Source organism: Canis lupus, chromosome 20 (genome assembly GCF_011100685.1).
Source record: "Canis lupus familiaris isolate Mischka breed German Shepherd chromosome 20, alternate assembly UU_Cfam_GSD_1.0, whole genome shotgun sequence".
Lineage (NCBI taxonomy): Eukaryota > Metazoa > Chordata > Mammalia > Carnivora > Canidae > Canis > Canis lupus.
In genome coordinates, this window is record NC_049241.1 from 38294609 (window position 1) to 38510777 (window position 216169).

Below are 216169 nucleotides of genomic sequence, written 5' to 3' on the forward strand. Positions count from 1 at the left end.
CCTGAAACCAGAGATTGTGATCAATTCTCCTTCAAAAAATTCACCCCAAAATAAGAAAAAAGGATGGTATGTTTATAATTGTCTCACTGTATTATCGAATATATTCTTGACAAGACAGAACTTCAGTTTTCCCCAGGCGTCAGTGAGAAGAGAATCATCCGTTTATGGTTTTATGTGTCTGATAACAGGAAGAACTCTTTACAGACCAGCTTTTGTCTCCGTACTTTTCAAACCCCCCTCTTCCTCCCCCGCCCACCTACTTCTGGTGCCAGGCGCTGTAGGACATGTTCATATCACCAAAGCAGCTGGTGTCCTCGCATCTTCACACCATGACACAGGAACTGGGAGGAGCATTCCCGGAAGCCATCTCTAGTGGGATGGCCAGCGAGGATGGATCTATTCCCAGGGGTGACTGTGAACCACAGAAATCTGCCTCATTTAACCCAAACTAAGTATGCATCTCCTAACTCTGCTGCTCCTTAGTGATAGCCCAGAAGAGGCTGTGGCCTGTTCCACACCACCCTTTAGATGGGCAACAGAGAGTCAGAGACAGGGAGACAGAGGCCTTCTATTGCAGCTAAAAGATCTTGCTTCCACAAATCTTACATGAAATCATACTAGCCCATGAACGCAGTGCCTGGGGGCCCTCCCATGGCTCTGACACAGAAACTTCTGGAAATCCAAACTGGCTATTGGTATCCCTAAAGGAGAGCCCCTCAGTTGAAGGAAAGTTGTGTGAATCTCTCTTTGCTGCCACCAGCAGGAGCAGAAAGAAGTGACTAGAAGATGTAGAAAGAGCAAGACTTAAGATGCTAGTTAGGTCTGAGAAATATGCTGCAAGCAAGAGATGATGGCAGGCCCCCCAAAAGGACAGGAATCAACAAGTGAGGGGACTGGCCAATCTGTAAGGAGATACGAGCAAGAGAAGAGAGGAGAGAGATGTGGGAAAAATGCGTATGATGGGACCTGCTGAGGGGGAGACTTGTGTGCAGATGGGCGGAGTCTCATGGGGGGTGACTAACAGTTGAGGGCGGGGCTCCAGACTCAGGTGGCCTGATGGAGGAGTGGACTCTGAAGACCAGGGCCATGGACACACAAAATGTGAGTAAGGCCCCCACGGGAGGGGTCTGCCCGGCGGATACTGAGCAGTGACGACAGAGGAGCGGGAGACTGGAAATAAGATGGATGGGCCTGGAAATGAGAGGGCAGGGCCACTTGTCCCAGGCTCCCTTTCTTCCCAGCCCCACAGACAGGGACAGCAAGGAGAGGGTACCCCACTGAGCATCTCCGTGTTCTTCCCTCCCCTGATCAGTTAGAGAAGGCAGCCATAAAGATTCAGTCTTGGTGGCGTGGCAACACGGTGCGCCGGACGTTACTGCACGCAGCTCTCAGGGCCTGGGTCATCCAGTGCTGGTGGAGGTCGATGCAGGCCAAGATGCTGGAGCAGAGACGGCGCCTGGCACTAAGACTCTACACCTGCCAGGAGTGGGCAGTGGTGAAGGTGCAGGCACAGGTTCGAATGTGGCAGGCCCGCAGACGGTTCCTCCAGGCACGCCAAGCGGCCTGCATCATCCAGTCTCACTGGCGCTGGCATACCAGCCAGACCCGGGGCCTGATCCGGGGCCGCTATGAGGTCAAAGCCAGCCGGCTGGAGCTTGACATCGAAATCCTCTTGACCTAGGGCGCTAGCAGAGCCAAGGAGACTGGATCTCTCTTCCAATAAAAACACTTACTGACCACAGTCTTGCCCTTTGGAAATTAGACCCATAAAAGAGGGATCAAAAAAAAAAAAAAAAAAAGAGGGATCAGTCCCTCGGTAATGGTCTAGAGCCCATCCCAGGGCACGCCACCCTAGGCCGTTGCACCTACTGCAAACCTGAGCCATCCTGCCCCCAAAAGAGACTCCAGGGCCCAGGATAGGCTCTGACACCTCAGCCAGCCTGGTCCCAGCTCTCTCCACAAGCAAGGTTAGGTACTGGGCTTTATTTTTCTGTACCCCTCCTCAGGCTTCTCCATTTAAGGTAGGACACCAGAGAGTCAGGCTGAAGCTAGAGCCAGCTGGGAAGGCCAGGATTCCACCGCCCCGTGCTGGGCAGGACCCTCAGGGCCAGTGCAGCACTTGGCAGGGAGCCAGGAGGACAGGGCACCCCACTGAGCAACAGTAGGCCAGGCACTGTGCCTCACTTGGGGGATAGTCAGCCAGAGCCAGCCCCTGGGGGAAGGCCAGGGCAGGAGCTGAGGAGCAGCAGCTGTGCCTGCTGCTTTAGCCCTAGGGGCTGAGACAAGGCTTCCCTCCTCTCTGCTGGCTACTTCCTGGGAGAATCAGGCTCAGTGGGGGAGGGGACAGAAAGCCCAGAGAGGTGGGGCTGAGGAAACAAGTGGAGGGAGCCTAGGGGTGGGCAAGGGGAAGGGCTGTCCTTATGCCACGGAAGTCTTTGGTTTGGGGATACAACCTCTAAATCTTACTGCATCCTTAGAAGCAGCTGTTCTGGCATCCTCTCAAGACTGGGACCTGTATTTGCCCCAATCCCCCTACAGACTGCCATACCCTCTGCAAGGCTGGCCTCAAAGAGGGCCGATGGGCCCTTGCTGGCGGAGTCTCCTGTTAACTCAGCATCTGGGCTCAGCCTTCTGTGTACCAGTCTCTCACAGCCTCTGCTTTGGTGCTCAAGGTCCCTCAGATGTTTGTCTCCCAACCTGCCTCCCAGAAGCCTGAGGCACATGACCTTCCTTAGGGGTCTGCGATAGGTGGCCTTGCCAGAGGGGTGGGAGGACCAGTTGGAGAGAGGTACAGAAGTCAGAGGTCCTCATGGGCCTTGCAGCTATGTAAGGCTTTTCTTTCCCTCAGCAGTGTGTGTTGTGTGTGGCTCAGGGAAAGGTGTCTCCAGAACAGCTGTGGCAGGCATGGAGAACCAGAGATTAGTCTGACACCCATCACCTTCAGTAGCTGAAGGTGGCAATGATGCACCCAGGTACCTTGCTCTTCCAAAGGAGCCCCTTCAGGAGCTTTGGACACAGCTCTCGCCTGCCTGCCTTGCAAGAGTGAGTGGTAGACTAGTTAGGTCTACATGCTGAACATGATGGAATCCTGCATGAACATCCCTGCAGGTGCCACCCCTGGAATCCTCTGAGACACAAAACATACCAATGCCTGGGCCCACCCAGAGATTCTGCTTTAACTGGTCTGGGGAGAGGCCTGGACATTGGAATTCAATGTGCAGCCATGATTTGGAAACTAGAGTTAGGTAATAAAGTGGCCACTGGGTTCATGTGATCCCACCTGGGGATATTGATGCAGAATCCCAAACTGCTTGCCAGGCTCAAGATAATTAAGGCTTTCCACTCTGTGATGAGCTAAAAATGCAAAGTTAAAACAGGGATTCAGAGGGAGAGCCACTTTGGTGAAAAACTTTTGAAAGCAGGAAAACACAGGTAGCTGGGGGTTGGGACAGGGAGAGGCTTTTGCGGTAAAACAGGTACGGCCTCTTGTCCCTGGTGACAGGACCCCAGGAATATGGCACTATTCCTGTGTGAGCAATGGAGACTTAGGGGCCAGCCCAAGAAGGCTCATCCAAGGTCTTGGGTTCCCCTCTGATGGCCAGGGGATCTTGTGACCTGGATGTGGTCTGGACCTGTGGGTGTTGGGCCCCAGACAGAGGAAGTGAAGGAGACATAGGATGGGAGTCCACAGAGAGGATCCCCTTTAGCAGTCAGATCTGTAGCTAGAGTTGGCCTGGATAGGTGGAGCCACCTATACGTCCTCAGCAGAGGTGAGGCTGCAGGTGGGGCTTTCAGAGGCAGACCCCTCAGACCCTCACAAACCCTCCCTTCTCTTCCTCACTGTCATTGAGAATTGAGCTACAGAAGTAACTCTCCCTGAGAATACACTGAAACAGTAGAAGTGAGGATGGTGAGAGGTAGGGGAGGTGCAGGGAGGGAGGATGCTTGCAGTCTTGGGGCAGGAGTGGGCATGAGGGCACTCTGGGGCACTCTGTATCCCCATCCTTGATCCTCCTCCAGGAGACATTGTGTCCCCAAGAGATATGTGACCTAGGCCTGATCAACAAATATATATATATATATATATATATTTAAATATGATAGTCACAGAGAGAGAGAGAGAGAGAGGCAGAGACACAGGCAGAGGGAGAAACAGGCTCCATGCACCGGGAGCCCGATGTGGGATTCGATCCCGGGTCTCCAGGATCGCGCCCTGGGCCAAAGGCAGGTGCTAAACCGCTGCGCCACCCAGGGATCCCCAACAAAGAAATATATTGACCCTCAGACTGGCCCAGCATACTGGGCCCCTAAGAAGATAGTTGAGCAAGTGCCCACTTGCTCCCTCTTAAGCCCACCCCACCCTCTTAAGCTCCTCACTTGATACATCTCCAACCTCAGTTCTGATCCCACTATTCAGGGTTTCCATCCTACCTTGTCTTTTGCTTCTCTCTGTCCCACATGGCAAGCCCAAAATGAGATGGCACTGCGCAATTTGAAGCTCTACAGTAACACTACAGCAATCAAGACAGTGTGGTATTGTTGAAAGAACAGACAAATAGATCAATGGAACAGAAGAGAGAGACCAGAAATAGACCCACACAAATATAATCAACTGAACTTAGAAAAAGGAGCAAAGTCAAACTTATGGAGAAAGTTTTTTTCAATGAATGATATTGAAAAAACTGGATATCCACATGCAAAAAACAAGTGAAGCTAGATACAGACCTTACACCCTTCATAAAAATTAACTCAAACTATATCACAGAAGTATAATACTCTTAAAGCCATGAAAGAAATAACTGACAAGTTGGACTTCATTAAAATAAAAACTTCTGTTCTGCAAAAGACACAGTTGAGAGAATGAGAACACAAGCCACACAAACTGGAAGAAAGTATTTGCAGACACATCTGATAAAGATTTGTTATCTAAAAATACAAAGGACCCTGACAGCTCAACAATAAGAAAATGAACAACTCATTAAAAAATTAAGAAAAGACCTGCTGAGCAGATATTTCACCTGAAAAGATGTACAGATGGCAAATTAGCTTATGAAAAGATGTGCACCATCATATGTTATTAGAGAATTGAAAATTAAAAATGAAATAACCGTATATATCTATTAAGAAACACTGACAATGGGCAGCCCAGGTGGCTCAGAGGTTTAGCACTGCCTTCAACCCAGGGTGTGAGCCTGGAAACCTGGGATCGAGTCCCACGTTGGGCTCCCTGCATGGAGCCTGCTTCTCCCTCTGCCTGTATCTCTGCCCCTCTCTCTCTCTCTCTGTGTGTCTCTCATGAATAAATAACATCTTTAAAAAACAAAACCCAAACCAAAACAAAAAAGAAACACTGACAGCACCAAATGCTGAGATGTGGAGCAACAGGAATGCTCATTCAGTGCTGGTGGGAATGCAAAATGGCAGAGCCACTTTGGAAAACAGTTTGGCAGTTTAATACAAAACTAAACTAGGCTCCCCATATGATCCAGCAATTGAGCTTCTTCCAATTTACTCAAGTGAGTTGGAAAACATGTCTACACAAATCCTGCATATAAATGTTTACAGCAGTTGTATTCATAATTGCCAAAAATTGAAAGCAACCAAGAAGTCCTTCCAATGGGTAAACTGGTAAACTTATTGCAGTACATCCACACCACAATGGAATATTTAGTGACAAAAAGAAATGACCTCTCAAGCCATGAAAAAGACATGGAGGAAACCTAAATGCATACTGTGAAGTTAAAGTGGTCTGGAAAGGCTACCGATTACATGATTCCAACTATATGACGCTCTGGAAAAGGCAAACTATATAGAGAGTAAATGGTTGGCAGGTGTTTGGTGGGAGGAATGAGGGATGAATAGGCGAAAAACAGAATTTTATGGTATTTAAACTATTCTGTATGATATTATAAATGAAGATACACGAAATTATGTATTTGACAAAAATCATAGAACTACATACACAAAGTGACCTCTAATGTAAATTATGGACCTTAGTTAATAATAATATATATCAGTTTGCCATTTGTAATAAATGTACCATATTAATGCGAGATGTTAACAATAAGTTGAACTGTATGCAGCAGGATGGGGAACAGGGAGCCCATGGGCACTCTATTTTCTGCTCAATTTTCCCATATACCTAAAACTGCTCTAAAATGAAAGTCTATTAATAAAAAATAAAAGGCAAAATGATTAGAACAAAAGTACTAAATGCTGTCTGCATTTTTAAACAGCCTGATTATGTACATAGAAAAGTCATAAAGAATCTACCCCCCCCCAAAAAAAAGAATCTACCCCCCAAACTACTTGAATATATGAGTTTAGAACAGTCATGGGATACAGTGTCAATATGCAAAAATAAATTGTCCAAAGAAGATATACTTTCATGGCCAACAGGCACATGAAAAGATGTGCAACATCACTAGTTATTAGGGAAATGCAAATCAAAATGACATATCACTTCATTACCATTAAGATGATTTTCATTAAAAAAACGAACAACAAAAAAACAAAATAACAAATGTTGGCAAGGATGTGGAGAAATTGGAACACTTGTACATTGCTAGTGGGAATGCAAAATGGTACAGCTGTTGTAGAAAAATGGTATGACAATTCTCAAAATATTAAAAATAGAATTACCATCTGACCCAACAAGTCCAATTCTGGATATATACCCGAAAGAAGTGAAAGAAGAAATTCAACAGATACTTGGCACACATGGTCATAGCAACATATCCACAAGAACCAAAAGTGTCCATTGATAGATAAATGCATAATCAAAATGTAGCACATATAGAATGTTATTCCACCTTCAAAAAGAAGGACATTCTGACATATTTTACAATACGAATGACCCTGAGGACATAAGGCCAAATGAAATAAGTCAGCCACAAAAGAACAAACACTATGATTCTTCTTATATGAAACTTCTAGAGTAGTCAAATTCATAGAGACAGAAAGTAGAATGGTGTTTGCCAGGGGTAAGGGGAGGAGGGAATAGGAAGTTAGTGTTTACTGAGTACAGAGTCAGATGGAGAAGATGGTGGTGATGGTTATGTAACAATGTAATGTATTTAATGCCATAGAAATGTACTCTTAAAAACAGTTAAGATGGCAAATTTTATGTCATGTATATTTTACCACAGTAAAAAAGTAAGTTGTATCTTTTTTTTAAGATTTTATTTATTTATTCATGAGAGACACACACAGAGAGAGAGGCACAGACACAGGCAGAGGGTGAAGCAGGCTCCATGCAAGGAGCCCGACATGGGACTCGATCCCGGGTCTCCAGGATCACACCCTGGGCTGAAGGCGGAGCCAAACCGCTGAGCCACCTGGGCTGCCCAAGTAAGTTGTATCTAACAACAAACTGCAAACTGAAATTAAATAAGCATTTCCAATAATATCCAAAAAATCAAATGCAGGGGCACCTGGATGTCTCAGTTGGTTAAGCATCTGACTTCGGCTCAGATCATGATCTCAGAGTCCAGAGACTGGGCCAGTTATCAGGCTCCATGCTCAACAGAGTCTGCTTGTCTCTGTCCCTCTCCCTCTGCCCTTCCCCCCCCCCACTTGTTCTCTTTCTCTCTCTCTCTTTCAAATAAATAAATAAAATCTTACAAAAAATAAAATGCCTGGGGTGCCTGGGTGGCTCAGTGGTTGAGCATTTATCTTCAGCTCAAGGCATGATCCTGGAGTCCTGGGATGGAGTCCCACATGGAGCTCCCAGAGGGGAGCCTGCTTTTCCCTCTGCCTATATCTCTGCCTCTCTCTCTCTGAGTCTCTCATGAATAAATAAAATCTTTAAAAAAAAATCAAACAACATAAATAGAAGACTCCTACACTGAAAAGTACACATTGCTGAGAGAAATTAAAGAAGACTGAAATAAATGAAAAGATATGCCATATTCATGAACTTAATGACAATATTGTTAAGATTATAGTTTCCCACAAATTGATCTATATATTCAATGCAATTCCAAATAAAATTCCATATTGTTTTTGTAAAACTCAAAAAGCTTATTCTAAAACCTATGTTGAAATGCAAAGGACCTAGTACAGCCAAGACAATCTTAAAAAATATAAAATAAAACTGAAGGACTTACCTGACCTGACCTCAAGATTTACTATAAAGCTACAGTAATTAAGACAGTGTGGTGTTTAGTAAGGTAAAAAATAGAAATCAATGAGACAAAATTGAATCCAAGAATAGTCCCGCCTATTTATGGTCAACTAATTTTGTAATTAGTTGACCAATTATAGTGGCACCCTGTGAATGCCAATATAATTCAGTGAGGAAAGTAGAGTTTTTTCAACAAACAGTGCTGGAACAACTGAATATCTATAAGGATTAAAGCTAATATTGATTCCTATCTCATATCACATGCAAAACTTAATTCAACAAAGATCTAAGTCCCAAATGTATGAGCTAAAAGTGTAGTTTCTAGAAAAAAAAGCAGGAGTGGAGCAATATCAGTGAAAATGATAAAGCAGGTAGCTCCAGGAGCCCATTTCTCCACAGAAACATAAAAAAATCAAACAAAAACTATTACAACCAACTTTATCAGCACTCTGGAAAAATAGTCAAAAGTTTACAGCAACCAAATGAATGCTGAGTATAGGAAAAAGGCAATTAATTAACTTTTTTTAAAAGTATGTTCCATGCCATGGAGCCCAACACAAGGCTTGAACTCATAACCCTGAGATCAGGAACTGAGCTGAGATCAAGTGTCAGATCCTTAACCGACAGAGCCTCCCAAGCACCCCAAAGAAAAATACAGTTTAAAACCAGTAGGAAGATTTTGTGGAATTTTTACTTGCCATTGTTCTATTCCCCTGTCTTCAGAATGAGGGCTGTCTTGAAGATGGCAGTCCACATCCTCAGTGTGAGACATGGTTACTGATTCCAGAGCAGAGCAGACCATATTCCCATAGAATTGTGTTTGCTGGTCTAATATGTCCAGGTATTATGAAGATGAATGCAATGCAATTGCTTTTGGTTTGCCTATTTCAGAGCTCATTTGGGGTGGAAAAGCAGTAAGCATTCCTGTAACAATGTAAGGCAAATGAACAACTTCAGCTGCTTGGGGGGAAAGATTATAGTTTAGGCATACAGGAGAGTGCTAAAAGCCTCACAGGAAAATCAGGGGATAGTTTATTTCAGAGATTAGGACATTCAAAGTGCTTGTGTATACTGGGAGATTTAAAAAGCTGTGTTCTTGACCAGGGCAAGACATATGCTCAGAAAATACCTGCAAAGACCTGAAGCTTTCATGTCTCTCTGATCTCTAAGCTAAGTGCAAGCTGGAAGTGAAGGCTAAGACAGAGTTCTAAATGGCATGGCTAAGTGTTGGAGGAGTGTCCGGTGCAGAAAGATTTGCAAAAAAACAGGAGAGTTCTTTTTCCTATCTTTGTTTCTTCTCTCTCCTGGCATTCAAGAAATTTTCTAATAGATCACTAGCTGAACATAGTTAAAGGAAGACAGACTTTAGAGACCATATATTAAAAAGAACACAGACCCAAAATAATAATTTAGAAAAGTCACTAACCAAACAACTATAGCCCACTATAAGCCACAAAAAGACAACTTGGAGAGAGAGAAGATTCTGATTTCCAGAGTTACCACATTATAATCAAAATGTCTAGTTTTCAATGAAAAAGTTATAAAACATGCACAGAAACAGGAAAGTATGACCCATTCACAGGAAAAATGAATAGAAATTGTCCCTGAGGAAGCACAGACATTGAACCTCCCAGACAAAGACTCTAAATCAACTATCTTAAATATTCTCAAAGAGCTATAGGACACCATGGACAAAGAGATAACAGAAACTAGGACAACAATGTGTGAACAAATAGGGAATATTGACAAAGAAACAGAAATTATAAAAAGGAACCCAACAGAAATTCTGGAGTTGAAATATACAGTAACAAAAATGAAAACTACAAGAGGGTTTCAACAGCAGATTTCAGCAGGCAGAAGAAAGAATCAGTGAACTTGAAGATAGGCCAGTCAAAATTATCCAATCTGAAGAGAAGTAAAAAGAGAATGGAGAAAAATGAATAGAGCTTAAGAGAATGAGCCATCATCAAAAGTACTAAAACATTCGTAATGGGAATCCCAGATTAAGAGGAGAGAGAAAAGGGGGGCAGACAGAATATGAAGACACAATGGCTGAAAACTTCCCAAATTTAATAAAATACAATAATCTAAATATCCTAGTTCAATGGTACTCCAAGAAGAATAAACATAAAGAAACCCACACTGAGACACTTTATAATTAAATTGTCTAAGGCCAAAGAAAAAAGAGGATCTTAAAATTAGCAAAAGAAAAATTCATCTTGCATAAGAGCATAAAATAAAATTAATAAAATTGTAGATTTCTCATCAGAAACCAGGGAGACCAGGGACACCTGGGTGGCTCAGTGGTTGAGCATTGGCCTTCAGCTCAGGGCATGATCCCAGGTCCAGGGATTGAGTCCTGCACTGGACTTCCTGCAGGGAGCCTGCTTCTCCCTCTGCTTATGTCTCTGCCTCTTTTTCTGTGTCTCTCATTAATAAATAAATAAATAAATAAATAAATAAATAAATAAATAAAATTGTAAAAATAAGAAAAGAAAGAAAGAAACAAACAAACCAGGGAGACTAGAAGGAGTGGGATGATAGTTTTAAAGGGCTAAAAGAAAAATCTGTCAACCAAAAATTCCATATTTAGGAATGAAGGAGAAATTAAGACATTCCCAGAAAGCTGAAAGTGTGCGTCACAAATAGACTCTCCTATAAGAAATCTAAAGGTTGTATTTCAGATTGAAATGAAAGGACACTAGACAGTATCTTAAAACCATACCAAGATATAAAGAACTCCAGTAAAAGTAACTACACACTTAAAAATAAAAGCTAGTATTATTGTGTGGGCCTTTTTAAAAATTTGTAGCTCTTCTTTTTATTTCCTATATTATTTAAAAGACAAACGTATGAAAGATAATACATTTATGTAAATGAACACAATGCATAAAGATAAAATTTGTGGCAATAACAACTTTGGGGGAATGGAGCTTTCTGGACATAATATTTGTATGTTACTAAAGCTAAGTTGCTATCAATTCAAGTTAAATTGCTATAGGGGCACCTGGGTGGCTCAGTGGTTGGGTGCCTGCCTTTGGCTCAGGTCATGATCCTGGGATCCAGGATCAAGTCTCTCATTAGGTTCCCTGCGAGGAGCCTCTCCTTCTGCCTGTGTCTCTGCCTTTCTCTCTCTCAGTCTGTGTCTCTCATGAATGAATGAATGAATCAATCAATCAATAAATCTTTTTAAAAAACAAAGTAGATTGTTATAAATTTAGGATGTTAATAGCCATTTCTTCATAACCATTAAGAAAATATCTTTTTAAGGGATCCCTGGGTGGCGCAGCGGTTTGGCGCCTGCCTTTGGCCCAGGGCGCGATCCCGGAGACCCGGGATCGAATCCCACATCAGGCTCCCGGTGCATGGAGCCTGCTTCTCCCTCTGCCTGTGTCTCTGCCTCTCTCTCTCTCTCTCTCTCTCTCTCTCTGTGACTATCATAAATAAATAAATAAAAATTTAAAAAATATATTTTTTTAAGAAAACACCAAAAAATGGGGCACCTGGGTGGCTCGGTTGGTTAAATGTCTGCCTTTGGCTCAGGTCATGATCCCAGGGTCCTAGCATCGAGCCCCAGGTCGTGAGGCTCCCTGCTCAGCAGGGAGTCTGCTTTTTCCTCTCTCTTGCCCCTTCACTTCTTGTGCTTATGTTCTCTCTCTCAAATAAATAAAATATTTTTAAAAATACATAAAAACAAAGGAGAAGGAAATCAAAATAGTACATACACAAAAATCAATTAAATACAAAAGAAAACAATGGAAGAAATGAGAGTAAGAAGAGTATAAGAGATGCAGAAAACGCATAACAAGGAAATGTAAATTATTCCTCATCAGTAAATGTAAATGGATTAAATTCTACAATTATAAGGCAGATATTGGAAGAATGGATTTCAAAAAACATGATCCATCTATATGCTATCTATAAGAGACTCACTTTAGATTTGAAGACAGAAGAATTGAAAGTAAAAGAATGGAAAGATCAATTCCATCCAGATAGTAATGAAAAAGCTCCAATGGTCACACTATTACTGTTATAAAATGTCTATATTAAAAAGAAATATCTCAAATTAAACAACCTAACTTTAAAAAATAAATAAATAACCTAATTTTACATCTTGTAGGACAAGAAACAGAAAAAACAAAAGGACAAAAAACAGAAAAAACTTAGGCAGTCCTGGTGGCGCAGTGGTTTAGCGCCGCCTGCAGCCCAGGGTGTGATCCTGGAGACACGGCATTGAGTCCCATGTAAGGCTCCCTGCATGGAGCCTGCTTCTCCCTCTGCCTGTGTCTCTGCCTCTCTCTTTATTTATTTATTCATGAGAGACCTCTCATGAATAAATAAATAAAATCTTAAAAAAAAAAAGAAAAAGAAAAAACTAAACCCAAAGATAGCAGAAGGAAGAAAATAATAAAGATAAGAGTGGAGATAAATGAAACAGAATAGGAAAATAATAGAATCAATAAAACAAAAAGTGGTTCTTTGAGAAGATTAAAATTGACAAACTATTAGCTAGACTTATCAAGAGAAAAAAAAATATATATATAACTAAAATTTTAAAAAAGAAAATGAGTCCATTACTACTGACTCTAAAGATAAAGAATTATACCCCAGTGGTGGGCTTGCTGTCACAGACCCATAGCAGTCCCACCCACCAGTGGACCTGGCCGGAGCTCTGCTCACACCCCTGATAGTGGACCCACACACACCAACACAATAAAGTAGTAGATGTTAATACCCCATTCTCAGTAATAGATAAATCATCCAGACAGAAAATCAATAAAGAAAGAGCAGAACTGAACAACGCTACAGACCAAATGGATATAATAGGCATATGCAAAACATTCCCTTCAATGGCAGCAGCATATTCATTCTCCTAAAATGCACACTGAATATTCTCCAGGATAGATCATATGCTAGGTCACAAAACAAATCTTAATGAACTGAAGAAGACTGAACTCATTCCAAGTATCTTTTCCAATCACAGTGCAATGAAAATAGAAATCAACAACAGAAAGAAAAGGGGAAAATTCACCAACACATGGAAATTAAACAATGAACTCTTAACCATTGGACCAAAAAAGAAATTAAAAAAGAAGTTAGAAAATATATTAAGAGACAAACAAAAGTGAAAAACATCACATACCGTATATTTTATGAGATGTAGCAAAAGCAGTTATAAGAAGAAAAGTTATAGCAATAATGTCTACCTAAAATAGAGGATCTCAAACAACCCAACTTTATAACCCAAGGAACTAGAAAAAGAATAAACTAAACCCATAATTAGTAGAAGGAAGAAAATATGTTAAAGTAGAAATAAATGAAACAGAGAATAGAAAAACAATGTAAAAATTGATGAAACTAAATCTTGTTTTTTTTTAAGATAAACAAAATCAACAAATCCTTAGCTAGAATAATTAAGAAAAAAATTAATTCAAATAAATAAAATTATGGGTAAAAGAGGATACTTTACAAATGGTGCTATAGAAATGGAATCATAAAGGACTATTATGAAAATTTACATGCTAACAAATTGGACAACACACAAGAAATGAAAAAATTCTAGAAACATAAAATCTATCAAGACTGAACCAAAAAATGGCCTGTACAAACAGGGTGGCTAAAGCAGCAATCAAAAACACTCCAAAAATAAAAGTCCAGAACCAGATAGCTTCATGGGTGGAGTCTACCAACATTTAAATAAAAATTAATAACAATCCTAAACTCTCACAAATTTGTTTCATGAGGCCAACATTACCCTGATACAAAGGTCAAAAACACAAGGAAAAAAACATTCAGGCCAGTATTCTTGATGAATATAAAAAAACTCCTCAGGGCACCTGGGTGGCTCAGCTGGTTAAGTATCTGCTTTTGGCTCAGGTCATGATAAATCCAAAAGGAAAAAATAAAATTATCTGTTTACAGATGACATGATCATATACATTAAAAACTCAAAAGACTCCATGTGCACACACACACACATACACATACGACCTTGTAGAACTAATAAACTCTTTCAGTAAAGTCGCAGTATACAAAATCAACAAACAAAAATCAGTTGCATTTCTAAATAAACTTTCAAAAGGGGGGGGCACCTGGGTGGCTTAGTGGGTTGAGCATCCAACTCTTGATTTCAGCTCAGGTCATGACCTCAGGATTGTGGGATCAAGCTCCACATTGGGCTCTGTGCTCAGCAGGGAGTCTGCATGAGATTTTCTCTCTCCTCCATCTGCCCCTCCCCTGGTCATGCTCTCTCTCTCTCGCGTAAATAAATAAATCTTTTTTAAAAATCAGGCCAGTATTTTTTACACTAATAATATTATACACTAACAATGATCTATCTGAAAAGGAAATTAGGAGAACAATCCCATTTATAACAACATCAAAAAGAAAAAACTATCTTGTCATAAACTTAACCAAAGAGGTGAAAGACATGTACACTTAAAACTATAAAACATTGATGAGATAAATTAAACACATAAATTAACAGAAGAATATCCCATGTTAATGGATTAGAAGAATTAATATTGTCAAAATGTCCTTATGACCCAAAGCGATCTACAGATTCAACTTAATCCTTAGCAAAACACTAATGGCTTTTTTTTTTTTTTTTTACAGAAATAGCAAAAACAATCCTAAAATTCATTTGGAGCCACAAAAGATCCCAAATAGCCAAAGCAATTTTGAGCAAGAAGGACAAAGCTGGAGCTATCATACTCTCTGATTACAGACTATATTACAAAGCTGCAGTAATCAAAACACAATTGTACTGACATAATAACAGACATTTAAGTCAACAGAACTGAATAGGAATCTCAGAAATAAACCCACACCTATATGATCAACTGGTTTTTGACAAGGGTGCCAAGAATACACAATGCAGAAAAGACTGTCTTTTCAATAAGTGGTGATGGGAAAACTAGATATCCACACAGAATGGTATGAGACCTTTATCTCATACCATATATAAAAATTACCTCAAAATGGATTAAAGACTAAAATGTAAAAGCTGATACAATAAAACTTTTAGATGAAGACACAGCAACAAATAAGTACAAAAACAAAGGACTTTTTTTTTTAACAAAGGACTTTAATAGACATTTCAACAGAGAAGACATACAAATGGCCAATAGGTAGATGAAAATGTGTTCAACATCACTCATCATCAGGGAAATGCAAATCAAAACCACAATGAGATATCATCTCACACCTGTCAGAATGGCTAGATTAAAAATAAGAAATAAGTGCTGGCAAGGAAGGGGAGAAGGAACCTTCACACATTGTTGGTGGGAATGTAAATTTGTATAGACACTGTGGAAAACAGTATGCGGGTTCCTAAAAAAAATTAAAAATAGAATTACCATATGATACAGTAATTCCCTACTAAGTATTTACCCAAATATGAAAACACTAATCCAAAAAAATATACGCACTTGTATGTTTGTTGTAGCATTATTTATAATAGCCAGAATACAGAAGCAACTCTAGTGTTCATCAATAGATAAATGGATAAAGAAGATGTGTATATCTGCACAATGGAATATTGCTCAACCATGAAAAAAAGAATGAGATATTGCCATTTGCAACATCATGATTGGACTTAAGGGATGTTATACTAAGTGAAACGAGTCAGTCAGAGAAAGACAAGTACCATAGGATTTCACTCATGTGTGGAATTTAAGAAACAAAGAAAAAAAAAACAAAGAAAAAAAGAGACAGACAAACTACAAACCTGACTTTTAAATAGAGAGAACAAACTGGTGGTTGTCAGAGGGAAAATGGGAGGTGGTGGTGGGTGAAATAGATAAAAGAGATTAAGAGTACACTTATCATGATGAGCACGGAGTATTGTATAGAATTGCTGAATCATTGTTGGGGGGTTAGAAAAGATAGAATTGTTGAATCTTTATATTGGACACCTGAAAGTAATATAACACTATGTTATTTATACTTCGATTAAGGAAAAGAAAGAAAATGTGATCTACATCATATCACACACTCACACTGGAATATTATTAGCATAAAAAGGAAGGAAATCCTGTCACTTGCAACAATATGAATAAACCTGGAGGGCATTATGCTAAGAGAAATAAGCCAGATCCAGTAGGACAAACACTACATGATCCCACTTTTATGAGAAATCTAAAATAGTCAAACTGAAAGAGAATAGAATAATGATTACCAGGGCTGGGAGGAGAAGGAAACAGAAAGGTGTCAGCCAAAGGGTACAGAGTTTCAGTTATGCAAATGAGTAAATTCCAGAGATGTACAGTACAACATAGAGCCTATAATTAGCAATACTGTATTTTATACTTAAAAATTAGCTAAGAAGAGATTTTTTTTTGTCAAGTACTCTTACCACAAAAGAAAAAAAATTAATTTAATAAAGAAATAAAGAAAATGGAAGGAAGATTTTGGAGCTGATGGATAAGTTTATGGTCTTGATTTTGGTGATGATCTCATGGGTATATGCTTATCTCAAAATTAATCATATTGTATACATTAAATATGTACAGCTTTCTATACATCAATCATGCCTCAATAAGGTGGCTTTAAAAAGAATTATAAGAGAATACTATGAACTATATTTCAACCAATTGGATAACACAGATAAAATGGACCAATTCATAGAAGTACACAAATTATCAAAATTGATCCAAGAAAAAATAGAAAATCTGAATAGATTGATAAAAGATTAAATCAGTAATCAAAAATCTCCCAACAATAAAGTTCAGGATCAGATGGCTTTACTGGTGAATTCTACTACACATTTAAAGAATTAACACTGGGATCCCTGGGTGGCTCGGCAGTTTAGTGCCTGACTTCGGCCCAGGGCAGGATCCTGGAGACCCGAGATTGAGTCCCACATCAGGTTCCCTGCATGGAGCCTGCTTCTCCCTCTGCTTGTGTCTCTGCCTCTCTCTCTGTGTCTCTCATGAATAAATAAAAATATTTTTTTTAAAAGAATTAACACCAACCTTTCTCAAACTCTTCCAGAAAATAGAAGAGGAGAGAACACCACCTGACTCATTCTATGAGGCCAGTATTATCCTTATACCAAAGCCAGGCAAGTATCACAAGAGAAGAAAACTACAGTTCAATATCCCTTATGAATATAGATGCAAAAATCCTCAACAAAATACTAGTAAAGCAGATCCAAAAGCATGTTAAAAAAGATTGTACACAATGACCAAGTGCGCCCCAGAATTTAAGGGTAGTTCAACATACAAAAACTATTCCGTGTGGGCAGCCCCAGTGGCTCAGCGGTTTAGCGCCGCTTTCAGCCCAGGGCGTGATCCTGGAGACCCAGGATCGAGTCCCACGTCGGGCTCCCTGCATGGAGCCTGGTTCTCCCTCTGCCTGTGTCTCTGCCTCTCTCTCTCTCCGTGTCTCTCATGAACAAATAAATAAAATCTTTAAAAAAAAATTATTCCATGTAATACAACACATGAATAGAACAAAGGGGGAAAATCGTATGATCATCTCCATTGATGCAGTGAAAGCTTTTGATCAAATCCAATATCCTTTCAAGATAAAAATATCCAGAAAACAAGGAATGTAAGATCCTCAACATGATAAAGGACAATTAGGAAAAACCTCCTGCTAACATCCTACCCAGCGGTAAAAGACTGACACCTTTGTCCCTAAGATTAGAAACAAGACAAGGATGCCCATTTTTCACCAATGCTCAATACTGCACTAGAAGTTCTAACCAGAGCAATTAGGCAAGAAAAAAAAAAAAGAAATAAAAGCATCCAAATCGGAAAGTAAAGAGTAAAGCTGTCTCTGTTCACAGGTGACATAATCCTACAAAAGTACATCCCAAAGACTTTTTTAAAAAACTGCTAGAGACAAGAGATGAATTTGCCCAAGTGGCAGTTACAAGACCAACACACAAGAGTCAGTTTTTATTATACACCAGCAATGAACAATCTCAAAATGAAATTAAGAAAACAATTCCACAATTCACAATAGTATCAAAAAGAATAATATATCTAAGACAAAAATCTACCCAGGGAGGTGAAAGACTCATATATGGAAACTACAAAAAAAAAAAAAAAAAAACTGCTGAAAGAAATTACAGAAGGACCTGAATAAGTAGAAAAACATCCTATGTTCACACATTGGGAGACTTAATAATTTTGTTATGATGTCCATAATTCCCAAAGTGGTCTACAAATCCAACGCAATTTCTATGAAAATCCCAGTGGTCTTATCTACAGAAACAAAAAACAGATCTTCAAATTTGTATGGAATTGCAATAAATCCTGAATAGCCAAAACAATCTTGAGGGGGGATAAAAAGAACAAAATTGGAGACTCACATTTCCCAATTTCAAAACTCACTACAAAACTATAGTAATAAAATCAGTGTAGTACCAGCATACAGATAGATGTAGTGCTGGGATAACTGATATCCATTGGCAAAAAATGAAGTTGGGCTCCTACCACTGTATATAAAAATTAATTCAAAATGGATCAATAACCTAAATATAAGAGTGAATGCCATAAAACTCTTAGAAAAGGACAGAGGTAAACCTTCATGACCTTGGATTTGGCAATAGATTTTTAGATTACACCAAAAGTATGAGCAACAAAAGAGAAAATAAATTACTTCATCAAAATTGAAAGCTTTAGTGCGGGATCCCTGGGTGGCGCAGCGGTTTGGCGCCTGCCTTTGGCCCAGGGCGTGATCCCGGAGACCCGGGATCGAATCCCACATCGGGCTCCCGGTGCATGGAGCCTGCTTCTCCCTCTGCCTGTGTCTCTGCCTCCCTCTCTCTCTCTGTAACTATCATAAATAAATAAAAATTTAAAAAAAAGAAAGCTTTAGTGCATCAGAGAACATTATCAAGAAAGCAAAAAGACAACCTGCAGAATAGGAGAAAATATTTACAAACCTTACAACTGATAGTGGTCTAGTATCAAACCATCAGCTAAGTGAAAGAGGCCGGATGCACAGGATCACATACGCATGATTCTATTTATATCAATGTCCAGAATAGGAAAATCAATAGAGAGAGAAAGTAGATTGATTGGTGGTTTTGCCACAGACTCTGAAGAGGGAAGAATGGGGAGTAACTGCTTAATGGGTTCAGGGTTTTATTTGGGATTTGGAACTAGAGAGAGGTGTTGATTATGTAACATTATGAACGTACTAAATGCCACTGAATTGCTAATTTTAAAATAGTTTTATGTTATGTTAATTTCACCTCTTTAAAAAAATACAGACAAAAAAAACACAGGAGAAAATGTTCAAACTTGGGGCAAAGACTTCTTGGACAGGTCATAAAGGTACTGATCATATTCCAGGGGAAAGTGGGCAGGGGAAGAGACAACATGGGTGAAGGGGAGTGGGAGATACAGGCTTCCAGTTGTGGAATGCATGTCACGGAATAAACGGCACAGCGTAGGGAATATAGTCAATGGTACTATAACAGGGTTGCATATGATATGGAAGGTATAATTGAGGTGAGCATAGCATAACATATAGAGAGGTTGAGTCACTATGTTGTACACTTGAAACTAATGTAACATTCTGTATCAACTATACTAAAAAATTTTAAGGCACTATAAGAAATTGACAAATTGTATTTCAGCAAAATTTCTTTGCTCATTAATGGAATAAGATAATTAAAAGCAAAGCTACAGAATAGAGAAAAGATTCTCAATGCATTTATCCAAAAAAGAACTCATCCAGGATATATAAAGAATTCCTAAAAAAAACAACATTAAAAAATAAATCACCCAATAAAAATGGACAAAAGATTTGAAGAAGTACTTCAAAAAAGAAGAACCAGAATAGCCTAAAAGAACACGAGAAAATGCGCAGTATAGTTAATAACCAGAGAAACACAAATATAAAGCACAATAAATGCCACTACATACCCACTACAGTTAAAAGGATTTTTTGTTTACAGTAAAGTGGCAAAGAGCACCTGGAATTCTCATATATTGCTTTAAAATGGCACAATCACTTGAGAAAAAAAAACATTTGGAAATTTCTAATAAAGATTAAAAAACACTAACTCTATGACTCAGCCTTTCTACTCTTAGGCATTTACTAGAGAAAACTGAAAACCTGTGTCCGCAAAAGGGTTGCTCAGAAGTGTTCATAGTAGATGTATTTATAACAGCTTTAAAAATTGGAAATGATCTAATATATATCAATAGGAAAGCAGATAACAGAATTACAATATATTTGTACACTGGAATACTACTCAGTGATAGAAAAGATTCAAGTATTTGATTCTTACAGCAACATGGATAAATCATATAAACAGATCCAGGGGGACACCTGGGTGGCTCAGTGGTTGAGCGTCTGCCTTTGGCTCAGGTCGTGATCCCAGGGTCCTGGAATCGAGTCCCCTAGGCCCTCCGTGGGGAGACTGCTTCTCCCTCTGTCTATGTCTCTGCCTCTCTGTGTCTCTCATGAATAAATACATAAAATCTAAAACAATCCCAAAAAACAAATCCAGAGAAAAAAGTCAGACACAAAAGAGTACATACAGTATGACTTCATTGAGTATGATTCCAGTGATATAAAACTCGAGAAGAGGCGAAACTAGATAGAAGTGGTGAACAGGGATCCCTGGGTGGCGCAGTGGTTTAGCACTTGCCTTTGGCCCAGGGCGCGATCCTGGAGACCCGGGATCGAGTCCCACGTCGGGCTCCCGGTGCATGGAGCCTGCTTCTCCCTCTGCCTGTGTCTCTGCCTCTCTCTCTCTCTCTCTGTGTGACTATCATAAATAAATTAAAAAAAAAAAGAGAAGTGGTGATCAGAATCAAACAATGGGTCTCTCTGTGAGGAGGTGGTAGTTATTGGAAAGGGGCCCGAGGAGGTGGGGGTAGTGCTTTCAGGAGTAACGAGAAAGTTCTACTTCTAGATTTGGGTGATGTTTACATGAGTGTACACATTTGAAAAAAGTCACAGAATTGTGCCCTTAAAATCTGTGCATATTATAGTGTATAGAATACTGCTTAGTATTTGTTTTAAAATTAGACAAGCATCAAACTTCCCTACAGCAACACTCAAGGCTAGAAGACAACAGAGAAATGTCCACCAAGTTCTGAGGGAGAGTGTGGGCCACAAGGAAGGTGGTCAAAGGTACAAGCTTTCAGTTACAAGGTAAGTGAGAGCTAGGGATAGCTGGCCATGCAGGGTGACTGTAGTTACACTGCGGTACGGCATAGAGGGAAGCTGTTGAGAGTCTATCCCAAGAGATCTTATCACAAGGAAAACAGGTGTTTATAAGGAAAAAAATATTCTTTTCCTGGCTTTTTGTTTTTGTTTTGTTTTGTTTTAAGTGGGCTCCATGCCCAGTGCAGAACCCAACACAGGGTTCAATCTCAGACCTGAGCTGAGATCAGGAGTGCCATGCTTAACCAACCAACTGCACCACCCAGGTACCTGCGTTTTCTTTTCACTTTATCTCCATGAGGTAATGGATGCTAACTAACCTCACTGCCAGAATCGTCGTGTAATACAGGTAAGTCAGGCCACCCATTGTGCATCTTAGACTTATACAGCGATGTGCGTCCATATCAATAAAACTGGGAGTGGGAGGAGATATATATTTAAAAATCACAAATTAAAAAAAGAGAAGGCTGTCAGGTGGAAATTGGTGGTAGACAGGGAGGGCAGGAGAGAGGGGAGGAAGAAGCAGGCTGATCCAGATTGGTAGGTGGCGGGCTTAATAAGCAAGTGGACTTACTTCCAGGCTCGTCCAGGCTTGTCTGGGACCCTGCAGAACTGGGATCTCAGGCCTTAGCTGTCCAGTCACGAACCCCATTCAGGAGTTCTCAGCATCACATTGCTGTCTCAAGGGTTGCTCCTCCATGGTGCAATGGTGGGCAGTGGTGGGATGGTGGGCGGCGGTGGGTTGGCAGGCTGCGTGCACTTTCCACAGCCGGGGCAGGACATGGAGCCTCTGAGCACAGAGCTACATGCTCCCTGCCACCTTCTGCAACAGAACCTTGGTGGTTATTCCTGGATGCGATCCTGGAACAGGTAAAGGGTATCAGTGGAAGACCAGGAAACTTGAATAAACTATGGATTTTTCATTAATAAGAAGGTATCAATATTTGCCCAGTCATTGGAACAAATGTACTGCTTGTCACTAATTTACTAATGTAAAATAAAAACAGAGGAATCTGGGCGTGGGGCATGTACATGGAACTATCTGGATTATATTCAAAGTCTTCTTATAAATCAAAAACCGTTTTAAAATGTAAAGTACATCAAAATGAAATAATATAAAATTTAAAATTTTTTTATTTTTATTTTTTTAAGATTTTATTTATTTATTCATGAGATACAGAGAGAGAGAGAGAGAGAGAGAAAGAGAGAGAGAGAGAGAGAGAGGCAGACACAGGCAGAGGGAGAAGTAGGCTCCATGCAGGGAGCCTGACATGAGACTTGTTCTCATGTCTCCAGGATCACGTCCTGGGCCGTAGGCAGGTGCTCAACCACTGAGCTACCCAGGGATCCCCTAAAATTTTTTTTTAAAAAGAGCGTGGACCCCAATATACTAAAACTAGCCCATTTTTATTCAAATAAAAAAGTCAAAGGGAAAATACCCCCATCATTAATCTGGGGTGATAGTTAAAAGGTGTGCTCACTTTGTGAAAAAATTCATTAAGATTTAGCTCTGTGAATTATATGTATTTTTCAATAACTTTTGTTTCATATCTGTATAATGAGTATATTAATAGAATGTACTTAACATTGGATTAACTAAACAATATAAGTACAATATGTACAACAACATATAGCTCTACAGTATGAGTGTCCAGAACACAGTAAATGCTCAATAAATGTTGTATATTATTTTAACTAAAAGGATAAGAATACATCCCCAAATTTTACATTTAAAAATTCTGAAAGGGGAAAAAAAATTCTGAAAGGGATGGGAGGAAAAAAATGGGAGTCTATGTGAAAAATAATGGCCAGAGATTGATAATTCTAAAAGGTAGCTACTGTGTTCATGGAGGCATTCTACTTTTTTGCACGTAAATAAAATTTTTATAACAAAAAGGGGAAGTAATCATTAGAGATGAGGGGAACTTTTTACTAAGAAGAGTTACATTAAAATTTGGTAAAAATAAGCTAATAAGACAAAATCTTCATAATAACATTCATGGAGCATGGGGGGGGAGGGCTTTGTCAAATATAAAGGAACTCAGAATATGGGGTGCACGAGTCTTCCATGAAAAAGAAAAATAAAATAATAAAATTTCAACAGTTAAAAGTAAGTCAAAAGTTGGAACTCAGGCTGAAGTAAGGACAGGCAGTGACCCGTGGATACATTGGATGAAGACTGAATGCAGAATGACTAAGCAAACTCCTTTTACCAAACAGAATTTGGACATCATCAAACTGGACAGTGTAAAACTACTAGCTAATGCTGATGTTGTCAATTCAACACAGCATCAGTCCGTCCATACAGTCTAGAGTGAAAATGTGGCCACTAAAATCATCACGGCGTTGGAGGGCCAATGGAGTGAGTTTCAGATGTTGCAACCAAGAGGCTGCCCCAGCACCCAGTTTATTCTGCCTGGAGAAGGGATGCAGTCCAGGGAGCTCAGCCTCCCAGGGCCCTCAGACTCCCAGACACTGCCTCTCCTGCCACCACACCTGAGCAATGGGAACCGATGTGGGTGCAGAGATGTGAGGGCCAGGCATGCTGTGACCGAACCACAAGTGCCACATTAGCAACCTGGCCCCTGTGGACACCTGGCTCAATGCCACAGTGAGACATGGCAGTTTAGACCACAGTCCCCCCTGGACATGCGCAGGGAGCATCTGGAAGGGCCTGCCCTCCTTTCCTTCCTGGGGCAGGGTCAACCAACCGACCGCGGGCTGGAACTCTCCGATTCCCTGAGACGAAGAGAATGTTTACCTCTAAATGTCACTCTCTCTCTTCAACTCCCAGGCATCTTTCAGGGGGAAAATATCTTGTGTGGTGAAGAAATGTCTGCGAGGTTCAAGAATTCCTTCAGTGTTACTTCAGATGCGTTTTCTTCAATTAGAATCAAGTAAAATTAAATCTTCACTTAAAAAAATAGACATATGGCATGATCCCATTTTTATGAAAGTATTTCTATCCCTCCTCCTATCTGTAAAAATGCATGGAAATATGTCTAGGATGCTGTACCAGAAATGTTAATGATGGTTATATTTGAATGATGCAACTGGAGCTAATACTTTTTTTTTTTTTTTTTTACTTTTCTGCAATGCTTAAACTGTCTATAAGGAGCATATATTTTTCCAACAAAAGAATAAAATGCTTTTTTCTTAAACAAACAAAACAACCAACCTCACATCTTGGCAAGAGCCCTCGGGGTTCAAAGCCTCCATTTTACTTTCTTCCCTCTCTGGCTGCCCCCACTCATGTTCTCCTCCATTTCTCCCCCTCCCTTTGCCACCTACCCAGCCTTCTAGCCCCCTTTGGCCCCCCACATTTTCTCTTCCCCTGCTTTCCCCAGATCTAGCCCATCTTCTCCAGGACTGGGAACACCCCATCTTTAGTGCCTAGTGGTCTGCTGGCCCTTGGGAGCAGGAGTGCTGAGCTCCTTTCCTTCTCTGCAGGAGGTTGGGGTGGGGACCTTTTCAGGAGGCTTTGAGACCCTTAGGGACCTCTCCATATCCCTCTTCCTCTCATGACCCCCAACACCAGGGAAGGAGGCGAGAGTAGCCTGGGTGAAGTGGGAGGAGTAGAGAGAGAACTCTGGCAGGAATGTAGCTCCCCACAAGACCCAGGGATGTAGAAGAGCTTTCATCTTTTCCCAAGCTCCATGTCATCCCCTCACCTCTACTTTTTTGTCCCCAACACTCAACAGATTTCAATATCCTATCTCAAGGGTCTCCTCTGGAAAGGGTTCACTCTCCTCTACCCTGTGCCTGGGGGAACAGCGAATAGAGTGGCTTCACCCAAGCCACCCAGACTCCTGGTTGAGAGAGAGAGCCAGGTCCCACCCAGACAGGCTGCTTTAGCTTTCCCAGGACCAGCACAAGGGATAGGTGAAAAGGTGGCAGAGGGCAGGGAGGGGCTGTGAGCAAAGCAATGGGAGAGACAACAGTGCCCCACAGTAAACTCGGCTGTCGAAGCAAAGCAGACTGCTGGTTACGCTCCAGGACAGTCAATTCACCACGATGGGTAGCTCCTTCTGGGTAGAGAGAACCCCAAAGGTTTGGCATATCTGCTGTCAGTCCCCAAAAAGGGCCAGACTCTCCTTGGAGGACTCTAAATATCACATAAGCAAGGCCAACCCAGCAGGGACCCCTGAGCCCCCACCCAGTTCCAGGCAGAGATGTCAGGACTTTGTAGGATGTGGATGTGGTACTGAGGAGGAGAGCAGAGACATAAACCCAGGTGGTCAGGACTGGGAGGAGGACTAGGGGTGGGGCAGCTGGAAGGGCCTGGCCTGAGCAACATGTGGTAAGGACTGAGAGTTAAGGAACGAAAGCCTGGAGGTTCTCAGCCCACAGCACTGTAGACATGGGCTGGGCAAGACAGGAGTGGTGGTGGAAGGAAAGGAATGTCCTCAGAGGACTGGCCCTTAGAAGCTTTTTACCCACCTCTTGCCCCCAGGTGATGGGTGACAGGGATAGGAGAGTCTTCACTGAATATCCCTTGTACCTCTTTAGCCATGAACCATGTTAATTACTACCTTAAAAAATTATAATTATTACATTTTAAGGCAAAGAGCTGACACCATGGAAGGAGGGTTAGTTTCCCGGTGCAAAAGCATCAGAGCTCACTCTGGCCTGTCCAGGGGCTGGGAATATGGGCAAATGTTTCCTGGGTCCAATTTGGCAGGAAGACCCAGAAAAGGCCACATTGGAAGCAGAGACCAGCACCACAGGTACCATGGGACACTGCCCCGGTGCTTAGCCACTGAGGGCTACATGCAGGCCCAGGGCATTCAAGACCAGAAATCTGGAAAAGAGACACTCCGGTAGGCTCACCAAAATTAGCTAATGAAAATACAGGATGCCACACCCCTACACTTCAGGTATCTGCTGGAGAGGAAAAGCCATTCCTACAATTTTTTTTTTCAGTTTTCTGTTTATGTTTTTAAAATTGTTAACCCAAATTTCTACAACCTTGCTGGCCTGTAAATGCAAATGAGTTAACTTCAAAATAGCCAATGTCCTTGGCCTGCCAATCTCCTGAGCTAGGACCTTGTCCCTCTGTGATACTCCCACCAGAAGTTGCCAGGTTCTGCTCCCCTTTGGGCTGTGTGCCCACTGCCACCTCCGCCACAGGAGGGCAGTGGTTGGTTGAGCACTGTGGCTGAGGCTGTGCCACTGCACCCTCTCCTGGTGAGCCCCGGACGGCAAGTGGGGGGGGGCACCCAAGAGTTCTTGGCTCCGCCCCCCTGCTCCTGGGTGAGAGCTCCTCCAAGACTGGAGAAAGGTCCCTTCTCCCACCTCTCACAAAGTCCAACAGCAGATGGCCTCTCCAGCTGCCCAGCCTCTGTTCTTCCTGCTTCATCGCTTCCCTCCTCATGAGCTCTTTCTGGCTTTGTACAAGCTGCATGAACAGGCAATGTCCAGCTCTGTGTCTGCTCTTGGCTCCCTCCACACCAACACTCAGCCTGGCTCTGTGCTAACCAGTAGCTCCTCCAAGGGGCAGGTTGGCCAGCTGTGGAAAAGCCCACAGCTACCTGTCACAGTCAGTGGCCCTTCCTGCCCCATTGCCCACACCATCCACATCTTCCCCTGGACTGTCACATGAGCCTGTGTCCATTGAAGCCTCCTGCCCTCATCCCACTAGTTCCTTGGCTGCTCTGCAGTGGCTCCTTCTCAGAGAGGATGGCTTTTTCATTTTCTATCTCTCCATAAAGCAGGGCTGGGTCTGTCTTGCTGGCCACCAGGTTCTAGCATCTGGCACAGAGCAGGCACAGAGCAGAGTCAACAAATACTATTGAAAGGAAGATTAGGAGGCTCTGAAGGGCATGAGGAGTTTCCCTGGGTCAAAGGCAATGAGTGATTTTTTTTTTTAAATAAAGACACTTTATTTACAGATAATACAAAATAAACCACAGGACAAACTACTATGCAAGGAAGGGATGGCCCCCACAAAACCCCCCTCCCCATCCCAGAAGAACTTATGTAAAAAATTAAAAAGGCCCTAGAAGGAAGGAGAGGTGGGGCTGGAAGCACCTTTGCTGATTGGGGATTGGGGCCCACAGTCCTCAGCCATCCTGTTCCAGGGCAGAGTAGACCCTGGCTTGCTTCCTTCGGAGTCCTGGGCCTAGCAAGGAGGGGACACGCTGCAAGGACAGTTGGTGGCTGTTGCAGAGGCTGCTGGGCCAAGGACCCTGACTTCTGACTCTGAAGGGTTGGAGTAAGTGGGTTTTGGGGATGGGCATGGGAGTGGCATTATTGCAGTGCTCCAGCTGACTTCTTCCTGGCCCTGTATGCGGGTCTGCACCAGGTTCCAGGGAGCAGCTGTGTCAGGGAGGAAAGCAGGGTCCTCAAAGTGACGATGTTGTTGAATCTACCACCTCACGGCCGTTGCAAACGGTGGGGACAAACTGGGAGCCAGATCCTAGGAAAGGAAGCCAGAGATTGGGGCCAACTCTGAGGTCCTTCACAGAGAGGGGGCAGCAGAGGAGGCAGGCTCCTTCCCCCTTCATTCCTCCCTCTCCTGTCCAGCCTCATCTGAGGGGCCCTCCACCTCCAGTCAAGGAATCCCAGCAACCCAAGGAGTATCCCCCATGCTGAGGAGCTGAGGCAGAGAGAAGACTGCTTAGGATGAGTTGCTGACCTTGGCCGAGGCTGGAGCTGGCCCTGGTGGCGGCGCTGCTGAAGCGGCTGGTGGGCGCACGGTGGCTGACCACATTCTTCTGTGGCTGGAAAAGGATGATGTGCAACTTGGGTGCAAAGAGACAGCCGAGCACCACAGAGCCACTGAGGCTGACTGATACGCACATGGTGGTGGTCTGTACCTGGGATGGGTGAAGTCAAGGATGAGTCTGGCCCCAGCATCCCTGCCCAGGCTATGGGGGTAGGGAGTAGGGAAATGGTAAGCATCCAACACCGGGCCTTGGTCCATTTGCTAAGCCCCAAAGGATTTCTAGGAAGGTGGGCACAGTCCCAGCATCAGCCTGTGGACCACCTTCCCAGGGAGATCAAAATTCCAGCTGAGGGCGTGAACATGCAGGGGTGCAGGGGTGTATGTGTGCATTGGAGTACACGTGCTGGTGTGTGTATGAGTGTGTATCTGCATGCATATGTGTGCAGGTATGTGTGTGTGCATGAGTGTGTGCCTATGTGCACGTGTGCATGTGTGAGTACTATGTGTGTCCAGGTTAGTCCTTAATCACCTATGATTGGCATGCAAATGCAAATCATATGCAAATGCAGGCTGAGTCAGAGCAGATTCCCTCCCCAGCCCTGGCCTCCACCAACCAGGCAGGTGGCCCAGCAGGTGCAACAGCAGCCAAGCCCAGCCGCCCTGGCCCCCAGCACTGCCCACCATACCTCTGTCCTGGGGGAAAGGGCCTTTCCAGGGGCTCTTGTCTCGATTTTCCTGCTCCTTTAATTGTTAAGATTGTCAGTTCAGACCCTGCTCTACACTCCCAAGCTGAGTGACCTTAGGCAAGGGATTGAACCTCCCTGAGTCTCCGTTTCTTCGTCTGTAAAATGGGGAGAGCCACGGAGTTTACTCCAGAGTCGTGAGGACTCACCAAGATGATCCTTTTATTGTTCAGAGCTCAGCTCATTGTCACCTCCTCAAAGAAGCCTTCCCTGACCACCCCATCAGAAGCAGCCATTGTCCCCTTGAAGCTAAGGAGACCTACTGAGACACTCAGTGCCAGCTGGAACTTTGCTTGGAAGCCACCAACTGGGGTGCCATTTCCACCTGCTTTATCCTTCCTCAACCCTGTATCTCAGATCTCAAGTTGCTCTGTGCTTCACCTTCTCTGCCTTCCCTGCTTTCTTCTCTCAACCCCAGAGCTGCACACTGCACAGTTCTGAGAGGCATCAGAATTGTGCCCTTTGGGGCCATATGGCCTGATAGCCTTGCCATTCCCATTCCTGCTTTCCACTCTCACCTCCGCCTACCTTCCACCATCTGTGCCTCCTCTCCTTGAGGGAGGTCAGTGCACACCTTCTGCTCCAGTCAGCCTCTGTATTGACTACCCTCCCCTATCTTCTCCACCCAACTTATCCAAATCTGCCTGTCTTGCAGAATGCAGTTCAAGGACTCCTCTTCCAAGAAGCCCTCCATGATTCCCTCTAAACAGACACACATCATACCACACCACACCACACCTCCCTCTTCTGTGCTCTTTCTAGGACCTTTGGTCAACCTAACCAAATCAGCAACATTTCCTGACTCAATTCTTTAGTTGATCCCCTGATCACCCACCCACTAAACCAGGTGTCCCCTTCTGCAGCTAACCCCTCAGTGGAGCAGGGCAGTTCATTTGGACATATTTCAGCTCATGCATCTCCTCAAGCTTAGAGCATGACATCCAAGTCCTAAAATCTCAGCTGTAACTCCTCCACCTCCTTGGTCATTGCCTTAGGCCCCACTCAACCCTCCTGCCCACCCCCCCCACTGGGGTCCAGTCCCACCTGGGTCACCACAAGCTGTGTGCCCATGGGTGAGCATTCAGCCTATTGGAACCTCTGAGTTATCAGAAGAGTAAACAAGATACTGGGAAACAGAAGGTCCAGTGTCCACTCCCACCCCCAGCTGCCACTCTGCAGCAGGTAGCTCACCCGGTAGTCACTGGAGGTGACATAGAAGATGGGCAGGAAGGCCAGCCAGATGATGCAAGTGGTGTACATGGTAAAGCCTATGAATTTGGCCTCATTGAAGTTCTCAGGGCACTTGCGGGTCTTGAAGGCATAGAGTGTGCAGAGTGCGATGAGGAGCACGTTGTAGGCCAGTGAACCCAGCATGCTTGCATCTCGATGGTTGCAGCGCAATGTTACCACCTCCCGCCGCTCTGGGGCTGTCTCCTTGCCCGTGCCTGGTGCTTCCACCACCAGCCAGGCAGCTACAATGAGCAGCTGGCCCGAGATAAGTGCCAGGCAGATGGCCACCTGCGAGGCAGGACTGATGAAGCGTGGTCGCTGGGCTCCCTCCCGGGCCCCACCAAAGATGCGTGCAATGCGGTTGGTCTTGGTGAGCAGAGCTGAGTAGCAGACAGAGAAGGCGGTGCCCAGACCAAGGCGCCGTAAGGTACACACCACCGTGGATGGCTTGGCAATGAAGATGAAGGTCATGCAGTAGCAGAGGAAGACACCGCCCAACAGGATGTAGCAGAGCTCCCGTCCAGAGGCCTTGACCACTGGTGTGGCATTGTGCCGCACAAAGACACCCAGCACAAAGAGGGTCGCCAGGGCACCTAGACAGGCGATGGTGACAGGTCCCACAGCCCAGGCATCACCCCAGCGGATGTACTCCTGGGGCAGCTCAAAGCAGCCGGTCAGGCTGGCATTGGGCCAGTAACCCAGGCCACAGTCAGCACAAGTGAATTCGTCCAGCCGGTACTCGTAGGGCTGGCAGGGGATGCAGAGCCAGCAGCAGACCTCCCCTGGCTGCACGCTCTTCACTTCATTCTGGAGACAGGGCTCACTGCAGCGAGAGGCGGGCAGGGAGCTGGCCGAGGGCGAGGCCCATGGGATGAGGCTGGTATCCAGGGTTAGGCCTTCTGCCCAGTAGCCTACCTTCTGGTAGCGATAGCGCCCACTCCCTGCCCGCAAATAGGTGAAGATGTTGTAGCGACCAATGCCATCACCAAAGCGGTCAAAGCGGACCTCACTGTGCGTGTCAGCCGGGCGGAAGGGGGCTGGAGTTGGGGAGGGAAGAGAGGGTTGGATTGGTGGGTAATCTTGATGTGACCTCCACCCTCACCCTACATGGAACCCAAACCACAGAGCTGAGGCCACTCCTTGCTCTTCCAAGCCTCACCCCAACACTAAAGTTAGCCTTCCTCCCCGCCATTTTTCTAAGTGAGAGGCTACAACAAATCTCAACTCTAAACTCCGAATAGAACCTGAACCTCAAAGCCTAGGCACCTCCACAGACCAACTGCCCTCACCAATCCCCAACCATGACTCTCCAAAACCTAGCCTTATACCTACTCTCCCATATCTTCCAACCTAGATCCCAACCTTATCATAAGACACACCACAGCCCTCTCCCCAGACTTAACATGGACTTCCTCCCAGCTAAATTCAGCCTCATGTCCAGTCCTGGTCCCACTTAATCCACTTAATGACAATCCAGACCCTCCAGTCCTACTACTAACCCCAATGCTAGCCAAACCCCAACCTCAGTGGTCATCTATAACCACTGATGGTCACCAGGATGTACTCATCAGGCAGCTCACAAGACACTTCAACTCCTCATCTCCCCTGGCCTGGGAACCTCACATCTCCCAGCCAGGCTCAGGAGGAAGCAGGATCCCTGTCATCCCAGGTGCCACTGAGAAGTTGGAGTTCATGCTAGCATATGATGTGCTTAAGGCCCCACCATGAATGGTGCAGCCTGGAGTCCCTTGAAGGTCCCCCACAGCCTGAGGCATCAATTGTTCTTAAAACCAGGAAGTTTATTAAAATAAATTTGGGTATGAGGGCGCCACTTAACTGGCTCAGTCAGTTAAGTGTCTGACTCTTGATTTGGGCTCAGGTCATGATCTCAGGTGGTGAGACCCAGTCCCACATCAGGCTCTGAGCTCAGCAGGAAGACTGCTTCTCTCCCTCTCCCTTTTCCCCCTGCTCCCACTCATGCGAGTTTGCTCTCTCTAAAATAAATAAATCTTTTTTTAAAAAGGCCTATGGGGCACCTAGATGGCTCATTCAGTTGAGCGTCTGCCTTCAGCTCAGGGCTTAGGTTGTGATCCCAGGGTCCTGGAATCAGACCCTCCTGTCTGGCTCCCTGCTCGGGAGGGAGTTTTCTTCTCCCTCTGCCCTTCCCCCCACTTGTGCTCTCTCTCTCTCTCTCTCAAATAAACAAAATCTTAAAAATAAATAGATAAATAAATACCTATAAAAATAGATTTTGGTATGAAGAGACTGGCCACCTTGAATGAAAAAAAAATCAAGTCTAGGAATAAATTTTCTCAGAAAACGGAGTATTTCTTGCTCACTTTTAACCCATCCTTACTCTGACTCTCACTAATGTTTTCCTGCCTGAGAATGGGCTTGAGTACCGCCAGTTCCCACTCCCTGCAGGATAAAGAGTCAGGAGGGAGAGAATTCAAGGCCCAAACAAGAAACTAGAGACCCTCCAAGTGCAGTACCATGCCAGAAAGTGGAACCTCAGTCCTGGCTCCAGTTGGAGAGCCCTGGCTAGCCATCCTTGTCCTGGCTCTGCCAGCACCCTGGGTGACTCCCTTGCTTGCTGTAGGCCATGTTCCCTTAGCCAGGTAATGGAACCTGAGGACCCACTCCCTCCTATCCTCCAAAGGCCAACAGCTGGTGGCTACTGGCTAGCCTCATTACCATCAAATTTGACGTTGAGTACGAAGTCCTTGTAGAGCCGGCGTCCGTTGACAGGCCGCATTGCATCACAGAGTTGGGTGGTGTTGGGGCAGAGGGCTCGGTGCATGTTGTGCAGCGCATGGGCCATGGCATACACTGCATTAACGACAAACATGATCTTGGACTCTTGCTCAAAAGGCACGGCCTGTAGTGAGTGGGCTGCGCAATCTCGCCGCCGGAAGCTACAGTGGAACCTCTGCTCCCAGAACTCACGGAACCAGGGGTTCCGGCTGTTGTTCCAGGGGTCCAGGCTCCGGAAGTAGGAGGCAAAGTCACTGATGGGATAGGAGGCCAGCTCAATAGTGATGGCACCCTCAGCAGCCCTCTCACTGCCTGCCACCACACTCTCCAGGGCCCCCCAGCCATCGCTGGCCACCCAGGTGAAGCTGGCATTGAGGCGCTGGGTAGCCGCGAGGAGCTCGCGGGCATCCTCAGAACGGGTGAACAGGACAGCCACACGGGCACTGGGCTTCTGCAGCAGGGCTCGCACCACACCCTCAAAAGCTGCGCGGCTCATGGCACGGCCCACTTTCTCCGAGGTGGCCACACAGATGTTGCGGGCACGGGCCTCTAGCTCAAAGGCTTCGATGCCTGTCTCGCCATAGTCACCCTCAGATGCCACAGTGGACACATAGGTCCAGTTGAAGAAGCGGAGAATCTCAGCCATGGCTTTGGCTTGGAAGAAGTCGGGGGGCACTGTGCGGGCAAAGTAGTCATAGCGGGACTTGTCACTCAGCTTGGCGCTGGTGGAGGCATAGCTAATCTGTGGGATCTGAAATAGCCGCAGGAGGTTGGCCACCTGGGAGAGGGGTAGAGCAGGCAAAGATCAGAGATCAGGTCAAACTCAAAAGACAGATGTGTTCTTCACAGCTACTCAACCTTGGGATCAAATGTCTGTGTGGTCAGCCTTGAGGTCTCCCTCACCCCAAAGACCTATATCCTGTCTTGATGTGTCTTCCCTCTAAGGGCACGGAGTTTTCCTTCCCAAAGGCTGGGAGAGAGAAGACCTAGGGCTGAGGCACCAGGCTCCTGAACCACACTAGAACCCTGCTTTCATCTCCCTTCAGATGCATAGCAGTAGCAAAAGTAGGGAGGCAAGGGAAGGCCCAAATCCTGAAAGGGGAAGAGGTTGGCACTTGGCTGCACAGGGCAGCAGAGGGCACTAGCTGGCATTTGGGCTGCTCAGGGTTCTTAGGTTTTCTATGTATTTGGAGCAGATATCCCTTTGCCAGAGTCTATCCCGATGGAATGATAGAGAAAGAAGAAAAAAGCTTCCCCAGGAAAGAAGACCAGATCTGAAAGCCTATGGCCTTGAGAACCCAAGAATTGGTCTCTACTGGATGGCTGAGCTTGAAATAAACAAGGCTTCCTGCTTACCACTGACTGCCTGGGACCAGCCCCCAAGAGTGGGGTCCAGACAAGGACCTGGTGAGATGGGTAGGTAAGAGCAGGACAAAATCCAGTTCCCACAGGAGGGAGTTAGGTCTGTCTTTGCACGCAGGCTCTTACTGTGAATCTCAATGCCTCTCTTGTACTTTCTGCATGTGTCCCTGGGCAAGTTAGCAAAACTCTCTGAGCCTCAGTTTCTCATTCCTGCCTGACAAGGCTGCTGAGCAGATAAAAATGAGAATGTATGTGAGGCCACAGTGACTGGCATATGGAAGACGAGAGGGATTTGGGCAGGAATGGGGAAGAATGATTAACAGGCAGGTGTAACCTAAGGATGAAGGGCTGGGTCTTGTTTTGACTCAGACAAGGAAAAAGTAGACCGATGTTAAAGTGTGGGTCCTGCTATAGGAGGCAGCAGCTTGGGGTGGGAGGAAGGTGACTGGGTCCTGGAGATGAATGCATGGAGCCCTGAAGAGAATTATGGAGAGGGTGGATGCTAGGAAGGCACCTCAGAGGCCCCTGAAGACATCAGCCAGTGGGAGGTGGCACATGTAGGTGGCTGCTACCGGCCACCTCCAGTAGGTGGGACTAGCAGAACCGGTAATTCACTCCCTGCAGTAGGGGGATGAGCAGGCCTCCCTGATCCTAGGCCAGAAGCTGCCTCCATAGTGCAGACTCCTGCTTCATTTCTCCTGAATAAGAATTCCACGTCAGGGGTCCTGGCCTGCCTCTAATTCCAGTGTTCTCAGCCAGACTCCTAAAAGAAGCTTAAGCCCCAGCCAAGGCCCTCCTTGCAAATCCCGACCCTGATCCCAGTTCTGACCTCATCTGGCAGCCTGTTCTGGGGACCAGGCAGGCAAGGGTCCAGGTAAGAGGTGGGACCCAGTCTGGGAGGGGGAAGATCCCACTTGGGCTAAAGCAGCGAGGTGTGCTCAGGGATATCAGCTGGGCCAGTACAATCTGCTTACCTCTTGTGAGAAAGCAGGAGGATGGAGGACCTTGTTTCCACCCCTTCAAATCCTGTCTGTACCCCTTGAAGACCCTAGGGGACTCTCCCCCTGCTAGACACATTCTGCTTTTCCTTCTCCAGGGTCTCCACCCCTGTTTCTCTTCTCTGGGGTTCTCCTGGCTTCTGTCTTCCACCCCTTTCAAGCCCATGGAGAGATAATCTGACAGAGCTGGAGGCCCTTAGCTGAGGGCCCTGGGGGATTGTTTTCACGTGCCCAGCACCTGCCTCTCTTCAAGCCTCAGTTTCTCCATCTATAAAATGGGGTATTAATAACAGCAGCTAATATTGATTACGCCTGATACATGTTTTGCATGTATTATCTCATTAGATTTCCACCACAACTCTAAGAGTGGCAAATGTTAGTATTGTCCTATTATTCTATAAGGAGGAAACAGAGGCATAGAAGAGAGAAATAGTGCCCAGAGTCACATAGTACTGGGAGAGCCAGGGTTCAAACCTGGAGTTCTGACTCAAGAGGCCTGGCTACTAAGCTTCTCATGGCTGTTTAACCTCAGGGGTGTGTGTGTGTGTGTGTTTGTGTGATGGAAGCGGGATCTTTTCCTTACACAATCTCTAAAAATCAACCCCCACTATATGACAGAGGCATTTTCTTAGTATCACACAAAAAGCTACTTATAGGAAGCTCCTAGTCCCTTTTCCAATGTGTGGCATCACGGAGCCCCTGTTCAGAGGGAATTCTGGGCTCCCACCTCCAGACTCCCTACCCAGCCCCCAGTTGGATAGCCCCTACATACCTGGATGGAGACATCGCTGTAGGAGCCGCCAATGACACCAGTGATGGCAGTGGGAGCATCACCGTGGGTGGCATACGAGCCATCGGGGCAGATGTGGCGTGAGCCATCGGCACCACGGCTAAGCGAGGCACGCACGAAGTCGAGTGCCTGCTCCAGGGCATGTGTGTCCTTGGAGCAGCTGTCGAGAATATGCGCGCCCAGGCGCACGCCTGGCAGCAGGTGTGGGTCACGGTTGATGCGGTCCAGTGCAAAAAGCATGGCCTCCAGGCGCTGGATGCCACGATGCTCATTGACAGGCCCACACTCCTCTGCTGGGCCACCCTTCTGGTGTACTGGAAACAGCCCACCCAGGACCAGGTCCCCCTCCAGGGTCAGCACCTTCTTGGCAGGGCCCTCAGCCACAGCACCCCATAGCAGCAGCAGTGCCAGGAGCCCAAGCAGTGATCCCATAGTCCCAAAGGGGATGGATGGGTCCAGCAGACCTGGGCCTCCGGGGGATGAGGATAGAAGCAGCAAAGGCAAAGAAAGGAGGAAGCAGGAACCAGGAAAGGACAGGCAGGAAGAGAATTTAGAAGGGACCCAGCTCCTGCAGAGAAAGAGACAGACAGACAAACAGGGAGAAGTGGAACCCAAGAGTGGCCAACCCTTCTAACTCTGCCTTCCCCAATTCCCTTCCCTAGGGACTTTTCTAGGGAGTCAGGGAGAGACAATATCACAAACTAGGCTGAAAAGCTCCTGGGACACCCTTTGGCCTGTTTCTCAACCTTGCCCTGATCTGGGTCTGTAGATGGGCTCCATGCCCATTCCATACTCAGCAGAGAAGGAGGGAGGCAGAGAGTAGAGGCCCAGACAAGTCAGAAGACCTGAGCCAACACTAATCCTGTTGTGAATCAAAGAGTGTCCAAGACCTTGTACAAAGCTTCTAGGACCCCAAAGTCAATACTGCAGCAGTGGCCAGGTTAGAGTATAAACTTGGGGCTCTAGTCCCTATGCTGAGACTTGTGTTTCCAGAGATGGGCCATTGTGGCTGAAACCCACCAGGAAAGAGGGAAGGAAAAAGGTTTCCAAAGGGTAGTTTCCAACTCCTACAGAGACTGGAGCCCAGGTGAGCACCCAAGGGTCCTAGCCCCTAGTTCTTAAAAATCCATCCCCAGAGCCCCCTGACTGAGGAAGTAATAGAATCTCTAGGCCCTGGGAGTTTGACAGCAAGGTGGAGAGGCTGGCCCCAGGGAGGGTCACTGAAGTGGCCTTAAGTGGTCTTAAGTCAACAGGGAAAGTAGATGTGAGCATATGTGTGTCCAGAGTCAGGGGCAATTCATCTGGTCAGAATCTCAAAACACTGCTCAAGATGAGACTTTTGGACACCTTAGCTCTGCATTAGAATGCTGTTCGAGACTTTATGCCTCTGTTTTTTCTTCAGCTCAGATCCAAGTAGAGACAGTCATCATCTCTCATCTCCCTATCGTCATCCTCTCCCCATCCTGTCCACCTTGTCCCTGGCCCTCAGAGACCCCTCCTTCCCTCTTCCACTCTGCAGTTCATTGTTTGTACCCCAGCTACCCTCCTGGATGCCCACCCCACACAGGCTCTCACAATCACGCAGGCTTGGGAAGGCTGGGAGAGGGAAACTGAGGCTGAAGAAGGCCAGCCACTAGTTCAAGGACCCCAGGTCCTGACCACAGAAACTGGTATTCTTCACTTTGTCCCTCAGCTCCCCAGGGTTAATCTCTCCCTGGTGCCAGGGCAGGGAGACTGGGATCCTGTGGGTACCCAGAAAGAAGCAGTTCAACCAGGCAACCAGGAGAGAGAGAGGCAAGCATGAAGACCAGGACAGATAGGGAAGGGACCCAGATGGGGGCTGAGGCCCAAACTAGTCAAGACCACAAGCCTCTCACAGGGGCAGCCAGGACCAAAATCCAGACAGGGACAATACCCTGGAGGGAGACAGAACCCCAGAGGTAGACAGCCAGGGGGCCTGTGCCACGAAATCCGGGCAGGGAGTGATTGAGCCCGAGAGGCTAACACAAAGACAGAGGCACAGACAGACAGACCAGAGGATAGAAGGAGAGGAGGAATGAAGGAGCGTGATGCAGGGCGTGCGTTCTCTGGGGAAGAAAGGCGGGATGCCTGGGGCTGTCTTCCCGCTTCCTGGAGCTCCTGGCAAGCACTGTCTGGGCGCCCTGGCCCGTCCCGGCCCGGGCGCCCCAGAACTCGAGGGCCCACGGGTCTCCAGGACATGGGGTCAGGATCGATAAGGTTGGCGGTGGCCGCGGCACCACGGGCTTACCCTACCTGGCGCGCCCGACTCCGGCGCGGAGAGAAACGGAGAGGAGCCGGGGGCGCAGGGTTCCAGCTCTCGCTCAGTGGCTTGCTCCCTCGCTCAGCAGCTCTGCGCTCTCCGCCCGCCAGCTCGCCCGGCCGCTTTCAATCGCGGCCCGCCCCGCCCCTGGCCCCGGCCCGCCCCCAGCCCCTCCTCCGTTCCTCCCCACTCCGGATCTCCCGCTCCCAACCCGGCCTCCGCCTCCCTCCAGACTCCAGCACAGCTCCTTGCCCGGCGCCTCCGGCTTCTGTTCTTCGCGGGGCTTCTGTCCCGGAGCTGTCCACCGCGTGGTGCTGAATCCTCGGGCGCTCCTGCTCTGCGCAGGAGCAGGTGTCTATCAGGCCCCCTCCACCCCGTGGTCACACTGCAGCCCACAGAGCAGCGGGTACGGGACACAGGGACGGGAAGGTCACTGAGTCCAAAGAGGTATACACAGTGTCATGGGTCCCATCTTTGAGAGCGGAGGGGCTAGCCTTAGGGTTGCAAAGTGCCATTGGGAGATATGTAGAAGGACACCTGGGAGATAGGTAGAGAGCTTAGCCTGCTGCAACAAGTCTGTCCCTGTCCTCACATCCATTCTCTCCAACCACAGACTGCAGCTCAGTCCACAAGCCAGGCTTGGGGTAGGGGCATATGCCTTTGGCCCGATGTGAGAGCTGGGGCTTGAGTCACTAGGAGGAAGACATGGGGGAGGGGTCAGAGGAGGATGGGGTTTCCTCTTCCTGCAGATGACCTTTAAAGCTGCTACCCACCACCACCCCCATACCTAGCCCTGACCTCCTGCCCCACCAACCTCCACTAATCCCCACACTCATGTACAAAGGGTATTTATGGCAAAAAGATATCAACCTGGGGTGCGTGGGGGGGTGCTGCAGGGCCAGGGACTAGGGTCAACCCTAAGGAACATGCTGGGGCTGGCAGGGGCATCTTGGGGAGGAAGGGAATAGGGAAGAGGCTCCTGAAACTGGCTGCTGTGTAGGAGGGAATGGGAGCTGGAGCCCAATCAGAGGGAGGACAGCTCTGAGAAGATGCTCTTGACTCTTCTTCCCTCCTGCAGCAGAATGGAGGACGCCCCTGGGTAGAAGGTGGTGGAAAAACTGCAGCAACCAATTGTGCTGAGGGTTTGGGGAGGGGGCCTGCACTCAAGTTTAGCCTCAGAGCCTGCATGCACACCAGGTGCTAAGGCAAAGAACATCCCTACATATGCTCCCCTGGTGCTGCCCTTCCTTCCACAGGTGTCAGTAGAGGCAAAGCTAGCTTAGACACATGCTAATGAGCACATGCCAAGCCCAGGTCCCTCTGGCACATACATCTACATGTGCGTGTGGCAGTTAGGGGGCAGGAGTGTCACCAAGGAAGGACAGGCTTTTTCCCTGGACGCAAAACCCTGATGCCCCACTATGCTGGGAAAAGCTCAGCTGTAAAACAGACAAACACATCAAACCCAAACAAACCCAAACTCCACTATTAATGGGAGGTGAGGTGACAGCAGGATGAGGGTTCAGAGTTGTCAGACAAGGCTGGAGAGACAGATACACTGTCTTCCAGCTCTGGCTGCTCTCATCATCTCTGGCTGGTTCAAAGCAACTGCTGCCTGGGGGAGGTGAGTGATGAGCTGAGCCATTGGAGCAGTGGGGTTGATAGCAGCAGGGTGCTGAGGTGAGAGGAGCTGCACAGCAATCCCAGCCCACTCACTAAGATAGCCTCACAAAAGACCTAGGGCTTTAAATACAGCATCAGTCCCAGAGGCCCATTACACGGCCCGCAGCAAGCAGGCTACACAGTGCTGCTGCAGCACATGGACAGGCAGTTATGCACCCGGCTACGCAGCCACCACTCCCAGCTGTGCCCACAAAGACATATACCCAGTCTTAGTCTTATAGAGCTGTACATATGGACACGACCACAGAGAAGTACACACAACCACACACACAGCTTTACATGTAGACACATAACTGTATTCATGGACATACATGTGGACATGTCTACACATATACAGATAAACTCATAGACATAGCTGTACTGACCTATAGCTTTACACATGAACACACAGTACAGCTGTACACAGACACAGAACTACACATGGAGAGCTGTATATGGACAAAGCCCCCAAAATGATGCTTCTAGCTGGTCAGTCTCACACCCCTATTAGTACCTCCACACATAGTTAAGACACATAAAGGAGAGCATCATGTGAATATAATAACCACATAGCCATCCACACAAACACAGCCATACCCAGCCACAATCACATCCTAATGCCTGCTTGAGTACAGCTTCACGCAGGGCTACCACAAGCAGACCCATCCACGGTTACACACACAGAACCAAAGATGTGTGTATGTATGTGCTTCTGCAGGTACATAGTCACTGACAGGCACAGCAGGGATATCCTCACCTGCTGAGCAGATACCAGCATGAGCACAGGTACACTCGAGCCACAGACACAAAGGCATCCCTTGGAAGTAGAGGCTGTGAGTTCCCCACTCCTGAGCCCTGAAGGATACCCTATGCTTGGCTCTCACACTCCTTGACCTGCTCTGCCTGTTTCCCGGCAACCTGGGGGAGCCTCTGGGACAGATTCAATGGAGGAGCAGCTGTCAACTGGGGCCACAAAGCAGGGAGTAGAGAGCCTTCAATATTCCTTTCCTCCTCTCACCCTATAGTACCTTGCCACATTTCCTCCTCTCCTCAGCCTGGGGGTACTCCTGCCCACTCCCAGCCTGTCTGCACAGGGCTCCTCAAGGTGAAACACACACACACAAAAGCACAGCCCAAATCCAGATGAAACAGGAAAATCATTTGCTTTATTCTGGGTCCTGGAAGCTCCAATGTGAATCTGAAAAAACATGTCAGAGGGGCGGTAGCCCCGGGGTCTGGGTGCAGAATATAGTCCCTGGCTTCTTTGGCCCTGGAAGCCGAGAGGGTGGTGAGAAGGCTTGGCTAGAGCCCGGGGCAGTGGAAGTCAGGTCCCCCTGAAACCCCTGGCCCCAGCTTGGGCCTGAGAGGTGAAGAAGAAGAGGGCTGGAGAGTCTGCTCAGTTCCTCAGCAAATGCACCCCAGAAGGGTACAGGCCTAGGGTTACTCCTCACCCTTTTCAGGAGTACTAGGTTCCCGGGGCCATTTGGTAGCCCCCAGGGGCTCAACCTCAGGGCTCAGCCTTGGCTCCCCCAGGGGTCCCTCGCCTTCCAGGTCCAACTCTTCAAAGGATGAGCCACTGGCGCCTGACTCGCTATAGCTGTGCTCACTACGGGTATCACCGTCGTCCCAGCCACGGCTGCTCACTCCAGGGGACAGTGTGGCAGCTGAAGTCTCCCGGCTGCCAGGACCCACCTCCAGGCTTACAGAACTTGTGTCACTCGTCGTGTCAGCTCCTGTGCCAGGAAGAGGGAGCACACATTAGCTAGGACAGGGAGAGGACAGACGCCCTGCCATTTGCTTAGGAACCGGCATGCACAGTGTGCTCATGAATAATAAAGTAGGCCCTAGCTCAGGAGGCTCATTCCAGCTGCCCTCTGCCCTCACCAGAGCTGCACTGACAGGGCAACGGGAGGGAGGGAGAGGGAGAGAAAGAGAGAGAGCACAGGCAGGCAGCCTGCTATGCACTCCTCTCCCTTCCCCTGAATTAGCCTTACAACTCCCTGTGCTCTCACAAAGCCTGCTGTCCCCCTCCCCCCAACAGTCCATTAAGGACCACTCAGCCCTGAGGTGAGGATCTGAGGATAGAACAAAGAGACTCAAGCTAATGTCCCCTTCTCCACATCCCATTTCAGGCTTGGAGAGAGGTTTGTCCAAGGCCAGCTATAGATAGTACCCATAAGGCATGAGGACAGGAGAATGGACCAGGAGGCCTACTCTCTTGTCCCCTCCCCCATGCAGGGCTCCCCAAGGAGCAGCTATATCTAGGAAGGCAGCTGGCCTCAGCCTCTTGCCCCGGTTAAGTCCTGATGTGAGAGGGCAGCAAGGGTATGGAGAAGTGGGATAGAGAAGTCCTGAGAAACCAGTTCCAAGGAAGGAGTGTACTAGGATAAAGCTTTTTAAAGGCTTTCTTCCCCTATGCCTGGGTCACCCCAGAGGAACCCTTAATTATCCCCAACCATTACTGGTGGTTCATGCACCACAAAGCAGCAGAAGGGGACCATGAGAGCACTATTCTGGCAGCTGGAGAACCTTGAGACAGGGCTGAGGGTCCAGATCCCTCCCAGTCTGTTCCTCCCACCCCTAACACGTCCTCCAGGCAAGGAGACACTTCATCTGCCCTGTTCAGGAGCAACCCCTTAATCCCTTAATTTATCTCCCCATATCAGAGGCACTGACAACAGTTGGTGAGGGGCAAGGAGGAACAAAGAGCCCAGGCCCACTGTGTAGGAATCTAGATTGAAAGAAGGCTGATATGCCTCCCTTCTGTGTTATCCGGAGAGAGGCAGCTGTCAAACATCACAGAGGTGAGGGGTGGGCCAACTTCCCCAGATCTTGTCTCCATGGTGATGGAGCCCAGAGCCAGGAGCAGCTGGGGACTGTCTGTTTGGCATTTGGACTTGGCCTGCAACTTTCACTGAGCCTCAGATGGGGACTAAAGTAAGGGTGGGGGGATTTGAGGCCTGCTCCTCCTGTTCCCTTGGCTCCAAGAAGATGCCCCTTGGGCCTATTGGCAGAGGTGAGGTGGGCTCTGGAAGTGCCAGGCTACTGGCCTAGGGCCCTCTTCTTGCTGGGGCCCCAGTCATGGCATCCAGAATACAGGCAGCCAAAAGTGAGCCTGGGCTATATCTTCAGTTATGAGTGGTTGCCTTCTAACTCTGGGGCAGGACTCCAGCTCTTTATTCCCTCTTTAAATGACAATCAGTGCCCCGAGTGCTACAGGCCTGAAAGGAGCAAATGAAATGGGGCTCCCAGGCCCCATTAAACTGTCATGTTCCACCAGCCCACCTATCCAATGGCTCTCTTGGGACCCAGGATGGGAACCTGCCTGCTTGCCAGGAGGCTGACTCCTCCCTCTCCCAGCTTCTAGGATAGGAATGATCAGAAGAAGGAGTCCAGGGATGCCCCTTCAGGCTAGGGCCCAGTATGCTAAGATGAGGACAAGCCCTGGAGACATGTGGACACTTCTGGCAAATAACTCCAAGGCAAGAAAAGTGGCATCCCTCCAGCCCCACCATGGTCTGCACCAGAGGAAGTTCCAAAGTCTTGGGCCTGTGTCCCAGGGCAGAAAAGGCCAGGCAAAGAAGGGAAGCACCTATGTCTCCAGGGCAGCTAGGGCAGGGAATGAAGCTGCCATCTTCACCCCAGTCCCTCCCTCCTCCACTGCCCACAGCCAGTGCAAGGAGATCAAATATTCATTGCCTCTTTGGAGCTAAATAATACATCAATGTAATAACAGGCATAAGGCAGCTAATCACCCCCTTTCACCTCCTAGCCCAAGTGGGGGCCCCAGTGGGGAGGCAGGCAGGGGCAGGCCAAGCCTTGGGCAGCCAGGCCCCCAGCATACATTGCTGTGCAAATGGCATGCACCTGGCAGGCACATACTCAGAGTCTGCCCTGAGTGTCAGGGCAGACCCTGTCAGAGGTAGGCAGACCCCTCGGCACTCCCACCAAGGAGTGGGCGGGCAGGCTAGTGCGGAAGACAGGCCAAGGCGCTGGGGGCGTGGGAGCCACACTGTAGCCAGCTGTAGCCGGTGCCAAGCAGTCCTTCAACACCCCTGGCAGGCAGTGTTTGGGAGAGAAGCTGGGTGGGTGGGCCAAGCACGGGGATGTAGGCAGCAGAAGGAGGTTGAAGGAAGGTCAAGACATCCCCCTTCTTGCCCTGGGGACTGCCTGGGCCTGCTGACCTTGTGCCATGTCTTGTGCTCACAGTAGGGGCACTGGAGAATGTCTGCCGGGCACTACCAGGCGGGTGGGAGCAGTGCCCCACGGAGGTAATTAAACAGCAGATGAAGTTAACTGTGTTGGACATGGCCTCTAGGGAGTGAAGACTGCCTGCCTCTCAATACCCCCACCCGCCGCCACAACATACGCCTCTCTAGGGTGACCTTGGCTATTGAAGATTGGCTGGACAGAGGAAGTCTCCTAAAGAAGGAGGGATACCTGCTCTCCTCCCCACTGTCCATTGGGGGGAGTGTACCACTCCCACAGGTCATGGACCTCCACAGTTCAAGGCTCCAGCAGCATGGACTAGGGCCCCCCTGCTCCTGGGGAAAGCCTAGGGTCACAAGAGATGATGGCAGGGAGGTGGGTTGAGAACAGACAAATTACCAGCTGGCCTAGACATGGAGTATGAAGGCTGGCTCTGGTGGAAGGGGCAGGGCACTTATCTCCTGGCCCCCCTCGGCAGGCTTTCTGATTGTTCTTCAGCAGGGAGAAAGTAGCTGCCTCTGGGTGGGGCTCCGTATTGGAAACACCCTATTCTCCTCTTTACCTTCCAGATCAGTGCCAATCTCATTTCCTGATGAGCTCCACCCAAGTGATGCCTTTCCTGAACAGCCTCATTCTCCTCCCATGAGCATCCAGCTGTCTGTGATCTCTGTATCCAGGGTACTCCCCGTTGCATCTGGAGGGAATTCGGGCAGGGTCTTTGTATCTGTACTGCCAGGGCTAACACACATGAATCCAAATCCAGATGGATCCACATATCTAGAAATATGCAATTCTGCATATGGGTCCTGGGGTAGGCAGGTCTCCTTCCACCACTGCCAAGTTTAGTCTGGAACACTCACAGTGCCAGTCCAGGCAGGAAAAAGTCTCCTCAACCATGCCCCACAAGTCCAGGGATAGGCTTCACACAGGGCCCCACCCTCCATACCTGTGCCATCCATCTGGGTGTCACTGGCCTCTGCAGGCCCCCGGCTTTTCCGCTCTGTCTCCTTCACCTCAGGCACATAGAAGTCTCCCTGCCGTGCCAGTGGACACATGAAATAGATCTGGTCTTGCTGGTAGATCTCCAGCCGAGGGTGGGCACACAGCTTCCGCTCCTTGTCAGAAAGTGGCAGAAGGTGGAATGAGCCCTACAGGGCTTCTGACCCACTTGTCTCTGAGAGGCCCTAGGAACTATCTATTGTTCACTTCCTCCCAGAGGGCTGGCTCTGCCTTTTGCCTCAATCTCCCCCAAGTACCAAACCCCTGCTGAGGGAGGGACACCAGGACAGGGCCCTAGACTCCAGGAGGCAGTGATCTAAAGGACCAGGGGGTCCTTGGGACAATATGCTGGGACAGGTGCTAGAAGAATCCAGGGGCCTGGCACCCTAAGCCAACCTACTTGTATGTCTGCAACCAAAAAGCTGTTCCAGAAAGCACTAGCCTCAAGCTATGATGCTTAGCATCCCAGACTACCCCAGGGACAGGGACCCCATGAACTCTGGCCCCAGGCACCCAAGCCAAGCCACGTTCTAACTTCCCATCCCAGGATCTCCTGACCCTGACCTCTTTCCCACCCTGGACAATGCTGACTGACCCAGAGCTCTCAGAAAAGGCCAGGGTCCCTGACCCTTAGGCTTTCAGCTCCTGCTCTTGTAAGCATGTTACCAACAAACCCTGGACAGGGGCTCCAGGCCAGCAGAACCCCTCTTCCACTCCCATTCCCTACTGGTTTGGGTCTATGCCAACCTCTGGGATTATCAGATGTGGTTGGTTCCCACCCCTTCTAGCACCTGTCCAGAGTTCCAGCCAAGGGCAAAGAGGCAGACCCTACACCTAGAGGCATAGACAGGACAAGTAGAACTACCACTGAACATTATCCTGACTCCCCAGTATGCCAAAGTAGCAGCTTATAGGGCCCCAAGCTCTGAGACAAGCACATTACTTCCCTCTGCCCAGATGCAGAGCCCAAAGCTCCCCTCCCCCAGTGTGTATGGAATGGAGCTCAGAGCTGCACTGAGGCAGGCAGGGATGATCAGAACAGAGGTCAAGAGCGCACTGCTCCCCAGCCTGTCCCCCTTTCCTGCCATGGAGTGCAATTACCCACTGAGATGACTGTGAGGCCCCGGCCCTGTCACTGCTCACCCGCCAACCTTCACAACACGACTATTTATAGCACCCGCCTGGCTCTCACCACGAGCTCTGAAATGAGCCTTCCACTTAGCGGTAATGAAAGACTTATTGCCTGGTAGGGAGAAGCCACTCTAGGGCTCCACTTGTCCGCCTGCCTGGCCAATATTAGGGTTGAGGAACCCCTTCCAACTAAAGTAGTGAAGAGGGTTAAAAAAAATGAACCCCCCCCTGCCTCCAGGGAAAGAGAAGAAAAAAGGTGGGCCCATATGATTTATCAGCCAGGATGTCCAGCAGCCAGTGGGGGGGCAGGGTATGCCTAGGAGCCCACAGGGGAGATGGATGGTCTGGCCAAAGTCTAGCTACAGCTCAGCTAGCCTGACAACATGGGTAACCCAAGCACGGTCCTGCACATTAAGTCTCCATGCGCTCAAACACAGAGAGGAACACCCCAGCCCTGACACCGCAGGGTCAGTGAAGAAGTCATTACTTTTAATAGTTTTGAGTCCAGTATTTTATTGCCAACCTGACTGCTCTTTGTGCCACCTCATGATTCCATGGGTCCAGCTCCTCCCATCTCTGCACACACTGATGGCTGCCTCTTCTTCTTCCAACTGCCCACATACTTACCCAGCCCTGGTCCTCAGAAGGCTGAACAAGGAAGCCATGGAAGCAGGAGCTACCAGGCTCTGGGGCTACCCTACTGCCAGCACTTGGGAATGAGCATCTGCCAAACCTGAGCCCCATGCAGTGAACTGAGAAATGTCGCCAAGCCCAGGGTCAGAGGACTCCCTAAAGAAGGTCTAGGTCCTTCCCTGATAGCTAGAGGGAAGAAAAAGGCCACTGAGTGCAATCAGGGCATTCAAAAGGTCCAGAGGAAATCTGCTAAGTGGTCATCAACCTGGTAGCCCATCCCTCAAGGGCTGTAGACATTTGGCTTTGAAGGATGCTCCCAGGAACCACAACCTGTGACTACCAAGAAATTCCAGGGACAATGGAACCCCACCTCAACCCTTGTCAACATTCAAGCCAGGCAGTAACAGGGATGATAAGAGGGAGTAGTCCTCTTTATCACTCTCCCTTCTAGGCTGGGCATCAGGGTGGGCAGTACCAGGCAGCCACCATTACCACCTGCTCTGCCAGCCCCCTCATTGGCAGGCGGGAGGCAGCTCTGCGGCTGCTCTGCGCATCTGCCTCCTCCGGAGAGCCCGGCTCTGAAGTTGCCTGGCTGTGGACAGCCCCGTTGCCATGGAAACTGCATCCTCCATCCTTGCCGTCGCCTTCATCTCAAAGCCATCGGGGAGAACAGAGGAACAGGGGAGACAGAGGAGAGAGAGAAAACTGGTCTGGCTACACAGCCCTTCCTTCCCTGCCTAGCTCTTCCTTCTTATAGCATCCCACACAGGGACTGCCAGCCGCCCAAGCCTGCCCTCAGGCCCCTGGAGGGGCAGCCTCCCACCCAAGCCCAGCCTGGTCCTACCCCTACCACCTGGGGGCCCCTGGAACTAATTAAAAATCTCATTGACGGCTTAGCCTCAAATCATTTTAACACATGCCAGGTCCTGCCAAAATTCAGACTCAGGAGAGGAGCAGGAAGAAGGCAAAGGTGCAAACTTCCAACTCAGGCCCATAGGCAAGAGAGGGAGTTTTTAGTTGTCTCCATGGCATCTCCTCAAGACTCACTCTGCGTTCTGCCCCCAGAGCAATAATAAGCCCAATCAGGACTGGGGCAGGGGAGGAGGGACAGAACTAGCCATAAGCCCTGTCTCTAAGTGATCAGCAGAGGACAAGCCCTTTCCTTCCAAGCCAGGTACAGACTCTGAGGGAAGAGAGGGTAACCGTGGGCCAGCTCGCAGGTCCTCACTGCACAGCAGGAGCTGTGGCCTGGGCCACATGTCAATGAGCTGATAAATATTGGAAAATCATTGGAGGAAGGCAAGACCAGCTGCTTCTCCCTCAGCTAGCCCCAGGGAGCCCTTGGAGAACAGACTGCCAAGGGCCAAGGACACCAAGTCAATGGCACACTGGGCTAGGACTGCTAAGGAAAGGGGCCTGGATGGGCCTGATGTCCTTCCAGCCCTGGGAACACCCCTTCCCAAAGCCCAGACAGCCAGAGGCCCCAGGAAGCATCACCAGGACAGGGGAGCCTGCTCTGGCCACTGAAGCTACTGGCCATCTGATGAAGCCACAACCCAGAGCAACTCAATCCTACGCAGAATCAAGGGGACCACAAGGTTCTCTCCAAGGAAGGAGAGATGCAGACATCCACAATCCTCCTCACCTAATAGGAAGAAGTTGCCATGTTAAGGTGCCATCAGGAACTGCTATAAACTGGATTCAGGAATTCTAATCTCTCAGACATATATCTCCAAGGCTTGCTTTCCACAGCAGAAATAAGAGAGGGACTCGGAATACTATTCACAATGCAGGGACTTCCAGATGGCCTCAGTCACCAGCACTTCCCCCAATACCACTGCTGCACCGACATGGGCTCACCCCCTGCCAGGGGTGCTGGCAGACAAGGGAAGGGGCGGTGTACATAGGCTGCCATGGTGCCACTGCCTCAGCTACCTTGGGAACACACCCCACATTCTCTTATCACTCTAGGATGAGCTCATTCCTGAGTAGTGGGCATGGATTTAGCCCATGCAGCTCAGGGCTCCCACAGAGACTTAGATGGCAAGGTTGCCCCACAGCACCCACACTGCTTCCCCTGTGAGTTTATATTGCATCAGAAGAAGGGAGGAGGGGGGAGAGAGAAGACCTGAACTCCTATTTGGGCACCAAACAACCCATGCCTTTGGCTAGGGGTGGGGAGGAGGTGTGGGGCAGAAAAGGTCAGGTCCAGGTGGAGACTGAGGGTGGATCCTACTCCCAGGCTGCCCAGAGGCTGGGTTTGCTCAGAGCTGGGTGGTCTCAAATCCCCAAAAGGATGAGGCAATGGGTACAGGCCAAGGATTGGGTCACACATCTCCCACCTCTACTTGAGCCCCAGAAAAAGTTCTGCTCTGTTGTTTCTACCCAATCACAACCCCCTAACCTCCTACCTCACTGGCATGAGGGACCCTGGGCCTTCCTGCTTACCCTGAGCTGCCCAGTCCTTCCTTACATCCCTCCACTCCAGGCTGGACAGCTGGGCAGCTACACAGGCAGCAAACAGCTGTTGCATCCCACCCGAGGTGGTGGCGTCTCCTCACTGGGTGAAGTGAGGCATGTTCATTTTTAATTACAGAGACACCAACATGTACCCGCCTGCACACAGCACTCCCTGCAAGTGGGGGCTCAGACCCTGGAGGCCCCTTAGGCAACTGGTCTGCATCGCACGTGCAAAGTGATGGGGGAGGCACAGCAGGCGCTGTTGCAGCTAGAATGTGGCACATTGTTATTATTCTGCCCAAGAGCTTCCGTCAACTTCCCTCTCCCTGGCTGCCCCTCATCCTCACTGGGCCTCCCAAGAGCCTCTGGCCCAGAACCTAAACCTTCTGTGGGGCAGGAGGTGACAGCAGGAGATAGCTCTGCAGGCCTTGCAGAGCCAGCAGGGAGAGCCTGCAGAAGGGTTGGTGAGCATCCTCCCCCTTGTAGCAGGAGGGCCCAAAGCTATGAAAATGAAAGGCCAAGGAGACAAGGAGAGAGATGGGGCTTCCATGGAGGGAAGTGAGGAAGCAGAAGTGGCAGAGAGAGCTCAGGCAGGATCCCGGAGCCTGGCCATTGACAAATAGGTAGTTTCTCTCTGTGTCTCAATATCCTCAACTGTAAAATAAAGAGACTGAAACAGATGATCCTAAGAAAAGTGAGAACTGGAAAAGGTGAATAAAAACACCATCACTGAAAGATAATTATATACTTGAAAAACCCAAAAGGAATCAATGGGAGAAATTACCACAAATGTTAAGATTGCAAAATTAACAAAAAAGCACAGCCCAGTTTTCTGTGTGCCAGTCAGCCAGTTAGAAAATAAAATGAAGCAACAGATGAAGGCCCTCTTGGGGTTAGGTCTATCTGGGAGCCCCTCAAATGGCAGAGGAAGGGATGGCAGAGGAGCCAGGCCTGGGTGGGAGGCTGGGGAAGACTGCAGAAAGGGGAAGGTGTGAGGAAGAGCGGGGTGCGGAAGCAGGGTGCTGTGCCTGGCACCCCAGCCTGCTGTGCCTGCTGGTGCCACTGCCTCAAGACTTTTCATTTTCACCTCAGAGCTGACAGCTTGCCATGTAATTTACACCTCTGCTCATATTCCTGTGCACCCAGGCTCTGGCTTCCTGGGCAGCTTGAGAGGGGGCCTCAGCAGCCATCAGAGCAGGGTGGGCTGGGGCACTAAGGAGCAGGGGAGGGTGATTCCTTCTAAGTAGGCACAGGGGACCCCTGCTCTGAAGCACCCTAGTATGTATCTGGACCAGGAAGCCTAGCCTTTCCCTCGCTAGGGCCCACAGAGCCAATTTCCAACACCAGCTCAGTCCTACTCTGGCCGCCTTGGGCTCTCGTGGAACAGGACCAGGAGAGGGGAGTCTGAGGGTACTCAGGGAGACTATGGCTTGGGGGCTCAGCCCTGGGATCCTCCACTCTCCTTTCCAAATCTGGGAGGGAAGTCACCGACTCCAGATGCTGTTGCTACCACCACAGGCTCACCCCTTTCCAAGATCCAGCCATTCTCTGCAGCATCTGTGCAGTCAAGGACCTTGAGCCCCATCCAGTTCACAGGCTGATGAAAATGCTACTGATTGATGATCCAGCAGCAGGAAGGCTGCTCAGTGCAGATGGAACCATGAAGGCTAGCACCTGGGAGCCAGAAGCATCAGGAAATGCCAGAGGGGAAGGACAGGTGGGCAGGTAAGGATGAAGAGGAGAGGGGGAAGGAGAGGAGGTAGGTGAGGAGAAGGCAGCCCTGAATTTCTCATCTCCAACTGGTATCTCTGACTTCTGTCTTCCATCTACCCCCAGGAAAGCCCTTCTCCCTAGAGCCTTAGGTTTCCAATCTATATAACCAGGCAGCTAATCTCCCCTTATACGAAGGCTCTGTTAAGGGACAAAGTGTTTCTGCTCGGGAGGGCAAGCCTCCTCAAAATCTCTCCCCCTTCTCCTCCCTCGTTGCTGGAATCCCAAGCTTTCTGGAGAAGAGCAATAGAATTCTTCCTTGGTAAATCCCATCTGCCTGGGGAATAAGGCTCCCTCTGAATTAGTGACAGCCCAACCCCACAGAACCATCCAGACAAGCCTCAGCCCCCAGGGTCCTGCAGGGCTGCCAAGCTACCACATTTGAGCTGGTATTTCAAGAGTGGTGGCTCCCACACCCGCCCCAGCAAAGGCTGGCTTTGTGCTTTCAGTTCTGAGGTAGGGGAGTGGGGAGAGGTGTAGCCAGAGAGACTGAGGAACAGGTTCCAGGGCCTAGGCCAGCAGTGAGGAGACCTGGCCTCCTATGGGCAGCTCCCTAAGTGGAGAAGGGAACCCAAGCCCTGGTAAGGGAAGGGGGGAGGGGGCTTCTCTTGGCTTGAGGGTATCTGGGAGTAGAGTCATTCAGAGCTCAGTTCTGTGGCCTCCACCTCTCCCTCCTCAACTCCCTGTGCTGAAGTCCTATTCCAAAGCCCAGCCTAGACTAGAAGCAGTCATTTATCTACTCAGACACCATCAACGGTTCCCTAGAGCTTCATCTCCTGGGTCCAAACGCTTGCTCCTCCCTTGCACTCTAGCCACAATGTACATAAAAACCATGCCCAAATCAGTAACTCTGCCTGACCTGCCCTTTCACCTAAAGAATGCTACCCTTCCTTCAAGGCTGAGGACAAATGCCACCACTTTCCAAAGGTTGCTTTGCCTTCCCTGGTGAATCCATCCTTCCTCTCCCTATCCCACTCTCCCTGGGCATGGCTAAATCCTGTATCTGGGAGAAATGGGGGAGAAAAGAATTCTGGGGGCCCATCACTCAGCCCCAGGTCTTGGTGCTGCTGAGAGTGCTCTTCTCCCTGAGTTGAGACAGCCAATTAGCATTCGGCAGCACTGGCAAGTGAGCTGGCCCTGGAACACCAGTAAGGGAAGCCTGGGAATGGAGCCGTCTCTACCTCACTGAGGGTGAAGACATGAAGCTCAATAAGGCACCTGCAGCAGCTGCATCCTGTGCCCAAAGTGACTGCCAACGTCTCCCATAATGGGCACCTGCTGGGCAAATGGGCAGCCAGGTTCTCCCTGCCCTTTTCTTTTGGCTCCTCAAGCTAACTCCCAAACCAGCAGTTTCAGCCCTGACTCTGCCCGCCGGGCCTACAGACAAGGGCCAATTAGATGTTGACCCAATGTGCTGCCATCCCAGGCCCACCATGGGGACCATCTCAAGTGTATCCCAAGTTCATGACAGGTCTTGGGCCCAGCACTACTCATGGATGGGGCAAAGTGGCAGAAAGCACATAGCCATCAGAATGATCCTCAGCCCAGGGCACCCAGTCTGGACTCAGCCACTGCTTCATCCATTGACCCTGCGTAACCTCCCCTCCTCAGCCCTCAAGTCTCCCCATTTGTAAAATGATGGGAATGTTGGCTTTGATTATGACCCTATGATTGCCTCCTAGTTGCTTCCCCCATCCCCTAAATAATACCATATAAAAGGCTCAGTAAATAACTGCTGAGTAAGCAACTGAGCGGAAGGGCTGCCAGGTGGCCTCCCTCATGAAAAATAAAGTTCCAGACCCTTCCATGTTGTTCAGCACAGGTGATAGGCACATAAAGAGAGAGGACCCCAAATTTCATACCCCACTGGGGCATCCTCACCTAGGTTCCCACTGCCAGGGCTATGTTGCTTCCCACTGGTGTTCTAGCCCCAGAATGGACTCAAATTCCCCACTTCCCTGCACTGACTCCCTCAAAGTTCCCCAGGTAGGTAAAGGGGAAACACAAAGATTCTGAGCCACTGGACAGGACCCTAGGCTCTGACCATGCTGCCTCTCAAGAAGAAGCAACAGACTCCCACAGCTCAATAGGCTGACTCACTCCCACAGGCACCTTGCTGAGGCCACTACTCCTTAGGGCCAGCTGGCTGCCCTAGGACAACACCATCTGATCCACCACTCAAGAGTTCAGTCACTACCACCCCAGGGAGAACTGCAGGGCTCCCCTCAGGTCCAACTCCCAGTCAGTCATGCTCCCCAGAAACAACTGCCTCTTTTGGCAGCCCTGTCCCTGCCTGCACACAGGACAAGCCCTGGTGTCTCCCAGATCCATTCACACTGCAGCTGCCACAGTGTCCTCAGGATCTGCAATGGACAAGCAGTAGGCCAGGGGTGAAGCAGGATATTGCCAAGCTGTGTACCTCTCTGAGGACTGAAGTTTCAAACCACTTAAATCTCAGATGCCCTCCTCCAAAGAAAAGATCACGAGGTCATCTGGTTCATTAAAACCCAGAGGCAGAGCTACTCCAGTTGAAGCAAGTAAGGGTCCAAGTGCAACCCCCAAACCTGGCAGCCAAGCCATGGGGACACCTCAGCATAGTCATAGGCTCCTGCCCCAGAGAGGTCTGAAAACTATGGTCTGAGGTTCCTGCCCACTTTAAAACCCCTAGTAAGACAACCCTGTCAACCCAGCTGTCCCAGAACTTTACCACCAAGACACCTCCCAACCAACCAGCTCACTATATCCACCCTACCCACCCTATCCCCCAATTTCTCCACAATTCTATGGAGAAAGAGCCAATGTCTGACTCCCAAGGCCTGCCTGCACTTCCCAGCCAACCAGCTTCCACATGGACAATGCCCTGTGTCTTCCTAAACTCAGGAGAAGATAGCCAAACATCACAAGGACCCTCTCCCTGAAAACTCCTGGAAGGCAGGGACCCTGGGAAAGGGATTTATGAAGATTAAGGATTCCGTTGAGAGGAAGTCAGGCACAAGGGAGAATTGGCTAAGCAGTCTAACACTCTCAGTGACCTCTCTGCCAACTGCTGAGTTCAGGGGCCTCTCACACACAAGGCATCCCCAGTCCTCTCACTTGGTCCTGGTCTGTCCAGGTGCCCAAGCCTTCCCTGGATACTCATTAAGACTGGTTTTATCCTGTGGTGAATTCTGGGGCCCTTGCTTTTTGCTCTGGATAGACACCTGGGTCCCAAATCAACTGTGGCCCTACAATTTGATGGAAGTTCAGCACCCTCCTGCAGCTGCCAGAAGACTCCCTCATTCCTGAAGCTCAGGGGGTGATCTCTTTCTGTCCAAGTAGGCCATCTCCTTGGACTCTGGTGGAGCAGCCTAACAAAGCTGGGGCACCTTCCACATAAAATGATAGTCACATGGTACCCAGGCATCCCCTCGCACAGATGCTGCCCAGATTGCTCTGCCTGGGGCCCCCCAGTGGTTTATGTGAAGAAAGGCAGAGTTTTAGCCCTTACAGCTCAATTTGCCAGGCTACCAAGCTGAAGAGGGCTGGCCAGAGAGTCAGGGGCTTTCACATAGATCACAAAGCTGGAATCTATACATTCCACAGAAACCTGACAAATGACTCTCTTTGGGTTCCTCACAGTGACCCCTAGGACGTTTCTGTCTCATCAGGTCAATCCTACCCCAGTCTCAGGCACATCTGCAACTGCCAGGACAGCAGCTGCTCTCTACCTCCCTCACCCAAAGTTCTGAGACCACTCACCCCTGTCGCCTGTCCCAGCCTGCCAAGTCCTCCCTCCCATCCTTCTGGCAGCAGGGTTACTGGCCTCCCTTACCCCTCACGCCTCCTGAAACAGAAAGCCAATGGTTGCTGTCATTCTATTTGAAACACCTCCCCAGCAGACCTAGCCTCAGATCCAGAGAGAAAGCAGAGAGGTGGAGAAAAAGAAGGGTGCACATATGCGTACACACACACACACACACACACACACACACACACACACACAGGCAGCCAGCTGTCAGAGCTGGGAGAGCCCACAGTCTCATTATCAGCCTCCTTTCTCTGGTCCCAGGCCAGTGGGGAAGAGGGCAGCTGTGGGAGGGAGCTTTCTATTCTTTTCTCTCTGTTTCCCAGGCTAAGAGAGGCCCAGGGCCACTCCTCTATCCACTGCAGGCTGAGCCCCTTCCTCGTTCACATGGTACGCCCCCCAGAATGTAAGATCAGGCTAAACACAGGGGCAGAGGTGACCTCTGCCTCCAGAAACCATCAGAGCACCTTGGGCCATGTCTCCACTGTGGGAAGGCTGGCATCTCTCTCACTCTCCCAGCTGGTGGCCAAGCCACAGCAGCATGCCTCACAGACATCCCTGGAGAAGCCCCTTGCTCTCTCTTGTATCTTTGGCTTCCTTATCCAAGGCAGGAAAGAGAATGGTGGCCCCCTGCTCCAGGCCCCACCCCAGGAGAATCAAGCCCAGAACACAGCTGACAGGCTCCCACGGGAGGAGGAGGAAGGAGGAAGGGCTTTCATCAAAGAGGTGACGTCAAAACCAGGCAACTTGTGAAGCTGTCAGGGGCCGGGAAATTTGGACAAAGGTGTCTAAAAATAAACCCCTGAAGCCAGGAAAAGGCTTTGGTGGCTGAGTTGCTCGCCACCACACCACATGCTACACGTCCTGTTCTGAGGTCTGGAACCCAGAAAGTCTCTTCCCGGGGTGCACCTCCAATCCTGAGGTTGAGGATGGCATCTACAGGACTAGAGACACTGCCCAGCAGCCTTCTTCGGTGAAATGGTTGAGGCCCCCTCAAGATGCATACTAAGCAGGCCTCAGGCACCAATGTCTGCCTTCCTGCCCTCATCACCAACCAGCTACCCCACCTCCTGCCTCACTCTGCCCAGAGTCTCCAGTCCAACTCACCCCCAGGCAAGCAGCTCCTCCTCAGCACACTTCTGGCTGCCACTGGCCAGCTCACAAAGAACTCCACCTCTATTCTCCCCTGCCCCTGCCCTACCACAGCAATAGCCGTCCTGTTTCTTCTCTTCCTGTCCTTGACCAAGAAGGCCACAGCTGGTGACCTATTTAGACTCCTTTCATCTCCTTAACCAACACCTGTCTCAGCTCCTATTTCCATCACCAAGGCCTTGTCCCTTCCTCTAGGCTGCTCTGGAAAACACCCATCAGGTTCCTTCAAATCCATCAAATTCAAATTCCTGCTTTCTTCCCCCGAACCTTGACCCCAGCCACACTAGCCATGCCCTCTGCACAGCCTCTGCCTAGGAGCTGCCTCCAGGGCATACACTTTCCACAAGCTCAGGTCCCTTAAGATAACCACCAGCCCAATCTTCTCTGAGGTCTAGATCACACATAGCACTGGGGATTCCACACCTCTACCTGAATGTTTCTCAGGCAGCTCCCCACTACACAGCCTACTGAGCTGGTTGCCTCCCAAACCAGATCCTCCCTCGGATCTCCGTATTTCAGTGAAAAGCACCACTACACACCTGTCCACCTGCCCAGGCTGAAAGGAACTGGAGCCTGCTGTGACTCTGCCCTCCCAGCTCCTCCACAACATCCAATCCATACACAAGTCCATTAGTTCTGGGACACCTCAATAGCTTAGTGGTTGAACATCTGCCTTTGGCTCAGGGCATGATCCCGTGGTCCCAGGATCAAGTCCCACATTGGGCTCCCCATGGGGAGCATGTTTCTCTCTGTGTCTCTCACTAATAAATAAATAATACCTTAAAAAAAATCTCAACAAGTCCATCAGTTCTATCTCCAAAATAGATTGTAAATTTCCACCTTTTCTGCACCTCTACAGCCACTGCCCCAGTCCAAGACAACCATTCACATAGAAATCCTGCCTCCTTAAAAAAAAAAAAAAAAAGAAAAGAAAAGAAAAAAAGAGAAAAAGGAAATCCTGCCTCCTAAGCACCTCTGCTGGCCCCTGCGATCTGGATCTAGTCCCACCTTGCCCAGGATGAGAGAGCCTGTCTTGTACATGTATGACTAAGACGGTCAGATCATGTGTTACTTTCCTGGATGGAACACTACAGTGACTTCCCAGTATCTTTAGGTCACCCCATGACCTAGGGTCCCACTCTGCTCCCACTCTGCTCTGCTTGGAATCTTCTTATCCCCTTCTCCAAGGTTACCTTGGAGAGGTTACCTCCTCCAAGAGGCTGTACCTGACCACTCTATCCAAGTTAGTCCCCGCACTTCCTCACCATTCTTTTCTAGCACATATCCCATTTTTGTCTGACATTTATTTTTTAAGATTTTAAGTTATCAAAAAAAAAAAAAAAGATTTTAAGTTATCTCTACACTCAACGTGGGGCTTGAACTCACACCCTCAAGATCAAGAGTTACATACTCCACTGACTGAGCCAGCCAGGTCCCCTATCTGACATTTATTACCTGTCTCTACCACTTGCTGTAAATGCCTATTTCATATACCAACGCTTCACATTGTATCCAGCACAGTACATAGACATTCAATAAATTCAAGTTGAATGGATGACTTTCAAGCCCAACTGAGTCATTCCCTAGTACTCAACTTTACAAAATGTTCTAGAGGACGAAGGATGTGCAACAGGGAAAGTTTAAAAAAATCTGTGGAAACAGAGATGCACAATCAGATCTCCTGGTGGTTGGCTCTTTTCCTTCCTCCAAGTAACCCAGTCTGCAAGCACTGCCAATGACCAGGTCAGGAACTAAAGGAGACAGGCTGCTGCTGCTGCCCCAGTCCTGTGCTCAGGGAGGAAGTGCATAAGCTCATGCAGGAGCCAGGCCTGGGGCAACACATGAACACCTGGGGACTGCCAGCCCCTGGAAGCCTCAGGGCTCTTGCTCTGTGGGCCCCCAGCAGGAAAAGGTCAGGGTGGACCTCTCCATCCATCTGAGCCTGGAGTGGGGAGCTGAGAACTAAAAATGTCTCTGGTCCAAGCAAGAGTTGAATTGATCAGGCTAGGTTTCTGAATAAGCTCCCTACGCTCCTAGTAGATGCTTTGGCATCCATAAGGTCTCGGGCATTTGGGATGGATGCAACAACCTCTACCCATCTTCCTAGCTCCACAGGCTGCTCTATGAGGGCCCCAGGGTGCTGCCCTCACAAAAACAGCTTTTCATCCCAGCCTGGACAGTCCTCTCTGGCTCCTACCCAAAGGACTAGCTGTCCCCCAACATACACATACACTAGACCTGTCTCTCACCTTGATGTAGGCATCCAGGGCAGGGTGGACACGGCGGGTAGCCAGCCAGATGGACAGGGTAGAGGTGTAGGGGAAGGTGGTTGTCACCACATGGCTGGGTGCTGGGAAGGAGAACACCTTGAAGCCAAATTTCTGGTAGAACTGAATGAGCTCAGGGGAGGGTGACTCCTCACCCTCACTCAGAATGCTGCCCACTGCACAGCGGCACTTCTCAGGGGGTACCTGGGGAGGAAGAAGAGGTGTGTCAGGGTTGAACAAAGGAATGAGGCTCTCAGAACTCTTGCCACCTAGGTTCTGTGCCAGCTTAGGCCTGGAAGAAGCAGGAGTTCCAAAAGGTCACAGCCCCAGATACCACAATGGAGAAGAGTATTTTCCTTTTGAAACTTACATGACCCCAGTCTATGGCATCCTGCTATAGGACTCATCCATCCTTTCATTTATGCCTCCAACAAATATGCTATGCCCTGTGCTGTGGAAGGGGTACAGGAAACACTGGTCAGGAAGCAGGACCACACTGAACTCTGGGTTGCTGATGAAACAACCATCTTTGGGGAAGATCCTCATCCCCAAACCCTCAGGCTGGGCCAGCTACCATCACCAAAGCCTCCAGACCTTCTCTGTAACCTGTGCCCCATCCCAGGCCCTGTCACACTTGCCAAGTACCTTCTTGTCTCAGCTATAGATTGCTGGTTTCCCTCCAAGTGTCTCTGGGCCCCCAGTACCTGTACATCACTGCACTCTGCTCCCCTCCCTAGCTGCCCTCCCTCCCCTGTATCCCATAAACCTAAGGCAGGTCGGCTCAATATTAGTCTCCAACACTTACTAAGCCTGACCCCAGACTTGCAAGGTCCAGCACTCACCTCTTCTCCTGGCATCGAGGAGCCCCAATTTGTCTCACTTCCTGCAACTGAATATATACCAGTCCCTGATACCCCCAGGGGTATCTGATCCTAAATCTAAGACACTTTTCACGGACCTTGTTCTGTTAATCTTGGATTTCCCTCAACCTGAAGGTCCCTCTCTCCCACTACCTGGGTCCCACTGGCCCTTAAATTCAAACTTCCGCTACCTTCAATTGCTTCTCTTGGCTTACCTTCACAGCACCTGAAGTTATTTTTACCTGTTCTTCCTTCTGCTCTCCCTTTCTAAGCCCTGCCAACAATCCCCTAGGGGTTTCTCAGCCTAGTCCAGCCCTGTCCTTGGAATCTCACTTTGCCTGGGACTAATGCACCCACTCCAGGTTCTCACTTCCATGCAGTCCCTGGGGGTCACTCCCAGCTCTCTGCAGCTAGGGGCCCCTTGCTGCCCCTTAGAATCCTATGTCATTAAGCCTAGTTCAGGACTTTTCTGGCAGGCAATATGGTGCAGTGGTCAGGACCACAACTTCTGGAGAGAAGCAGGACTGGGTATGAATCTTGAGTCGTGTAACTTTGCATAAGTCTCTTGGTTTCTTGGAGTGAAAGTTCCTTACAGGATTGATGTATTGAATGAGATACTTCATATTAGGGTTCAGCCGGGTACAGCACTCAGAAACTGCTATAAAGGTCATTGGTTATCAGCAGCTATGACACAGGCCAAAGAAGTGACCCTTGGCCTGCAATTCACCAATTCACCATTCACCAAACTTCTGAACACGTAGTTCCTCCCTGCCCATTCTTTAGGTTCGAGCACCCTCCAGGGGAGTCTTTCAGGGTAGCTTGGTGTCACACACCAGCACCCCCTCCAAACACACAACATTTTGCTGTGAACTCCTGCTTCCATCAACTCTACCTGGTAGCAGTCACTTTGGCTGGCCTGACACTCCTCCCACCCTACCCAGGCAGAGGCACAGGAGACAAGTGCAGTACCACTTCCCGACTATAGATGGTGCAACTGCTCCATTCACATCCCAGGCTTGAGGCAGGAGGCTCTGGCAAGGCCTCCCGCTGACAGACTTAGGGACAGTGCCCACTGCAATGCCAATCACTATGATCCTGAGCCCAGGAACTTATAGATGTACAAAAGAAATATTCAATACAGTTTAGATGAAGAAATGGGTTAGAAGGTCACCTGACTGATCATCTCTGGCCTACCTGGGTTTGGGTCCCGGGGTCTTTTGTGTGATCACTTCAGCAGCCTTTATGGAGCTCCCAAGTTCAATATCCTCCTTGATCCCCCAAAAGCACAACACCCCAGAAAGCACCACAACACCCGTGACCACCCTGCTCAAAACTTTTCAATGGCTCCCAATTCTGCTCTAGGTTGAAACTCTTGAGCCCAGCATGCAATGTTGTCTTAAGTTATCCATGCAACACTGCCTGGATTTGTCCACACACTCCCCTAGCACTCCTTTTTTGCATTCCTAGGCCCCAGAAGGGGCCAGAACCCAGGTGAGCAGGTGTCCACTGAGCATCTGAATGGCAGAGGGAGGGGCAAATCCAGGCTTTGGGCCAGCCCGCCTTGCCAGCCTCCTCTCCCACCACAACCCCGCACACACCCACACAGAACTATTTGCAGCTCCCCAAACATGCCACGTCCTCCCATGCTTCCTGCCTTTGCATAAGCTACTTTCTCTGCTTGGAATGTCCTTCTTCACCTTACTCCAGGGTCCCTTCTGCCTGGGAAATTCCTGCCCATCCTTCAAGATTTAGCTCAACCAACCTCCTCAAAGCCTTCTGATGCTCCCTGCCTAGAGCCCTTCCTCTGTAATCTCAAATAACCAACTGAAGGAGCAGGCCTTGTGCTGCACAGTAACTGATGGTCTCTCCATCTCTCCCCACCACTCCAGGCTTCTAGGCAGAAAGGCCCAGGATCCTGGGTACACATTAAGTTCTTGGGGTATGCTCAGCAACAACACATGCACACACAGGCCCTGCACATTAGCAAAATTCTTCTCCCTCTACCTCGAAAGAGGAACTCCCACTACAGGGAAGGGAAGAAGCTAATAAAGAGACAGGACTCAGGATGCCTGGATGACTCAGTGGCTGAGCACCTGCCTTCCACTCACGGTGTGATCCCGGGGTCTGGGATTGAGTCCCACATCAGGCTCCTCATAGGGAGCCTGCTTCTCCTTCTGCCTATGTCTTTGCCTCTCTCTGTGTGTCTCTCATGAATAAACAAATAAAATCTTTAAAAAAGAGAGAGAGAAAGAGACAGGACTCCTGAGATCTGGGAGGTGTGTTAGCCACAGGTATTCTCTTTCTGCCTGAGCAATCCCTCAATTCCACAAGTGAGGATACTTCCTGCCCTGTTCTGCCCTGGCCAGTGACTAAAGGGCATCCTAGGAAGTTACTCAGCAAACCCATCACCAGCTAAGCAGCCCTGTACTGAGCTGGAACCAGAAGGAAGCTGAACCAGGCACATCTCCAGCAAAGAGATGGAACAGGCCCTAAGACCAGCTGGGGAGTGGCAAGGCTGATCAGGGGAAGGCTTCCCTGGACTCCCTGGAGAGCCCATGCCCACCACCAGGAGAATGGCCCGCTAAGGTTGTCAAGGGCATGGAAGATAGAAGAGTGTCCTGATAGCTAGAAATTCCACACACCTTGGTTCAATGCAATGCCTCGATTTGGGCCTGACCCTAGGAGGTCAGCCTGAGCCTTTCAGTTCCAACTGCTTACTCCCTTTCTTCCCTGAATCAGTCATTTCTTTAGGTACCTGAGCCCAGAACAAGAGCTGTGAGAACTCTTGGCATATGAGAAGAGGGCAGTCTGCTTGGAATCTAAAGCTTCTGGGTACAAGCTGGCCCCAATGCTCCTTCCAAAGAGGTCTTGCAGTACCAGGTTGCCCTTGTCGGTGAGGCCATCATGAAAAGAAGTCCCTGCCTGGCCAAGACTTCATGGAGTCTAGAAAATGGACAAGACTGTTATCTTCCAGGATCAAGGAAGAAAAAATGGTGTAAGCTGGCCCAAACCAAACCCAGATATTGAGTTCAATAGAAATGGCCAGCCCTAGATCCATAACCTGCAACATCTGATGAGGACAGATGCAATGCCTGCTGATCCCAGGCCCAGAAGGCTGCCATGACTCCTCCCTGGCCAGCATACCCAGCCCTGTGTAAGGTGACAAGTAGGGACAGTACCCTTCACTGGCACTGGTACCCCTGAGGAGAAACAGAGCAGCCACAGCTGTTCATAATTGGAGGGTAAACAATGGGTTCATTTAACCTTCAGGGTGCTGCAGGTCAACACATCAAGCCCCACAGGTCCAACTTCCCCAAGCAGGTGGTATCCAAAGGCAAAAGCTGGGCTGGTACTAGGTCAGGATATGGGTGACACAAACAGCAGGGCCAGAGGACAGGACCTATATTTCAGGCTGGAGGGGAGGGGAGTCGGCAGGACACCAACCTCCAAAGAGGGGTCTAGGGGCTTTCTGGGAACTCTCACCTAGAGGTCTTTCAGGGCCTTCTTTTCACCCCCAAGCATAATCCTAACAACAGCTGATATCTGACAAGGTGCTGTCTGCCCCAGTTGTTGCCTTCCACCCATCAGCTCATGCAATCCAAACAACACTGTGCAATAGGTACCATTATCAACTCTGTTTCTGAGACCCAGACAGCAAAACTATTCAGCAAGGCCCATACAGCAAGGCATTGTTGGAGTTAGGATTCAAACCCAGTAAGACTGGCTCCAGAGCAGTGCCACAGGACCCAAAGCCACCTGGGAGCCCTAAGAAATAGGTCCTGGCTAGGAACAGCCTGTATAACAGAGTCTCCCTATGCTGCACCTCCTCTCATGGCCCAGGCAACCTGCAAGAGCCTAGGCCAGAGGTAGGCAAGCATGATTCCCAAAATTACAAAGTCCTAATGGCATGAGGCCCAGGGGAGGGGACTGCTAAGTATCTACTGGGGGCCAGGTACTGAGCCTCATCCTTATTTAGTCCCCAGAAAAACAAAACTCGAGGTAGGGATTCTCAGAAAGAACAAGTGACTTCCTCAGAATCACATTCTAGTAAGCGGTGGGGCCTTGATTCAAACTCAGAAAGAGTCCAAAGACCTCTTCTCCCACACCTTCCTCCCTACCAAAGGCAGCTCTACTAAGAGAGATCTGTGTCTTTCTAGTGCTGCCCCACACAGTTAACCCACTGCAGAGCAAAAGCCTGGACTCCATCCAGAAGAAAAATCATCACACTGGGGTAGGGAGGGAATGGCCTGGGCCCTTGGAAACAGCAGTTAGCCCACATTCCCACTGTCCTTGTTGAGGTCAACCCTGGGAAATCCTACTCTCTCATTACTTCCCAGGCTCCATGTGGTCTTAGTGCCTCCAGGGATGGCAGGGGAGGCCCCATCCCCACACACACTAAAGGGGAAGGGGAACTGTGGCATAAGCCTAAATCAATACTTTTACCAGCCTTAACCCCTGCAGACTTGAAGGTCCCAGGCTGACTCTCAGTGGACTAGGAGAAAAAAGGGAGCTTCAATACAGTCTTGTTTACTAAAGGCAGAACCCAAGCACCACCAGTTCTCCAATCTGCCTGAGACCTGGGGCAAGCACCCCCTCCTAGGCTTCAGCCAGGTAAACTGAACCAGCTGCTATGCCCCATTTGCCTCAGCCAGACTCCCCATAAGGGCAGGCAGACAGGTTGCTTAAGGCAGTGTAGGTGGTAGCAGCAGAGGGTGGAGCAGGAGGTAGAGGGCCAAGATGACACACAGGACAGATCCATGGGCATGGTAATAGCCACTGAGCCAGAAGGGTCCATCCACAGGCCAGAGCTGGCTAGGATCCAGTGAGCCACTCACGATCCTCCTGGCTCTTTCGTTCCCCTCTGACAACCCCAGGTTCCCAGAGAGACCAGGCTAAAGTCACTGTCTAGACCCCCATACCCCACCTCAGAAGCAGGGATGAGGGCAGAGCAATCTTGATTCCTCTCCAGCTTTACAAGAATAGAACTGGATCTGTATGTGTATGTTCCCATGTACACTGTGGGGAGAGGGCAGGCACAGATCGGTGACTGACTCTGGAACTCATTCCTTTCCCTTGGTACTTAGAAGAGGAAATGGCCGCACTCCAAGAATGCTGGGCCCTGGAGAGGAGAGGAACACCTATGAGCCACTGCCAGGGTCTCTCCACTTCCTGTCACATTTTCCCTCATTCATCCTCCTACCTCTCCAAAGGCCCTCAGGCATGGAGAATGGAATCCTTTTCTCTTGCCCAAGAACCAGTTGCCCAGACCCTAAAACTCCCTCCATACAAAACTCTCACGACCTGGAGTTGACTGACATATATAGGCTGACCCTCCAGGACACAGAGTTAATGATATATATGCTCCAAAAGCATCTGACATGAAAGAGTCTACAGCAACTTGCCTTGGCGGTGCCCTTTCCTGTGTCACTCCTGGGCCCACAGTCAGACCAAGTGAGGCTTCGCCAGGCCTTTCTCAGAAACCCTGTCCAGCTGAATCCAGGAGCTGAGGCCTGGAAGGGGAGTGGCTAGAGAGCTGTCAGTCTGCACCTCATGGGGGAGGGCAGCATTGACCGCAGGTGGCCACCTCTCACCTGGTCACTCCCTGCCCCACTCACAGAGCCTAAAATAGCCTCATTCCTCCGCACGCACACTCACACAGGAGCAGGTTCTGGCTCCCATTGTGCTCACTGGGGAGGGAGAAGGTATGGGGATGGGCCACAGAAAAGCTCAGCCTATATCCTGCCCCTCTATGAATCAAAATATGCAGGGTCCCATGCTGGACACTGCTTAGGGAGGCAGCCTAGGAAGAAGGCTTGGGTTCTTAGCTTTCCCCTAGGCCTGGATGGGGTCTCTCAGCCAGGCTCCCCTGATACACCCACACTGAGAGGTCCTGAAGGCTGGGCCCCTTGGTCCTCACGGAGCCCAAGTGTCCAGCAGCGTGGCACAGATCAGGTGCTCAAACATGTGTTAAATAAAAACAAGAAGTATGAGCGAACTGTATGAGATCAATACCTCAACTCTTGCTCTCTGATCCTCAGTCTCCTCCTCTATAACATCAGCAGTGTGGACCAGACAGTCTGCGATAACCAAGAGCACCTAAAATGTGGGGGTCCATGGTTCCTTAAACCCTCTGTGAGAATCCCTCCTAGGTAGAGAATATACTGCCCAGCTCTCAGAGTAGATGGAGACTATACATCCCTAAGCTATTCTAGGTGTCAGGGTATGACCCAGCTCTGACTGGGGATACTGGTATCTTCTGGAGTGACCCAGGACTGAGAGGGACAGGATCAGAGGGGCCACTTTGACTTATACATTCATTCTCTGAGCCAGCCAGATGTCCACAGCCAAGCCAAGGGTCTAGGCCTTGGTCCTGAGTGCACAGGATGATGCTTCAGTGCACCTAATTAGCACGGATGTTTTATCCACCCATTTTTTGTTGTGGTTAAACAGCTATCAAGAGCCAAGTGGCAGGATGAATGCCTCACATATGTCACCTAATTTAACTCTTGCCAGACAACATACGAAGCATATATCTTAACATGGCTCTATAGATGAAGAAACAGAAACTCAGAGATATTATATGATATGCTCAAGATCACACAGCATGACAGTGATGAAACAGAATCAGAACTCAGGACTGCCAACCTTGAGGCTGTACTCTCAGGCTGTGGCCCCACCCAGACTGGCACCCAAGTCAGGCTGCACCCAACCAACCCTGGACATCCAGGCCCACCACCTCCTCAAGGACAGCTATATGGTGGGTTGCCTTGAGGCAGTGGCTGGGCCAGGAGGCCATGGGGAGAGCACACCATGCCAGGATTCTTCTATCTCACTGCTCCCATTGTGCTCACTGGGGAGGGAGAACAGCCTCCCTGGATCAGCCTCTAGCACTGACCCCAAGGTACATTGCTTCCTTGGCCCTTTCCTATTCCGGAATTAGCATTTCCAACCTAAGAGGCAATGCGCTGCTTTAGTAATAGAACATGTGGATGAGGAAAGAGGTGACTGCAAGGACTCTCCTCCTTCCCACCAAGGCCTTGCAGAGGGCTCCAACTAGGCCAGATACTGAAGGAGGGGCAAAAACTTACAGAACAGAGCCTGTAGGAGTGGGGGTCGAGCATCTGGTCGAGCTCCTGCCCCGCATCACCTAGGCTCCAGCAATCTCGACTCCCACTTACTGCCATCTCCCAACCATGTGACCTCAAATCCTCATTGTCTACTCATCCCTCAACCAGGCCATGCCACCTCTCACTTGGGGCAAGCCCTATCTCCTCAATGGCCTCCCTGTCTCGTTTCCTCCTCTCCTCCATCTGCCATCCAGTTAGCTTCCTAAATTATAGGGGGCTGTGTTGCACCTTGCCTCCCAACCTGCTGTTCCTCCCACTGCCTGGCCCAGCAAACCCTTCTACCGCTTTCTTCAGCCACCACGTGTTCACTGGCCACACTTCCCCCATTGTCTCATGTCTGCAAGCCTTTACTGTTGTACTTCCCTCAGCCAAGAGGCCCCTCGTGGCACAGCAAAGTTCGACTCGTGGGAGAAGTCCCAGGTAGAGTCTGCCTCCTCTCTGAGCCTCTCAGGCAAACTTGAGGTATCCTCCCCAGACCCAGAGCTCCAAGCTCTGTGGGCATCAAATTACAGTGCCTATTAGAGATTCATCTATAGTGCTGACTTGCCAACTGCATGAAACTTTTTGAGGGCAGGGCTAGGTTTGTTCATCTCTGGAGTGTAGGTGTCGAGCAGAACCTGGCACAGAGTCAGCACACCCTTGCTTCTTTAAGTGCCCCCGTGAGGCTTGGTAGCAGATAGCAGGTAGGCAGTAGACCCTGCTTACTTGAGCTCTTCAGGCAAGAAAACCAGAGCTGGGGATTCCCAGGGCTCTGTCTGCCAAGACTCAGAGCTGAAGGCTGAAGAACTCTTGGTAGAGCTGCCAGCCCACGAAGCTGTGGGCAGTACCATCCCATGGTATGGCAAAAGGCCACATTGGTGAGACCTGACCCAGGACAGGCTGTAAGTACAGCCAGACACCCACAGGGTGCCAGTGATGCTAGGCTCATCTCTGACCCCAGCATCCTAAACATTCTGGGCAGCTCACCTGGTTCCACCTGTCACTCCCTTCACTCCCCCTCCAAACCAGGCAGTGTAACATCCAAAGAAAGGCCGTATCACTGAGGCAGGGGCCACTAGAATGAGGTAGGATTTTAAGCTCTATGCCCAGGACTTGCTCTCTCAACAGCTTGAGGAGCTGTAGCCACAGCAGGAAAGCTGAAAGAGGGAAGGCACAGAAACAAGATACGACCCCAAAGAGCAGGTGGAATCTGAACAGCTGGTCTTAGAGTACTAGCCTCAAGTGGGGATGGAAGAGAGAGGGACAGCAAGAAGAGGCAGGAGACCAAAGCCCTGGAAGAAACTAGGGACACACAATGATGTGGCCCCTGCAGTCAGAAGTCCATGGGTAGCCATGAGCCGAGAATCAGATCTGGAGAAGTAGAAAGGATACCTGGAGTAAGACTCCAGGCTAAATCTGAAAGGAGCTTCAAGCTCACAGAGGAGGTGGTCTGTAGGACCAACTCATAGATTTTCCCACCCCTTCCTCAGAAACTACAATACCCCTGCCCCATGTCCAGCCATGGGGTGGAACCCTAGCCAGGGAACAGAAGGTTCCTTACCACGTGGGGGTTGTCGTAGTAGATGGCGATGGAGCGGAGCTTGGGGGAGACACTGCAGCTCTCGGTGAAAAGCCGCCCAGTCTCGCTGTAGGGCCCAATGTGGAACTTGTAGGCCACGGTGACATTGCGGATGGGGGGTGAGCCGGCACTCACCGTCACCCCAGCCAGCAGCCCTGAGTATCCAGCAAAGGCCAGCAGTGTCAGCAGGAGCAGCAGAGTCAGGCCCCCAATCAGGCCTAGGAGGAGCAGGTCAGACATGGCTCTGTGCCCCCAACACCGTGCCCCCAAGACAGCTGCAAAAGAGACAGGAGGGAGAGGAGGCTGGTAGCCTGCTCTGACCAATGTCCCCACCTGCCTGCCAACCACTTCTGGCCCAATCTCAGTCCTGCCTTGGGTGCTCTGACCCAGGAGGGGGAGGAGCCAGGGTGTTTACACACAGAGTGACCCAGAAGAGAGCTATAAAGGATGACTGAAGCCACAAGCCTCTTTATTTCTTAATCACAATTGTTGAGGATCTCAGAGCAGCTCTGTCTGTCAGCTGGCAGCCTTGGTCACACCTGGGGAAACTGAGTCATAGAGGAGCACAGGAGTGAGTCAGCCAGGGACATACTCCCAGCACTGACCAGCCTCCCCAAGATGGGCAAGACGTCAGCCAGGCTGCCTTTTCCCTACATTACCCCTTCCTTCCCACACACTGCCACACTGCCTGCCCAGCCTCCCCAGGCCTCATGGACCACTGCCAAGGGGAAGATGGGCAAGTGCTAGGCCCAATCATTTATCAAAAAATAGGGAAACCATAAGGAAAAAACCCCAGGGAGAAAATGACCCAGGAAGAGACTCTCACAGGAAACTCTCCTTTGCTAAAGCACATCTGTCCCTCAGAATCTTGTTATCCAGCCAATTCATCTATCCAGAACCAAGGAAAAGATGAAACCAGCCTGAGCAGCCAGAACAAAGTCCAGCACTGTGCTGCCCAGACTTGAGCCACTGGTGCTAACAAGCTTCACCCCACTTTTTCAGCCCATAGATTAGAAACAAGGGGGAGGAAGGAAAGTTTGCTAGAAATGGAAACACACCAGGGAGAACAATTACTCCCTGGCCCAAACACTTCATCCCATGGGGAAAGGGTGCTGGCATCGGGGGAGTAACAGCTGGGGCCACTTGCTGGCCTTATTCTTCCCCTCCACCAGCATCTCCAGGTGTTTTTTGTGGTTTTGATCCTGCCACCCCACCTCCTCTACTAGATAGTTCACAGCAAGGCATGAGGTGAGGTGCGGGAGTCTTTTTTTCTTTTTTGTGTTTATGTTGTTTATCTGACAATTGCCCTCTCCACTGGCCTTTCCTCATTCCTTTTTGTGTAGTACAAGACATTCATATCAAGGAAAGAAAAAAAAAAAAGCAGAGAAGCTATCCAAGAGCAGGCCCAGAACACAACAGAGGCTGGTATGTGAGCCATTTAAGGCAGACCATTCAGCCTTCCATGAAGCTTGGGGCCAGAAGTCTAAACCTCTTATACAGAGGGCTTGACCTGAATCACCCAGGGGGGAAAAGAAAATCATAGCACAGAGAAGACTGTTTAAAGAGGAAGGGAAACATATGACCCACTAGAGGAACATTCTCACCCCAAGAATTTAAAATTCAAAAGATTTGGGAGCTGTAAGACAACACTTCAGCCCTATAGAAAACTTAGTTCTGTGGAATAATTTGTTCCCTGTGGGTTCTGGGAATCAATTTTTTTTTACTGAAAAATTCTTTGGAGTCAATGTACACATAATGTTTGCCTCATAAAGAGGCAAACTAAACTCCTACATCTTTGATGTCCTAACATTGAGGTGCATCACATTAGTCTTCTTACCCATATGTGTTCCTGCCCCACAGTTGTGCTTCTTTTTGGATGCATTTTGCCTCCACTTAATTTCATTCCTGTTCTCTTTGGTGATAACGATGATGATGATAAATCTTTCACCAAGTACTTACTATATGCCAAGCACTATCTAAATGTTGAAACACAGCTACTTTATTAATCCTCAAGACAAGATAGATAGGTATGAATCAAGAGGTTAAGAGACTTGCTTAAGGTCACACAGGTACTAAATAGAGCCCCAGACTAAAATGCAGGCAATGGGAATCCAAGCAGTCTGAATCCAGATCCATTTCCACATTTCTCCTTCCCGATGACAAGGTTTCCTCAAGCATTTAATCCATGCTGGGACATGTCTGAACCCAAGGCTCTCAGCTGGGAGCTCTCACTCAGCAGCTAGGTCTCTCAGTTGCCTTGAGAGTGACCATCCCTCATTTGACCTACCCTCTTTGCTGCACACTCTCCATCCTCCTCAAAGCAACGCAGTTCCCACCTCCCTCTTCCTCTCACCTCCTGAACTACCCAGAAGGGAGGGGAAAATGGGATCCCAGAACTTAGGTCTGCACAAGACTGAGGCAGGGAAAAGTGAATTCCCCCATATTCAAGAGAAGGGCAGGAGGAGGGCTGGGGAAGCTCACCTGAAAAGACAGGCTCACTTTAGCAACTCATAGCATCCAGCGCCGCAGGGACCAGGTGCTTCAAGTGCTCCAGTGCTGGGGGCAGAGAGAAAATCACCACTGAGCTGGGCACCCCTGCCTTGACTGTTCCCTCTTCAGGGAAAGCCCACTAGGGCCTCTACAATAACTCCCTCTTCACCACAAGGTTGCACCTCTACCTCGTCCTCCTACCCCTTCCGGAAATCAGAAGCCGAACTCGGCCTCGGAAGGTCAGCTCAGGGTGGGGCCATGCTCACGCCCCCGTTCTTGGGAGTCCTCTTCCCGGAGGGTTCCGGCCACTGCACCTGGCTCTGAAACAGCCCCGGCCGCTGACACGGGGCAGGCTGTCCCCCTCTGGCTTCAGTTTCTCCTCAGGTCAGAGACCGGGGGTGGTCGCCTCAGGCGGCGAGGTTGTGGGCGGGCTGTCCCGCGCCGGCTTCCTGAGGCTGCTCCCTTGCGCCGCGGCAGCGGGCCAGGCCTTTCAACGTCGGCGCCGGCGGAGAGCAGACAGACCGCGGTTCCGAGTGGCCTGAGCGGGAAGGGGGCGCGCCGCCTCCCACTCTGGGCTTCCAGCCCTGCTCACCCGCACCTCGCGTATTTACCCAGAACCTTTCTTTTCAGCCACGACCTCACCGGGCCTCACACACCTCCCTAAGTTAAGAGACGCTAAAGTTTGTAGCCACCGCTGCGAGGCGCGGCCTCCAGGGGCAGGGGCGGAGCTAAAGTGCGGTTCTGGCCTCAGTTCCCCACCCCCACACCCCGCTCCGGCTTCACTGCCTCGGGGCGTGCCGCGCACCGGAGGCCGAGGCAGGGGCGGCCCGGGGCGGTAGACTGGCCCAAGACCTTCGAGCCCTGGGACCGGGTGGGGGCCAGCTGCGGGTGAGACGAGATGCAAAGAGCGGCCTGGGCCGCGAGGATCACGGAGGGGACGCGGGGGCCCCTGAGGTCACGCCCGGGCGGACGGAGTTCCAGGCCCTCAGCGCGCGTGGGGCCGCCCCGGCGGGGACGCCTCTCCTCTGGCTCGGCCCTCACCTCAGCGGCCGCCCGCCGCGGACGCCGATGGGCGCAGGCGGCTCCAGCCTAGGTCGCGGAGCCTGCGCGCGCCCGCCCGCCGCGCACGCTCGCTCCGCCCCCTCTCGCGGCGGGACGTGGCCGTGGCCGTGGGCGCGTGCGCGCGGGCCCCGGAGGGCGGAGGCCTGCCCCGCCCAGTCTCCATAGCAACGAGCGGCGCCCATTCCGCTCCTCCCCAGCCGTCGGGGGCGGAGCCCGCTGAGCACCTTCCCGCCTTCCACCACTTACCGGGCCTCAGTCGTGGGAGGCCGATGGCAGTCAGCGTGGTGGGTCGCAGTAGAGAGCTGGGCTGGGATCCAACAGGGAAGACCGCACCAGAGTGAAGCGTTTGAAAAGGCTTGGGAAGTTCAGCACAGCAGCATCCGCCTCTGGCATTTATTTGTATCACACTTCGTCTTGCCACTTTCTCTCACTGAAGCTTCCCGGTAGACCTGGGAACCCAGCAAGGCAAGGCTACTTGCCCCCCTTTTACAACTGAGGAAACTGACGCCCAACTTGGACTCAGGGAAGAAGCGAGCGGATCCAACCTCTGCAACAGCGCAAATGTCAGTCATGTCTCCCAACACTCCACCCCACCTCACCCCTAACCAGAGCACAGGAGTGGTCGTTCATCCATCCACCCAACACTTATTCAGTAAGCTCTCTGCCAAGATAGTTCTAGGGATTGGGGATACTGAGGGAGCAAAACCAACGCCCCGCCCCCTTGGAGCTAACCAGGAACCGCCCCCCTCCGGGCCCCTTTCTCTTGAGCCCAGGATGTGCTTGGGCGGAGGTTGGTCTGCCCTTCTAGTTAAAGGTGTTCTAGCTAACTCCCAGATCCATTGTAAGCTCCTCGAACATAGGTTGAATCTTCAGCTCATATTTCCGAGAGGACCTACAAACTACAAAGCACTCTTCTAGAGCCCCAAAGATCAAACTTTGCCCTCCTGAGAGGCCCAGTCCTGCAGTGGAGGGGCAGGGGGATGGGACAGCTATGCTAAGCTTGGCTACAAGACAGGCTGGGCCAAGAGCTAACTTGGTGCTCCTGACACGGAAGATTGCTATTGGAAGAGGAATCATCTTAAAGTGGATTCCACTGCTGCACTAGCAAAGGGCAGAGTGAGCACAGAGGCACTCATAATCCTGGCTTCCTTTCCCACCACTTCACACAGTTCCTTCCACAGGCAGGAAAGGATGACCCTCATCCACAGGGCCAAGACTGTCCTCAGCTCTCCAGACAAACACTGGCAGAAAGAGCAGCTGGCCTTTCACAGGCACTCAAGGTTGGGTTGGCAGGGTCATGGCAGTTGTTTTGCTTATGGACATCAAATACATGATCAAATCCTTTAAGTGTTCCAGGTAAGTGGGCTATACACTTAGAACCATTTCCTGTGAGATAAGGGCCAGTTCATGGTTCAGAGACAATACAGCTTCTGCCCACAATATTTGCTGGGGCGTTTTTCTTGTTCTCAGAATCTGATGAGTTTCTCCTAGGAAACCGTTGTATGGAGCTGCCTTTCCTCTTGCCCTCTCTGCTCACTTCCTTCAGGCTGGTTGGGGAATTCCAAAGGCCAACTCAGAGTTCAGGGTGTGCCTTAGGAGCTTCACCGCCTCTGTTGTGAGAGTCAGCCTGAGACTAAGGCTGCTGGCCATAAGACCCCCCTACCTCCTTTATCTCGGTCAGCTTCCCAACTGAGCAAGCCCAACCCTGGTAGGGATCTCAAGACCTCAGCTGGCCACCAGGAGGCAGCAGCCAAGACAAGCCACCAAGTGAATTGTTCCTCTTCCCTTTTGAAACAGGTGTAAGCTGACATGTTCACCTAGCCATCTGCCCTACCCACACTCCACTCCCAGTTCTCTCCCCCAATAACATATATTCTCTCATGAGCTCAGATTTAGCCTTTTTTCCCTCCTGCCTTTCTCTGTCCAAGAAATCCCCACAGAGCTTCTTTAATTCTCCTCCAGTAAACCTCCAGAGACTGTTTCCCTAGGGCTCCTCCCCTTACAGGGGCCAAACTTGGAGAGACAAAGGGTGGACTACCCCCACCTTCCCTTATCTCCTCATATTCCAAAGCCTGGCTAATTCTGTGAGGCAGTGGTTAGAATCACTAACTCAGATGACAAATGGAGAAGACATATACAGTGTAAGATGGTCTGCAGACCCTGCCACCAGCCATCTCTCACCCTCTGAAGACATGCATGCTGTACCTAATCCCCAGCCACCCACTCTGGTTAGGGCTGCGCCAACAGGACTTGCCTTGATTGAGGACCATCTATCCTCAAGCTACTCTGAGTCAGTTTCACTGTTTCCTCTATAGCCTGGAAATGTGGTTTTCTTCAGCGAGCAAAGGCAGAAAAAGCCTAGTGAACCCCACTGCAACAAAGCCTGCCAGCGGTCTGCCTTCTATTCCCACCTCCCTCTCCCAACCCACCAAACCCAAGTGGCATCTCAGTGTCCACTATACTCTGGTTATATCCCTTTCACCACCATCCAGCCAAATAGCTGTTCAGACAATTCCTTGATCAAACAACACTGCCTTCTTGAGTTTAAATTTTATTTTACAAAAAGAGAAATAAAGAAAACTGATAGGCAGTTATACTGACTTACAATTGTTCTGTTTGCTTTTTTAAAAAAGTGACATGAAACACAAGTAAAAATAAATACGTCATAGAAACAGCCAGTTGCCCAGTCTCTGGGGCAGGAGCACCTGCCCTGATGAGAGAGGAGGGAAGCCCATGATCACACCAGCAGCTGGAGCACCCAGCCACAGATGCTCCTCAAAGCCAGGTGCAGCAGGTCCCAGGCCTCAGGGGGCATCCTGAGGAAAGAAGACGGAAAACCAAAGCCAAGTGCCAGGTCCCTGGGGCCATTTCATATCCCCCTACTCTTCCCGGCAGCAGTGTGGCCTTAGTGGTTATCCATTGCGACCCCCTCAACCCACCTGGACCCTTCCCCTGACCCTTCTAGAGAGGGTACAGGAAAAAAACCAGTCTTGGGCAGGCTGAGGGGGATTTTTTTCCCCGTGAGTCCCCAGCCCACCCTGAGTAACACAACCAGATAACAGTTTACACCCATGCCCATGAGTGCACACTCTATCTCGCACGTGCACACGCACGCACCCATGTACACGCACACACACTCATGCACATACACACTTGGGCTGAGCTCTCTTCCAGAGGAGGGTCCTGGGTCAGGTCACAGTATGAGGTCCCCTCTTCAGAATATCATCCCAGTAGTGGTAACAGAGTATCTAAATCTCCCCAGCCCTCTGCACTAGACTCTGCAGCCTACCTGGCTACCGCTTCCCAATGCACTGGATTACTATAACCAACTAACTTGTGAAAGGAAAGGGGCAGACTCGGGTCCCTGAAGAGTGAAGAAGTTGGACACTGCCTGCTTGGGAAGTTCATCGTTAAGACTTGGGTATTCATAAAAGGCCTAGGGCCAAGCTAGTGGCACAGAAGAGACATGAAGGAGTCACATTGGAACACGTAGGGCAGAAGAGTCAGTAGAAGGGGACAGAGTCTGAAGGTGACTGATGGAAAGCGCAGCATTCTCAGGCCTTGAGGTGCAGATTTCCTGGGACCAAGTTAGAGGAGGGCCAGAAAGTCTTCTGTGGGTCCATTGGGGTTAAGAGCTCTTCTCTCAGAGGTTTTTTGGGGAAAGAATGACTTAGCTGAGTGCACAGGAGGCCATGGCTCAGAAGAGAAACTGGTTTCCTGAGAAATCACAGGAAACAAAGTGGGAGGAAGGGGGTCATGGCCAGGAACACTAGGAATAAGGAATGTAAACCCCCCAGACTTTCCCCAGGGGATGAGGACTCAGTTCCAGAGCAACGCTAAGCTCTAACGGACTGAGACCAAGGGCCTTGCTCTGCTGAAAGCTTTGGGAGTGACAGTCCCATCCAGACTGCTACAGTTTGGTTGAGTGTTTCAACCTATCAGCAAAACTTTACCCCAGCTATTTGCTTCATGCCCTAGAGGGGAATTTCATATTTAGTTTTGAATCACAAGTATACAGAGAAATACCACACACTAATTCCTAGGGAAGAGAGTTCCAGGGACCAGAAAGAGATAGATGCTCAAGAAGCATAACTTGAGGGGGTGAGGACTTGGCAGATATCCGATGATCTGATCCAACATGGTTCACTTACTTTCTTACTGAAATGGCTACTTTGTCTCTGGTTCAATTTTTATCCACAAAGATATTAAGAAAAGGAAATTGTGTATCATTACAAATGGTAATCCTGAATCATTAATGTAGTGTTATATACCCTAGCCTGAGGATTTAGGCTAACTAAACCAGAAGGATGGGGCTTGAATACATCCTATGGAAGACAATGGTGAGGGAAAATTCTGAGGGGCCTGACCTACTGCACCCCACCCCCACCTCCATCCCATATCACCACCCTTCCTTTACTCAGCCCTGGATGGATGGCAGGTGGAAGCCACCACCAAGTGTTTCTGATCAAAGAGGCTGTAAAACATGTAAAACATGTTCTTAGGCTCTGAGACGTTTCCTGCTTCCCTCACACACATGCTCATGTTTGGTGTGCATGCACACTTGCCTACCAGCATACATAAAGAGACAGCAGAAAAGTCAGAAAAGTGTTTTTCAGATTAAAAAACAAAAACAAAAAACCCCCAAACATGAAACTGGTAGCATTCCAATTTCCCATGATCCCACCCTATCCCCCCCTATACAATAAATGCTGCACATATCAAAGAAAGTCTTCTCTAGCCAGGTCAGCCTCCCAAAACTATTGCCTCTTCTGACCTGAAACAAGACCCAGCCCCTGGAATCGGTGGGTAGAGAAAAGGTATGTGCTGCCTCTCAGAATACCCATTCACTTCCTGGTACCTTCAGAGACCCATCCCTCCAGTGACTGGTTTCAATTCCTTGCTGATAGTTTCCAGATTCTCAGAGCCTGCTGCTATAATTTCCTAGAGGTGAACACAGACATACTCCTCCTTCCCCAACACCATACACACATACACACACACGCGCGCGCGCACACACACACACACACACACACACACACACACACACACGTCTCTGGGATCTCAGTATTCCGGGGCCTTAGAGGCATCAATTGTAGCCCAGGTTGTGAGTGTGCTCTGCAAATCAGAGATCCAGGCTAGCTCACTCCTACTGCACCAGTCTCAAACCTGAGAGCCCACTCCAACTGAGTCCCTTCAGCATCCATTCTTGGGATGCATCTGGAAGAGAAAGCACTGGTTGGAACTGCTATTTTAAAATTATTAAAATAATTTGCATAGCTAAATTGTAGATCTAAGGCTTCTATGAGTAGGAGAGTTAAGTGTCTGACAGGGTACCTATGAAAACAGAGAGTGAAAGCTCCTTAAGTTCCACTTTTGGTGCAACCAGACAGCACATAAACGCGCGCATGTGCATGCACGCACGTGCGTGCACACACACATACACACATACACACACATGCATGCAGCCCCATCAGCCATTTCCTTGTCTCTTCTCTGGGGACAATACCCCAGAATGTGCTAAAGCCCTACAACAATGGAAACAGGCTGGTCAGAAGAATTGCAGAAGCAGCTACTATTAGGGGTGACCTGGCTAAGCTGCCTCCAAAGTTGGGAAGAGGCAAGTGCAGCAGCTGCTCAGTGGGGAGTGACCCATGAATAGGTGGCAAAACTGTAAAGCCAGACAGGTTTGTTCATCATAAAGAACTGCCTAGCAAAGTCTTGGTAGCAGGGGGAAAAACAGCCAATAGGAAGACAGCCAGTGTTTATACTTAAAGACTAGATGCCCCTTTCCCCACCACTGACAAGAAAGGTAGACCCAGAATGCCTGATGCATTCTTTCAGACAAAAGCCAGACTTAAGGCTCCTATAGAGGAAGGGCTGCTCTGTGTTCCTTCAGAGGACAGAGCTAACAAACACCAGGCCCACAGTAATCATCTGATAGACTGAGGAGGCCACAGCATTTCCCAATAGGAAACCAACAGCCTATTCTCTCAACCCAGCAGTCACCAATGCATAGTTTCACTGTTCAGCACAGAGGGCCTGCCTCTAACGTCATCCGAAGAGGACATAGCTCCAAGTTGGGGGTCACTGACTTCCCAAGAGCAAACTCCATGATCCCAAGTTTCAATCTCTGTGGAATGAGTCTCACCCCCACTAACTATCCAGTCACAAGATTCTCTGATCTTCCTGAGAGGCCATTTCCCGAAAACACAGTTGTTTAGTGTAACCTTTGGTCAAGCCTAACTCTCTTTCCTTGGTCAATTCACCATCTACCTGGGATTTATTCACCAGCAGCTATGGGGTCTGGGAGATCTTAACATTTCCCTTCCTATTTCCTACCCTCCCCAAATCCAGCCCCTCCCCCCCCAAACAAGACACAAGGAAAGTCCGAATAATAAATAATTGCCCATAAAAAATAAATTAACATGGAGCTTTCTAGAGGGGAAGGAAAGGAAAAGGAAAGGCCACAAGGATAGGCAGGTGGGGGCTCAGTTCCATCCTTGTGAAGGTCTATTCTGGCCACAACTTCATGACCTCTTGCTCATATACCGCAGTATCCCCATCCCAGCCTCTGCACACAGACAATCTCACACCCTGGGAAGGGAGATCTGCTCAGAGACAACCACTGGGGAAAGATACAGAGATTGATAATGCCCCATTTTCTCTCATAATTTCCCCTAAATTCAAAATAAATGTGGCTCTGATAACCAGGGACTTGGATTAGCTGGGCCTTCTTTTCACCCAACTAGAAGGAAACTTATGGGTTCCATGGCTCTTCTCCTGGGCTCATCCCAATGTTCCTAATAATAGTTGCCATGAACCACCACACTCTTATTTCCACTTTAAAAACAATAAATTCATTTTTTAGTTTCCCCCTTAGTCTCTCCCACCCTCCCCTCCCACCTCCATCCCTGCTGTTACATACACGTATAGACATAAAAACACACATGCACGCGCACACACACACAAACACACATACCTGGTCTGCTTCTTTCCTGCCCCTAAAAGGACTCCACTTCACATGAAATCTCCATCTGCTCTCCCTGCCCACCCTCCTTCACTTACCCTTCTTCCCTCCCCTCCCCTCTCTAGGCCAAGCTAAGTCACCCAGTAAGGCAGCTCTCTTGGGAGAGAATGTTCCCAAAGACAGAAATGGGATGTGAGCTTCTATACTCAGATGGCAAGCAAGCAAGCACACAGCATAAGCAAGGCAGGCAGGAAGAGAGGCAGGCTGCCCTGCCCCTCCATTCCTGTTTTGGGTCCCTGATTTCCCACTATTGCTGCTCTGTTGGCTTTTTTTTTTTTTTTTTTTTTTTTTTTTGCCTCTTTTGTTAAACAGCAACAGAGCCCTGCCATTATGGTCAACCATCTTTCTTTGTCCTCTTCCTTTTCTCTCCTGCCAAGTGCCCAATCTCAGAAAGCCCAGATTGCTGCCTTTCAGCTTGGTGGGCAACCTGCCGGGGGCTCCAAGTGAGGTGGAGAGGGGCTCCCCAGCTATTTACCAGTGACCTCTATCACATCATCGTCCTTATCCTCATCGTCATTAGAGCTGAACCCCACCTCAGCAACCTCATGAGAGTCAAATGGAGGCACCTGGGACCGGAGGAGGCCACTAGCTGGGTAGCCTGCATGTGGGGACATGTAGCCTGGGTAGACAGACATGCCCCGTGAAAGGTTGCTGGGTAAGACAGGGGAAGGAAAAGGCGCGAACATCCTCGGCTCGGACAGGAGTGGCTGTGAGAATGGGAGTGAGTAGCTGGGTAGTATCCCTGGAACAGAGGGGTTGAGCATGAAGGTGGGGTTGCTGGCAGTGACTGAGGTAGCCGTGGAAGAGGAACTGACGGGGCCTGCTGGCACCAGAGGGTCAGTAGTCACTGGAAATACCAGGCGGGCATCTGCCAGCAAATTGGACAGCTGGTAGTAGGAGGGGGTACTGCCCATAAACAAGGAGTTCTCCCCAGCCTGGGAAGTGAAGGGAGCGGTGAGGTTATGGTTTAAGGAGACGGGTGGCATGGCAAACCCGCCAGAAACTGGATACCCGTGTTCATACGGCTGCACGGGGGCTGGCAGGTGGCCCTTCCTGGACCGCCGGCGGGCTGACTCCTGGGCAGCAGGCGGTGTGGCCAACTTTCGCTTATGGCCCCGTAAGTCCAACACTGGGTTCCTGTCACCACAGGGCTGGCCGGTCACCAAGAGGGAACTATTGAGGCAATGACCCCCATGTCGAGGCTCAGTCCCGAGAGCTGTCCCAGGAACAGCAGTGCTGTCCACAAGTTGGGCTGGGGGTCCAGGCAGGCAGGCATTGGAGCTTGGGGAACTCTGTTGGGATTCCCTGGCGGCAGCCACATCTGCATACTGCTGGAGCTCACTGATGATCTCTGGGCTGTCTGGAGAGACGGGCCGAGCCAGCCCCTCAGGGTCGGGGGCTTTGGGTGATGAGGCACTGTGTCTGCCATTGCTTGTGGAGTCGAGAGAAGGCCCCTGGGAACCTGGGGAATAAAATATAGGTCACTGAGAGAAGGAGGACATAGGAAAAATTCCATTAAAAAATAATCTTGTCCTGTGGTCCTCCAAATTCAAAGAGTATGATATCCAAACAATATCCTTCAGTCAACTTTTCCCAGTCACAAAGAAAGAAATCCTTTGATTGAGGAAACAAGTCTATGATAAGACATGTAACTTCTCCACATCCCAGTTCCCCAGTCTGTGAAACTAGATCAAGGTGAATCCTAGGAGATAATGAATATGAAATGCTAAGAAATCCTTCTTATATCTAGCTGGATTCTTTCTGAGAAGGGACAGAGACAGCCAGTGACCAGGATGGGACAGAAAAGGAAAATGAAGTTTAAAAAGTGGTCCATTCTTGTTTAAAAACAAAACCAAATCCACACTGTAAAAGACAACTGGGACAAGTGAGAATACAGCCTGGATTTTAGGTAATACTATGGAGTTGTAGGTTTTTGTTTCAGTGTGATAATGGTGTTGTGGCTAGGAGGAGAATCTCCATACTCTTAAAAGATGTGTGCTGAAGTACTTAAAGGCAAAATGACATGACATCTTCAGCTTACAAATAGTTCCAGTAATAGGAGAGAGAAACAGAAGAAAGTTTATGAGAATAACAGTCATTGGATCTAGATGTGGGGTACATGGGTGCTGTTCTTTCAACTTATCTATAGGTATAAAAATTTCCATAATAAAAGTTGGGAACAAGAGCAGTGTAGTGCTCATACTCCATGGCAGGAGGATAGATGAAAGCCACGCTATAGAGGAGAACCTGGCGAGAGCTCCTAACATTATTAATGTGCCACACACACTCTCTTTTGACGTAATCCCACTGGTAATCCCACTTCTAGGAATTTATCTTTTAGACATATCCACATGATTATGACCTGTTGCTGTTAAGGGGGGGGGGGGCAGAGTGGGGCGGATAAAACAATCTAAATGTTCAAGGACAGGGAACTCGGTAATGCACTGTGTTATACCCATCTAATAGTGTCCTGTGCAAACCATCAATGAGGCACATCTAAAGAAATGATAAGGAACAAGCACTGAGATACACTAGTGAGTGAAAAAAATAAAAATAAACAGTATGGTATTGTCAGTTAGCATTTATTTTAAAAACATGGAGATGGGTGTCTGAGTGGCTCAGTTGGTTGAGCTTCTGACACTTGGTTTTGGCTTGGGTCAGGACCTCAAGGGTCATGGGATCAGGCCCCATGTTGGGCTCTTCACTCACCCCAGAGTCTACTTGTGAGTCTCTCTCCTCTCCATCTGCCCTTCCCCACCCCCACTCTCTCTCTCAAGTAAATATATAAATCTTTAAAGAAAATGGAGAAAAGAAAAAAAAAATGGAGAAAAGTTATGTATATATATTTAACACAGAGACTGACACACATACATAGAAGTGCACATACATTCCTGTATATGTATAATAGATCTCTGAAAAAAGCAAATGAGAAAAGCACCTCCAGAAAGGAGCAATAGATGGTTGGGGGCTTGTAGGGAGAAGAACTTACTTTTCACTTTACCTCTCTTACACCTTTTGTTGAATTGTGAACCATGTATACATTATTCAAAAAATAAACTAATTACATACCAAACAAAAACAAACAAAAAAATGCCATGTAGATCTATAGAAAGTAGAAGCCACTATACCTGAGGCAGCCATCCGACCATCTTCTGGGACCTTCGGTTTGCCAGTTGCCCGGACAGCAAAGATCCGCCCATCACTGGTGCGGATGTATGTCCCTAAGAAACAGGAGGAAAACTGCTAGGAGCAGACATGCAATCAGCCAACTTTGGGAAACTCTAGGCCTAGACACCATGGGTTGGGAAACAGCTATAAAATTAGGTCTCATACCCTCTCTCAAGGTCCCTAAGATAACAAGTGGAGCACTGAGCTATGGGCCTGAAATTATTCATTCATTCCACACAGCACGACTACCATGTTTGAGGTATTGTTCTAGACACTGAAGAGCACAAGACAGAAAAGGGCCCTGTCTCATGGGGCTCAGCCTCTAGAGGAGGAGAAAGACAAAGATGCCAGAAAATATCGGGAAAGGTTAACGCAACGGAGGAAATAAACAGGGTGCTGGGAGAAAGAGTAAGATGGCTGCCTTGGTTCTGGCCAAAGGACTCTGGCAAGGGTCGTCTTCTTGATCTGTGAGGAAGGAGCCTCATTGCCTCAACACTCTCTTCTCCCTTGGAATAATTCAAGACCAGCATTCTATTCCCATAGGACACTAACCTACCTTCTGTCTTTTGATCAATCTCCTGGAAGGTCAGAGGTCAGCAAACATTTTCTTAAAGGGCCAGTTAGTAAATATTTTTGCCTTTGTGGGCCATGAGGTTGCAACCACTCAACTCTGCTACCATAGCATGAAAACAGTTGGAGGTGGCTGTTCTCCAAAGATCTATCTTTATGGACTCTGAAATGTGAATTTCATATAATTTTCAGGTTCCACAAAATATTTGATTTTTTTCAACCAATTGAAAATGTATAACCCATGCTTAGCTCACAGGTACAGAAACAGGAGGCAGGCAGGATTTGGCCCATGGGCCATAGTTTGCTGACCTATGCTCTAGGCTAAGACAAGCCTAGTAAAGGGGCTGGGTATAATCTTCTCTTTATGTCATGTGCTTCATGGCATCTTTTTCCTGAGCCTAAAGGTACTTTGACCCAACAAGGCAAGGTCAAAATCTCCTTGATAAACAAAGAACCCCAAGGAGCCTCATACAGTAAAGGATGATATGAACAATAGGCTCAGATTGCATCCTGACAATGTCCAGTCCAAACTTCTAATTCCAGCAATCTCATCTCCCTCTGTAAGGAGGCCAGAAGCAGTGGACTTTTAAAATTACCACACTCAAGGGGTGTCTGAGTGGCACAGTTGGTTAAGCATCCAATCTTGGTTTTGGCTTAGGTCATGATCTCGGGATTGTGGAATCAAGCCCTGCACTGGGCTTCACATTCAGCACAGAGTCTGCCAAGGACTCTTTCCCCCTCTCCCTCTGTTCCTCCCCATCCCTCTCTAAAATAAATAAATAAATCTTAAATTGCCACACTCAAAATATCTGTCATGCAACCCACATATACTAATTCATCTACTCAATGCATTTCCTAGTTGGAGACCTCAACTCTACTCTGAGCAAGTGGGTAAGGGGACACAATAACATATATGTTCACTTATAATCCATTCCACAGCTCTTTCTCTCCACTTTTGGAATCCCTGTGTGTAGTTTAAATGCCAAGTATTAAGCTTTCGATGGCCAAGGCATCCATCTTGATTGAATAAACAAATTGCACCTGTATGACACAGCTTCTAACTAAAGAACTAGATAAGGAAATAGGCTGTCCTCACCAAGTTCCCCTTGCAGAGAGCCCAGAGTAACCCAGAAAGCTTAACCTTGAATGGACCCTGCTTTTCCCTTCCCATGCCCTAATTTCTGCTCTTATGTTTTAAATTCATCAACAAAAGTAAACTCCAAGACACTAACCATCCCAACACCTGGACTCTAGTAAAGACGCAAGTCTCCTTTCTCTCTCTCTCTCTACCTATGACCTCACTGTGTGGCCCTGGAATGCTGTATGCCCTCCAGGATCTGTGAGTAATAAACCTTGTTTTTTCAAAGTTCACTGGTGGTTGTTGCTAAGGTACATCTTGCAATCATAGTAAGAACCACAAGTGCCAATTCAGCCATGACACTGGCTCTGGTAAATGTCTGTGGGGGCTTGCCACAATTAGTATACCAACAGGCGAGTCATGAGGTGCTTTTAGCTAAGAATATCATTATCAATAGGCTGAGACTGACACAAAACACAGTTGTCTATCCAAACCCATCGCAACATTCTCCAAAAAAACAATGGCGAAATGCACGGGCCCTAAGTCTCTTTTTTTAAGCCACTAACAAGTCTCTTTTGGGCCTGCTCCAACTCTGCTAAGCTCTTAAAATTGTCTTTTTCTCATGCTTCTTCCACATGTGACACTCTTATAGGATAATCCCTAACCTCCCTCTAACTCAAGCCATATATATTTCTTCTGCTTCCTAGCTCCACACTCTGAACCAAAGGTAAAGGATGGGCATCTTGCTCAGGCTCTCACCTTTTGTCCCACGGATGATGTGGATGCTCTCACCAGCATTAATTCTTGCCTGCACATCTGTGGAGCTGTTGAGTCCAGGAATAACAATATCTAGTGAAGAGAAAGACCTCATATTTAGATTACTTGATTGAGAGGGCAAGAAGATGCTAAGTCTCCATCCTCCCCTGTTCCTTAGTAGCTTCCCTAAAACCTCTCAGTGGAGTGGAGGTCTGAACCAAGGAGGATGAAGCAAGCAGGACTTCTTCTCACAGTTGTCTAACAGAGAATACTAGGAAAATGAGAAACTTTTTAGAAACCCAATCATCTTTCTGATCAATTTCCTTTGATTTAATTAAAAATTCATAGAGTTTTAGTTTGGAAAAGGTTCTAGATCAGATGGTTTGTTTGTTTTCCTCCTCCCTAAGCTATCTGCATCCATCTGCTCCACATCTCTTTAGACTCCAAAAGTGGCCTCATCTTCTTCCTTGCTGGTATTACTTCACACCTAACTAAAAAATAAAAAGTATGTTCAAGAATCGGCAGAGAAGTAGGATCACAAGGGGTTCCCTTTTTATTTTTACCCATTTCACAAATATTTTACAATAGACATGCATTATTTTCATACTCAGAAAAATCAAGATATTTTTATTAAAATTTATATGCCATAAATATTTCTAGATAATAAGATGAAACACAGCTCCAAGAAATGCTTTCCTTCCCAATTACCCTGAATCACAGAACCAATCGCAGGGACAGACTGATTGCCAGCCTCCTACCACAGGCCCACCATGCTCAACCCATATCACTCACAAAGAAAGAAGCAAGTGGCATTCACGTATTCTAATTAAGTAGGGAGTTTGATGTTGTCCTTTATACACAGCTAACCCTACAGTTAGACAGGACTCAATACATTCATACCTCTCTCAGACTAACCCTGTGTCCCAGTGATATTTCCACAACCTCTGAAGTGCTCAGAGTCTATCCCACATATCACATTTTAAAAAACCCTGTTCTGTTAAAATTCTTAAGATACTCCATCAGAATGCAAATTCCTCAAGATCAGGGACTATCTTCTCTATTTTTACCCACAGTGCCAATGCAGTAAGGCCTAGAATACAAACGGTGTTTAATAAATACTTCCTGAACAAACAAAAAGGGACAGGCAGCCCCAGAAGAGGACCTAGGAATTCCCAACCTGTTGTGGTGACCACCTTCTGCACAAGGACCCCAGCGCGCTGCAGGTAGTTGATCGGGAAGTTCATAGCTGGATTTGTGCTAGAGGCAGAGCTTACACTGCCTCCCAGTGGGACATGCCGGGGCATCATGGGGATGGGGGTGGACTGCACAGGGCGAACACTGGCCACAGGCTTCTCATCACTCTTCAGTGTTGGCTGCCTATGAGAGAAGGACAAGCAAACTAATAAAGTTCAGCAGAACAGCCCTTACTTACCTTTCTGCAAAGGCTGCAGAGCTTCTCTAGATTCCCCCATTCTACAGCCTTACTTGCTGCTCAGAAGGATCAGAAGAATCTGCAGAGTAGGAGTAATTCAAAAGGAGACTAGAGGGGATCCCTGGGTGGCGCAGCGGTTTAGCGCCTGCCTTTGGCCCAGGGCGCGATCCTGGAGACCCGGGATCGAATCCCACGTCAGGCTCCCGGTGCATAGAGCCTGCTTCTCCCTCTGCCTGTGTCTCTGCCTCTCTCTCTCTCTCTCTCTGTGACTATTATAAATAAATTTAAAAAAATTAAAAAAACAAAAAAAAAACAAAAAAAAAACAAAACAAAAGGAGACTAGAGGTAGGACCAAGACCGAGTGCAAGTGAGGGATAAAGCCTCTCAGAGTCTAAGAAGAATCAGATGTTGGTGAATAATACCTTTATGGAGATGCAAGGTGACACCTGCTCCTCTAGAATTTGGACTGTCTACATACTTTAGGAATTAGTCCTTGGAGGGAAGTTAGGGAGAGGTAAAGATGCAATAAGGGAGAAAAAACTCTTAAGAACACAGTGCATTGCCAAGTTGAAGACAAATGGGTGAAACTTTCCCACTCACCCAAGGAAAAAGGGCCATGTGATGTCACACATTCAGGTTCTCTTGAGAGAGCATCTATCCAACTTCAACCATCTTTACTCTCTGGAATCTCAAGTTTCTTTTTTTTTCTTTTCTTTTTTTTTTTTTTTAAGATTTTATTTATTTATTTATTCATGAGAGACACAGAGAGAGGCAGAGACATAGGCAGAGGGAGAATCAGGCCCCTCGCAGGGAGCCCAATGTGGAGACTCATTCCAGGACCCCAGGATTATGACCTGAGCTGACAGCAGACACTCAACAGCTGAGCCACCCAGGCATCCCTGGAATATCAAGTTTCAATAAGTAATGCAGACATCTCTCTCTCCTCCACATTACCTTTCATTGGGCTCCTCCGGGGACCAGTGTCCAAAGTGGCCCTCTTAAGTCATCACCACCACAAAAGCAGCAGCAGCAGCCAAAAAGCTGTTCACAGAATCCAGGCTTCTAAATGGCACATGGCCATGGCCATCCTGAGCACTAGCTATGCATGTCTTAAGCCAGCATGCCAAAAATGCTATCCCATGGCGCTCCTCATTCTTTACCTTTTCAACTGGATTTGGTACCCTGAGAAAGCTATTCCTGATTCAAGATTTTTGAAATTAAGACCCTGTCTATAAGCATTCTGAAGTTTGTGCCTTTGGTCTTTAGTTTTGGGGGAGAACCTCCCTGGACTGGTATATTCTTCCTTACCTGACTGAAGAACATTGCTCTGAGGTTGCGATAGGCACCTTTGGGCAGCCCTCTGGGCCCTGTGGACTCCCACATTTCAAGATAGGCCAAACAGCACAGCTAACTCACCATTTCTGGGTCCCATTTCCTTAGTCTGCCCAGGGTGGCTTTGCAGGAGCTACAGGGCTCTCGTCAGAGGTCAGTGGGACTCTTCCCAGGATCCAAAGTCAGATCAGAGTAAAAGTCAGGGTAACAGGAACCTATTGTAAGCCCCCTACTCTGGAGGAGCTAAAGCGAGGAAACTGGGCCTGAAACGCTCTTCACGTACACCCAGACAGGAGGAGCAATCAGCAGGATCATAGTATGGCTTATCAAGTGCTATGAGAGGCTAGTGCCTCCCATAGGGCCAGAGCTGGGCCAAAAAAGAAGCTGACATTACCTCAGAGCCCAACCAATTTGTCACATCTTCCCCCCCCCCCCCCCCCCCCCCCCCCCCAAAAAATGGCTTTTCTTCCACTAGCTTTAGGTTTGGGCATTCCTGTTGTTACATGGGAAAGCCCAGAAAAGAGAACAAAAGGGGTGGAGGACAAAAAAGGAGAACATTCCCAGGCAACACAATCCTGGAAAATGACACAGAAATAAAGTCTGAAGGCTATGAAAGAGAATAATGTTTTTCTTCAAAGCATCTTGTACCAAAAAGCAGCAAATTTACTCACCAAATATAAGAGTCTTTCATAAAATTTACACGGTTTCAGTTCTTTTACAATCTCATTTGTCATTTTTTAACACGTAATTTTCATAAGAAAAAAGTTTTAAATCGCTACCCTCAAATAAAAGAATCTTTAATTCAAGATAATAAAAAAGTCTTTTAGGGGATCCCTGGGTGGCGCAGCGGTTTGGTGCCTGCCTTTGGCCCAGAGCGCGATCCTGGAGACCCGGGATCGAATCCCACATTGGGCTCCCGGTGCATGCAGCCTGCTTCTCCCTCTGTCTCTGCCTCTCTCTCTTTCTCTCTCTCTCTCTATCAGAAATAAAAATTAAAAATAAAATAAAAAAGTCTTTTAACAAACCACTCAAAAATTAAAAAAATTAAAATAAACAAACCATTCAATCAGGTGGCTGATTCTGGTAAGGCCTATGAGGCACTTTGTCTTGAAATGAAAAAAAAAAAGGACATAGATTAACAGTTTTGTAATGTCTTAGAAAGAGCAGAGCTCTCTCTTCACTCAGCAATTGGCTTCCATCACGTTAATACTCTGAACAGTTCTAGAAGTTGTTTCAAGAAAAGTATTTTTTTCTCAGGATCATGGCACAACCACAGAATAAAATCTCATTAAGAGCAGGAAAATTCCTTGACTATAATCTAAGACCCACAAAAGACCTGGCCTTCACCCTTGAACTTCACTGCTTAAGCAAGATCTAGGACCAAGGCACTATGGATATGAAGGCAGCTATGTGGAAGGGTTAGGCCTCTGTGTCTTAGGAAGCTGCACTTCTCCAGGAGTCCAGAAGGACTCTCCTGAGTCATAAGGCCAGTGGCTCACTCTTCCAGCCAGAGCCATTTAAAACACCAGGGCTGCTGAACTGCTTTGGCACCTCATCCAAGAGCAGAACCTGTCAGTTCACAAAAGGCAACGAGCATGTTGTAGGCTCTCCCTTTGTTTAAAAACAAACCAATCAAAACGTTTGGGCTGACCCAGCAGCATATCTTCCTCCTCTTTCAGTGACTCACCAGTTTCTCTGACTGAAAGCAGGGATGCTGGTTAGGCTCTGGTCACTGGCGGGGTAATATTGCGCATATGATGGGCGGGTGTAGGGGACGGATGTGCGCTTATCTTCTTCATAGCTTTTCTTTGCTGCTTTTTTCTCAGCCTTGGTCAGCTTGTGATCCTTTCGGTTAAGGAGCAATGACTCATGCTCAAAAGGCTCCTGGGGACACAGGAGGATGTTGATTTAATTACCAATCTTTGCGCCAACATGACTGATATACAATGAAGTTTCCTCTGAAAACAAAATAGGGCTGGCTATCTCCAACACCTGCAAAGAACCTGCTCACAGACACCCAGGCAGGTTTACCGTCTTTTTGACAAGAGTAGAATTCACGACTCTAACCCGGCCCCACCTTTACAAAACCCAAGTCTACTTTCTATATCAAAAGGATGTTGAAGTTCAGAGAATTAAGACTACATTTCTAGAATTTCCTCCCTTCTTTCTGCTAGGAAAAACTCACACTGGCCAAATTATTCCACATAGCTGAGCTGAGCACTCCCAGGACAAGACTGGGGTAGGAACAGGTGGCTGGGGGACTGCATGGGGCAAGGAGAAGAATCAGCTGAGTTCAAGTCCTCTGCATGGAACAAAACTTTAGTTTTGCCAGATAAGCCTCCCTCAGGGAGACTACTGTACCAGGAACTGCATGCAAGCCAGGTTCTGACCTTGGTGATGAGGTGAGGGTACTTCAGACAGGCAAGTTGCAGGACTGGCTCCTTGATCCCCTTTACATTCAAGGATGCTTGGGGAGCTGGCTCCTTCTCAACAAAGTGCAGTAGGTTCTCCACCTCCTTCCGGGTAAAGTTCAGCATTGGATTGAGATCATCTACCACCCGATCTAGAAGGGAGAAGACATGGAGAAAGTCAGTACATGGCAGAGAAGACTACAAAAGCATAGCTACAAAGGTTGGCAGAGAAGAGAGGTTGTTACTGGCATAATTATCACTAAAGCTAAAACTACCTCAGGCCATCCCATATTTGAAAGGTCTGAGGCTCTGGTGAAGTGGAAATATTATAAAAGAAACCTGCACACCTAGCTCAGCTCTTTTCATTATACCTGGCCTCAACAAGTTGAGTTCAAGTCCCTCTTAAAGCAATTATTTGAACTGGGATAAGATGTGAGGAACTGCTGATTTTCTGTGATTCAAACCTACATCTGTTCCCACTCAAGCCCCTTCTCTCCCACCACTCACATAATAAGGATAGTATTGAGCCTGAAGGATGCCCTACCTGACATGCCCTGCTTGGAAATCTGACGGTCATAGATCTTCTTTTCAAGGGTGAAATCAGCCACAAGGCGATAGATATGACAGGGCTTTTTCTGGCCATAACGGTATACCCGACATACTGCCTGGGCATCATGGCAAGGGTTCCAGGAAGCATCAAACACCACCACTCGGTTGGCACCGATCAGATTTACACCCAAGCACCCGGCCCTTTAAAACAGAAGCCAACAATCACAGAACTTTTAGTTTAAAAACAGTTTTAAAATTGGTTTTACTCTGTGATTCCTGCCCCAGTATTACCTCCTTTGTCCTAAGCACAACATACTGGAAGATTCTACTGTTCTGCTGATGAACAGTACATTCCTCAAGCACTGAAAAATATGCCCTGATAATCCAAAACAGAAGTGCCTACCAGCTCAGAAAGAAAACCCACTCACTCGGGAATCCCTGGGTGGCTCAGTGGTTTAGCACCTGCCTTTGGCCCGGAGCGTGATCCTGGAGTCCCGGGATCGAGTCCCACATCAGGCTCCCTGCAAGGAGCCTGCTTCTCCCTCTGCCTGTGTCTCTGCCTCTCTTTCTCTGTGTTTTTTCATGAATAAATAAATAAAAATCTTAAAAAAAAAAAAAAAGAAAGAAAAAGAAAACCCACTCTCTACTCCTCTGTACTGGGAAAGGCTCCTGCATCCCGGCTCCAGAGCAATGTCACTCAAAGGGAGACATCTGTATCCAGATGTTTCTGGTGTGTTTAGTCTACCAGATAGGAAAATGACTATTTCATACCCATCAAGGGCATTGTAGTGGCAGAACAGAGCATAGCTTTCAAGCTGCTTGGCATGAGACAAATAATGCCACCAGCCTTTAATAGTTACATTACACTTTCTACTTTTTAAAGCACTTTGATGTTAATCCCATCATCTAAGAGAATATTTCTGAGAGTAGAGCTAATTATGCCCATTGTTAATGAAGTTCTCAAAGAACTTCATGACACTATCATGATCACCCTCCTGATACAACTTCCTTTTGGGATCCCCTGTGTGACCTCAAAAACAAGTCACACACCTGAGCAGATCTCTTCTCACAGAACTTGGATGAGCCTTTGGGTATCTGCCTATGTGACCAACTGCCCTGAACACAGCCCTCTGACCTCACCTCTCAGGATCCACTCACCTTGTGGACAGAAGGAATAGCCAGGTGGTGAGGTTGCTGGGATCATTGAACTGATTAATGAGCCGCTCCCTCTCAAAGGCAGGGGTGCTACCATCTAGCCCTAGGACAGAAGGAAAATCATAAGAAATGGACACATGAGGGCAGAGGTACACAGCAAAATCACTGGGAAAACGTGTTTTAAAAACAAAAACCAAATATACTACAATACTCAGATTCCACTCGCTTGGACATTTCATGGGTTTATGGTGAGACCCAGACATCTATGATTTAAAAATACCCCATGTGCAACAAGGATTATAAACCATGTTTCTCCCTTTAGTATTTTAGGTCAATTCCAAAGTTCCTAGACTTCAGAGTGCATAAGAATTATCCTAAATAGGGCAGCCTGGGTGGCTCAGCGGTTTAGCGCCGCCTTTGGCCCAGGTTGTGGTCCTGGAGACCCGGGATAGAATCACAAGTCAGGCACCCTGCATGGAGCCTGCTTCTCCCTCTGCCTGTGTCTCTACCTCTCTCTCTTTCTCTGTGTCTCTCATGAATAAATAAATGAAAATTTTAAAAATGCTTAAAAAAAAAAGAATTATCCTAAATAGGGAAGCTTGGTAAACATTGGCTCAGGGTGACCTCTCTGCTTCAGTCCTGTAAATCTTGGTGAGTGCAGAAGGACCAAGAGTTCTATTTTGATATGGATTATATCCCTCCATCAGGAATTTGTTAACAAACTCCTATGATTAAGGACTTGCTCTAAGGAGACATTAAAAGGAACAGATCTGGAACAGTGGAATGGGGTATATGGCTGAAAAGAGGGAAGCTCAAAGGAAGGAGAAAAAAGTAATCTTCAGTTTAGAGGAAGCATGAATAAGAGAAGAGGGGGCTTTGTCACCCCAGGGAAAAAAGAGAAAAGGGCGAAGCTAAAGAGATGAAACACCACATGGAGAACTGGATTGCTACTGCTATAGGAAGCCTTAAAGTGCCTGTATTAGAGGCTCAATCAGCACCCAATCGGAGTTCTCACAATTTCCAAGCACAGCTCAGCACTGACTCACACTTGGCAAGCCTGCAGTCAACAAAAGGCTGTGGGCTAGGTCCTGTGCTAGAGGTCTTCCTACAACCCCCTGCACCTCCATTCTCTAAATACTTCCTTTAGGCCAGTGCTTCTACAACAAGGGTGATTTCCTTGCCCTCCCCCTCTAGAGGAGACATTTGGTAATGTGTGAAGACATTTTTGGTTGTTAAAACTAGGTGGATATTAATACCATCTAATACCAGGATCCCTGGGTGGCGCAGTGGTTTAGCGCCTGCCTTTGGCCCAGGGCGCGATCCTGGAGACCTGGGATCGAATCCCACGTCGGGCTCCCGGTGCATGGAGCCTGCTTCTCCCTCTGCCTATGTCTCTGCCTCTCTTTCTCTCTCTCTCTCTCTCTCTCTCTATCTCTCTCTCTCTCTCTGTGACTATCATAAATAAATAATTAATAAATAAATAAATAAATAAATAAATAAATAAATAAATAATGAAAAAAAATACCATCTAATACCAGGGACGCTGTTAAACATCCTACGATGCACAGGACCACCCGCCTAAAAAGAACTATTTGGCCCAAAGTCAATATGCAGACAGTAAGTACCTGAGGTTAATATCTCTCAACTTTTGCTTTTCATTACCACCCTCTTAAGGAGCCTTTTTATACATTTTTTTTTACCAATCAACATGCCCTTCATGAAATTTTAAGTATCACAGATAAACTGCCTATGTTTATTTATTACATGCCCATTTGTGCCCTATACTTTTGAAAAGTTAAAAAAAAATTTGTCCCCTCAAGAACTAATTTTTACCCCTTTAGGGACACGATCTCCCCTATAGAGAATGCATGATCTGGGCTTATTTACCTTCACTCTGCTTCTTCTTCCTAGAATGACCTTTGGGCCACACTAACTCTATATATTTAAGTTCTGCCCATATTTGCAAGTCTACTGCAAGTTCCACCTCCTCTTCAAGGAAGCTTTCTCCAACCATCCTCCCCGCAATGATTCTGTTTTCCTTAGAAACTGTTAGGGTGCTTGACCAGTACTACTCTGCATTTGTCTTAGAGTTGTCAAATGAAGACAAGGCTTATGCTTTCTACTTCTTTCTCTGCTCTCCCCCTATCTCACCCAAGCTCCTCAGCCTCCAGAATAATCCCTCACACACAGCAGCTTGTTCTCAGTGTCTCTCTGCTCCTTGGCTACTCCAGATACTCCTATGCAATTGATGGAGAATGGAGTAGAAGACAAAAAGGCAGAGAAGGAAAGGGAATCCTTAAGCAGAACCTGCCAAGACTCTAGAAACAAAGCAGCAATGAACTCACGGAAGTAGCTGACGTTTCGAACCCACTTCTGTACTCCTTGCCCATCAGCACCAGGTAGACAGGGCACTTCTCGTTTCCCTAGGAACTCCTCGATGAGAGCCAAGGTGGAAAGGCTCTGGCTGGAAGGGACAACATTTGGTTCAGAAGGCTCCCAGACCCAAGGGAATCTTGTTCCCCAATGGGCTCATAATCATGTGCAGCCTTCTGACAGTAGGAGCTACTAGAACCTGGCCCCTTGAGGGATAACCCCACAAAGAACCCCCAAGGGTATTCTCCCTAGCTCATAATGGGAGCAAAGTCATCCACACATTTATTATCACCACTTCACTACATATGTTACCCTATTACTTCCTCAGTTGAAAAATTCTGGGGTTTAGCTCAAGGCATAGTAACAAATAGCATCATTAAAAACCAACATTGCATGAATATACATTAGATGTAATTATAGGCCACAATCAATATTATCTGTCTCACTAAGGAGACAGAATTATTTGGCTGCTTTCAAAAGTTATACAGAGAGAGAGGCAGTCTTGTATATGTTAAGTGATAACATAAAACCAGTGGAACACTAGACTGTCCCCTAGTTAGAATCACTGCTGTCCTCTCAAAGTGTGTCACACATGGAAATCCTTACTCTGGGAGGCTCCCATTAGCTCTTGTTGGAGCATTATTTAGTCAGAACAACAACAAAAATCAATCAACTCTATGTCTATTTCCCTGAGGAGTCAGGCCTTGATGGACATCAAAGTTCTGGCCAGACTGAGAATGTGACTCTGGAACAAACTGTATTATTTATTTGGCCTTATAAACAAAGTATATGTAAGTTCCACACCCAACACTGGGCTTGAACTCATGAGCCTGAAAGCAAGAACTGCATGTTCTACCAACTGAGCCAGTCAGGTGCCCCCCCACAAAATCTATTTAGTTAAAAAAAAATAAACGTTGGGTAAGGACTGAAGCAGATTAGACCACAAGTCAGCAAATGTTCTCTGTAAAGGGCCAGATAGTAAATATTTTTAGGATTTGCAGACTATACACAGTCTGTCAAATATTCTTCTTTTAAAAACACTTAAAAATGTTTTTTAACATTTTTAAGTGTTTTTAAGAAAACATTTAAGTTTTCTTCTTTTTAAAAACACTTAAAAAATGTAAAAGCTAGGGGTGCCTGGGTGGCTCAGTTGGTTGAACGTTCGACTCTTGATTTCAACTCAGGTCATCATCTCAGGGTCGTGAGATCCAGTCCTATGTTGAGTCTGCTTGTCTCTCCCTCCTCCTCTGGATCCCCCCACTCAGCTTGCTTATAAGCACTATCTATCTATCTATCTATCTATCTATCTATCTATCTATTAATCAATCTTTTAAAAACAAATGTAAAAACTAGCTCTATCAATCAATCTTTTAAAAATAAATGTAAAAACTAGCTCTCAGGCAGGCCATAGGCCAGATCTGACCTGGGCCATAATTTAAAGAATTAGACTATGACCTCCGATGTCAGCCTAGTGTTTTATTTTTTATTTTTTTATTTTTTTCAGCCCAGGGTTTTAAATTGTTCTCTGCAGAGAAACCACATTGGGTAAAATAAGAAAACTCCAAGAAAGAGATGAAATGTAAGAAGGTCCTCACAAAAAGCACTGGGCTGAAGAGGCATGAAGGAAAAAAAGTGGGGGAGCTGTGGTGACCCAAGATGGTCTCACTCTGCAGGGGCTGTGTCACTCTTCTACAGAGACACAGTGTCATAGGGGAATTTCTCTTTCTACCTGAACACAAGAATCTTGTCCCCAAGCTTCACACTTTCCTCAATCAGGTGGAAAAGCAGTACCATCTTAGGAGAGTTCTCTAAGACCCCAGTCTGGTAATTAGTCAAAAGGTCCTTAGCCTGTAAGACAAAAATGAGGCAGCTTAGAGCAGGTCCATGACAGAACACTAGAAATAAAATTCACCTTTCCCAAGCAGAGGCTCATGGGCAACCTTTATAGTTCCCTGCAGAGACCTTGGTAGTATAGTACACTGTGCAGCCCCCACCATTTCCCCACATAGAATTTGTACCATCCCTTCTCAGCAGTGGTTTATGGGCACAGAAGGATCTGCTTGACTCACCCATTCATATGTAACAATGTTGTTGCCTCTCTCCTGGAAAGGGTTGAAACCAACCCCCTGTAGGAACTTGCTGTTGGTTGCCTCTCCCATCGAGGAGGCCAAGGTGCTGTCTTCCCCCTTGCCTTTTGTTCCCTGGGATGGGCAGCGGGCACTAGTCCCCGCTGAGCCAAGCTCTTCCACATCTAGGTCCTGCTCATTGGCCAGACTCTCCTTCTGAAGGGCTTCATATAGCACATCCGGGTGATTCCAGATCTGAGGTTCAAGTTAAAGGAGAAATGGCACAGGGCAGAGAACAATCTAAGGGTATCCAGGAAGCCTGGAAACATGCACTTGCTCAAACACACACCTCCCATAGCATAGTGTCACACCAAAAATCAAAGTATCTCCAACCCCCTCATATCCAAAGAGCCTACACATTCATTTTAACTAACCAGCTGTGACCATTGTAATGTGAGTGAAAGAGTTCATACCAGTGGGCATGCCCATGTTTGGTACATAATCAGAAAGGCTATGTCAAAGCCTTGCATTCTTATTTAAATAAGAATAATAATGTTCCTGATTTGCTGTGTGGCTATAGCCAACGACTACATGAAACTATGAAATAAGACTAATCTCTCCCTATGGACAAATGTATCTGACTTACAGATGACCAACCAGAAGTCATTTCAAGGACTACTCCTGGCAGGAGTTGAGAATTCGTGGGGTACAGGGGGCTGGGGGAATGGGCGGGTGGGGGGACAGGAAGGGCATGTTGGCTCAAACACTATGTCTGCTCTAGCTTTCTGGCTCTGGTCTAGGACTGTGGCTACAAAACAAACAAACAAACAAACAAACAAACAAACAAACAAACAATTTGAAATCCCATCTGTCCCCTGACATACACCTTCAGCTGACTTATTAAAGCAATGGTCAATTGGGAATAATAACCAACAAGTCAGCTGAGAGCTGTCAAAGAAACAAGCCCCTCATTAGGCAACAGGGAGCACATACTAAAGATAAGTCAGGGTTTATCCACCTGTTCATGAAGCTTGGTGCTGAAGATACCTGGGCCCTGCTCTCCCCAAAACCATCTCAAGCATTACGAGGATGAATGATATCTCAATCTCATTAAACACAGAATCAAACAGAAGGTACCCCAATAACTTGTCTAAGCTATATATTTCTTGAATCTTGATTACATTAACAATCATAAACTGCCCCACAATGTTCTTCCATTACCCCATTTTTCCAAGGGAAAAAATTGGTGAGAAAGGAAGTGGTTTCTCAAATTTTGTACAAATTGTACAAATGAATTGCACAACCTCAAGAAACACCATTTATATCCTCGGCTATGAGTGGCACCCCCAGGAATTGTGCAGCACACATTGGCACACCTCTCTTTGGGCTCCCCTGTTCCCTGATGCAGCCAACCGGGGAAGTAGCCCCTCTCATTTTATTCTTCCTTTATCAAGGACTCCCAGTAGGAAGAACTCCCTTGGGACTGTGTGCATCCTTCATCTGTGTGTCAGTATTCCCTGAGGCCTCAACACACCTTGCAGCACACGCAGAAAGCCTTGAGGGGGTTCAGCCCCAGCCAGCCACTGCTACCACAGTCTCGGAAGCGGTCCATAAACTGTGTGTACAAATCTCGCTGGATCTTCGAGAGCCGCACCAGGATTACATTTTCTTCCTTGGCAGGGAGATGAATCTTCAGCACAGTGTGGCCTCTCCTACAAAGGTAGAGATCAGAATTGTCAAGCCTGTGTGGCCAGGAGAGGTCAGTGCAGGAAAACAAGAGAACCTTGCATTTCTGCCATACCTCCTCTTGATCTCACCGTTCACAGCAGCCTTGCAATAATGAGAACTGGTTTAGCGACCATCAGAAGAATCACATTTTAAGACTAAGAATTAAAGCAAAGAGGATAGGGTGGCAGAGACTGGGAACTTCAGGTTGGTACCTGGATCCAGGGCTATTTCTTTGAGCTTTCTGCACACATGCCATCTTAACAAGCAAAAATAAGGGGATTGCTTTAGACTATCCTAACTACATCTACCAAGATGCTGAAATGGGTGAGGCCATGCCCCTGAGAACCAGCACTTGTATGCTTTTGCCAAGTCAGCAGAAGGCTAGCTCTCTTTTGCTTTTCAGTAAGTAAGGCAGGTATCCCTGGAAACTTCAAAGATTAACTTCTGAGGGAAGCACTTCTAAGCCAAACTTTCAGAGGACTGAAACAGTGGCTATCCATCATCTGTGTGCTATTCACGAAAAGCTACTCACTAAAAAGAAAGTTTTACTATCACCCACTAGGAATGGACCCTCCTGCTGTAACAGCTCCCCTTTGGGACAGCTTTGCATGCCCATTACACCAAGGTCTCCCTGAGGGTTCAAAACACAGGGCCCTAAGGATGGCTCACCTTTGCACAAAGCCTTCTAGGAGGCTGTGCAAGACGTGGCTCCGGTAACGCATTAGGCGAACATCCTGAGGCGTGCTGTCAATACACTGTCCATTCAGAATGGGGCGTTCAAACATGTTGCTGAACTCCTGCCGGGTGCCAAGGAAGTCTGGGCGCACAAAGTCCACCATGCACCAGTACTCAATGAGGTTGTTCTGCAGGGGGTACCCGGTCAGCACCACCCGACGGCGAGAGCGAATGTTCTTCAGGGCCTGCGAGGTGCTGGCCTGGCAGTTTTTGATGCGGTGTCCCTCGTCACAAATCACCACATCAGGGCCAGGGCGGCATAAGGCCTTCTCAAACTCTAGGGAGGGAAGAGGATCCGGAGTCAGAGGGTGAGAGGGCCTGCTCTTAGTCAACAATATGAGAAGTAGGGGTGCACCCTGGAGGAGACAGAAGAAATGAAGGAAGCAGGAAAGCAAGAGTCAGCCCCCATTAGTGAAAGGGAGCCAGCCATCCAGGCTCCTGTGCATTTGGTGTGACATGTTAACCTGGACTATTGACTCTTGCAGTAAGTATCTTTTCCTTTCCTTATTTTTTTTTCTTTTAGGCTAAAAGTAAAACACCTTGCATTCCTAGGGCTTATACCAACTGGTGGCAGAGAGTGTGACTTTACAAAGTACCAGACTAGGATTAAAAACGAGTCTGGGTGAGACTGATGGGAATCATCCAGACATTGAGGTGGCTCTCACCCTTGTCAGCGTCTTGGCACCATCTATGGACTGGCTGGTGGGGAGCTAGCTAAAGGACAAAGTCTTCCTGGAGTTACCTGCCAGAATTTGCCATTGCTAAATGGCAAATTCATCCCAGCACTACCAAAGAAGCAAACCTAGAACATAATCTACAGATGAAGAGACCCCTATAAAATTAAACAGCTTCTGAACTTAAAACAAACTTTTTTCCCCAAATGGGCAAAAAACCCTTAGAAGAGGAAACAGAACTAGAACTATGAGAGGAATGGCTTTCAGTAAAAAAACTGGGTTAATTCTTTTATAAATTCATAATATTATCACTGCTCTGTATGCCAGTGATATAAATCTTTTATAAATATTTTCTTTTTTTTTTTTTTAAAGATTTATTTATTTATTCATTCAGAGAGAGCGAGAGAGAGGCAGAGACACAGGCAGAGGGAGAAGCAGGCTCCATGCAGGAAGCCCGATGTGGGACTCGATCCCGGGTCTCCAGGATCACACCCCGGGCTGCAGGCGGCGCTAAACCGCTGCGCCACTGGGGCTGCCTATAAATATTTTCTTATTGCTATTCCAGAACACCTCTAGGACGAAGTGAGGTGAACGGTCACTCTCCCAACTGCTCTGTGAGAGAAACAGGGCCAGATGGGCAGAGGAGTCTCCCTGAGACAGCCTGTATGTGGCCCACCCAGAATTCCATAGCAGGCAAGGAGAGCAGTACCTTCTCAAAGCCACTGGAGGTCATTCCACCTATCTTAGGGGTCAGGATTTCTGGTTCATGACAATACAACTCACATCAATAATCTCCATATCTGACTTGGTGCTACTGCAGACACTATTTCTTTTTTCCTGAAATACCACCCCCAAGAGTATCCAGGGATAGGCTGCCTACCTCTCCGAAACTCCTGCTGTCGATCTTCCTCATCTAGATCAATGATGACCGGGTGAGAACGTTTCTTGGTTTTCTTCGATCTACCTGTGGCAAAGGATTTCTTCAGGGTGAGGAGTCTGTACATTTCGTAACCCATCAGCAGCACCCCACCCTCTGACACCCAATCAGCCATCACTTTAGCACGAGCTGCCATTGTCCTGCAAGAGTGAACAGAGAAAAAATTACTGCTTCCACTGGTCCCTAGGAAGAATTGCTCACAATCAGAGCTATGATGATGGACATTCAGTGGCAGCATCACAGTGGCCGGCCAGCTGCCCCTGGACTTTCCCAGCATCTCAGAGATGTTCATCACACTGAGGACGGACTGGTTGGCTGATGACAGTTAAATAGTAGAAAAACAGAAATACAATGGCACAAGGCAAACAAAAGTGACAACTCCTGGGACACCTGGGTGGCTCGGTCAGTTAAGTGTCTGACCCTTGATTTTGGCTCAGGTCACAGTGTTGTGCTCAATCCACACCCAGCACAGAGCCTGCTTAAGATTTCTCTCTCTCCCTCTCCCTCAGCCCCACCTCTTTGTCTCTTAAAGAAAAAGTGACAACTCCCTTAGATATACATGCATGGCTATAATTCTACATTTGAGAGAAAGAATTTCAAGTTATTCCCATAATAAATACAAGGTAAAAGCAAGGACAATATTCCACATTTTACCTGTCCAGGCCCTAGTGAGTAAAGAACCAAGGATAAGCAGTAAATGAGAAAAAGTAGCAAAGCCCAGATGACACTCAGCACAGTTCCTCTACTCCTAAACAACTGAGCCCTGACTGTAATTCATTAACTGCATGTGGACTAACAGTCCTGAAATCTAAGAAAAAAGAGCAGGTGATCAAACCATTTAGGGGGCCACTCACAGTTTTCCCATTTTGATGTATGTGACCAAACATCACAAAAGGCAGCCTCTGCAGAAAACAAAGTCTATCTTCTCAATTATCCATGCCAGTAAGGGGAAAGGATAGCATGGATAGCTAGCTTGAACCAAGAAACAGTTTTAGAGTTTTGGAAATCAAGTTGAATTTATGGAATGGAAATATAAATAATTTTATTTAAATCTAAAACAAAAGCTTGTACTTTTCAAAGCTGGAAGTTGTACCATTAAAGGTCAACTATAGATAAGTGCTGAAAAGAGACTGCTGATTATGCTTCTAAGAAAGAGAAATGTAAAAGGTGAAAAGTTAGAAGGTGGACAGTTTTATTTCATCATGTTGAATTCTATTACTATCCACATGGGAAAATAAGACGATGTATGCATATTTTTCAGAATATAAAAGCATCTTTAAGCAGAATGTAAGAAATTTCCCAGGCTACCCAACTCTGACTTTACTGAAAAGCTAGGTAGGGAAAAAAAATGAGTAAGGGGGGAGGCGGGGCAGGACACATTGAGAAACCAAAAGAATCTAGGAAGGCAGGATTCAAATGCAAATAGACTCCCTTAATATCCAGACCCAGGGAAGAAGTTTAAAAGGAAAGGGCAAAGCGGAAGGTAGGCCACCTACTTGTGCTCATCATTCAAGATGTGAACTTTAAAGAAACGAGGCTGGACTTCTTCAGGCTTGTTGTCAGCTGGAAGGGCTTCAGGAGCTGGAAGCCACATGTTGAACTCTGCCAGCCAATTCTGAAGAGTATTAACCTGTCAGATAGCCAAGTCCAGAAAGATGGTTTTAAGAAATAAGCTCAAAACAAAAACAAAACAACAAACAAACAAACGAGCAAAAAGAAACAAGCTCAAAGCTGGGCTCATTGAGCTTTTCAGTACCCAGCAAGGCATTAACTCAGACCTCCTCTGGGGCTGACTAAACAATGCCTTCCCCAACTCTTACCGGCACAATGGCAAGGACAGTTTTGGCTGGCGTGTGGCGGAAGAGGACGTCAATGAAGGAGATCACTTGCAAAGTTTTCCCCAGACCCATGCTGTGGGCCAGAATACAGCCAAAACCACTACTGGTCTTAAACCTCTCAAGAGATTCAACCAGGTTATCATACAGGAACCGGATCCCACCAATCTAACAAAGGACAAACACAGACAATAGTTAAAGGAGCTGGCAAAGACCAGGGCTCTAGTTTTATTCATTTTGGAATTAGTCAGAATTAAGTAAATGAGCAGGCACCACAGCAGACAGTTGGTATGGACAGCTACAGAAGTTACCTGTACCCTGACTAGTCTATAGGCTGGTGACAATTTTCTTGGAGAAAACACAGAAAATCATTCACCTGGTAAAATGGCCCATATAAGGCGAAAATCTGCAGTACCAAATTCTTGACAGGGCCTCTCACTCAGCCCTTGGTTCTTACCTTAAGAGAGTAACTACTAATGGAGTAACTACTCCATTAGGAGTAGTTCTTATTAAGGGTTGTTATGTTAAGTCATCTCTATCTTCATGGAACTTCCACTCATTGGTCTGGGTTCAGGGCTCTGGGTCAATACAAACTACTCTGCCCCCTCCTATCAGAAAGTCCCTCAGACTCCTGACTCTTGGATCTCTTCTGGAACGACTTCCAGAATCAAAGCAATTTCCTAATCAAAGCACTGCCCTCTAGATAGCATCTTAATCAGTCTTGCAGATCTCACAGAAGGAAGCTCAAGATCATCAAACCAAGAGATCCAGCACCTCCTACACAATAGGGCATCTAAGGCTTGCCCTTCCCATTCATCAGAAATCCTGAAGCATCAACTGTTAGGAGGAAGGATCAGGCCTTTCCAATAGCTGCTTGAGGTACCAAACAAGTATTTCATAGACTGTGGTGCTAAAAACTACCAGCAGGTGATGCCCTCAGCAAGGAAGCTGAAAGGAAACAGAGGAGAGTCCAGATCTGCTGTACCTGATGAGGTTTCACTGCCCTTGCCAACTGCGGGGCCAGGAAGACATTCTCCTCCTCTGGAGGGTGGTTCAGGTTGACGAGGACCCGCCCCAGAGCATCACGCTGGTTTAAGATGTCATTCACATGGGTGCCACCCTTCTCCTCTTCCTCATCCTCCTCACTGACAGACTCACTGCTGTCTACAATGTGCAGAGTGTCCTCCTCTCCAGAGCTCAGTTCAATCACCTCTGAGACAGCCAACAAAACAAAAACAAAAACCCAGGGAGCAGAGATAATTTATTGCCCATCATTAAAGCATTATAGCATGGAAATAAAGTTAGAATTTGTCATCACTTGTAAAATTTTAAGTTTTATTATTTCTCTCTTCCAACTTCAAATTAAGATAAGATAAGGGAAAACTCTACATTTACAAGGAGACTCAGGGACATTTGTTATGGTCAGACCCCAAACCAAATGGAGAAGGACTAATTTTTATTCAGAGGTACAGCCAATTACTCGGGGTGAACATTGAGTAAGGAGAAAGTAGAGGTACCTCTGGCTCAACCTTACCATCTCTACTGCTTTTTTCATCCTCACTGCCACTGCTGCTGTCCAAACAAATGACTTCCTGGGCCAGCACCCGAGGAGGCAGCTGGGGACCATCGCTTGCTCTTAAGACAATTTCCTCTAGGGAAGGAAAGATGGAAAGGAATGTGACAACCACATTTAGCTCAAACCCATCTCCCCAAATGATTCATCAGTTTCTTTCTTTGTTGCTTTCAAGGGGACTGAGGAGAGAATTAGAGGGGGGTGTCTCAATCCCCTTCTGTCCCCCTAACTTCCCTTGTCTTTACTAGTTCTCACCTCTGAGTGTCCACCTGACCACTAGAAGAGATCCTAATCCCTTGGCAGGTTATGATCCAAAATTATGGGAGAAAAAAAAATCTAAATAATAGGTCAATCTGAGGAGTATATTTTTTTAAAAAAACCACTTATTATCATTATTACTTTATTTTGTTTTTTTTTTTTAAAGTAAAGTCTATGCCCAATGTGGGGCTTGAACTCACAACCCTGAGATCAGGAGTCACATGTTTTACCCACTAAGCCAGCCGGGGGGCCCCTGAGGGGTACATTTTTATTCACTTAACTTTTTAGATGTTTCTGATCATTTGCTCCTAGAAAACTGAATGACTGAGAGGCCATGGTCTTAATTCCCACGGTTTTATTTCAGATCTGCCCTTCACCACTGTGTGTCCAAGGCCTCTTCTCCCTACACTGCAGGGCCTCTCCCACTGCCTCCACTGCCCCTGGCTTACCGGGAAGGAACTCCAGGGGAACTGTAGGAATGGGAGCTGCATAATCCTTCCTCTGCTGCTCCAGGCGTTTCCTTCTTTCCAACTCTTCCTGTTGTGCTGCTTTGGTAACCGGCTCCAATTGATCCTCCCGGAGCAGCTTTCTAAATATTACAATAAGAGTGAGCATTTGGGTTGGTTTACTTGAGATTTGGGCAACATAATGTCAAACTAAAGAGCTCACTGCTGAGCTCAGAAGTCTGAGGCAAGAGAAAGAGAAGCTCCATCAGTCCCCACACATCCATGCAATAGGCAAGGTTTAAAAAAAAAAAAAAAAAGGACTTCAAGGCTCAGGTGATTCTGGGCCAACATTTTTTCCATATTATTTAACTTCCTGAGACATGCCACTGAAGTTTCATCTTTTTTTTTTTTTTTTTAAGATTTTATCTATTTATTCATGAGAGAGAGAGAGAGAGGAAGAGAGACAGGCAGAGGGAGAAGCAGAGGGAGAAGCAGGCTCCATGCAGGAAGCCTGATGTGGGACTCAATCCCAGTAATCCAGGACCACTCCCTGGGCCAAAGGCAGGCACCAAACCACTGAGCCACTCAGGGATTCCCCCCTGAAGGTTCATCTCTGCACATAACAGATCCAAGAACAAAACAGAGCAATTCGTGATTCATAAAATAGAAAAACAATATTTAAAATAGAGTTGTTATATGGGAAAGTAGGATTATAGATGATTCTGCATCTTTATTTCCTAAATTTTAAGTAATGTTTTTAAGCTATCATTATGATTTAAAAAAAAAATGAAAGTAGGAGGAGAAAAAGATCTCGGTGATCTCCTTTCAATAGCAAAAAGGGTTATGTGGCAGAAGGAAGAGCTGTGAGAGATTTGGACAGTTAAGGAAGCTCACATCTGCCACTCACTTAGGTCAAGGAAAAAGCCCTACTTTGGACCAGACAATTCCTACCAAACGAAGGTGAGCTCTAAGAAAATGAGGATTCAACTTATCTCCTCCTGTTTTTGTTGTTTTGTTTTGTTTTTATTAAGATTTTATGTATTTATTCATGAGAGACACTGAGAGAGGTAGAGACAGGCAGAGGGAGAAGCAGGCTCCATGCAGAGAGCCCAATGAGGGACTCAATCCTGGAACTCTAAGATCATGCCCTGAGCCAAAGGCAGATGCTCAACCACTGAGCCACCTAGGCATCCCTATCTCCTCCTGTTTTGAAACATAAGGGAAAAATAAAGGAAAAAACAGAGTCCAACCAGAGTTCCCTATCATCTTTAGGCTGCCCCCAGAGCCTCCAGAGAGTAAGAGACTCCCCAGCACAGCTTGAGCGTCCACCACAATTGCCCATAACCTCTCACAGCATGAGGTTGTCCTGAGCTGCATCTCTCTATAAATCAGGAACACAGATTACACCTTTCTTCTTTGATAAAGGGACTCTCTTGCTCAAACCAGTCCTGCTACTGACAGCCTTCAAATGAAAGTAATGCCTCTATTCCTTCCCTTCTCCTCTTATCCTGAGCACAGCTCACCGTATGTTTCTCCTCATATGGGAGGGCTTCTGAGCTCTCTTCTTTTTGGGGTCCTCGGAGGCTAGGCTCTTGCCTTGGTGGCGCCTAAGCTGCTCTGAAGGCTCAGACTGAGATGAGGTAGTTGAAGTGCACCGTGGTGGCCGCTGCCCATCTTCGTCCAGCTGGGCACACTCAGTGCCACACATGTCTTCCAGGGATGGGTCTGAAAAGACAAAGAGAGAAAGGTGCCAGGGACTGAACTTTACAGGGAGAAAAATTGGTTTGTTTTTTTTTTTTAATTTTTATTTATTTATGATAGTCACACAGAGAGAGAGAGAGGCAGAGACACAGGCAGAGGGAGAAGCAGGCTCCATGCACCGGGAGCCTGACGTGGGATTCGATCCCGGGTCTCCAGGATCGCGCCCTGGGCCAAAGGCAGGCGCCAAACCGCTGCGCCACCCAGGGATCCCGAAAAATTGGTTTTGATGCCAGGCAAACCTGAGTTCAAATCTCAACTCAGCAACTTATTAGCTGGTAAGCTAGGGCAAATGACTTAAAGCTCTTTGAATCTCAGTGGGCTGATCTATAAAATGAGAGGAGTGATGTATACATTTCAGAGTTGTTACGAGAACTAAATAGTGTGCATGTCTAGAACCACGCTGCTCCAGAGTAGGCTCACAACAAATGATAGCCATCATGCTTGCTTTAATTTAGCACTCTGCTCAGAGTGAGGAAGCTTCATGGCCTCAGAATGCTTTGAAAGGGGCAGTAGATTCCAAATTCAGCTCACACTCATTTGTGTCTCATCTGCCAACAAGAGAAATATCCCTCCTTTCAGGGTCCTAAAGCGTTCATTCCTTCTTTTTTTTTTTTTTTTTAAGATTTTATGTATTTATTCATGAGACACACAGAGAGAAACAGAGACATAGGCAGAGGAGAAGCAGGCTCCCTGCAGGGAGCCCAATGCAGGACTTGATCCGGGGATCACCACTTGAGTCAAAGGCAGACGCTCAGCCACTGAGCCACCCAGGTGCCCCGCATTCACTCCTTCAATTCACTGGCCATTTAATGACAGCCTACAACATGCCAAACACTGTTTCAAGATGCTTCAAGGGATGTTTAGAAGACCTCTTCCTTGTAAGAAGTTTGTTTTCTAGAGATAATAAGGCAAGATGTGCTAACCACCACAGGAAGGGCAGGCCAACTGACCTAAAGAACTTCAAAATATAAGACATTACTTTTCTAGCCAGAGATAATTAGCTAAATCAAGAATAACTGCCTTAGAGTCACAAGAATATGAAAGATACTACTTTGTGGTGTGATCACACAAGAATTTTTGAGAGGTAAAATCTGAGTGAGGCCTTGTAAAGTGACAATGTCTAAAGATACTGCCTTAAGGGGGGGGGGGGGGTGGAAACGAGGAAATTCCTGGCAGAAAGAATGTCATTTGTGGCATCAAACACAAGCAAAGACTGGGGTTGGTGTAGGAGGATCCGTGTGCACATCCCTCTTCCTCAGTCTGCTGAGCAGCATTCTGTTTACTGGATGGGCAAGCCTTGATAGTCACACAGACCGTAAGCCTGTCCCCAAATCCACCAGAGCCTCCCAACTATAAGCACTACACAACTAAAAGGTCTTCCCCAAAAGTAAGAGCAATTTAAAACTAGAACACAGGGATGCCTAGGTGGCACAGCGGTTGAGGTCTGCCTTTGGCTCAGGTCGTGATTCTGGAGTCCTGGGATCAAGTTCCACATCGGGCTTCCTGCATGGAGCCTGCTTCTCCCTCTGCCTATGTCTCTGCCTCTCTCTCTCTGTGTCATTCATGAATAAATAAATAAAATCTTAAAAAAAAAAAAAAACTAGATCATAAATGCTGTAACTAAGGTGTCAATGAAACTTGGCTTTCAGGCAGGTAGGAAGGACTCAGGAAGTCTGGGGTTTTGGTGGGATTTTTTTTGTTTGCTGTAATTTATTTTTATTTTTTAAATTTTTTTAAGGATTTTATTTATTTATTCATGAGACACACAGAGAGAGAGGCAGAGACACAGAGGGAGAAGCAAGCTTCCCATTGGGAGCCAGATGTGGGACTCGATCCCAGGACCCTGGGATCATGCCCTGAGCCAAAGGCAGACACTCAAACACTGAGCCACCCAGGTGTCCCTTTTGTTTGTTTTTTAACTAAAGATTTGCTTGTTTGCTTATATATTTATTTTAAAGATTTTATTTATTCATTCATGAGAGAGAGAGAGAGAGAGAGAGAGAGAGAGAGAGAGAGAAGCAGGCTCCTCACAGGGAGCCTGATGTGGGACTCAATCCCAGGACCCAGGAATCACTACATGAGCCAAAGGCAGATGTTCAATCACTCCCACTCAGGTGACCTGATTTGTTTATTTATTTTAGAGAAAGAGAGCATGGGCAGGAGGGGCAGAGGGAAAGGGAGAGAGAACCTCAAGCAAGCTACACTGACCATGAGGCTGAAAGGGGGCTCAATCCTACAACCCCAAGGTCATGATCTGAGCCGAAGTCAAGAGTCAGACATTCAACCAACCACACCACCCAGGCACCCCATGTTTTTAACTAAACTTTAAAGTTTATTTGGATTTCACCAGTTTTCCACTAATCACTAATATCCTTTTTCTGTTATAGGATTCCATCCAGGATATCATACTGCATCTAGCTCTCATGTCGCAGTCTCTCTAAACTGTGACAGTTTATCAGGCTATTTTTGTCTTTCATGACTATGACAGTTTTTTGAAAAGTACTAATCAGGTGTTTTGTAGACTGTCCCCTAATTTGAACATCTAATATTTTCTCATGATTAAACCACAGAAGTAAAGTGTCTTTCTCATGACATCTTACCAGGATACATGATATCAATATGACTTATTACTGGTGATATTAACCTAGATCACTTGTTTAAAGTGGTGTCTGCCAAATTTCTTCACTATAAAATTACTACTTTGTCTTTTCCATATTTTTATTCATTAGAAGCAAATCACTAAGCCCAGTCCACATTCAAGGGGAAGAGAATTAAGTGCTATATCCTGAGACGGGCAAAGAATTTCTGGACATATGTTAAACCACGTGAAAATATTTGGAGTGGTAGGGAACTGTGAGGCTTTGAGAATGCAAATATCCTGTTTCTAAAAATTTACCCACCAGTTTTAACATTCATCAATGGCTCTTACCTGGAGAAATTATTACTATGGTGTTCTAATGGTGGCTATTTCCCTCTGTGTCTACATTTATTATTTGGAATCCTTCTCTTCTGTAAGGAAGATTTTGTCCCTTCTCCCTCATTTACATATTCAAAATTTTTTTTATGTCAGTATGGACTCAGATGCCAAAGGGGGGTAAATAAGAAACACTGAATACTGTAGGCTTTGGTAAAAGATACAGTGTTGCCATAGGCCTCAATGAGTGAACCAGTAAGCTGATGTCCCCACACCAAAAGAAAAACATACCATAAGTCATCATCATATGCACTTAATCACCAAAAAAACAACAAATGGACCATCTCATCAGTCAGTGGCAAGTCAAAGAATCATGAGTGTCTCAGACACTCCATCACTGCTTACCTGCTATGGTTTACTATACTTCTATTACCATTGTGAGTTCCTTATGATCTCTTTCATATTGATGCCCGGGTTCTAGAACAGCATGGAGTTGGAAACTAACGTTTCCTGAGAGATAACCGGGCACAGGGGTTCACTGTGGACACTGAAACCAGACTTCTGGGGTGTGAATGTCAGTTCTGTCCCTTATTTGTTCCTCAATTATAATAAGGGAATAACAACTGTCATGCTATTCCTCAGTCCGACGGTTGAAGAGATAGTTATGTGAGGTAGCCTAGATGAAGCTCTGGAACAATGCTCGACACGTAATAAATACCATATAAAACAGCTGCTGCTTTGTCTAGAACTACTACCATTCCAGGTACAAGGAATGGGTTTGGTTTCTTATCTCCTTTTTTTTTTAATAACTGCAAGGTGAATTTTGCTCCCTTCATTCTAAATTTGAAAACCAAAGCCCTAAAAAGTTAAAAAAGAAATAGCTGGTCTATGGGTATATCATAAACAAGAAGAAACACAGGAGCAGACAGTTAACAGAATGAGCTTCATAGGTAGTACTAGTGCTGAATCCTGGCTCTGTCACTTACTTACTAGCTCTATGTTCACAAGTTCAACTTCTCTGAGCCATAGTTCCCCATATTTGTAAAATGGGGATGTCAATAGCTCTCTTCAGGAAAATATTCTTTTTTACACCCAGGTCTGCACACTCCATGGAACTTCATACTCCCAACGACATTGAACTGTCTAGCAGCAAAGCTACAGGGCTTAGTCAGCCATGCTGAGTAGTAATATTTATTTGTGTGGAAAATTCAAACTTTAACTTTTTTATCCTAATCAAAAATCAGAAAATAAGAAAGCAAAAGGAGGAGAAATGACATAAACTGCTTTGTTCTCACAAAGTGTTTCTTACAAATACGCATTTGTGTGTATACCCCTCACACACATACCACCAGCCACATGAGACTATTGACCACATCTTTTTCTAAAACTCTCTGCATGAGACTACTGCAAACTAGCCACTGATGCCTTTTCCTGCCCCTTGCCTTTTAGTTTAGCCTAACACACTAAATGAGCATTTATATGAGCATTTGAGTACCAGCTCTGCGCCAAGGCACAATGGAATGATGCACATGGGAAAACACATGAGGTGAGCGCCTAATAGCAACAAATCTTGGGGAAAGGACACCCAATCCAGCCTTGCCTAGGGCTGGGCATGGGGGGCAGAGTGCTTCCTTGAAAGGTGAAACCTGGGTTTAATCTAATACAGTAAGTAGGCACCAACTACTACAAGGGGGAAAAAACATTCTAGGGAGATATAGGAGCATAAGCAAAAGGAATAGAGACTTTAGACAAGGTGGAATAGTTGGAAAGATACCTGCAGTTCAATACTGGCTAAAATTAATTAAGCAAAACAGCAGCAGGAGGGGCCTCCCAACCCAACAACCACTTCCCTACCTCTCCCCAGGGAATAACCCCTTATCCAAGGCAGGCTGAGGTGTAGACCCAAAAACCTTCCTGGATGCTGGCACAGACATCAACCCCTGTCCCAGGGAGGACTACTTTCAAGACCCTTTTTTCCTAGCCTTCTACATTCCACTGACAACCGTTTGGTGAGGAGAGGAAGTTAATGTAGCCAATGTAAAATTTGGGGCTGGGGGAGGGTAGTGGGTGTGGACATATGTGCACAAATGCACACAACACTCACATGTCAGTACCCAGGGTGATTTACTCTCCTGCAGCAGCAGTGGAAGCATCTTCCTTGGCCCTCATGCTGAGTGGTCACTGAAGGTTTTTAGTTAAATAACTTTTGCTTTTTGAAAAGCAAAGGGGAAATGGCGAAGGGAGGCACCAGTCAAAAAATGTTCATGAGGGGTAATGCAATACCATTAACAGGAGGGAGAAGTTAAAACATCACAGTCCCCTCTCCATTACCACAGGATCCACAGCAGGCCTTTTGTAAAAAGACATCCCAAAGACAGCAGAGTCCAGGGTGACAAAGAGCATTGGGAATGCAACAGGAGCCTTGGCTCATGCACATCTTCCACCCACTGAGAAAGTAAGGTGCTACTGCTTGTGTGCCCAGCCAGACACAAGAACTAAAAGAGAAGCTCCATAAGAGCTGCAAGTCTCACTGGCTGCCCTCTCAAGTTTACTATCCTCCCATCAAATAGTCCTCTCCTATTTCCTCCTGAAGCACTACAAGAGGAAAAGTCAGCAATTCTGTTTTCCTTAAGAAGAATTACCATTCCTTCAGGCCTCTCACCCCTCAAAAGAGCTAATATTTCCATGGCATTATCACATATTATTGTCATCTCTCTCCTAACTCACAGTTAATTTTTCCCTCCTAAAGGAGGAGGCTATTATATTCTTCCTCCCAAAGGAATAGGTGGCTGGACAGCAGAGTCCCTAAGAGGGGATCTCTCTTGCTAAATGGCTACTTCCATCAACACTACAGCTTGCCCTACACAATTACATGAGGCTGGGTTGGCACACTACAACTTGGTGTTTTGCTAGGTCCTCTGACCTGGTTCTGATAATGAAATTCGATGTTCTCCTGGCCTTAAGGCCTTTTGTTTCTATTTCACAAGCCAATTTATTGGGTAACCACTTGGAGGGAACAGGTGGAAGCAAAGTTAGAGAGTAGGCAGATAGGACAGAGTCACAGTATAGAGGATAGGCCTTGAATGTCAGATTAGAGTCTGAACTTGGTCTATTGGGCAGAGAAATTTGTTGCCAACTGCTGTATTTCCTTTTTCTGGTTTCTGTCTTGTAGAGGTCTGTTTCTGGGGGGAGGAAGACAGAATCTGATATCACAAATTCACAAACATTCCAACTTGTGCGGTCTCGCTATAATTCCTGTTTGATTCAGGGTTGAATGTGTCCAAGTACAGTAGCAATTTTAAAATGATCATAGTATATATAATTCTCACATACACATAGTAGAGACAAAGAAGAGACAAAAGTTTCCCCTTTATACTGAGGATACAGGTCCAAACCGGCTTCTTACCAACTGGTATTCTTCGAATGAATCTTCAGCTTCTGGGTTCAACAATTACTATTTATTTGTTAAAGAGTTTTAGTTTATAGATGTACTAATATTTAAAGTTTGTTGTAATGTAAGTCAATGTTTTACAAGTGCTTCATTGCTGCTTCATGATGCTTATTATGAAGTTTCTGGTTTTTACAAAACATTTTGTACCACATCTTAAACTATTCTTGATAATAAATTATTATTTCAAAAATCCTATAATTAATTTTCCCTAAATCAAAATGTAACTTTCCACTGCATGCTCTTTTGTATCTTCTGAATAACGTACCATGTGAATTTACAACCTAGTTAAAATAAATTTAACTTTCAAAAAAATAGCCCTCCCTAAAATTCTGAAATATAATCTACCAAAAGCCACTAATGAAAAAGAGAAAAGAGTCAACAAAGAGGTAATGAGACATGCGGCTTAAAAGTCAATGATTATTACCACCCAAATGCAGGATCATAGAATCAGATCTGGTTGCAAATACCCCTGAACTTTCTCCTTCACGTGAGCCAGCTGTGAGCAGCAATCACCAGAGTTATATAAACACCAATGAACACTTACATAAGCTTTCTCAGGAATGAGTTATGAACACCACCACAACAAATATGACTAGGCAAATGAGGAACGTTGAAAGAAAAATTTGTTTCACTCATTGGGGGTATGAGATATAAGCACTTCCAGGAACCTTTCTTTCTCTAGCTGTTCCACCTCTTCTTCTTCCTTCCCAATCCCATCTGTATAAACAAAGTTCAGTGAATTCCAAGTTTTACTATATGCCTCCTGATGTGATCCAATAGGATGTATACACTACAGCTATTATGTATGTGTGCCAAAACGTTACTTGAATCTCAACACACCTTGAGATCTCACTACTAGTTTGCAAAAATACAGGAAAAAAGGACCATGTTGACAGAGTGGAGTGGCCACTGGAGATGCCTGACACTCTGTTCTGAGGAGTGACCAGCTGTGTGATGGAGCAGGCCAGGGATCGCTTACACCTGAGATATACTACAGGACAGCACGTACCAGAGGTGGAAGTCCAAGTCAAACGCAGAAGGACAGCCTCACTGAGCAACCAAGAGTGTCATCTGTACCCGAAGCGATTTCAGCAGCAGCCAGTACCTGTGGTGGATTTCCAGGTGAACTGAGGCATTCTTAGCTGAGACACCAAGATGTGGTTAAAGCAGTATTAGAACATCCAGGTAGCTGACTTCCAAGCAAAAAACCAACTGACAATGTATTGATGTATTTGAATCAGTTGACAACGTAATAAAGATAATGTCCATGGTTTTTAGAAAACAAAAGAATTATATTAAATTTGTTAAGCAAGACTACAAGGATGCAATCAGCAAAATCTAGAAATGCACAAAACTACAATAACAACTGAATCCTTTTCTTCTGCAAGCAAGTTGCAAGAAAAAAAAAGAAAAAAAGAGGTAGGGAAAGTTCAGATTGAAGAGATTTAAAAGACAAATGAACTAAATGTGGAACTTGTATGGATTTTAGCAAACTGGCAGTAAAAATAATCTTTAAACGATAATCAGGGATTATCTGGGTATTTCATGTTATAAGGAATTACTGATTTAAAACATTTAGATGCGATAATGGTATTGTGTTTGTTTTTGTTTTTGCTTCTAGGAGAAGATTGAGTAAATACACTATGAAGTTTACCGATAAAGTGTTACAACATTAAGGATCTACTTCCAAATAATCCAAGGTTGGGGGGAAACAGATTAAACAAGACTAGCCTTGTATTCACAACTACTGAAGAGAATACTGAGAAATACAGGGTTCATTTACTACTGTCTCTTTTTATTTCATTTGAGATTTTCCAGAATAAAAACTTCATGGCTGTTTAATTTTAGAAATTTTAACAGAAGATAAAAAATAATAAGCACTAACCTCTAAACTATTTAGATATCAACTTTTCCACATTTGTTAATATACATTTGCATATTTTATCCTGGTAACCAATGAATACACATCATTTTGTGTTCTGCTTTGGTCACTTATTACATACATATAAGTATTTCTTTGACATAATCCACATACTCATCATTTTAATGGCAGGCTATCAGTATATCATAGAATGCTTTGTCATTCAGACTAGTTCTTAGTTTTTATTTGCGTCTACAATGGCATAAATATCTTTGTACAAATTATTTTTCCTTTTGATTTATTTATTTATGGTACAATCCACTACAGTTGGGGAAATGAGAGAAGAGCTTAAATGTTCGGATATTGGCAAACTTTTTCTATGAAAAGCCTGATAGTAAGTGCTTTAGGTTTGTGGATCATAAGGTCTCTGTTTTAACTACTCAAGTTTTCCAGAGTAGCTCAAAAGCAGTCATACTTAAACATATAAGTGAACAAACATAACTGTGTTCTAGTACAATGTTGTTCACAAAAATAGGGAAAAATAATTTTGAAAAAGAACAAAAGAGGACACACACTTCCTGATTTCAAAACTTACTATGAAGCTACAGTAATCAAAACAATGTGGAACTGGCATAAAGACAGACGTATGGATCAATGAAAGGATAGAGAGCAGAGAAATAAACCCTCAAATACATGGTCAAAGGATTTTCAACCAGAGTACCAATACCATTCATAGGAAAAGGACAGTCTCTTTAGCAAGCAGTGATGGGAAAATCAAATTTCCACAGGCAAAAGAATGAAAATGGACCCTTACCTTATACCATATACAAACATTAACTCAAAATGGTTCAAAGACCTAAATGTAAAATCTAAAACTATATAAAACTTAGAAGAAAACATAAGGGGAAAACTTCATGACACTGGGTTTGGCAATGATCTCTTAGACAGGAAACCAAAGGCACAGGTAATAAAAGAAAAAAAAGACAAACTGAACTTCATGAAAACTTAAAAACTGTGGGCATGAAAAGACACTGTCAACAGAGTGAAAAGACGACCCATGGAATGGGAGTAAACATGTGCAAACCATGTATCTGATGAGGGATCAATATCCAGAATATATTTTAAAAAACTCCTAAAATTTCAACAGCAAAAACCAAACTGACTCATAAATGGCAAAAGATATAAACAGACATTTCTCCCAAGAAGATCTATAAATGGCCAATAAGCACCTGAAAAGATGCTTAAAATCACTAATCACTAGGGAATTGTAAATCAATACTACAATAATGTATCATCTCACATGCATTTAGAATGGCTAGTACTAAAACAAAACAAAACAAAACAAAACACACAACAACCAAAGAACCAGTGTTAGCAAGGATATGGAAAAGTCGGAACCCCTGTGCACTGCTGGCAAGAATGTACAATGACACAGATGCTATGGAAAACAGTATGGCAATCCCTCAGAAAGTTAAAACATTGGATTGCCGTATGATCCAGCCATTCCACTTCTGGATGTATACTCAAACTGACAGTAGGGTCTTGACATGACATGCAGCCATGTTCATAGTATCATTTTTCATAAATAGCTAAGATGTGGAAACAACCTACGTATCCAATGATGGATGAAGGAATAAGCAAAATGTGATAGATGCATACAATGGAATATTATTCAGCTTTAAAAAGGAAGGAAATTCTGACACATGCTACAGTATGAGTGAATCTTGAGGACATTATATTAAGTGAAATAATGCAGTCATAAAAGGACAAATACTATATGATTCCATTATATGAGGTACTTAAAGTAGTTAAAATCATCAAGACCGAAAGAATAATGGTGGTTCCCAAGAGCTAGGAAGAAAAAGTAATGGAGTGATGGTTTAATGGGTATAGAGTTTCAATATGGGATGATGAAAAAGTTTTGGTTATGGATAGTGCTGATAGTTGTAGAACAATATAAATGTACTTAATACCACTAAATCCTACACTTTAAGATGGTTAACATAGGTGCCTGGGTGGCTCAGTCAGTTGTGCATCCAACTCCTGATCTTGGCTCTGGTCTTGATTTCAGAGTTATGAGTTAAAAAATAAAAAATTAAAATGGCTAAAATGGTAAGTTTTATGTTACATATATTTTAACAAACACAGTTGGTGTAGTCATTATGCTAAGTTAACGAAGTCTGACACAAAAGGCTTCATATTGTGTAATTCCACTTATAGAAATGTCCAGGACAGATAAATCTTATTAGATCGCAAGTAGGATAGTGGTTGCCAGGGACTGGGAAAGAGGGTGACTGCCTATGGATAATGGGGTTTCTTTTTGGGGTAATGAAAATGTTCTGAAATTAGATAGTGGTAATGGTTCAACAACCTTGATATACTAAAAATCACTGAATCATAAGCTTCGAAATAAGAATATATACATATTTTAAAATATTATCTTGGTGCTTCTGCATCTAACTAAAGTGGAATAGCTTGAGGCAAACCAATGCTTGTTAGAAATATGTTGTCAAATTTAAAAACAATAATAACAACAACAAAGCCTTTTGAAGGCATTGAAGAGATGCTGAAAGGACCAGAAGTAGAAAGGACAGGAGCCTGGGTGGCTCAGCAGTTGAGCATCTGCCTTTGGCTCAGGGCATGATCCCACGGTCCCGGGATCAAGTCCCGCATCGGGCTCCCTGCATGGAGCCTTCTTCTCCCTCTGCCTGTGTCTCTGCCTCTCTCTCTATCTCTCATGAATAAATAAATAAAATCTTAAAAAAAAAAAAAAAAAAAAAGGACAAGATTCCAGAGAAAGGGAAATCAAGAAGAAATGAGCCAGCATTCTACTGCCATTTATTCCCCTCTTTTGCCAAGTCTGGGTGCTGGGGCAAGCAGAGTCACCAAAATAGAGGGCTGTCAATATGAAGCAAAGAAACCAGAAGAACTTTTGACCATTTCATAGGACTAAAAAAGACAAAACTTGACAACATGAGGGGCCACAATCCTGATGAAATGGGAAAGGCAGAACTGAGCCAAAAACTAAACTCAGTTTATTTACATTCATTTACTCCACTCTAAAGCTGAATGAGATGAGAGGTTAAGAAAATACACAGAAAACCACTGAAAAGCAGAGCAGATGTTTCTGCAATCTTGAGGTGCAGAGAAGATAAGGATTAGAATTTAGGAACCACTAGAGTAGATGGTCCCAGTGAACATCTTGGCTCTCAGCTGGAACCCATGTGGGATGGCCACACTCTAGAAACAGGGGTGTGCCAGAAGTAAACAAAGGCTTCTAAACTATGATCAGCATTTAATCAGCTTTGTCCTGCTGGATTAAAGTGATCAGCCCCACTATATCTGCCTAGGAGAGGAAAAGGAAACCCTCTCTAAAGATATCATCCATAGTCTCAATAATTTTTTATAAACATGCTCAGTGTTCAATGAAATATTACCAGGTGTGCCAGAGACAAGATCAAATGATCAAAAATTAAGAGGGACAAACAGACAACAGAACAAGAATCACTGGCGATCTAGATATAAAATAATAATAAAATGTGCAAAAAAACAAAGAAAGAAATGGAGAAAAAAAATGAAAAGATGTATAATGTCAACTAGGTAACCAGAATATTTAAAAAAAAGAGAATCAAAGGAAATTCTAGAAACATATAGTAACTGGAATCTAGAAGCTCTGTGGATGACAGGTAGGATAAAGCAGAAAAAAACTAAAAACACAACAACAACAAAAAACATTCCTATGGAAATTATAAAGCAAAACTGTTGAAAACTAATAAAGAAAAACTGTACAAGCAGTCATGAGTGGGGGAGAACACATTACCCTCAAAGGAGCAACAATAAGAACAATGGATTCTTGAGACATGAAAGACACTAGAAGACAGTGGAAAATTTCTAAGTTTTGAAAGAAAATAACTGGCAATCCAGAATTTTGTACCAGCTAATATATCATTCAAAACTGAGGACAAGGGAATCCCTGGGTGGCTCAGAAGTTTAGAACCTGCCTTTGGCCCAGGGCGTGATCCTGGGGTCCCGGGATCGAGTCCCATGTCGGGCTCCCTGCATGGAGCCTGCTTGTAGAACTCTCTCTCTCTCTCTCATGAATAAATAAATAAAATCTTTTTTAAAAAATGAGGACAAAATAAAGCTACTTTCAGACAAACAAAAACACAGATTAAATCTGTTGCCAGAAAACATATCCAAAATAAACACCAAAGGAAATCCTCCAGAGAATCATCTCAGACAAAAAAGAGAAATGAAGGAAGGAATGAAAGACAAAAGTGTTCCTAGCCAAAAAAAAAAAAAAAAAAAAAAGTGTTCCTAGCCATTTCCAATTGGCACTGCTTGATTTGATGTTTATTCAAATAAACTCCTAAAAATAAAAAAGAACAACAAAACGGGTCTAGGTGTGGAAATATAAATGAATACTAACTAGAGAAAAACAACAGTTTGTGGCATTTAAAATGTGTAGAGTTAAAATAAGGATATATAACATAAAAGGCAGGAAAGAGGTAAACAGATTTAAGATGTTCTAAGGTAGGGTGCCTGCATGGCACAGTCAGTTAAGCATTCAACTCTTGGTTTTGGGTCACGTTGTGATCTCAGGGTGTTGAGAAAGAGCCCCACATCAGCTCCACACTCAGGGCAGTCTGCTTGGGATCCTCTTTCCCTCTCCTTCTGTCCTTCCTGCTCATGCTCTCTTTGTCTCAAATAAATAGATCTTTTTTAAAAAATTAAAAATAAAAAAAATGTTCTAAGAAATTGGAAGGTAATAAAAGCAGTGATTTATATTAGAGAAGGACATATACTGCAATTTAGGATAACCACTAAAAGCATAGTAAAAGATTGTGTAACTAACAAGCCTGTAGGGAATCATTAAAAAAACAAAAAACAAAACAAAACAAACAACAACTTAATCCAAAGGAAGGAAAAGAACAAGATAGAAGACGAGATAGAAAATAAATACCAAGATGATAAATTTTAACACAACTATATCAATAATTACATTAAATATAAATAGACTAAATGTTCTAATTCAAAAACGAAAACTGTTAGACTGAATTAAAAAAACAAACCCAACTAACTGGTGCTAGCATGAAAAACTTAATAGAAAAAAGTTGAAATAGAAAAAAAAAGTAAAAAAACCGACATTAATTTAATGTCTGCTAACTAAAAGCTGACACATCTATACCAGGTGAAAGAGATATTAGCATAAGAAGTATTACTGGGGGGGAGGGGCACCTAGGTGGCTCAGTTGGTTAAGCATCTGCCTTTGGCTCAGGTCATGATCTCCTGGGATCCAGCCCCACATTGGGCTATCTGTTCAGCAGGGAGTTGTCTGTTTCTCTCCCATCCTCTGCCTGTGCCCCCTCTGCCTCTCTGCTCATGCTCTCTCTCTCTCTCTCTCTCTCTCAAAGAAATAAAATCTTTAAAAAAAGCAGCTTTACTAGAAATAAAAAGGGATGTTTCATAATGACAAAAAGGTCAATGTACAAAGAAAATATACTAGTATCAAATCTGTATGCACACAATACCTTAGCTTCAAAATAGATCAAAATTGACAAAACTGAAAGAAGAAATACAGAAATCTATATTTCAGAAATCTACAATCATAATGAGAAACTAACATGATCACTTCTCGGCCTTTTGGCTAAGAGCAAGTGTAGAAACTAACATGATTCTTTCAAGAATAAAAGCCAATTGACAAAAAATACCAGTCAGGCCACACAAGAACTGAATGAAATATAATTTAGTTTCATTAACGAACTTATTTAGAACACTTCACTCAACAATGACAAATGAGATAAACAAATATCACACATTCTAAATGTGCCCCCCCCCACACAACACATTATAATCACACATTCTTTTCAACAGCTTATGCAGGATTTATCAAAATTGCCCATTTACTGCACCATAAAGCAAATCTCAACAAATTTCAAACATGGAATCATTCATTGTATGTATCTGGCCACAGTAAGAGCAGAATAGAGATAGTAAATTCTAGCAGTGCTAGAGAAAGAGCAGTGCCAGGGCAACCAGGGAGTTCTAAACTTGCCAGAGTTGAAAGATCTCATTAACATCTTGTATAAAACACCCCTATCATCCAGCTGAGACAAAAGAAAGACTGTCCCTAGGAGTAAGAACCATACTCCAGAGTAAGACCTATACTAGATCCTCCCTGAAAAGCCTAAAACCAAGCCCTGACATGGTCTGCAAAATTCAAAGATTGAGTCCTATACTAAATTAGATTGGGAAATATCTTGAACTTTTTTCACAGATTGGTACTAAATGGCATAAAACCAAGGCTTCACAAATTCAAGGTGATCAATCAGTAATTGAACTGCCCACTAAAATTAGAATGAGTACTCTTTAGAGGAAGATCACAGAATGCAGAGCCTCTATGATAATTATGTACAAAGACCATCTTATTTAATTAAAAATCACCAGTAATGCAAACAAACAGGAAAAATACCCATAGTCAAGAAAAATTGAATCAAGAGAAATCTAGGAGTGCTTATCTGGTTCAGTCAGTAGAGCTTGCAACTCTTGATTTTGGAGTGGTGAGTTTGAGTCCCAACGTTGGGTATAGAGCTTACTTTAGGAAGGAAGGGAGGAAGAAAGAAGGAAGGAAGGTAGGAATAGAGGGAAGGGGATCCCTGGGTGGCGCAGTGGTTTAGCGCCTGCCTTTGGCCCAGGGCGCGATCCTGGAGACCCGGGATCGAATCCCACGTCAGGCTCCCAGTGCATGGAGCCTGCTTCTCCCTCTGCCTGTGTCTCTGCCTCTCTCTCTCTCTCTCTCTCTCTCTCTCTCTGTGTGTGTGTGTGTGTGTGTGACTATCATAAATAAATAAAAATTAAAAAAAAAAAAAAAAGGAATAGAGGGAAGGAGGAAGGGAAATTTTGATGGCCTAAATGTTAGGACTGTCAGCCAAGCAGTAACCATGAGAAATGAGAAATAATAAATGTTACTGTATTAAATCATTTAAGTTTTGGGGAAACTTATGACATAGTATTAGTAAGTGACACAGAAACTTGCTACTCTGGGTATATAAAAATTAAAAATTTAATAAAAAATAAAACTATGGCCTCGTGTTTGGGGTCAAGTGGTTAGTGGAAGCTAGAAGAGCCATGAGGAGACTTTATAAAAGCCCACAGGGCCTCAAGGAGATGAAGGCTTAAAGGAAAATGTTATAGGAAGCTAAAGGAAAAGAAACACTGTTTCAGAAGGTTTAGCAACTCTATCACCAGCAGTAACAAAAAATTAATGGGCCTCCTGGCTAAGTCTGTTAGGCATCTGACTTCAACTCAGGTCATGATCTCAGGGTCCTGGGTCTGGCTTGCACTGGGCTCCACGCTCAGCAGGGAATCTGTTTATCCCTCTCCTGGGCCCCTCTCCACACCCATGTATAGTCTCTCCATCATGTGCATGCTCTCTCCAATAAATAAATAAAATCTTTTTTAAAAAACATGAAAACTTGAAGTCAAATCCAGGGTAGATCTGTAAGATTCTTTGTTATGATATCAGAAATATTTAAAGTAATACCTCATTGACCTTTTCAGACAAAAGGCCTCCTAAAGATTCTGCAGGCATGCCTAACAGATCTTTCTCTGTTAAAAAAAACAAAAAAAACAGAACTTAGAAAAATCTGAGAGTATTATCCTATAGCAACCTCCCAAGAAGGCCAACCAGGAAAGAAATTATCTTTTTTTTTTTAAACATTTTATTTATTTATTCATAGAAACACACACACAGAGAGAGGCAGAGACACAGGCAGAGGGAGAAGCAGGCTCCATGCAGAGAGCCTGATGCAGGACTCGATCCAGGGTCTCCAGGATCATGCCCTGGGCTGCAGGCGGCCCTAAACCGCTGCGCCACCAGGGCTGCCCGGAAAGAAATTATCTTGAAGAGATTTATGGATACAGTTTTTATCTAATGAAGTGGATTTTATGCTGATACACAAGTTTATAAAGCAAATATATGAGCCTGAACTAAAAGGGATATAAACAATACAAAAGGAAAAAAGGATTTAGACTGTCAAACTTCTAGAGGCAATCAGCCAGCAACTGCAATCCAAGCTACTTTTTGTGAAATGGAAGGATTATTCAGAGGGTAGAACTAAGATCCTAGAGAATAACAACAAAATCCCTGGAGAAATATTGAGCTCCCAATAAGTAATACTGAGTTCTAATCAAGAAACTAGCAAAATGCTCAGCTAGTGATTTCAGAACTGCTATGGATCAATGATTGCTGTGTGCCTCTCATTCCCTTCTCTCTTCCAACCTCCTCTGCTCCATCTTTTGAATGAGAGTATATATCTTGTCCCCATAATCTTAAGTTGATAGAGAGGCAGATAATTGGTCTCTTTAGTTCACAAAAGTCTTCAGATAAGAGAAACTGTACTTAAGGAGTGAACATAAGAAACAACGATTGAAAGCCACATTCATACATAGATCTGAGTTATAGTCTTGGACTATAAACTGATGCTGTACTGGGATGAAAGTTTGGGGGTCCTGAGGAAAGGAGGCAGCGTATTTTGCATAGGGAATGATGTAAATTACTGTGGCCAGAGGGTGGAATGCGGCAGTTTTTTCCAAAGATGAATGCAGTAATATCTTTTATTGAGAAGTAGAGTCTAATCTTTTTCTTTTGAGTCTGGGTAGGCTTATTACTTGGTTATAACCAAAAGAGCAACATAGAAGTGAAACTGTAACTTCCAAAGTTGCATAAAAGGCAATGTAGCTTCACACCCAGTTTGCTATTTTAACTGCAGCCACTATCTGACTGCAATTGAAATTGATGAGTCTAAAATTTTTATGAAAATGCAATGGTCCTAGAGTAATCAAAATAATTTTTTAAGACAACAACAAAGTTGCAATTCTTGTACTACCTGATTAAAACTACATGAATTATGATTTTGAGCAAGGACAGACAGTTATTAATGTAATACAGTCCAGGGATGCCCAGGTGGCTCAGTGGTTTGGGTCTGCCTTTGGCTCAGGGCGTGATCCTGGAGTCCCAGGATCAAGTCTCACATCTGGCTCCCCATGGGGAGCCTGCTTCTCCCTATAGCTGTGTCTCTGCCTCTCTCTCTCTCTCTCAATCTCTCTCTGTCTCTCCTGAATAAATAAGTAAAACCTTAAAAAATATAAAACACAGTCCAGAAGTAGACCACATATTTGTGGTCAACTGATTCTTTACAAAGGTACCAAAGTAATTCAATGAAGAAAGATAATCTTTCCAAAACACCATCTGCATTAGATACAATCCTCACCTCATTCCATAGCATACAGAAACAATTTTAAGATTTTATTTATTTATCCATGAGAGACACACAGAGAGAGGGAGGCAGAGACACAGGCAGAGGGAGAAGCAGGCTCCTTGCAGGGATCCCAGGACTCTAGGACCGTGCCCTGGGCTGAAGGTAGACACCCAACCACTGAGCCACCCAGGGATCCCTGAGAAACAACAATTCAAAATGGATCAAGGCCTAAACATAAAAGCTTAAGCTATACTTTTAGTAGATAACATAGTGGGAAATCTTTGCAACTTTAGAGTAAGTAAAGATTTCTTAAGCAGGACACAAAAAGCTTGAACCACAATGGAAAAAACTGATAAACTGTCCTTCATCAAAAGTAAAAACTTCTGATCCTTAAAAGAAAAAATAGGGATCCCTGGGTGGCGCAGCAGTTTGGCGCCTGCCTTTGGCCCAGGGCGCGATCCTGGAGACCCGGGATCGAATCCCACGTCAGGCTCCCGGTGCATGGAGCCTGCTTCTCCCTCTGCCTGTGTCTCTGCCTCTCTCTCTCTCTCTTTCTCTTTCTCTGTGACTATCATAAATAAATAAATAAATAAATAAATAAATAAATAAATAAATAAATAAATAAAAAAAGAAAGAAAAAATAAATCATAGTCTTGTAGACAGTGTGTGTGTGTATATATATATCTATATATGTATCTAATAAACAACTTGTATCCAGAATATATATATATTTTTTAAGATTTTATTTATTTATTTATTTATTTATTTATTTATTTATTTATTTATTTATTTATTTATTTAGAAAGTGCGAGCATGTGGAGGGAAAAGGAGTGTGGGCAGAGGGAGAGGGAGAGAGAGCATCTTGAGCAGGCTGTACTGAGCACAGAGGCCAACATGGGCCTCAATCTCATGACTCTGAGATCATGACCCAAGCCGAAATCAAGAGTCATGCACAACCAACTGAGCCACCCAGGCACCCCTACAACATATTCTTTTTTTTTTTTTTTAAGATTTTATTTATTCATGATAGACAGGGGGTGGGGGGGTCAGGCAGAGACACAGGCAGAGGGAGAAGCAGGCTCCATGCTGGGAGCCGGACGTGGGACTTGATCCCAGGACTCCAGGACCACGCCCTGGGCCAAAGGCAGGCACTGAACTGCTGAGCCACCCCGGGATCCCCAATATTCTTTAAAAACTCTACAGCTCAATAAGAAGATAACAACAAAAAGCAAAAGAGGAGGTGCAAATATTCCACAAAAGAGATACACAATGTTCAATGAATACATGGAAAGATATTCAATATCATTAGGGAAATGCACATTTAAACTACAATGATAGAATAGCTAAAATTAATAATACTAACTGAAAGAAGATGTCAACTACTTCCATTTTGACCTCAAACTTTCTAATTGATTAAGCTCTTCTTTCCAGCTTATCTCTTAACTAAGGCAAAAGACCCTGATGCAGGTAAAACACTCCCTGATGGGAACCAAAACTACCACACTTCAAGCAGTAAGAACTGTCTTGAGCCAGCAAGATCTCAGGCAGTGATTGACCCTAGGACAATGATTGACTTGACCTTCACTGCCCACCTGCACATAACCACTGACCTTCGTCCCACATTTTCCTTATATAAACCTGGAAGTATTTTTAGCACTTTGGAGACAGCTTGGGACACTAGTCCACTATCTACCCCATGTTGGCCTCACTAAAACAAATTCCTTTCTTCTTTCACCACCATTAGTCTCTCTGCCTTTAGATTTTGTCAACAGCAAGTAGCCAAACCTGCTGTGTTTGGAACCCCAGAGCCAGGTGCTCTTACACCTCTGTGCTTGGCTATATGACCATACCAAGTGCTTACATGCACACTACTGGCAGGAGTCTAAAGTGGTGTAATCATTTTGGAAAACATTCTGGTAGTTTCTAATAAAGTTAAATATATACCTACCATATGACCTAGCAATTCACATCTTGGTATTTTATCCAAGGGAAATGAAAACTTATCTCTAATGATTAAAAACCAAGTTAACTTCACAGGAATGTTCAGAGCAGCTTTACTCATTAGATTAAATGTCTATCAATAGGTGAATGGATAAACAAGTTGTATTTAACTTTTTGCAGTTGGAATACCATTCAACAATAAAAACGAACAAACTAAGGACATGTGCAACAACAGATGAATCTCACAGATATTATGCTAGGAAGAGGCTAAACGCAAAAAGAAAAAATGTACTATGTAATTCCATTTATATGAAATTCTATAACAAGAAAAGCCTATCTATAACGACAGAAATCAGTTCAAGTGATCTCCCAGAAAATGGACTACAAATGGGTATGAGAGGACTTTCTGGAAAAATGGGTATTTTCTGAACCTTGATCAGGTAATCATATTTGTCAACAGTTACCAATTTATATATGTGAATTTTACTGTATGTAAATTATACAGTAAAACTGATTTTTAGAAAGATTTTATCCATTTATTTGAAAGAGAGAGAGCAAGAGCAAGGGAGGGGCAAAGGGAGAAGGAAAAGTAGACTCCCCACTGAGCAGGAAGACTGATGTAGGTCTGGATCCCAGGAACCTGGAACCACAACCTGAGCCAAAGTCAGAAGTTTAACTGACTGAGCCACTCAGGTGTCCTTAAAGTTGATTTTCTAAAAATCTGTGATATTGCTAAGTTATACTTAAAAATCTGTGATATTTAAGTTATACTTAAATGTAAATCCACAGCCTAAAATCTGTAATCAAAAAATAATAAAGAGGGCAGCCCCGGTGGCAGCGCAGCGGTTTAGTGCCGCCTGCAGCCTGGGGTGTAATCCTAGAGACCCGGGATCAAGTCCCGCATCGGGCTTCCTGCATGGAGCCTGCTTCTCCCTCCGCCTGTGTCTCTGCCTCTTTCTTCGCTCTCTCTGAATGAATGAATAAATAAAATCTTTAAAAAATAATAATAATAATAATAATAATAATAATAATAAAGAGTGAAAACCAATGCTGTAAACTTTCTTCTCAAAAACTGACAAAAGAACAAGAAATTAAACCTAAAGAAAGTACCAGGAAGAAAATAATAAAGATAAGAGGAGATGGGGCGCCTGGGTGGCTCAGTCAGTTAAACATCTAACTCTTGATCTCAGGCTTCTGAGTCCAAGCCCCATACTGATCTCCAAACTGGGTGTGGAGCCTACTTTAAAAAAACAAAAACAAAAACAAAAAACAAACATAAGAGCAGTTGAATCAAATAGAGAGTAAGTTCTTTAAGAGCAAAAAACAAAAACAAAGTTGGTTCTTTGAAAAGACAAGCATAGTCCTACGTCCTCAGAAAGCCCTACCACCATTCCCACCACCGCCCTGGCTAAAGTAGACCCTTCCTCCTTAGCCCTGGGGCTCTTTCTCTTCCTTTATGGTCTACATGGTTCTTTTGTTGTTGTTGTTGTTTTAAGATTTTATTTATTTACTTGAGAGAGAGAGAGAGAGAGAGAACATGAGTAGGGGATAGGAGTAGAGGGAGAGGGATTAGCAGATTCCCCACTAAACAGGGAGCCCAATGTAGGACTCAATCCCAGGACCCAGAGATCACGAACTGAGCCAAAGGCAGATGCTTAACCAACTGAGGCACCCTGCCACCCAGGCAACCATCTACATAGTTCTTATCAAAATCTGAAGTTACTTTAATAATTTGATTCAACACTTAATCATCTGTTTCTCCTTCAAGGCAGGGACTCTGTCCATTTCTTTCACCAGTGTATCTCTAAAGTCAAACTTAAAATGCTTGCCACATAACAGATGCTCAAAAAAACCCAAAAGTCTTGATTTTTTTTAAATGAGCTTGTTTATATAAAAATTGCTGGGGAGTCCGGGTGGTTCAGCAGTTTACTGCTGCATTGGGCCCAGGGCCTGATCCTGGACACCCGGGATTGAGTCCCACATCGGGCTCCCTGCATGGAGCCTGCTTCTCCCTCTGCCTATGTCTCTGCCTCTCTCTCTCTCTGTCTCTCATGAATAAATAAATAAAATCTTTAAAAAAAAATTGCCACTAGAGGGACACCTGGGTGACTCAGTCGGTGAAGCAATCAACTTGATTTGGGCTCAGGTCATAATCTCAGCATTGTGGGATTAAGCCTCATGGTGGGCTCCACACTCAGCGGGAGAGTCTGCTTCTACCTTCTCCCTCTGCCCCTCCCCCTGCTCATACGAACACACTCTCTCTCTTTAAAATAAATAAATGAAAGTCACCCTCGTGCCTCAGTCGGTTAAGCATCTGTCTTTGGCTCAGGTCATGATCCCGGAGTCCGCAGATTAAGCCCCACATTGGGCTCCCTGCTCATCAGGGAGGCTGCTTCTTCCTCTACCCCCCACACCTCACTTGTACTCTCTCTCTCTCTCAAATAAATAAATAAATAAAATCTTTAAAAAAATAAACGAATCTTTTTAAAAATTGCTACTAGAGAAAAAAATGCATATGAATAAAAAAATCTACTGAAGTATATCAGATCTTATTAAATATGTTTATTTATCATATGTAGGCACATATTGACAGTTGTCTAGGACCAGCCTTCTCTGACTCTGCAAATGTCATGGAAAGCCAATATATTTGCCAACAGGCCTTAATAACTTTAAAAGTCATGCAAGCCAAAATGTGATTCACCTTCAAAATAATGCTGGAAGCCAGATTAAGAGAAAAAAAAAATTCTCATTATACTTGCTCTTTGGGAAGAATAAATTTTCATAGTATTAATATACTAAAAAGCATTAGTGGATTCTAAATTAAACACATTTTAAAAAATGCAATCCAAGAGCAAGGGAACCAATACCATTCTGACTATTTCATGAAACAAAATAAGACACAAAGAGAAAAAATGGCCAGCCTTCCCACTTGGCTCTCACAAGCAGAGGGGAATGAATGCAAATCATTTTCAGATATCAAGCCTACATAGGGTTTCTCAACCTCAGTACTGCTGACATTTTAGACTGAATAATGCTTTGTTGTGGAAGACTGTCCTGTGCATTGTGGGAGGTTTAGCAGCATCCCTAGCCAGACTATAATCACACCTTCCCAGTTGTGACAACCAAAAATGTCTCCAGATATTGCCAAACGTCCCCTTGGGAACAAAACCACTCCCTATTGAGAAACACTGCTTTTAGCACAATCAAGACAAAAACTATAAGGAAACAATTATTTCTAAACACAACTACACACCTTTTCAATCAATCTGAAATTCTAGCCCTGTGCTGTGAATGATTTAACTTGGATTCTGCTCAGCATCATGATGATTTTTGGCCTTCTCTGCAACCACAGGTAAAAATTACCGGGTTCTCAGCAAAGCAGCAAAGCAGGAACCTCTGAGCAAAAGGTGGAAAAGCAGACAGACTAAGGCTGATTCCTTGAAAGAGTCTAGTCTCATTTCTGAATAACATTTAAGGAGTTATGAGAAAATTTAAAGCAAATGCCTGGTTCTATGAGAGTCTTATAGAAAAGTAATATCTAAAATAACTTCATAAAATCAAAATTTAAAAATCCATATAAAACCATAGATGCTGATGAAAACCACATTCCAATCTTTAAAATATGCATTCCCTATGTCCTCTTACTGTTTTCGCCCATGAAATAAATGACTATCAAATCATGCAAAAGCTTATTTAAACTGACTACAATAAAATTACAGATTTTTTTTTTACAACAAAGAACACTGTAAATGATGTTAAGAGATAAGCTACAGAATATATGCTATTTACAATGTAAATAACAAAGGATTAGTATATCCAGAATATAATAAAGAACACTTATAAATATGAAAAACTTCAGGACCTCTAATAGTCAAATCTGAAATCATGACTTCAGAAATTTAAGTTGGTTCTTGAAATATTTCTTCACTTTCTCCAATCAATTTTATTATTCCATCAGCCACAAGAAAACATCCTCTAATTTTGTCTCTCCTTAACTAAAGTCTTCACGTTAAACACAAATGCTGAATTACACACTCAGCCTGATTAATGCCATCCTTCCATCCCCCAGAATTCCAGAAGCAATCCCACACCTAGCCATCGTAACACGTTAAGGAAAGGAAACCCTAGTGCCCAGGGTGCGAAGGTGGAGAAAGAGCTGAAGCCTATCTGAAACTGGCTACAGCCCATCCAAGACCAATACCTGAGCCAAGGTACCTAAGTGACTGTGGCATCAAGCAACATGCAGCTAGGTGCCTGGGGCAGGGTGTCTTCCTTTCAGACTCTGCCAAAGGCCTCAAGTGATAATATACTAGCCAGTCTTTCCTCAAAATTTCCCCCTTGCAATTTTACTTCCAAAAGTCTTTCATCTCACAAGTAAAAAGAAATAGGTTAGGGGGGCCTGGGTGGCTCAGCTGGTTAAGCATCTGCCTTTGGCTCAGGTCATGATCCCAGAGTTCTGGGATCAAGCTCCAAATCAGGCTCCCTGCTCAGTGGAATCTGCTTCTCCCTCTACCCCTCCTCCCACTCATGCTCTCTCTTGCTCACTCTCTCTCTCAAATAAATAAATCTTTAAAAAATTTTTTTTTTAAAGGAACAGGCTAGGGATCTTAATGGGAAGACAGAAGCAATGAAATGTTTCCTTGCTTCCCAAAGTATGAGTGATTCAAACATGGAAAAAATAAAAATAGAATTAAATACTCAAGCTTAAATTATCCCTGGAAACTTCAGAATTACTAAAGGGTCAGTGCTTCCTCCACTTGCCATTCAGCACTACAAGGAATAAAGTGGCTCCAGAAGCTGCAGCTGCTTGATGTTATATAACCAGTAAGAGGTATCATAACTGGAGCTAGTTCAAGGGCCATGTCAGTCCATGCTGGGCTCCAGCTCTTCATGGGAACTCCAACTTGCAAGCCTCTCTCAAGGAGGTTAGAAAGCAATCTCCTGGCACCCCCATTGAGCCTGAAAGCTGAGATTTACAGAAGCAATCAGGATTTCTGCATCCCCAAAATGAGGATTTTAAAAGAATGAAGAGAACAAGCCTGTTTGTGACCTTAAGGATCTGTGGCCCCTCCCTTTGGAGCTCAGACTGGTAAAGCCCCACATACATTCCCCCACCTGGAAATCCATTTTAAATGGTAGCAGAAGCACAGAATAACATACAACTCTTTCCATAGCATGAGAACTCCACTAGGGCCCCATGTAAGGGTATTCACAACAAGCAAGAGGAAACTAGGACAGTGTAAGTGCTGCCTCTTTTAAGAGGGAATTAGCAAAGAAATAAATACCAATAGCTCATTCCCTTTCTTTTGAGAGAGGACTTGGGTACACAAACTAAGGTGATAATCCTCCAAAATTGTTCTCGCATCTGTGAACCTAAGAGTGAAGAAGACAGTAAAACTGGTCCAATGGGCAAACAAAAATATGCTAGTAACCTGTATGGCAGTGGGGGTGGGGTGGTGGTTGGTTGTAAATTAACAGAAACTCCTTTTACTATTCCATTCTACTGATGAACACTTTGAAGCACTGAGGCTACAACCACAGAAAATAAAGCCACAAAATTCCCAGAGGGACTTGTTAGTTGAGAAAAGGCTATGAACAAAGACTGGGGTTTCACAAGCACAACATCAGACTTCACAACAGAAATCATGGTGGGAAAGCACAGGAAGAAAGAGAGAAGATACCTTCATAAAATGCCCCAATTAGAGAATCCTGCTACAGCACATAACTTCCTCTACAAAATGCATTCATGTGTAACTGAAATATTTAAATGATCCCTTCAGACTCTAAATGATCAGAATTTCTGATCTGACAGCAGAGAAGTGGGTAGGTTGAGAAGCAAATACTGTGGAGGGCTGGGCCCAATGATCAGTCCCCACAGTCCATCCTCAAGAGAGCATCACTGAAAGTCACATCTTGGCAAAATAATAAACTAGGGCACATCACAGATCTTTGGAACAGTCTTGTTGGTTGGAACCTTAAATGTTAACTCTATGAATGCAAAAGACTATAGAGGGTGACTTTGATCAGAGAAAGAAAGGTAAGGCCTTTCCAATTGATCACATTAAAAATTAAACAGGGATCCCTGGGTGGCGCAGTGGTTTGCCTCCTGCCTTTGGCCCAGGGCGGGATCCTGGAAACACGGGATCGAATCTCACATCGGGCTCCCAGTGCATGGAGCCTGCTTCTCCCTCTGCCTATGTCTCTGCCTCTCTCTCTCTCTCTCTCTCTCTCTGTGACTATCATAAATAAATTTAAAAAAGGGATCCCTGGGTGGCGCAGCGGTTTGGCGCCTGCCTTTGGCCCAGGGCGTGATCCTGGAGACCCAGGATCGAATCCCACGTCGGGCTCCCGGTGCATGGAGCCTGCTTCTCCCTCTGCCTGTGTCTTTGCCTGCCTCTCTCTCTCTCTCTCTGTGTGTGACTATCATAAATCTAAAAAATAAATAAATAAATAAATAAATAAATAAATAAATAAATAAATAAATAAAAATATAAATATAAATATAAATATAAATATAAATAAATAAACAACAAACCTTTTCTGTGGGCAAAGAAAATATGTACTTATCCAGGAGCACACTGCAGCCTTGCTTCCCGATGGGTGAAGGGGATAATTAAAAAAGAGTGGCTAAGAACAGAAGTACAAAGTCTATGGTGAAAGAGCATTCCATAGTGGCTCTCCTAGCACCTTGCACCAGAGCAGCAACTCTTTAGACTTCCACCAAGCCTCATCTTTCCTTTTTTCCTCTCCTCATATTTAGTCATGAATTCTATGCCTGAAGAAGGTACCTAAATATCTCTCTCCTCTTCTCTCCACACAATGGTACTACCGGGTCTGGTTCCTGCTCTGGCCTCTAGAGTCTCCCTGCTTCCGGCCTGCTCCTCCTATAATCCACACTGCAGAGTGAGCTTTCTGAATCTACTTCAGTCAGTTTCCAGGCACTCAGGATCTTTTAAGACACTTTAGAATGGTCCCTTCTGCCCTTAGGATAAGACCTAAAATCCATCAGGCCCTTCCAGATAGCTAGCCTCCAGCCTTCTTTCTGACCACCAAGTACTTCTCCTCCACCCACACCATGCTCTCTAGTCTCAAAAGCATAATGCTGTGTCCCTCTTTCCCCACCTCCTTATCTAACAGGTATGTATTAGATTCTAATTTCTAATTTACTTCTAACCCATACTCTCTTTCAGGTCTCTGCCTGAAGGTTAGCTCCTTGAAAGCCTTCTATAAGGTTTCTTCCTTTTTATTTTTATTTCAGTGTGTTCCCAAGATTGCTAGGCTGCAGTGCCTGTCAATATATCTGTGGAGAAAAGGTTAATAACTGTTGCTTTCTCTCTTGGTATGCTGTTTGGGGAATTTTATTTAAACTGGCACACCCTGCTTCTGTACTCTTAATTGGACCAAAGATTACTTTAAAACTTCAGAAGACGATTCAGAGAATATTTTAAAACCTTCCCTTCAGGAAAGTTACTGGGAACTCTGAATCAGGACAGAGAAAGCAGCTAGCGAATGGCTATAAACCCCTCAACAGGTCTGTGGTGAGCCCTACTAGATAATGGACCCAATGCACTGCCTCCCCAGTCATGCTGGAGGCCAAACAACAACCGCTCCAGTCACTAGAACTGCCCCCAGAAGCACTGGGGCTCACCTCACCAATAATACTTACTATCAGTTAGATTCATGTTACAAATATTATAAACATTGGGGTGCTTGGGTGGCTCAGTCAGTTAAGTGTCAGACTCTTGGTCTCAGCTCAGGTCTTGATCTCACAGTTCAGAGTTTTGGAGTCCCTCTTTGGGCTCCGTGCTGGGCATGGAATTTATGTACATACATAAATAACATTAACTCATTCAGTCCTCAAAACAGCCCTATTAAGTAGATGATACTATAATTATTCCCATTTTACAGATAAGGAAACTTGCTCAAAAAGCTGTACATAGTAAAGACTGGATTTGAACCCAGGTGACTGATCTGTCTCCAGAATTCATGCTCTTAGCCACCATACTGCATAATTTATCCTCTATTCCCATTTCCCTTCATGAAAGTTATATAGAAAAAAAATAGAGTTCAGAGAAAGAGCTACATATGTACTGTGCCTCGGTTTACAACAAAAGGTGTAAGAAAATGCAATACAGAATTCTGGATCAATTAGATGATCATATTTGGGGAAGAGAGGGATGAACCTTGACCCTTACCTCATACCATACAAAAATCAATTCATGATGGATCACAGACCTAAATGTGAAGGCAAAACACTTAAAGCTTCTGGAAAATAGAATATCCTCAACCTTGGGGTAGCACAAAGCACTAAACATAAAAGGAAAAAATAAATCTGATTTCATTATAATTAGAACATCTATTCATCAAAAATACAATTGAAAAATGAGCATAAAACTGCAAAAAAAAAAAAGGAAGAAGAAGAAAACTCAATTAAGAGGGTGAAAAATCAAGCAATATAGAAGGGAAAGATGTATGTGTAAGTGTACCCAATAAAATTCATATCCAGATATGGAGAATTTCTATAAATCAATAAGATATAGATGAAAGGAAAGAAAAATGCTCCAAAAAATGTGTTCAGACACTTCCCAAAAGTGAAAATGGTCATAAGTATGTGGAAAAAGGCTAAGATCTTAAATAATCAGGGAAAGGCAAATTAAACAAACCCACAATCAGAAGCTCCCATCCCCTGGATTATTGGGAAGAGGGTTAAAGGTCCTTCAAAGTCACTCTGAACAACTGTGTCAATATCTGACATGCTTTCCTAATGCAGATTTTCAAAACAATCTTCTCCTCCCAGCACACCCAAACTCTACCTATTTGTGTTTTTAAGCTTGGAATGCAGAAAAGGACAGGAAATGGTATTAAAATTGGCACTACTTCATTTCTACCAAGAAGTCAACCTATCTTTCTCTGACTTATTTCACTTAGCATAATACACTCTACTTCCATCCACATCATTGGAAATTTAAGTTTTCATTCTTTTTGAGGGCCGAGTAATATTCCATTATATACACATATATGTATATATAATGGAATGTATGTGTGTGTATATATATATACACACACATATACATACAAACACACACATATACTTACCTACACATCTTCTTTATCCATTCATCAGTCGATGGACATTTGGGCTCTTTTCATAGGTTGGCTATTATTGATAATGCTGCTGTAAACATTGGGGTGCATATACTCCTCCAAATCTGTATTTCTGTGTCCTCTGGGTAAATACCTAGTAGTGCCACTGCTGGATCATATAATTCTATTTTTAACTTTTTGAGGAACCTCTATACTGGCTACACCAGTTTACATTCCCTTTCTTTCTTTTCTTTTCTTTTTTTTTTTTTGCTTGTTTTAAAGATAGTATGTATTCATTTATGAGAGACACAGAGAGGCAGAGACATAGGCAGAGGGAGAAGCAGGCTTCTCACAGGGAGCCCAATGTGGGACTCAATCCTAGGACCCCGGGACCATGACCTGAGCCAAAGGCAGATGCTCAACTGCTGAGCCACTAGGCCTCCCCTAGTTTGCATTCTTAAGGAAGGCACATGTTGTGCTATATGTAAGTGACGAATCACTGAAATCTACTCCCAAACCAATACTGTGTTGTATGTTAACTATGTAAAATTTAATATTTTTTTTAATTTTTATTTATTTATGATAGTCACACAGAGAGAGAGAGAAAGAGAGGCAGAGACATAGGCAGAGGGAGAAGCAGGCTCCATGCACCGGGAGCCCGACGTGGGATTCGATCCTGGGTCTCCAGGATCGCGCCCTGGGCCAAAGGCAGGTGCTAAACCGCTGCGCCACCCAGAGATCCCAACTACGTAAAATTTAAATTAAAAAATTAAACATTAAAATTTAAAAACACTCAGAACACTTTTTTTTTTTTTTTTTTTTTTTTTTTTAATGTCACTCTACACTCTCAATTTAGGCTATTCTGAAAGATCAGTCCAATGACAGATATTCAAGTTGTCTCAGGAAAAAGTTATACAATTTTCTGGGGCGGGGGAGAAGGAGGATAAAACAAATACAGAATAAAAAGATCTGTCTTGGGGAACCTAGATAACTCTGTCAGTTAAGCATCCGACTTTTGATCTCAGTTCAGGTCTTTGATCTCAGAGTTGTGAGTTCAAGCCCTACATTGGGCTCCATGCTGGGTGTGGAGTCTACTTAAATAAATAAAAATCTAAAAAAAAAAAAAAAAAAAGATCGTCTTAAATCCGTAATTTTTAAGAAAACAAACAAACTTCTATTTATTTATTCCAGAGAGAGAGAAAGACAGCAAGTGAAGGAGTAGGGAAAAGGACAAGGCGACTCTGTACTGAGCTCTGAGCCTGACGCAGGACTAGATCCCAGCATCCTGAGATCATGACCTGAGCCAAAACCAAGAATCAGATGCTTAACTGACTGCTCCACCCAAGCGCCTTCGTCTTAAATCTGTAATTTAAGGAATGGTGCTGGTCATCTAAGTTGAGAAAAAAATGCTGAAATGCAATAGAGATCTATTTACCCTGTCTGTACTGCATTCAGTCACATGGCTAAACTGGCCTTTCAAGCTCATTCATAGCCCTTTTCTCTGCTTTGGTGATTTTTCTTCTTTGTTCCTAAAAAACATGCCCATCCTTCCCCGTCCTCATCTAGAACAAGAGAACAACAGATCTAGAGTTTAGGTTGCAGAATTTCATCTTGTGGAAGTGAACCTAAAAGGCTTAGCAAGGTTTGCCCAAGATCACAAAAGTTTAGATGAAGATGATTACTTTGGCCTGAGGGCCCCTTTAGCAGCTGAGGCAAAGGCTTTTTCCCAGGCCCTAGGCAGTATGGACTGCCCCCAATTTTCCTGCCTCATCTATTTCTCCTTCCCTACCAGAAAAGCCCCATTGGCAAAAAGTTAAGATAAAACCTTTCAACTTTTAAAAAAGCCTCTCCTTGGTCTTCATTTACTGTTTTGATTTCCTTGTATACCAAAACTCCTCAAAAATACTGTCTGTTCTTGGGGTCTCCAATTTCTCTCCACCTCTTCTTGTTTATGCCCTATCATGGCATGGAAACTGCTCATCAAGGGCACCATGAACTCCCATACTGCTAAATCCAACAGCCAATTATTCTCCTTTAATTTTAATTCCAGTGTATTAACAGTGTTATATTAATTTTAGATGTACATTATAGTGATTCAATAGTTCCATATCTTACTCAGTGCTCATCAAGATAAGTCTATTAAGGGGGCACCTGGGTGGCTCAGTCAGTTAAGTGGCTAATGTTGGCTCAAGTCATGATCTAGCCCCACGTTGGGCTCCATGCTCAGCAAGGAGTCTGCCTCTCCCTCTCCTTCTGCCCCTCTCCTTGCTCATAAAATCTCCCTCAAATAAATAACTGAAATCTTTAAAAAAAAAAAAAAAAAAGATAAGTCTATTCCTAATCCCTTCACCTATTTCACCCATGCCTCCACCCACCTCCCCTTCCGTAAGCATCAGTTTGTTCTCTATAGTTAAGATTCTATTTTTTATTAGGTCTCTCTTTTCCCCCTCCTTTGTTCATTTTTTAAATTTCACATAAGAGTGAAATCATATGGTATTTGTCTTTCTCTGACTGGCTTATCTCACCTAGCATTATACTCTCTAGATCCATCCATATTGTTACAAATGGCAAGATTTCATTCTTTTTAATGGCCAAATAATACTCACAAAAGAGTGAGTATAGAGTATTATCCACCTCACATCTTCTTTATCTATTCATCTCCTGATGGATACTTGGGCTGCTGCCGTATTTGCCTATCCTAAGTAATGCCACAATAAACATAGTGGTACATGTAACTATTTGAATTTGTGCTTTTGTAATTTGGAGGTAAATACCCAGTAGTGTGATTCCTGGATTACAGCGTAGTTCTATTTCTAATTTTTTGAGGAACCTCCATACTGTCTTCCACAGTGGCTGCACCAGTTTGGATTCCACCAACAGTAGTACACTAGGGTTCCTTTTCCTCCACATCTTCGCCAACACTTGTTTTTTGTGTGAGATATCACTCAGTGATATCTGTCATTTTGATTTGCATTTCCCTGACGATGAGTGATGTTGAACATCTTTCCATGTGTCTGTTGGCCATTTGATATCTTCTTTGGAGAAATGTCTGTTAATCTCTTCTGCCCATTTTTAATTAGATTATTTGATTTTTTTTTCAGTGTTGAGTTGCGTAAGTTCTTTATATACTTTGGGTACAACCCTTTATCAGATATGTCACTTGCAAATACCTTCTCCCATTCAGTAGGCTGTCTTTCAGTTTTGTTGGTTGTTTCCTTTTGTGCAGAAGCTTTTTCTTTTGATGTAGTCCAATAATTTATTTTTGCTTTTGTTTCCATTGCCTTCAGGAGACGTATCTAGAAAGATGTTGCTATAACCAGTGTCAGAGAAATTACTGCCTGTGCTCTCTTCTAGGATTTTTATGGTTTCAAGTTTCATATTTAGGTCCTTAATCCATTTAGTTTAGTTTTATGTATGGGTGTAAGAAAGTGGTCCACTTTCATTCTTTTGCATGTAGCTGCCCAGTTTTCCCAACACCATTGTTGAAGAGACCTTTTACCCTTGCATATTCTTTTCTCCTTTGTCAAAGATTAAGTGACCATGTAAGTGTGGGTTTATTTCTGGGCTTTCTATTCTGTTTTATTGATCTGTGTGTCTATTTTTTGTGCCAGAACTTTACTGTTTTGATTACCACAGCTTTGTAATATAACTTGAAGTCTGGAATTGTGATACCTCCAATTTTTTTCTTTTTCAAGAATACTTTGGGGCTATTGGGGGGGTCTTTCTTGGTTCCATTCCAATTTTAGGATTATTTGTTCTAGTCCTGTGAAAAATGCTGTTGGTATTTTGGTAGGGATTGCGTTAAATCTGTAGGTAGCTTTGGGTAGTATATACATTTTAATAACATTTGTTCTTTTGATCCATGAGCATGTAGAATATCTTTCCATTTCCTTGTGTCTTCAATTTCTTTCTTTTTTTTTTTTTAAAGATTTTATTTATTTATTCATGATAGTCACAGAGAGAGAGAGAGAGAGGCAGAGACACAGGCAGAGGGAGAAGCAGGCTCCATGCACCGGGAGCCCAATGTGGGATTCGATCCCGGGTCTCCAGGATCGCCCCTGGGCCAAAGGCAGGCGCCAAACCGCTGCGCCACCCAGGGATCCCAATTTCTTTCATCAATATTTTATAGTTTTCAGAATACAAGTCTTTTACTTTTACCTCTTTGGTTATGTTTATTCCCAGGTATTTTACTATTTTTGGTGCAACTGTAAATGGGACTATTTTCTTAATTTCTCTTTCTGCTGCTTTTTTATCAGTGTATGGAAATCCAACAGATTTCTGTATATTGATTTTGTATCCTGTGACCTTACTGAATTCATTTATCAGTTCTAGTAATTTTTGGTGGAGTCTTTAGGGTTTTCTATATATATAATCATGTCATCTACAAATACTGGAAGTTTTATTTCCTCCTTACTGATGTGGATGCCTTTTATTTCTTTTGTTGTCTGCTGTGGCAAGAACTTCCAGGAATATGTTGAACAAAAATAGAGTGTACATCCTTGTCTTGTTCCTGATCCTAGGGGAAAAATTCTCAGTTTTTTTCCCCACTGATAATGATGTTGGCTCTGGGTTTTTCATATAAAGCCTTTATTATGTTGAGGTATGTTCCCTCTAAACCTACCTTATTGAGTGTTTTTTATCATGAATGGATGTACTTTTTCTGCATCTACTGAAATGATGATACAATTTTTATCCTTTCTCTTAATTGATGTGATGTATCACATTGATTAATTTATGAAAATTGCAAATATCCAACAGTCAATTCTTTTTTTTTTTTTTTTTTCAACAGTCAATTCTTATTCCTCATAGTACTCTGGCTATTGCTAGACTTTGACACAGTTAATCACTTCCTCCTTGAAATAATTTTTTTGGGGGGCTACCATAGCAATTTTCTCTTTTCTACAACCTCAGTGGCCATTTCTCCTCAGTCTTGTTTCCTAGACCATCTTCATCCCCCTCCCCACCACTGAGTGCCTAGCACTTAGTCACTCAGACCACTTTTCTCAACTTCTCTTATTTCTGGGATGATCTCATCCTGTCCCATGATATATATTTATACACAGATATATCCCATGTTTTTATCTTCAATGTAGAGTTCTCCTCTGAACTTCAACTCCATAATCTAACTGCCTTCTAGATATCTCAACTTATCAAATTTAACATGTCTCCAAAACGAGGCTTTGTCTGTCCCCAATCTGTTCCTCTCCCTCAATCTTCCCAAGCTCAGCAAATGGCATCTTCAAGTTGTTCAGTCCAAAAACTTTGGAATCCATCCTTGTCTTCTCTTTCACACAATCTATATTCACTTTATCAACAAACCCTATTGCTCTATCTTTAAAACATATCCAGAATCTAACTACTAACCATCAAGCCACCAATCACCTCTTGCCTGGATCTTGCAGTATCCTCCTAGTTTGTCTCTCTGCCTTTTGCCCTTATCTCCTTTAGCCTATTCCCTACATATCAATCACAGTGATCTTTTAAAACCTAGACCAGATCTCATTCCTCTGCCCAAACCTTCTAGTAGCTCCCATCTCACATAATAATGCCCCACACGGTCTGATCCCAAGGCTAGCCTCTCATCCAGACATATTCTGCTTCAGCTACCATGGCTCCCTTGTTGTTCCTCTCACACACTGAGAAAGCTCCTGCCTTTGGATCTTTGATCTTGCTATCCTACCTCTCTGGAATGCTTTTTCCCTAGACAATCACCAGACTAGCCCCCTAACTTCCTTCATGGCTCACTCAAAAATCACCAGTTCAAGTGAGGTCCTTCTTGACCATGCTACATAAAATGAATGCAATATCTTTTCTACCTAATGAATAAAAATCCCATGTGTAGAGGCAATGTTATCCCCTGTTATATTTTCAATGCCCATGACAATGCTTAACAAAGAGTAAGTGCTCAATAAATATTACTGAATGACTAAGTGAATGCATTCCTTTCACCTGCCACTCTTGCACACTGTATTGCACTCCTAATGTCCTCTGCTCTCTTTGCAACCTGCCACTCTTTTAGGCATTGAAACTCACTGGACTACACAGATTTTTTACATAATTTGACTCCTAAAAGACTCTATTAGGTACCTTTCTCACAAAAACTTCATTTCGGGTGCCTGGATGGCTACGTCAATTAAGTGTCTGCCTTCAGTTCAGGTCATGATCCCAGGGTGCTAGGATCAAGACCCATGTCTGGATCCCTGCTAGCGGGGAGCCTGCTTCTCCCTCTGCCCTCACCTTGCTCATGTTCTCCCTCACCTTGCTCATGTTCTCTCTCAAATAAATAAATAAAATCTTTTTAAAAAAATTTCATTTCAACAAATGCATTTAATAGCCTACTCTAAGAGTCTTATAAATAGATGGTGGTTGGTGGGCTGGAGAATAGTCATTTGGACCTCAGAGAGATAAATAATCTTATTCAAAAAAAAAAAAATCTTATTCACTGAACATCTAAAGAGAAGTCTCTAGCAAAATGTCATTACATTCAATTCTCAGTTCTGATTCCCCATGACTTGGATAGCTAATAGAGATGACAAAAACCATCATTCAAGTAAAATGAAAGCACATATCCATACAAAGGCTTATATATGAATGTTCATAATGGTTTTAATTATAATAGCACAAAACAAAAAGGAAAGAAAGATGGAAGGAGGGAGGCAGGGAGGGAGAACCCACAGGGAATAGATAAACTGGGGTATACCCATACAATGGAATACTATGCAGCAATTAAAAGAAATGAACAATTGATATACACAACATAGATGAATCTTAAAATAATTATGCTAGGTGAAAGAGGCCCAACGCCCCAAAAGAGAATGAATACCCTACATGGTTTCAATTATACCAAAATTCTAGAAAGTATAACCAATAAGGACAGAAAGCAGATCAGTGCTTCAACAGGGACAGGGTTCAGGGCAAAAAAAAGGAAGGAATTCAAAAGGGAATAAGGAAACTTTCAGGGGTAATGAATATGCTCATTATCTTGATTTTGATGAGAGTTTTAAGGGTATATACATACCATACAATTAAACCTCAATAAAGCTGGAAAAAAACAAAAATCCAATATACAGTACCCTGACTATACAGCTTAAGTGGGATATATTAAAAGAAAAAAAAAAAAAAAAAACTGCAAAGAAAAAAAAAAAACACACTATTGAACTTTAGATTTATTGTCTGTAACGGAACTATCTGAAACTATTTTGAGTCTACCGTAAAACCAAGCAAGTGAAAAAATACACTGATGCTACTGAGAACCAGGTTCTCACCATGAGAGAAGGGACTTCAGATATGGAATGGGAGAAGGATTAAAATTTAGAGCATTGTTCATGAACACAATTTTTAAAATAAACGTATTTCCTAGCTCTACAGACCAAAAGAACCTACAATCAGGGATGTGTGAGTGGCTCAGTGGTTGGCGTCTACCTTCAGCTCAGGGCATGATCCCAGGGTCCTATGATCGAGTCCTGCATCAGGCTCCCTGCAGGGAGCCTGCTTCTCCCTCTACCTATGTCTCTGCCTCTCTCTGTGTGTCTCTCATGAATAAATGAATAAAATATTAAAAAAAAAAAGAACCTACAATCAACGATATCCCAGAAGTACTGAACACATGTATAGCCCAGATCTTGGTTTCTCAGTACCATTTCCTTCTAAAAGAAACCAGGAATCTTTGGAGAAAAAGCCAATTTCCAGGTTGGAACAGAGAAAATACAAGGTAGGCCTGGAACACTGCTGTGCCAGAAAGAAAAGGTAGTGTTCATAAATTGTAGGAAACATGTCAAAGAACACTGAAGTTACCTGGAACACACTCACGCTCCCACTAGCCAAATCTAGGACAATTTGAGCATCAAAATAAACAACAGAATGGATTCTATCACTCTGAAATCTTTTTTACAGATTTTATGTATTTATTTAAGCAGCGGGAGGGACAGAGCAAGAGAGATAGGGAGACTCCCCACTGAGCATGGAGCCCGACACAGGGCTCAATCCCAGGACCCTGAGATCATGACCTGAGACGAAGTCAGACACATAACCCACTCAGCCACCCAACCAACTCAGCCACCCAGATGCCTCTATCACATTGAATTTTTTAAAAAAAGGATCTGAGACCCTACAGGTATTTCTAAAATAATAATAATGATGATGATGATGATAAAAAATAAAGTGAAGAGGGAAAACTCATCTTTACTGAAAAATACAAATAAATGTAGAAGGAAACAGAATCAGGTAAGTCACCATTTTGCAGCTACCATATTAAGAAAGTATGTAGGTAGGAATCATAAATGGAAGCTGAAAACACTGGGTAAAAGACTGGAGGCACAGGATATTCCCAGAGTTTTAGGTTCACAGCAAAACTGAGAGGAAGATACAAAGATTTACCATATATCCCTGCCCTAACACTCGCATAGCCTTTTTTTTTTTTTGCCCCCGGAGAACCTATTTTTATTCCCGGTTGAGACCTTGAGCCTCTTCTCTCCATGTAAAGGGTACAGCAATGTCAGGGCACAATGAGGTCAGTATCTGCTCCTCACCAAACCACCCCCACCAGCCCCTGGGCCACAGCTCTAATGCTAACTGATGAGGAGCTGAGCCAGCCAGCTTTCCTCAGGACGGACAATGGCTTCATGAGAAATACAAACATGTTTGCAGTAAAATAAGGAGTCACTATCTTAACCAGAAAGGGGGTGCAAATGGTGGCATCTCAGGCACTGAGACAGGCGAGGGGAGATGGGGTTTGAGGATTAAGGGTCTCCCGCGGTATGTGTATGGGGGGGGAAGGCTATCCTTTATTCTCTGCATTGAGAGTCTCTGATCCCATGCCCCATTATCAATATTGCCCAGCAGAGTGGTCCATTTGTTACAGTGGATGAACCTACACTGTCACATCATTATTACCCAAAACCCATAGTTTACATTAGGGTTCACTCTTGATGTTGTACATTTTATGGGTTTGGACAAATACATAATGACATGTATCTATCATTATAGTATCATACAGAGTAGTTTCACTGCCCTAAAAATCCCCTGTGCTCTACCAACTCACCCCTCCCTCCCCTCTAAAGCCCTGGCGATCACAGTTCTTTTTTTTTTTTTTTTAAAGATTTTATTTATTTATTCATGATAGACACAGAGAGAGAGGGGCAGAGATACAGGCAGAGGGAGAAGCAGGCTCCCTGCGGGGAGCCCGATGTGGGACTTGATCCCAGGTCTCCAGGATCACACCCTGGGCTGAAGGGCGGTGCTAAACCGTTGAGCTACCCCAGCTGTCCAACCACCGTTCTTTTTACTTTTACTTTTTTTTAAAAATATAAACAGAAAAGTAAAAATAAGTGGAATATCATGGAATTACAAAGCCACCATAATTCTGAAGAATTTTAAATGGCACACATAAAAAGGGATACACAATAGCATTCTAGTTTTGTAAAAATACATATTTGCATAGCAAAAAGACAGCAAAAACTATGACAAAATATCTTGCTATCTCTGGCTGAAGGAATTATGAGTGATTTTGTGTCCTTTATAATATTTTGTATTTCCAAAATTTACCGAATAAAGCAAATATTACTCATGGTCACAGTTATTAAATAGTAAAGTAAAAACAAACAAACAAACAAACACATAAATCACAAAAAAAAAAAATAGTAAAGTCAACAAGCCACTTGGCATTACAGATTTTGAAATATTATCCAAATTCTAGCCACATTCTCTAAAGAAGGATCTAGGACATTAGGCAATCATAGCATCCATAATGTTTCTTTAACACTATTCTTAGAAAATAAATCTAGGTTCAAAATAAGGATATTTGGGATCCCTGGGTGGCGCAGCGGTTTGGCGCCTGCCTTTGGCCCAGGGCGCGATCCTGGAGACCCGGGATCGAATCCCATATCGGGCTCCCGGTGCATGGAGCCTGCTTCTCCCTCTGCCTATGTCTCTGCCTCTCTCTCTCTCTCTCTCTATCATAAATAAATAAAAAAAAATTTAAAAATTAAAAAAAAAACAAAATAAGGATATTTAATGTGACAGAAAGACCATAATAAATGGTGCAAACTTTATAGTTTTCCATTAACCTATGCTGCCTTGTGAAGGGCTCTGGGGGCTTCCATATGAGGGAAAAAACATTGGGTAGGACTCCCATTAGATTGCTGAAACCATTCCTCCCAGGTGCAATTCTTTATGAAATAAAACCACACATTCTGATCTTAGTACAAATTTCTGGAAGTTCTCCCACAGTTCTTGCACTTCCAGCTGCTCAGAGAGCATGACTTTTACTGCAGGGTGTTAACCATTTACTGATATGTCCAGAACTCACAGTGAGGATCTGAAAGAGCAATGACTAAGACCCAAACAAATAAACCTGGGCTTCCAAGTATATCTCAAACTGCCACCGCTGGCCCTACCTGCTGAGGGACCTGCCTATTGTCATCCCAGACCACTCTGGCCTTTACTCTAAGCTCCAGCCACCATGGCCTCTACATTCCTGATTCTTAAACAAGCAAATTTATTCTCAACCAGGGCCTTTGCCCTGGCCCTCTGCCTAGAACATTTTACCCCTGATTCTTTACATTGTAAGCAAAGAGGAGAAACAGAAAGGGGTCAGAGAAAAAGCAAAAAGCAAACTCCCTGCAGGAGAGTCAGAGATCTAGGGGTTGAGAAGGAGATCAGCCTTCCCTACCCAATGATACAAGATGAAGAAGGTCAGCCTGAGGCCAGAGTTAGCTTTCTGTCAACAAGATGGCTATGAAGCAGGTTCCAGAAGAAATATATCTAACTGCAATTCCAGGATCTCAGTACCCTGATATGCCATGTAAAATGGACAAGAATAAAACGAAAAAGAAAAAAAAAGAAGAAGAAAAAGGCCTTCACATTCTAAAAAGATGTACCCATCAAGGCAGTCTGTGCCCAGATCTTGACTAATGTAAACTAGGACTTGTCAAATGTTTCCACTGAGGTGTTCCTAAATGCCTGCAGAAAACGTTCTTATCCTTTTGGGACTGTCAGGGTACCATTCAAACTCTACTCTAAAATTTATTTGAAAAAAATCCTATTTTACTTTAAAAATGCATATTAATTCTAGTTTCTATGCCTAATTTTCATTACAAAAATGTTTTTAATTCCTTACCAGTTAAAGTACTAACCCTCAAGCCCCAACACCATTCCCCCCAATCTCCTGATAAAATTGGCACTCCAACAAGTTCTATCATGTTCATCCTGAAGCTCCATAAACTTCCAATATGCCTACCACAACCCAAGGAACCAAGTTTGGAAATAAAACTCTTCAGCAAACAATCATTCTTAGAATAACCAGGAAGTTCTTAGTCTGCAGTTTTTGGCTAGGGCTTTGGTTTGTTCTCTGGTAAAACTCCTTTAGAAAAACCCTACTCTTCTCTTAGCTTAAGAAGGCTGCTCACAACATGGGCCAAAGAGCTTCAATGAGTAGAATGCTCTCAGAAGAAAAGGGCAGTGGTAGCCCCAGAACCCTGCTAGAGAACCAGGCAAAGGCTGGAGAAACTGACACAGGTAATAAAGTAAAAATACCATAGGAAAGAAGTGGGGCTTCTGGCTTTTCCTTGCAAATATTTCACAAGAATAAAGGTAGCCTACAAGAAGTGCAAGTGGTAGTGGAAGGGGGAATCATATTATTAACTAAGATTCATCATGCACCTGGAGAACAAGCAAAATTAGGAACTGGATCCATTAATCCAGGTGAATGTTAACAAGAAATACAAGTTCTTATTTAATAAATATCTTTAATTTTAAGCATCTCCTCCACTCACCAAACCTTTAGGGCATATTTAGGTTCAGGTTTCTTTCCCATGTCTCCCTGCTGAAGGGTTACAAAAAGCTACCTTGGGGAAACTGATGTTAAGATTTTTGCCATTTGTATAGATGGGAAAACACTTGGAAATACCTCTTGATCTAAACTCTATCACTTGTGGTTGCCAAAGCCATGAAAGGAAGAATCTACTATAGGCTTAGAGTGGAGTGACGCTGAGGAAAACAAATGTGCCAACAAACCACCAAGGCAAAGGAAGATCTCTTTACAAAGCTAAGTAAACATAGGACTCCGTGACATGAACAAGCCATGTCTTACTTTCACATCCACTAAAACACACATTAAACAGCAACTGAGGGACGCCTGGGTGGCTCAGCAGTTGAGCGTCTGCCTTTAGCTCAGGACGTGATCCCAGGGTCCCGGGATCAAGTCCCCACATCGGGCTTCCTGCATGGAGCCTGTTTCTCCCTCTGCCTCTGTCTCTGCCCCTCTCTCTCTCTCTCTGTGTGTGTCTCTCATGAATAAATAAGTAAAATCTTAAAAAAAAAAAAAAAAAAAAACTGAAAACAAATCTTTTTTTATAAAAGCTAAATTATTCTAGGAGTTTCCTTCATCTAAATATTTCAAAGTATCTTATCTGGGATAAGATATTGGACCTAAAGCTGAGCTAGAAAAAAATACCAAGCCAGAAAAACCACATTTCATAAGGAAAGTCAATTCCAGAGGCACCAGGTTTTTTTTGTTTTTAAAGATTTTATTTATTGAGATGCCTGGGTGGCTCAGTGGTTGAGCGTTTGCCTTCAGCTCTAGGTGTGATCCTGGAGTCCCAGGATCAAGTCCCACATCAGGCTCCCTGCAGGGAGTCTACTGGTCCCTCTACCTGTCTCTGCCTCACTCTCTATGTCACTCATGAATAAATAAATAAAATCTTAAAAAAATATATTTTATTTATGTGAAAGAGAGAGAGAGCACAAAGCATGGAGGGGTAGCAAGGGAGAGTGAGAAGCAGACTCCCAGGTGAGCAGAGAACCCGACTCAGGGCTCGATCCCAGGACCCCAGGATCATGACACAAGCCAAAGGCAGACATTTAACCAAATGAGCCACTTAGCCATCTCCAGAAGCACCAGGTTGTGAACTTCTGCCTCTGATAATGATAGACCCTAAAGGTGCTGCCATCTAATTTCTCCCACCATTCCAAAAGAATAGAGAAAATCCACACAGACATTAGGAGAAAAAAATGGGAATGAAAAACCAATCCAAAATGTCTTACAACATGCCATAGTCCCCCAATATGTTAGAAATGGAAAGCAGTCTTCTCCCCACTCTTTTTAAAAAGATTTTATTTATTTATTCATGAGAAATACAGAGAAAGAGGCAGAGATATTGGCAGAGGGAGAAGCAGGCTCTGTGCAGGGAGCCCAATGCGGGACTCTATTCCAGGACCTTGGTATCACGCCCTGAGCCAAAGACAGATGCTCAACCACTGAGCCACCCAGCGGCCCTCTCCCCACCTTTTTAAAGACAAAATCAGGGTGCTGCTCCCCTAAAGCCAAAGCCTCCATGTTCTCAGACTGCTATCCCACATGTCAACATTCAAAGATCAGTATCAAAGGGAGTCAATGCCCTAACTTAACATAGCAAAGCTAAAAATATCTCTAACTCCCTCACCCACTACCTATCTATCCCATTCTTCCCACGTTTGTATAGATTTCATCATCCTCCCAAGTTTTACCTGTTCGATCTTCAACTTGCCCCACATATGCAATAAGTCACCAAGTCCTATGAATTCCACCAGAACAACTCTGACCTTTTACTCCTCCTATGGGGTGAAGTGACCCCAACAGTTCAAATACTCACTAACCTTTCTATCTAAAGGTAGAAAGTACTACCTTAAGTGCTACCACAGACCTAATTGGTCTTTACTATCTACAAGCCATCTCTTCTGTACACTGCTAAATAACATTCCTAAAAATTAAAGGTCTAATGAATGTTCTTCTGTAAAAACTTCCATCAATTCAATGTTGCCTTTATTTTGTTTTTCCCATGCTGCCTTTAAAACAAATTCTCTTGCCATCAGGGAAATACAAATGAAAACTACAATGAGATACCACCTCACACCAGTGAGAATGGGGAAAATTAACAAGGCAGGAAACAACAAATGTTGGAGAGGATGCGGAGAAAAGGGAACCCTCTTACACTGTTGGTGGGAATGTGAACTGGTGCAGCCACTCTGGAAAACTGTGTGGAGGTTCCTCAAACAGTTAAAAATAGACCTGCCCTACGACCCAGCAATTGCACTGTTGGGGATTTACCCCAAAGATACAAATGCAATGAAACGCCGGGACACCTGCACCCCGATGTTTCTAGCAGCAATGGCCACGATAGCCAAACTGTGGAAGGAGCCTCGGTGTCCAACGAAAGATGAATGGATAAAGAAGATGTGGTTTATGTATACAATGGAATATTACTCAGCTATTAGAAATGACAAATACCCACCATTTGCTTCAACGTGGATGGAACTGGAGGGTATTATGCTGAGTGAAGTAAGTCAGTCAGAGAAGGACAAACATTATATGTTCTCATTCATTTGGGGAATATAAATAATAGTGAAAGGGAAAATAAGGGAAGGGAGAAGAAATGTGTGGGAAATATCAGAAAGGGAGACAGAACATAAAGACTGCTAACTCTGGGAAACGAACTAGGGGTGGTAGAAGGGGAGGAGGGCGGGGGGTGGGAGTGAATGGGTGACGGGCACTGGGGGTTATTCTGTATGTTAGTAAATTGAACACCAATAAAAAAATAAATTAAAAAAAAAAAAAAAAAAAAAAACAAATTCTAACTCCTCCCTAACTTGATTCCAGGCTATCACTCCAGTCTCACTCTGGTCATCCCTCTAATGTGTAACCAGTTCTATACCAAATAAGATAGGTCATCATTCTTTAGCATATGTCATACTTGCCCTTCTACTATGCCTTTACTCATGCTATTACTTCTAATTATCCTCTCATGTCTAGTCAGCAGTATTACCAATCAACCTCTCTCCTAAAAGCACAAATTGAGAGAGAAAGCAACCCATCACAGGCAAGGTAATTACATGAATCTATAGTCTCAGAAGTAGCATGGGTTTGAAAAAGGAGCACCACTTTGGAAACCAAAGGCCCAGTTTGTCATTTTCTGCCAAAGTTATACTGAGTGAGCCATTTGCTTTTCTGAGCCTCAATCTCATCTCTAAAGTATATCTGCCCTACCTAACACACAGGATTATCAAGATAATCAAGTAGGATAAAGTGTGCTAAAATGCTGTGAGATGATGAACTAAAGCAGTACTTAAGAGGGAAATTTACAGTTTTAATTGTTTTTATTAGGAAAAAAACATAAGCACATTCTTTAAGATTTATTTATTCATTTGAGAGTAAGCAAGAAAGCACAAGCAGGAGTGGCAGGGAAAAGGGCAGAGAGAATCTCAAGCAGACTCCCTAGTGAGTACAGAGCTGATGTGGGGTTCAGTATCATGACCCTGAAATCATGACCTAAGCCAAAACGAAGAGTTGGGTGCTTAACCAACTGCACCACAGAGGTGCCCTGGTAAGCTCATCCTTAAAAAGTTTGAAAGTGGGCAGCCTGGGTGGCTCAATGGTTTAGCACCACCTTCAACCCAGGGCGTGATCCTGGAGACCAGAGATCGAGTCCCACGTCAGGCTCCCTGCATGGAGCCTGCTTCTCCCTCTGCCTGTGTCTCTGCCTCTCTCTCTCTCTCTCTGTTTCACATGATAAATAAATAAAATCTGGCAGCCCTGGTGACTCAGCGGTTTAGCGCCGCCTTTAGTCCAGGGCCTGATCCTGGAGACCCGGGATCGAGTCCCACGTCGGGCTCCCTGCATGGAGCCTGCTTCTCCCTCTGCCTGTGTCTCTGCCTCTCTCTCTCTCTCTCTCTCTGTGCCTCTCATTAATAAATAAAAAATAAAATCTTAAAAATAAATAAATAGGGATCCCTGGGTGGCGCAGCGGTTTAGCGCCTGCCTTTGGCCCAGGGCGCGATCCTGGAGACCCGGGATCGAATCCCACGTCTGGCTCCCAGCGCATGAAGCCTGCTTCTCCCTCTGCCTATGTCTCTGCCTCTCTCTCTCTCTCTCCCCGTGTGACTATCATAAATAAATAAAAATTAAAAAAAAAAGAAAATAAATAAATAAATAAATAAATAAATAAAATCTTAAAAAAAAAAAGAAGTTTGAAAGTACTGTTAAATAAACCCTAATGAAGTAGAAGAAAGAATATTATAAAGTAGAGGTTACAAAGAAATCAAACACAAATAGAGGGAATCACGAAAGTCAAAGGACAGTTTTTAAAAACATTAGTAGAATTATTCAATGTTTGTGTAAATGAGGAGGAAGCCTATAAAAGTAAGTTATTGTCATCCAATAGAGATGAAACTTAAAAAAAAAAAAAAAAAGGAGCTGAAGGGTCTTTTCCTTTTCCTTCAAAAAGGAAAGGATTTCTCAACCTCAGCACTACTGATATTTGAGGACAACAGTTATGTGTAGGATGGAGTTTTCCTATGCAATGTAGGATGCTTAGCAACATCCCTGGTCTCTGCCCACAAGATGCCAGTAGCATCCTTCCCTTACCTTCCAGAAGTCATCACAGTCAAAACTGTTTTCAGACATTGTAAATTGTCCCCTGGGAGGCAAAATCATCCCAGGTTGAGAAACACTGCTCTAAGAGAACAAAAGGCCACATCACATTATACCAGCTAAGACTATTCATAGCTATTTCTAATTTTAGAATAGCTTGCTGCTCTACCCATTAAGACTGTGGGATGACCAGCAAGCCAAGGCAGGAAGGGCAAGACTGAAAAAATAGGCAGGTCTCAGATGTTCAGCAAAATTGCAGTATTCAATTTTGAGAGAACCAGGAAAACTACAAGCTCTAAAACAGAGGAAGAGTTGCCACAAGTAACAGAAGTATCACTTCTATTTGGGAGTGACTGGATGATTAGAGCTCGAAAACTACTGTGAAACATCAAAAATTGATCAAATTCCAAGAAGTGAAATACCCCAGCAGAGCAAGAGAAGAAGACAGTACCTATGGAATATATTTTTTAAGACTCTGAACTTCATAAGTAATAAAATAATTCATTTGAAATGTTAAAAAATCATCTCATCTGAGAATTATATATTTATTCTTTTTTAAAAACTCCAGTCATGGGGCACTTGGGTGGCTCAGTTGGCTAAGTGTCTGCCTTCAGCTCAGGTCATGATTCTAGGGTCCTAGGATCGAGCCCTGTGTCCGGCTCCTTGCTCAGCAGGAGCCTGCTTCTCCTTCTCTCCACCACCTCATTCATGCTTTCTCATGCTCTCTCTCTCAAATAAATAAAATCTTTAAAAACAAAAAACAGGGCAGCCTGGGTGGCTCAGCAGTTTAGCGCCGCCTTCAGCCCAGGGCATAATCCTAGAGTCCCATGTTGGGCTCCCTGCATGGAGCCTTGTTCTCCCTCTGCTGTGTCTCTGCCTCTCTCTCTCTTTCTCTCTGCGTCTCTCATGAATAAATAAATAAAATCTTTTTAAAAATAAATAAATAAAATAAAAACAAAAAGAAAAACAGAAACACTCCAGTTACATAGCTATACTATTCTGAAACAAACCACAATTACATTCTCACCACTTCTAAATAAATAATAATAAAGTCCACAGAAGCATGACTTTTTTTTTTAATAATTAAGAATCTAACAAGGAAAACAGAATTCCAAGAAGCCAAGATAGAAGACAGCATGTATATATCGATTATACCCATCAGGAGCATCTAAAATCCAATTTAAACTTGACAAGATTCTAGGGGGTGCCTGAAAATATAATTCTGAGAACCCAAATGATAAAAAGCAAAAAGTGATGCAGACACCTGGGAACTCTAATGCCATCTTAAGAACCATGAGAGCCAAGTAAGACAGTCTGATGGTGTACCCCTCCAGCACTATCCTCCCCTATTTCTATTTATTCTACTTTATAGAAAGGAACTACAGAACCAGTTAGGGAGACTCCAACTGAACAAACTAGCAGTGTATAGCAAACCATATCAGGAAAAAAATAAATTAAAATGGTAATTTCTCTCCCAGCAATGAAGTGGAAATGGAGCAGAGACTCCTAAACAGTATAAATGAGGGAAAACTGATCCCCGAACCATATGACATCTGTTAGGATGAATGAGAACTGAACATAGTACTTCAGCAAAGAAAAAGGACCAATGTTCATTCTTTTTGAATCTGGAGAAGAGTAGTAGCATATTTTCCTAGGCTCCTGCAATGCTCAGTTCTACCAAGGTGGTTTGTTATAAACAGACAAAAACTATTCCTCAGTCAATAGGAAGCTTACAAACAACTAAATCCTATGTCATGAAAGGCTAGAATTAATTGAGAAGCCTTGTGGCTGGCCAGATGACCTGACATTAGACCGAAGATGAAAAGAAAAAGTCAATGGCACTTCAACAAGTTGGGGGCAAAGGAAAGGGTGGCCAAATAGGAGTCCAGAGGGTCTACTAGCTATGGAGGTGCAGTTCTCTCCCCTTAGGAGCAATTTACAGTTACTGGTAGTGACTGAAAAGCAAAGCAGCACCACAGGAGATGCAATAAACTTTCTGGAGTGGTGAACTTACCATCCGAGAATCTCTCTCCACATAATCCCCTCATGTCCATACAAGAAGAATTATAATTTCAGGAAACTCATGGTTACCCCCATGCCTGCCTATGGCCACCTGATGAATCCATGACCCCAGACCACAAAGTCTCACCACAAGGACTCTGCCATTGACTCCTCTATGACTTGGGCAAGAATGCTTCACTCTCAAATCTTTGGATCTGAACCTGCACATCTGTCAAAGACAAGTTAAACACTAATGTTTCTTCCAGCACTAAAGTGAAGCCTATATAGGACAATCCATTTCCTGAAAAACAGCATATGGGTTAACTGTTGCTGTTACCAGTCTCTGCCTTCTCACAAGAGATGACCTAAGAAATCCAAGTGAAAATACCATGCTCTCCCAGCAAAAAAAACCCATGACAAGAAAAGATAAGGCCATCTATGTCACTCACTAAGAGCCACTTACCATCTAGTAGGTCTTCCGCATCATCCCTGCCGTGCTCCTCCACTGCCACCTCCTCCTCCTCCTCCTCCTCTTCCGCATCCTCCAGCTCCACGTCCGGGTCCAGGTCTGGATCGCTCCCTGAGGCGGATTCGTCTGACATGGCTCCCAGAGGTCCTCAGTGGGCATTACCGACTCATGGTCCACCACAGGGGTCCTGGAAGGAGGACAAGAGGCATCAGAATCACCAAGCACTTCACTTAGGAACAGGAATCTTTCAAAGAGAAAATGCCAAGGATGAATTTCAACCTTCTTCACAAGTGCACTGACACTGATACATGTTTTGGGGACTCTGCCAGCTCAAGCTTCTCTTAGGTGCTTGGACAAGAAAAAAAAATTTTTAAGAAAATATTTTAAAGTGAAAAAACAAACGCACTCTATGTCTCAGAATTTCCATTTCTTCATTCCTTCAATTTCCTGAGCACCAATTCTTCATATCTTGATATATCCATACACATATATATATACATTAAGGATATTTAATCACAGACACTATACTAGGCTTTGGGGACACAATAGGAAGCACAAAAAATTATGTTGGGGGTTGGTCTATGCCAGAAGGAGATCAGAGGCCAGAGGGCGCCACACAGACATCTGGAGGGAGTGTGTTCCAGGCAGAGTGAGCAGCAAGGGCAGAGCCCTGGAGTGAGAGTAACTGAGAGTACTCAGGGAACAGGGAGTGGGTCCTGCCTGGAGCTGCCTTAGTGCACCACCTAGAAGATAGTACACTCTCCTATCACCTGGATGGAGGGCATCTAGCAGGCACCACACTGCCATTCTTCCTAAGTATGTGGGGAGCTTCAGGCTCCTATAACCATCTCTACTCTGAGGCCCTGCCCTATCTCTTATCCCGGTTCCAGCTCCATTTCTTCCAAGAAGTCTTGGTCAACTGCCCCTAGTCTTCTGGAATCAATTCCCTTTTCTGAACTCCAGTAACCATACTTGACCATGCTGACCTTCACATGGGCTACCCGGCAAAGTGGTTTGCCTTCTGTGGTTTCTCAACTGCAGACCCAAAAGAAACCACTAAGGGCAGGGGACTAAGTGGGAACTGTTTCTTTGTATCCTGGAGATGGAAGCATGTCCTATTCAGATCATTCATTCATTCACATTCACTCCCTCATTTGTCAATTTGCTCTATTATGTCTACTATGTGCCAGGTAGTACGCATGTCTGTCTGTCTCTCTCACTTGCTCTACTTTACTATTAGCTATAAAGGTCATTTCTCCTTGAGAGGGAACACAACAAGATAAAGAGAAAGCTAGACAAACTGCTTTGTCATAGAGCAAACATTAGCAAAATGTTAACATAAAGATTCACTGACCAATTATTTCAATTATTCTATATATTTCAAATTTTCCATAATGAAATGTGGGGGAGGAGCACAAAATAAATAATCTTTTCTAAGACAAACTGCTACAGACAACCACATCCACAATCAGGTTATCCTAAAATTCCTCCCTTCTCCCAAAATAAAAACCAAAACACAAGTCTCTAATTATTCAACACAAAAACTATTCCAGAACTGAAATCTCTTATTAAGGTCCAGACACAATTTGAAACAGAACTTTTACATTCTCCTAAGAAGATAGAAACAAAATGAAGTAAACTGAATCCTTAGAGTTCTGGAAAACTAGAATTTAAATTTAAGACTGTTTAGTTAACAACCATAGGAATTACGAATGTTGTGTGTACTGATGGATCATGTACTTAGCCTCTCAAGGAAATGAAAGCAAAAAAAACAGCTGAAATATGATTTAGTAATAAAATTTAAATTTTCTCGTTAATAGCATACTTCCAAAAACACCTACAAAGGGTGTTAAGGCAGAGGAAAGAAAGGTGTTCCACAAATACAAATTAATATAACTAATGTATTCACTGAATAACAAAGCATATTCCAAATTTCTGAGGGAATAATTATCTTATGTCTTTAAGTTCATTAAGTTTTAGAAAGGAAGCAGTAAATCAATTAGATGTCATCAGCTTTGGAAGTGAAATTTATTCTGAATATGTGTATGATGATAATTCAACAGCAGCTACTCTGTGTGGAAGTCAATGTTTGTAATCAGCATAACCCCTCTGGTTCATCCTACACTGCTTGAGATAAGTGTTTTGCTTACAGCGTGTTTGCCTGATTATGGAGTAGCTTTTAGAGGACAATTTTTAATTAGCCAGTACCTTTAAGTAATCTGAATGCCTGTCATTTTAGAGAAGAAATTGTGTAGTAGTGAAAGAATGACAATCACTTAGATGTAAACAGCAACAAGGAGACGCCTCCTGTAAGCCCCCAGTTAATATCTTCAAAAACCTCAGCCCCAAGCTCCTGATAGAAGCAAATATCACTTAAACATCAACAACCACACATACTATTAGAATATGAGACATTGGTCCAGACTCCTACTCAAAACATTTTAAAAACAGGACACTTTGGAGACGCCTGGGGGGCTCAGTGGTTGAGCATCTGCCTTCTGCCTAGGGCGTGATCCTGGAGTCCCGGGATCAAGTCCCTCATCGGGCTCCCTGTATGGAACGTGCTTCTCTCTCTGCCTATGTCTCTGCCTCTCTCTCTGAGTTTCTCATGAATAAAAAATAAATTAAAATTTAAATTAAAAAAAAAAAAACACACAAAAACCCAGGACACTTTAAAACAATACCCAGGGATCCCTGGGTGGCGCAGCGGTTTGGCGCCTGCCTTTGGCCCAGGGCGCGATCCTGGAGACCCGGGATCGAATCCCACATCGGGCTCCCGGTGCATAGAGCCTGCTTCTCCCTCTGCCTATGTCTCTGCCTCTCTCTCTCTGTGTGTGACTATCATGAATAAATAAATAAAATCTTTAAAAAAAAAAAAATAAATAAAACAATACCCAGGTGATCAGATGCCCAAAACGGAGAATACACTAGAAGTGATGGATTTCTTAAGTCCCACCAAAATTGGTTATTTTCTTTCCCTACCTTCTTTGAACCACCAAATTTCTTTACAGAGATGACACAATGAATTCTTTACTCTTCAGAATCACACCAACTACTTAAGGGGCAGGTTTTGCTGTTACTGATCTCTTTCAAGAAAGTAACAAAGGGAAAACAGCAGGGGAAAAGCTGATCCTGGCCGGCAGCATCGCAGTCAATTACATTCTGTCTCTATGGAGCTCCACCTACACATACGAACACTTCCAAGTCAGTACAGTCTTTCAAACACAAAGAAGGCAGCCCTGATTCAAGAAATTAACTCTCAGTAGAACTGTTAAGCAGACATAAGGAAAAAAGTTGGTAAGGCAAAAATGCATCTCCCTCATTTGCTCCTCAACCCATGTAAAACTCTGTCTCAATCTCCAGGGAATAGGAACTCTAGGAGAGATTATGGGTATGCTGTACCTTAATGAGGACCTGTATTCCTACAAAGCAAATTCTGGGAATCAAATTCTATTTTAATGAAACTGGAGAACTAGCTATTTAAAGAAGCTCTAAAAAGAACCACTCGGAAAAGTAAATATTCAATCTCTAAGTAATATGTTAATGTCTATAGTTTAATATATTGGGTTTACTAAAGGAGGCTGTAATTATGAAGAAACCCACAGCCAATCCCTTTCCAGCTCTTTATAGCAATCTTTTTTTTTTAACTTTTTGTTTTTGTGGTATATTTTTTAATTGGAGTTCGACTTGCCAACATATAGTATAACACCCAGTGCACATCCCATCAAGTGCCCCTCACAGTGCCCCATCACCCAGTCACCCCTTCCCTCCGCCCACCTCCCATTCCACCACCCCCTGTTCGTTTCCCAGTTAGGAGTCTCTCATGTTCTGTCACCCTCTCTGATATTTCCCACTCATTTTCTCTCCTTTCCCCTTTAATCCCTTTCACTATTTTTTATATCCCCTGAATGAATGAAACCATACAATGTTTGTCCTTCTCCAATTGACTTACTTCACTCAACATAATACCCTCCAGTTCCATCCACGTTGAAGCAAATGGTGGGTATTTGTTGCTTCTAATGGCTGAGTAATATTCCATTGTATACATATACCACATCTTCTTTATCCATTCATCTTTCGATGGACAACGAGGCTCCTTCCATAGTTTGGCTGTTGTGGACATTGCTGCTATAAACATCGGAGTGCAGGTGTCCCAGAGTTTCACTGCATCTGTATTTTTGGGGTAAATCCCCAGCAGTGCAATTGCTGGGTCATAGGGTAGCTCTATTTTTATCTCTTCGAGGAACCTCCACACAGTTTTGGAAAATGGCTGTACCAGTTCACATTCCCACCAACAGTGCAAGAGGGTTCCCCTTTCTCCACATCCTCTCCAACATTTGTTGTTTCCTGTCTTGTTAATTTTTACTGTTCTCACTGGTGTGAGGTGGCATCTCATTGTGGTTTTGATTTGTATTTCCCTGATGGCAAGGGATGCGGAGCATTTTCTCATGTGCTTGTTGGTCATGTCTGTGTCTTCCTCTGTGAAATTTCTGTTCATGTCTTTTGCCCATTTCATGATTGGAATGTTTGTTTCTTTGTTTAATAAGTTCTTAATAGTTCTGGGATACTAGCCCTTTATCTGATATGTCATTTGCAAATATCTTCTCCCATTCTGTTAGGTTGTCTTTTAGTTTTGTTGACTGTTTCTTTTGCTGTGCAGAAGTTTTATATCTTGATTAAGTCCCAACAGTTCGGGGATCCCCGGGTGACTCAGCAGATTGGCGCCTGCCTTTGGCCCAGGTGTGATCCTAGGGTCCCAGGATCGAGTCCTGTGTCAGGCTCCCTGCGTGGAGCCTGCTTCTCCCTCTGCCTATGTCTCTGCCTCTCTGTGTGTCTCTCATGAATAAATAAAATAAAATTTTTTAAAAAGTCCCAATAGTTCATTTTTGCTTTTGTTTCTCTTGCCTTCATAGATGTATCTTGCAAGAAGTTGCTGTGACCAAGTTCAAAAAAGGTGTTGCCTGTGTTCTCCTCTAGGATTTTGATGGATTCTTGTCTCACATTTAGATCTTTCATTCATTTTGAGTTTATCTTGGTGTATGGTATAAGAGAATGGTCTAGTTACATTCTTCTGCATATGGATGTCCAATTTTCCCAGCACCATTTATTGAAGAGCCTGTCCTTTTTCCAGTGGATGGTCTTTCCTGCTTTGTCGAATATTAGTTGACCATAGAGTTGAAAGGCCATTTCTGGGTTCTCTATTCTGTTCCATTGATCTATGTGTCTGTTTTTGTGCCAGTACCACAAAACACACAGCTTGATGATCACAGCTTTGTAGTACAACTTGAAATCCAGCATTGTGATGCTGGCTATTCGGGGTCTGGTTTTCTTTTTCAATATTCCACTGGCTATTCGGGGTCTTTTCTGATTCCACATAAATCTTAAGATTATTTGTTCCAACTCTCTGAAGAAAGTCCATGGTATTTTGATAGGGAATGCATGGAATGTGAAAACTGCCCTGGGTAGCATTGACATTTTCACAATATTAATTCTTCCAATCCATGAGCATGGAATATTTTTCCATATCTTTGTGTTTTCCTCAATTTCTTTCAGAAGTATCCTGTAGTTTTTAGGGTATAGATCCTTTACCTCTTTGGTTAGGTTTATTTCTAGGTATCTTATACTTTTGGGTGCAATGGTAAATGGGATTGATGCCTTAATTTCTCTTTCTTCAGTGTCATTGTTTGTGTATAGAAATGCCACTGATTTCTGGGCACTGATTTTGTATCCTGCCACACTGCCTTCCATCTTCAATCCTAAGACCTTCAATCTTAAGATGAAGAAAAAGGTTCCTCTGATTTGCTAAGTTCAAAAACATGGACACCTGTCTATAAAGCAGTGCCTAGCCAAGAATCAGTGAAATTAATCATGCGGGCACAGCCCTAAGACACAACCCTGGGGAAGAGAATACACAGAAGAGAAAAACACAAAGACAAACACATACTTGCAAAGTCTTCACAAAGCAGACCATGCTTAGAGAGTCTACACTCAAATCATAAACACACAGTTCATGTGGCACATACTGCCTCCCCCCTTCAGGGCAGCCCATGCAATTTCAGAGATGTCTTTCTGGTCCTCAGCAGCATCCTGATGCTGTGTTTGATATAAAAGAAACCATTCCAAGGGATGCCTGGGTGGCTCAGCTGTTGAGCATCTGTCTTCAGCTCAGGGTCATGATCCCAGGGTCCCGGGATCAAGTCCCACATAGGGCTCCCTTCATGGAGCCTGCTTCTCTCTCTGCCTCTCTCTCTCTGTCTCTCATGAATAAATAAATAAAATCTTAAAAAAGAAAGAAAGAAAGAAACTATTCTAAACTGCCATGTCCTCATTAATTTTGGTGACCTTGAGTTGTATTAAATTTCCTCAAATTATCTCAAAGCAATTCCACAGCCGAGTGCCACACACACTTCTTTTTCCATTAAGAATATAAACAAAACCATGCATTTATGCTAATATACAAGGGGGGAAAGCCTTAAGAGCATGAAAACATTCAGTCTAAAACTTTAGGCAACACTTATCCAAAGAAATTGCATTATTCAAGCAGTTTATATAATTCAAAGACTTACAAAAAAAAAAGTTTAGTCCATTTCCAGTACTCACAGAGTATCAAAAGGATTCTTCCAGCCTGCTGAGAGATCCACTATGGATCTCTTAAGTTATTTCAAAACACCTTTTCTGGGCAAGAGAAAAACCTGACACATATATGTAGTCCAAATGCCTTTTGATTATCTTTCAGTTACTTAAAAACACATTTAATACATACAGCCGCAGCCACAGAGCTAGAAAGTGACACAGCTCAAAATATTTTATTTGGAAATCTAAGGAGACTTCTGGCAATATGGACCTTAATTAAGACAGAATAAGGAAGAGAAGGTGAACAAAACATTCAGGACTCCAAGGAGCAGGGCCACAGGAGACAACTCTCTCTAAATGGCAATGCAGTGAAGCCAGGTCCAGGGACTCAGCACCAAGCACAACGAGGAACTGGAGCCATGTTTATAGAATCAGTCAAGAAATCTAAATTCTAGCCATGCTTTATGGGAAACTAGTTGCACAACCTTGGTCAAATCAGTTCTCCCTCAGCTTCCATCATCCCTTTTACACTACCCAGGAGATAGACCCAAGTTCATCTTCCAGATTCTATGACAGCAGTTCTCAGAGGGTGGTCCAGGGACCCCTGGGATCCTCAAGACTCTTTCAAGGCAGCCACAAAGTAAAAATCATGCATAGGTTAAAGAGTCATTCAAAGTGCAAGATAGACCAATAGATTTTAATGCAACAGAATATAAACAGTTCTTTGATATAATTTCAAATTCCATATTACAATTAATCTTGAAACTACCACTAGTCAGAGTGATGGTACAGCATCAAAGAATACAATTATCTGAAAAGGCTATTAACATAGTCCTCCCTTTTCCAACTACATTCTTCATCTGCTTCAACAATACAGTAAGTCAACAAAACAGTAAGTCACGACATAAAGAAGCAGATCTGAGAATCTGTCTCTATTCAATCAGACATTTTCAAATTTTCAAATCTGTAAAACAATTCTACTCCTAATTTTTTCATTTTGGAAAATATAGTTATTTTTTATTAAAAATTATTTATGTTTTGGACTACGAAGGGTGGAGCAGCAACATGGCAGTGCCTGGTGCAGGTGACTCTCTCAATGCTAAGAGCGGACAGGCCCCTGTGGCTCAGTGCATTGACCCGACCCGGGAGAAGCTGACTCCCGCGCAGCTGCAGTTCATGCGGCAAGTGGAGCTCGCCAAGTGGCAGAAGAGGCTGCCGCAAAGGCGGACCCAGAACATCCTGACCAGCCTGGGCATCAGGGCTGTGGTGTTAGCTATTTATGGCTACACCTTCTACTCCGTGTCCCAGGAGCGTTTCCTAGATGAGCTAGAGGATGAGGCCAAAGCTGCCCGAGCCCTAGCCCTCGCGAGGGCATCAGGACCCTGAACCAGATGGACACTGCACGTCTCCAACCCGCTGGAGCTCCTTTCACGTGGTGGATGATGCCCGGTGACCCTGTGGAAATCCAAGCCTGCACACAGCATTGATGGCCTCAACCTTGAACGATGAGTGAGCCCAAGAATTTATTGCATTTGGCCAGGTCAAGGGAGTATTGCCCACCTTACACAAACTGTGTCCACTGAGCCCTTCTTGTAGTTTGTTTCATTTTTTGAGAGCTGTATAACCTTGGCTTTTCTCAGGCTTTCAGACTTTGCGGTTTACCCTCTTTACCTCCCTGGGGCTTAACTGTTATGGAGGTGGCAGCTGTGTATAATGTTGGAGCCTGAAGTGGGAAAGATGGAGTTAGGTTGAGAATAATAAACTGAGTCACCTCTCTTGGAGCCAAAAAAAAAAAAATTATGTTTTAATAAATAAAGAGTTTATAATTTTTTTAAAGAAATTGATATTTTTGTTTTAGTTTCTAACACAGTAAACATTGACCATTATAAACCATATAAACAAAAGCTTTATGGGATCCTTCAATAATTTTTAAAGTATAAAAGGATTTAAGAACAAAGTGTTTGAGATCTATGGTCTTAGAGTCCCTATTTTCAGGTATCATAAAGAAAAATTAGCATTTTTTAAAAAATGTAACAAACAGAACCACATTACATGAATAACATAAATATTTAAACAGCTCCATTCTGTATTCAAACAAAAAGTACAAGATTAATCTAATATATTAATGATATACATGGGTTATTTTATAAATATAATTAACCATCAAGGGCAAACTTTCCCAGTGACTTAAGTTAATATTACATTTCCAAAGTCAAATTTTTACTTTTGCTATGGAATCTCTGCTATCCACATGCCACTTTAAATAAGTGGTCAAGGGTTGGGATGTCTGGGTGGCTCAGCGGTTTAGCACCTGCCTTTGGCTCAGGGCATGATCCTGGAATCCCAGGATCGAGTCCCACATAGGGCTACCTACATGGAGCCTGCTTCTCCCTCTGCCTGTGTCTCTGCCTTTCTCATTCTCTCTCTCTCTCTCTCTCTCTCTCTGTCTCTCATGAATAAATAAAATCTTTAAAAATAAATAAAACATTTTTAAAAATAAATATAACATTTTTAAAAATAAATAAAATGGTCAAGGGCTGAGGTTCCCTGTGCTTGCCCCCAAAGCTTCCCTAACTTAGGTCCTTCATCCAAGAGGTCACTGAGCAGCATATCCCTGCAGGATCAGTCCCAGGCATTTTGAAGAAGTAGGAATAAAACTCTAGAAGGCTGCTACTGAGGGAAGCAAATTTTAAAAACTCATTTTATTCTCCATGGAGTCAGCTGGAAAAAAAAGGGAGAAAGAGGGTGATAAACAATCGTGTTGGGAAGATATAAGCTAAAGCAGAGTGACAGCTTTGGCTACGAGAAGGCTGTGTGATATAGGCTCTGCTCCTCAGAGGGACATGGGCTCTGAAAAATCCTCTCCCTCTCTCTCTCAATCATAAACACACACCATCAGTATAATGTGAGGGTGATTAAAAAAAAAAAAAGAAAAGAAAAAGAAGAAAGTAAGTTTCCTGAATCTCTGAATATAGAGGATGAGGCATGAGAGCCCTGCAAACATTAGGCACCAACTTTGGTGAAGACTTCTCTGTATCTAGTCAACCTATCCACCAGACACAATCCTGAAAACTTCTAAGCCAGTAGCATTTCGACAAACCAAAGCTTTTAAAAATAAGACTATAGCAGAAACTCTACATAAATCCTTCTATAATACAAACAATAAACACAATTTTCCGAGTTGATATGGATCACTTTTGAGTTCCAATTGTCATTCATTTTAAAATAGCTGTAACTACATGGTATACAGGTTACATACTATGGTTTTTCCTAAAATGGCATCTATTACAGACAAAAGTTTTAATGTAGGGCTACTATTTTATGACATATACTCATATTTCCAAAATATTCTACAGGAAAAAAATACAACATACTAACATGACTGTTTTTACATGGTTACTCAAGTTTTTCACTTTGGCTTTGCCAAGTGACTTGGGCACTCCGTGTGCTTAGCTCTTAAACACATAGGTAAATTCTTAATATCTTTTTTCTTTTTTTAAAGTAGGTTCCACACCCAACATGAGGCTTGAACTCATGGCCTTGAGAACAAGAGTTGCATGCTCTACCAATGAAGCCAGCCAGGCAGGTGCCCCAACATAGGTAAACTCTTCTGGCTCTGCTTCTCTCAGTTCTAAAATAAATGGTAATATTAGTCAGGTGCAGACCCCTATGGTGCTTGTGGTACAAAACAAAAATGTATTTGGTCTTTTCCCCTGGTTCCTGGCAGAGCTCCCAAAATCCTTGGAATTTTCTGAGTGACAAGAGTGTCTTTTGCTGTTTACACTGAGCCTCCTTTTGATCAGACCTGAATTTGTGCCAATGAAGTGACTTGGGTGGGGCCCCCAGATAGCCTCAGGATGGGACTGGTCATCAGAAAGATTGAGTCTAGAAGGTTGGCACTTTCAGCCCTACCCACCAACCTCCCAAGATGGAGATGGGGAGCTGGAGATTAAGCTCTATAAAAACTCTTGAACATTTAGATTCAGAGAGCTTCTGAGGTCAGTGAACACATCAAGATACTAGGGGAATGGCACAACTAGAAAAGGTATTGAGCTCCATGCCACCCCTCCTCTATACCTTGCCCTATGCATCCCCTAGGCGTCTTCTTCCATTTGGCTGTTCTGATCTACATCCTTTAAAATAAACCGGTAAACATAATCAAAGTATGTTCCTGAGTTCTAAGAGTCATTCTTAGAAATTACTGAGCCATTTTGAGTTTATCTTTGTGTATGGTGCAAGAGAGTGGTCTAGTTTCATTCTTCTGCATGTGGATGTCCAATTTTCCCAGCACCATTTATTGAAGAGACTGTCTTTCTTCCAGTGGATAGTCTTTCCTCCTTTATCGAATATTAGTTGACCATAAAGTTGAGGGTCCACTTCTGGATTCTCTATTCTGTTCCATTGATCTATGTGTCTGTTTTTGTGCCAGTACCACACTGTCTTGATGACCACAGCTTTGTAGTACAACCTGAAATCTGGCATTGTGATGCCCCCAGCTATGATTCTCTTTTTTAAAATTCCCCTGGCTATTCGGGGTCTTTTCTGATTCCACACAAATCTTAAAATAATTTGTCCTAACTCTCTGAAAAAAGTCCATGGTATTTTGATAGGGATTGCATTAAACGTGTAAATTGCCCTGGGTAACATTGACATTTTCACAATATTAATTCTGCCAATCCATGAGCGTGGAATATTTTTCCATCTCTTTGTGTTTTCCTCAATTTCTTTCAGAAGTGTTCTATAGTTTTAGGGTATAGATCCTTTACCTCTTTGGTTAGGTTTATTCCTAGGTATCTTATGCTTTTGGATGCAATTGTAAACGGGATTGACTCCTTAATTTCTCTTTCTTCAGTCTCATTGTTAGTGTATAGAAATGCCACTGACTTCTGGGCATTGACTTTGTATCCTGCCACGCTGCCAAATTGCTATATGAGTTCTAGCAATCTTGGGGTGGAGGCTTTTGGGTTTTCTATGTAGAGTATCATGTCATCGGCGAAGAGGGAGAGTTTGACTTCTTCTTTGCCAATTCGAATGCCTTTAATGTCTTTTTGTTGTCTGATTGCTGAGGCTAGGACTTCTAGTACTATGTTGAATAGCAGTGGTGAGAGTGGACATCCCTGTCTTGTTCCTGATCTTAGGGGAAAGGCTCCCAGTGCTTCCTCATTGAGAATGATATTTGCTGTGGGCTTTTCGTAGATGGCTTTTAAGATGTTGAGGAATGTTCCCTCTATCCCTACACTCTGAAGAGTTTTGATCAGGAATGGATGCTGTATTTTGTCAAATGCTTTCTCTGCATCTAATGAGAGGATCATATGGTTCTTGGTTTTTCTCTTGCTGATATGATGAATCACATTGATTGTTTTACGAGTGTTGAACCAGCCTTGTGTCCCGGGAATAAGTCCTACTTGGTCATGGTGAATAATTTTCTTAATGTACTGTTGGATCCTATTGGCTAGTATCTTGTTGAGAATTTTTGCATCATACACTGTTGGTGGGAATGTGAACTGGTGCAGCCACTCTGGAAAACTGTGTGGAGGTTCCTCAAAGAGTTAAAAATAGACCTGCCCTATGACCCAGCAATTGCACTGTTGGGGATTTACCCCAAAGATACAGATGCAATGAAATGCCGGGACACCTGCACCCCGATGTTTATAGCAGCAATGTCCACAATAGCCAAACTGTGGAAGGAGCCTCGGTGTCTATCGAAAGATGAATGGATAAAGAAGATGTGGTTTATGTATACAATGGAATATTACTCAGGAATTAGAAATGACAAATACCCACCATTTGCTTCAACGTGGATGGACCTGGAGGGTATTATGCTGAGTGAAATGAGTCAATCAGAGAAGGACAAACATTATATGGTCTCATTCATTTGGGGAATATAAATAATAGTGAAAGGGAATAGAAGGGAAGGGAGAAGAAATGGGTAGGAAATATCAAAGGGAGACAGAACATGAAAGACTCCTAACTCTGGGAAACGAACTAGGGGTGGTGGAAGGGGAGGAGGGCGCGGGGTGGGGGTGAATTGGTGACGGGCACTGAGGGGGGCACTTGACGGGATGAGCACTGGGTGTTATTCTGTATGTTGGCAAATTGAACACCAATAAAAAATAAATTTATTATTAAAAAAAAAAAAGAAATTACTGAGCCAAGGACACCTGGGTGGCTCAGCGATTGAGTGTCTACCACTGGCTCAGGACGTGATCCCGGTGCTGGGATCAAGTCCTGCATCAGGCTCCCTGCAAGGAGACTGCTTCTCCCTCTATGTCTCTGCCTCTCTCTCTGTGTCTCTCATGAACATATAAATAAAATCTTTAAAAAAAAAAAAAAAGAAAGAAATTACTGAGCCAAAGGAGAGAGTCACGGAACTCTTGATTTACGGTCAGTCAGAAGTATGGGTAATCAAGGACTTGCAGCTGGCATCTGAAGTAGGGGCAAGTCTTGCAGGAGTTCGTCCTTAGCCTTAGGGTCTCTGCTAAATCGAGATAGTGTCAGAAATGAATTGTTGGATCCCTGCTCGGTATCTGGAGAATCAGAGAATTGGTTACTGGTACTGGAAAACATCCCAGTGCCACAAGGATTTAAGTGACAAATCACAGAAAAAAAATTATATATGAAAAGTACAGAAAGTCTGAAGATCCACTGTTTCTTGACTTCCCATGTACAAAAATAAATTGTGTATTTACTTCAATGCAAGAGGTAACCTGCACCTTTAAACTATTAAATGTCACATTTCTGGTGGACTTAGATTATTAAGTGGTGCAGAGATTAAAAATGAAAATCCATATTAGGTTCACCTCTCAAATCACAAAAAAGGAAAAGAACCACAGATCAGTCAAATCTGTTTCAGATGCATTCTTTTCTGTATTTCTAATGGACGATAAAAACTGATTATGAGGAGAAAACTCACAGAACCAATAAGGATCATTAGTAATTTAAGCAGTTCAAAATACATATAAAGTCTAACCATTACCTGTCTATTAGATACTTCCCTTAGCCAACAACACACCCTCTTACACTACCAAATCTATTAGCAGCTGCCAAACGTGGAAGAATAAAAATGAGTCCTATTCAAATACAACCCCTTTCTTCTCAAAGTGGCAGCACCCTTCTCTAGAATGCCATGAGGAAGTCAGGATTAGAATGCAAACTAGAAGGTAAGAATAGTGGGGCTAACTGTGTGCACCCCACCATATATGTAAAATAATTCTTGAAAAATTGTTTCAGATTAGAGGAGACTAAATGCAATGTGGGATCCTGGATTAGATCTTGGACCTGGGGAAGAAAATAGCTATAAAAGCCAGTCCTGAGGACAACAGTTGAAGCAACTGAATATGAACTATAGATTATACAATAGTATTGTATCAATATCATGTTTCCCAAAGAAAATGTCTTTGGGGTGGGGGGCGGTGCTGGGTGGCTCAGTCCATTAAGCATCCAACTCTTGATTTTAGCACAGGTCATGATCTCAGGGTCCTGAGACTGAGCCCCCTGTCTGGGCTCTCCGCTCAGGGGGGAGACTGCTTCCCCTCTCTCTCCCTCTGCCCCTTAACCTACTCATGTGTACAAGCATACACATGCCTGCGCTCTCTCTCTCTCTCTCAAATAAATAAATCTTTAAGAAAAAAGAAAATGCGGGATCCCTGGGTGGCGCAGCGGTTTGGCACCTGCCTTTGGCCCAGGGCGCGATCCTGGAGACCCGGGATCGAATTCCACGTCAGGCTCCCTGCATGGAGCCTGCTTCTCCCCTCTGCCTGTGTCTCTGCCTCTCTCTGTGTGACTAGCATGAATAAATAAATAAAATCTTTAAAAAAAAAGAAAAAAGAAAATGCCTTTAGGAATTACACATGAAGCATTTAAGAAATACACAACGAAATTAAAAATCTTCTAAAAGACAGTTTAACAAGAGAATAAAATTATCTATTCCTAGTTCTCCAAAGATTTAAACACTTGAGTACGAAAATCTTATTTCAAAGTACAGAATTGAAAGATTACCTATCTGACTATTCTCTATAGTTAATTAGTAACACATCAGTATGAAACTTCCTTTTCTTTAAGACACAAAAATGTAGGGTTAAAAGGCTTATAATTAAGCTTCCCAGCATCCCCATGTGCAGACAGGATGTCCTGGGTAGGAGATAGGCCTCTCTCTCTCTCTTCTCTTGAGCCCAGCAGGAGCTGGAATCATCTCTGAGGCAAGTCTCACCTGGGTTCCCTCTGGAAGGCTCTAGGTCTGGTCAATATCATAAACAAATAGCACCCCACAGGCAGGTAGAAATTGGACTCACCAGCTCATCCTCCCTCTTTGTATAGATGTGGTCCAATCTGAATAGTCTTCTAAGGAGCCTTATGTAATTTATCTAGATTACATGTTTCACTGTTACTTATGGCCAAGGTTACTGAACCTGTGCTCAGTTCTTAGGCTCCTACACACACATACACACACACACACACACACAGATGCATGTGCATGCATGCACTTCAGCATTACAGAAATAAGGAGCTTAAAATTCATACCACTGAACCACTTACTTAAGTACACTTGCCCTATGTCTCTCTCTGGTCATGAGTATTGATGAAAACAGTGATATCTGAACATTAGCAAAACTAAGTGGAAAAAAGAGTGTACACTTGACCTAAAGCCAATATAGTGAAGTAGAAAAAAAAAAACTGCTTCTTTCAAACTTCTCTCTTCTCTGGGGAAAAGCATATGGAGTCTGGACAAAACTCAGGCTTCAGATTTTGTAAGTAAGAAGAGGACCTGCAGGGGGTGCCTTGGTGGCTCAGTGGGTTAAGCATCTGCTTTTGGCTCAGGTCATGATCCCAGGGTCCTGGGATGAAGCCCCAGAGTCTGGCTCTCTGCTCAGTGGGGAGTCGGCCTCTCCCTCTGCACCTCTCCTCCACTCATGTTCTCTCTCATGTGCATTCACTCTCTCAAATAAATAAAATCTTAAGAAAGAAAAAAAGAAGAAGACCTGCAGGAAAACCTCATCTCTATAAACAAGATAACAGATGTTGACCATCTCTCAAAGACTGGAACATGGCTTGTGTAGTAGATGCACACACCAAACCAGGTACCTCTCATCCCTCTTCAGATAAAGATGCTTATTCCATGAAAACAAGCCGTAACTTCATTGCACCATATAGGATGTACAGAAACCAAGATAATTCACACAAGAATCTTATGGCCATGATACTGTCTTGGTAGAGGGGACAAAGGGCACAGATTGAGATGAAAAAAAAGTCTGAGGAAATACTTTAAAGAAAAAAGTAACTGACAGTTATTTTGTAGAAAGAATGGTCAAAGGAAAAGGCAGAAAGGTTAGTGATGAATTCAGTCCAAAACCTAGATATGATATAAAAAGACACTATGCTAGGCATTATGGGAATAATACAAATATATGCCTCACAGAATGATGCAGAGTAAGAAGCTATAAGACTATCTGACTCCAAAACAGAAAGAATCAATGTCATTTTGGGACACCAAAGAAATCTGTAGCATTTGAGTAAATAACAAATACCAAGTCAAATCTAGTCTTTTTTTTTTTTTTTTTTTTTTTTATTTATGATAGGCACACAGTGAGAGAGAGAGAGGCAGAGACACAGGCAGAGGGAGAAGCAGGCTCCATGCACCGGGAGCCTAACGTGGGATTCGATCCCGGATCTCCAGGATCGCGCCCTGGGCCAAAGGCAGGCGCTAAACCGCTGCGCCACCCAGGGATCCCAAATCTAGTCTTAATTTAAAATGATGTCCCATGGGATGCCTGGGCGGCTCAGCGGTTGAGCGTCTGCCTTTGGCTCAGGGCGTGATCCCGGAGTCCCAGGATTAAGTTCCACATTGAGCTCCCTGCATGGAGCCTGCTTCTTCCTCTGCCTATGTTTCTGCCTCTCTCTCTCTCTCTCTCTGTGTCTCATAAATAAATAAAATTTTTTAAAAAATAATAAAATAAAATTACATCCCTAATACAAAAATGGAAAATGACATTTTTGTCCCACTAGGAAATTTACAATGCATTTTCCCCCTAATTATACTAAACATTTGCCCTAAATACATTCACACTCTCTTATTTGATCCCTGGTGCCCAAGATATTCATTCACCCTCATGCAGTTAAGGGCACAGTCCAGACCCACATGGTTTCTCTCAAACCAGGGTGAGGCTGCCCTGGAATTAAACCACAAGCCTCTGCCACCATCAGCACTTACTATGCCGACCTACAACAGTTGGCAACCACCATCCTAGAATAATCTAGTTGACTGAGAGTGAAGAATACAAGTGGAACACCTAGAGATAACTGCCAAATCTCAAGGGCAGAGACTCCAGGCCTGTGTTTGGATGAGATTAAGAAAGTTCCAATCTTCTGATCATTTACTCAACAATTAGTTATTGCTACTTGTTCTTGTGGCTTGTTCTCAAGTGGACATTGCCCCAGCACCATGGCTCAAATAAAAATGTACAAAAAGGAGAAAAAGAGTGACAGAAAAAGGACAAGATGAGGAGGTAATCCTTCCTCCTGCTCACCACAGCATGCAAGAATGAGTGTGACTCACTGTTACATCACAGTGAAGCTAAACAAAAAACCCAGCTAAGACAATGATGGCTCTGGCATAGTTAGAAATGCAGGGCTAGAGGCTGCCATTCTGCCAAGCTAATTGAGAAACTATTAAACTACTACTGTCACAGGTAGTTCCAGAATCTCCTAATTCCATTAAATAAAGATTAAAAAAAAAAAAAAAAAAGGGCAGCCCCAGTGGCACAGCGGTTTAGCGCCGCCTGCAGCCCGGGTCGTGATCCTGGAGACCCGGGATCGAGTCCCACATCGGGCTCCCTGCATGGTGCCTGCTTCTCCCTCTGCCTATGTCTCTGCCTCTCTCTCTCTGTGTCTCTATGAATAAATAAATAAAATCTTAAAAAAAGAAAAAAAAAAAAACAGTGGCTTCCACAGCAAACAATTTGGACAAGTAAGGGTCATCACATGCCAAATGTCCCATTTTAAGATAGTGTTTTTTTATTTATTTTTTTATTTATTCATGAGAGACATAGAGAGTAGAGAGAGAGAGAGAGAGAGAGAGACAGGCATAGGGAGAAGCAGGCTCCTTGCAGGGACCCTGAGGAGGGACTCGATCCCAGGTCTCCAAAATCATATCCTGGGCTGAAGGGGGTGCTAAACCGCTGAGCCACCCGAGCTGCCCGATAGTGTTGTTCTTAATGAAGTTATTATCATTAATTATTTTTGCACTAGTTTGGATATGACATACTAGGCAGGCCTCTATATATATGGGTGTGTGTGTGTATACATATATGTGTGTCTGTGTGTATATATATATACAGCTATGTATATATATATACATATGTATATGTGTGTGTGTGTGTGTGTATATATATATATATATATATGATTTATTTGAGAAAGAGCACGCTCGTATGCATGTACAAGCAAAGGGAGAGAATCTTGAGCAGACTCTCTGATGAGCATGGAGCCAACTACAAGGGCTGGATCTCATGACCCAGAGTCAAAATCACGAATTGGACACCTAACTGACTGAGCCACTTGGGTGCCTCTGTATATTCTGGACTAGATGTTAGTATTATACTAACTGAAGTTACTCTTTACAATAAATAAAGTACTGAAATTATAATAATACATATTTTGAGCTTGGGCTCAAAACTGCCACTAACATAAAAGTATGGAAAGAACCTGTATCATTTTACAAATGCCTTTAAGTGCGGAGTTATCTTGATCACGAACTATGATACATTCCATTTCAAATTTCAGATTTCATAAAAACCAAGATTAAGTGTGATATTTTACAGCTTCCCTATGGATTACACTTTTGCCCCAAAGCCTATAAAATTATTATCTGCGAGTAAGTACTTGAATATTGGTTATGCAAGAGTCATGAAGGTAGGACAGTACCAGAAGATGATATCAGGTCAACAGCTCTAGAGCTTTCTAGTAGAAACCAACAACATAGCACCACAATGAATAAAGTCCATCTAACAATTTGGATAAGGGCTTCCTGCTTCTGCTTTGTACCTTGGCAGACAGGAGACCTTGTAAATACTCCTGCTGCAAAACACCTAGAAATATGGATAAAGTTATGTATAATACACATCCATTTTAAATCACATCTGTTTTTGCACACACACAAAAAAATTTGAATAGACCAAGGACCAAGAATTAAAGGCAAACTGCAAATACAAATACTCTTGCTGACCCTATGGCAGTCCTAGGAGAAGAGGAGGGTACCAATCTTCTGGGTAGGTGTAAGTCAGATAAGAAATAATCCCTTGAGGTTCAATGAAGCGGAAAAGGAAAGAAAACGTTGAAAAACTGCAACCTCTACATAAAGACAGGAACTTAAAGAGGTATACTCTCAGGATTCCTGGGTGGCTCAGTGGTTTAGGGCTTGCCTTCGGCCCAGGGCATGATCCTGGAGTCCCGGGATCAAGTCCCACATCAGGCTCCTTACATGGAGCCTGCTTCTCCCTCTGCCTGTGTTGTCTCTGCCTCTGTGTGTGTGTGTGTGTCTCCCATGAATAAATAAATAAATTCCTTAAAAAAAAAAAAAAAAAGAGCTATACTCTCAGAAAAGAGTGGTGTAGAAAAAAATCTAACCACCAATACAGAAGACAACATAAAAGCTTATGTCAACCTTGTTTGGAGGAAGGATAAAAAATATTCAGTCTACATGGTCCAAGAAATTAATCAATACTAAAATGGTCCAGGAGCACCTGAGTGGCTCAGTCAGCTAAGCATCTGACTCCTGATCTCAGGTCACATCTTGATCTCAGGGTCATGAGTTTAAGCCCCACATTGGGCTCCATACTGGGCATGAAACCTACTTAAAAAAAGGTGGGGGGGGGGCAACCTGGGTGGCACAGTTCAACTGTGTTCAACTCCTGGTTTCAGCTCAGGGCCGTAAGATGGAGCCCCACACTGGACTCTGCGCTCTGTGTGGAGTATGCTTGAGATTCTCTCTCCGCCCCCCTCCCTCAGCCCTTCCTGCTCAAATAAATAAATAAATGAATCTTTAACAACAACAAAACCACTAAACCAAAGTGGTGCCAGGCAAGTGATAGATACGAGTTGCCAAGAAGTAAATGTAACACATCCCTGGGACATACCTCAACCTGAGCCACGTATGAGTCCCATAGATAAAACATTACTGAAGATGAGCTTACAACCCCAAATTACAAACACATAAGCAATTAATCAAACAAAAGTTTTAGTTTCCTAAAAACTTCTGATAATAAAACTACCAGATTAAAGGAGATAAACTACATACTATCTGAAAAGAGGCAGAAAAAACTTTAAAACCAGGACACCTGGGTGGCTCCACGGTTGGGTGTCTCTGCCTTTGGCTCAGGGTATGATCCCAGGATCCAGGATTGAGTCCCATATTGGGCTCCTTACAGGGAGCCTACTTCTCCCGCTGCCTGTGTCTGTGCCTCTCTCTCTGTGTCTCTCATGACTGGATAAATGAAATCTTTAAAAAAAAAAAAAAAAAAAGCTTTAAAACCCATGCATGATGACAAAAGCAAACAAACTCTTCACAAACTAGATGAAAACTTCTTTGACTGGATAAAAGGAATCTACCAAAATCCACCACCCAAAATAATAAATAAAAATTCTGACAGCCATCCCAAAAAGTCATTTCTTGGCATTAAAAATCAGTTTCAAAAAAAAAAAATCAGTTCATATAACACATTTAGTATGAGACACTGGGGCATACACTATAAATTCAGGAATAAGATACAACTGCATGCTACCAATATTTCTATGATTCTTTTTTTTTATTCTTTTTTTTAATATTTATTTATTTACTTTAGAGAGAGAAAGAGTGAGCGCAAGCAGGAGAAGGGGCAGAGGGAGAGAATACCCAAGGAGATTCCCACTGAGCGCAGAGCCCAACATAAGACTCAATCCCAGACCCATGAGCTCAGGACCTGAGCTAAAACAAGAGTCAGATGTTCAATCAACTGAGCCACCCAGGCACCCCAGAGTTGTTAGAGATTCTAACAAACAAGTAAGACACACACACACAAAGCATAGAGACTGAAACAAAGAAAGAAAATTGTCAACAATAGAGGATCCTATTATTTCAACATAGAAAATCTACAGGTAAACTAATATTAGAAATACAGAAAAGTGGGGATCGCTGGGTGGCTCAGTGATTTAGCGCCCAGGGCGCAATCCTGGAGTCCCGGGATCGAGTCCGCGGCGGGCTCCCAGCACGGAGCCTGCTTCTCCCTCTGCCTGTGTCTCTACCTCTCTCTCTCTCTATGTCTATCATGAATAAATAAATAAAATCTTAAAAAAAAAAAAAAAAAGAAATACAGAAAAGTTTAGTAAGGCAATTAGATGAAAGAACAATATGGAAAGGTCTATCTTTAAAAATATATTTTTTATTTGTATTTATTTGAGAGAGAGAGAGAAAAAAAACACAAGCAGGGGGAGAGGCAGAAGGAGAGGGACAAGCCAACTCCCTCTGAACAGGGACCTCAATGCAGGGCTCAATCCCAGGGCTCCAGGAACATGACCTGAGCTGAAGGCAGACACGTAACCGACTGAGCCACCAAGGCACCTCAGATCTATCTTATTTCTATACGCAGTCAACACTCATTTAGAAAGTATAATGTTAAAAATAATACCTACAAGAGTAACAATGACCATAAATTATCTGGCAATAAATCTAGGGAAAGATATGTAAGACTTTTGTGGCAAAAAGTGTAATGCTTCACTTAAACAGACCTAAATAATCAGAAAGATTTGACATGTTCTAAGATGGACACTATTACAGAATGTCAACTTTCTCTAAAAACTCCACGCACTTCTAATCAAAATCCCAAGGCACAAAATATGTAATATAAAGGGAAAGATCAATAAATTTCACTACATCAAAAATGAAAATATAAACAAAGCAAAGATAAGCAACAGTCTGGGGGATATCTGCAAGCATAGGACCAGTAAAAGGATTAGTATCCACAATATACGAGAAACTCTTAAAAACCAATAAGAAAATAAAAGATACAACTAGGTAACTCTTAGAAGAGAAAACTCAAATGACCAAAAACCATTTCACACACATTTGAATAATTGGAAATATCTAGCAAGGTTAAAGATTCCCAGCCCTATGAATCATAAATTTTGCTCTTAAAAAATTCTAGAACAGGTATACAAGGAAATTTGCAATCTACATTGTATCATTGTAAGGATCAGTGGGCGGGGGGGGGAAGCAATCATTCATCATTCATTAATAAGAAAATGCACAATTGTTGTCCTCTCACCTAATGGAATATTATAACACAACTTAAAAATAAATGAACCAGAATATAACATAAATCAATATGGATAAACTTCAATAGCATAATATTAAGTGAAAAAGAAAGTTACAGAAAATTAAATACAAGATAATATCCATTTATATAAAGTTTTAAAATATACAAACATCTAATTGTCAAGAAAACATACATGCAGTAAGAAAGGAAAACATGCATGGGAATAATATATAATTCAGCAGAGTGTTACTTCTGGGGGTAAGGAAGTAAATGTGACTAAGAAGTCAAATATCTTCACTCTGGTTTGTTTTTTTAAGTATGAATATCTGAAACAGAATTATGATATAATATCGAGATATGACAAAGCTGGAGGGTCGTAAGTATTTTTTGTTATATTATTCTGATTACTTTTCTATATGTTTGAAATAAATGAAATGAACAATAATTAACCACCACCCAAAATAATAAATAAAAGTTCTGAGAGGCAGCCACCCCTAAAAGTCATTTTTCAGCATTAAAAATTAATTTCAAAAAAAGCAGTTCTGGGGCACCTGGGTGGCTCAGTCATTTGAGCAACAAACTTTGGCTCAGGTCATGATTTCAGAGTCATAGGATCAAACCTGAGTCGAGCTCTGTGCTCAGTGTGGAATCTGCTTCTCCCTCTCCCTCTGTTCCTCCCTACCCCCACCCCTTTCTCTCTAAAATAAATAATAAAAATAAAATCCTTTAAAAAATCAGTTTCAGCTCTTATGATGGAAACTTGGATAAGTGGAGGTTCATCACATCATTCCAGCTGGTAACCCAACCCTCAATCACCTTTGTCAGTGACTTGGGGACACACACTACTGGCAATATGATCTGCTGAGTTTCCTTCCACAGGCATGCTAAGTTTCACAAAATTCTCACATTAGTGCCAACTGTATTAATATGTATAGATTTTTTTTAAGTAATAAGAATCAACATTTGATTAACATAAACACACTGTGAAGGAAGACCACACTTGCCAATTAAACAGGAGAGCATCTAGGCTAGTTTCTTCAATAGGCTATCTCTGGTTTAGACAAGAAGCCAATATCCATGGTGTACTAAAACCTAAGAATATTAATTAGCCTCTTCTTTAGAGGGTTAAAGGAAAAGAAAACTCCACGTTTGTTTGTTAGTTTGTTTTTATTTTAAGTGGACTCCATGTCCAACATGGGGCTTGAATTCAATACCCTGAGATCAAGAGATACATGCTCATGCTCATGTTCTACCAACTGAGCCAGCCAGGTGCCTGAAAAAGGAAGACTCCAAGAGCACTCCTTATACTCCAAGAACACCCCTTATGCCTCATATCTAGCCATTTCTAACTCCTTGCTCTGTTTATATTTGGTTAGATGTCCTAGATAACAAACTTCACATCTTCATTTATATATAACGTAGGATTCAAAGTCTACTGTATTTTACTAACTGGCCCACTGTAGGCATGTGTTTTCCTATGTAAGGCAGAGAGACAAATTCCTTCATTCTTTGGAAAGGATGCTCCTGGACTAGATTTCCTGGGTCTTTACCAAGCCCTGGCAGCATCTTCAAAGACTTCAGAAGATTTATTATCTATACAACACATTAACACCAGGATAAAGACATTACCACCAGCTGACTCAAAACCCCGAAAAACACATCAGTAGCTGAATCAGTTATTTAGTCTGCTTTCCAAAAAGTGTTTCCTCTAGGCTGCCTCTAAACTTGACAGAAAGTAGAGTGATCTTTCCCTTATCTGAGATGGTCTTCCTTCTGATCTATCATCAGAAGATCACTGGTAACCTAACACTACGTCACGACGCCTAAGTCATCCACCTCACTTCATCTCATCACACAGGCATTTTATCATCTCACATCATCACATGAAGGGTGAGTACAATACAGAAAGATATTTTGAGAGAAAGTGACCACATTAACATAATTTTATTACAGTATATTGTTATAATTGCTCTATCATTTTTATTGTTAATCTCTTACCGTATCTAATTTATAAAATTCAACTTTATTGTAGGTATGTATGTAGAAGAAAACACAATATATACAGGGTTTGGTACTATCTGCAGCTTCAGGCCCCCACTGGGGCTCTTGAAACATATCTCCCACAGGTAAAGGTCGGGGGGGGCTGTTGTAATCAATTTTTAAGGAAGATTCTAAAATAACCATAGTATAATTAGGGAACTGAGAGGAACATTAGTGAAAGGAAAGGGATTATGATCATGGAGGACAAGCTGATACTCTACCACCTAGTAACTAATCCTCCCATACCTGGGCGTTTTCCAGTGTCAGGGAAAGTCAATACTTCCATTATCTGCAGACTTAACAATCAGTTAAAACTCACTAAATGTACTACCAAATGCTTACACATGGAAAAGAGTTAAAAAGGAATAAACCGTTCTCAGCAAAATGATAAAGCAAATACTATGGTACTACTACATTCTAACTGGTGACCCTTGTGATTTTTGATAAACACACTGGGGCTGATGGGGGGTGGGTGGTAGAAGGTAGAAGGAAGGTATAGAGACCATGACTTTACAAACCAAGAGGTTCTTTTACTAAAATTCTCTGGGAGGTGCTTGGGTAGCTCAGTAGGTTTAGGCATCTGACTTTTGATTTCAGCTCAGGTCATGATGTTGGGGTCATTGGGTAGAGCCCCCCAACAGACTCTGCACTCAGCATGGAATCTGCTTGTCCCTCTCTTGCCACTTCTCCCCACGTGCACACATACATGTACATTCTCTCTCTAATAAATAAATAAAATCTTTTGAAAAATAATAAAAATAAAATAAAATAAAAATGCACCTTCTCTGTACTCTGACATAAAGAGGCTCTGCAATCTTGGATCAAGCTCTTCTATGAAGCTTCAGAGAATGAATAGAAGTGATGATGGAGAACCAGTACTTGAAAAGCTCAAATACCATATGAAACCAAAGCCAGTATTGGTTTGGCTCCTGGGGTTCTAGTCAACAAAGAATACTGAGTAGCAGTAGAGGTCCACTCAGCTCAGTATTTAGCATACTCTAAGTTCAAAACATGGCCTAGATCTATACTCTAAAAACTACAGAGCACTTATCAAAGAAATTGAGGAAGACACAAAAAGATGGGAAAATATTCCATATTTATGGATTGGAAGAATAAACATTATGAAAATGTCTATGCTACTTAGAGTAATTTACACATTCAATGCAATCCCTATCAAATTACCATGGACTTCCTTGACAGAGTTAGGACAAATAATCCTAAGATTTATATGGAACCAGAAGAGACCCAAATAGCCAGAGGAATGTTGAAAAACCAAAGCTGGGGGCATCACAATGCCTGACTTCAAGCTGTGTTATAAAGCTGTAATCATCAGGACAGCATGCTATTGGCACAAAAACAGACACACAGATCAATGGAACAGAATAGAGAATCCAGAAATGACCCTCAACTCTATGGTCAACTAATCCTCAACAAAGCAGGAAAAAATAACCAATGCAAATATAGTCTCAGGACGTCTGGGTGGCTCAGTGGTTGAGCATCTGCCTTTTGCTCAGGGCATGATCCCTGGGTCCTGGGACTGAGTCCCACATCGGGATCCTCTCGGGGAGCCTGCTTCTCCCTCTACCTATGTCTCTGCCTCTCTCTCTGTCTCTCTCATGAATAGATAAATAAAATCATTAAAAAAAATAAACAAACAAACAAAAAAAAAACAGTCTCTTCAATAAATGGTGTTGGGAAAATTGGACAGCCACATGCAGAATGAAACTAGACCATTCTCTTACACAAAGCTAAACTCAAAATGGAGGAAAGATCTAAAAATGAGACAGGAATCCACCAAAATCCTAGGGCAAAACACAGGCAACAACCTTTTTTTTTTTTTTTTTTTTTTTTTTTTGCAACAACCTTTTTGAACTTGCCCACAGCAACTTCTTGCAAGACACATCTATAAAAGCAAGGGAAACAAAAGCAATAATGAACTATTGGGACTTCATCAAGATAAAAACCTAGGATACCTAGGTGGCTTAGTGGCTGAGCATCTACCTTCAGCTCAGGGTGTGATCCCAGGATCCGGGATCAAGTTCTACATTGGGCTCCCTGTCAGGTGCCTGCTTCTTCTTCTGCCTATGTCTCTGCCTCTCTCTCTCTCTGTGCCTCTCGTGAATAAATAAATATTTTTTTAAAAAAGATAAAAACCTTCTGCATAGCAGAGGAAACCGTTGACAAAACTGAAAGGCAACATACAGAATGGGAGAAGATATTTGCAAATGACATATCAGATAAAGGGCTAGTAACCAAGATCTATAAAGAACTTATCAAACTCAACACCCAAAAAGCCAAACAATCTAGTCAAGAAATGGGCAGAAGACATGAAGAGATATTTCTCCAAAGAAGACCAACACACAATAACCACATGAAAAAAATGCTCCACATCACTTGTTATCAAGGAAATACGAATAAAAACAGTGAGATACCACTTTACACCAGTGAGAATGGCTAAAATTAACAAAACAGAAACCAACAAATGTTGATGAGGATGTGGAGAAAGGGGAACCCTCTTACACTGTTGGTGGGAATGCAAACTGGTGCAGCAACTCTGGAAAACAGTGTGGAAGTTCCTCAAGAAGTTAAAAATAGAGCTACCCTACGACCCAGCAATTGCATAACTGGGTATTTATTTACCCCAAAGATACAGATGCAGTGAAATGACGGGACACCTGCACCCCAATGTTCATAGCAGCAATGTCCACAATCGCCAAACTGGAAAGAGCTGAGATGTCCTTCGACAGATGAATGGATAAAGAAGATATGGTGTGTTTATATACATATATACACAATGGAATATTACTCAGCCATCAGAGAGGACCTACCATTGACATGGATGGAATGGATGGAACTGGATGGTATTATGCTGAGTGAAGTAAGTCAACTGGAGAAAGACAATTATCATATGGTTTCACTCATATGTAGAATATAAGAAATAGTGAAAGTGACCATAAGGGAAAGAGGGGAAACTGAGTGGGAAAAAATTAGAGCGGAAGACAAATCATGAGAGTCCTAACTCTGGGAAAGAAACAAAGGGTTGCAGAGGGGGAGGTAGGTGGGGGGTAGGGTAACTGGGTGATGGGCATTAAGGAGGGCACATGATATAATGAGCCCTGGATGTTTTACTGTATGTTGGCAAATTGAATTTAAGTTAAAAAAATTTTTTTTAATTAAAAAATAAACAAATACAAAAAACATGGCCTGGGAGAAAAATCTGCTAGAAGAAATGCAAAGATGGAGTAAACCAGGAAATAGAGCCAGTTAAAAAGAGGAAAGGCCAGAACTGAGAACTATTTAGGAGATAAACAGGTAATGGAAGAAGACTGTTCTTCAAGTCTCAGTGAAAGTGTAAAAGACACATGAGGCATCTCTTCCAGGTTTCTCTAACCAATGCCTAGGGTGCTGCTGTCACCTCCTCCTCAGACACCAGCCCAGGCTGGAGACCAGATGTCATGCATATGCCAGCTTTTACTATCAGCAATGTTGAAGAGGAAGTGGGTATATCACAGAGTGGTGTTAGAGAGACTCAGGTTAAAGGCACCACTTAACTGGAGCAAATTATTTACCTTCTCATCTGAGTAATGACACCTTACACATCAGGTGCAGTAAGGTTTCACAGAGCATATGACCCAGCAACATAAGTACTTAATAACCTAGCACAATGCAAACAAATACTACATCAATGTGAAACTTATTACACTTATTACAAACTTATAGCCTTATTGCAGCTCCAGCCCATTTGAAAACTCCAGTAGGTGAGACTGCCCAGTATACAGTAGTATGTTGGTTCTCATATATTCAACCAATGTTCCACTTAGGGAGAGACCTGTTTTTCTTTCCAGTGTAACATCTACCATAATACGTACTATCTGGTTTCTAAACAAATAAAACTGTTTTTGGAGAGCTCATCTCTGTGGACAGCAGCTGAGTTACTATACAGTTTTACCCAAAAGTTAAGTAAAAAATTGGTCCTATGCCCAGAAAATAGGCATTCCATCCAGACAAAACTGGATAAACCAAGTCTACAAACAATGAGTGAATAAAACAGCAGGGAAGAGAAGAATACACAGACAGTAAGAATAACCCACACCAAAAGGCCCACTCACAGAACCAAATAGGGCTCTGAAATGTATCAGTTCATATCTGTAGCAATCAGGTGAGGCAAAAGTTAACAAGTTAACTGTTAAGATACCACCAAAGTTACTAAATGAAAAATATCCAGGACAGAGATATTCTGCCTTTAGGCTAGAAATAAGATTTATGTAAGCAGTAAGAACCAAATGTTCTACCCACATTAAGATTCAAGATTCCTTGTAAGAGGCTAGATAGCTTGAGAGACATAACCTGGGAAAGGAAGAATATCAGCAGATACAAAATTTAAACATATTAAATGTGAAAGACAAAACAGTTTTCACTTCAATAGGCTATCTTACTGAGCTGCTACTATTGCACAGATTTGATTTCTTGCGAGTAATGCAATGATTTTATACTTCACAAGGCACTCTTTGCTACTTTCGCTTATGGAATAATAGTGCGAGAAGTGAATCTTCACGGGGGAAAAACTAGCCAAAATACCCTTGATGTGAAATTGTTAAAATGCTATCATAGTACATGGTTTCAATTTAATTTTAATTTAATAAAAGAAAAAAAATTCAAGCCTTCCTCTAAGCATCTAAAATGTTTTTTAAAACATTTAATATGAAATATCCACTCTAGTGTCAATAGATGAGAAACAAGTCTAGAAGGGAACATCTGATAGATGAGACCAGGTCACAAGTCTCTCTGATAGAGAAATTTAGGCTGAGAGCACTGGTTGGGTCAGTTGGGTGAATTCCAATTTGCCCTAATCAGAGTTTGCAAGACAGACCTGGTGAGGTTCATAAACAATTAAGTCTACCAATATATGAAACAGATGGCTCTATCAAAGAGGCTTCTAACCTTTACAGGAAGAATCTGAGAGCATAGACACAGTAGAACAAATTTCAGGAAAGAGTTTCAAGACCATTTTTATAATATACTTTTTTTTTTTTAAGATTTTACTTATCTATTCATGAGAGACACAAAAAGAGAGCGAGGCAGAGACACAGGCAGAGCGAGAAGCAGGCTCCATGCAGGGAGCCCGACCTGGGACTCGATCCCGGGTCTCCAAGATCACCCCCTGGGCTGAAGGCGGCGCTAAACCGCTGAGCCACCCGGGCTGCCCTATAATATACTTTTGTATAAAAAGTACCCAAAAGGCTTATTAATATTTAAATCCCAATTTAAAAAATAAAGTAACACTCATGCAAGTATTTATATATGCACAGGAAACACACAAACACAAAGGAAGTGCACCCAAAGGTTAACTGTTTTTATCTCTGGGTGGTAGTTTTACCAAAAAAGTTATCTTCTTTATTCTTTTGTTTTATAATAGATATGACTTTATAGTTGTAAAATCAGCATTTTGCCTTTATACAAGTATTCTCTCTCTGTAAAGTCAAGCCATCAGAGAACAAATTCACCTTGGCCTCATCCCTATCCTTAGTAGTATCGTATTTTTCAGGCTGTGACTGCCCCTATTCATATTCACATCCAGTGACCACACTCTCATTCTGCCAACAAAAATTCACTAGGTACCTACTACACGGGCTCCATCTTAGCTAGGGCCCCCATGAAGGCCTAAAGCAGCATGTGAAAAAAAATCATCAATAAAGTCACCTTTGAAAAGCCTTTTCAGGACGCCTGGGTGGCTCAGCGGTTGAGTGTCTGCCTTTGATTCAGGGTGTGATCCCGGAGTCCCAGGACCGAGTCCCACATCGGGCTTCCTGCACGGAGCCTGCTTCTCACTCTGCCTATGTCTCTGCCTCTCTGTATGTCTCTCATGAATAAATAAATAAAATCTAAAAAAAAAAAAAAAAAAAAAAAAGCCTTTTCAATTTTTCAATTGTCCACATAAATATAGTATATAGTTCCATGTATGTATTCCTGTAGAGATATATACACTGAAAATAATTCCAAAATGGTTATAGTATTCAGAAATTAATGTGTTTTGTTGCTTGAACCAGTCCAAAAATTTTATGAAGATTCCAGCTTGCAGACTTTCCCTATTTATCATCTTCCTTATCATTTCCAACAAATCTTTTTAAGTCAACAATTCTCTATGACTCCCCATTATCATTCTACTTCTCCTTTTTTTGGTAGAATATTATCAACTCATCATCACACCACCTAAATAATTTCTCTCCTACCAATGGTCAAGAATTCTTTAAATGTATAGATTTTGTCAACCATATTAATTATAACAACACTGCCTGTGGGTATTCATTCACTGAGTAAAGTGGTGAGTAGAAATTACCTCACTGTTTAAGTCATTATTTCTTGCTCTTTTTTTTTTTCCTTTTGCAAGGAATAGTTCAATTTAAGGTTAGATATAATTCCATTACATAATTAGAGTACCTTTTTATTGGGAGTACAAAAAAGGAATCAGTGTTGGTGGACCTACTGTCAATCCAGTTAAGGACAGAGTTAAGATTATATTTATTAAGTGCCTAATGAATGATAGAAACCCCAAATGCACCAGAGTTCAGACTAGGAAGCAACAGCATCTTCTACAGAGGCTACAGGTTTGAATACTCTTGGAAGGCTTTCTAGAGAAGGCTGACCTTGACACAACCCTGAAGCACAGCAGAATTAGACAAGTGAGGAGGGAAGGAGAAGACATTATCCACACAGGAATCAGAGCTTGGATCTGAGGGATGCTGAAAAGGCAGAAAAGTGTCAGGTTTTCTAGGAAAGGAGATAGAGGGGCAGCCTGGGTGGCTCAGTGGTTTAGCGCCGCCATTGGCCCAGGGTGTGATCCTGGAGACCAGGGATCGAGTCCCACATCAGGTTCCCTGCATGGAGCCTGCTTCTCCCTCTGCCTGTGTCTCTGCTTCTCTCTTTCTCTTTCTCTGTCTCTCATGAATAAATAAATAAAATATTAAAAAAAAAAAAGGGAGATAGAACAATTCATCACTGAATAATGATTAAACATCTACTGACCAGTACTTGTAGGCACTAAAGATATGCAGAATCCTGGTCAAAGAGTGATAAATGGGAGCCCTTTAGGGATCATCCCATCAACTGACACAGATATGTAAGCATACACTGTAAGCAATTTGGTAAGTACAACATATGACTAAGGTTCAACTGATGAGGGCAGCCCTGGTGGCACAGCGTTTAGCACCGCCTGCAGCCCAGGGCGTGATCCTGGAGACCCGGGATCGAGTGTCATGTCAGGCTACTGCATGGAGCCTGCTTCTCCCTCTGCCTGTGTCTCTGCCTCTCTCTCTCTCTCTCTCTCTCTATCTGCGTGTGTGTCTCTCATGAATAAATAAATAAAATAAAAATCTTTAAAAAATAAAAACAGTATTTCTTAAAAAAAAAAAAAAAAAAAGGTTGGGATCCCTGGGTGGCGCAGCAGTTTGGTGCCTGCCTTTGGCCCAGGGCGCGATCCTGGAGACCCGGGATTGAATCCCACGTCGGGTTCCCGGTGCATGGAGCCTGCTTCTCCCTCTGCCTGTGTCTCTGCCTCTCTCTCTCTCTCTCTCTCTCTGTCTCTCTCTCTCTCTGTGGGACTATCATAAATAAATTAAAAAAATTAAAAAAAAAAGGTTTAACTGATGAATGGATTAACAAAACGTAGTATATCCACAGAATGGAATATTATTTAGCAATAAAAGGGAATGAAGTACTGACACACATGCTGATGAACCTTGAAAACATCACACTAAGTGAAACAACCCAGTCACAGAAGGCCACATACTGACTGATTCCATTTATGTGAAATGAGAATAGGCAAATCCATAGAAATAGAAAGTAGATTAGCAGTTACCAGGAGATAGGGGGAAGGGAGAATAGGGAGTGATGACTTAATACCTATGGGTTTCTTTTTGTAGTAATGAAATGCCCTGGAATTAGATGGTGGTAATGGTTGTATAATCTTGCAAATGTACTAAGAGCCACTGAATTGACTTAAAAATAATGACATTTATGATATATGAATTATATTTCAGAAGGAAGGAAGGAAACAGGGGCACCTGGATGGCTCAGTTAAGCATCAGTCTTGCTTTCTTTCAGCTCAGGTCATGATCTCAGGGTTGTGAGATCGAGACTCATCGGGCTCCGTGCTGGGTGTGAAGCCTGCTTAAGATTCTCCTCTGTCCAGAACACCTGGGTGGCTCAGTGGTTGAGCATCTGCCTTCAGCTCATGGTGTGATCCCAGGATTCAGGATCGAGTCCCACATCGGGCTCCCTGCGAGAAGCCTGCTTACCCTTCTGCCTATGTCTCTGCCTCTCTCTCTGTGTCTCTCATGAATAAAAAAATAAATAAATCTTAAAAAAAAAAAATTCTCCTCTGTCCTTCTCCCCCTATCCCCTACTTGCATACATGAGCGGGCTCTAGCTTTCTCTCTCTCTTTCCCTCAAAAAATAAATAAGTAAAAAATAAAAACACAAATAACACTCTGGTGACTGCATGGAAGCAAGATTAAGTAGGAAGCTGCCATAACACCGGGCAAAAGGTGGTGACACCATGAACCACAGCAGGGACAGTGAGAAAGGAGAAAAGTGGAAACATTAAAGACTGAGGACACAAAACCTGTAAGGCTTCAGGAGCCAACTGGAGCTCCATTAGGGCAGCCTTGCTCACCAATATCTCCCCAGCATCCATCACAGTCCTTGGTACATAGGGACGGCTCCATAAAATTTTTTTAAGATTTATTTATTTATTTATTCATGAGAGACCTAGAGAGAGAGAGGCAGAGACACAGGCAGAGGGAGAAGCAGGATCCATGCAGGAGCCCGATGTGGGACTCAATCCCAGGACTCCCGATCATGCCCTGAGCCGAAGGCAGACACTCAACCACTGAGCCACCCAGGCATCCTGGGCTCCATAAATATTAATGAGATTGTTATTTTATTGACATTCTCTCATTATATCTTCAAAATAATACCATGAGGAAAGTAATGTTATCCCCATTCACAAAGAAGAAACCTAAAGTTTATTAGAGAGGTTAAGTGACCTATCCCAATTATACCCAGCTATATAGTGGTAGTTCAACTCAGACTTCTAACTCTAAATTCTTATCAATGGCCCAGGTTTCCAGCTTGAACAATGGTGTAGGTAATACTGTTGTTAAATAATAAAATGCCAGAAACAGCTGGAAAATGAAATGGGGTCAGAGATACAGATTTGAGTGTCCCTGCCATACTCTGGTAGCTGAAGTCCCAAATATGTAAGAGACTCAGGGAGTATGTGTAAAGGGGGAAGGAGAGTAAAGGAAGGTCAAACCATGAGGGAGTGGAGAAGAAAGCCTGCAGAGAAAGTCGTAGAGGCAGAGGAAGAACCAGCCAGGGGAGTATGCTATTCAGGAAAGACATCAGCAAGATGGGCATAATCAAGAGTCAAAAACTACAGAAATTTCACATATGGAGGGATCATGGAACCACAAAGACATTTTAGAAGGAATTCTAAAAGGAATTGAAGGCTGCCTGGTGTTTCCAAAACCTGGTGCTTTTCAGGGCATCAGAATCTGAAGACCTTATTAAAATACATAGTTCCCGAGTTCGTACCAATAGTGATCTAGTATAAGTGCCTCGGTCTCATGAAGCCTCTGTTTTCTCATCTCTAAACTGCAAATAATAGCATCAAAGTCATACTGTTATTCTAAAGACTTTATATGCATTAAAGAAGCCCCACAGATAATTATGACACTATTTGAAAACTGGTTTTTAGAAATCACAGCTACAGGAACCACAGGACTTTTAACTGGAGGTAGATGGGGGAAGACAATCCTTTTGTGAAGAACTGCAAAGACTGAAGAATGGAGGAAGGAAAATCAGCTGTCACAACCCTGGACTAGACTTAAAGGGCTTGAGTTAAGGGAAATGCAAAGAAACCAGAAAAAAATTAAGAAAGGGTAAGGCATTATCAAGGAAAACTCAACAGAATTTTCTGCCCAGGAAGGAATAAGAGGAATTAAATAGGACTCTGGGTGGGATCCCTGGGTGGCTCAGCGGTTTGGCACCTGCCTTCGGCCCAGGGCGTGATCCTGGGATTGAGTCCCGCATTGGGCTCCCTGCATGGAGAAATAAATAAAGAAAGAAAATAAAATCTTTAAAGAAAAATAAAATCATAAATAAAATAAAATCTTAATAATGCTTGTAATAATAAGTAATAATACTTGTGCCTCAAGTAAAGAAATAAAATCTTTAAGATAGATAGGATAGATAGGATAGATAGATAGATAGATAGATAGATAGATAGATAGATAGATAGGACTCTGGGGCTTAAAATCTAGATGATTCCAAGAACAATGGCATACCTTCACCAAAATCAGGAAGAACAGAAGGGTACTTGGTTTGGGAAGGAAAAAATAAATTCACACAAGGTATTCAATAAGGAATGAGTGAAAATAAACATCAAAGAGTTAACTGGCAGTAAATGTGTTCTGAATAGGAAAGCAGTAAATCAATTAAGAATATGGGCTCTGAAAAAATAAATAAATAAAAAATAAAAAAAGAATATGGGCTCTGAGATAAGATGGTCTGGGTCAGAGTCCTAGCACTGCCACTTCCTATCTAAAGAACATTAAAGAAGTTCCCTAATTTTGCTAAGCCCACATTTAATTTATAAAATGAGAATAATGAAGTGTATACTTCATATAAGATTTTTTTTAATTAAATGAAAAAATAATTAACACATTGCCTAGCACACGGTAAGTTAAATTTCTTTTTTTTTTTTTAAGATTTTATTTATTTATTCATGAAAAACACAGAGAGAGAGACAGAGACAGAGACATAGGCAGAGGGAGAAGCAGGGTCCATGCAGGGAGCTCAATGTGGGACTTGATCCCAGGATTCCAGGATCACGCCCTGAGCCGAAGGCAGACACCCAACCGCTGAGCCACCCAGACACCCCAGTTAAATTTCAATAAATGTGATTACCTTTAGTTATCCCATAATGACACAGTGTTAACAAAGATTCTTCAGAGAAGCTAAGTCATATTATTCAAGAGTTAGAAAAATCTCACAACTCTGAGACAGGACAGGAAAGGAGAGGATTCTTTGAATTTTGGAATCAAGGAATTAGTACCCATCTGTACCATTTCACAATCCAGGCCTTCTTTATTCTTGACTATGTAATTATCACATCTTTTGAACACTCAGGTTTAAAAACATTTCTGTAAATGTTCTTACCTTGAAGCAAAGTCCACTTTATTTTTTTTTAAAGTTTTTATTTATTTATTCATGAGAGACACAGAGAGAGAGAGAGAGAAAGGCAGAGACACTGGCAGAGGGAGAAGCAGGCCCCATGCAGGGAGCTTGACATGAGACTCAATTCCGGGACTCCAAGACCACGCCCTGGGCTGAAGGCGGTGCTAAACCGCTCAGTCACCTGGGCTGCCGGCAAAGTCCACTTTAGTTCAGGCACTTATTCCACCACTATTTATTGCAAAACTATAAGCACAACAAATTGTATTAGACACTGTATGATGCAAAACTATACATAATGTACCTGTACTAAAGGGGATTACAAACTAGAAGGTAAAAAAACAAAAAAACTTATGCAAATATATGAAACCAGGCATACTGTGAAATGTCACTGAAATAACACCAGTCATGAAGAGTCGGAAGAGGGAGGACTCAATTCCACAATGTGGATGAAGTGTCACCTGAACTAAGCCTACAAAGATGGTCATAATTTCAATGGCCCAAATACAGGTTTGAGGAAACAACATGAATACCACCAAAGGATACAATGTGAATACAGATACAAAGCTGAAAAGGCCCAAAGATGTGTTCCAGGAAGAGCCAGGAATCAAGATTACCTGAAGATCTATCCATGAGGTAACTAGCCCTATGCTGATGACAAATGAGAGCAAAGAGTCACAGGGTAAAGCCTGGATTTCCCAGAAGAGGCCCTGTGGGGAAAATCAGAAACTTGTTTGGGGAGCAGAATGGTGGCTCTGGTTCCATCTATGCTGAGGACATTTCTAAAACTACCTTTTCACAGCTGATAGGCCTTTAAAGCTACAGAAGACTTCAGACTCTAATCCAGCCCTTCCGTCCTTCTGCCTAAGGACATCAAGACCAAGAGAGATGACTAACTGCCTAAGCCATGACATTAGTGGCCAAGATGGAGTTGCAACCCTAGTTTGCAGACTCAATTCAGTGCACTTTACACTCATCCCACTGGCCAGACAGAAATGTCCAAAAGTCAAGATGAAATATAGGTTATAGAATTGAGTCACCTGGACACACTGAAGTGGTGGGAGTGAAAAAGCAAGGTCTCTGAGGGCCAGGAATGGAAGAGAAAAACAACAAATCTGGGTTACATCCATATCCAGGGGGATAAAAGGAAGGGCTTCTACAAAAGCACATCTGAGAGACAGGCAGAGAATCAAGACAATGTAGAACCCTAGAAGTCAAGGTCAGTGTTTCCTCTTCAACTAAAACATACATGTTCAAAAAATATCTGCTGAATGAATGAATGGATAAAGACAAGAGTGAGACAAAAAAATGTTTGTGCCTCACATAGGTGAAGCACTGTGCTAAATACTTTATGTAGGAGTATATATGATAATCTCACAATAATCCTATGAGATAGAATTATCATGATTATCCTCACTACCATTCAAGAGGAAAAAAACATGCTTATAAATTACCCAAATTAAACAGCAAGTATCAGAGCCAGGATTAAAAATCAAGTCCAGCAGTGCCTGGGTGGCTCAGGCAGGTAAGTGTCTGTCTTCAGTTCAGGTCATCATCTTACCTGGGATTATGCCCCACATTGGGTTCCCTGTTCAGCAGGTAGTCTGCTTCTCCCTCTCCCTCTGCCCCTTCTCCCACTTGTGCTTTCTCTCTCTCATTCTCTCTCAAATAAATAAATCTTTTAAAAAACAATAAAATAAAAAATCAAGTCCTCACAAGTCAGGAAATAGTGTTAATTTTTATTAGGGTAGAAAATGGCAAGGTAATGTTTAAAAAATAGAATGTTCTTATTAGTAAGGCATAGTGACAACGTCTGAGATTTCGCTTTGAAATATGTCAAAAAGAACAAAAAAGTGGGGAGGACAATTGAGAGAAAAAATTGGGGAAATGTTGATAATTGTTGAAATTGGGTAACGGGTACATGGTATTCATATACTATATTCCCTGTTGTTGTTGTATATGTTTGAAATTTTCCATAATAAAAACTCCACTCCTGCATGGCTTCCCTCCCTGCAAAGATGGCGGAAAGTGAGTTGGTCAAAAGAAGAAACAAACATCAAGAAAAAAAATCACTGTCCCAGCAGTACGGAATTCACCTCAGATAGTGTTCAGAAGAAATGCAAGACCAGAAGCCAGACTACAAAGCATTAAGAGACATAGATAAAACAGGTGGTAAGGAAATGGCAGTAAAATTGCACTTTAGATAAGAAACAGGGATAAGGGGCGCCTGGGTGGCTCAGTCAGTTACACATCTGCCTTCACCTCAGGTCATGATCCCAGGGCCCTGGGATCAAGCCCGGAATTGGGCTCCCTGGAGCCTGCCTCTCCCTCCTCCTCTTCCTCCCCCCTGCTTGTGCTCATGTTCTCTCTCCCTCTGTCAAATAAAATGTTAGAAGAAAGAAGAAAGAAAGAAAGAAAGAAAGAAAGAAAGAAAGAAAGAAAGAAAGAAAGAAAGAAAGAAAGAAAGAAAGAAGAGAAGAGAAGAGAAGAGAAGAGAAGAGAAGAGAAGAGAAGAGAAGAGAAGAGAAAAAACAAAACGAAACAGGGATAAGAAAGAGAAGACTAGGGATCCCTGGGTGGCGAAGCGATTTGGCGCCTGCCTTTGGCCCAGGGCGCGATCCTGGAGACCCGGGATCGAATCCCACGTCGGGCTCCCGGTGCATGGAGCCTGCTTCTTCTCCCTCTGCCTGTGTCTCTGCCTCTCTCTCTCTCTCTCTCTCTCTGTGACTATCATAAATAATAAAAATAAAAATAAAAAAAAGAAAGAAAGAAAGAGAAGACTAGGGTAACATGAGAGGCCCAGAACTAAGTAAAGTTACTATGGTTCTACCTTACATGTACGTAAAAAACAAAAGGGGAGAGGAGGATAGGAAGATGCTGGAAAGGAGACACTGATTAATCAACTAATTAATCAATCAATTAATATATACAAACACATGGAAAGACGCTCATCCTCCTCAATAAGAAAATGTTACCCAGGCTTCAAAAAAAAATTAGTTCAAAATTAGGCTTCAAATTGGCAGAGATTAAAAATATTGATAATGTTCCGTGATAAAGGAGAACGATAAATACAATCTTTTCAGTTATTTGGTATTATCTAGAAAAATTTGAAACATGCATATCCTTTTTTTTTAAGGTCTTATTTATTTGAGAGAGAGTCAGCACACACAAACAGGGGTGAGGAGTAGAGGGAGAGGGAGAAGCAGACTCCTCACTCAGCAGGGAGCTGATGTAATGGGATCAAGACTGGAGCCAAAGGCAGAAGCTCAATTGACTGAGCCACCCAGGCACCCCAACATGCATATGTTTGGCACAGAAATTCCACTTGTAAGACAGTACAAAGAACTATACAAAGTATAGAAATATGTATACAATGTATACAAAGAATACAAAGATACATATACACAAGGATCCTTGTAGCTACAAAGACAGAAACAAATGTCTATCACCAGGGGACTAGAAAAATTGAGACAAATATATAATATAATATGTAACTATTAAATATATGATAGATAGGTGTATTAAACATGGGAAAATGCCCAAGATAAAAGCATTAAATGGAAAAAAGTCACAGAAGAGTAGATACATTGTAATCCCTTTTCTGTAAAAAGGAATTACTTTACCTCTCTTCCTCTCACACACATATACATATACCCTTACACACATTAGCATAGACAGTGGGAAAAAATGTGGATATAGGTCAAAAAAATTTTTTTAAGATTTATTTATTTATTTAAGAAAGAGAATGAGCACACAGACCCACACAGAGGACGGGCAGAGGGAAAGGGAGAGTCTTAAGCACACTCTGTGCCCCATGCAGAGTTCTATCTCAACCACCCCAAGATCATGACCCCAGTCAAAACAGAGCAATTTTTAATGGTATTTTATACTGAGACACAGGATTATGGGTTTCTTTCCTTATTTAAAAAGGCCTAATTTTGCTGTACTCAAATACGACTAGTATAATCGGGGGGGAGGGGGGTTAAAAAGCCAAGGATTTTCCAAAAGCAAAAGACTGAGCGATGAAAGTGTCATGATAGAAAGGTTAGGGTTGAAAAAATAGGGAGCAGGAGCCTTAAAGTGAGGTCACAGTCAAGAAAGAGGAAGATGGAGAGTAGGTAGATCTACGGCCTACGGTAAAAATGAGCCTTGAGGTACCTGGCCAGCTCAGCTGGTGAAGCTGCAACTCTTGATCTCAGGGTTGTGGGTTTGAACCCAAGTTAGGTATAGAGAATACTTAAAAATTTTAAAAAGAAAAAACGAGCCTTGGGAAACATACAAGCAGTTGCTATGGGAAATGCCCTGAGAAGGCAAAGGAGTACCATGAGGGACAGACAGAGCTCAACTCAGGGGGGAAGTGGGAACTGCTGTCAATCAAGACATCCCATTTTCTTGACTCCTCCAAAACACTTAGCAGCCTAGGATTGGTTAGCAAAAGAAGCCCTGGGATCAAATCCCGCATCAGGTTCCCCGCAGAGAGCCTGCTTCTCCATCTGCCTATGTCTCTGCCTCTCCATGTCTCTCATGAATAAATAAATGAAATCTTAAAAAAAAAAAAAAAAAAGAGGGCAGCCCGGGTGACTCAGTGGTTTAGCACCGCCTTCAGCCTAGGATCGAGTCCCATGTTGGGCTCTCTGCATGGAGCCTGGTTCTCTCCTTTTGCCTGTGTCTCTGCCTCCTCTCTCTCTCTCTCTGCGTGTCTCATGAATAAATAAATAAAATCTTAAAAAAAAAAAAAAAAGAATTTTTTCCCAAACTTTATTTTGATCCAATTGCTATACATCATCACATTAGGAGGAAGATCACTACTAGCGTCAACTATTGCAAAAACATCTCGACCTGGGCAGCCCAGGTGGCTCAGCAGTCTAGCGTCGCCTTTAGCCCAAGGCCTGATCCTGGAGACCTGGGATTGAGTCCCACATCAGACTCCCTGCATGGAGCCTGCTTCTCCCTCTGCCTGTGTCCCTGCCTCTCTCTCTCTCTCTCTCTCTCTCATGAATAAATAAAAAAAAAAAAAAAAAAAAAAATCTCCACCTGGCTCTAGTTTTTCTCTTGAGCACTAAGTGATCTGTGAGGAAGGTGGGGCTTCCTCTAGGTTCCTCCCCCATCCAGCTCTTTCAAAGTTTCCTGGCTGTTGTTAACAGAACAGGTGGTCTACGCCCTGTGTGGCACTAACTTCTTTGTGTGTACCTTGTACTGGCCAGAAGCCTGAAATAAGGAATAACTGTAACCCAGAGTGAAGCCCAAACGATATCCTATAAAGACATAAATGGGGTCCTAAACTTAGAATCAGAAAATCTGGCATCAAGTCCCAGCTTTTCTTCTTATTGGCTTTATGCACTTGAAAGCAAGCCACTTCGTCTCTTTGTTTTGCTTCCCCATCTGTAAAATGGCACTACCTGCTTCATAGGGTTGTTGGGAGGGCAAAGTAAAGGAAATGTATATTAAAGTATTTTATGAACTATATCATTCATATGCAAGGTATAATTATCATAAAGCAAACATTTTCATTTCTGCCTATGTACAACTTTCACTGATGGTATCTTAAGACCATTAAGTGGGCACGGGTACTCCCAATGTGTCTATCCTGGCTGAAATGATCCTTGTTTTTATTGCTTCTAACCTATAATATAACAATTTCCTTCTCAAAATCTCAACACTCTTCACAAAATATCTTCAACTTAACTGCTTGCCATAGTTAACACGTCTTAAACTTTGCTTCAGTTTTCCTTATATCAATTTTTTTTATCTTTAACTACAGTTACTTTTCATGCTTTCCTTTTCTGCAGTCTGTTATGTTCGTTACCTGCATGAAACAACTGCATTAAATAGGCTTTAAAAAGGTTCCTCATACCTAGCCCTTCAGTGGGATTCCTATGTGGTCTGATCAACCATGAAAACTAAGTCAAAGTAATTTAGATAGTACACTCCCAAGTTAATTTACCAAGAAGAACCAAGAGGGTGACTTAATGAATCAGCACAATTCCATAATTTCTAGGTTAGTAACTCAGAACACTTAGCCTCCTACCAAAGAATTAATTCATTAGTTTCAGTGTTAGTCCGGTATTAAGCTGAGCAAAGAACTAGTGTTACAGATAATTTCATAGTCACTGAACTCAAATTCCTGAATAAAGTTTGGGCAAATAATCCTTTATCCCTGAAAATGCTGATATTGAGCTCAACTTCCAAAAGAAAAAGTCACAACATACTGGTGTTAAATCCATTACCCACTCCCAGGCTGGCTGGCCACTAGTGTCTGGAGACCTTGTGACCCAAACTGACTAATCACTCTTCTTCACACATGAGAACAAAGTCCTCAGAGCAGTAAATGGCCAAATGAACATCTAGATAATACCAATGAAAAACTTTTATTTCTTCCAAAGCAAACTGTTCTAAGACCCACAGAAAGCAAGGAATAGCCCCCCAGCCTGAAACCAAAAACATATGGAATAAGCAATACATTTTCAAGCAAAATACTGCTTTTAACAACATGGAAGTACAAAGGCAGAAGCACTATTTCAGCTAGGATGAGATGCAGCCATAAAATCAGAATTCTCATCACACCACCAGCTCCATAAGGAATGACTTCCTTCAGTCATTTTGCATTCAACCAACATTTACTGAGTACCTTTTCTGTGCCAGAGATGGTTAAGTATTAGGATATAAGGATAAACAAGACAAGGTCCTGCTCTCAAGTAGGGCACAACCTACCACGGAAAACACACAAATATACCAAAAGTTAAGAGTACAGTCTAATTATGAAAGAAGCTTAAGCAGATTGCAAAGGCCACACAAAGAAGCATTCAGCTTAATCTAGAAAGAATCAAAGAATCTTTTAAGAGATAGTGGTGCCTTAATTCCTGGTAAATGCAAGCCTAGGAGTCAGAAAATCACTAGAATGGAGAGGAAAATTAGCAGGAGAAATATCCTACGCATGCCAGGACCCTTAAGGAGTTTACTATCACTAGGGCCTCAAGTGCCAGAGAAATTGTGGCAGAGGAGGGACTAGAAAGGAAGATACAGAAGAGGCTAGGTCATAAAGGTCCTTCTGAGATGTTGGAGTAGAGACATACCAGGATCTAGATGTTCATCATATTTTAAGGTCAAAGGAATACTATTTACTTTTTTTTTTTTTTTTTTTTTTTTTTTAGGATTTTATTTATTCACAGAGACAGAGAGAAAGAGGGAGGCAGAGACACAGGCAGAGGGAGAAGCAGGCATCATACAGAGAGCCTGACGTGGGACTTGATCCAGGGGCCCAGGATCACGCCCTGGGCTGCAGGCGGCGTTAAACCACTGCGCCACCGCGGCTGCCCTATTTACTTTTAACTGGAGTTAAAGACCAGCCAGAATGGAGGGGGAATTTGACTGAGGAAGACTAGAAGAGATTTGGGGCCAGTTATTTCTAATCAGTTCTATCAGGCTCATATTTATTTTTCTCTTGACTTTTTTCCTCTCACAGGGGAAAAAAATAAAACTGAACAATTCTGTAACAAAGGCTGTGAACCTTCTGTTCGTCAAAAACATTTCTGAACAGAGTGCTATATTCTATCAAAATAGACCAAATTAGAGAGAGATGACAAATCCCTCCAGCATCTGGAGTCTTCCTAGCAGAAAGACAAAACCAGGTCTCTGATAAGACGAAAACTATAGAAACATCCTGACCATGGCCTACACAGAACATCATGCTGCCTGGCATGGGAATGCTTACAGTTCTCAAAACAAGGACATACCAAACAGTTACCTCCTGGCTTCTCCACAGAAACTGCCAGGAAAAAAACCTACCAGTGCCAGGAATGACCTTGGACTTTATAGTATGATCTCCTGCCCACCAGTACTAGATAAAGACTACCTCGACAATTCTCTCACCTGTCCAGAGTTCAAACAGGTATAGGCAGCAGGCTGCCTTCCTCAACAAGAAACTGAGCCCCTCATCCACGCATGGCACCCAGCTATATTCCTAATTAATACTACTGAGAATAGTGCCACCATTACTACTTCTAACTACACTAACAGCTACTAACAACAACACACTACTACTAACACCAAGTACTGACCACCCACAAAACACTAGGCCCTCATCTCCAGTCCTCAATACAATCTGCAGAGAAGGTTATAGTAACCCTATTTTACAGATGAAAAAAATAAAATAAAAAACAAGGCTCAGAGAGGCTAACAGCTTACCCAGGTCAAAAAGCAAGCAAGAGGTGGAGGTGGGGTGACTCTAAAGATATGCCCTCCCTATTGTACTAGGTATCTCAGAACTTTCCTAACTAAAAAAAGCAAAAACTCTGAGCTTTCTTTCCAAGAGTTCCTGAAGTTGATCCATTTGACTAAAAGGTAGTCAAATCAAAACAACATATGTAAGCTAGTTTTTATTTTCTTTGGTCAAGTGAATATTCTAGATAGAGAATAAAAGGTATTTCAAAGAATTTGTTATGTGAATGCCTTGCTTTTAAATTTCTTCATTTATTTTTGGCCAAAATATAAACACAGAGAAGACAGCAAAGGATAGAATTTCATTCTACTAGATCAGAATGGAGATTAGCAATTAAGGCAAAAAAAATTTTTTTTCAAATAAAATTTACATTATATTTTACGCAATGAATAACAAAGGGCAAGCAATTTCAAAGAGACTGAGCCTTACCTCAATCTTATTCCTCCTGTTCTAGGGGACAGCACTCCAAGTGATCAGCAGATATTCCCAGCCTACATACAGTGAACCAGACAAAGGGGATAAGCAACGCCTTCATGCTCCCAAACCACAGTGGAAAGGAAAGTGTGACGGCTTCCTGGGGAACCCAAGCACATATACAGTATTCATAAATCACTTTTCATCCCGACACACAGAAACAAAATGTTACCTGTGGTTTGTCTACAGAAATACTTAGTTAAGGGGTGTATTTAAATGAAATCATGCAAAAACAATCCCATACTAATGTAGCTAACCTTTTTCATGGAAATATATAACCAACTGTCAATAGTCAAAATTAATACTGTATAAAAACTTCATTCAACAGTTTTACCAATTAAGAGCTTCATATACTTGAATCACTTCTTCCTTCACAGGCCTATAGCCACTTCTGAACTAAGAGCTACTATTAAAATGTCAAAAATGGGATCCCTGGGTGGCGCAGCGGTTTGGCGCCTGCCTTTGGCCCAGGGCGCGATCCTGGAGACCCGGGATCGAATCCCACGTCAGGCTCCCGGTGCATGGAGCCTGCTTCTCCCTCTGCCTGTGTCTCTGCCAATCTCTCTCTCTCTCTCTCTCTCTCTCTGTGACTATCATAAATAAAATTTTTTTTAAAAAATGTCAAAAATATCAGATGCCCTACACGGTATCTTGCACAATTCAACAGATATTGGTTTATGAAAAAATTAATGATTTAAAACAGAAAATTTTTAAAGGAAAAAAGAAATGAAGGGAAATAAATGATTTTTTAAAGATTAAGGGGAAAAAAACAATCCCAGAACTATTAGTACAACTACAGATAGAATTACCTCACATTCCACCTGAAAATTTATAGTATACTCCAGTACCTCTTAACACTAAATAAACTCAGAAGGTGCAATGACTCTGACACTGTTTTTTCCATCTAGGATTTGATACCTCATCTACAGACAACACACCAACTTTTGTCTGAATACTACAAACAGAGCTCTGGTGCACAGCTGCAGGCCTCAGAGCTGGAGTTTGCACACTGCCTTTGAAGAATAGAGACGAGACACAGTGTACAGACCAAACTCATTGAAGGCGGATAACACTTCTAGTGAAGATAACGTCCTGTGAGAGCTCAAATAGCAGTCACTAAGATTTAACAGATTTAACATAATGACTTCATGGCAGTAGGAGAAAACGAAGTTTCGTGAATTTGGGGATACAAAAAACTTCTAACAACATAAACAGTTAGGGTCTTCACATCCCCCTCTAGAGTTGCACACATTAAACAATGACACAAAAGTCAGTGAAAAAGGGATCTTAAATTAATCTAGATTTATAAGAATTGGACTGAAAACCCCTATAATTTACATATATCACAGTGTCTAAGTTTGTCTAGCATTACAAACAATAGCCCCAGTGCTGAAAAGAAAGTATGAGTCACAATTCAAAAACAGGAGGAAAAAAAAAAAAAAAACTGAACAGAAGAAAGCTTTGGATCCAAATAACCACACACACACACACACACACACACACACACACACAAAAATTTCTTTACTTAAAATATTGTCAATGACAGCCACCATTCTGACTCGGGAGTGAGAAGGAATGATTTCACACTACCTTCTACTCAGGAACAAGCTCCTTCAAACCCCGAGAAGCCCTTCCCATTCCCATCCACCTTGGTGTCCTGCCACTGAGAGAGTCAGCCACATCCACTAGCAAGCACTGGAATTCAAACAGATCTGAGTCACCCACTCCCCCGCAGGAAGAGGTCATTCTCTATCGGGAAGCCCACTCTGCGAAGTTCTTGATCATCTCCCCAGGCTGCCACCACCATGGCCCACATAAAGCAGCCTACCAAACTCGGCAGCCTACCCACACACTCCTCTACACTCTCGAAATCACAACTCCGGCCTCATCCTACCGCCCAGGTGGCCAACGCTACTCACCGTAGCACTCTTGTGACACTCGGTCCCCCTGCCCGAGAATCTCTCAACGCCAGGATGCACCTGGGCCCCGGAGAATCAACTCCCCCGTGCGGGGCTGAGCTCCTGCCTTTCCAGGAACTAATCCTTGGACACCCACCCCCACCCCCACCCCCACCCACCCACCCCGCCCGCAGAGAAGCTAAACTCTCAGTGCCTCTTCTCCCCAGCCAGACTCCATCTAGTCCGCCAAGTTCACAGACCTCGGGCGGCGGCGGCGGGGAGGGAGAAGACCCATCCGATGCGCCTTAGGGACCAGGCACAGTGAGGCCCCTAGAATTCCAAACGCAAGCACCACCACCACCCCCACCCCCACCCCACCCCCCCACCCCCAGCCACCCCACTACGGTCAGCCTCCAGGGCGTCCGCATCCAGCGTCAAGAGCGCACGCCGCTGGAGTTCGTCTCCGTGCCCCCGTGACTCCCTTTCCTGGCTACCACGATACAAAATAGAAGCCACCGAGGCCCCAGGTCGAGGCCAAGACCGCCCCCCTCCCCCCCACCAGGCTCCGGCCACTGGAGTTTCCCAGTGAGGACCCAGCTCCCCAAGGCCCGGGCCGCGGGGACCGGCTTGCTGCCCCAGGCCGCTCAGCGCCATGGGCCGGGCGGGCCGCGTCCCCACTCGGTCCCCATTGTTGCGGGTCCCGGCGGCCCGAGCCGGGGGCCGGGGGCCGGCACCGGCACTCACCTCCCGCGCCGCGGCTCTGGGCCGCGCAGGGCCGGCAGGGCCAAGTGGCCGCGCGTCCCGCGGCTCCGGCCTCGGCGGCGTCGGCGCCCGGCGGAGGCGGGGGTGGCGGCGGAGGCGGGAAGCGGCCGGCCAGGCCCGGGCGCCGCGGGCTGGCTCCGGCCGAGCGTCGGTCTTCTCCGGCGGCGGCGCTCGCAGGCTCCGCTCGCGGTCCGCGCCAGAAAGCGTCCCCCTCCCGGCCCGCGCGCCCGGCCGCCCGGACGGGAACACGCGCCGCCGACAGTAAAGTTCCGCTGAGAGCCGCCCGGAGGCCGTTCTCCCCCAGCGCCGGGTGAACCGTGATTCTTCCCTCCCGGATAGAGCCATCTCTGCCACAGATGACCGTTTCAGGAGTGAAAGCGCTACGAAAATACCAGGCCTGAATCCACCTGGGAACGGTTCCGGGGTGGGATCGACAGAATGGGTCTGCACCCCGCCAGCTACCTGGCTACTAAGTGCTTCGACTGAACCTGGTTCCTCTTCGCTCTTCACTTAGGGGAGGCTTGTTAGGATTGAATGAGATGATGCAAGTGCCTGGCACGGAGATGTGGGGCCCAACATTGGGGCCCGATCATTGGTGATGCTGCTAATGATGATTGCTGCTATTACTACCATCTCATACAGAGGTTGTGCACAGCCCTCAAGGACCCTTGAAATTGATGCGCACCCTGTAACTCTGGGTTCACACACACACACACACACACTCACACACACCTCCTTTCTTTTCCTATTGACTGAAGCTATCTTCAGAACCCCCTAAAAGAAAAGCAGGGAAAAGAAAGGGCTTTTTTAATCACTGACACGGGGACAACAGGTAAGGATGCAGATTCTCCTCCCTTGAGTTGGGAATTGCTGCCTTGTGGGCTCTAGTTAATGAGAATAGTGTACTGTGTCAGCTCTCTCCCTACAATCTCAGGTTTTCCTCCTCCCTGCTCCTCCTCCTCCTCCTCCTCCTCCTCCTCCTCCACCACCTCCTCCTCCTCAGCCTCAGGTCCTCCTCCTCCTCCTCCAAGGAAGTGAACATCGGCAAGATGATTTAAAAAAAAAAATCTAAAGACGGATCTTTTTTTGGAAGGTTTGTTTTGTTTTCTTTATAAAATCAAGAGGATAAAAAAATCTTTTCTCTTTCCCACTTCCTTTTCCTTCTAGGCCTTCACACCTCTGGATATCAGACATAGTTATTTTTGGAACAAATTAGGTTATAAAAATCCAAGTGTGTGTTCCAAGCTATTGATGGGAATTTAGATCTGCAGAGGTCCTCCAAAAAATATTATTGCTTTTCCATGTTCTCAAATGTCCCATTCTCAGTCCTGTGGCTACTGAGACTCAGGACATTTTGCCTTGATACCCTTCTCCCTTGTCTGAAGGGACTTTCCAGAAAGGCTCTGATATCAGTCATTTGCACCTGAATAAAATTTTGTCACTGTGTCACACACTTATACATTTCCTTTTAGATTATCCCCTGGGAATAGGGAAAGGGCTCTGTCTAAAGGCATTTTGATAACCAGCTGGAAACGCAGGCTCGTGGATTAGAAAGCAGCCCTCTCAAAGCCTCTGGAGGCTCTCTGCTCCCTCAAGTAAAAGGACTTCATCCTATGCTCTTAAAAGACAAAGGATCCCTCAAAAGCTCATTCACTTTTCTTAGCATCCTGAGGTCAGATCAAAACTCTGATGCCTCCTTGCTCCAGGTCTTGAATTTTCCTAATTGGCCTCTTAGTTTGGACTCCTTGTGTGACACATAAAGCAGATTTGGTCTCAAGAATTGAAGCAGGTTTAGATAAGAACCCTTAAGATAACCAAAGTGAGAAAAAAGAAGCCAGTGAAGCTAGGCAGATGCTTGGAAAAGGAATCATATTGTTTATCTCCCCTCTAAAAGACCAAATACACAACCATCAAAGACTTACACTTATCTTCCTCCTTTGTTACTGAGATTGGAGCAACAAGGGCCAGCACTTGCTCCCCTTCTATTCCCTCTTCCCAAGATGCCATTGTCCTTCTGTGACATCACTATTTCCTTTCCTTCCAGGAGCTTCCTTGACTACTTGGATAATATTATGCCCTCATGATCACCTCTAGGGATCATAGTATCCCCAATTCACCTATAGGAAATGGATTCTATTAGGAGGAGTCCCTAGAGTGAGTTAAATGCATACCTTCTTGTTGATGGCCCTATGTTCAAGAGAGGTTTAAAAATCTGGATCTTCCTGCTAAAATTAGGGAATTCACCAGCAATTTGCTAATCAATCAGAAGCTAGATCTAGGCCTCCTCCATCACTGTGAACTCACACTTGGAAAAAACACCCCCTACCTTTTCCCTGTTTCACCAGCTCCTCATTCCATAGGAGCCAGCTTAATCCTTCCTCCACCAGCCAGACTTCCATCCCATCCCCACTTCTGGATGCCAAAGATCCCAGATGCCATGATCACTCTGAACCAGGTTCCAAAATGGCAGATGATTGTATTTCTTTCTTCAACAGCCGTCTTATTCTTGGAATGTTTTTTTAAACTATCTGCTTACACACCACTTCCTTCATACTAGATTATAATCTCTAGGAGGCTTTTTTTTTTTTTCTTTCTAGGAGGCTTTTTAAAAAAAAATCCACCAAAGTCTAATGAAAGCCTGGCAAAAATTGCTATACCATAAAATTCCACGTTCAGCAATTATTTATTGAGTACCAGGCACTGCTGGATGCTAGAGAATAGTAATAAGACATGCCAAACATAACTATAAGCATTTTATAGGTATTAACTCACTTAATCCTTACATTGACATTGTGAAGTATATACAATTAGCATCCCTCCAAAGTTAGAAAAACTAAACCTGAGAAAAAGGAGGTTGGGGTTTGAGTACAGAACACTTAGGGCCAGAGTCCACTCATAATCACACACTAAAGTGAATGAAGAATTGAGCTTGGAGGACTCTTCTCTGTAGAGTGTGAACTAATAAAATCCTGTTCCATGTGGATGTTCATTCAGCAGATATTTATTGTCCTGTCCCGAAACTGTATTTCAGATGCTGATCTAGGCCCTGAGGGGCACAGCACTGAACAAGAGAAAACATATCTCTGCTCTGAAGTAGCTCTTCTAAACAGGAAAGATAAACACTACAAAATCAAATTCTAATGATTGCTGAAAAGAACATACAACAGAGATCCGTATGGGAGAGGCAGTCAGGACAGGGGAGACATTGGATAAGACCCTGATGAGGTAAGACCCTGAATGCCAAGAATGCTAGAAAGACACACATAAAGGCTCAGGGAAGAAGAATTCTAGGCAGAGGGACCAGAGAGCAGGGCAGCACAGTGTGTAGTGAGAGTCCCAGATGATTATCCTAGAGAGAAGTGGCCTGTAAGTCTGCTCCCAGATTGCATGGTTTTGAGACATCACTTTTAGGGTTCGCCCTGGAAAGGGTGTGAAAGATGCTGTTGATCAACTGTCCTAGGGAAGCAGCACAGATTACTGTACCTGATAATTGACCATGTATATCTGTTAAGTCCATACACAGTTGTCATGGAAACAGTTGCTTTTAAGAAAGAATATTTCCATTCAGTTCCATCAACTCTATCCGCTTCCTCAGAGAAGCCCTCCATGACTACCTACCCAGTCTAAGTAGCTGCCCAGGCACCATTTTACCACCCTATTTTCTCTATCTGCAGAGAATTTAATGCTATCTGATATTCTTCTTCATTGGCTTATCATCTCTCTCCCCTAATTAGATTGTGAAGTCCATGGAACAAAGAACTTTGTCAATCCTATCAAGATCCCCAAGACCTAGAAGAGGTACAGAAAAACTCAATAAATATGCTTACCAAGCATGAATATGTGTTGGGCCCATCCTTGAAGCAGGCCTATGAGGCACTGGAGATGAAAGGGGAGGAAATAAAGAGCCCTTGGACTTTCTGGCATACCTGGTGGAACTTACCTGAATCCTGATACCCTACAGAATGAGGTCATTTCTCCAAATCATGTGCTATGGGAAAGTAAAAGGGGTGCAAAGAGATCCCCTGCACTGGGTGGGGATGTAATGAAATGGAAGACTTTCCAAAAAGAACCCTTAAGGATAAGGCCTTGGGGAACAGCATGGGGAAAATCAGGGAAATAGATAAGAAAAAAGTCATCTTACCTCTTAACTGTAGAGAATCAACCAATGGGTACCAGAGGGGAAGTGGGTGAAATAGGGATGGGGATTAAGGAGTGTACTTGTTGTGATGAACACCAGAGATGAAAATAGAAACCTCAAGGGCAGCCCCAGTGCCTTAGCAGTTTAGTGCTGCCTTCAGCCCAGGGCCTGATCCTGAGGTCCCAGGATCGAGTCCCATGTTGGGCTCCCAGTATGGAGCCTGCTTCTCCCTCTGCCTGTGTCTCTGCCTCTCTCTCTCTCTCTCTCTCTCTCTCTCTGTGTGTGTGTCTCTAATAAATAAATAAAATCTTTAAAAAAAATAGAAACCTCAAAAAATAAAAATAAAAGGATGCATGGCTCAGTCAGTTGAGTATCCAACCCCCGATTTTGGCTCAGGTCATGATCTCGGGGTCATGGGATGGAGCCCCATGTTGGGAATCCACGCTCAGCAGGGAGTCTGCTTGAAGTTCTCTCTCTCCCTCTCCTTTTACCCCTCCTTTTTAATCATGAAAAGGCCAATTTGGATGCTTTTTCACTTTTCTCACCTAATTGCTCTGACTAGAACTATAATTGACCATGTATATCTGTTAAAATAAATAATTCTTTAAAAAAAACAAAAATAAATCATCCTAGCTGGACTTCGGGATTTGGCTTGATAGGTTGGGATGTATAACTTCTGACAGCTCTTTAGTGGCCACTCCTAGATCACCTCAGAGCCAGAGGTTTGGTGGGCTGGGTGGGAAATGCAAAGGAGTCTTGACTTAAGAGTCATGAGGATTTGCCTACCCTCACTACACATGGATCCTCCCAGAGGCAGGGTTCACCTTCATGATAAAAACACTCAGAAAACTAGGAAAGTGGGATGCCTAGATGGCTCAGCGGTTTAGCGTCTGCCTTTGGCTCAGGGCGTGATCCCGAGTCCCACATCAGGCTTCCTGCATGAAGCCTGCTTCTCCCTCTATCTATGTCTCTGCACCTCTCATGAATAAATAAATAAAATCTTTTTAAAAAAGACAAATAAGTTTTTAAAAAAAGAGAACTAGGAAAGCAAGGACCTTCATTAACATGATAAACGGCATTTATAACAAATCCACAGCTAATACCATACTCAAAGGTGAAGTACTGAAAACTCTGAAAGCTTTCTCCAGACCAGGAACAAGATCAGGATGTCTGTTTCACCACTGCTATTTAACATTGTACTGGAAGTTCTAGTCAGAGTAATTAGGTGAGAAAAATGAAAAGCATCCAAATTGGCCTTTTAATGATTAAAACAAAAACAAAAAGATAAATACTCAACATCTAGAAATAGAAAGAACTTACCTCAACATAATAAAGGCCTAATAAGAAAAGTCCACAGCTTATATCATATAGTCAATAGTGAAAAACTTAAATTTTTCCCTCCAAGATCAGGAACAAGACAAGGTTGTCCACTCTCACCACTTCTTTTTTTTTTTTTTCAAAGGATTTTTATTTATTCATGAGAGAGAGAGAGGGACAGAGACACAGGCAGAGGGAGAGAGAGAAGCAGGCTCCATGCAGGAATCCCGACATGGGACTCGATCCCGGGTCTCCAGGATCACACCCTGGGCTGAAGGCAGCGCTAAACCGCTGAGCCACCCAGGCTGCCCCACTCTCACCATTTCTATTCAACACAGTACTGGTGGCCCTAACCAGAGCAATTAGACAAGAAAAGGAAATAAAAGGCATCCACATTGGAAAAGAAGTAAAATTATCTGTTCACAGATGTCATGATTTTATATGTAGAAAACTCTAAAGATTCTCCACCCCCACAAATGGACTAATAAATATTCAGCAAAGTTGTGGAATACAAAACCAAAATATGAAAATCAGCTGCAATTCTATATGTGAACAATGAATAATCTGAAAAAGAAATTAGGAAAACAATTCCACTTACATTAGTATCAAAAGAAATAAAATACTTTGGAATAAACTGAAGACCAAAGACTTATACTCTGAAAACTATAAAATATTGGTATAAGAGATTAAAGAAGATACAAAGAAATAGACATTCTGTGTTCATGGACTAGAAGACTTAATATTGTTAAAATGTCAATGCTACCCAAAGCAATCTACAAATTTGATGCAATCCCTATCAAATTGCAATGTTTTTGTTTTGTTTTTGTTTTCTGCAGAAGTAGAAAAATCCATCCTGAAATTCATGTGGAGTCTCAAGGGATCCCAAAGGGCCAAAACAAAACAATCTTGTAAAAAGAACAAAGCTGAAGATTATCTGATTTGAAAACTTACTACAAAGTTACAGTAATCAAAAGAGTGTGGTACTGGCATAAAGACAGGCATATAGGCCAATGGAATAGCAGAGAACCCAGAAATAAACCCTCACAAATATGGTCAAATGATTTTCTACAAGGATGCCAAGACCATTAAGTGGGGGGGGGGGGGGGGAGGAGAATCTTTTCAACAAATGGTGATAGTCACATGCAAAAGAAGGAAATTGGACCTTACACCATACACAAAAATTAACTCAAAATAGATCAAATACCTAAATGTAAAACCTAAATCTATAAAACTCTTAGAATAAAACATTGGGCAATAGCTTTATGACATTGAATTTGGCAATGATTTCTTGGACATGACAACAAAGGCACAGGCAACAAAAGAATAGTCAAATTTGACTTCATGAAAATTAAATACCAGTATGCATCAAAAGACACTATCAACAGAGTGGAAAATGCAAACCATGGGATGGAAGAAAGATTTCAAATCATATATCTGATAAAGGATTGATATCCACAATATATAAAGAACTCCTACAATTCAATAACAAAAGACAAGTAACCAGATTCAAAAATGAGTGAAGGACTTAAGCAGACATTTATTTCTCTAAAAAAGATATGCAAATAGTAGGTATGTGAAAAGATGCTTAAAATCACTGATCATTAGGGAAATGCAAAGAAAAACCACAATGAGATACCACTTCATACCCATTAGGATGCCTTTTATACAATAATGCAAAAAAAAAAAAAAAAAGAAGAAGAAGAAGAAGAAGAAGAAGAAGAAGAAGAAGAAGAAGAAGAAGAAGAAGAAGAAGAAGAAGAAGAAAAGAAAACCCAGGAAATAACAAGTGTTAGTGAGGATGTAGAGAAATTGAAATACATATTGTCGCTGATAGGAATGTAAAATGGTGCAATCACTGTGGAAAACTGTTTGGCAGTTCCTCAAAAAGTTAAGCATAGAGGTGCCTACATGGCTCAGTTGGTCCAGCATCTGCCTTTAGCTCAGGCCATGATCCCAGAGTACCAACTCTGGGCTTCTGGTCAGGCTCCCTGCTCAGCGGGGAGTCTGTTTCTTCCTTGCCTTCTGCCCCTCCCCCTCTCCCTGCTCTTTCTCTCACTCTCTCTCAAATATTTTTTTAAAAAAGTTAAGCATAGGGCAGCCCCGGTGGCGCGGCGGTTTAGCGCCGCCTGCAGCCTGGGGTGTGATCCTGGAGACCTGGGATCGAGTCCCACGTCGGGCTTCCTGTAGGGGGCGTGCTTCTCCCTCTGCCTGTGTCTCTGCCCCCCTCTCTCTGTCTCTCTGAATAAATAAACAAAAATCTTAAAAAAAAAAAAAAGTTAGGCATAGAATTATTACTATTAACCTAACAATTTTACTCCTAGGTACATATCTCAAAGAATTGAGGAGAAAAAAAAAAGAATTGAGAAGGAAGACTCAAACAGATACTTGTATGCCTATGTCCGTTGCAACATTATTCACAATATCCAAAAGGTGGAAACAATCCAAGTGTTTATCAGCAAACAAATGGATAAACAAAAGCAGTATATTCATACAATGGAATGGAATGTAGCCATGGAAGGAAAGAGGTACTGTGATATGCTACACATAGTACCATATTGAAAATATGCTGAATAAACCGATCTAGACACAAAAGCCTACATATCGTATGATTTCATTTACATGAAATATCCAGAATAGGTAACTCCATAGACACAGAAAGCAGATTGGTAGTTGCCAGGGCTGAGGGGTAGGAGCCAGCAGAGGAGACAGTGAGTGGAATGGAGAGTAACTGCTTCATGGGTAGAGTTTTATTTTGGGGTGGTGAAAATATTTTGGAAGTAGAAACGGTGATTGTATAACATTGTGAATGTACTAAATGCTACTGAACTGTTCACTCAAAGTGGTTAACTTTATGTTATGTGAATTTTACCTCAATTTTTTAAAAAAGAAACTAAAGCTCAGAAGTTGAGCCAGCAACTGGTAGAGCCGGCAACTGGTGGAGTCAGGATTTGAACCTAGTTTAAAATTTTTTTTAAATATTTATATTTTTATGTATGTTACACAGTGAGAAAGTAGGAGAATTTATTTACTTCAGGGGTAAATGACTTAACACTAGGTATTTTTCTGAGAGCAGGTTTATTATTTACAAGGGAAAAGAAACGATGCCTTCTACACCATAGGTGTTCAATAGTTCTTTTTTCTGAGCAGAGGAGGAAGAATGGTCACCATTTACAGGCTTCAAGGTTTGGAGAGAACTTGAGATTATCTGGAAGGAGCTGTAACTCCCTCCACGCAGTGGGAAAGAGGGGTGTCTTCCTCAAGGATGGGGTTTGGGGGAGGGACCAGCTCCTCCCACATGTTCTATGACCTTGGGCAAATCATTTAACCTCCCTGAGATGGGTTCTTCATCTGTAAAGTGGGAATAGCATGCTTGCAATGGTGAGAAAGAATTGAGAAAATGCCTAAAAACATTCTTTGAAGGCGCTAAATGTATGCGCAGGTTTATTTAGTTCAGAAGAAAATTAGGCTAACATCTTTACTGTTAAGTCAATCCCACTATCTTCTTCTAGGGAAGATTATAGGCTCGTATTCACCTCTACAAGAGATTGGCTGGGATTCCCAGACTCAGCTACATTTTTGCAATTATCTCAGGCATCTATTTCGTTCTTATTGGAAATTGTATTTGACTCTTTCAGATAGAACTAGATTGGCCCATCTCAGTAGCTCCAAAGTCTAGTACAGGATTGGGTTCCATGAACATGTATTGGACAGAATATTAGGGGTGTCCATGGTCCCTCTTTGCCATAAGGGGATTTAGTTGCATTCAAAAGACCCTGGGGATTTGTTATACAAATATGAAAAGCACACAGCCCCTGAGGCTCCTGGGAATACAGGCACACAAACATAATTATGATACAGTCTTAACTCCTGTGAGAACAAACTATCAGTGGGGGTTCAAAGGAGGAAATATTTGGTTTGGACACTCTAAGAATCTAATCTCCCCTTTGGCTCCTCCACACCCCTTTCAAGGCCTTACTCTGCTCCCATATGTGTTTTTAATTGTTGGGTGCCCAGTAATGTGTGATTGGACCAATTCAGGCCACAGGGCCACCATCCTTCCTGCTAAACCTCTACTCCCAGTTAGTAAACTCACTCTGCTTTAATGCCTGGGCCAAATGTCATCTCATTTAGATGGCCTACATGAATGTGAGCCAGTCCTTTCTCTGGGCTTTCTTGGCACCCACAAATATTTATTAGTCACATTCTGTTTCAGCCCTGAAGACAGTTATACAAATTGTCCTAAGAACTTATGTCCACTGGGGGAAGCAGACCAGTAGCAGACAGACCACTCAAGAGAGAAGCACAAATTAAATACCATAGGAGTTGCAGGAGATACCTTTGGGGACTACTTAGCACATACTCCCCTTTCCAAACTTCCCACCCACTCAGAAGTGAGTCCAGAGGAGTATGTTTGTGTTGTGTGACTCTAATTACAGATGGGTCAATTGGACTCTGTACTCCAAAAATTTGGAGTTAAGTTTCAATGATACAGAAAGCTAGGAAGCAATCAGTCAGAGGGCACTGGGCTGAGAGGCTCAGAAAAGGGGAGGGAGAGGATGCCTGGGTGGCTCAGCGGTTTGGCACCTGCCTTTGGCCCAGGGCGCAATCCTGGAGTCTCCGGAGCGAGTCCCACGTCGGGCTCCCGGCATGGAGCCTGCTTCTCCCTCCTCCTGTGTCTCTGCCTCTCTCTCTCTCTCTCTATGTCTATCATAAATAAATAAATAAATCTTAAAAAAAGGGGGGGGGGGAAGGAAGCACAAGGGCTCCCACCTGAGGAGTCCAAAAAGTACCCCCTTCTCTTACAGTCAGTACCTTGTTTACCTTACAGGAGTTTCAGGGTTTTTGAACATCATCACAATGGCCCCAACTGAGCCAGGCAGGCTCCCAACCTAGACTGGGGTAAAAGGAGAGGAGGAGACAGGTAGGTCAGCTCAGAAAAAGGAGTGAGAGTTGATTGAAAGACAGAAGAGGATTCTGAGCAGGTGCTGAGTCATGAGAGCCTCTTGAACTTTATTGCGGGCGTTTGGGTTGGGTCCTTAGCATCTGTGTTTCTATTAAGCTTTCAAGTGAAGCCAGGGCTGTTGTTTCTGGTCCCCCTGCTTTGAGCAATGAGGCTCTAAGCAATCATACCCTCTCTAGCTTCTTTGCCTCTCAGGCAAGCTCCTCTCTCTACAAAAAGTATCTTCAGGTAGGTAGGTGTCACCCTGTCTCCTCCCTTGCCTTAACCCCACTTTGAGTTATGAAGACCTAGCCATGCCATTTCCTAAACAGCTTTGACTTCAATTTGTCCATTTGTGCCCTCTTTTCCCCTCCAGTTTAGTACAGCAATAGCTCCTGCTCAGACGATCATAAAGTTCTTACTCCTCCCCCTGATATGATCCCCTGCCTTCATTCCTATTGCAATTTAAATTGCAAGTTGTCTTAGGCTTTCTTTTCTTTTCTTTTCTTTTTTAAGATTTTATTTATTTATTCATGAGAGACACACAGAGAGTCATCAGTGTCAGCCCCATTCTTTTTCCCTTGTCTTGCTCTCTACCCAGTTTAATCTATCAGGGACCATAGAGAATTTTCAGCTCTTCACCAAAATTTTTACGTAGAGATCCCTCCCTGGGTTTCAGGGATCTGTGAAGATCCTGAATATGTATGTAGACTTTGAGGTGTATGGGCAGTTCTCTGAGGAGATGATCCATAGCAAGGTAAAGACCTATAAGCTAAATTAAATAGACAATAGGAAAATAGAGAAAATTCATGAAATCAAAAGTTGGTTCTTGGGCAGCCCAGATGGCTCAGCAGTTTAGCGCTGCCTTTGGCCTGGGGCCTGATCCTGGGGTCCCAGGATGGAGTCCCACGTTGGGCTCCCTGCATGGAGCCTGCTTCTCTGCCTCTCTCTCTCTTGCTCTCTCATTCTCTGTCTCTCATGAATAAATGAATAAAATCTTTAAAAAAATACTAGCAAATCAAATTTAGCAGCATAATAAAGGAATATATACCACATCCAATTGTGATTTATTCCTGGAATGCAAGGATTGTTCATCATACTTCAATCAATCAAGGTAACCCACTACATTAACAAATTGAAGAGGGGGAATCCACATGATCTCAACTGATACAGAAAAAACATTTCACAAAATTAAACACCTTAATATGATAAAATCACTAAAAAATTAGTAATAGAAAATACTTTAACATGTAATATTATATTACATGTCATATGTAAAAGCCCACAGCAAAAAAACCAAAAAACTTGCAGAAAAAATCACAAAAGCTTTTTTTAAAAGATATTTATTTTTTATAAATTTATTTTTTATTGGTGTTCAATTTGCCAACATATAGAATAACACCCAGTGCTCATCCCATCAAGTGCCCGTCACCCAGTCACCCCCACCCTCCGCCCACCTCCTCCCCCCACCTCCCCCTCCACCACCCCTGGTTCGTTTCCCAGAGTTAGGAGTCTTTCATGTTCTGTCTCCCTTTCTGATATTTCCCACTCATTTTTTCTCCTTTCCCCTTTACTCCCTTTCACTATTTTTTATATTCCCCAAATGAATGAGACCATATAATGTTTGTCCTTCGATTGACTTATTTCACTCAGCATAATACCTTCCAGGTCCATCCACGTGGAAGCAAATGGTGGGTATTTGTCGTTTCTAATGCCTGAGTAAAATCCCATTGTATACATAAACCACATCTTCTTTATCCATTCATCTTTCGATGGACACTGAGGCTCCTTCCACAGTTTGGCTATTGTGGACATTGCTGCTATAAACATCGGGGTGCAGGTGTCCCGGTATTTCACTGCATCTATATCTTTGGGGTAAATCCCCAGCAGTGCAATTGCTGGGTCGTAGGGCAGATCTATTTTTAACTCTTTGAGGAACCTCCACACAATTTTCCAGAGTGGCTATACCTGTTCACATTCCCACCAACAGTGCAGGAGGGTTCCCTTTTCTCCACATCCTCTCCAACATTTGTGGTCTCCTGCTTTGTTGATTTTCCCCATTCCCACTGGTGTGAGGTGGTATCTCATTGTGGTTTTGATTTGTATTTCCCTGATGGCCAGTGATGCGGAGCATTTTCTCATGTGCTTGTTGGCCATGTCTGTGTCTTCCTCTGTGAGATTTCTGTTCATGTCTTTTGCCCATCTCATGATTGGATTGTTTGTTTCTTTGCTGTTGAGTTTAATAAGTTCTTTATAGATCTTGGATACTAGCCCTTTATCTGATATGTCATTTGCAAATGTCTTCTCTCATTCTGTAGGTTGTCTTTGAGTTTTGTTGATGGTATCCTTTGCTGTACAAAAGCTTCTTATCTTGATGAAGTCCCAATAGTTCATTTTTGCTTTTGTTTCTTTTCCCTTCATGGATGAATCTTGCAAGAAGTTATTGTGGCCAAGTTCAAAAAGGGTGTTGCCTGTGTTCTCCTCTAGGATTTTGATGGAATCTTGCCTCACATTAAGATCTTTCATCCATTTTGAGTTTATCTTTGTGTATGGTGAAAGAGAGTGGTCTAGTTTCATTCTTCTGCATGTGGATGTCCAATTTTCCCAGCACCATTTATTGAAGAGACTGTCTTTCTTCCAGTGGATAGTCTTTCCTCCTTTATCGAATATTAGTTGACCATAAAGTTGAGGGTCCACTTCTGGATTCTCTATTCTGTTCCATTGATCTATGTGTCTGTTTTTGTGCCAGTACCACACTGTCTTGATGATCACAGCTTTGTAGTACAACCTGAAATCTGGCATTGTGATGCCCCCAGCTATGGTTTTCTTTTTTAATACTCCCCTGGCTATTCGGGGTCTTTTCTGATTCCACACAAATCTTAAAATAATTTGTTCCAACTCTCTGAAGAAAGTCTATGGTATTTTGATAGAGATTGCATTAAACATGTAAATTGCCCTGGGTAACATTGACATTTTCACAATATTAATTCTTCCAATGGCTTCCCTGGGGAATTCTATCAAACATTTAAAGAAGAAACCATATCTATTCTACTAAAGCTGTTCGGAAAGATAGAAAGAGAGGGAGTACTTCCAAACTCATTCTATGAGGCCAGCATCACCTTAATTCCAAAACCAGACAAAGACCCCAACAAAAAGGAGAATTATAGACCAATATCCCTGATGAACACAGATGCAAAAATTCTCAACAAGATACTAGCCAATAGGATACAACAATACATTAAGAAGATTATTCACCATGACCAAGTGGGATTTATCCCCGAGATGCAAGGCTGGTTCAACACACATAAAACAATCAATGTGATTCATCATATCAGCAAGAGAAAAAACAAGAACCATAAAATCCTCTCATTAGATGCAGAAAAAGCATTTGACAAAATACAGCATCCATTCCTGATCAAAACTCTTCAGAGTGTAGGGATAGAGGGAACATTCCTCAACATCTTAAAAGCCATCTACGAAAAGCCCACAGCAAATATCATTCTCAATGGGGAAGCACTGGGAGCCTTTCCCCTAAGATCAGGAACAGGAGAGGGATGTCCACTCTCACCACTGCTATTCAACATAGTACTAGAAGTCCTAGCCTCAGCAATCAGACAACAAAAAGAAATAAAAGGCATTCAAATTGGCAAAGATTTTTATTTATTTATTCATGGGAGACACAGAGAGAAAGAGACACAGGCAGAGGGAGAAGCAGGCTCCATGCACGGAGCACGACCTGGGACTGGATCCCGAGTCTCCAGGATCATGCCCTGGTCTGAAGGCGGCACTAAACTGGAAGCCACCCAGGCTGCCCGCCCCCCCCTTTTTTTTTTAGATCTTCTAACATCAGGAACAAGGTAACAATGCCCCCTTAGGCCATTTCTATTCAACAGAGTACTGGAACTTTTAAATGGAGCAATTAGGCAAGTAAAAGAAATTAGAGCTATCTTTTTGGAAAGGAAAAAGTAAAAAAATTCCTGTTTGAAGATACTAGGATCTTGTAGAAAACCCTAAAAATTCTACACTAAAAAACCCTGTTAGAACTAACAAATGAATTCAGCCAAGTAGCAGAATACAAAGTCAATACTTAAAAATCAGTTGCATTTCTATACATAAGCAATGTAATAAACAGAAATAACAAGTGTTGGCAAGGATGTGGAGAAATTGGAATCTTTCTGCACTGTTGGTGGGAATCTAAAATGGTAATCCACTGTGGAAACAGTAGGGTGGGGTAGCCCGTGTGGCTCAGTGGTTTAGGCCACCTTCAGCCCAGGGCATGATCCTGGAGACTCTGGATTGAGTCCCATGCCGGGCTCCCTGCATGGAGCCTGCTTCTCCCTCTGCCTGTGTTTATGTCTCTGCCTCTCTTTCTCTTTCTGTGTCTCTCATGAATAAATAAATAAAATCTTAAAAAAAAAACAGTATGGTGGTTCTTCAAAAAATTAAAAATAGAATTACCATATAATCTAGTAATTTGGCTTCTGAGTATGTACCTCAAAGAATTGAAAGCAGGGTCTCAAAGAGATATTAATTAATTTATTAATTTATTTTTAAAGATTTATTTGTTTGAAAGAGAGAGAGCATGAGCTGGATGGGCAAAGGGAGAGGGAGACAGAATCTCAAGCAGACCCCACACTGAACACAGAGCCTGACACGGGGCTCAATCTCACAGCCCTGAGATCATGACCTGAACCGAAACCAAGAGTTGGGGGCTTAACCAACTGCAACACCCAGGCACCCATCAAAGGTATACTTATATACTCATGTTCATAGCAGCATCATTCACAAGAGCTAAAATGTGGAAGGAATCCAAATGTCCATTGATGGATAAATGGATAAATAAAATGTGATGTATACACATAATGGGATATTATTCAGCCTCTAAAAGGAAATCCTGTCACATCCTGCAACATGGAGGAAACTAGAGGTCAGTCATTGGAAAGATGAATCCTGTATGATTCCACTTATATGAAGTATCTAAAGTAGTCAGATGGAACAGAAAGTAGAATGGTAGTTGCCAGGGGCTGGGGAGAACAGAGAATGGGAAGTTAATGTTAATGGGTATAGAGTTTCAGTTTCAAAAAATAAGAGTTATGGAGACAGCAGATGGTGTTCATGGTTGCACATTATGAATATATTTAATGCCATTGAACTGTACACTTAAAAATGTTAAGGGGGATCCCTGGGTGGCTCAGCAGTTTGGCGCCTGCCTTTGGCCCAGGGTATGATCCTGGAGTCCCAGGATTAAGTCCCACATCAGGCTCCCAAATGGAGCCTGCTTCTCCCTCTGCCTGTGTCTCTGCCTCTCTCTCTCTCTCTCTCTTTCTCTTTCTCTCTCTCTCTGACTCTCATGAATAAATAAATAAAATCTTTTTAAAAATGTTAATAAGGTGAACTTTATGTTATATGTGCTTTATTACAAAAAAAAAAAAAAAAAACACCAGAAAAAATGTTGAGAACTCCTGGGATCCAGAGAAATGTTTTCACAGTTGGTTGTGGGATTACAAACACAATGGAACACTCAATATTGAGAGCAAATTAAACTTTTTGTTTTTGTAAAAAGCATTTTTTTCCTATGTAAGCATATCTGGGATTTAAGAGACACAGATCTGGACCTTAAAGAGGTACATGTCAACTGTCCTGAATGCTTTGACCTTCTTAAGCAGCCTTTGGGGTCCTAAAACATGTTCATTAAGACTTTGTCACACTGTGTGGCTGTTTGTGTGGTTGTCAACCCTAGGAGCCTGTGAACATGAGGTAAGACCCTGTTTCCTGCCCAGCATATGGTACTTCATGAATGAATGAAAGAATGAGCAAATGAGTGACCATTAGGAGAGAGATGCTTCTGCAGTTCTAAGGAGGATGAAGGAAATAACATTGGGTTCTTCCCTATACACCTTCTATCTCTTTCCACTCTTTGCAGCCTGCCCCTGACATTTACCACTTGCAGAAAGCCTTCCCAGATCATGCCCAGCTACCACTTTGAAGGGCTGGGCCTACAGGATAACTCATCTTCACCATTCTCCCTCTTACCTGGGGAAGGAGGTAGGCAAGGAGATTCATGCAGGGAACCATGAACTCCCTTTTTAGGCAGGTAGGCCAAGGGATGGAGGATGAAGAATCAGGCCCCCTGCTCTAGACCCCAAAGGAAAGGGGTTAGGATGCTTGTTCATCCTTCCCTAGGGCAGGGGTCCCAATAGCATGGTGGAGGCCAATGGGCTGCTCAAGTACCTCTGGGAAGAAGATGTTGTCCTCCAAGGTGGCTTCAATAAGTTGCTGGAGAATACGTACCACAGGCCAAGCAGTCTCTGGGGTGCTGGCTGAATGCTCTCCTTTCCTGACAGAGGAAAGAGCAGGAGCTCTGGACTTTGTCCTTATAGCTGAAAAGGCTCGGACAAGTTAGTTAACTTCTCTGAGCCACAGCTTACTCATCTGTTAAAATGAAGCAATGATGCCTACCTTGTAGGGCTGTTGAAAGGACACTTTGAGGGGCTGAGCATGAAGCCTTGCTCAAAGGAAGTGCTCAGTGCCTGCCTGGACTTAGCACAGAACTCAAGCTTCACAAAAGTCAGTAACTGCCACCAGAGGCCTGACTGCAGCATCACCAGTTAAACCATGTGACTGAGCTAGTGACAAAGCCTCTGGTGCCTCAGCATCCTGAGATAAAGGGTGGGAAAGATCTGTTCCCACCATCTCTCTCCCATGAGTGGCAGCTGAGAGGAAACCATGGGACAGGGACAGCTTTAGAAAAAACAACAATAACAACAACAACAACACAAAAGCCAACCCATAT

General features: G+C 44.0%; 5 protein-coding genes, 2 long non-coding RNA genes, 1 other non-coding gene and 1 pseudogene across 22 annotated transcripts; 5 read left to right on the top strand and 4 right to left on the bottom strand.

Moving 5' to 3' along the window:
• The first annotated feature begins 1040 nt into the window (after nucleotides 1-1040).
• On the top strand, nucleotides 1041-1741 carry IQCF6 (IQ motif containing F6). The gene is made up of 2 exons (XM_038565278.1): nucleotides 1041-1101; nucleotides 1313-1741. The coding sequence occupies exons 1-2, from the start codon at nucleotides 1057-1059 to the stop codon at nucleotides 1679-1681; spliced, it is 414 nt and encodes a 137-aa protein (XP_038421206.1). The 5' UTR covers nucleotides 1041-1056; the 3' UTR covers nucleotides 1682-1741.
• Nucleotides 1742-27146: 25405 nt separating this feature from the next.
• GRM2 (glutamate metabotropic receptor 2) lies at nucleotides 27147-38210 on the bottom strand. Of its 4 annotated transcripts, XM_038566296.1 has the most exons (7): nucleotides 38081-38210; nucleotides 35789-36374; nucleotides 32597-33434; nucleotides 29864-30939; nucleotides 28616-28670; nucleotides 27900-28080; nucleotides 27147-27680 (listed from the first exon to the last, which is right to left on the bottom strand). In XM_038566296.1, the coding sequence occupies exons 2-7, from the start codon at nucleotides 36236-36238 to the stop codon at nucleotides 27638-27640; spliced, it is 2643 nt and encodes an 880-aa protein (XP_038422224.1). In that variant the 5' UTR covers nucleotides 36239-36374; nucleotides 38081-38210; the 3' UTR covers nucleotides 27147-27637. The 4 variants fall into 4 exon arrangements, 3 of the variants coding, with proteins under 3 accessions (XP_038422224.1, XP_038422225.1, XP_038422226.1); XM_038566297.1 differs by lacking the exon at nucleotides 28616-28670; XR_005374909.1 differs by lacking the exon at nucleotides 27147-27680 and having other exon boundaries at nucleotides 27986-28080; nucleotides 28616-28770.
• A 2683-nt stretch (nucleotides 38211-40893) lies between these two features.
• TEX264 (testis expressed 264, ER-phagy receptor) lies at nucleotides 40894-71330 on the bottom strand. 5 transcript variants are annotated; one of them, XM_038566299.1, is made up of 6 exons: nucleotides 71231-71330; nucleotides 70181-70255; nucleotides 67682-67974; nucleotides 58137-58358; nucleotides 44905-45073; nucleotides 40894-41482 (listed from the first exon to the last, which is right to left on the bottom strand). In XM_038566299.1, exons 3-6 carry the CDS (start codon nucleotides 67937-67939, stop codon nucleotides 41190-41192), a joined length of 942 nt encoding a protein of 313 aa, XP_038422227.1. In that variant the 5' UTR covers nucleotides 67940-67974; nucleotides 70181-70255; nucleotides 71231-71330; the 3' UTR covers nucleotides 40894-41189. The 5 variants fall into 5 exon arrangements, with proteins under 5 accessions (XP_038422227.1, XP_038422229.1, XP_038422228.1 ...); XM_038566301.1 differs by lacking the exon at nucleotides 71231-71330 and adding an exon at nucleotides 70995-71153; XM_038566300.1 differs by lacking the exon at nucleotides 71231-71330 and adding an exon at nucleotides 70504-70949.
• An 81-nt stretch (nucleotides 71331-71411) lies between these two features.
• Nucleotides 71412-73851, top strand: LOC119864684. The gene is made up of 2 exons (XR_005374911.1): nucleotides 71412-71903; nucleotides 73567-73851. It is a non-coding gene; the product is annotated as an uncharacterized LOC119864684 (long non-coding RNA).
• Nucleotides 73852-76334: 2483 nt separating this feature from the next.
• On the bottom strand, nucleotides 76335-76459 carry MIR8800 (microRNA mir-8800). Its single transcript, NR_128740.1, has one exon. It is a non-coding gene; the product is annotated as a microRNA mir-8800 (primary transcript).
• A 2080-nt stretch (nucleotides 76460-78539) lies between these two features.
• Nucleotides 78540-200987, bottom strand: RAD54L2 (RAD54 like 2). 8 transcript variants are annotated; one of them, XM_038566304.1, is made up of 23 exons: nucleotides 200905-200968; nucleotides 196278-196422; nucleotides 152493-152685; nucleotides 104878-105079; nucleotides 103358-103497; nucleotides 102612-102728; nucleotides 102063-102289; nucleotides 101063-101245; nucleotides 100739-100872; nucleotides 99186-99382; nucleotides 97566-97908; nucleotides 96703-96880; nucleotides 95172-95423; nucleotides 94832-94950; nucleotides 93075-93193; nucleotides 90733-90832; nucleotides 89570-89775; nucleotides 89005-89177; nucleotides 88302-88498; nucleotides 85028-85227; nucleotides 83854-83943; nucleotides 81407-81499; nucleotides 78540-79740 (listed from the first exon to the last, which is right to left on the bottom strand). In XM_038566304.1, the coding sequence occupies exons 3-23, from the start codon at nucleotides 152629-152631 to the stop codon at nucleotides 78746-78748; spliced, it is 4404 nt and encodes a 1467-aa protein (XP_038422232.1). In that variant the 5' UTR covers nucleotides 152632-152685; nucleotides 196278-196422; nucleotides 200905-200968; the 3' UTR covers nucleotides 78540-78745. The 8 variants fall into 8 exon arrangements, with proteins under 8 accessions (XP_038422232.1, XP_038422234.1, XP_038422233.1 ...); XM_038566306.1 differs by lacking the exon at nucleotides 200905-200968 and adding an exon at nucleotides 198965-198981; XM_038566305.1 differs by lacking the exon at nucleotides 200905-200968 and adding an exon at nucleotides 198481-198535.
• On the top strand, nucleotides 112435-112611 carry LOC102151821 (SNRPN upstream reading frame protein-like). The gene has a single exon (XM_038566312.1). It carries the CDS (start codon nucleotides 112435-112437, stop codon nucleotides 112609-112611), a length of 177 nt encoding a protein of 58 aa, XP_038422240.1.
• Nucleotides 160124-160857, top strand: LOC100686063 (coiled-coil domain containing 56 pseudogene; annotated as a pseudogene).
• Nucleotides 199199-206895, top strand: LOC102157354. Its single transcript, XR_005374910.1, has 4 exons — nucleotides 199199-199814; nucleotides 202014-202207; nucleotides 202717-202780; nucleotides 206759-206895. It is a non-coding gene; the product is annotated as an uncharacterized LOC102157354 (long non-coding RNA).
• Nucleotides 206896-216169: the final 9274 nt, after the last annotated feature.

What these genes read in the sequence shown, in the direction of transcription:
- TEX264 (XM_038566299.1), bottom strand. Translation starts at nt 67,939, where the DNA reads ATGTCTGACCTGCTCCTCCTAGGCCTGATTGGGGGCCTGACTCTGCTG. An exon ending in ACTACGACAACCCCCACGTG is followed by an intron (nt 58,359 to 67,681) that starts GTAAGGAACCTT and finishes CTTCCTCCCCAG; the next exon opens with GTACCCCCTGAGAAGTGCCG. An exon ending in CCCTGGATGCCTACATCAAG is followed by an intron (nt 45,074 to 58,136) that starts GTGAGAGACAGG and finishes CTTTCTGACAAG; the next exon opens with GAGCGGAAGCTGTGTGCCCA.
- LOC102151821 (XM_038566312.1), top strand. Translation starts at nt 112,435, where the DNA reads ATGGAGCAGGCCAGGGATCGCTTACACCTGAGATATACTACAGGACAG.
- RAD54L2 (XM_038566307.1), bottom strand. Translation starts at nt 152,631, where the DNA reads ATGTCAGACGAATCCGCCTCAGGGAGCGATCCAGACCTGGACCCGGAC. An exon ending in ACCCTCACCTCATCACCAAG is followed by an intron (nt 88,499 to 89,004) that starts GTCAGAACCTGG and finishes CTGTGTCCCCAG; the next exon opens with GAGCCTTTTGAGCATGAGTC. An exon ending in TGGTCGGATGGCTGCCTCAG is followed by an intron (nt 79,741 to 81,406) that starts GTATAGTGGCTT and finishes TTTATTCCCCAG; the next exon opens with GTTCCCAGGGGCCTTCTCTC.
- IQCF6 (XM_038565278.1), top strand. Translation starts at nt 1,057, where the DNA reads ATGGAGGAGTGGACTCTGAAGACCAGGGCCATGGACACACAAAAT. An exon ending in GGGCCATGGACACACAAAAT is followed by an intron (nt 1,102 to 1,312) that starts GTGAGTAAGGCC and finishes TCCCCTGATCAG; the next exon opens with TTAGAGAAGGCAGCCATAAA.
- GRM2 (XM_038566296.1), bottom strand. Translation starts at nt 36,238, where the DNA reads ATGGGATCACTGCTTGGGCTCCTGGCACTGCTGCTGCTATGGGGTGCT. An exon ending in TCACCTCCAGTGACTACCGG is followed by an intron (nt 28,671 to 29,863) that starts GTGAGCTACCTG and finishes TAACAATTAAAG; the next exon opens with GAGCAGGAAAATCGAGACAA. An exon ending in CCCTTTCCCCCAGGACAGAG is followed by an intron (nt 28,081 to 28,615) that starts GTATGGTGGGCA and finishes CACCCATCCCAG; the next exon opens with GTACAGACCACCACCATGTG.